Here is a 243,145-nt window from a genome sequence, read left to right as displayed (position 1 = left end):
TAATGACAATAACTAACGTAGCTTATAACATTAGGCACGTACATAGCATAGCATAACTAATGCATTGCAATTGCGAAGGGGGGAGGGGGCACTCCTGGTCACCTGCTAATGGGTGGCGGCTCAGAAAAAAATAAATGACTTGTCTATCAATCTTTGTGCCTTAACGTACCTGGTAGATATAGTCCATAGTTGCAATTACGCGTATGCCATAAATACTTTTCGATTGTGCACTCATTCCGCGCAGACCTCGCATTCATAGGTGGCGTCCTAGCCCAGCGGAAGTATTCTAGGGGGCGCTGTTTGCGGCAATGGATTGTGAACTTCTAACTACGTTCCTTGCAATATGATACTGACAGATGTGAATACAAGTGTCCAAGACATTCGTCAAAAGAAAAAAAAGAACAGCATATTAGGAGAAAATCACCTGATACTATAAAAGGCAAAGTTGCAAGCCTTTCAAACACACTGCGATGCGTTACTTATAATTTAGTGTCACTTGACGTTACGGACAGGGGCCCTCAGGGCATACTACGGGCACCGTAGCGCCATCTCTTTGGGATCTCTAAAAGCATGGCCTGCGACCTGCACCACTAGGCAGTGACAACTATCTGGTCATATAGGTAGACGGCGTGCTTACAGATGATATAGCAATTCTGCCTCGATTTTTTATGTGCTCGGTTTGAAGTTAACCGAACTTTTAAAAGTACATTTTAAATTTGAAAACTTGTAATAGCTACTAAAACATTTTAAAACTTCCTTCGAATCCTTCGTCACGAATGGTGCTAGGAAGGAAAACTTCACCTGAGATCACGTGACTGGATATGGCAGTGTGCCCTATCTCATGCCCTCCGGCGCCCTGTTTTCACCGGCGTCCCTGTTTTCACCACGTGCATAAAGTTGCATTATATTCACATTCAGATTCGCGTGCACATTCGCGGACCCCTCAGATTTTGCTCAAAATTGCACAGCTTATAGATTTTGAGCTCCTGATTGCGAAAATCATGTTTTTATTTCACGCCGTCAAGTGGTTCTCAAAATATTCACATTTGTATTACTGCTAACATATTCTGGACCGTAACCCTTATTGGAAAAATCGGACCCCTCCAAACTTTTCAAAAACTCGTGAGTTGATGTAAACATAAGCGCTGATCCCAAAAAACTAATTTGTACTTAACGCCGTCCCATAGTTTTCTCAGGATGAGCATCTAAAGTTCAAGGTCGTTCAAGGTCATGTACCTTTTCTCACATTTTGGCGCTATTTGACACGTGACAGCTTTATATTTATGATGGACATTCGCACTACCTCCTACAAAAACAATATACTGAAATCCAAGGGACGTTGCTGTACCAAAATGTAAAAAAAGCGTCAAAACCTCTTTCAAGCATATTTACGTCTGGACAACGAGTTGCGTTGGAGAGGCCGGAAATAGTGGCGATTTCAGGACCGCAAGAATGGACCGTCATTGGAATGATTCTTTTTTAAACCGTGCACTGTTTTCGGCCGGAATTTAATAATTACTACAAAACATTTTGTAATTACGTTTCCACCAAGAATGAATGCCATCAGGGCTAATTTTTTACTACTTTCTTATTTTGTCAAGAAGCATATAGTGCTGTCATATTGCAGTTTTAGCGCGTTTGTTACAAAATATGAAGCGAAAAGCGTCAGTGTATATCAATATCAATATTGTTCACTATTTCATTTGTGCCTTCATGTCAGTATTGAAGGTGGATCATTAAATTTTCAACGCAGTTTACAAACAAGCATTTGGTCTTTCTCGTACATAAGCAGTGGCTAAGAAAAGGTTGATCAATCCTGAAGTTCAGTCATCGTACCTCAACTTAGCAGCAAGATCCCCAAGGACAGAGGATATAATATATTGTATACATGTCCTGTAAATCAAAACAAACAAGCATTTGGTCTTTCTTGTATATAAGCAGTGGCTAAGAAAAGGTTGATCAATCCTGAAGTTCAGTCATCGTACCTCAACTTAGCAGCAAGATCCCCAAGGGCAGAGGATATATTGTATACCTGTCCTGTTAATCAAAACATTTTTGTGCCTGCAAAGGCTTAAGTTATCTGTGGTGTGTTCGGACTTTGGAGTTAGGCTATATGGCCATTTTTGTTGTATGTTTATGTGGAGATTGAATATAACTGACACTGTGCTTGTTTGTATACTTACTATCGTCAAACAGGGAACAGCACATTCACATAACATACTCACCTAGCACCTAACTCATAGCTGTACCCTGCAGGATCTGTACTTGTTCATGTCTCGAGCATTAACAAAGCACTTAAGTAGCTTAGTAATCATTTCCACATTTTCTGAGCATCTAACATGACATACAGCAGTGCTGAGCAGCTTCAGAGAAGAAACACTTTAAATGCACAGACTCACACTAGCCACCCAATGAGCCAATTCCTCAGTTGACTGTTTCCCTGGATGCAGCTTGGCAATGTGAGCTAACTTTTGGCAAGTTGAAGGTTAGCAGGTAAGATTGAGTTAGGGTGAGTACTGAGTACCTATCTATAACTGGGTGCTACTGCTATGCAGGTCTTGGGTAGGCTGCAAATATGTACGTGATGATTGAGGTTAGGTCAGCTGTCAGGTTAGTCAGGTATGCTCATTGCTCAGGTCACATTTTTATGGACACTTGGCAAATTAAAAAAAAAACTAACAATCTAATCTAAGCTAACCTGACTAAACATACACAACTACTGACTATAGGAACTAAGCACCTACCTACTTGTGCCTACATCTCATACCATGTCAAAGTAGAGTTCCTTGGTGGAAGATTACCATCAGTACTTTTTATCCCAACCCTGTGATGAAAACTAATACTTCTAAGCTCTGAGTCAGTACTTGCCATCCACAGGAAGAAACGCTGAGGCTGAGAGCTTTGCCATTGTATATTGGACCAATAATCACTATCACGAATGACTATGAAGTATGAACACATTATATGATCACATCGTTGCATGGATTGTCACATTGACAATTTTACTACAATCCTTTTTCAAGAAATACAGTGATGATTAACATCAAAATCAACATAAAGTGGATTTAGTGATCCAAGCTTTCTCCTCCAGTAGCAATGGAATGATCGCATGTTTCATTTGCCAGCCAGAGTACCTGATGCACATTATACAATCTGCATAGCATCTAAGCATACTGCATAGTAAAACTGCCCAAGTCCATTCATTCTAGATTTCTAACTTGATAGTTAGCACTAATTTATCTTGCTGTTGTAAGTTATCATTCAATATTCATACCAATACATGAATATGCGCTCATCAGTCAACATTTTCTGGCATGATCCTGCTCAGCGTGCTCTTCAGTATTGCTCCAAGGTCTGCAATATTATAGCTTGTTTTTGGCCAATAAGCTCTTTTAATTTAACTTTTTCTTGCTGATATATGAGCCCGATCAACTTTCGTTTATCAACCAAAATTTCATAACCTGTTCAACTTTGACTTGATATCAATATTGATATTGCTCAGGAGGTGCGCCTCAGGAGTCAGGACCTCTGTCAGCCTCCTGGATACTTCAGATTGTTTTCAGTCAACATGCTTCTTATATATGATATAAGTCAATCTTAAGGGATTCAAAACATCCAACAAAACGACGTACAAGAGTAAGAAAACCACCAGATAAACTAAAAATGGCCTTGGAACAAAGCCAAGTGGTGCTCCATTTGTTTGTTTACAATGATTGTAGTGCTGATGTATTTTTAGGACTCTGAACGTCGGCTTATAAAAAAATGAAACGTTTTTACAAACGTTGTAAGGCAAGTAATATTTATCTGAAAGAACTAAAATATTCAAAAGCCAAACACTATGAAATACATGAATCGGAACGAAAAAGTAACCCAAAAATCCAGCCTAATCACCGGCTCCTAAAACTGCAACAAAATCAGCACTTTTCCCCGCAACTCGTTGTCCAGACGTAAATATGCCTCTTTCAAACAGCTAACAGTTAAATACAAGGGATATTCGAATTTGCCCCACATAAAGCAGATTTGTCGGACATGGTCGGACCCTTCCGATATCGCTCAAAATCTCAGGAATGATGCTCCTTGACCTCCTGAACATGAAAATAGTACTCCCTTTGAACGCCGTCAAGAACTTTTCCTCCAGATATACGCATCCATGCACATTCAAATTGCATAGGTGTTGCATATGGACGTTCGGCGGACCCCTCCGATTTCGTTCAAAATCTCAGGAATGATGCTCCTTGACCTCCTGAACATGAAAATGGCACTCCCTTTGAACGCCGTCAAGAACTTTTCCAGATATACGCATCTATGCACATTCAAATTGCATAGGTGTTGCATATGCACGTTCGGCGGACCCCTCCGATTTCGTTCAAAATCTCAGAAATGATGCTCCTTGACCTCCTGAACATGAAAATGGCACTCCCTTTGAACGCCGTCAAGAACTTTTCCAGATATAGGTACGCATCCATGCACATTAAATTTGCATAGGTGTTGCTTATGCACTTTCGGCGGACCCCTCCGATTTCGTTCAGAATCTCAGGAATGATGCTCCTTGACCTCCTGAACATGAAAATAGTACTCCCTTTGAACGCCGTCAAGAACTGTTCCAGATATACGCATACATGCACATTCAAATTGCATAGGTGTTGCATATGCACGTTCGGCGGACCCCTCCGATTTCGTTCAAAATCTCAGGAATGATGCTCCTCGACCTCCTGAACATGAAACTGGTACTGCCTTTGAACGCCGTCAAGAACTTTTCCAGATATACGCATCCATGCACATTCAAATTGCATAGGTGTTGCATATACACGTTCGGCGGACCCCTCCGATTTCGTTCGAAATCTCAGGAATGATGCTCCTTGACCTTCTGAACATGAAAATGGCACTCCCTTTGAACGCCGTCAAGAACTTTTCCAGATATACGCATCCATGCACATTCAAATTGCATAGGTGTTGCATATGGACGTTCGACGGACCCCTCCGATTTCGTTCAAAATCTCAGGAATGATGCTCCTTGACCTCCTGAACATGAATATAGTACTCCCTTTGAACGCCGTCAAGAACTTTTCCAGATATACGCATCCATGCACATTCAAATTGCATAGGTGATGCATATGCACGTTCGGCGGACCCCTCCGATTTCGTTCAAAATCTCAGGAATGATGCTCCTTGATCTCCTGAACATGAAAATGGTACTCCCTTTGAACGCCGTCAAGAACTTTTCCAGATATGCGCATCAATGCACATTCAAATTGCATAGGTGTTGCATATGGACGTTCGACGGACCCCTCCGATTTCGTTCAAAATCTCAGGAATGATGCTCCTTGACCTCCTGAACATGAAAATAGTACTCCCTTTGAACGCCGTCAAGAACTTTTCCAGATATACGCATCCATGCACATTCAAATTGCATAGGTGATGCATATGCACGTTCGGCTGACCCCTCTGATTTCGTTCAAAATCTCAGTAATGATGCTCCTTGATCTCCTGAACATGAAAATGGTACTCCCTTTGAACGCCGTCAAAAACTTTTCCAGATATGCGCATCAATGCACATTCAAATTGCATAGGTGTTGCATATGCACGTTCGGCGGACCCCTCCGATTTCGTTCAAAATCTCAGGAATGATGCTCCTTGACATCCTGAACATGAAAATGGTACTCCCTTTAAACGCCGTCAAGAACTTTTCCAGATATGCGCATCAATGCACATTCAAATTGCATAGGTGTTGCATATGCACGTTCGGCGGACCCCTCCAATTCCGCTCAAAATCTCAGGAATGATGCTCCTTGACCTCCTGAACATGAAAATGGTACTCCCTTTGAACGCCGTCAAGAACTTTTCCAGATATGCGCATCCATGCACATTCAAATTACATAGGTGTTTCATATGGACGTTCGGCGGACCCCTCCGATTTCGTTCAAAATCTCAGGAATGATGCTCCTTGACCTCCTGAACATGAAAATGGCACTCCCTTTGAACGCCGTCAAGAATTTTTCCAGATATACGCATCCGTGCACATTCAAATTGCATAGGTGTTGCATATGCACGTTCGACGGACCCCTCCGATTTCGTTCAAAATCTCAGGAATGATGCTCCTTGACCTCCTGAACATGAAAATGGCACTCCCTTTGAACGCCGTCAAGAACTTTTCCAGATATACGCATCCATGCACATTCAAATTGCATAGGTGTTGCATATGGACGTTCGACGGACCCCTCCGATTTCGTTCAAATTCTCAGGAATGATGCTCCTTGACCTCCTGAACATGAAAATAGTAATCCCTTTGAACGCCGTCAAGAACTTTTCCAGATATACGCATCCATGCACATTCAAATTGCATAGGTGATGCATATGGACGTTCGGCGGACCCCTCCGATTTCGTTCAAAATCTCAGGAATGATGCTCCTTGACCTCCTGAATATGAAACTAGTACTCCCTTTGAACGCCGTCAAGAACTTTTCCAGATATACGCATCAATGCACATTCAAATTACATAGGTGTTTCATATGCACGTTCGGCGGACCCCTCCGATTTCGTTCAAAATCTCAGGAATGATGCTCCTTGACCTCCTGAACATGAACATGGCACTCTCTTTGAACGCCGTCAAGAACTTTTCCAGATATACGCATCCATGCACATTCAAATTGCATAGGTGATGCATATGCACGTTCGGCTGACCCCTCTGATTTCGTTCAAAATCTCAGTAATGATGCTCCTTGATCTCCTGAACATGAAAATGGTACTCCCTTTGAACGCCGTCAAGAACTTTTCCAGATATGCGCATCAATGCACATTCAAATTGCATAGGTGTTGCATATGCACGTTCGGCGGACCCCTCCGATTTCGTTCAAAATCTCAGGAATGATGCTCCTTGACATCCTAAACATGAAAATGGTACTCCCTTTAAACGCCGTCAAGAACTTTTCCAGATATGCGCATCAATGCACATTCAAATTGCATAGGTGTTGCATATGCACGTTCGGCGGACCCCTCCAATTCCGCTCAAAATCTCAGGAATGATGCTCCTTGACCTCCTGAACATGAAAATGGTACTCCCTTTGAACGCCGTCAAGAACTTTTCCAGATATGCGCATCCATGCACATTCAAATTGCATAGGTGTTTCATATGGACGTTCGGCGGACCCCTCCGATTTCGTTCAAAATCTCAGGAATGATGCTCCTTGACCTCCTGAACATGAAAATGGCACTCCCTTTGAACGCCGTCAAGAATTTTTCCAGATATACGCATCCGTGCACATTCAAATTGCATAGGTGTTGCATATGCACGTTCGGCGGACCCCTCCGATTTCGTTCAAAATCTCAGGAATGATGCTCCTTGACCTCCTGAACATGAAAATGGCACTCCCTTTGAACGCCGTCAAGAACTTTTCCAGATATACGCATCCATGCACATTCAAATTGCATAGGTGTTGCATATGGACGTTCGACGGACCCCTCCGATTTCGTTCAAATTCTCAGGAATGATGCTCCTTGACCTCCTGAACATGAAAATAGTACTCCCTTTGAACGCCGTCAAGAACTGTTCCAGATATACGCATCCATGCACATTCAAATTGCATAGGTGTTGCATATGCAGTGCACGTTCGGCGGACCCCTCCGATTTCGTTCAAAATCTCAGGAATGATGCTCCTCGACCTCCTGAACATGAAACTGGTACTGCCTTTGAACGCCGTCAAGAACTTTTCCAGATATACGCATCCATGCACATTCAAATTGCATAGGTGTTGCATATACACGTTCGGCGGACCCCTCCGATTTCGTTCGAAATCTCAGGAATGATGCTCCTTGACCTTCTGAACATGAAAATGGCACTCCCTTTGAACGCCGTCAAGAACTTTTCCAGATATACGCATCCATGCACATTCAAATTGCATAGGTGTTGCATATGGACGTTCGACGGACCCCTCCGATTTCGTTCAAAATCTCAGGAATGATGTTCCTTGACCTCCTGAACATGAATATAGTACTCCCTTTGAACGCCGTCAAGAACTTTTCCAGATATACGCATCCATGCACATTCAAATTGCATAGGTGATGCATATGCACGTTCGGCGGACCCCTCCGATTTCGTTCAAAATCTCAGGAATGATGCTCCTTGATCTCCTGAACATGAAAATGGTACTCCCTTTGAACGCCGTCAAGAACTTTTCCAGATATGCGCATCAATGCACATTCAAATTGCATAGGTGTTGCATATGGACGTTCGACGGACCCCTCCGATTTCGTTCAAAATCTCAGGAATGATGCTCCTTGACCTCCTGAACATGAAAATAGTACTCCCTTTGAACGCCGTCAAGAACTTTTCCAGATATACGCATCCATGCACATTCAAATTGCATAGGTGATGCATATGCACGTTCGGCTGACCCCTCTGATTTCGTTCAAAATCTCAGTAATGATGCTCCTTGATCTCCTGAACATGAAAATGGTACTCCCTTTGAACGCCGTCAAGAACTTTTCCAGATATGCGCATCAATGCACATTCAAATTGCATAGGTGTTGCATATGCACGTTCGGCGGACCCCTCCGATTTCGTTCAAAATCTCAGGAATGATGCTCCTTGACCTCCTGAACATGAACATGGCACTCTCTTTGAACGCCGTCAAGAACTTTTCCAGATATACGCATCCATGCACATTCAAATTGCATAGTTGATGCATATGCACGTTCGGCGGACCCCTCCGATTTCGTTCAAAATCTCAGGAATGATGCTCCTTGATCTCCTGAACAAGAAAATAGTACTCCCTTTGAACGCCGTCAAGAACTTTTCGTGATTTACGCATCCATGCACATTCAAATTGCATAGGTGTTGCATATGGACGTTCGACGGACCCCTCCGATTTCGTTCAAAATTTCAGGAATGATGCTCTTTGATCTCGTGAACATGAAAATGGTACTCTCATTGAACGCCGTCAAGAACTTTTCCAGATATACGCATCCATGCACATTCAAATTGCATAGGTGATGCATATGCACGTTCGGCGGACCCCTCCGATTTCGTTCAAAATCTCAGGAATGATGCTCCTTGACCTCCTGAACATGAAAATGGTACTCCCTTTGAACGCCGTCAAGAACTTTTCCAGATATACGCATCCATGCACATTCAAATTGCATAGGTGTTGCATATAGACGTTCGGCGGACCCCTCCGATTTCGTTCAAAATCTCAGGAATTATGCTCCTTGACCTCCTGAACATAAAAATGGCACTCCCTTTGAACGCCGTGAAGAACTTTTCCAGATATACGCATCCATGCACATTCAAATTGCATAGGTGATGCATATGCACGTTCGGCGGACCCCTCCGATTTCGTTCAAAATCTCAGGAATGATGCTCCTTGACCTCCTGAACATGAAAATAGTACTCCCTTTGAACGCCGTCAAAAACTTTTCTAAGTATACGCATCCAAGCACATTCAAATTGCAATTTGAATGTGCATGAATGCGTGTATCTGGAAAAGTTCTTGACGGCGTTCAAAGGGAGTACTATTTTCATGTTCAGGAGGTCAAGGAGCATCATTCCTAAGATTTTGAACAAAATCGGGGGGGTCCGCCGAACGTGCATATGCATCACCTATGCAATTTGAATGTGCATGGAAGCGCATATCTGGAAAAGTTCTTGACGGCGTTCAAAGGGAGTACTATTTTCATGTTCAGGAGGCCAAGGAGCATCATTCCTGAGATTTTGAACGAAATCGGAGGGGTCCGCCGAACGTGCATATGCAACACCTATGCAATTTGAATGTGCATAAATGCGTATATCTGGAAAAGTTCTTGACGGCGTTCAAAGGAAGTGCCATTTTCATGTTCAGGAGGTCAAGGAGCAATAATTCCTGAGATTTTGAACGAAATCGGAGGGGTCCGCCGAACGTGCATATGCAACACCTATGCAATTTGAATGTGTATGGATGCGTATATCTGGAAAAGTTCTTGACGGCGTTCAAAGGGAGTACTATTTTTATGTTCAGGAGGTCAAGGAGCATCATTCCTGAGATTTTGAACGAAATCGGAGGGGTCCGCCGAACTTGCATATCGAACACCTATGCAATTTGAATGTGCATGGATGCGTATATCTGGAAAAGTTCTTGACGGCGTTCAAAGGAAGTGCCATTTTCATGTTCAGGAGGTCAAGGAGCATCATTCCTGAGATTTTGAACGAAATCGGAGGGGTCCGCCGAAGTGCATATGCAACACCTATGCAATTTGAATGTGCATGGATGCGTATATCTGGAAAAGTTCTTGACGGCGTTCAAAGGGAGTACTATTTTCATGTTCAGGAGGTCAAGAAGCATCATTCCTGAGATTTTGAACGAAATCGGAGGGGTCCGCCGAACGTGCATATGCAACACCTATGCAATTTGAATGTGCATGGATGCGTATATCTGGAAAAGTTCTTGACGGCGTTCAAAGGGAGTGCCATTTTCATGTTCAGGAGGTCAAGGAGCATCATTCCTGAGATTTTGAACGAAATGGAAGGGGTCCGCTGAACGTCCATATGCAACACCTATGTAATTTGAATGTGCATGGATGCGTATATCTGGAAAAGTTCTTGACGGCGTTCAAAGGGAGTACTATTTTCATGTTCAGGAGGTCAAGGAGCATCATTCCTGAGATTTTGAACGAAATCGGAGGGGTCCGCCGAACGTGCATATGCAACACCTATGCAATTTGAATGTCCATGGATGCGTATATCTGGAAAAGTTCTTGACGGCGTTCAAAGGGAGTGCCATTTTCATGTTCAGGAGGTCAAGGAGCATCATTCCTGAGATTTTGAACGGAATCGGAGGGGTCCGCCGAACGTGCATATGCAACACCTATGCAATTTGAATGTGCATGGATGCGTATATCTGGAAAAGTTCTTGACGGCGTTGAAAGGGAGTGCCATTTTCATGTTCAGGAGGTCAAGGAGCATCATTCCTGAGATTTCGAACGAAATCGGAGGGGTCCGCCGAACGTCCATATGCAACACCTATGTAATTTGAATGTGCATGGATGCGTATATCTGGAAAAGTTCTTGACGGCGTTCAAAGGCAGTACCAGTTTCATGTTCAGGAGGTCAAGGAGCATCATTCCTGAGATTTTGAACGATATCGGAGGGGTCCGACCATGTCCGACAAATTTGCTTTATGTGTGGCAAATTCGAATATCCCTTGTATTTAACTGTTAGCTGTATGAAAGAGGTTTTGACGCTTTTTTTTACATTTTGGTACAGCAACGCCCCTTGGATTTCAGTATATCGTTTTTGTAGGAGGTAGTGCGAATGTCCATCATAAATATAAAGCTGTCACGTGTCAAATAGCGCCAAAAGGTGAGAAAAGGTACATGACCTTGAACGACCTTGAACTTTAGATGCTCATCCTGAGAAAACTATGGGACGGCGTTAAGTACAAATTAGTTTTTTGGGATCAGCGCTTATGTTTACATCAACTCAGGAGTTTTTGAAAAATTTGGAGGGGTCCGATTTTTCCAATAAGGGTTACGGTCCAGAATATGTTAGCAGTAATACAAATGTGAATATTTTGAGAACCACTTGACGGCGTGAAATAAAAACATGATTTTCGCAATCAGGGCTCTCTCTATCGTCTGGATAAAAATAGGCCCCGCCCATCCCAATCAGCTGCTGCATGACGAGTTGATGACGACAACCACTACTTACCAGCAACCAATCTAGGGATAGCGTACGTGACAGTAATGGTGCAGCGGTTGCAAAATATTGCATTGTTATTCAAACGGTTAGGGCTTGTTGTTTAACCCATCTGTGTTTGATTGTATTGAGATATGTGATTAGATGAGGTGTTGATGAAGGCAGGTATTTTTTTTAAATATTTTTTTTGACAATTTTTTGCCCTTGTTCTACATAATAGCTGAACCCGGGACCACCTGAAGTCTAAACCTTATTTTATATAACATGTACATGCTGATGCTGTCTTGAAATGTGAAATTTAGACAATGGGTAATAGGAATAATGAATAGCAATTTCACCAACAACTTGTTAATCTCTAGGAAGTGCAATTAAAATTAAAATCACTGTCTGCCACACTGCTCCGATCCTGGTCATGCAACCAACGTTCATGGATGGTGTTTCACGGCAGAGTGAGAGCACTGCAGTGTGCTGCGTGTGTCAGAGCATTGGGTTTCCATGGCAGTGTCAACAAACTTCACTGTGACGCTAAGCTATGACAGCATCCCAGAACGCTAGCACGCTGCGGTACCAGCACCAGCAGCATGCTAGCAGTATTTGAACTCAAACCTCTGTTCTTGGTACGGTTTTTCAGAACCTCTCACTCTGTTCCAAATGTGATTCATCATAAACTAAGAGATCACATGCAACGTCATTTGAGTGATGCTATGGTATGCCGTAGCTACCAGTGCACACAGTGTCTGGATGGTGAAACAGGGCCATTATTAATCACATTTGCTTTGCTTTGTTTCAGCAGAAACATGTCTGCACATGGGAGGAGCGCAACAAAAGCCCATCAAGTTCATGCATATTGCATGGCAGTGGATCTCAACAGGAGAAAACCAGAAAGAACATGGATGCTTGTAGATTGCAGTTGTACATACACTGCTGTTATCACCTGATGTGCGTGGCTGGCATTGCTCCTGGCAAGAACCACCTGCAAGTGATGAGATGGTGCCTCAGTCGTTGAGTGTGCTGCAGTGTGAGAGGCGCCCTGATCTCTACTTTGTGATGGGTTTCCATTGGAGGTTCAACTGGGAAGTGAGAACTGTCTGTGACCATGCTCGAGCATGCCAGTGGAGCTTTACATGCTTAGGGCAGCTTTTGAACAGATGCTGACCATGGCATGTCCCATCCAGTTATCACGTGCACAGAATGGTGGGGGGAAGGGCAACTCTGGGCTCTTGAGTCAGCCTTACTGCACAGGGGGTACAAGATGGCCGCTTACGTTTGGTGTGTCCTGCACTGCATTATCAAGCCCAGTCTGCTGCCACAGGCAATGGGTCGGGCTGCACTATATTAAAGGCAGACTATCTTGCAAAGGAGGCTGGCATCCTCCCCCATAATGACACACCAATTGACAATCATCGCTGCGATGATCACGAGGGTGTCCGCTTATCTGACATGGTGAGGTGGAGAGCCAGCTCAAGCTGGCCTGAGGGATGGTTTTACTTCATCTGAGGCCCGCTTTCCCCGCCTGCCAGGCCCGGTCAAACGACCGCTTCACAGTGAACGACTTGCAGTGGATGCCGTCCCACAGCGCAACGAGCGCGCCGACGAGAGGCGGCGGCCAAGAGGCGGCCGCGCTCCCCCAGTCGACGGTCCCGGTGGACGTCGGCAACGCCCACCGCGCGACCATCAGATCGGCTCGCGACCGCGCCGTCGCCGACTGACCGCATGACTGGTATCTGTTCTTGATGTGGGACCGACTGCCACCGCCGGTCGCGGAAGGGCATCGCTCATCGGCCATCGACGTCCACCAGCTTCGCGTGGGTCACTGTTCGGGCTGCCACCAATACACCGAATCGGATGGAACCCTATCGGCGAATGCCGGCGGTGCCCCGACATCGACTGCGCGGCGGCCAGTGCATCGCGTGCCGGGAGGAGGCTGGCACCCCCGATCGGTCATTGGTCACAAACCGTGTCCCAGCTCATGACTGCATCCAGCGCAGCTCTGTGAGATGTTCTGCTGCAGTCTGCCGCGTGTGTTGAAAGAAGAATGAACATGAGAAAACCTCAAAACTTTATGCCTATTAGTATTTGACCAGTATTGGAATAAGTTTGGATTTTGAGAATTTGTATCCCTGTGCTTGTGCCTGTGTGGACTTTACGGTGTACCGTCTCAATTTGTGCGGCTGCTGACAGGCCACCTGGGTGCCAACGTTTGTACGAATCCGCGAATACGTTGTGTTCCGTCAGTCGGTATCGTTCTGAAAATATTGACTGCAATAGGCTATATGTATAGCGTATGACGGTTCAGCTCAGCAGTAATAACTGACCAGTGACCATTGATTGGGCGAATTTTGTGTGATGGTTCGGTAATACATAACCTAAAGAGCAGGGGTGTCGATTTTTCAAAATAGTTGGGGGTGCTCAACCCCTGCACCGGGTGAAAGATTGCAGCTTTGCCATGGGGCACAACCGTGCAAGGCATGGTTGGGTATCCCCATAAGGTACTGATAATCACGGGATTCCCCCCCCCCCCATCAGGTTCAGGGGCCCATCGGGTTATTCGGGCCTGAGGGGCCCTGCGGCGCCAATTGGCCGCTGAGGGTCCACGTTGGCTATATTTAGACTCAGAAGGGCCCCACAGGGCTCGTAAGAACACCTCATGGGCCCACAAGTACCAACATTAAGATCTCCATAAGGGCCCCAAGCCAGCCTCTGAGGGCCACTTGCCGGCCTCTGGGGGTCTTAACCGGCCTATAGGGGGCCAGCTCTAGGAGCTGCACACCCGCCTATAATGGCCCCGCACACCCATTTCTCTGAGGGCCCATATAACGGCGACTGTAAGAGCCCTCACCGGCGCCCCTGAGCGCCACACCGGCGTCCCTGAGGGCCCCACACCCCTAACTCTGAGGCCCTACACCAATGCCTTTTGATATAATGTGAGTTCTTTATTCCGCGTCTGCGATTGCGCGCCCACTTGGCGCACAGCCAAGCAAAACACATCCGCGCCCTGCGCGGGCCGGCGGCCGACTGCCGCACAACCGGCGACCGGTTTCCACCTAGCGGTCGCTAACTGAACTACGCGTAGCCCGGCTCACGATACAGCACCCTGCCCCCCTGGATTTGAGTTCGAACATCGAACTATCAAACATAACTTACTCAACCTGCGAGCCACCACAAACTAGTCAAATCCAGTCCGGTCACTTACAGCGTCAACACTGCCGCCTATTTTAGTGCGATCACTGACATCGCTCACATCCGTGCGATACGAACATAACTACAAATTCACTGACTTTAGAGTCGCGCACGTCTGCCCTTACACTGCTTATCAGTCTGTACTTCCAAACGATAATAACTAATCAGTCATCACCCTTCTCGGCGGTACAAATTGACCCACACTTTCCCTGGCCAATCACCTCTGTTATCCACCTTATCGGTGGCACCTATTGACACACGGAATCACATATTCTTCCGCTCGATCCTTCCGCCCGATCACATCTCCGTAAAATCACGTATTTTCCCACCCGATCACATCTCAGTTATCCACCTCCTCGGTGGCTGAGAGTGACGCACGGACAACCGCCGCCGCACCTCTGCCGGCGGTCCTTTACAATCGCCGCCGCGCGCGCCATGTCCTGTCCCACCGGCGCCGCTCACCACTCCCGGCGAAGCGTTAGGCTTGCTACCGCGCGCGCCGTCGGTCCCACCAGCACCGCTCATCGCTGCCGGCGGTCCGTCAGTAGCGCCACCGCGCGCGCGACCCGTTCCTTCGGCCTCGCTCATCGTCTCTCCACCGCTCGCACGAGGGCGACCAGCCCGACCGCGCGCGCGACCTGTTCCTTCGGCCTCGCTCACCGTCTCTCCACCGCTCGCACGAGGGCGACCAGCCCGATACCGGTCCGCTGCGTCGCCGCGCACCTCACCTGCCCTATCGGCACTGCTCGCAACCGCTCCGCCGCCCGTACGAGTACGGTCGTTCCGATGCCAGTCCGCTGTGCCGCCGCTGCACTCGGTGACTGTCTGACTGCTCCCGAGGACTGTCACTGCTCGGCTGTCTTCTCCGTCGCCTCCGCTGGCGCCGGCACCGACCCCGCCGAGCGCCACCGGTACAGCCGTCCTAGCGCCTTCGCTAGAGACCCCGCCGGCACCGCCGGGCGACACCCGCACGGCCGTCCTCGCACCACCGCTGGCGCCAGCACCGGCCTCGCCGAGCGCCGCCGGCACGACCGTCCCAGCGTCCGCCTCCCGCTGATTCCGGACCTGCTCCGTCGGATCAGTCCGATCTGAGCCGCTGCAGCCTCCGCTCCCGGCGCCGCCGCAGTCCCGACGGACCCGGCTCCTAGCGCCGCCACCGTCCCGACGGATCCGGCTCCCGGCGCCGCCGCGGTCCCGACGGACCCGGCTCCCGGCGCCGCCGCAGTCCCACCGGACTGGTCTCCCGGCGCCGCTGGCGTCCCGCCGGACTGGCCTCCCAGCGCCGCTGGCGTTCCGCCGGACTGGCCTCCCGGCGCCGCTGGCGTCCCGCCGGCCTGACCTCCCGGCGCCGCCGGCGTTCCGCCTGTCTGACCTCCCGGCGCCGCTTCTGTCCCACCGGACTGGTCTCCCGGCGCCGCTGGCGTCCCGCCGGACTGGCCTCCCAGCGCCGCTGGCGTTCCGCCGGACTGGCCTCCCGGCGCCGCTGGCGTCCCGCCGGCCTGACCTCCCGGCGCCGCCGGCGTTCCGCCTGTCTGACCTCCCGGCGCCGCTTCTGTCCCGCCGGCCTGACCTTCCGGCGCCGCTGGCGTCCCGCCGCCTACCAGCGCGCCGGCGCCCCCCAGCGTCCCAGCGCTCGCCAGCGACCCGGTACCCGCAGACTGCCGTGTCCCGGCGTCCGCTGTTCCCGCCAGCGTCCCGGTACCCGCAGACTGCCGTGTCCCGGCGTCCGCTGTTCCCGCCAGCGTCCCGGCGCTCGCCAGCAACCCGGCGTCCGCCTCCTCCGTAGGTGTCACGGCGCCCGCGACCAGCCGCATCCCGGCGCCCACAGACTTCATCGGTCCGGAGCCTGCCGGCGCCCCGGCGCCCGCCTGCCTCCGGGCTCCGGCGCCCGCCCTCATCACCGGCGTCCTGGCGCCCGCTGCTCACTCCGCTGGCGTCCCGGCGCCCACCGGCTCCATCGTTCTCCACTTGCGGCAGCAGCGCACACGGTACGGGTCGCGGTGGTAGCCGCCGCGGCACCGCGTCCGGCTTTAGGGTCAGGTGCGCGCGCTGCTCCATCGTGCCGAGGCCCCCTGCAAACACTGCTGCGTGCGCCGCCGTCACTGAGCTCAGCGTCCGCCCTCCGCTCACTTTGCTGGCCTCGCTGACCTGCAGCAGCGACCGCCAGTCCAGACGTATTTCACGCAGCCAGTCGCGCCCCAGCAGCGGGTGGTGTCGGAGCTGACCGCTGACAACCACGTTCAGCCGCTTCCGCTGGCCGCCATACTCCGCCTGCACGGTCGCCTCGCCGCGGACCGGCACCGGCTGACCCGTGAACGAGCGTAGCTGCATCTTGGACGGTCTCAGCTTCAGTCCCGGGATGCTGCCGTCCGCCACGATCGACACTGGTGACCCGGTGTCAACCAGCATCTCAGTCTCCCGGCCGTTGACAGACAGAGTTACCAGTGGCAGCCGGTCCTGGCTCGTCAGCTGCGCCACCGTCATCACGACATCCTCCTCCACGGACGCCACCTGTCCGATTCCTGGACAGTCCCGCTTCAGGTGTCCAGTTCTGCCACATTTGAAGCACCTCCTCTTCTCGAGCGGTCCGCCGCGTCTGCTGTCTCGCCGACCGCCGTCTGCCGGGCCGGGCGGGCGAGACACTCCGCGCTGCTGCACCGCTCCTGCCGCCGGAGGGTGCGCCCTCTCCGGCGCCGAGTCCGCCCTGGCCGTCGGACAGTCCCGCCACCAGTGTCCCCGGCCTCCGCAGCCGAAGCACGAGCCCGGTCCCGGGCGCTCGGCCGGCCTGGCCGTCTCCGCCCGCCGCTGGCGTCTCACCACCTGGACTGCCTCCCCGTCCGTCGCAGCCGGCACCGGCGCCCCTGACAACCGAGTCGTCAGGTCCATGACGTCCCGGTGGGCGCGTGCCGTCCGCCGGACCTCCTCCAGGTTGAGTTCGTCGCCCTTCAGCGCCGCTTCCCTCACCAGCTTCCGCTGCAGCTCGCCTCGGCTGCCCAGGACGCAGCGGTCTCGCAGCTCCCGGTTCACCTGCGCCGGCTCGTAGCCGCAGCGCAGGATTTGGGTCCGTAGCCTGGCCAGGAACTCTTCCAGGCTTTCCTCTGGCTCCATTGTCATTCCTTGGAATTTCCCTCGTTCAGCCACGACATTATTCCTTGGCACCAGGTACCGTACCAACTTCCTTTTTAGCCGGGTGAACTCGTCTTCCTCCGGTCCTTCTGCCTCCTCTTCCGGCAGGGAGTCGCTGACATCGGCTATGTCAGGCCCCACCAGGTGTAGCAGCACGGCGCACCGTCTGGTAGGCCCTTGGATGTCCATGGCGACCATGTAGCGCTCCAAAGCTCGCAGCCATTTCTCGAAGTCCGTGCCTGCCCGGTACGGCCCCGCAGACACCAGCTGCATGCCCGTTGGATCCATCGCGCTGCCGTGCTCTCACCAGCGCGTCGTTCCTCCGGCCGGCCCGCCGCCGCTCCACCGGTCGGCCCGCCGCCGCTCCACCGGTCGGCCCGCCGCCGCTCCACCGGTCGGCCCGCCGCCGCTCCACCGGTCGGCCCGCCGCCGCTCCACCGGTCGGCCCGCCGCCGCTCCACCGGTCGGCCCGCCGCCGCTCCACCGGTCGGCCCGCCGCCGCTCCTCCGGCCGGCCCGCCGCCGCTCCACCGGTCGGCCCGCCGCCGCTCCTTCGGCCGGCCCGCCGCCGCTCCACCGGTCGGCCCGCCGCCGCTCCTCCGGTCGGCCCGCCGCCGCTCCTCCGGCCGGCCCGCCGCCGCTCCTCCGGCCGGCCCGCCGCCGCTCCTCCGGCCGGCCCGCCGCCGCTCCACCGGTCGGCCCGCCGCCGCTTCACCGTCGGCTCGCTCCGGGCGTCACCGCTCACACCGGCTGGTCACCGCACAAGCCGGCCGGTCACCGCACACGCCGGTCGGCCACCGCTCACGCCGGTCGGCCACCGCTCACGCCAACCGTCACCGCTCACCGCGCCGCCCTGCGCCCGTCTTGGCGCTGCCGGCTGCGGTTTCCCGCGCTTTACTCGACGGGGGAGTCACGTGGTAGTGACGTCACACGCACGTCACCGCGCGCGCGCATGCGCACTCGTCCCGAACCGCCCGGCCGCGCGCCAGCTTCCCGCCGAAATTATCCGCTTGGGGACCAGGCACCTCAAACCGCATTGAGGCCCTCCCCGCCGCACCAATCGGCCAATCACACGCGCTGCCACAGCTGCGCGTCACCCCCGGCCGACCAATCAGCGTGCAGCACGCCGACGCATGCGCCACGCACACCACACTGCCGAGGCATCATGGCCGCCACAAATGGCGATCACATGGAAATCCTGCCACGACCACGGCCGCCGCGCGACAGACAGACTACCAGCAGCAGCGCGAAAATAAAAATACTAAGCAATACTAAGCACTAAGCATTCGTACTAAGCAACGCTTGCGCCCTCACCGTCCGTGGCCTGTCCGCCCTCGCTGACCACCGCGCACTGATCACCGGTCCGTTTCGCCATCACTCGCAATCACAGCTCCAAGGCTTCACCTTGATCTGATCCTCGTCGCCAATTTGATATAATGTGAGTTCTTTATTCCGCGTCTGCGATTGCGCGCCCACTTGGCGCACAGCCAAGCAAAACACATCCGCGCCCTGCGCGGGCCGGCGGCCGACTGCCGCACAACCGGCGACCGGTTTCCACCTAGCGGTCGCTAACTGAACTACGCGTAGCCCGGCTCACGATACAGCACCTTTAAAACCCTACATGGGCGGTTCTGAGGGCCATTGTCAGTTACCAGCGACCCTGACGGCTGACACAGGTGACTCGGAGGGTCCCAGCGGCGTCTGAGCGCACCATGCCAGTCTCTGAGAACCCCACAAGGCTCCTGAAGGCACCGGTGACCTCTTGATATCTTTTTGTCGGCCTATGAAGGGTCCGTTCCGTAACAGCAGTTCTGAGGGCCCCACGCGCGCCTGTGATGGCCCTAAACCAGTGTCTCTGAGAGCCCCCACAACGGCGCCTGTGAGGGCCGTCACCGGCGACTGCGAAGCCCCCACACCGGCGCCTCCAGTCCGAGGGCCCCACATTGCCATATCTGAGGGCCCCACACTAGTGCCTCTTAAGGCCCTATATCGGCGGCTCTGAGGGCCCAGCATCGTAGCTTCTGAAGGCCCCACTAGTGCGCATGTGACGGCCACCCTGCCACCGGTGACATTTGAAGGCCCCACACCGGCGACTCTGAGGGCCCCATCGGCGTCTGAGTCCGTTCCGGTCTCTAAAGACGACTCCACAGGATTTCTGAAGGTACCACCGGCCTCTGATGGCCCTTTGCCGGCCCCTGAGGGCCCGTCGCCGGTCTCTGGAGCCCCCTGCCGGCTTGTAAAGGGTACGCACCAGCAGCTCTAAGAGTCCGACACCCGTGTACGACGGACCCACACAAGTGTCTTTGCAATTTAACGTCTTTTTTCGCCCTTCTTCTTAAAACTAACTTTTCTTTTCTTTACATCTTTATTTCATGCCTTGTAAATTGCGTAATTGTTTTATTTTTTTGTAGTGAAAGACTGCAGAACAATTATTTTCCTCAAGCAGAGTTAGTGGGAGTTATTGAGGGACAAAATCATTGGGGGTGCCCGGAAAACCATTGGGGGTGCTCATTTGAGCATTGGGGGTGCTGCAGCACCCCCAAAAGTATACAAATCGACACCCATGCTAAAGAGTGTTTTGCCGGAATCGTTTAGTAGCAGAACTGACCGGAATATAAGTAGAATGCAACGGTTTGAATCGTTAATTTGTTGAAACGATTGTTCTCTGAGGAGACCACTGTGTAACTTTTGACCTGAGAATCACCAATTATAACGACAATGGTGGAAGCAGTACGCACTGTAGAGTGTAGGCAGCACTATATAGTTGGCACACTTACGCAAGCACACGACTTACGCAGTGGACATCTGCATCATGCATGTTAAGGTTTACTGGGAAGAGTGAGAAATTAGTCAGAATATAACTGACTAAGGAAAATAGGCGATATTTCCAATTGAGCTGGGGCGGAGAGGGGGAGGGGACGTATGGTCAGCTATGCCAATAATTCATTCTCGTTATGCAGCTGTGTAAAAGGGCGTCCGTTTTTTGGGTGAGACCTTCCCCATTGGCCATTTCCAAGCTAAATCGTGGTGGAGAGTCTGGAGACCTCAGCCTCGGTAGTCGGTACCCTGCGCGCTGCGCCACCTTGCGAAACATAAAGCAACAGTCCTGACATCTACAGGCGTTACTTTTCATGAAAGCGCGGATGTGTTCGCGCTTATGCGAAGAAAATTCTTCCGAGTATGGTTGATAATGAGATTAATTGTTGTCATTTATTTATTAATTCATTGGCAAAAGTACCCTAATAAATCGGTAAAGTAGCTTAAACTGTATCGTATTTCCTTGGGAAAAAATGACGAACTCATCCTAAGACATCCAGATTATTGGATGCGTTCGTCAGTTGTAAGTAGTTCAAGTTTTTGGAAAAATTTGCATGTGGAAAATCATAATATTTCAAAGATATGCCTATTTTCGAATAATTTATGCATTTATCAGCATTGAAAAATGATTGTAAAGCAAAAGTGCAAAAGATTATTGACAACTTATTTTCTCAAATCACAATTTACGAACGCACAAAACTCCAGCTTTTAATTTAGTGCGTGTGCGAATTGCGGTCAAGAAAAAAGATTTAAACTGTCTATATTCCTCTTGAAACAATGAAGAATGAATGAGAAAAACGTTGTTTTGAACAATTGTATATTTATTTTTTCTCAATTAAGCAAAAGTACAAAATTTTCAACTATTATTACATTTGCTCTCACAAAACCCATCACTTTTAAGCATGACGTCATGTCAGCCAAACTTACTAGCGCCATCTCTGGAGAGCATCTTTCGAAACCTCCAGACGATAGAGAGAGCCGCAATCAGGAGCTCAAAATCTATAAGCTGTGCAATTTTGAGCCAAATCTGAGGGGTCCGCGAATGTGCACGCGAATCTGAATGTGAATATAATGCAACTTTATGCACGTGTTTTCACCGGCGTCCGATTTTTCCATTTGAATTCAAATCACTGTGCCGAAATCGAAGCTGAGGATTTGGTGTGGGGTTTTATGGTCATTCTGTCGTGATATTAAAAGTAAGCAATAGTTTTCTGTTTCCTTCAGACTTGAGTCAGATTCAGACGCCATTTTAGCTGCAAACATAGGTATAAGCACAGTGTATATAAATATAAGGGATGCCGTATAAGGGGGTATAAGACATAAGTGCATAACAAATAACAATCAGTGGCGGCGGAACACCTTCAATGAAGGGGGTGCACTGCCGACTTTTAGTCCCTTTCTTTCCATGCAACACCCATAGGGCTAACATTAAAATGCCAAAGTCAAAGGGGGGCATCAGGCATGGTGCCTTGCCCTGGTGCCCCCCCCCCCCCCATTCTGCCACCTATGATAGGTAACAATGGCAATTTCCTTGAAAAGGCATTTCAGTTTCCAGTTGTGTTGGATGCATGATCTGTAACACCTATAACTTAGTTATTAAAACTAGCAACAGGCATAGTATTATGTCCACATGGAAGCTTCAGTAATGTTTTTTTTTTAAAATAAAATTGAGAGCATCATTTTCTAGATGAAAGAACTATATCACAAATTATCTGACTGAAGCATTTATCCCAGTTCTGTTCTATATTCAGAACTGATCAAATTTCAATTTTGGCTGTTTATTTTCAATTGTTTGATTTAATGTTGACCATAAAATCACAATTATCAAAAATACAAAGGAAATGTCTATTGGTGAAAAATGATATTTTACCTTTAACTCTGCAATCATTTACTGAACACTGATCTGATTGTGTCCATTGCAATGCTTCCTATCAGGTAACCAGCAGCTTGTGGATGATGATTTAATATAGCTCACACTATCACTTCAATGGTAGGTGTGTCCCATACTGGCTATTTATTTTTAAGTGCACATGAATGCATAGTACTTACATCATCCTGATTTAAACATAACATAACATGTATTCCATGTAACAGCAGGCCACTTGGGCCCAACGAGGTTACAGGTAGATGAACAAACACTGTATGTAAAACACGGTACAATTACACCATTTCATCGAACACTAGCCCACGCTGTTTATGATACAAGTCTAACTCATTTTTAAAATTACTTAAGGAGGAACTATTGATAACTCTAGGAGGTAAACCGTTCCAAGCTTCTATGACCCTACTGGTAAAAAAGGACTGTCTTAACTTGGTTCTGGAAAATTTCTTTACTAGTTTGCACCCATTTCCTCTCGTGGAATTTGTATTGAGTGTAAACATCTTCCCAAAATCTAACTTATCAATCCCTTTGTATATTTTAAAAAGTTCAATCAAATCCCCTCTTATCCTGCGGTAATGAAGTGAAAACATATTTAAGGAAGCCAGGCGTTCTCTGTAGCTCATTTCACCCAGCCCACGAACCATCTTTGTTGCCCTCCTCTGCACACGCTCCAAAAGTTTTATATCCTTTTTTAGAGACGAGTGGCATGCTTGTGCACAGTATTCAAGATGAGGCCGAACTAATGAACAATAGAGTCTTTTCATTACTTCTTTACTTTTATATGATACATCTTTATTTATAACCCCCAACATTTTTAAAGCCTTTTTTCGAGCTTGCACATAATGGCCACTGAACTTCAGATCATTTGTCACCAAAACACCCAGGTCCTTTTCTTCCCTCACAGTTGCCAACTTAGTTCCATTCAAATAATATGTATCGTTACTTTTTACTCCCAGATGAAGAACTTTGCATTTATCAGCATTAAATTCCATCTGCCATTCCTTGCTCCATTTTAAAAGAGCATCTAAGTCTGCCTGTAGTGCTCTTCTATCGTCATCTGAAGTAATATTTTTAGCTATCTTGATATCATCCGCGAATTTCCATATGTTACTTGTTAAGTCAGAGTCTATAAGATCTACAAAAATAATGAAAAGCAATGGTGCTAAAACAGTTCCCTGAGGCACACCACTCTTGACAGCTTTCCAGTCAGCTTGATGGCCATTTAGAATGACTCGCTGCCTGCGACCTACTAGCCAGGCCCCTATCCATTTGAGAAGAGGACCGTCTAAACCATGACGCTCTAATGTGATCAAGAGTCTTTTGTGTGGAACTTTATCGAATGCCTTGCTGAAGTCTAAATAAACTTGGACAGAAGAAGGTATTGCTTAAGTATGCAGGCTAAAAGAACATACGCAAATATTCATATTGCAGTAGTTTGCAGGCAGTCAAGTAGTACGGACAAAAGATCGCTAAAAAAGTAACCTAACCTGACTTTATCTAACTAGACCTAACCCATCCTAACCTTATCTAACTTAACCAAACCTAGCCTAACCCTTGGCCTAACCCAACCTAACCTAGCCTTTACTTTTTTGATCATGCTTCCTTTTTACCGGTATAGCCGGTCCCGTAGCTCAGTTGGTAGAGCGTTGGACTCCGCATAGTGAGAGCACGCGTTCCCCGGGTTCGAAGCGCGACGGGCGCTCGACATTTATGGGCCTCCTGACAGGTATGGCTGCGGTTGGTGGCAGGCCGTAGCCAGGCGAAGTCAGTGAGGGGACCGGCCGTGCGCGGCTATGTGCGCACGTTAAACTTTGGACTCTAAATTCTGCCATAGAACCGGAATTGCGCGATCGAAGGGTAGAGGGCAGGGTCACCGCAACAAGCTTCGCTTAGCGGTGGTTCTGTCCTTGTGAATCCTTCCTATCAAAAGGTTCGGACTAAATTTATAAAAAAAAAGATTATATTGTACCATCATTTGCGATGCATACTTTTGTCCTACGTACATTTATTTTGCCGTGCATTCACCATACGAACACTCGCGTTACGTATTTTTGTCCGTGACCCTATTTCCCTATCCAGTCTCCCCTTCCAAAATCCATGAAGCTGCCTTACAACAGCGTCGTCAAACGCAGTCGGTCTTTCAGCCAGATGGCAGGACTGGCGTCACGAGCTATGTCCTAGGTGTCACTTGTATCTTACTCAGATTCTGTGTTGAGACTAGTGATGTCAATTACGGAAAATCGTGATACCGATACCAAACCAAATACCAACAAAATCCATGAAGAAATACCGAAACCGAACCGACTTGGGAATATGAGGAAAATACCAACTTTTTACCAAATTTTCAGCCTCTTTTACATAAGTGAGGATTCATAATACCGACAAAATACCAAATGCACTCGCCTTGAAATACCAAATACCAAATTGGTATCGGTTTGGTATCGGTGTACCAAACATTTGGTTCCGATTGACATCTCTAGTTGAGACTGAGTGTTGTTTTCAGTCCGATACGCTGCGCGTTTTTCCTCCTTTATGCTCCGACATTATAAGGGGTGATCGGTAATGTTATACCTTTTTCAGAGTAGATATTTCTTTCAGCTTATGTTTGTAATGGCCAAATGTCCATTTTCCGCCTAAAATGGATTATTTTTCAACATGCCGTGGGGAAGTATTTTTGGGGCTGAGTTCAAAGTTTAATATTGGGGAAGGACATTAACCCTAAGCGAATATCGAATGTGATTCGGCACCCTACGGCCTACCCCGCACTGGTCGTTGAGTAAAATTGCTCATCTCATTGCCTCCACTTTCGTGGCTGTGTCCTCTCCCTCTCCTTTTCGGACTTCCGGTCGTCTCTCGCCAGCGGTGCCCATTCCGCCGCTCCCCTCCTCTCCCCGCCGACCCCTCTCGCCATGGGTGTCACCGGAAGGGCTATTCGGGAAGCTGCTGCCGCGTTCGCGCGGTCCCGTGACGGTGCGCGGGTCGTCGCCGGCAGGCGGCAGCACCGCCGGTCCGGGCGGCCGGCGCCGGTCCGCCAGTGTAACCGGCCGCGCTCTGCCGGCAGGATGGAGGTCTCTGAGCCGACCAACCACGCGGCGGCGGCCGCTGAGCGAGCCGAGCACCACGTCCACTTCAGCGAGACGGGCGAGGACGGCGACCAGCTGGAGCCCGTCCACAAGGTGGACGTGTGTGTGGAGGAGGACAAGATCGCCATCCACGCCGGCTTCCTGAAGGCGCTGCACCAGTACCGGGTGACGTGCCGCGTGCCGGTGCGCTGTCACGGCTGGACACCGACCGACATACCCAGTCTGCACTGGCGCGTGCAGACCACTCACGAGCTGCCCGACGGCGGCACCGAGCTGACGCTGCACGTGGTCGCCAGGAAGGAGAAACTGCTCAAGGAGAAGCTGGTGCTGACGGCGCCCGATGGCTCCGACTCGGTCACACTGGAGCTTAACGCCCGAGTTCTCGGTGAGTAGCTCGCGGTGACGACGGAGAGCTGTCGCCAACTGTGGGAGGGGAGTGGTCATTGTCCATTTGCATGCCTTAAAATATTTGGTCAGTGTTGCTTAGTGTTTGTGCTTAGGTATCGAACATCTCTTCTTTTCATCGTGGACTTTTCATAAATAGATGATAGTACACCCGATGCACAATGTTTCAGTATCTGTCGTCAACTATGGTGGTGTTTTATTGAAGGCTGGGTGGATTGTTGCAGGACATCGGTTTGGGGAAATTGGTGCATTTGTTATCTATTTTAAGTGCCTTATTTCCCCCATGTGTTTGGATGCAATTATCTCGTTCGATTGACCCGGGGCTCCCTGGGGTTGCCCTGGTGGCATTGTTATTCCCAATCCATATGCAGTAGAGAAGAAATGCAATGCAATTGAGACTAAAGCGGCCTTGGTGTGCCCTAAAGCTGCATTGGTTTATCGCGGGATGCTGCCAACCGGAACGGCGCTCTTTGTGAAAAATGGGCGCGTTTGTTATGCGTTCTAAGCTGGCGTCATGCGCTGCTTTTAATTAATCGGATGATATCAGTCATTTTAAACCGCTTTTTATAAATTTGGTCTGAACCTTTTGAATGGAAGGATTCACAGTGGCAGAGCCCCCGCTAAATAGAGCTTAGCGTCCATGATGTGATTAGGTACCGCTTTGTTGCCGTAATCACACCTTTGTTTGAGTAATGTTGCATGCACCAGACCCGGTTGCAATGAAACCAAAGTGCGGTGGCGTTAGTACCCGCCGGTATTCTGCAGCGAACAGAGTCTGGTCCGCACTCTGTTCGGCTTGTGCCGTACCGAGAGCTGCGGCCGTCACCCCCGCTCCCAGTCTCCACGGGGTATTACGGACACATCTGTCCGACACTGGCCGTCCGCTGCCGATCGGGCCGATTGGAGTGGGCCACCCGGCCTGCCAGTCAGTGGCCCGGCGCTGGCACGTCTTCCCACACAGCGACAGCGCTCACCCCGCTCCCAGACGCTGATCGGCATTCAACGGGCGTCCCCGCCGCCTGCTGAGCGCGCCCGGCGCAATCATCTCCCGGCAAATATGGTGTGGCTAACGCCGGCCGGACGGCCACCTGTTGCTGTGTCCAATGGCCCCCGCCCCGGCATACGTAGTGGCAGGCAGACCATGTTTTGCCTGGTTTCAATCAGCACGTCATGTATTTTCTTAGTCGAGTCAACATGATTGATGGTCCGCAGTAGAGTGCAACTGCTGTCACCTGTTGACATCACCAGCCCATTACGCTAATGACCTAGCGAGCGGTGTGGTCAGGCTGAAGTGTCCCTGACCCACCCGTCGTGCGGGCTGACACGCCGTTACCGCTGTGCTCGGTCCATGCACCGCCGTGTGTCTGGCTGGCCTTTACAGCGAGCAGTGACGGCCAACGATCCGACCGAGCAGCCGCCCGACAGGCATTTCCTCGGCCAGACAGGAAAATCTCTCACTTGCGTCGCCGGAGTTGCCCAGCCGGCAGCTGAGCGCTGGGGAATGTCGGGTCCAGTTCTGTCTCGCGTTGGAGTTCGGGGCCATGCTGTCCGTCCTACCGGTTGCTGTTCATTCCTCCTGAAGTTGCCTGTCAGAGAATGTCGTGTCCGGTTGGATTGTAGCGCTGTTAAAACGTCGGTGTTTTCCGGCTCATTGTCCCCGGGCGCTGAGTCAGCTGTCATCCGGTGGATTGGCTCACTTCGCGTGCAGTTAAAACGTCAAACTTTCAGCAGTGAGTTGTATGGCACATCGGCCGACCGTGGTGTCGATTTTTCCGCCATTGTGATGGCTCCCGTCAGCCCGTGATGTTTGCTCTGAGCACGTCGACCGTGACCACGATGGCCGGTCTCGGTCACTGTCGCCACGGCCGGCGATAGCGCGACGGTCGTTTATTTCTCCGCTCATCCGTATGTATTGATCGAGTTGGTATCTAACTGTCCGGGTGGCAGCCGAGCCATTGACCCCTGCCACACTGCTAGATGCGGCCGTTTAGAGAGAGGGTGTTTGTGGCCCGGCCGTCTGGCCCTCAGCCAAACAGGATCTGTTTAGTAGGGGCATCAGCCGGTCAGAATCACCCGCTGTTTAGATACATGGTGCCGATTTATTGGCAGCTAAAGGGAGATTCGACATAATCTGGCGGCGAATTCACAGCTGTGTTGCGGGAGAGATGAGGTGTCTGGAGGTGAGGTGATATGCCTCACGAAACGCCCGCTGTGTTAGTTTGCCGTCCCCACCGGGGAACTGTATTATCATCCGCCTGTCTTGTGCCGTGACGAATGGCTGAGGGAAGCACAAGACTATCCCGAGGGGGCAGTATGTTTGCCCTGAATGCCAGGTGTCGCGGAGCAGCTGCTCGCGCAGGCTGGAGGGCCTTGTCAGTTGGCTCCGCGCCGCGTTTGCTCGTGGCTGCATGTGTTTGTAGCACTCCTCAGACTCACAGGATGTAGCTCTTTTCGTGGATGCGATGTTGGATTGTTGTCAGTCGTTGATTTTTAACTGTATGATTTCGAGGAAGAAATTGCAAAATGATTGTCTCCTACGAGCTGTTCCAGATATGTCCTGTTCCCAGTAACGGGAAATATTTATTTCAGCTGCAAAGTTTGACACTTCCCGGGACTTGGCCACAAAATTATTTGTGGTTTAAAATGCTGGAGGCATTTGTAATAGCTTGGGTTGGCTATTTTAATTATATTTGTTGATAATCTGCTGGCGTTTTAGCATGCAAGTCATGCAACTAAGCTTTTCTATTTACTTCGATATACGGATCATGTCATTTTGATAGTTGAATTATGTGCTTAGAAATATAATCATTACGCAAACCGTTTTGTTTTTTAGCCATCAGATTCTCGAGGCAGGTTGATGACTATGCGATTGTTATTAAAGCTATTGTTGAACGGTTGAGATCCTGAGGTTGACGAGGGAAAAAACTGACGGCGTTGCTGATCGTCAGAAGGATAACGTCACTCCACGTTTCATTGCTGTCACTTGGCCGCCGGTCTGACTTGGCGAGGCAAATAGCTGGTGGCAACAGCGCCAACAGCGGACGTGTTTTAATGTTTGTGTATTGCAATATAAACCGTTCATCTTGTGGTGTAAAATGATCATTGTCTTGGCGAATAGTTAAAAGGGTGAGACCACTCCTGGAATTTGACAACATCCGGTAACCGAGACTTGGGCTTTGGAAGTCTCTCACCTTAGTAAGGCTTGCAGGGCGCCTTATAGTGGACTATAGTGATGCACAATTTCTGCCCCGCATCGCTTTTATATAGTTACTCTTACTTGTAAACCATGTGTTTAAACTCATGTGTATACTGCCGGTATGCGGGGTTCCGTGCTACACCTAGCCGACTGCTGCTGGCGCTGTGCGGTCACCTTGCACCGCAGGTGATCAGGTGACTTCCCATCCTCATCTGACCCGTGTCTGTCTCCCGGGTCATAAAGTGCGGACGTGACCGCCGGCCGGCCGTCGTAGCACCTGTCCGCTGATCGCGGACTGTCCAGACGGGCCCGTCCCCGTCCGATGGTGGGACAGACAGGTCGTCTTATCACCCTGTCTCACAGCCGTCATTTGCGAGCGGTGCGGTGTGTTGCAGCGGGTCGGAGCCCGCCCTTGCCGGGAATACCGGCTCTCCCTGCTCCTCTGTTTTGAGGAGCCGCTGATATGCAGTGTAGTGGGCGGAGGCGTACCGTCTGAGGACTCACCCGTGACGCTCGGCTAACGCCGCACCTGGCTGTTGTGTGAAGCGATAGCGGAGGTGTAGAATGCTCCGGTGACGAGAGAACAAACACGGACAGGTGAAAGGTGCTGCTCGCATGGTTGCACAGTCTTATCTTATCGTCTCGGAATTTTGTGGGCAACCACAAAGGTCTTGTTGTGAGCCATCGATAAGAGACAAAGCAAGAGGTGCAAAATTTCCAGAGTTCTGCAGCCCAGCTGTGGGCTTGCGCTTGAAAGTGTGCTGTGCTTAGCTCGGAAAATACCGCGCCTGGCCTGGAGTCGAGCAGGATATCGTGCAGCGAAGCTCATCCTCACTCGCGTCATTACTTACGTAATTACTTTGCCCCCACTGATCCCGCATAAGCTAGGCCTGCCTGAACTCCAGCCACATCATAGCCGTGCCGTGCCTGGCTTGGAGACCGGCGTCGGGCGCGACAAGACCTAAACATTTGCAACCGGAGTAGCGTCCCGGCAGCCCATGTGGTCTGGTCGTAAGAGCGTCACAAACATACGTAGTGAGAATGGAGAGGACTGGGGCCATTTCACTGATCCTTACGACCCGTTCTGTGGCAGAAGTGCGCTATTCGCCACGGTTGGCGTGACGTCATGAAGCAACAGCGGCAGCGGCTCTGAGTCGGTCTGAGCGGTCATATAGAACACTGAAGTACATTATTCAGCGGTCATATAGACCACTCAAGCTAAAAATATAACGTCGAGCCACTGAAGTGGTATTATTGGCCACCGGTTGGAGCTGTAGTGTCAGACCAGGCGTGATATCGTGTTGATGTTCGCCTTTGTTGATCAACTATTTTGCCATAGATGAGTTATATTTTACGGATATTTTTCGTTTTATTTTCGCTATCTTGCCTCGGGCCTAATGGAACTTTGCCGTTCCATCTTTCTTGCCTGTCTGCATACAAAAGTCAGCTTATTTTGTCTCATGTGAAGTGGGATTGTTGAAAAAGGTTGTTCTCTCGTATAATTCTTCACTTCCAACAACAGTGGTGACATTTTCATACTTAGTATTCACCTTTGGAGACCTCTGAATCACCCAGAGATATAACGGCTGTCAGAAATGCAAGGCAGCTGGAGCTCTGCCAGACTGATGGCCCGGTAACACCGCATATAAGCCGTGCTCGTCTCTCCCTGATGCGTCCATATGGGGACCAGCAGGTGCGGCTGTCCGGAGTTGTATGGTCGCTGCCATAAAGCCCCGGCACTGCCCCGGCCATCAATCATGGGTGCCGATCGGCCGCGTGCGCCGCGCGTCTGGGGACCACGGGGACCAGATGGTTCCAGTGGGCGGGGAGAGGCCAGAGACCGCTGCACCGTGTCACCATGCACCCCCCCCCCCCGCGTTGGGCTGTTTGGAATTCCTTCATCGCGTGCCGGCTGTCTGCCGTGTGCGGGCCACGCCGCTGAGGGCGGCCACTGTTCGACTCCAGACCGCCGCCGGGTGTGCCTGCTGTCTCGCCGCTCTGTGGGGTCTGTTATGATGCAGCCCAGCCTGCGCCGGGGGCGGGGGCGGAGGTGGCCGATCAGTGCCCCCCCCCCCCCCCGGGGCGGGGCGGGGGCTGTCGCTCTGTCCCGACACGGATGTGAGACATCGCCAGCCACTGACGCGCCTCATTGGTCGCTCCGCGGAACTGGTCTGGGAGCCGCCGGCGGGCGGAACGGCCGTCAGCTTGATGGCAGCTCTATAGGCTGTGTGATTGAACAGATGCCGCCCGGCTGAGTTATACAGTATCGCACCATAGCAGACGGCGGCCCTCCTGCATCGCGATAGGATAGGCCGTCATTCGGTAAACAGGCGGCAGTGGCGGCAGATATGTTTTTGCTCATTTCTGAAACCCGAAAAAATAGGAGACATTTTAACATCCGCGGGGATCCGGGCTGAGATATCGTGATGTCGAGCACACCGATCTGTTGTCATTGTGTCTTATCGCGGCGGCAGTGCAAACACCGGTAAAAACCGTAATCAGCGCGGGCCCGGTCAATATCTGGTTGGGCTTAAAATCAGACCTTCGTACCATAAGGCTTGCACAGTGTGCTTCATTTGTCCCTAAAATTGGGCTCTAAATAGGTTTTGACAATGCCAGATTTTATACGAATCTCTTCTTAAGTGATCCCTTCGAATAATCTCATCCATCCTATCTCATCCTATCATCGGTTTAAACTTGTTTTCAAATAGGTTAAACCTCTTTCAAAAGTCGAAGAATCATTATGAAACATTAGGTTTTGAAATTGATAGAAATATGTTTGATTTGGAAAAATGATGATTGATGAAGCTTATGTGAAATGTGGATATATCAATATGTCATTTTCTGAAATAAAAACATTCATTTTTCCGGGGGCCAGTGCACATTACAAGTCCCATTACAAATCTGGATGTTGCAGCTTCCCAACAATATCACTTCACACTGATATTTGCCATCAGGGATGATGAAACATCTTCGCACGAAAGCTGCGCTGAAGCCTGAAGGAAATAAGGCAAAATTCTATGCGATATTAGAAAGGTGTTCGAACATTATATGCTTGATGGCCCTTTCCGTAGGACATCTGTCACATTCGACCTTGTCTAAGCCAATAAACATTCCAAATCCCTCTATGCCAGCTTATCAAGATTGTTCGGTTCCGTGGGCCATTTTTCAGGATGGGCTGGATGCCATTTTGCCCGGGGGCTGTCCCGCAGGTCATCCGTTTCCATGAGTCCATGTATTTCGTCTCCATTTCGACGGGAATGAGCCGTGCGCATGCTGACTGCGGAACGCTGCCCTCGTGGTGGTCTGTGTGCACTGTTTGATCTCAGTCCATGAGGGTTCTACGTCATTGCTATTGGCATGGAAAGTCCGTTCGGCACACGTCTTGCTCAACCAGCGAGCGTGTCAAATGTAACGTGTCGAAATGGTGCCTCTGCGGGCACTGCGTAGGCGTACAGGTCCAGATGGTGATTGTTATGCAAGGTTGAGAACCGTCTTGGCAGTCTCGCTAATGTTACACTTTGTAAACACTGCTGTGTTCTTGAACCTGGTAGGTATCGGCAATGATGTCAAATTATGTTGCGCCAATAGCGCCACATGGGTAGAACGACTGATTCTTATACCTATATCGTACAACTTTAAATATCGCGTATCCGTTGTTTCGATTTGGGAATATGGCCGAAATTAAAGAACATCGGTTCGATAAAAATGAACTTAGATTGGGTTTTCCTTCAGTACAGGTATCTCTTTGTCGGAAAATGTATATGTGAACGTCTGTCAAGTTGTCAGGTCATAGCAAGACCGCGCATTCCTGGTATGGGACTTAATCCGCTTCCACGCTACCTGATTTTAGCGGAGCTACTTTATTGCTGGTTTTTCTAGTGAGTCAGAGCAGCGGTGATTAGTGCGAGGAATTATCGTTCTTTGTTCGAGACGTTTTTGTTAGATACATGACTTAGATTGCGGGCGTCGGCCGTTGTTCACCTTCAGCAGGATGTGCAAACCGCGGATATCTCTGTTCATGCATGTGTGATTCAGGCAGCTCTGCTGTCTGTAGGTGGGAGATTTTACATACATAAACCGATGTCAGCCATGCGATGGTACTTACATTGCCCCTGCCACCTGGCAGCGTGGCTTCTTACTTGGATTCAATTGGTAACTACCTATATTTTGATTAGAAATCACATCCATGTCAGATACATTTGTAACGGTTCCCATTGAAAATGTGCTTAATTTAATATTATCTTTTCCCACTTTTTACATGGCAATACAAGAACGACCTAGTATTACCCGAAAATGTAAGAGCCATACCTACCCGAGTCAATTGTACCCAATAAAGACAAAAGTTTACGGCTCATAGGAAAAAAGAATGTGTTCCGGGAAGTTCAGCATTATGCTTTTAGAAACTTTTGCTGTTGAAACTTAATCAAAAGTCTCCTAGAAATGGTCATCAGCTCGGTTGCCCTCCATTTGTGAGAAGAAATCTCCAAGATAGGCCTACGGCGTGCAGACCACCGAGCTAAGGTACTGCTCGGTGACCAGAGAACCATCAATATTGCACTAAAACATGCCGAATAAAAACATATAAATGTGCCGATTGATAAGTCAATATTGCAATTTGAAATGGATGCTTTTTAGTCGCTGTCATTGGGCTCGTTTTTATAGTTGAACGAGTTAATCTCGATAAATAATGCATCTCTAAACGATAACCTGAAAAGCTCCTTGATATGAACCGTCACTGTGAATCTAGTCCAGTTTTTCCTTGTGTACGGGGCTGGCACGCTCGATATCGGCCGGATGCATCTTATCGGCACGGTCGATTGTGAACTTGAATTGACTCGGACACCATTCCGGTTCTGGGATTAGTCTGCACCGTAGGCCGCTCGGAGGGCACTCGGGGCGCCCGACCGGCCTGAAGATAGCAAAGACACTCAGCTGTAAGCCGTGCATTGTCAGAGAAATGACGGCTCCGGATATGCCACATTCCGTCCGGCTGCGGCCCAAGATATGTGACGCGTCTATTCTTAGTCGAAAATTGGGGAGCATTGTAACTTATTTATAGCGTCGGCCGCGTCGGCGGAATGGAATCTCACGTCGGCGAGGAATTTGTGAGGGTACTCTGATTGCTTGTCATAGCGCTTTAGTTCTGTCCATTGATTGCAATACTGACACTTGGTTTTCTTCTTCTGCAGGCAAAAATACGGGCACGCCGTTTTTACGAGACGGTGTCCATCTAGAAGGCGTAATAAAGGATGACGACGCGTCCGAGTCGTCCGACTGGCGCGGGTTTGACTGAGCGGCGCCGGCAGTGAGCAGTGCCGCTGCTCGTCGCTCGCTCTCAGGGCCGCTGCTGCGGTGCACGCCACCGCTGGGGCCGCTGCTGCGGTGCACGCCCGCCGTGCAGGGGCGAACCGGTCGGCGCGCCGCCGGCGCCAGGCGGACGGACAGAACGGTGCGCCGGTGCCGCGCGGCGCGCGGGACTGCTGACAGAGCTTGGACCTGGATCGACGGCCGGGCCGTGTGCGGACGCGAGTGTGACTGACCGATGTTGTACAGTGTGACCAGCGTGCCGTCTGCCGTGTGCGTGCTCGCCGTGCATTGAGTCGCTAGTTGTTAAGCCATTCCAGTACAAATGCACGCACTGTTCTGCCGCGCTCATATTATCTGTTGACCGTGTGCGGGCGGAGCGTGTAGCGGTGGGTGAGCTGGGACCAGTGTTCCCCTTCTCCGGGTCGCCGCCACTCGGCTGACGTAGGGCCGTGCCGTGGCCGCGCCTCCTGGCACGCCCTCGGCCTGCCGTGCCGGACAGTGGGCCGGTCTGACAGCCGGCTGGGCCGGGGCCTCGTGTCGGGCCGCGCCAGAGCGTCCCATCCCCGCCGTGAAGTGACGTCGCTCTTCCCGGCCGCACGCCAGCGACTGCCTAATAAACTGAGTTGGAGACGGTGCACGAGTTTACTGGGCAGAGCCGGACCTCGGGGGCGGGGGTGGGGTTACGATCCGAGTCCGCCGGTCGTCCTGGGAGCGCTCGTAGACGTGGCAAAGGCCGATTGGCCCGCCAGGAGGCCGGTCGCCGGCTGCCAGCGCCTCTGACGTCTGGCCTGTTTTGATAAGCATATTGAGCAAGTGTCGAGCGGCTGCCAGGCAGTCGTGCCTCGTGTCCGTCTGGGGGGCGGAGTGGGGAGGGGTGCCCCGGGCGGTGGTGATTCCACTAATGCTTGTGACGCCCGCCCCTGCCCCGCGTTGTATCCGTGCCAACATGACGGGCGGTCTGGCGAGCCGGTTTTTGCCGCCAGCTCACTGATTTGCTGCGGCAGGCGGCGAACCGGCCCGAATAATTATCCAATGCAGCGGAGCACGGTGCCAAGCCTTCATTTGGCCGCGTGGGGTAGCTCTGAGGAATGTATGTAATTACTCTACAGAGGCGACGGTGGCGGTAGGGGTATCCCGGCCTGCCGACAAACCCGTCAGCGGGGTTCTGGGAACGCTCGCCGGCGAGCCGTGGGCTGCCCGACTCGCCCACCGACGAAGTCTGGGACTGCCCGGCTCGCTTGCCGACAAAATCTCGAACCTCACGGCTCACCAGACGGCAAAGTTCGGGGCTGCCATCTCGCACGCTGGCAAAATCCCCAGCCTGCGCGGCTCATTCAGCACTCTATCGTCGCCCCCAGGCAGCCCCCGCTTGCCATCGTCGGGAGGACGCTGTGACCCGGTTTTCAGGAGTCGATGCGTCCAACGCAAACAGCGTCTATTCGCGGGCCGGCCTCTGACGTTAGGGTCACTACATATATGATGCCGCCCAACTACCCCCCGTCCTCCCACTGCTAGCTGAGAGTGAGAGGGAGAGAGAAGGAGAGAGAGGGGCAGATAGACAAATGGACAGACAGGGAAAGAGAGAGACAGACAGGCAGACAGATGGACAGACAGGGAAAGAGAGAGACAGAGGTAGGCAGACTGACAAATAGAGGCCAGAGAGAGAGAGAGAGAGAGAGAGAGAGAGAGAGGAAGACAGACAGACAGACAGACTATACAGAAGGTAGGACAACAACGGCACCTTGCTGTTTGTGCTACATTTGGTTTAATACCTACCAGTAAAACGCCTTTTGGGCGAAGAACGAGCGAGCGAGATAGTGAGCCCTGCACGTGCGGAAGGGCGAGAGGGTACTTCTAACGGGCTTGTGCAAAGCACCCTTCTAACCGGTCGCTAGTGGTGTGCCAAATTTGAACGCAATCGGCCCAGCCGTTCCTGAGATCTGGAAGCGGCATTCTGCACGTGCGCACGTGCAAACGGGGTCCAAACTGACTTTTGCACGGCACCCTACTAACCGGTCCCCAACCGTGTACCAAATTTGAGCGCAATCAGCCCAGCCGTTCTCGAGATCTGGAAACGCCCCCTGCACGTGCGCACGTGCGGTAGCACCCTAGCCGCTACGGGGGACCATCAAAGCGTCCAAAACCGCAGCATCCAAAGTACGCAACATCCAAAACCGCAGCGTCCAAAGTACGCAACGTCCAAAATACGTCCAAAATCGGGTATATAGGGAGCATTCACAACGTCCAAAACCGAAACATCCAAAACCGAAACGGGTCCGTATCAAAGCGTCCAAAACCGCAGCACCCAAAGTACGCAACATCCAAAACCGCAGCGTCCAAAGTACGCAACGTCCAAAATACGTCCAAAATCGGGTTCATAGGGGGCATTCACAAAGTCCAAAACCGAAACATCCAAAACCGCAACGTCCAAAAACGTATCATCCAAAAAACGCAACATCCAAAGACGTAACATCCAAAGTACGTAACCTCCAAAACCACAACGTCCAAGACCACGACATCCAAGGCACGCAGCATCCAAAACCAACCTAACCTAACTTTACCTAACCTAACCTAACCTAACCTAACCTACTGATTTTTGCCTATCCCTAACCTAACCTAACCTAACCTAACCTAACCTAACCTAACCTACTGATTTTTGCCTACCGGGGATAAGGAAACCTAACCTAACCTAACCTAACCTAACCTAACCTACTGATTTATGCCTACCGGGGATAAGGAAACCTAACCAAACCTAACCTAACCTAACCTAACCTAGCCTAACCTAACCTAACCAAACGGTTTTGGATGTTGCGTACTTTGGATGTTGCGTACTTTGGATGTTGCGTACTTTGGATGATGCGTCCTTGGATGATACGTTTTGGATGTTGCGGTTTTGGATGTTTCGGTTTTGGACGTTGTGAATGCTCCCTATATACCCGATTTTGGACGTATTTTGGACGTTGCGTACTTTGGACGCTGCGGTTTTGGATGTTGCGTACTTTGGATGCTGCGGTTTTGGACGCTTTGATGGTCCCCCAACCGAAACATCCAAAACGTACCATCTAAAAACGCAACATCCAAGGACGCATCATCCAAAGTACGCAACATCCAAAGTACGCAACATCCAAAGTACGTAACATCCAAAGTACGCAACATCCAAAACCGTTAGGTTAGGTTAGGTTAGGCTAGGTTAGGTTAGGTTAGGTTTCCTTATGCCTGGTAGGCATAAATCAGTAGGTTGGGTTAGGTTAGGTTAGGTTAGGTTAGGTTAGGTTAGGTTAGGAGGTTAGGTTAGGTTAGGTTAGGTTAGGTTAGGTTAGGTTAGGTTGGGTTTCCTTATCCCCGGTAGGCAAAAATCAGTAGGTTAGGTTAGGTTAGGTTGGGTTAGGGATAGGCAAAAATCAGTAGGTTAGGTTAGGCTCGGTTAGGTTAGGTTAGGTTAGGTTAGGTTAGGTTGGTTTTGGATGTTGCGTGCCTTGGATGTCGTGGTCTTGGACGTTGTGGTTTTGGAGGTTACGTACTTTGGATGTTGCGTCTTTGGATGTTGCGTTTTTTGGATGATACGTTTTGGACGGTGCGGTTTTGGATGTTTCGGTTTTTGACTTTGTGAATGTCCCCTATAAGCCCGATTTTGGACGTATTTTGGACGTTGCGTACTTTGGACGCTGCGGTTTTGGATGTTGCGTACTTTGGATGCTGCGGTTTTGGACGCTTTGATAAGCCGCTACACATGGGAATGCATTGCCTGGTGGGTGCCAACCTGTATGCCAAGTTTCAGCGAAATCGCCCCAGTAATTACCGAGTTATTAAAATGGGAACAAATTTGACACCTCTCATTGTTGTATTTTGCACGTGCACTGGGGGTGACCCACATGCATCGGCAGTATCCTATTTTTGGTAGAAGGGATGCTACTACCCTACAAAAATTACCGCAAGTCAATCGCCCAAGCGGCTGCTGAGATATGAGCCTCTCAAAATCACTACTTTTGCAAAACAGCTTGAACACCCTTGACTTTTCACGTGGCACGTGCCACGACGGTCACTGAGGTGTATCAAAAGTAGTCAATTACGGGGTAGAAGGGATGGGGCTACCCAGCAAAAAAGACCGCAGGCCAATCGGTCCAGCGGTTGCTGAGATATAAGCCTCTCAAAAGCGTTACAGGCCGGGCCGGGCCGGGCCGGGCCGGGCCGGGCCGGGCCGGGCCGCTCATACTGAGATTTTTCCGTTATATTGAAAAGACTCGCTTCGCTCGCTGCGCTCGCTCGCTCGTAATTACCTACCGTAGATAAATTACACCTCAAGCTATTACAAACTCGTCACAAGTCCTTTTGGGTTTACATAAGACCTGCGGTGCTCTGTAAGTGTAAACACCAGATGCTTTTCCACTCATCAAAAGTAGGCATTTTAGTTATTCTACAAACGGTTGATTAATGTAAGACGGAATCGAATATATTTTTGGACCGTCTAGGGTTTCACTTATGATGTCATTGACCAGTGAGCTGACTTGACCTGACCATGCCGCTGACCTCATAAGATTCGGCTTGAATCAAAGGTCAGGTAGGTACGCGAACTTTCAGCGAGCTTCGCAATCGCGTTCCGATCAATCGAGAGAAATCGTCGGGGATGGCACCAGTCGAGTCTTCCTTCCTTCGTCGAGTCTTCCTTCCTTCCCTCCCCGTTGGCCGTTCCCCTTCGACCGGGGAGGTTTAATTTCGAGCCATGACATTGTTGGATAACTGGCAGTTCCAGGGCTATGGAAATTCACACATTACCGCGTCAAAGTTAACTCTACATAATTATGTGCATGGGATCGGGATATGGTACGGGCTACGACCTGCAATCCGCAGACCGGCTAGATTTGCAATCCGCTTGGTGCCGGAGCGGGCTGGCCCAGTCCAGTTACCTGCACGGTCCGCACCGCGGGCCGTCACCGGGCGATCCCATCACCCTGCTGAACATTCGGGGTACAACCGGGACAACGCGGGCGGCGTGGTAGGCGGCACGGGGGCTGTAGCGTTATCCGATGTTTCAGAGAAAGTCGCTCAGTGATGTTGAAAGGTCGAATCTCACGTGCAGCCGCCCCCGGATCGGACCGTGAGACGGGCGTCAAGTTGGTAGTCTGATGGCTGTTGCAAGGACAGGATCTGGGAATGCTGATCGTCTAGAATACCTACTTGCATACATTATACAACCAGTCCAAGAGAATGTCCAGTTCTCTATATACCCACCATGGAATATCCAAGCCACCCGGCACCCAAGAGGGGCTGAGCTGGCTGAGGTCTTTAATTACACCCGATGGCATGCGGATCTACATGCCATGAAGTTTCGGTGGAAAGCTAACCAAAATAATTAATTTCTTGTCATCAAATATCAATGTGTGATAACTGATACCCCAACTGCATTCGCTAGACATTGCTATAGCAAGTGACACAACGTGCGCTATGTCTTAACCTAAAGGAGTGAAGACAAGCCAATATGCAGGCGAACAGGGCCACTGCTGAATAGTCTCGGATGGAATGGTGGTAACGAGTGAGAAGCCGTCTAATAATGCCCTCGTCCCCGGCAATTAAGATCAGCGACATCATGCATGATGCAGAGGGCTGCATTTGTGCAGAAATAAGCGAAACACTGTAAGCCGAATGACCTGGCTCGTACTTTGTAATGTTCCGGATCGTTGGGAGCTGCCGGCTCTCGCTGCACGGGCTCCGAACATATGGATGAAAAAGTAAACCGTCTGAAAATGAATCGTGGTGCAGCGTCCAGTTGAAATGCGTTCAGTTGGTATAGGCAAATTAAATATAAACGTTTATGTCAGTCAGCTGCTTGGAGCAAGCATGCAACATCATCTCAAATTCTAGTGATGACTTGAAAGTTATGAAAAAGCTAACGAAGTACGATAAATGTTTAGCCCCGATCTACATAGACAAGTGTCCCGTTCAATGACCGAAACTGCGAGCACATTATAAATGACTTGCACAGCACGACGAACTGCACGACGAAGTCTGCGCACCGTGAGCCGTTTTATTTACAGATACGCTGCATGTTTTTTTATTTTAATGAAATAACTAGTCTTGACGTTTGTCCTTTATTTAGGTACGTTTCGCGGGTTTTAGCGGTAGGTTTTGCACCTAGAAAATTTAGTGTACTTCAGGATATACCTATATTCGTCGTTTTAAGGTTTTAAGTGTTGAAGATGCGATCGACTTGTTGGTTCACAAGCCGGCCATGTGATCGTGTAAAATGGCTTCGTCGTAGATCGATTAGTTTCTGAGATATAACCGGAAATGTAAAAGTGCAAAACCTACCGCTTAATCTCGCTAGAGTCGTACCTATACTGACAATTCACATTGTTCGTTCTGTGTAAAAGACTTCTTTTGCGATGCCATGAAAGATTTAATCATCCGTGCTAATATTTATAACATATCCGATGACTAGTTCACGTTCAACCATTTCACGTTTAGTATATCGTTGAGAGCTGCTGCGAGGAGCATGATAAATGTAGGAAGTATCATTAGAATATATGACCTTCTCCTCGGAAAATGACAAAATGAATGAAAATGATTGTTTATTGATGAATTGATGATATTTCGGTCGCAGACCTTCGTCTAAATCGAATTCGTTAAATCGTACAAGGCAAAAGTAGCGAGTGAAATGCGCAACGAATTCGATTTAGACGATTTAGACGATTAGACGATTTAGACGATTAACGAATTCGATTTAGACGAAGGTCTGCGACCGAAATATCATCAATTCATCAATAAACAATCATTTTCATTCATTTTGTCATTTTCCGAGGAGAAGGTCATATATTCTAATGATACTTCCTACATTTCACGTTTAGGTTACATTTGTCAGTTCCTTCATATGTTTGGATATCCTACCCATACCGTCAATTATCGGATTTATTGTAGTGTATATTGGTATTTTTGCGACATAGTTATGCAGGCGTAACTTGTATGTAGACAATAGATATTCATGCAATGAATTTAAATTGTAATTGATTTATGTACGCGTTGATATTTCAGCACCTCTTGTGCAACAGTCCAGCCATGGAAAGTGTCTGTCTTATATGACGGCCGGGTTCCGGGTATAATGATTATAGGCTCGTATATACCCCCACCCGGGTTCGTGAACCACGCTGGCATGTTGCACGGCTGGCTTTACGTCCTAGGGGCCACAGACTGGCTGACCCAGCAACAGACGCCGTGTCAATGCAGTGATCGACGAGTCAGCCCAATCTGCCGCCTGTATGACACTGTCTGTGTAACACCATCAGTGTGTCTGTCGGCAGTGACGCTCGGCATTTTTTGTCACACCCAATCAAACACATCTGATCCGGGCGGTGGCCATGCGTGATTGCAGTTTGTTAGTTTTTATCAGAAGGTGTGGTTCAATGCAGAATCATTGTAGGTAGACGGACATACTCACTACGTTCCGTATGCACATATCTAATGGCAGGAACGCAAAGACCGGTTCAGGGGACACGTCCAAAACTCACCCGTGGGCCGCGACCAATATGTGCGGTATATACCGTTTGTCTTCACTCTTATTCGCTTTACCACTTTGGCTATCTTCTAAACTCCTCTCTTTGACTTTAACATTTTGATTTCCGACATACTTTCCCTGTTTGGGTACATCTTCATAGATATCGACATTTTTCCGAACTTACGTGTCCTTTCCTATATGGCAATGAAACGTTGTGTAGGAAAACTGCCGACAAAGCAGCTGGTGTGCGGAGTGTACATACGTACGTATCCCACATTCCTAAATATTTACGGTAAAAGATCATTTGGCGTTATCACTGAACTTTCGAAACCAATGATGCAGCACTGAAACATCATTCTGCGGAGCGGAGTCCAGACAAATATTTACTCGTTTCCCTGCTGGAAGCTCGTTATTAAATGATCATTGGGAATGTTAGCTGGCTTTGTACCGCAAATATCTATTCAGTATCCAATATCCATGCAATATGCATATTGCATATTATATGCAAAATCATCGAAGCAACAGCAAGATGGCTTTACAACCCCGACAATTCCCAGCAGTGACCTATCGTACGAGTAGGTTATGCGGCGTATAAATTACCCAAAGAATATGTAGGGCGAGGGAGCAATTTTAGTAAGACGGCGCTCGGCGTTCACACCATTCAATAGCACACAGTCAGACATCAAGCCACCTGCAATTGGTGACCGTCTCCGGTCTCCGCCAGCCCAGAGACGGCCTCACTAACCCAATTCCCGCAGCGGTGCGACCATCCATCGGATGCATACCGCTGTCCACCTGCCGCCCGGAGCGGAGGCCCGCTCGCGCCGCACGTGCGCCGTGCACCCCACTGACCCGGCGTGACCCTGGCCGCGTACAGAGAGAGAAACTGCGAGCGGTGACCGCCCCGCGCGGCCGGCAGACAATAGCCCTTATTAGCCCCGCTCGGTCCTTTGTGGTCCGAGTGGAGGGTCCGAGGCCAGAGCCGTGCCCGCTTTGTGACCATCGCATAGGTATTGTAGCGTGTCAGCCGCCGACGCGACGGTGCGTGGACTCTGGTGATCTCCGTTGCCGTATAGTACCGTGGTGGGCACCATGGGCTCGCTTATAGCGCTACTCTGATACCGTCCACTCAGCCTAAACCGTCCAATTTGCCTGTTCAAAAGGGTAGGAAAGATGACATTAATTATTTCCCGAGCGTGGCGAGCACGGCACATTGACGTCACTGGTGATGCCAGAGATGTCAGATGTGGCGTCACTGTGACGTCATTACAGTCTGGTTACGTTCGGTGAACACTGGTTATATAGAGTGGCAGACACAATGCGTGAGCCGTGAGGTGCACATGCACGAGGATTGGAACAACGCGTCTGCATAGTACATAATACATTTGTGTGGATGTAGTGTAAAAGTAAAAATGACGATCATCGATCAAGACTCGAAAGTCCCATATAATGAAATACGTCGAACTCTACAGGAGCCTATATTCCTTCACTCTCGGAAAATGACGAACCTTTCGGTCGAGATATGTCTGACCGTAAGTTGAATGCATGGGCATAAACAAATGCTGGGTAGTGGGTGTGGACTATAGTGGCTGCGTTGATTCGAAAACGATGGTGCTTTAGATACGATTGGGTCAGGTCAAGTCAGCACGGAGAACATGTCATGTAGGCACCGGTCACGTAACAGGTCAATGCAGAGTTTAAATCAGCGGAGCACCGTTCACAGTTAAAATCAGAGCGGAACATATAGGTCAGTTCAGCCTAGCACAGAGCACAGGTCAGATCATCTCAGCATGGAACACCGTTCACAAAACATACATATCTATCTTTTTTTAAGTTCTCCGGTCAGCAGCGGTCCAGTGAGCAGAAGTACCGTTCACCTCGTGAACGGTGACCGTCTGGTCCAGACAGGTCCAGGTGAACCTCATTTTGCCCATATGTTGGGACATACGGGACAGCTTTCCCGAAAGATCATTACCTATCTTTGTCCGATAAGCGGACATACTCTGTTGTTCTATCCCTATTGGGAGAGAACGTTACGAAAGTAAGGCGTATGAATTTATGTAGGGACCTTAACAATGTCATCATGACCATTTATGATGCAATTGATGCATACAGATGTCAAGTAAACAAGCTATTTATGAACGACGCTTATGTAATATGTTAGGCCTATCCTACCAAGCGCTGCTCGGCCTGAAGTGGGACTTTATAGCCTGTTCACGTTTTATAGCCCATGAGGGAACATGTTTACCAAATTCAGCAATCAGTCTCCGAGGCAAGTTTAAGCTTCCGTTAACAATGTTTACCTGACACCCAGGGGCGTCGTTTTGTATAGGCCTGGGAGTGCCCGAGCACTACCAATGTTCAGCTGAGCACTATCAATGTGTTGTTGAGCACTACCAACATTTTTCTTCACTTATTGAGAAAATTGCATTCAAACATGTCATACAAATAAAATGAATGAGGTTCTTATGTATAAAATCAACATGATAGCAAGTAACTTCAATGGTAAGTGGTAACTATTGATGAAAATCTATAGACTTACTCCACAAGTAGATTGAATTTGAAAAAGCGGTGTGTTAAATGATGTGTTATTGGGATGTCCACTTACGCAAATTAAGTAAGTGGCCATTAATTAAGTCTCTTCTGTGATTGATTCGGGCTTCTATTCGTAGCATAGTTCGCCATTTCGGATAGGATGGGCGACGCCCAGAAGAGAGCAGTGATTCGTTTCATAGTAGTTAGTGCAGAAAAGGCACCAAGCGTTAACCCTCGCCCTGGGCATTTTTCATAACACGGCCTGGCAGGGGGGAGGGGTCGATGCGACCCCCCTCCGCTCGTCAACTTTCCAAAACAGGGGCACACAATTGATGATGTGCGTCCATTCGATAAACATCGAGGAGAGGCTATAGGGAAGCTGACGTAAAGTGTGCACCTGATCCGCGACCACGCACCTGCGTACATGGGCGGGATGACGAACAGTGAAGCGATGAGCTTCGAGTTGTTGTCGCATCCACTTTTTTTCTCTCCGAACCTTGCACACTCTGGTTAGTGGTTGCCACCTCTTCCCCAACATAAGAAAATTAGCAGCGGCAACCTCGCTAACAGCAGGGAGACGAAATCAGCCGTCTTGGACGTGCAGGATGGGTCCAAAACCCACTTGGTTATGGAGGCCTTGAGGGCTCTCGCGAAGCGCTGCGCGAAATGTGTTTGTCTTAACGGTGTTTATTTGAATAAATGAACTTTTTGGTCTAATGAGTCGATGCTGTATCTCTCTGCTCCTTCATGGTCGGGCCCGTAGCTTTCTGAACGCCCCTCGTACTGTCATCCTTTTATTTTGGCAAGCAGGTCTTTCTAACTATCGTTGTGTTTCCAGTCCTCGTTAGTTGTCGAACCCTTCAATTGGCGTGGGTCTTCAAAACCGTTCCTGGCCCCGCAGCCGTCTTTTTTAGTCGGCTTGGGCCCTCAAAGCTGTTCCTGTCCCCTTTCAGCACAGCCGTCCTTTTAAGTCGATGTGGGCCTCTTTCAGAATGGCGTGCATTCCTCCGACACTATTGCCTATATAACTGCACGTTTTGTGCATGGCGTCCGGTGTGGACCCAGATTTCCAATTTTTTTTTGTGTTTTTTTTTATATTTCGGTTAGTCTTGTCAATGACCAGGGCGAAAAATAAGTGGCCGAAATCCGATGAGAAAGGCAGATTTGGGGGTACCCTACCTTGTAAGCCCCGTCATATATGGCCAGCCGCCGCCTTTGGGCACTACCAATCATTTTCGGAAAACGACACCCCTGCTGACACCCAATTAACATACACCTGCAGCGCCACCCCGGATGTAAAAGCCATCTCCCCGTGAGCGTATAGGCTACTATAGCTATGTCACGTTATTTATATTGCCATCGGCACGTTCCGTAGACATAAGAGCGTGGTTATGGCCGGCACTATAGCCCGAAGCCCTACCGTGGAGGGCATGACGTCACAGAGGTGCCGACCTAAAACTGCGGAATGGCTTCTCCAGCTGTGATGTTTGGCTGTCGTTCAGATTTGTGGGCTGACGTCCAACAGGATCTATAGGAAAGTCCGGGGTCGAGGGTCGTGGGCGTGGAAGATAGCTTTGTTACGGCCAACGCGATGTGTTGCAGCTGCAGTATTGCAAAAAGAAGTTGGTGTCAGTATTTCTGAGTCGGACAGTCACCTTCGCTAATCGTGCACTGGAAGAGGCAGAGCTGCATCGCTGACAGCTGGTATTGAGGGGGGAAACTGGCGGGCCACCTGCCACCGACCGGTCAACGGCCGGCCCTGGTAAAAATAGCACCTGCTCGGCCAGACCTGATGGAGCTGGACCTCCCGTGACACAGCCACCCACCCGCTGGAAATGCTCCATTTCCGCGCCGGTTGAGGTATGAGACCGGCTCTCAGCCACACTGTGAGCCGGTACGACCTTGCGGTTATTACGTTCGTCGGAGCGCGCGCTGGACGAGGGCGCTCGATGATGAAGTCCGGGAGGGTAAGGGGAGTGAGGTCCTTATTGCTATACGCTGTGTGTGTGGGGGGGGAGGGGACGGAGGGGGGGGGGGGGGTCCTGCGTGCGTGTGCGTGTGTCTCAGTCAGCGACTCAGTCGAGATTGATGAGTTGATTCAGTGTCTGAGTCAGCGTCATAGAAATGCTGACCGGGGATAAAGGTCAGTCGCAATGGCAACAAAAGGTATAAATTATGTCAAAGAATGTCAGAAACAAAACAAGACCCGTGCATTGGTCAGCGCGTCTGCATAAAGGACGGTGAGTGGAGTATGTACTATTGGTCTCAAGATAAGGGTCCAGGCGGCCTGTAGGTTTGATGCGGTGAATACCCTCACCCTCGCCACAGCTGGAGTGGGGGTAGGGGAGGGGGTGCGTTCGGCCCGAGTCTGACAGCGGGGTCGCTCGCCGCTGTGTGGTGTCCAGCGGTGCAGTCGGAATCAGGCGCAATTATGCCGGCGGCGGTAACCGGTCAAAGGGTCTGGGTCAGTCGCGTCTCGAGACGAGTTACCGAGCAAGGTGTCAGCGATAGATGGGAGGGGTGTGGTCAGGGCGCTGTTTGATCACCAAATTAGCATGCTGTCAGTTTGCTGGCGTTTCTCATCTTCTCTTTGGTCGTTGATGAACCACACGTGGTGGTGTGTGCGATTGACCAATGAGAGACTAAGAGACGCCTGTAAGAGACGCCTGGCTTCCATATATTGGAAAACCGACAGCAAGCTGAAAACACGACAGTGCATGGGGCGCACTAGCTTTGAAGGTCGCTCCGCAAAAGCATAACTTTCCATAGATGAGGGTGACGGGTGTTACCTACCCCAGACTTCTTGCGATTGCTCTCAACAAGGAAACCTGAAAGCTGAAAAAATAGCACACCTGACTTGATTCAAGCCGATTCTCTGGTGACACCAACGACCAATTACATTTTCAATTCTTGTCGAGTCACTGACCTATGACGTCATGAAGGACTTCACTCGGTCCCAAAATATTGCGGCTTGGCAACTCCGCCATTGCTAGGTCAACTTCTGCAGATAAATAAAACTCACAGGACTTCATATTCTTCCGAGACCTTGCAACTTCTATGTCTCGTAATTTCTAGAAGTTCACGTAAAGCTAGGTCAATGACGTGACCTCCCTCACCATCATAATTCAACAAGGGAAATATTGAAATTTATGTTGATGACAAAAAAAATGATTTAAGACTATCGTTTGCACATCGAGTCGTGCTCGTGTCACTTCACTCCTTGCAAGATCGTCCGATGCTCAACTTCTGCGTTGTGAACCATGTGCAACGTCATAAACGACGTTACATATATATTGGAGTTTTTTTTTTGTCATTTTACCACATGCCGAGATATCCCTTTAACCCGGCAGTTGCTGGGGTATTTCGCCACCCACCGTTTGCTGGGGGGGGGGGCGTTAAACGCCCCCAGCCGATAACTCGAGAACCAATAGGCGCAGCGAAACGCACGAGGCGGCAAACGAAAGAGCGCGACGAGACGCTTCAGATGAGTACTTTAAAGTTGAATTTTGGGGTCACAGGTCGGGTCAAGGTCAGGTCAAATACCTGAAATCGGGCTTTCAGTAGCATGGACTTCAGGGCTTTGCAATGGGCGCCTCTCGTCATAAATGTTGTCAAAACGGTGCACAATCCATCATATAAGGCCTACAAGAGTGTCAGCTCCATGTAGGGGTCAGTCAAGCATAGGTCAGGGTCAAGGTCAGGTCAACCGGGTAGGCACATATCCCCGAAAATCAAAACTGATATTCGCAGCCTGCGACACATGTTTTATGGGTAATTTGGGGCGTAGAACACGATGGTGACATTCATTTTATCATATGTGTACGTGTTTGGCTCAAAAAGTTCAATTTAAGATTTGTATGTATCATGGTCGTGAAGTAGTCACGAGAAATTGCCAAGATTCAGTTCAAGATTTTGGAAAATGCAGAACGATAATCAATAATCGAAGATAGCCATTTGATTGTTCATAGTATTGGCAGTCTAATGGCGTTTACGGCATGTCTGTATGTCTATTTTGTGATTTTATATGATTTTTTGAACATATGCCGTTTTTGGTCGAAAACTCAGAAATCATGACGTCACTAAAACCTCGATATCTCATAAATTTTCCGAGCGATTTTTTTTAAACTTTGTCACAATAAACTTCAATCAATTCCCTAGAGGTACCCAAATTTTGGCGCGCCTGCGGCGCGCCGTTTTTATGCTATGGCCCAACGAAAAAAGTGGGGGCGTTTAACGCCCCCCCCCCCCCAGCAACTCGCGGGTTAACATAAGCACGTGCATTTGGGAAATGGCCTCGGCCCGCCTCAGCTAATGTTGAAGGTATTTGGGAGACGATTCGGCCCTAGGGCTTTTTTATTTTCCCAGACAAAGTTTTACTGAATATTCTGAGTGGAAGAACCAATTCCAAAGAAGATATTTACGGATTGTGTGTTCACTAACAGCAACAGCAGAAGTGAGCAAAATTAAGTGACTGCGTTTTCACTTACTTTTGCTGTCAACGTAATTCAACTAAACAAGGGTAGGTATCGTTCCAATGCCAATGTATGTATTGCTGCAGAACATGGTCAGAGTACTCATTATTACACCATAACGCACGCAAAAAACGAACACTTTAAATGCGCGAAGCATCTTAACGAGCCACAATGAAACATTTGTGATTTGACATTGTTCCAGCTGGTATCCAAGACGCGTTTGATTCAGCGTTTCACCCAATTTTCAGTTTTCCTCACGGTTTCCTCACTTCTGCTGGAAGAGGACTCCATATCTTTATTCTTACTTCTGACGCTTCACCATCTTCATCCGCTTCATCCTCAGCTTTTTCAAACCGTAAATAAGGGGGACCGGGGAAGAAGGGAATTTCATCTTTCATACGCAACGCCGCCCAATAATGAAAAACACAAAAAAATAGTCACGGTAACTATAAATATGAACATAGTATTAATATAATATTAACACCACATTAATAATGAAATAAATAATATCAAATGAATATGAAACTAACTGTTGCGCCGGTACGGCATGTGGTAAATCTCTTCCCAACCTTGGGCTGTGAAAATGCAGTTTTATTCACCTCGGTTTTTTGCTACGGACCTCGTGCCTACCGGCACTCGGTCCTCCGCACAAAAACCTCGGTGAATAAAACGCATTTTCCCGGCCCCGGTCGGGAATATATAATCCCGCACCGTAGACAGCGACAATTGCTTCACGTGCAAAGAGAGAAAATTGTCAGACGTCGCTTACCTGATTTATTAAACGTCTAGACGTTTAACAAACTGTTAAACGTCTAGTAGACATTTCGTCTAGCCTGAAATATGCCATATTTTTACATTCAATGTATTTTTTAACTTAAGTGACCGAAAGATGCCGACGGTACGGGATAAAATTATTAAACCACCCGTAGGTAGAACAATATTTTAAACGTCTCGCCTATCTGCTCGACGTTTAAAAAATTTGTTCTACCTACTCGCGGTTTAATATATATTAACTACCGTTCCAACTGAAATACAAGGCGGTTATATATTAAACCGCGAGTAGGTAGAACAAATATTTTAAACGACGAGCTGTTAGGCGAGACGTTTAAAATATTTTTCTACCTACGAGCGGTTAAATAATTTTATCCCGTACCGCCGATATCTTTCGGGCGCTTAATGGTAAAGAATACATTTTATATGAAAATACGACATATTTCAGACTAGACGAAATGTCTACTAGACGCTTAACAGTTTGTTAATCGTCTAGACGCTTAAAAAACAGTTACACGACACCTGATAATTTTATCTCTTTGCACGTGAAGCAATTGTAAACACTGTCTACGGTGCGGGATAACCGCATTTAAACATCCACGCGCTATCCTCTAAATTACAGGGTCATCAATAAAAGATGACATAAAGTCAGCCCCGCCAGAGGCGTAAGACATTACATAAACAGCTCACCGTTGGAATGATAAATCTTAGACATTTTACATAGCACAAACAGAAGGAGCCTGTATTATTCTTGCGGGCGCTTGCTGTAGCACGAGCCACTTTTCGTCACTCAATATCACCCTTTCGAACCATTCTTCCGCTTCACTGAGCCGTGAGCCAAAAGGTGCACGCTTCCAGCCTCGAAGTCGACACCATGCTGTCAGGGGAGATGACGGTCATTAGGATCGGACAATAATGTTTCCAGTTCAGTTTCTTCTTGTGGAGGATTGTCCACAATCATATATTTAAGAATGCCTTCCCAGGTTTCTTAAGCCATTGCGAACGTGAATACTGGACAGATTACTGAAGAATCGCTAGACTCTCTTCACCTTCGAGCAACTGAACAAGATCCCAGCACCCCTGGTCACTCTGCAGTCTGGATTTTTCCTGCTTGGACTTCACCGTTTAACCTCAAGCAACTCAAATTGCGGAGCGAACTCAAGAGTCCAAGACCCTTGATGAACTGAACGCTGCCGTGAGTCGTCGAAGGTTTCGTCTGCATGATGGCCGGCGATCATTTGAGGCTCCAGCGGGGGCTTACTTTACGTCATTCGCTAATGATTGAACACCCTGCACTTGTGCACGTGACCTGACCTCAGAGGTCACATGTTGATCTGACACTTTTAACTTGATTGTGAATCGCTGGGTGTTGTTTTTGTTTGCAAGGCTTTTAGCTTAAATGGGCGAAACGTCGGCGCCCCCCCCCCCCCACACACACTTTAGACCCCTCTCGGTATTCAGAAAGCCGATAGGTCCGACGAGGAATAACGGATACAACGACAACGAGATACGTGCACTCTTGAATTATGTTTGTTACGCGTGGATTTGATTTTTGAGAACGTTTCCTTGTCTTGTCTACAAGCTGAAATTCGCCAATCAGCCTTATGCATTACCTAGCTGCATCGCTTCGAGTCCCATGAGTGGGAATGGCTTCTACACTCTACACTATTAGTGCTTTCTTGGAATGATATCACGTTTGCTAGAATTATAAAGCGAACACATAGCGAACGGGGCTAGAGTAACACTTAACATATTGTTAAATGGTTAACCCTACCGGAGTTTTAACAATGCAGTTATTGAAATAAACTGTTCAACACTTGTTCAGCGCCATAAATGAAATTATATGAAACAGTAGAAAATTAAAAGTTATGAAGATTGAAATATGCAATCGTTAAGATAACGATATAAATAGCGACGTTCTCGGCGGTATGCCGATCGTGACAACATTAATTGCTATGTCCTTAACAAATTGCCACGTCTTGCAGTCTAAGGTATTCTCTCTAAGTTACCGCATAGGGGACAGCTATTCTCTTTAGCGTTCAGTTTATTCCCCACGAACAGGGACTTACATACGAACGCAAATTTGCATTTGGCAACTAGGTTGTGCAGTAAGTACGGCTGGATTTTTTATCATGCCCGTTTGAGCTGTAACGACAAGGCGCCGAGGTTGGCCGCCGGCTTCTGTTTGTCCAGGTCCTGCTGGACGACAGCCCGAAATTCGTCGATCAGGATGAGGTCCGGAGGGCAGCCGGCTAGCATCTCTTCCTTTCAGAAGTCTGGCACGTTCAATTCGCACCACTGCTAGGCCTTGACAGAGCGATGAGCTGGCGCGCCGTCCTGATTGAAAATGCATGTCAACATGTCATTGACTATGCGTTGGCTTAGTAGGTATTGGGCCGAAGATAGGTAATGAGCCTTGGAGATCTCTTCCAATAGCGTCTCACGGTCCTGTTTGGAGATGTGATAGCGCTTTAGCGCGAGCCGCTTGGCCAATTTTGTCGCCAACGGCTGGCCCCTCTTCCCGGTCGCCTTTTTCAATGCGATTTCTGTAACGTTTGAAATGGTAGGCGCACGCCGGCAAACTGGAACGATCAGCAGCACTGCCAGTAGCCGTATGCTTATCCCACCAACACCGGACTGTGCAGACAGTTCGTCTATCATTAAGACTTGCAAACAAAAACAACAGGCAGATGTCCCAACCAATCAGCAATGACACGCTGTGTCATTTCGGCCGGGAGCATGCCGACTGTCTGGTTCAGCTCCCTTGATAGAAATTTCAGACATTCACGTAGCAACGCAGCCGTTCAGGTGGACAATCTCTCTGAAACTGGCCGTAGCTCGGCGATCCGTGACCCGAGGTCCGTTCGTCACCTCATGTTCTGCAGCGAAGGACCGTGCAATGCAAGAGTGCAGCCTGAATCGTCATCCCTTAGGTGTGGACACGATTAGGAACAGGAAAGTGTTGTCATAGGTAGTGGACAAAATTTTTGCCGAACCCTATATTGTCGTCCTGTAGTGTCATTGTCAGCGAGACGCTACATGGAGTTAAAATGGCGAGCGGCCCTGCCCCTCCCGCCGGAATGGTGAGCGTCCTTCTCTGTCAGACGCGGCGCTAGTTTCCGCCTAAGCTCCGCTAGCCCGCTCGACTGCTATGTCATGCGGCACAGTCTACAAGTACAGGTGACCGGTCGCGAGATCGGAGCTCCGTAGTACCGAGCGAGTGTGGCGAAGGCGGGGGTATTCACCGCATCAAACCTACAGGTCGCCTGGACCCTTATCTTGAGACCAATAGTACCAGTGACTAATAGAATCGGCAGTCAGACCAAGTCCTCGAATCAGTCAGAGGTCTGGTCGTGTCTCGCCAGTTTGCCGGCATGCCGGGCACATGGGAAGGCTCAAAGAGCTAAGTGCTGATCTGTCGCCAATCTTCACCCCAGAACTAATCGAGCAACATGAAATTCGCGGCGCCGTACCTACTTCACAGAACGGCAGCTCTGCAGGGGCGCCAGGTCAACTGAGGCTTCGCCTCGCAGAAATGAAATTGAACATCGAAAGCCTGGTCAGTAACATGGGACTGAGCGCCGAGGCGCCTCGACGACATATTTCGTAATTAAGTATGCTTTTACTTGTGTAGCGCCGAGCATCGAGAAAAGCAATCGATTGGATAATCTTTTACTTAACCGGAGGCTGAAACTGTTCAAAAGAAATTTTGGTGCTTTACATGGATTCGAAGAGATCGGCTGGCAGATTTGCAAAGTACCTAATCTTGCTGCTTTCGGTCGTGACCTTCAGTTGATCGGTCGGGCTAGCGCGCTACAGTTAGAGAGTTAGACGGTTGACGGGTTTCCGCTGAATTCTGCTGCAGTTAGATAAGCTTAAGTGTTATAAGTTTATCTGACTTAAGTGTTATCTGCAGTTAGATAAACTTCTGTTATAAGGGGATTTTATGTCGACGTTTGGCTTGCTTGAGTGAATGCAGTAAAGACCACGACTAAAAAGAGATACGTGTACGGCCTTACCAAGGAAAACGTTTTACTCGTGCATCACAGGTCACCTTTTCCGCAGTTGAACTTAACTTGCTTGATGTTCGTTTATATATTCTAGCGGGATTTTACCACTCTTTTCTTATGTGTAGCTGTTAACACGATAACATCATTCTATATGAAATGTTACAGCATTCGGGGGATGGAAAAAGTGCTTTTACCTATAGTATGTTGCAACTCAACATGCAAGCACGAAATCAGCACACTTTAAATGTACCATATGAGGGAACCTATTCGTTTGCATTGCATCACATCATGTGGGGACTCGCCATCGTACACCTATTGTGATCACAATTCAAGATAAGAGCCAGAAGGACGTCACTGCGGGTTGAGGCGCCGCTAACTGCCACTCCGTGATGTCGTCACCTGCAGACTATGACGTCATCACGGGGCAGTGACGCAATGTGGGCAGTCCGGTGGAGTTCCGTCACTGCTAGCCTCATGACCCAATCTCACACAGACGGCTTCTGCCGGGCTGGGTGGATATTCTAAGGCCGTCTGTTGGCAGTTATAAGCGTCATCTGATCCCAGAGAAGGCCTGCCAAGAACGCATCTCAGTGAAACGGTATAGGCCGACAGGCGAGCCAGGCATCGCTCGAAGTGATCATGGCAGCCCTCCTCGGCTGCAATCGAACGGAATTTGGACGCAGTGATGAGTGAGCTGCTGTGGAACGCATAGGCGTAGGAACCGGGGGGGCCAGGGGGGCCACGGCCACCCCACCATTTTGGAGTGGGGGGGGGGCCAGTAATGTGTGTGGCCCCCCCACTTTTGAGAGCACTCCAATGTCTGAGATTCGCTCTTTACTTTAAACACGATTCAACCAACTAAACACAAAAAGATGGGCCACGGTGCCGTTTCTGTCACGGATAATCTGTGCTTTGCAGGTAGAATTAACACCGTCTAAAACATGCAGCAGTTTAGCGATTTAGCGCGTAAATTTTCAAATTCAGCGCAGAAGAGACATATCTGATATGTTTATTGCGCCAACCGGTTTCGTTTTGTGGATCTGGTCAAGGCCAAGGCCGTATAAGGTCAAGGCACTAAGATGAAGATCTGGTTTGAGTCAGGTAGAATTTAGAAATGAGATGGATATAAGAAGTTATTTTTGCGAAAAAGGTGGGTGTGTATCTGGTGAATATACATGTTGCATGATTAATGCGACCTTGACAGGGGTGGAGAATTATGTAAATCCCAGGGTTGCCTTTTCTGGACGGCCTATACCGTATGCACCTACCCTACCTAAAATTTCCCCAATTTCATTCAAAATTAGCTACAAATGAAAGGTTGCCTTTTGTTCATGGGTACCTTTGGAAATAAGAGTGTGTTTAAGAGAGTGTGATAAGAGAGTGTGAAATAAGTGTGTGGAAATAAGAGTTTTTCGTCAATAACTAGGTACCGATCAAATTGAGCTAGCGAGTCGGGAAAGCCACCTATGGACTCAAGAAGACCTGCCGAATCGAATGATATGCGACATGACCTCCTTCGACCAATTTCGTGACCTGGGGACGCCGACCTGACCGTGACCCGAGGTCAACACCCTAAGTTTACCTCACCCAAACAAAAAGTATATCATTCGACGCGCCTGAGAGAGGCGAACACGATGCTGGCAAAATCGCGGCTCTGCGGCCATTTTTTGCGAAGTTATTCACCAAAAACGGAACCGTGCCTTGAGGCACTTGACCTGACCTCAGAGGTCACCGGTTTTTGTTTGTTTTGTTGGGTTAGGCCCTTTCAGTCCAATGAGACCATTTCAGAGTCGGAAGGATGATAGGATATACATAGGGGGAGACATTGGTCTAGGCAGGCACCCTAGTGAGTCGCCGGGGCTGAGCCCGTCCAGAGGACAGGCCACCCAGCCCCAAGGCACTCACTGCACCCGGCTACGGGGTGCGCTCCCTCGGGAGCAGCGGTGCCGCTCCAAGGGAGCAGCCCGCATGAGATAAAGTTGCCTGTCCAGCCCGGAGGGGGTTGCGGTGTGGAGGAGAAGGATTTCAGTATCCTGAGGATAGAAGCACGGAACGGTGTCAGAGGTCACTGGTTGACCTAGGACCATAAAATCGGGTATCGATCTCTGCGTCTCGTAACGGCGCACACGCTCGTTTTACCGCGACGCGCTAGCTCCACCTGGGGCGAAACGGCGAGGGGGGTCGTACCCGCCCCCCGCCCCCTCGGCCAGCGCGTATGTAGAAAACCTATAGGACCGGGCCGTGGAGGGTTAAACTGGCCTCTGAAGGCCCAGACCGTCTAAAAGTCCCACACCGGCCTCTGATAAGTGAAAGTCAATCAGCCCAGTTGCAGTGGTCGCTGATATAAAACCTCTTAAAACTTTATAGGCCTGGCTGAGCCTAGCTGGGCCGTTCATGCTGATTTTTATAGGTATATTGAAAAGACTCGCTTTGCACGTTTCACGCTTGCTCGTAATGAAAAAGTTGCTGGATGCCTCTGGAATTTGCATGGGTGCCAACGGCTGCGGAGGACAGGGGAACGCGTCCATCAGTTTGAGTTTATGGACGGGAGAGTGGAGACTCCCTGAAATTTCAACCAATTTTTTTCTGTTTTTTTTTTGTCTCTATTTTTTTTACCTCTGAGCATGTTTGCAAAAACAAAGTGGCCGAAATCCGAGGAGAAATCGGATTTTGGGGGTAGGTTAGGCTTTGGATCTCTGGGACCCTGGCCCCCCCCCCCCCCACTTTCGAAAACGTTCCTACGCCTATGGTGGAACGATTCGTTGGCAAACCCCATTTACAATGTAGAATAATATAGTAGCGAAACATATCGTGTTGCATTTTTAAAAGAAACTTCGGCATGACTCTCGTCTCTCGCGATATGAGACAACATATTTTGAATCGTATTTTGAATCGTAATCTGTTACAAACATCTATTCGCCCAAGAAAGATAATCTTTTTTCTAGTGCATTGCAGTTTTAATTTACAGTTGTGGCAACTGGCAGATATGCATTTGAATTCAACCGGTACCTACCTACTTATAATTCATGTCTGAACTTTCTGGCAACAGAGAGACACATTTATGTGGAAACGATGTGTCTCTCTGGGATTTTTATGTAATCATACGACCCACAGATTCAAACTTAAATCGAATTGAAATAGGTACCCAGGTGCGTGCCGTTTTTAGGTGTATTTAAATTAACCGTTTGGACGTTAAGCGCGTTATAATGATTCACGCAGACTAACCGTGTGTTGCTTACTTGACGACATTGGTGGCTCCAAAAAGGTAATATTGAACGTTGTGGATTGGGTGCATTGAAGTGACTCAATGTAAACATTGTGCACTGATTGATAGCAATTTAAAGCAAACTCTTCCCAATGAAAAGACTTCCTCAGAAAACCGGTAACTTTTCATCAACTTCGGACGCTGAAAGAGGGCGTCTGTTCCAACGAACCTCTTCCCCTTTGGATCCGCCAGTGTTTTGTATGGACAATGGCCATCTACCTCAGCTAGCATGGTTGGCACACACCTACCTAGTACCTACAGAAGACGCATGAGCAAGTCATCACTTGAAGGATGGTCATGACTGACAACACCGAAATTTATCACCTAATCAGGTATGCAGGTACAAACCTATCCCTTTCAACGGTTGTAGAGGGAAGCCGTAAATGGAGGCGATCTACCACAGCTGCGACGTCTCGTGCAACATGTTCGTGCGGGCCGAAACAAAACTGACCACTGGCTATCTACATATGTCAGAACATCAGGAAACTTATACCGCAGCGTTTCATCCGAGTCCCGAACGGAACTCAACTGTGGACGGTTCTACATATTTTAAACCTATATAGAAAGCTTTAAACGGTTTCTTAGCTGACCTGCACCTTCTGTCGCTGTGAGCGGTCGGGTGTGGAAATCCAAACGGTCTGCAGTCGAGACATTATACCGTTGGCCGCAGCCTCACGGTGAACGGTGTTCTGCAGCCTGCAGAGACGCTCTCCGCTCCGTAGGTTATACCGTTGGGCATTCAGTGGCTCAGATAGCCCAATTCACAGCGGCTCGGTCGGACACGTCGCATTGTATGGAAATAGTGACCTTCCCTTTTCAACGTACGAAAGTGACTATGCATTCGCGACATTGCGATTTCACTTATTCACTTGCATGCTTAAACATTGACTGAATCAAGTAGATACATTCCAATATATACCGTACGGTTGTATTCACCGTTCACGATGAAAGCTGCCGATGAAAGGAAAAAAAGAGAAATAAAACAGCCTGAATAAGTAACAACAGCCACGACTTGTCAATTAAACATTTACGAGCTATTTCACACAGCAATTCGGTGATAACTGAGTGCACTGTCCTACCCTGAATGCCTAACAGGCCTGCCAATGGGCCTGCCTATCAGAATTTAGACGCATGAAATACTTAAAGGCTTGCCGACTATAAGAAAGTATGCAAAATACACTATAGAGTTGATCTGGATCGCATTGTCATTGGTAAAATATATTCTGTCGATACGAATTAAATATACGTTCATATATATTCGGCGCATATTGACTGACGCTATGACTAATAAGATGTGAGAGCATGTTTGTTTAGGTGCCTATCTTTATTTCCCAGAAATAAAACAACTACATATATCACTTATATGACCGTAAGCGATATATAAGGTGCAGTCAGCACCAGTCTCAGGCATTAGTCTTGCGAGGTTGACGGATGACTGACATATCTGACCCTGCGGAGCTGCATGCTCCCCTATTAGGAAGCCAGCCAGAGAGGTCACTGACTCGGTTTCATTGCCGTCATGTCATAAGCGGAGAGCGAACGGATGGCATGGTGGCGCGATTATAGAGATGTCCCGCCTGCCGCCCCTTGAGCAGCGCTCGCTCACCGGTCGGCCACACTCCATCCAGCAGGCAGTCCGGGACTGGCCCTGCAGCAGGATAGCACCCGCGCCGGCCGGCATCGTGCCCCGAGAGAGCCAGCCAGGCGAGCCGGATCGCCGCCACTTATCCGGTATACCGGCCGACACCGGTACCATGATTGCCTGTTAGAGCCGTGAGACCGTGAGGTGACTCGTGATAAAAGCCACGGACAGTTAGCGCTGCCAACGGCGTCACCGGCTGCTGAGGAGGTCTGTGAATTGACGGTTATCCCTATCGATCTTTTTTTTAGTGTGAAAAATTAAGCAACAAAATGAATACCTACATATTGCAGATCATTCAAATGAAATGTCTCATTAGGCATAGCTACATTAATCAGTTACCGATTTAATTTCTGAGATCTTACTGTGCATGTGCCGTCTTATTTCAATGTAGCATGACTTATATTGCCTTCATAGTCGGTGCGACTTTTCGAAAACGAATAATTACAAGCATTTTATGTGTATTATGCCAACAGAAATACAGCGAAACAGCATACGATAATTTAACAATAAATAACGTGATATTTGCTTTCACCGAGCTGTTGGACGGAACAACATAGGAACTGTAAATAAATGCGCAAATAACGAGAACAGGCGCGCAATTCACAGTTATTGGTGGGTACACATTTTTGGCAAATTGCTTCTGATGGTGAAATAGACCCATATTGCTTTAGGCATAAGCGTCTTTTAATAACCATTTGATCGTATCCAGAAATGAACTAACAACACAGGTGTATCTACGCTGTGTACATGGTACATACGGCATCATGTGTGTGACACGTTACGTGAGTATTTATCGACCTCGTTCACCCTGCTTCTCCTCTGCTGACTCCTCCAGTGCGGCTCCTGCGGCGGACAGAGTCACCGCGCCGGGTCGGGAGGTGAAAGAACGCCTGTAGCGCCGTGTGCGGGCAGTGCGGGCAGTCTACTGCTGCTGCGGCGGCTGCTGCTTCTGGGTGGCGGCGCCGCGGCGCCGGCTCACGTAGCTGGTGTAGCTGGACTGGCCGTGGTGCGCCGACGGCTCGTGGTACTGGTACTGGGTCGCGTCGTAGTGGCCGGCGCCCTCGTACTCGCCCTCGAGCGGGTAGCCGCGGCCGGGCAGGCCGAAGTCGAACAGGTCCTTGGAGACGGCCTCCTTGACGGTGTCGTAGGCCGACAGGTCCAGGTGCTTGTAGAGGGCGCCCACCTTGGCGAGCGCGATGATGCCGATGATGAGCGCGGCCACGGCCACCATGGGCGCGGCTACGGTCAGCACCGTCTCCAGGCTGGTCAGGGAGGTCGGCACGCCCGACAGCAGGTCCGTGACGGCCGTGCCGACACCCTTGAGGCGCGGCTGAGTCGTGCCCAGCGCCCGCGCCAGCACCATCTCCACCGTGTCGCCGAAGGCCTTCGAGCCGGAGAAGGCCCGGGACTTGGTGTCCTCAGAGGCCGCACAGGCGGCGGCGACGAGCGCCATCAGGCACAGGGAGCTCACGGCGGTCTTCATGGCTGCTGCGGTGTGGTCGGTGTGATCTGACGGAGCTGCTACTGCACCGGTCACCACTGAGAGGGAACTGTACCTTCAGATGACCCATCGCCGCTTATAAGGTGCACGCCGGCACACTCCGCCCTAGGCCCCGAGTGTGACCTCACCACCCCTGCCGACGCACGCCGACCTACATCGCGCACCTCAATCGGAAACGCGCCTACGCAACCCGGAGCAGTGCGCCCCGTTTCTCTCCCGGAAGTTCTCTCCGGCCCTTCCTCCAGCAGCGCGACACCCCTGCACAGGACCCCTTACATCACCTGCACTTGCAATGCAAATGTCCTACTGCGGAACGCTCCCGGCCCGGTGAGTGTAGCCCGCCACCGTCCCACATCACCGCAACAGGGGTCAACTCAATAAAACGGCCAGCCGGCCGGCGACGAACGGTGTAATGTCGTAACGGGCCGCGTGCCGAGGCGCGGGCCGCGCGCGGACGGACACGGGCCGACGCAGGGCACCGCTGACTGCCGCGGGGCACACGGCGCGGCGCCTCGGCGGCCGGCAGCTCCGGCAGCGGGCGGGCGCCGGCGGCCCGCTGTTACACAACTTCCGAGAGCGGCGCGCGGCGGAGCGGATGACTCCGGGAGGGGCCGTCATGACCCCCTTTGGTGGACTGACGCTGCCCGCCCCGGATCCGGGAGAAAGAGATGGAAGCACAGACGTGTGACTCAAACGGTTTATTGATTTGCATATTATCGTATAAGACGTGCATGTCGCATTTCGGAATTTGCTTGGGGTTTAACGCTGTGATTACACGCTTTGGTTTGTTAAAATGTGAGTGGTGCATTTATATTTTATTTGACCCTTTACTTGATAACCTTTTCGGAATAGGCGATGATCCGAAACTAGGCGTTTCAATCAATCAGAAATAAGGAAAAATTAAGCACAAGCTAAAGGTACGGATCTCCATGATCTTCATAAATCAATCTACTCACTTAATTTGCATAGAAGGTACGGTAGTTTTGCTAGGTCAGGTACGTGCATACCTAAATTATGCATAATGCACTCTGCATAATTATCTACCTACCCTAAATGCCCGTTCGTTAAATCGTTTCGTCGTGAAAAATAAATATCATTTAGCAGCATCACGTAACTATTTTCGGCGATATGCCTACCAGCGAATGCATCAATAGACTTAACCCTCGCCCGCACATGGGGGGGGGGGATGGTTGCCACCCCCCCTCAGGTAGTCTTTCTGCTCTGCACTCAACATTTTTAGAGCTAGAAGGCTGATTTTTCGTATAGCTGCTCGTCTATCCTTTCTTGATGTCCACTGAAAATTTCAGGTTTCTGTGACTTTTGGTTTCGGAGATATGACCTTGTTTTTCAGGTCATGTCATGACCCAAATGGCCAATTCTCGACATCTTGCGTTGGCTATGGGCCTTGTGAGCTTTTGACACCTTGATTTCGGCCTTTTTTACCAGTCTTACCTCCCACCTATCATGGAACATGTTGTTCGACGATGTACAGACGTCAAGGTCAAGGTCAATGTCAACCTAGGTCATCTAAGATAATTACGTTTTAGGCAAGCGGAATTTACTTTTTGTGAAGTTTTTTGACAGCATTTTTGGTAAAAGCTTCTCAGATCATGATTTCATGTAATAAAGACACATAAACAATCGGTGCACACATCATTACTATACACACAGACACACACAGACATACAAACACATATAATTGACCTTGACCTAACTTGACCTGAAATGACCTCAGCAGCAAAAACCTGGTCGGGTAGTGTGAGAAAGAGGTTCTAGCTGGCTTGGCACCAGAAAACGGCATCGTCATCGGTATATGATAAGCAGCGCACTTGATATCAAACGGTGACCCAAAACAGCAACATTTTTTAGTTTGACCTGACCTGGAAGGTCAATGACTGACCTGAGAAGGTAAAACTGGGTATCATTGGATTCGTCTCTTCCCAAAGAATCTTTTTGGTCTCTACCGCTAAGCTCTATCTCCAACAGGAACGAAATGGCGCGGGGGGGGGGGTGGCAACCACCCACCCCCCATGTGCGTTCTAGGATGGGAAAATGGCATGTGCGTGCGGGCGAGGGTTAAGGAGCTTGTCCTGCACTATACCATACACGTGCAATTCAAGACCCTCAATGGTTCTTGCACCGTGCAGTTCATTCACCTATAGTCAGTCTTAAATAATGCCTAGCTACTTACCTAAGCGCATATGTTGTGTGTGGCGTGCCAACTTTTAGTGCGATCGGCTCAGCTTATCTAAGACAGAAGTGAACCGGTCTATTAATGCGGAATATACCCATAGATATATGTGGCGATATATCTAAAAGACTAGGTGGGCACTTTCGGAGCGTGCAGGGCCAGAAGCAAATATGCAACAGCAGTGGCGGATCCGGGGGGGGGGGGGGCAAAATGGGCATTTGCCCCCCCCCCAATGGCATAATTTTAACATTAGGGTAAGGTGCCTAATTAGCGACCCTTTCCGATTTGCGACCTACCTCCCTACAGAAAGACTGGCAGGAGAAAACGGGGTAAAAACATCGTCAAAAGGTCAGCCATACCTTGGTTATCAAATCAAATTATTTTCCGGTCGTCGATATTTCTGGTGGGACGTTCGTTTCAGGTGAGTTTAAATAAAAATGACGAGTTTCTTATCCAAAACGTGTGTGTTTGGGCCCTCTCTGATGAAAAGCGATGCACATTAGGATGATGCACTTTTTTATTCTGAATCGACATTCCTTTTTTAACTGATTGCCGTTTTCCCATAGTGAATCGCTCAACTGTGCACAGCATGGCGGTTAAAAATGTGTCGCAACGCATATTTCCTATTTGCGCCTGACATGGTCGCAAATAGCTCAAGAAGGGAAAGAAAGGGGAAAAGTGAGAAATGAAAATGAGGTATTGCTGAAGCTTGCAATGTGTGGCGGGGGATGCCAAATGTCGTCACCGACTGCAGGGGTGCCGAATTCAGCGCGGACCTCGAATATCATACAAGAAAGTCCGCAAAATTTGGGTTTCCGCCCTCTTTTCGCCTTCGGTGCATCACGTGATCAGTTTTTACTTGCGTAAATGTGTTGGATAAAGGTTCCTGTTCGAGTGATTGAGTGCTTTGCGTATAGGTTACCTTTTTGCGATCATATTTCATCTCTTCAGTCGTCGCATTTTTTGCCATGTTTAATATGGGGAAACCCATAGACTTATTACCGACCCTCCCCGGTCGCTAATCGGGAAGAGTTCCCTATTAGCGTTTTTTGCAATGGTTTGCCAAAATGCTCACTACAAATAAGTTAGTGAATATTGGGACAGAAAATGACTATATTTTAATAGAAAAATGAACGATCTCTCCGAAAATCAAGCCAGTAACACAGAGGCACCCACAGAGCGTGAGCAATGACGGTTCAAATTAAGGGGGTCGCTAATTAGGCACCTTACCCTACGCCTATGGACGATGCATGGAAAGAATCGATAAATTGTTGTGGTTCCCCCCCAAAAAAACTCTGAGCTGGATCCGCCTCTGTGCAACAGGCAGGGCAACAGAAAACTCAAACATCGGTGGTGTCTATTGGACAATAAGGCGACCACAGTACTGCCAGTTTACCTATCGGTGACCGTTTAACCTGTACCTATCACGAGAGTAATTAACCCACGTTTTTGGCCCGGGAAGCCGATGATGCCTAATTTTAAGGTCCCAGGCATTGGTTGACACTTGACAGATGGGGCTATCGGAGTCCCACGGTATATAGAGAACTGCGGAGTCCCAATGCCATGAAACTGCAGGGGGCCGGCTGCGTGCGGCCATGGCAGTTGCGCACCTACCAGCTATTCCAGACCCAGGTCATTTAGGGTCATTTATGGTCAGGTCACCAGGCACTTGAACTCACCTCACGTTATCTTTTTTTGTATGGCCCTTAGATGTATAATAACCGTTTTCACGACGGCCATCTGGTACACATTTGGTGCGCATCTGGTGCAGATCAGGTGCAAATTTGGTCAAATCAGGTTCAGTGTTGTCTCTTAGTAGCTATGAGCTAGGGTTGCACTATTTGCTTATATGCCTGCTTTGTCATATTATCAGAGAGTATATCATCGATTAATAAATTCATAAAATAAAGATATTTGCTGTAGCCTGTAAAAGAGATTAGGTGCAGATTTGGTCAAATCAGGTGCACTCACCGCCCACCGGATAGCCCGTGTGAAAACGGCTATTGCTAGAATTGCTCCACTCTAATCGCCTTCTCTCCACTTTTTATTCTCAGGACCGATGTCTCGATCATATGAAAACAGACGGACCCCGCGGATAAAATGACGGTCGACGGAAGACCGGCTGCGTCTGTCTGCATCCATCCGATCTTATCCATTTTCCTGTCAAGTGATACATTCCAAATTGCGCCCACACATATTGCGCCATGGCATGGGCGCATTTAGGGCTAGGCATCGAGGCTTTCAATGTTATCGTATAGGGTAAGGTGCCTAATTAGTGACCCCCTTAATTTGAACCGTCATTGCTCACGCTCTATGGGTGCCACTGTATTACTGGCTTGATTTTCGGAGAGATCGTAAATTTTTCTGTTACTAAATCTAGTCATGTTCTGCCCCAATATCCACTAATTTGTTTGTAGTGAGCATTTTGGCAAACCATTGCAAAAAAAAAAACGCTAACGAGGTCGAGGTAGACCGCAGAATTCGGGTTCTCGCGGTTCTCGCCTTCGGTTTTCGCCTTTGGGTGCATCCCGTGATAAGTTTTTACTTACGTAAACGTGTTGGATAAACGTTCCTGTTCGAGTGATTGAGTGCTTTGCGTATACCTAGGTTACCCTTTTAGGCTCATATTTCATCTTTTCAGGCGTCGCATTTTTTTGCCATTTTTAATATGGGAAAACCCATAGAGTTATTAGCGACCCTCCCCGGTCGCTAATCGGGACGAGTTCCCGCGTGCTGTGCCTAAATGCGCCTTTTGCAGGGGTTCGGAAAACCGTATTTTTTCCAATAAAATGTACTTTAATTATAAGAGTGGAGGTAGATTTAAGTTTTAACTAGAAAAATGTTCAAGGATCGCATGCAGAGACCGCATTCACCGGACATCACTGCTCAAGCACAGGAAGTTTCCATAATGGTAAATCTCCCCTGATATAATCATCTCGATGGTTTGATTTGCGCGCCATCGTTCAGCTCCCAAGTTCTAACTCAGTTTTGGCTTCGGCAACGGGTCATGGGCTCTCCAGCTGGCACAGCTATCGTTTATCCCGCATATTTTGTTCTGCCTGCGCCCTGCGGCGTAGAAGCACTTGGTATTTTTCCATCGCGCTGTCAAATTTCTTCATTTGGCAGCCATTTACGTAACAATTGGGATTTGGAACAAAATGCCGAGGCAGTGTTGGCGCATGTTTTCGATCCTCAAAGAAACAACAAAAATGACTGAAATTGGAAGCCGCCTTGCTGCGGTGCTTGAAAAAATAAAAGTTGCCGAGAGAAATAGACCCCGGGTAAGTTTCCAAAAGTACTTATTTTGGGTGAGAGACGTATGCTTATTTCTTGATAGAGTGGCGCATTAACAGTCAATTTTAGAGAATCATACTTGCACGGCGTTAGCCTTGCACTGGTCTGACCTCAGGCTTTTGTATTTTAATGCTTTGACTCTTAAAAAATAGTTGCAGACCTCAGTTTATGGAAACATTGCACACAACTTGAAACCATTTTAATTCCAATTAAGTATGCAATAGTTGATGTGCATGGTGAGACGTAAAGTTGTGACAGCAAGTGTGAATGGACGAAGGCTTGCATTTGGTTATTTTTAGTCACCGTGGTTATTTTGCATGCACAGATAGCCTCCCCAATATGTGTATCTGAATCCACAAATCACACCAGCCTAGGGGTGCTTGCATGTAGTCAAGCTGTTAACCTGATATATATTGTTTTCTGTTTTCCATGGAATGCTTCATACCCTATTTTTGAATCCAAGTTTTTGGCTTGTTAGGGTACCTCTGTGCCTACCTTTCTTATCTTTCTAGTACCTACCCTCTTACCCTTATTTTTGGGCCTCCAATGCTGATTTCCTCAGATCAGTGCATGCAGTCCATATATAGAAAAGTCTGTGATTGAATGAATTTATTTTAATTTGGCTATAGCAGATTCAGAACAGGCAATGACAATGTGTTGGTATTAGCAATGGGTGATGGATGACACTTTGAACACATTTCAGGAGTTTTGTCAACACCACACAAGACTTGTAGCTGTCTCAAAGACCAAGCCAGTTGAAGATATCATTCAGGCATATGATGCTGGACAAAGAGTGTTTGGAGAGAACTATGTCAATGAATTATTGGAGAAGGCTTCAAATAAAGAGGTAAGCATCAAACAATTTTCACTACTCAATGGAAGATAATGTGATATGCTGGGTCAAGTTAATTACTTAACTTAGATCTGATTATCCTGCTGATACATTTTCTTTGACGAAGTTCTAGCTGGTGCTTTCTGCCCAGAAAAGGGTATTTAAAGCCTATAAGTATAGTTTGTTGTACGGTAATTGGGCGTGGTCCATGCGACGACTGCGCGTGCGCGGGGCCGCGCGGCGGCTGCGCGTGCGCAGGGCGCGGTGTGCGTGCGCCTGTCTGTTAGACTGTACCGCTGTGTCATCGTCTGCGCGGGTCAGCCGGCCCGCGCGGCATTCTGAAATAGAGTGGCAAACTGAACAGCTGTGTTCCTCTACAACTGGCGACGAGGAAAACGGACAGCCAAAGGACGGGTGCTGGACAAGGCGTGGTCCCGGTCGCCGCGGACGGCTCTGGTATTAAACCCGTTGGGCACCGAGACTTCTGCTGCAGCAAAATGGGTGAGATCGAACCATTTAATCCCGATACGGATTCATGGTGTGAGTGGGAGGAACGTTTTGTCTTCCTCTTGGAAAGTAAGGAAATCACTGATGGTACCGTCAAGAGAGCTCGTTTATTGACTGCTTGTGGGAAGAAGGCGTATACATTGTTTCGCAGCTTAGTTTCACCGGCTGCACTGCATGATAAATCGTTTGAAGAGCTGTTAGAAGTGATGAGAGCTCACAAAGACCCCAAGCCATCGAAAATATTGAGCAGATTTCGATTTAGCCAGTGCCATCGTGATCCGTCTCAACCTGTTGCAGACTTTATCGCCGAGCTCCGCAAGGCAGCAGAGCACTGCGAGTTTGGAGGCACACTGGAGGATCGGCTGATGGAGCAGCTGGTGTGCGGCATCGCTGACGAGCGCATCCAGAGGCACCTCTTGGCTGAGCCCCAGCTGGACTTCTCCAGAGCTCAGCAAGTCAGCCTGTCGCTCGAGATGTCGAGTAAGGACGCTCAGGTCATCGCAGGTCAGTGCGGGGGCACGGGCCACGCCACTGTCCATGCTGCTGCAGCGCAGGCGAACACAGAGCCTTGCTGGCGTTGCAATCGTGCGAATCACAGTCCAGATATATGCAGATTCCGTAACTTCAAGTGCCGAAACTGTGGCCAGTTCGGCCACATTCAGAGAGCGTGCAGGCGCCGCCCACGGAAGTCGGCCACTTCTGGGAGGCGCCGTCAGTCGGCCAACAATGTCACCGGCTCCGGCGATGAAGAGGACTGGGAGAGCTGGGTGGAAGCCGAAGAAGCAGTCGGCCAGATCCGTCGATCCACTGACACCGGCACTGCTGACGTCAGACAGGTGGGTGGCTCACTTCCGTTCACGTGTGATGTTAAACTGCAACAGACTGATGTGACAATGGAGATCGACACAGGCTCTAGGTACACTCTCATTGGAGAGAATACCTTCAGCATGTTGAACTGCAAGCCTAGGCTGAAAGAGTGTAGGGTTCAGCTACGAGCATATACACATCAGCCCATTCCTGTGCTCGGGGAATTTTGTACGTCTGTCGAGCACAATGGTATGACATACCCTGGTATGAAGGTGATCGTGGTGAAAGGCAGCAGATCCAGTCTCTTGGGCAGAGACTGGTTGGAGGCCATCCGAATCAACTGGTGCGAGGTCAAGGCGGTCTTCAACTCGGCCATCGATCAGCTGAAGGGAAAGTACCGTCAAGTGTTCGAGCCGGGTCTCGGTGAGTTAAAAGGGGTCGAGGTGAAGCTAGAGGTGGACCGTTCTGTGCCCCCCAGATTTTTCAGACCCAGATCCCTGCCGTACGTCTACAGGGAAAAGGTGGAAGAGCAGATCGACAAGGACGTCAAGGCGGGCATCCTGGTGCCGGTGCAGCACAGCCAGTGGGCTGCACCACTGGTTCCAGTGCTGAAAAAGTCTGGTGAGATCAGGGTATGTGCCAACTTCAAACTCACTGCCAACCGTGCCGTCAAACTGGATCAGTATCCACTGCCGCTCGTTGAGGATCTTTTTGCTCAGTTAGCGGGAGGAGTGATTTTCTCGAAGATTGATCTTGCACAAGCTTACAACCAGATTCCCATTCATAAAGATTCGAGGGATGTTTTGACGATAAGTACGGCTAAAGGGCCCATGTCCTATACTCGCTTACCATTTGGAATATCAGCTGGGCCAGGGATATTCCAGCGAGAGATTGAAAAGGTGTTGAGCGGCATGCCATCTGTTGCCGTGTACCTCGATGACATTTTGGTGAGCAGTAGGTCCACTGAAGAGCACCTGAAGACGCTGGACGAGGTCCTCCGCCGCTTGCAAGAAGCTGGACTGAAGGTACGTGCATCCAAGTGTCAGTTCATGATGCAAAAAGTGGAGTATTTGGGGCATCTGATCGACAGGAATGGCATCAGACCGACGCCAGCCAAAGTGAGAGCTATCAGGGATGCTCCAGTTCCTAAAAGTGTCAAGGAGCTGCTAAGTTTTCTCGGAATGGTGACCTACTACGCAAAGTATCTGCCCTCCCGTGCTGACAAGTTGGCCCCGTTGTACGAGCTCCTCCGGAAAGATTCCAGATGGCGCTGGGGTACCGAGCAGGAGAAGAGCTTCCAGTGGGCGCGGAACGCCCTGACGTCGGACTCATTTCTGGCGCACTACAGGAGTGGCCAGCAGCTCGTCTTGGTCTGTGACGCCTCTCCCGTCGGCATCGGCGCGGTACTGGCGCATCGAGAGGCTGACGGATCAGAGAGGCCTTTGGGGTATGTATCGCGTACTCTGACAGAGTCTGAACGCAGATATGCACAGATTGACAGAGAAGCTCTAGGCATTGTGTTCGGCGTGTGCAAATTTCACAACTATCTGCTCGGGAACCGTTTTAAGCTGGTAACAGATCACAAGCCGCTGTTACGACTGTTCGGAGAACATCAGGACTTACCGACCATGACCTCTGCTAGGATCAGACGGTGGGCGCTGAAGCTGTCGACATACAGTTACAGCGTTGAGCACAGACCGACTGATCGCATGGGAAATGCCGACGCTCTGTCCCGTCTTCCGTTACCTTTAGGCAAATCAGGTGAACCGGAAGAGCTGGTCTTGATGGTGGACAGTCGCGTAATCGACGCAAAAAAGATAGCCCGACTCACAGCTACGGATCGGACGTTGAGCAGAGTGCTGCAGAGTGTGCAGTATGGTGATTGGTGTGAAGGTGACGATGTGCCAAAATCATTTACCGACAGGAAACTGGAGCTGTCAGTCACCGCAGGCGTCCTCATGTGGGGACACCGTGTCATCATTCCAGAGAGGGCACAAGGCGAGGTACTGGCCGAGCTACATGCTGCCCACCCCGGGATGAGGCGCATGAAGGCGCTGGCACGAGGCTACGTCTGGTGGCCGGGCATCGATGCCGCCATCGAGGAAGTCGTGCGGAGCTGCCAGCCATGCCAGGAGAGCCGCCCAGCACCGGACCGCGCACCGCTGAGTATGTGGCCCTGGCCGGACCGCCCGTGGTCCAGGATTCACATTGATTACGCTGAGCCGGTAAGAGGACGATACGTATTGGTTGTGGTGGACGCTCACTCAAAATGGGTAGAGGCTGAACTGTGTCACAGTATTGGCTCGAGGACCACCATTGTTCAATTGAGAAAAATGTTTTCACGCTGGGGCCTTCCTGATGTACTCGTGTCAGACAATGCGACAGCATTTACTTCTGAGGAGTTCCAAGAGTTTTTGCGTGGGAACGGCGTAGAGCACAAAACGATAGAACCAGGACACAGTCAGGGGAACGGTTTGGCAGAGAGGATGGTGAGAGAAGTGAAGCTAGCGCTGCAGCGCTCTGGCGGGGGACAATGGGATCTGTGTCTCGCAAATTGGCTCCTTCATCAACACATTGTCCCTCAGTCAACAACTGGTGTTCCGCCCGCAGAGCTGATGCTTGGCAGGAGGCTGCGGAGTAAGCTGGACCTTCTACGGCCGAGCATCCGGGCGACGGTGGTCAAAGGTCAAGTGAGCCAAAAACAAAACCATGACGGTAAGCGTACGCTTCGCACTTTTGACATAGATGACCAGGTTTATGCAAGAAATTTCTCAGTGGGTCGTCCTTGGGTACCCGGCTTTATCTGTGCGATCGATGGACCGGTGTCGTATGTGGTACGATTAGAAGACGGGAGATGCTGGAGACGTCACATCGATCAACTTCGTGAAAGAGGACGAGAGCCAAAAGAGATCGATCTCCAGGTCGATGAACTGAGACGCCGACCCCTGTCCACAGGATATCGTCAGCTACCTGACCTGAGCCGGAGCGGAGAGGTGACATCTGGCGGCGGCGCTGAGGGAGCTCACTCTGGCTGGCTACCGGCTGCCGCCGACGCTGTTCAACGGCCGCCCGCCGCGGCGCTCGTTCGGCCGCCGGCACCTGGTGCTGCCGTTGGGTCGTCTGCCGAGCCGTCTGCTGGGTCGTCTGGCGAGCTGGCTGGTGTTGCTGCTGGGTCGTCTGCTGAGCCGACTCAGCGCGAGGTCTCGGGCGCTGCCGTTCCGTCATCGCCGCTATCTGGCCGAGTGCCGCTGTCGCAATCTCAGCGGACGGCGCCGGTGCCATTGTCGCGGCCCGATGACGCGTCTGTTTCTACGGGCAACCGCAGTGAGCTCGCGCGTCGCTATCCGGTTCGTGTGCGGAACAAACCAAACTTTTACGTGGGAAAGTAATGTACGGTAATTGGGCGTGGTCCATGCGACGACTGCGCGTGCGCGGGGCCGCGCGGCGGCTGCGCGTGCGCAGGGCGCGGTGTGCGTGCGCCTGTCTGTTAGACTGTACCGCTGTGTCATCGTCTGCGCGGGTCAGCCGGCCCGCGCGGCATTCTGAAATAGAGTGGCAAACTGAACAGCTGTGTTCCTCTACATTTGTCATGTAGTTTATATATATGTCATGTAGTTTATAGTTTGTCATGTGCAGTTGGTATTATGATAGGTGTAGGTATTATGTAGTATGGCATTGAATCACATATTTTTTATTGTAGGTACTTATTGGTTGTTTGTTGTATTGTCTTTATCTACATAAGTAGGTACTGGGTACAGCTTGATCATAGTCACACTAACCATGTGGAAGAAATTTACATTCTTAACTACCTATTGCTTAATTTAACTGAACTACAAAGCTAAAAATTTGGGTAGATGACAACATTCAAGATCAACTATTGACTTCTCCATGTCTTTGAACATGACCAACCCCAGCCACTGATCTCCAATGTCACCATTGCCATTGATCTCAGGCTTGTTCAACTGTAAGCAAACAAAAAGAAAGCGCTTGAAAATTATTTCTAATCACCTGAATTTTCAGAAGACCTACAACTCAGCTGTTGGGGCTGGACTGCCTCATTGTTCCTCCTCGACTTTTGATTAGCAATCCCTTAGATGACCTCAAATGGATGACATCATGCCCCACCCTTATAGTTATCTCAGTGAAAGGCGACCGCTCCTGAGCTGACAGAAGTGAGAGACCGGTTCGATCCGATACAGCGTTCGCTAGTTTCTTCCGAGGGAATGGGGCTTTGGCCGGTGGCGCTGGTAGCCTTATAGTCAGTGGGTGGGATGGAAATTGTCCTGCTATGCGAACCCGGTCGACGAGTTCATCGAAATCCTCCCGTTGATGCTGCGTTCATTTCACTGTTCATCTGTAAATTCCCGATCGGGCGATAGAGGTCAGGACCTGCGCAACAAACTCTATGTGGGTCTGGCCTCGAAAATCCACCCACTAACCAAATTCCTCAAGCATTCTATTGGAGTTTCAAAGAATATCTACGATGTTCGTGTTTAGTTTCACACTGATGACTGTCGTCTGTGTCGGCGCGTTTCAGCTGCTGGAGCTGTGTCCGGACATCCAGTGGCACTTTATCGGCCGGCTGCAGCGGAACAAGGCGTCCCGGGTGGCCCGGCTGAGCGCGCTGACCACTGTGGAGACGCTCGACTCGGCGCGGCTGGCCGACACGCTGAACGCGGCCCGCGAGAAGGCCGACCTGGCGCCGCTCGGCGTCATGGTGCAGGTCAACACCAGCAACGAGCCCAGTGAGTGACGGGCGCCGCCTCCGGCCGCGCCGCCAGACGGAGCCAGGAGCCTCCTGTGACAGTGTGCTGGAGACTGGAGAGTGTTTTAAAGGGAGTCCCAGGGTTGGCATTTTTGCCGGCAAAAACTAGTTTATGCCATTTGCCGGTTTAAACCGGTTTTAACCGGCAAAAAGTGGCAAAAACTGGCAAAAACTCAGAATATCACAATGCTATGCCTAGACATGATTTTGAACAGGAAACATTTTAAAGGGAGATAATGAGCTTTTTTTTCTTAAATAGAAATTACTCGACATCTATACTATTTCTACTGTAGTTTCTATAAAATATGAAAATTTCCTAGCACATTTTCGTATGTGAAAAAGGTTTTTATTTTTGCAAAAAAGAAGCAGTACTTGCAGTACTTGTAACACCCACCGAAATGCGTTGTCCTTCTCTATAAAAAAGTCGCAGTATATGGCACTTTTGTTTCAAACAGCGACGCTTGGGTTTTTGTTTATGTTATCGCCTTGTCGTTGCTTGGTTGTAAGGATTCTAATTTGAATTAGAGTTAATTCGGTTTAGAATTAATTAGATTCTAATTCGGGGGTACATAGTGCCTAGAGAATAGAGCACTTCACGGATAGGCTTTTTAGGATCCGGCCCGGCCCATATCCGGCAAGTCATATCCAGATCTGCCCATTATCCGCCTTTCTTTGAATATCAGAATCCGGCCCACCCATGGCCCGTATTGCAGCCAAACTTCCAAAAAATATCCGTAATAATCCGTTTCACCAATAACTGGTTTCACCCAAAACTGGACTAACAAATTCAATCTAAGGGACCAGACAGCCATACATCTCACAGACCATCATGGTTCCAAAAACCATGCTTATAAACCTAAAACCACATGAAAATCACCACATTGGTAAACTGGGTATCAATTTTTAACTTCAATGTTGAATGTTAAAATTTTGATCCGTTTTGATCCGGGTTCAACCTTCAATTCCCAAATCCGGCCCGCCCATATCCGTTCTTTTTTAACAAATTTAGAATCCAATCCTATCCGGTCCGCGGATTTATCCGTGGATAACGGATTTATCCGGTCCATGAAGTGCTCTACTAGAGAAATGACACTGTTTACATTATTTTGCGCCACAAATGAACGGCATGCGCCAGAAACGCAGCCAAATCTTGCGATTGCGACTACGAAATTCATTATTTTGGCGTCAGAGCCTGAAGCGAAAAATACAAGCATATTTATTTCAAAAAGACTTCAGGTTTGTCGAACGGTGTTATGAGAATTTTGATAACAGTACTGCATAAGTTTTTCAGTGATACCGCAAAAGTGTTGTATCTATCTTCTTTTATTGTGCAGTCGGCGGGACCGATTCAAAATTGAGTCGTTGCTACTAAAATAGCAGCATATGGCGTCAGATAATGAACAGGAAAAATAGTTGCGTAAATTTAGACATAAACCACCCCCAAACCATGAATATCTTTTGAAGCCACTATAGACGACCATTAACTAACTAGATGTGATGAAGATCAAATGTAAGGAATACGCTCATATTACAAAATTACATGCAAGTACCAAAAAGTGATGTAAGTACTTATTCAACGGTCATTTTCAGCGCTCCCCGCTAACATAGGCGCGGGAGCCGGGGGGGGCAGTGGGGGCAGCTTGCCCCCCCCCCCCAACTCTGGGGCCGTGGGGGCGGTGCCCCCACAGCTTTGAGACGGAATACCACACTTTTTTTGCAAATGTTTTCTTTTTTTGTTGAAAAATCCGAGGGGTGAAAAATAAGTGGCCTAAAACCGGTGAGAAACCTAGATTTGGGGGTACCCTAGGTAAATCTCTATTATGGTGTGCCCCCCCCCCCCCCCCCCAGTCGGAAAGTAGTTCCCGCGCCCCTGCCCGCTAACGTGACTTCAAGTTGAGATATTTGCGGCAAGGTACCGAATTGAGCAAAATGGTTTTAATTTACATTATAACTTGTTGTGTTTTGTCAGAAAATGGTCCTAACTCAGATTTTGTGGAAAAAGGTCATTATCTCCCTTTAAGGAGAATTCGGTGAAAGCTTTATGCTTTCAAACAGAAGTGACATTGACCATTGAAATGTTTCATACCTAACTCAGAAACATTTTCATGGGCTATCCATAAGGAGCTAGTAAGATGTCTTTTGGGGGTAATAAATGAGCCAATGCAAGGGTGACTGGGTGAGTCCTGCACAATCAGAAGTGCGAAGAGGCATCTGCCATTGATATGCGCACGGCACCGCATGACACCCTACTTACCGAGCCCGCCTTGTCCCACTCTCCCCTTACATGGAAATACATTCCGTTGTGGATGTCTACCGACATGCATAATTATAGACATTTTAAGCAGGGATAAGTAATGAGGCAACTTCAGAATGTTAAGTGCATCTATATAACTACCAGAAATGCATTAAATGCATTTCTGTACATTTCAAATCCATTCCTAACTAGAAAAGCTGTAGGTTTGGCCATCTGATTTTTTGCCAGTTTTTGCCAGTTTTTGCCACCAGGGTTTCTGCCAGCCGGTTTAAACCGGTTAAAACCACTGGCAAAAACCAGTTTTTGCCACCCCCTGCCAACCCTTTAAGGGACTATCCCACCTTTAACATGGGGTTTGAGTTGAGATAGCCAAGTTTGCGGCGAGGTTCAGAAACCACTATCTATCTAGGTTGCAACCCCCGCGGCCTCTTGGTGTTGAAGAAATTCGTTCCCTTCATTTGAAAATGGGCCTTGTACAAGGCCCTATCTTCAACATGGAGCGACCGTTAGTGTAACGTCACCTCGTTTAGTCATTCTGATTTAAATGGGTTTGTTCGTTGAAAAATCGCTTAAAACTTGGTCTGAACTTTGTTGTGGTGCCTACAGAGTAAAAAGAATCAGCTTTATGACAGTAATGTGGCCTGGGGAAGGAGGTAATTTTGGGCTGTGACGTCACATATTTGAAAGTTTGTGTTTGGAATATGGGAAGCCTAAGATGTTTAATGAAAAATAAATGCCAGAATCGTGTTCCTGGTCATCCAATCTATAAAGTCGGGCACAATTTAACTGGTTTTAACAACATTTTAGAAGGTGGGATAGTCCCTTTAATGCGCAGTGTTTCACTGATACCTTGCTATTAAATCAATATAGATGCTTCTAAATGTAAAGCAATGCAATTATGCGATGAGTTTAAGTGTCAGCAATCGATAGCCAATGATTTAATTTTCCCTGCAAATCATTATGCGTAAACTTAAGTTTAAAGAGTTACACTACATATCGTTCCGAATCCCGAGACGAACTATGATTACAAATTCTGATCTCGTCCACTGACTCTCTGCGCGTCTCTCCGGCAGACAAGGGCGGCGTGCAGGCGGAGGAGGCGGCCGCGCTGGCGCGCCACGTGCGGACCGAATGTCCGGCGCTGGTGTTCACCGGCCTGATGACCATCGGCGCGTTCGACCACGATCTGAGCGTCGGCCCCAACCCCGACTTCCAGGTCTGTGTCGGCCGGAGTCCGGTCCGAGCAGGGCTGGGACTCTCTCCCGCTCCTAGTACGATCGTTTTCCACTGATACTGCTGCGTTCGTCTACCGAACTGTTGCTAGTATTGCCACTGCACGGCGAATAACTGAACTGAGGTCCGTTCGTTTTGCAGCTGCTGATGCGGTGTCGGACTCAGGTGGCCGAGGAGCTTGGCGTCGATTGCCACCAGCTGGAGATCTCCATGGGCATGTCCGCCGACTACGAACACGCCGTGAGTAGCTCTCCTGATCAGATGTATGTCTCAGCCTCAGATAGTAATGCACTGGCATTGGACGTTGTTATATTTTTTCAGGAAAATTCATAGCCAACGTATTTCTTTCTACAGATAACTTCAAATTTTCTAGCTTTGTGAAAGACTACTTACGAGATACAACGTCAAAATCATGGTGAAACTGGAAATATTTTGTGATTCGTCTCGAATCCTGTCACTTCACAAGGTGTCGAGATGGGTCCTGAAGCGTGCAGAATTTAGCATCATTTGACTACAATATAATGCAAATAGAACATTTGAGAAATGTCAGCACAACGACATGTGATTATAGCAGTAATGTATCGATACGTTCTGTGTCGCAAAAACGTGGGCAATTTAGGTAACAGTGTAATTTATCCTATCAACAATTTCTTCTTGATCGGGTCTGCCGTCACTCGTCATCCACAGTAATTACAAAGCATGACCGTGTCATCAAGTGTATTTCCTCTTCATCTACTTGTGTGGGTAAGTGCTCCTCTGGTGGTTCATTTATCATTATAAGCTCCTCTCCCTTTCAGATTATGCTGGGAAGCACGAATGTGCGCGTTGGCAGCCAGATCTTCGGGGCACGTCAGTATAAGAACACCAGTAACGGTCCCGCTGAGTCCAGTGGTGCCCCAGCCGCCGAGTCGGGGGACACTCCAGGCAAGGCGGCCGTGGGTCCTCGGACCGGGTCGGCCGGCAGCGGCGGTGGCTCGGAGCAGCAGGCGGCGGCCCCGTGCGGCCACTCGGGAGACCCGGGCGGGGCCGAGCCGGCCGAGTCGGTCCGCCTCTCGGCCGTGCAGTGAGCGACTGACGCGCCGCGACCCACCGTCTCCCACTGACCGCAGCCGGACCAAGTGGCTGCCTGTAGAGTGGTGATAGGTCTGCGTAACTCATGGTTGTATACTTGTCTGTGTGCACGTCACCCTTGACGACCTGCCCCCGGGAGGGAAAAGCTGCTCTTTCTTTTTAGTTACTTTAAGCTTTAAGCTGCACTGTCGCGGATTGTTGATCAGAGATTCTCTTGGTAGGCAGTGAGCAATTCGAAAGTAATGGAGCTCAATCAGGGACGCCCTCGCAGAGTTCAGCTTTTATGGATACTTCTCTTAGCCTGCAACTTGCCAAGTGATTTTGAGGATGTGAATATTTTTAAAGGACCATGGATGACTTATAACTTGAAACCAGTACTTTTGCCGCTCTCAGTCATGCCTATATTGCAACTAACTATCGTGCCAGCGAAAATTTTTTCATAGTTCGATCGTTGGCCATACTGTGGCCTGCCATGACGTTGAAAAGTGTCCGCTCCCAGTTGGTCATTCCATGACAGGCGATGCCATTTATCCTTAACTTTAATAATAGTGAACATCACAAACCGATTACAGTGAGTTCTGATACAATTACTGCTCACAAACATTGCTCTTAAGCTGCTGATTGTGGCAGAAAATGACTTGGCCGTTATGTTTGCCAGGATGCTGGTGCTTGCTTTCCTTTGTGTTCTGCAAATTTCCTGACCGATTTTTATGGGATCTCCATCGCTGAGAGTGTGCGTTGTGCATTGTGCAGGATGTTTCTGGGTTCTTTTTGGACCTTGAGATGTCGAAGACGGACGCATGCTGACCATATTTGTGATGTATCGCGATGGCCTCGCGAAAATACCATATATACAACTTACAAGTGCAATAGTCGCTAAATATCCCAACCAACGCGTGCACCGAAGGATCGGTGACTATAGTAGGTACTAACCAAACAAAGGTTCTGTTACTGCAATATATTTTCAGGGTTTTGATGTCCTTTTTAGTTTTTACCAAGAAGGGCTGATGAATAACATTTTGTGGTGCGGGGTTTCATTAGTCAACTGCCATGCTTTGAAGTTAAGTCTGTTGGGCTCGCACTTACAACCGCACTGCATGGGTATGGGGCAAATAACCGTCTTTCTTTCAGATGTGAGCGCGTTCCTACCATGCCCTGTCCACCGCCATTTAGTGAGCCAGCTGCCTTCCTTTGCCCCGCTACTGGACTTGATTTACGTTATGGTGGCCCAGGCCTGGGTCCTTGGTTTGTAAAGTGTCGCTTGTATATATTGTTCCAGAGACTGACGGGCCGTCCAGTCTCACTTCACTGTAGATTGTGTCAGACCACTGTCGGTCACGTAGCTGGTTGTCGGGTGTTGCGTGCGGAGACACTAGCTCCGCGTTTGGCCGGTCTGAGCTGACAGGGTCGGCGGTCCGCAGTGACTGTCGACGGCGACAGCGCCACCTGCAGCCCAGCAAAACCGAGGCCGCCTCGGTGGCCGGGGAACGAAAGCCAACATTCGCGGCTGTGCCCTCTGTGCGTAGGTATGTGTTATTCGGTATCAAAGGGAGAGATAGCCAAGTGTGAATATACGAACCGGATTGAACTCGTTTTTTGGCTGAAATGTCATTTGATATATGTAGGCGTCGATGATTGCTGAGGTCGCTGGCTCTAGCTCATGCCTGCGTGGTTTGATGAAACGCTATTATAGTTCTCTTTCTTTTTTAAATTAATCACGTGTTAATGATTAATGTAAAGCGGTGGGTCGTAAAGCGTAAAGTAATCTTGCGTAAAACCGTTTGCCACCAGTGTCCCACATGTCATTGCTCATCAAACACGTAATCAGATGAATCATGAATGTTGAGGTATAATAACAAGATAAAGTGTAATTCTGTTGTGGAATGTTTTTGATTTTGAAACGCTACAGCTTCAAACAGCAAATCCTGTGGTGTTTGGAGGAGTGGTATTCTACTGTGCAAGCAGACATCCCACTATTGACGGTCGAATCGGAGACCCTTGGAATGTTTGTGACGTGGACGTGGTGTGCGGCATGCTGGGAGCTACAGGGTGACAGTCAGGATGCACGGCTGATGTTATCTTATGGAATTTATAACATTTAGATTCAATAAGCAAGACCATGACCGAGGTTATTGTGGGAGTCTTCTGCTTTCCCTTGGGCCTTGTTCACGATTCACGCAAAGGACCATGTTCATGGTGAGGAGACCTAGGAAGCAGCTTCTCTCATATATTTGATGAAATGAAGCCAAACTCTTCCTGAACCTATCATGCAGGCCGAGAAGAATAAATGATACAAATTCCACTTCTTGCGTGGGCTGCGTGTTAAAACGCTACAAATCAATCCACAAAAGATTGCAGTTTATTTGCTGTTATTCTTTGCCCACCACTTTTTGCAGAAATGTTCGTTTATTGAATAAACAAAGATCATTATAACTTTGTCGTATGTGAGTCAAACTGAAATATTTATTTGTTATAGAAACAAAAATGATTGATCACCCCTTTGAAAATAAGTTTGCAAAGTAGGAACATCAAAGTACACGTACTCTATGTGGGTGCGCCGTTATTTCTCTTGCCTGCGCCGCGCAAGTTTACGTATTGATTTCTTGTCTGCTTCTCGCGGAGAGTGGGTTACTATCATGCTGCGATGACCGATGATGGTGTATAGAAAACAAATAGATTGGTGGTGTAGTTTGTGTTGATTCCGGTGAATATTACTGCAAGCTTCCACAATGAAGGACAGGCTTGCGGCCCTAAAAGCGGTAAGCATTGCGTGACGAGACTGCACCACGGGACAGGCTGTTGGTTTCAGCACCGCCTGGTGGGTGAAGGGAGGGGAGTCAGAGTGGCTAAATTCCAAGTAATGAGGGTTAATTCCTCAAATTTAATGCATTGATATTTTAGCAATCATCAGGCATTTTAAATCTTATCCGTGTTGTGGCAAAAGGCTAATAAGAAAGCAAGTTCAAGTTGCTTGATGTTTCAAGTTTTGCATTTGCACTGGCCTGTTCCTTTGTTTTGCATGCTTATTTTTATTTTGAGAGATGTTTACAATGTATCATCATTGATCTTTTTTATGGGTCTTGGACATACCATTGTAATATATCCCTGAAAATAAGCTTCAAGGCTGTGTGACATGGTATCACATGTCAATGTTTATTGCCCATGCTGCTGTTTTTCTCATTATGATAATTTTCCCTACCTCCAACAGGCTCAGGCTATTGCTATGGTACCCAATGACAGGTCTTTTGCTCCTCCTCTTCATCTCTTACCTTGACTCTGGGTTGCGGCAGCAGTGAAAGCCCGCCCCATTTCTGGTGGTGCACTTCGGGAATACAGCCTGGGTTATTGCTGCAGCTCTTTGACTTCCATTGTTTTCATGTAGAAGTTCTGAAGCTGTTAGTCACATGTTTTGGAATGTTCTTCATTATCAGAAATTTTGATTTTCACATATAAAAGCTACATTGGACCTCTGTTCCTCTTGTCCCTACCTATACCCCCATTTTATCAAATCAACAACTAAGTGTTCTTTTACTTATGTTGTGATTGTTCTTTTTCAGGCCCACAGTGATGATGATGATGGTCCTGATGATGTCGCGGTTAATGTTGACAACCGGGAGCTGTTTATGGATGATTTCTTTGCAGAGGTATGTGAATGCTGTGTATGCCATATTTGCGTCTGGTTCTAAGACCCAATGAGTCTTGGTTTGGTATCTTTTTAGTTTTACTGGTAACAGAGATACCTGATCCAAGATGAAAAGTGTTCATTTGCCCAGATACCTAATAAAACAGCAAACAATGCATTTAATGAAATTAACCCTCTGGTAATTATATGGATGTTTTGTCCTCAGGTTGAAGAAATTAGAGAAAATATTGACAAAATTCAAGCAAATGTTGATGAAGTCAAGAAGAAGCACAGTACAATCTTGGCATCACCCACCACAGATGAAAGTAAGTGAACTATTCTCACCACTGAAGTTTTGATAACATCATGGGCCAGATGAATGTCAGTAGCCAGCAGGCCTGTGAACCCAACTAGAATTGACAGCTGTAATGTCATCTGAAACTGCCTCCATGAGTAAGCTGCAAGTGTCTGGATTGCTCTAGAAGTACCTACATTCAGTTTGCAGTTGCTGGGTGCTTCTTAAAAGGGATGGGCTTATCTGTTGAAATCTGTGTTAATGCTATTTTCAGTTTAGCTGGTCTTCCTCTGCAGCAAAATGAATTTGCTTTATATTATGTTGGCTTATCATAATGTTAATACCAAGTGGCAGTGGCTTTATTTATGCACTGTGGTCTGATTTAAAGGTAGAATGGGTTCCAGGTTTATCAACAGCAAGGACAGGAACAGGACAGTGCTAGTTGTCTTCTGGTGTTAGTTGTCTCTGATTGATCCATGAAACTATCTTTTTCAGAGGTCAAGCAAGAGTTGGAAGACCTGATGGCAGACATAAAGAAAACTGCCAACAGAGTCAGAGGGAAATTAAAAAGTGAGTAGCTAGCTTCTAACTATCCTGATCTGTGCACCAACAGCTTATGAGTTTGGGAAATTTCATCTGCTTTTTATGCAGATAAAACGCCTATTACTGAGTTGACAGATGAGTCATAGATGATTATTGCTGACTGCTTTTCATCTCTCAGTAAGCACTGTTTTTGCAAAGGCTTCATGTTTAATTCAGATAAGGTGAACAATATGCTTATTTTATGCTCAATATTTAGATTCTGCCAGATGTGTTTAGCACTGGTTGACTGAAAACTCTGTTGAGAGATACTTCTTTTGGATATTTGTTCCATTAGTATTTTTAAGTCGAGTTTCTTGGTTTCAAATGCCTGACCAAATTGACCCGCCTTCCTCGCCACGTGCCGCAGACATCGAGAGGGGTATCGAGGAGGAGGAGCACACAAACAAATCATCAGCCGACCTGCGGATAAGGAAAACGCAGCATGCCACCCTGTCGCGGAAGTTTGTCGAGGTGATGACCGAGTACAACCGGACACAGACCGACTACCGAGAGCGGTGCAAGGGCCGCATCAAACGACAGCTGGAGATCAGTGAGTGCGGCGGCGGGGGTTCAGAGTGGGGGCAGGGTGGCTGGCTGATCTGGGAGTGGGGAGGAGAGGAAGGGTGAATGGCAGCCTGCTTAGCACCATGGACTGAGAGGGATGGGTGGGAACGCTGTCCGGTGACCGTGACTCGTGGGTGGAGATGTGGTATTACCCGGTGCCTATGACTGGTAGCTGGAATGGACTGGGGCTGTCCAGAGAGTGGCAGGGTCGGTTGGTTGTTGAGTGAGCTATGGGTATTATCAGTGTTGATGGATCCCCTTCAGTTAATTGGTCAGTCCTCTGACATATGACTAATGTTGAAGTTTTGCTTCGCGTGGCTGGTGTTTCTGGATTGTCTATCCCATGTTTTTTTTTTCATTAGGATAGTGCGCGTGAAATTTAACGTCTGCCACGTCCGATTCCCGGCATAGCCTAGGTTTTGGTATCACCTTACTCTTTGTAATACAGCATACCGTTTACCGCACCTGTGCACCGGGGACTGGACAATTAGCTGTGACCAGTAGGCAGTAGCTCATCGATATAGATGGGTACCTTTCGTTTTTTTTTTAACTTCTATGTCATTTTCCGTGGACAATTAAACATTTTTATAAACCGGAACTGTGGAAATGCCTCCCGCAATTTCCGTTCCCATTTTTGGTCATGGCTTGCATTGGTGAATTACATGATGCAGATGCAAAGCTTCATAATGAATGTTACATGTTATAGCTTATGCTATCATAGAGCCCGCAGCATAACCCATCATATGCCTTGTTTCGTTGGTATGTTGTTGGACCAGACTATGTCCATCCTTCAGTTTTAGGTGTCAACTGTCGCTACTTCTAGTGGTTGTTTACCGCTGGCACTGCACTGTCTTCATTGTGGCGAACGCGACGTGACTCGCCTGTGCCGTGTTTCAGCCGGCAAGGACACGACGGACAAAGAGCTGGAGGACATGTTGGAACAGGGCAACCCGGCCGTCTTCACACAGGGGGTGAGTCAGTCTGTAGCTCGGGCCGTCCCCCGCTCCCCGCTCCAGGGCGGCGGTTTGTCCGGCCGGCTTTGCGGGATCAGGCGCGGCGGCTCATATCGGCGCCTGTTGCCACGGCCGCCCGCCCGCGGCGTCCGCCCGCCGTCCGCGGTGCGCGCCCGAGCGGCGGCCTGTATCTGCCGCCACCCCCGTCCCGGCGACACGGACGGCCGGGCGCCGATCGTTTGTGGTGATCCACCAAGGCTGCCTGCTCACCGGTAGTCGCGCTGAAGGGCGCTGCCAGCTATTGTGTCTAGCGTCATGCTTCATAACGCTGGACGGTGGATATTCAGGGCCCAGATGTTGCATAAGCTCGTGTGTGGGTGCTGCACTAATTTTGTGGTTTGTTTAATTTGAAAACGGGTACTTAAATGAAGTGTAATAATTCATGACGCTCATTTGTAAACACTGCAGCCGGCGGCCGCTTGATTCCGAAATGCCTTCATTTCCATAGGGGTTTGTTATTCCGGTTGCTTTCAGTGTTATCTAGTTGAATCAGCATATTCCATTCAAGCTCACTTCATTATGTAACTACTGACGATTAGAAAGGACACATCGATACACCCTTCGTCATTGCCGACATCTTACCATTGTCGATGTATAGACTTGTTTGGACGTTATGCTTATATTGTTGCAGATTGAGCACACAACTCGGAACTGTTTCTGTTTGCGGAAATGGTTGAGTATCGATGTCCTATTTTGGCCAACTGCCAACAGTCAGCCTGCATATTCTCTTTAACAAAAAAAAAAGAAGAATGAAAATAAAACGTCAAACAACGAGCAAGAGAGCGAACGCGCGCGATGAACGAGACTTCAAACGAGCCAATTTACCCAAAGCTCTTTTGCATCATATGATAAATTCCTCTAAACGTAACGATGAGCTGTTTCACCTGAGTTCTGTCCTGAATACCGGTTTAATGCAGGGTGTCCCAAAAATAATGTCACACCTGTCCAGCGTCAATTTCATGAAAATAACAAACATGAGAGGCGCACTTTTCTTACATATGATTCCCACCTTCTCCCTAATGCGGGCAAGCATACGGTACGGGACATCAGACATCAACATGTCCAGCTTCTGTGGACTGATCTTGGACCAGACAGATCGAACGTTCCTGGTCCGCGTGCGTTCAGGTTATCCTGGCGCCGTTTTGCTCACCTCTTACAGGACGATCGCCCAAAGATTTTCTATCGGCGACATGTCGGGGCTATTCACCGGCCATTTGTCCTTCTCCCAGAATGCTGGGAAGTTCGATCTGTACCAGTCCTTCGTCGTTCTAGCTCAATGAGCCGGGGCGCCGACTTGTTGAAAGATGGGCCTGGACATGTTCAGCAGAAGTTTTCGGCTGGAAACGTGACTTGTTGGGCTTCAACTTTAGAGACATCCTCCGGTACCGATGGATTATCAATTTGATGACTGGATGACTGTTGGCAATCACCCTCCTTGCCAGTTTCCTTGTGGATAAGCCCGTCTTTAGCTCCGCACTTCGCGATGACGATCTGCGTTATACCCGGCTGGCGGAAGTCTTCTTGCCGCGACCTAGCTTGTTCCCAGGCGTCTATCCGCTTCTGTCGCGTGATGACCAGCGCCAAATCGTGCGACAACTCATGCCCAGTACCTCGGCGATCTGGCCGTGGGTCATGCCACCGGCAACCATGCCGACTGCCCCGCTGCGGGACGATTTGCTCTGCAGTTTCGCCATCCTGGACACCTGGTCCGCGCGCGCTGGGTACTGCCCCGGAAATGACCTCCGTACACCCCTTGACCGGTCAGGGTCACAAAAATTCGAAGGTCACGTGACTAGAATGTAGCCAATATGGTCTGGGAGCCAGTACCGGTGAAATTATATTGATATTGCGCAGTAGAAGGCAAAACAAAGGTTGTGGGAGGGTTTGACATTAATTTTGGGACACCATGTATAGTAAGCTGTTGGAATGATGTAAGAGCTTCAATGAAGAAGGCATTTGTTTGCGACATAAGTTACAGGTTGTATTGGAGCTTATTCATAACTCGAAGGAAGTAAGAACAATTTGCTAACGTCATGTAAGAGCGTTTAATGTAAGAGCTGGAGTGTTTTAATGGTTTAATGTCGTGACGCGTCGGGACCTCCAGGTCAGGAGTATATATGATCAACTTTTGTCCTAATAGTACTTTGTAATATGCTGAGATCCATCCACTCATGCGAAGAAGTAAACAAGTGTTAAGCACTTGGCGATTGTCTAACCGTCATGCAGGTTCCTATCAACCGCAGATACACAGGACACCTCGCAATTTACTGTTGATGCCAGTCACATCCCGGCATAAAAAATGCGGAGTTTGGTTCACAACGCTGTTTTTAAAGTGTATCAAGTGCTGGTGCTTTTCCAGGCACTGTTTAGATATCGGTAGAAACCGTACCCATCTCTACATCCTGAGCCAGTACGATTCGCCTCTATCTCTAGGTATGCGTCGCTTATGTATACACACACACACACACACACACACACACGAGAACGAGATAAGCTCGACTTCCCAGTGGCACGTGATCGGCGTCGGTATCGGGGGCGGGGGTGAGCGCGGCTTACGGGGAGCGGTATCAGATGGAGGTGGGTGCCGATCTGGCGGCCCTGTCTCACTTCCCATCTGCCGGAGAGGGCCCGACAGACCACCGGCCGCTGATAGGCCGGAAACATTACTGGCGGCAGCTATTAGCTGGATTGTCTCTGTTGTCGATGGGTGGATGGGAAAGGTGTTTTGGTACGATATGTATCTGTTATCCCGTTAGGTGTGGTATTATTACATTGGTTTATTGGGGACATGCAACTTGTTGCGGTATGTGGGCACATTAAGCCTTTTAGAATGATACTAGGTGACAGTAAATAGCCGGAACTCTGAACCAATTTTACCGTCGTAAATTTGGTTCAGAATGTCTTGTTCTACTGCAGCTTAAAGGAAACAGTTCACTTTCCTGAAATTAGTATTTTGCTATGGATTTATGATTTGTTATGCTCAAAATGATCAGAAAATAAAATAAAACCCTTTTGTAAAAACAATTATTTCCTATATTTTAATATAGGACGAACTATATTCTATGTAAAATAATGTTTGACGCGGAAGCTTATTACGCGTTGACCAATCATATTGCGTAGTTCAAACCTACGCATGCTGCATTGGCTGTAAGCAGCATGCTGATTGGCTGACGATGACGTGGCTGCATTCCTGTGCAAGGCACACATTCCTCTGCAAGACACTCTTTTCGGAACGAGAAATGGAATATCTTCGTCTAGGGTGATCGTTGAGCCGTAAAAGCTCCTGATTTGTGCTAGTCTCAGCTCAAGCTACAAAACTGCTATTCCAGTTCAAAACCCCATGTTAAAAGTGAACTATTTCCTTTAAAGGCCAAATGACTTTTGCCGCCAGAAATTAAATGTCAAGTTTCTTCATTAGTTGTTTTTAAAACGCATCGCAGATACGAAATATTTGAGAGAGTTGCATTTGCTATGTGCATGTCATTCGTGAGACAACTATCTTTAGGGCTGCTCAGAGTGAAGACAGAGATGATAGAAGTGTTAATTCCCTCGTTTGTGGTGCAGAGACAACGGCCCTGACCGTATCCGGTGCATAACAAATAGTCGTATTCCTTGCTGTTACATTCGCTCCTTTCGCCGACCGTCTGGTCTGTCTGTGTCGCGGCTGTGACGTGACGGTGACGTGATATGACGTTACGGTCGCCGCGTGACGGCCGCGGCTCTGTTCGGAAGACGTGTCCCGCGGGACGGCCAGTGGTAGAGCGGACAGCTGCTGCCCGTACCCACTGGGACGGTGGGGAGTGTCACTCCGCACCCACCACCCACTGGGACGGTGGACAGGGTCTGCCACCACCCACTGGGTCGGTGGACAGGGTCTGCCAGCACCCACCAGGGTCCGCCCGCGCCCGCACTGGCCACTGTGCCGGTTGATAGGGTCTGCCCGCGCCGCGGTCAGCGTTACTCCTTCTACCATTGCTGATCTTTTCCACCGATGTGGGTCAGACCATGCTTGAAGAGAAATTGGTTATGTGGTTAAAACGGCTGGCATTATTAGTGGTCCTTCAAGTATTTCGTGCAGTGGGGTATACTGATGCTATTCCTGAATTCTGACGACTAACGCTGCCAGCCACCAGTGCGGAGTATTGTGCCGTAGTTATTTCATAGCAATCTTGGCCATCTAAATTCTAAAAACTCTGTCTATTTACATAAGAAAAGTCAAAGACGAGTTAATCTAAATCAGAGCTGTCAGAAAGTTAAATAAGCCTCCTTTGCGTCAGAAAGATTGAATGGGAATCACTGTCAGCAAAAGCGCGATGCATATTTAAGCTGAGATAGCTGAAAACCAGCTCAGTGTCTCGAATAGCTTAAAATAAGTCGTTAATGAATGCTTAACGCTAGCCAGCTGCTGAAATAGCCCAGCAATGGAAACAATCGAACATCATTTCAATTTAATATTCAGCAAACAAACCTCACTGACACCGATCTTACATTGCGTAGCGGGCCACATCGACTGGGGTCGTCTTACCCTGGACTGAAATGTGTCCCCGCCGTCCAGTAGCGTTCCCCCTCCCATGATCCAGCTCGGATGTCATCAGCCTCCAGTACAGGTCGGCTGGGGCCGCGGCCCAGTCGCCGCGAGCAATCGGCACTAAAACGAAAACGGCTTCCACATGCTGCCATTTATAGGGTTTGGTCGGTCCACGCGATTGCCACTCGCCAACAAATAACCGGCAGCGATGTGGAGGTTTTCAACCGGATAATGTTCACGGTTAGATTCGGCGACCCGATGAGATTTTCTGAGCGGTCTCGGTAACGCAGGCTCTGGTCAATTCCTCATTAGCACTGATGGTACTCGATTGTTCGTGACACTGGCGCTACCGTCGCCCTGTGGAGTGTGGACGTGTTTTTGGGAGCCGTGTGTCGCCGTCTGTGAACGGACCCTTCCCCTCCTCTCCCTTCCTACCCCGGGATTCCAACTGTCATGCATTTTAGCACGTGTGACGCTTCGAATAAAGAGTAGGGTCTCCCCCCGCATAAATCTTCTCTAAATACAATATTTTGGCTGGAACGTGCTGAAAACCAAATTTAAACTGCTGCCCATGATGTCACAATCCCATATCCTTTATCATTTTATTTTGGATCCAGCACTGAAATTTAGTATGTTCTTGCATTATTTCGGTTACGCTTTCATCTTTGAATAAACGAATTCTCGATAAGCTAGCAATGGTTTTATCAACATCTAGCCGGACTATTGCTTCTTTTAAGGCAATAAGCGGCATGTACCTCTAAGGTCACTTGTCTTTAAAAAGAAAACTTGATATGACACCGGCATGTGTTTTTCTTAAAAAAAAAAAGAAGAAAATAAACCCGGATAGTGATGCCATATTTGCCAATATCTCATTCACCATGAGCTGAGCCCTGAATACGAAACTGGTGATTTCCTATATCATACAACAGCTCCTTCTTTAGCCGTGCTTGACGCTCGGTCTGCGTCCTGCTGTCTCCGGATGTGCGGTGGGGCTCTGAGTGCCTGGTCCGACCGTTCCCTCTCGCTGCGCCGCGCCCCTGATTGGCCACTTCCCGTCCCGTACACACGCCGCCGCCGCCGGCCCTGACCGGCCCTCCGCTCTCCGCAGATTATCATGGATACGCAGCAGGCCAAGCAGACGCTGGCCGACATCGAGGCACGCCACGCCGACATCATGAAGCTGGAGAACTCGATCCGGGAGCTGCACGATATGTTTATGGACATGGCGATGTTGGTGGAGAGCCAGGTACGGTTGGTCCGCCGGAGCGCGGCACGGAGCGCCGCCGCAGGGGAGCGGGTGTATACTGCCGACAGACAGTAGTGCGGCAGAGATGGTGACGGGGATGGGGACACCGGGTGGGTAGTCCGGTGATTCGCCCCGCACGGTGGCCCAGGGGTCTGTTGACGGTGAACTGCTTCGTTTGTTTTTGTTTTGTTTCTGAGGTATTGTTTTGACGACGGTTTGTTTGTTCACTTTTGCGGAGTGTCCTTGAGCTGTTCCCTAAAGTTAACCTCAAGTATTTTTTTGTTTTGGTTGATATTTTAGCAAAAGAAAAAATGAACAGTGCCCCACATTCATCATTAATTAAAGAAAAAAGCCCCAGTGTGCGATAGCTCCGTGCAGCACTGGTGTCCTTGCCGACGGCGTCGCCTCGGCGGCCGGCCGTCCTCTGGCGCGATCGGGGCGGGCCGACACTAGTATGGGTGCCGGTGCCAGCCGCCGCCCGGGCGGCACCCTGCCAACCGAGACGCGGACATGGCCCGCGCCGCCGCTCTTTTGTGGCTCCACTCCTCAGGGATGGAGACTCGGATAAAGCTGGCTTCTGCGTGTCGCGTACATTTCAGCGACTACGAAAAACGCAAAAAAAAAACTAACAAATAGATAGGGGAGCTGTTTAGTTAATTGAAGGACGTCTTAGTGAAAATCCACATTTGTAGCAGAATGTTTTCATTTTCCCACACATTTTCCCGAAACAATGGCAATTATATTGTCTTTTTTGTTGAGTTGTTTGCACGTCGTTATCATTTGTGCCGTACGACTTTGGGATTCCCAGTGACGATATTGATTTCTGGTGGTATGTGAATAGCATGTTGTGTTGCGGTGTTTTTATTCTGTTTTTGGATGTCAGCGTGGGAGTTTCCGTTCCGGTGTGGGCAGTGGTGGGAGTGTGGGGCGTGGTGAGCGCCCCGACGGCCGGGCGGCCCCGACCGGCGGGCGCCGACGCTGACCTCCGCCGCGCCTGTTTCCGCAGGGCGAAATGATCGACCGCATTGAGTATCATGTAGATCAGTCGGTCGACTATGTCGGCAAGGCGATGGAGGACACGAAAAAGGCCCTCAAGTACCAGCGGGGCGCGCGAAGGGTGAGTACGCTGCCTCTGACGGCCCGTGCCCGCTGCCCCACTGACGCCCGCCCCTCTGTCTGTGTCTCTCTGTCCGCGGGCGCCGCCGCCGCAGGGCGAGCTCATCGACCAGGTGCTGTTCAATGTCGAACACTCGGTAGAGTGGATCGAGGAAGCCAAGAAGGACACCAAAAAGGCGCTCAAGTATCAGAGCAAAGCGCGCAGGGTAAGCGGGGTGGCCGCGACTGGTGTGTTGGAGAGTTGGGCCGCGCTCGGCTGGTGGTGGTCGGAGCAGCGACAGGGGTGGGGTGGACGGCGCCGGCCCTGCCCGTGGAGGCCGCCCCCCCCCCCCACTGCACGAAGGCTGGCCGCTCCTAACGTCGGCGGGGGTACCCTTGGAGGCAATCCACTGACTTCACAGGGGTTTGCTGCGGAAAGAGGAGGGTGCGGTCCGGAATAGGGACGGCCCTGCTATAACTGCCGTGTGCTCGTTGGGGATCCTCACAAATGGACGACCTGGCGAGTGCCGTGGCCTTCTTACGGGGATTTAGTTGAGTGCGTATCAAGCGGCCGGAATCGTTTTTGGATATCAGCGGAGGAAGCCGATTGCGTTTTACTGGGAACTCTCCAAGGTGGTGGCGGAGATACCACTACTCGACCATAGCCACTCAGCCCAAAACCCCATATCCTAAAGCTTTCAAACCATTGACAGTATCACTTGCATTTTATTCAAATTTATTTTCGTATTTGATGCATGCTCATTTTGTTCGGCGCTCGTTTTTCATTCTACAGAAGTGTTCTGATTATTTGAATGTATTTGGGCCATGCCTTTTTGCACATTTATTGTTATGAACGTTTGTAGTGGAGGGTTACATTTTGTTATGCATTCGACGATATGCCTGGTTGCACAGAGTTTTTGACGAGTCTCTAGCTTATGTATTCTGCCTTAATTGCGATACAATGCTCTTTGTAGCGTTGAATGAAATCATTTTGGTTGTAGTAAAGCGCCATAATAGGCGAAGCCAGGGACTCTCAACAAACCCTATGTAAACACGGCTGATCTTGCAGCCTATATCAGCGACAATGTTCATATCACGATTTGCTCACATTATTCTTTTTTTGTCACCTGCCATGGATACGATGGTGCACGATACGAATAAGGAATGATGCTCGACTGCTCAAAAGTCATAGTAAAACAGCTGCCGTTTTAAAACTGATAGTCACCATGTCACCTGATTGCTTTCGTAGTCTACCGCTAGTGCTTACTTTTGAGTTCGTCGAATCGCCAGAATTACAGTCCCCGAGTTTTAGCATCGTGCCGCATGTCGCACTATGATTTATTTGTTTTTCTTCTTCTGTTTCAGAAAAAGATAGCGATCATCATTTGCTTGCTAATTGTGCTGCTGATAATCGCCATAGTGTTGATAATTCAGTTTGCGTAGAGCCAGCACCGCCGCCGCCGCCACATCCGCCACGGGCTCGGCAGTGTGAGTGGACAGTGAAGCGGGCGCCGCCGGTCGGCCGTCCGCCGGACCAGGGCCGCCGGACCAGACTGAGACGCTGGGGCGCGAGCGACGCTGGCCGCGGGCGCACGCACCGCCGTTCGGCCGGCGCGCGTCGTTGAAATTACTGCGTCCAAAGACAGGTGACTGCACTATGATCTATGTATTGTGATACTCTGGGGGTGATTTGATGCAGTAGACGCTCCTTGTAATTTCATCTGTATATTCGCATCCATGTTTAGGTCGTGGGCCGCGGGGCGACGTGTATTGCTTACCTAGCTAGTGGCGGTGGTGGTACCGGCCGGCGGCGGCTGTAGCGCGCCGCTCGGCCGACCGCGAGGCCTTCCGGGGTGGCCCTGCTGGCTTCCCCGGTCGACGGCCGCCCGCCCGCCCAGCCGGCCGGCCAGCACCGGCCTATATGCATTCTGTCGGGGCGTTGGGTGCACGCGGCGTCGCGGAAGGTGCCGGTGCGGCGGGGCGCGCGGCTTCCACCCGGTAATGGAGCGAGTTCACTGGGCGCCGGCGGACGTGGGAGGCGACAAGTGCCGTGTTCCGGTGTGCGGCGCCGGCTCCGTCTGCCGGTCACCGCCGGGGAGGGGGCGGGGGGCGGGGGCCGCCGCGTGTGGGAGGGTCGGCGCCGCTCCCGGAGCTCACGCGGCCGATCGATGCTCGTCGACGGACTGCGGAGCGGAGGGGGCGCGGCCGGGCGCCGCTCGCCGCCGGACCTGCCCACGGCACCGGCCGCCCCCGGCGCTGTCGCCCTGAATACAACACGGCCGCCGGTATTGCCTGCCGCTGCCGGCGCCGCGCTATTTATTCTGGAGCATATTGCGACTGGCGGCACGGCCAGCTGCCGTGTGTCGCACATGGACGGCAGAACGGAGCCGACAGCCACCATCCCTGGACCGGGAGACGCCAGTGGCCAAACTTGGCGGATACCAGCCCAGACTGACCCCAACTGGAACATGAAGCTGTCCACCGAACTACACAATGCCTCGTCAGCGGGTTTGAGTTCCTTTAGGGAAGTCAGACAGTTCCAAAGTAAAATCATAGCACTTAGGCACGAGCTTGATCGGCATCGCTCGTCGAGCACTGCTGTCTTGTTACCATATCGTCTGCACGACCAAGTTGCAGCTAGTCTTCTTTTGACTTGCACTGCCAGACCTGTAGCCTGTACCATGTCCTAGTACCCCGGCTATTGTTCCTCATCCGTCTTGTCCCCTCTCTCATCCATCCCATTTCCCCGTTCTCTCCATCCCGGTTTCTCCTTCCTCACCCATCTTCCGTTCCTCACCCTTCTCCAATTCCTTACACATCCCACTCCCATCCTCCCCAGAACAACAAGTGGTGCTACTGCTGCCTGGCCTCTGTCCTCGTCGCCGGCGTGCTCGCAGTCCTCTTCTTTATCTTCACCGACATCGACTTCTCATCCGGCTGAGCGGAACGGTCGCCGCGTCTCTCTCGGTCGTCGCCTCTCAGCCACCGGCGGCGGAGATCGCTCCCGTCACAGATTGGGTGCTTTATCGGACGTCCGGCGCTCGCAGCCGGACGCGTCCCGCGCCGGGACGGCCGCCCTCGGTCGCCGATAGAGCCCCCGCCCCGCCCCCGCCCCCGCCTCCCCGTCTGTTTTCACACCCTCGAGCGACCTCTGAGGAGTGGCAGCATGTTTTGCTGCCGTCTGCCGATGGCGACCTTGTTTGTTGGTCGCGGTTAGGTGGTTTAACGTTACTGCCTCGCATACGAATTACCCGCCGGGAATGAACGGAGCGGCGCAGATAGCATTGATTCTGAAAGCGTCGCTCATATCTCTGGGAGGGCTATTTTCACCCCGGGTTTATTCATGAGTGTGGGGCGGCGGGGAGTTCCGGTGGTGCCGGGCTCGGCGACCGGGCGGCGGGCGGGGCTGTGTCGCCCACTGGTGTCTGGACGGACCGCGCCGGGGCCGGTACAGTCTGGCTGCAGCCCCGGGGACGGGTGGGGGTCCGGGGCGCGCCCCAGATGGCCAGACGGGCGGACCGCTGACCAACTGACCCGGTCCCGAGTCCGAACCAACCGGCCGACCGACAGACCCGGGGAGACACCATGCCTTAACCGTTCAAGTATTTCTGGAGCGTCCTGTCCGGGAAGGTGAATTAAATAGGTCAGCCAGCAGTATACATATGGCGCGTCTGTGGGCCGGTGCGTTGTTGAACCTCGGTACTGTTCTAGAATTACGTGACGTACAGAGGAGGATCGTGCGATTACTATGATGTGTGGAACCTGTATCTTCTATTGCGACGGAGTTCTGATTCCGATGGTACCTCTTACATGATTATATTTATTTCGTATATTGTTTTGTTGGTTGTGTTGATTATATCATTGTAGCATTGATGACCGCACCATCGGTAATATACAATGTCAACTAGTATACCAACACCAACCCTTGTTTTGTTTTGTTGATAGAAAATGCTTATTTATCACAAATAAGGTTGCACGTCTTCACAATAGGATCAGCACTGCACATCTCGGAAGACGGAAGACTACACTCTCACATTTAGGGTTTGAAACAAACTATTGTCTTTGAGGGACTGTGTAGGGTAAAGGGGCGAGTGGGGCTGGCTATAGAGGCACGGCTGGGGCCTCCAGGGGTGCGCGAGCATAATTCTGAGGACCGACAATTGTGTGGGTAGATACGCCGACGGGGAAATGCGAGGTGACTGGCGAGATCTCAGAAGGAGCTGGACCGGGTGGTGGTGTCTGGGGCTTGGATCGACCCAGATGGAGTCGGGAGTATGGGCGGGGCGTCGTAGTGAGTTAGCTTACAGAGCAGACTTTATTGAGGTGACATCGGCAATGGTGAGGGGCATAAACGCTGATGGGTACAGGCCGTCTGGCGGTGCATCCTTGACTCATACGTCGCGTCTAGGTACGTCTGTGTAATGAATATTGTGTATTGCAAGGCGGTGCGCCCCGAAATGGCGGAGCAGTTGTAGCAGGTCGGACGTTCCGGTGCTTTAACACCGGCTCCGCTGTCAGCGAATGGTCTGAGACATTGAACGGTAATGGCGACTGAGTGGACTGTAGTCTAAACACCGATACGCTGCCTTGTACGGTCAAACTATAAATATTTCCTCAGACGTTCAGTCCTTAGCTTGTGTTGCACACTGCATCATGCACTTTACATCATGCACTTAACATCATGCACTTTGCATCATGCATGTGGGTGGTCCAGCACAACACGAAGTCGTCATGTGAAACGTGTACATTGACAGGTGTATTCGCCGTGAGTCGTTGGAAATTATCTTCACCTAAAAATTCAGCCATTGTAGCAGGCGCTTATGTAAGTAGCTGGCGCTTGTTCTCGTGTAAGCGGCACTAAATAGGATGGGGGTAGGTCTACATAATTTAGACTGGATGACACCGGAGAGGATAGTCGGTAACTGGTTCGGTCCATTTTGAGCCATTCGCCGTGTTCGTGACGGCACTACCAACACCGCCGGCCGGCTGACGTCGGGTGGTAGGAGCACCGCGCTGGTACAGGAGGGGAGGCAGGGCGCCGGCTCCTGGCCCTCTCGCCGGCGGCCTGTCACGCGGCGCCTGCCAAAAATGCCGCCCGCCTATTGATCGTCGGCCGTGCTGCCCTATTGAGAGTGGACACGACGGCACGCTGACGTCGCCTCTCTGGAGACGACACCCCTCCCCGTCACTACCCCCTCCCCTCCCCGACGGTGGCCGGGACTGAGTCATGACGGACTGGCCCGAGGCCATCTCCCGGCCCGTCTATCGAATTCAGCCGGAGGTGAGAATCCCTCTGTAGAGGTGAAAAGGAAATCCTTCTTTGGCTTCAAAAGGGCGTTGTGAGATATATCACTTATGCTCATCCATTTCTTAGAGCGATGAGAAAGGGCGTGGTAATTCGGTTAGCCCGCCTACCGGCCGCGGAGTCGGGCACCCTGTCCGGCGGGACAGCATAACTATCAGGCGTTTGACACTACTGCCATCTAGCGGCTATGGAGCGAAGTGAATCTGCTCACCGGCCGCCGCGCCGAGTCGGGCGCCCTGTCGTGCGGAACAGCATACCCACCAGGCGTTTGACATTCGTGTCATCTAGCGGCTGCAGAGCGAAGTAAGCTGAGCGGTGCGCCGCGGTCAGGTGTTCACTGTTCACGTTCTGTAAGTGGCAAGTGCCATTTGCCCATAGGAACAAAATAACGTAGCTCCTCTGCTTAAATTATGCACGAGCGGAGACAGTTTACCCTCTTTTTGGTACCCTCACCTTAGCGCTTTCCTCGCTTCGTTTTCTGCTCGATTCGAAACCGTGGTATCTAGTAGGTACAGCGAAGAGCTAACCCGTCAATGGGGAGCTATAAAGAGCGAATTAAGTCTTCAGAGTGATAACCTGAATACCAGAACCTAACGGATAACCTGAGTGGAAAGACACATTTTTTTCTTGCGCCTTTTTCTTCCAGGAAATGACAACCGTGGGCTTGTTAGTGTGCATTGTGCAAGATTTTGGGCAACGTGTGCATGGCCTCGACGTCTATTGCTTCTGTAGTTTTTTTTTTTTAAATAAAAACATATATTTATTATATTTTTCAATTAAAAAAGTGTGTCTTGCCTGCGTTTAGGATCATACACAAAATTCACACCACGGCAGACGACTGGTTAGTTCATCCATTTTATTTTTATTTTTAACTCGGTTCATTTGTTATCCTAGCGCCCGTGACAGAGACATGTAGCTTGGACCCGCCGATGCTGAACATGACGAAGCCGTTGTCTGGAGGCGTTCAGCGCCGGCTGGACGGTGACTGACTCAGCAGCCGGCGCCCGGCAGCTGACCGGCCGGGCCCGTCGGCCGCCGGCGCAGATCTGTCATATATCTCCTCCGGCGGCCGGTGCTGCGGCTCCAGGCGGAGAGCTGTCGCTGCTACACGCTTAGACCCGATCCGGGTGGCTCGGCCAGTCAGATTGAAATATTGCCTGTGGGGGGGGGGGGGGGGGGGGTCGGCGCTGACCGGCACGGCGTCTGCCGCCGCGCCGGTTCTGTCCGGCTATATTGAAACATAACGGACAGGGCGCGCCGTACAGCAGATGAGTCTGTTTGGCCTGCTGTGTAAGTTGAAGCTTTGGATGACACGTCTGTGGTTAGGAAACAGCGGTTCTTTTTCGGCGAACGCTGTCATTCACTATACATTTCCGGCGGTCATTATCCAAGAAGTTTGATTGTGAGGCGCTGTCAAATTATACGAAAATCTGAAGACGTTTCTGTAATTCCAAATCGTAGAAGTAGAAAGTCAAACTGTAGAAGTCATTAATTCACGTCAGGAAGGGGTTCTTTCAGAAAATATCGTCAGATGTATAGAGCTGTGTTGACATCCGTCTGTTATAATGAATGTTGCGGTCATCGTTGTGTTTCTTTTTGTCAGACGAATGCGAGCATTTATAACTGTTGTCTTATCCTTTGTTTTCCGGGCAACTCGCATGAAAAGCAAAACAAGTCAACTGGCTCTGCATCATGATTTATCATGAACATTTCAGCAAAGTCTGCGAATTTGTTTCATGGTAGGCTAATCACGAAACACATTGCGCAGCTATCGCCGAAATCGATGACGGCATGTGGCATGATACATGAGGACAATAACAGCAACATGCAACTATCTGTTACAATGTTGCTGCTTTTGATATTGTTATGGGGAGTTGCATTTTTGTTATTTATGTGCTTCGTTCATAGTTTATTTTATTCACCTTTTCTCTGTAAAAAAAAAAATGAACAATACCTATAACGCAAATGAACAGGTCCAAGCTTTGATAACAGAGTCACAACAGCCAAACAGCTGCAGCAATTGCGTGTATTGGTAAGGCAATCTTAATCACGTCTTCAAAATGCGACGTAAGGCGAGAAAAGTGTTGATATATGCTGACAGACGCCATCCTAAATGACCTATCGCCGTGTCCCGGCCTCAAGCATCGCTATCCTGAATTCAGATGGCCAGATTTTATCCGATATCTATAAATCTTGGGATTGCTAAAATCGACAGACACGGGGTCGGACAGATGCTGGGGGATTTTCAATCCCTGACACTTACTAACCTGGTAAATCATCTGACTTACGTTTGATTTAGTGTGAGCTGCAGTACGCATGTGTAAAACCGTAGATTACTTGAATCTATGGTAAAACATTAATACGAATGTCTCGTAACATTGTGCATCTATGGCCTGAAATAAAACCTGTTTACTACTTCAAACAGACATGCTGTAGATTCTTACCAATACCTGAAGCAAAACAGGTGGAGTGGATGGGGCGTTCGTCTCATGCAACTCTACAATAATTGGTACAATTAATTTATTTTAGAAATTTTCTCACCCACCAAAATATTACAAAAGTAGCGACATTTTCCTCTCCAGCATTTGGGTAGAAATGGAAAACTGTTCAGACGCACTGTCTATCGCGACGTGCCTTCATATGCTGGCCTTGTCGTGCACCGAACGGCGGGTAACAATGTGTCTGCCGGGCCACTGACTGAATGCGGAGCTGACACGAAACGTCGCATGTTTGCGCTCATCGAATTTGGCCAAATTTTACACAACACAGACTTGATAAATTACACTCTGTCCGATGAACGATGACTTTTGGTGTTCCAAAGTGACTGAGGTTGATGTTTTATGACATTCATTTTGACTGTCCCCCACATACCTTTGATGCCGTATACCACTAACCTTGTCGACTGTGCATGGTTCTATCCAGTCAATATCCAATACCCATTAGTCCCCGCAGGGGGCTGACCGTGGTCAGAGCTGCTGCTTAGCCGGGGTAACCTAGCCCCGGCTTTGCGGCGGCTGTGACTTCGGCCAGTAAGGGGAGTAGCGCCCCCTCGGCCCCAGCTTGACGCGCGTTTGACTTGGACTTGCCTTGCTTACTGGATGGATTGTCTGCAGGATTGGCCCCGCAGGGGGTTGGCAGTGGCTCGGGTTGCTGTCGGACTGGGTTTCTTGGGCCCTTACCCCGCGGCGGCCCTGGCCTCGGCCAGCAAGGGGAGTAGCGCCCCCTCGGCCCCAGCTTGACCCATGCTTGCCTACGACTTGCTTTGATCGCTGGATGGACAGATGGTACGGCCCGACTTTTCTCGGTTTCCGTGGTGTCGCGACCGGGGGGTTCTGTGCGTTTGTTGCCTAGCAACGAAATTGTTGTCATATTTTTGTGCTTAGAAAATTAAGGAAAAGGGGCTTTTTGGATGAGAAACTGATTGAAACGGGGTCATTATTATAGCTCATTCTGAAACAGTGAAAGTAAATATGCAAAGCCAAGGACGATGCATTCACTGATTAACAAGTGTCAAAGTGACATTCAAGAAGGGTTTATCTTTATGTTTCAACTTATTTCTTAGTTTATTTTCTCTCGTTAGCCGCAATGTGCGACTTTTGGAACGGTGTTTTTCATTTCGATCAAGGAGCGAAGTGGATCAAGCCTGTACCAAAATAAACATTGATTTCGAAAGTGCATTTGCGGCATTAAGTTTCATATTTTTTAACGGCTAACGGTGACAGTTCCAAAAATGTTTGCAAAACTCTAAGATGAACTGCACAGCATAAGTTTAAGAGAAGCTGCTCAGATATAAAGTAGCATGATGCAAACCAATGTAGCGTCTGAATTCAAGTTATCAACTTTGATTAAGATACACTGATTTATTTGCACCAATCATGTCAGCATCTGATTTCAAAAGGAAGCGTGGGAGGATGCTGTCAAATCTCACCAGAGTAAGAAGACGAGCCCTAGTAATGATTGAAAATAGAGGCTCTAGGACGCAGCTGGTCGACATGCTTAAGGAGCTGGACGCTGCACTTGAGTCTTTAGAAGAAGTGAACGAAGAGCTCAAAGAAGCAATAGCAGAAGATGAAGCACTTGTTCAAGAAGCGGTCGATTACATGAAGGTTGCAGAGCAGCAACACGACGAAGCATATCAATGCATACGAGAATATTTGAAATCCAGACAAGGTGAAACACCATCTATAGTGTCGGGCTCAATTCAGTCTCACCAGTCCAGCAGCTCGTTAGCTGCTCGAAGCGCTGACATTGCTTTTCAAGTGAAAGAAAAGGAACGTAAGCTTCTGGAGCGGCGACACCTGAGAGAAAGGGAAGAACAAGAGTTGCGAAGAAAAAATGAGCTTCAAGCCGCTAAAGATGCCGAAGAGTTAGCCAGGCTAGAAGCGCGCCTTACCGCAGCTGCTGAGAGTGAGCTCAGCTGGGACCGCAGAAAGGATTTTTGATGGTGAGGCATCCGCAGTTGAAGAGCAAGGAGCTCAAACCGAAGGCGATTCCCCAGCTGAAAAGGAGTCTGAAGATGACAGCCCTGAAGTGCATGTGCCTATTCTGCCGTCCAGCGCCCGTCCTGTGCCAACGCAATCTGAATCTCTGTTCGCAAGAAGTCTCCCAAGAATCACGCTGCCAAACTTCAGTGGTAGTCCGGGAGAGTGGCCAAGATGGTTCGCGCTCTTCCGAACATTGGTGCACGATCAAGCAAGCTTAAACTCCACTGAAAAAATGGCGCATCTACAAAACGCAGTAACGGGTCCAGCGCAGCAGCTGATCAGTGGGATGCTCTACGAAGGGACTCTCTATGAAGAAGCGCTGCACGCGCTAGAAAACCGCTTTGGCAGACAAGAGGACATTGTGCAGGCGAAAATGAAGGCTATCTTTGCATGCCCGTCGCCAGCAGATCTAGATCTGCAAGGATTGGAACGGTTTCACTCAGCTGTTCACTCTGCCGTAACAGTTCTTCAGAACCTGAAGTACGAAGGAGACCTTCAAAGCACAGAAAACCTGCGTAGAATAGTGGAGAAGTTGCCGCAAGAAATGAAGCGCGTTTGGAGCGCACACGTCGTTGAAATGGAGCCGGCCCGAGCTACATTGATCAACTTCGACCAGTGGCTCACAAAACAAGTGAGGATCTCTCAGAAGCTCACTGCCGTGACAATTCAAGACACTGATCAAGTCAAAAAACGCGCCTGGCAGTCCAGACCAGCAACTGGAGCACAACATCAAAAGACAAAAGAAAAGACACTGGCGACACTGGCTACAAACACTACAGCCTCACTCGATTCTGACACTTGTGTGTGTTGCAGCGGGAAGCATCATTTGAAGGACTGCGAAGCATTCAGAGCGCGAGACGCCAATGGCCGAGCTGAGCTAGTGTTCAGCTCAGGAATGTGCTTCATCTGCTTAAAGAAAGGCCACATGAGCAGAAATTGTGTCTTTTCTAAGAAGTGTGGAATAGACGGGTGCAGGATGAAACACCACAAGATGCTGCACGGCAGTCACCGTGTAAGGCCTCACGGTGGTGACCAGAGAGTCATAGCCGCAGTAACGGGAAACCGACCAGCAGAGGGAATGACGCTTCTCCAGATAGTTCCCGTTCGAGTGCACGGCCAAGATGGAAGATTTAGAGACACGCTGGCCCTGCTAGATCCAGGATCTCAGACCAGCTTATGCTCGGAAGCAATCATCAGAGATGTGAAGATTTCAGGCGAAGCGCAGTCGCTATGCATCGAAAATGTTGAAGGACGAGGAAGTACCAAGAGGTCTGAAAGGGTCCAGCTGACTCTGAGTCCTTTGTGCGAAGGTCAAGATGTTGACCGCAAGATCCTTGTTCCTGAAGCGTTCTCTGTGCCGCGAGTAAACGTCCGAGCACAGCACATTCCTAAACGATTGAAAGATGACTGGAAGCATCTACAAGGCATAAACATACCTGACTGCTCACAGGGAACAGTGGAGGTGCTTCTAGGCGCTAATGTCCTTGAAGCCGTTCTTCAACGCGAAGCCAAAGTTGGACGAGCAGGAGAACCGGTGGCGGTGCGCACGGCATTTGGCTGGACGTTGACCGGCACGATCGCTGGTTTCGTCCCACCTCAAACCAGAGAGGTGATGTTCATCCACCGTGCGGACACAGAAGACAGGCATCTCGGAGAGTGTGTCGAAGAGTGGTGGAAGACTGATTCATTTGGCACGAAAGTTGAGCTCAAAGGGGAAGCTTCAGCAGAAGACCTGCGGGCATTGCGTCTCCTAGATACATCAGTGAAGAAATGCGGAGACCGATACGAAGCAGGACTTCTTTGGAAAGGCAAAGATCAGAGAATGCCTGACAACAGAGCATCAGCCATGAGAAGACTTCAGAGCCTTGAGAAAGGCTTGTTACGTAACCCGGAAAAGGCTAAGGCGTATGAAGCCGAGCTCCAAGCTTATGTTGAAGCGGGGCACGCACGCAAGCTGTCTCAAGAAGAAGCCGATCAGCGTTTGAAAAAGCGCTGGCTTCTACCACATCACGCGGTAGTAAACCCCAATAAACCCAAGCTGAGGGTAGTCTTTGATGCTGCAGCGACACACCTGGGAGTGTCCCTGAACAGTGAGCTGATGAAGGGACCGGACATGCTGCAGAATCTGGTTGGAATTTTGCTCCGCTTCAGAGAGGAACAGACTGCCATGGTAGCAGACATCAAGAAGATGTTCCACCAGATCAGGATTCGCCAGGAAGACCAGCCAGCATTAAGTTTCTGGTGGCGAAACCTTGACACCACACGACAGCCTGATATGTACCAAATGCAAGTAGCAATATTTGGCGCGAAGTGCAGCCCAGCGATCGCAAATTTTGTACTACAGAGAGCGGCAGAAGACGGCTGCACTGGCACAGAAGAGTCCACAGCAGCCAAGAAAGCGGTTCAGACCAGCTTTTACATGGATGTCTTCGTCAAGTCAGAATGTTCCAGTGAAGCTGCACTCAATATGAAAAGAGAAGTCTCCAGCATCCTCGCCAAAGGAGGGTTTTGCCTCACGAAGTGGATGAGCAATGAGGAGAGGGTGCTGGCTGAAGTCCCGGTTGATGAAAGAGCTGTCTTGAAGATAGACTCGTCGGGCAAGTCGTACTGCAGCGTTTTAGGATGCAAATGGACCCCGCAGGACGACTACCTGGCCGTCAAGTGTAGCGTAGTCGCGGTGCCGCCGACGAAGAGAGGAATCCTGAAGCAAGTCGCGTCTATGTTTGATCCTTTAGGGATCGTGGCGCCCTACACACTAGTGGCGAAGAAACTGATCCAGAGTCTCTGGGAAAGAAAGCTAGGCTGGGATGAAGGAATCACAGGAGAAACCCTACATATCTGGAGACGCTGGCAAGAAGAGCTTCAGCATGTTGAGGACGCATGTGTTCCACGGTGGTATGGCGCGCCGGAACAAGAAGTTGACGCTCAGTACGAGCTGCACATGTTCAGCGACGCCTCCGAATTAGCGTTCGGTACCGTAGCATACATCAGAGTATTGTCCAGCGGCTACTATCACAGTCGCTTTGTGATGGCTCGCACTAGGCTCGCACCTCTGCGACAGCTGTCGATAGTCCGACTTGAGCTGCAAGGTGCCGTCATGTCAACAAGAGTAGCCAGTCTTATCAAAAGGGAAATGAACTACAACTTCAAGCGAATCGTCTTCTGGACAGACAGTCAAGTGGTGCTGCAGTTTTTGAAGAACGAAAGTCGGCGATACCACACATTTGTGGCGAATCGTGTATCTGAGATTCACGACACGACAAGCCCAGATCAGTGGCGCTTCGTGCCAGGCTCAGAAAATCCGGCAGATCTCTGCTCAAGAGGAAAGTCTCTGTCAGAGTTGAAAAACCAGCAAGAGTGGTGGCTAGGCCCAGCGTTTCTAGAAAGCAAAGAAGAGCACTGGCCACCACAAGAAGACGTAGGAGACATCAGTCCAGACTGTGTAGAAGTCAAGAGGTCAGCAGCCATCTGTGCGACAAGTCATGCTAGTTCACCAAAAGAAGAGATCACTTCTCTACTGTCCCAGCTCATAGACCCGGCGCGGTTCTCTTCATGGACTCGTTACAGACGCATTGTCGCATGGATAAGGCGATTCATCAGCAACGTGAAGAGCAAGGTTGCTGGCACAGAAGTCATTGATGGTCCACTACGCAGCGCAGAAATTGATGCGGCTGAAATCAGCATAATAAAGGACGATCAAGAAACCTGCATGAAACAAGCTAGTCTCGACCACCTGTCTCCATTCCGAGATCAACACGGCCTCATGAGAGTTGGTGGGCGCCTGAGCAAGACTTCGTTAGACGAGTACACGAAACACCCCGTCATTCTTGACGCCAAGAGTGAGATCACCAGACTGGTCATTGTCGATGCACATCAGCGAGTCATGCATTGGGGATTGGAAAGAACACTTTGTGAGCTGAGATCGAAGTACTGGGTGCAACGGATGCGGTCAGCTGTGAAGAAGCACCTGTGGAAGTGTGCATTCTGCCGTAACCGCCGCGCCTCGCCTCAGCCACCCAGGATGGCAGACTTGCCAGAGGCCCGTCTAGACATGAGACGTCCGTTCAGCACAGTCGGACTCGACTTTTTCGGACCTCTGACGGTGAAGAAGTTTCGAAAGACAGAAAAGAGATATGTGCTGCTGATCACATGTCTCGCCACTCGGGCCATCCATTTGGAGCTAGCTGCTTTGATGGACACCAGTAGCTTCATCATGGCACTGCGCCGCTTTATCGCACGAAGAGGTAGACCTCGAACTATCTACTCGGACAATGGCACTAATCTAGTCGGAGGCGAAAGAGAACTGCGAGAAGCCATCGAACATTGGAATCAGGCACAGATATCCGATGCTTTGAGTCAGAGAAACATCCAGTGGGTGTTCATCCCGCCAGCCGCCCCGCATATGGGCGGTGCATGGGAGCGTCTGATCGCCTCGGTGAAGCGCTCCCTCAAAGTGGTTCTAGGAAACAAATGCGTCTCGGAGGACGTTCTTCAGACGACCCTAGCGGAGGTCGAATTCATGATCAACGGCCGTCCTCTGACCTACATTAGCAGTGATCCTCAAGACCCCGAACCTCTTACGCCCAACCACTTCTTGTTGGGCTCATCTGATGGAAGAGAAGGACTACCGCCAGGGGTATTCAATGATGCTGATGCTGATGTTGTTGGACGGAGGAGATGGCAACAAGTACAGATCCTCGCTGAGCATCTGTGAAAAAGGTGGCTCAAGGAGTACCTTCCTACGCTGATAAACAGACAGAAATGGAAGACAGAGAAGAAGAATCTGCAGATAGACGACGTAGTTTTGGTCGTCAACAGTCAGAGTCCTAGAGGATACTGGGAATTGGGACGCATCACAAGAGTCTACCCAGGCTCTGACGGAGGAGTCAGATCAGCGGAAGTGAAGACAAAGAGTGGGACGTATGTTCGCCCGACAACGAAGTTGTGTCTCTTGGAGAGTCTCAACTAAGCCTCTAAATCGGAATCATCGGAGAATCCGTGCGACGGGGTGCACGGCCAACTGGCCCAATATGTGATGCTCATGTGAGACGAACCGTGAAAGTAATGTTGATCTTGATGGAGGGGGTACGTTCTGTGTTCGAAGACATTGATAATGATCCGCGTGGCTAGCACCCACATTTGTGACCTGCGTATGGTCAACGCGAGCCGTGACAGAATCGGCATGGGCCGTTAGTGCTCAGAGCTGACACGGTGTGGTCGTTAAGTGCAGAGTGAAAGACACCGAGGGGTGTCAGGAACGTGTGGCCTGTATCGCGAGTGACATGTTTCGTGTTCCCCCTTGTGAACACTGGTGGGGGAGGATGTCGCGACCGGGGGGTTCTGTGCGTTTGTTGCCTAGCAACGAAATTGTTGTCATATTTTTGTGCTTAGAAAATTAAGGAAAAGGGGCTTTTTGGATGAGAAACTGATTGAAACGGGGTCATTATTATAGCTCATTCTGAAACAGTGAAAGTAAATATGCAAAGCCAAGGACGATGCATTCACTGATTAACAAGTGTCAAAGTGACATTCAAGAAGGGTTTATCTTTATGTTTCAACTTATTTCTTAGTTTATTTTCTCTCGTTAGCCGCAATGTGCGACTTTTGGAACGGTGTTTTTCATTTCGATCAAGGAGCGAAGTGGATCAAGCCTGTACCAAAATAAACATTGATTTCGAAAGTGCATTTGCGGCATTAAGTTTCATATTTTTTAACGGCTAACGGTGACACGTGGTTTTGTTTCTCTTGAGCGGTCTTTGTTTGCTTTTGCTTTGCTTCTCACCGGATGTCCGCGTTTCGTTCGATCACAGCTTTCTGATTCCTTTTCTCCCCTTTTTCGTTGTTTTTGCACCCGCAGGAACACAGCCGAGTTGGGCTAGTGTAAGGGGAGTGGCGTCCCCTCGGGTACCAGCCGGTTTTACTAGGCTAGGCGAGCCGACCCGTACCCCAGGACAACGGGATCCTGGAGGTTGAGCCCCCCACCGTGCGGAGCCAGTCGCGGTGGCTGGGCAACACGCCTCTTTGGCCCTGAGTTCTGTAAGGGCGGGACACTCAGTGGGGCGCCGCACTTGAGGAGCCATTCCCAGTCGTGATGCCGCCGGGGGTGGTGTTGGAGAGGTGTCGCCGGCGGGGTTCGGGCACTTGTGCTCGTCCTCCGCCGGTGGGGCTGATCTGTCGCTGCCCCTGGCGGTGACTCGGCGAGGCGTCAAGGGAGGAGGCGGTATCCGACCGTGGGGGGTGGTGAGCCTCTCTCTCCCCCTCGGAAGGTGCCGCCAAGTCCCGTACAGTCAGCTCGGCCGTCCCAGGCCTTGTAGCGGCGCCGTTGCGGAGCGTCGGCGGCCGAGCTGGCGGAGACCAACTCTTTCACATGGATAACTTGACCGATCCCCCTTCCCCCCAGTCCAATCCCTCGGCCTCGGCCGATCCTCGCCCGTTGGCCTCGGCCGACAGGCGAACGGTGCTCGACAAAGGTCCACGATCTCCTAAGATCCTTATCTTCCGGAGCGCAGACAGGGAGCTGAGCTCTCTGTCGCCCTTCCAGCGGAAGGATGGCTGCGACCGGTTTGGTTCAATCGTTCGTTGTGACCGGATGCGTGATGGCGCGCTGGAGGTCGAGTTCAGGAAAAGCGAGGAGGCGGCGAAAGCGTTGGACGCTACTCGCTTCGTGTTCTCCGAGGGACGGGCATCCGGCCGGAGGCTCGTCTCCATCCCGCTTACAGTGGAGCCCCACCGCTCTAAGAACTCCTCACGAGGGGTCATTAACTGCTTCGATCTGAGGGGAGTGAGCGACGAGGATATTGCGGACGGGCTCGCCGATTTCGGCGTGACAGCGGCTCGCCGCATCATGACGAAGAGAGGCACGGTCTCGACCAACAACATCATTCTGACTTTTGACTCTACTGACTTGCCGAGTGAGATTCGCGTGGGCTACGTGAAGGTTCGCGTGCGGCCTTTCGTCCCAGCGCCCATGCGCTGCTTCCGCTGCCAACGTTTCGGCCACACAAAGGACAACTGCCGAGGAAGACCCACGTGCTCCAAGTGTGCTTCGCAGGACCACACTGACGAAACCTGTGACTCGGAGACCCCCCGATGCGTCAACTGCGGAGAGGGGCAGACGCCGCACTCCGCGTATGATAGGTCTTGCCCTGCATACGCCAAGGAGAAAGAGATCATGACCATCAAGGCTACCAGAAATTTGTCTTTCAAAGAGGCACGGGAGGTGTACAACCAGAGTCACCCGAAGACCTCGTATGCCCAGAAGGTGAGAGTCACAAACTCTACCGATGCCTCCCAAATGAGTGTAGCACAGCTCGTGCAGCTTCTCAAACGATTCGGCCTCACCGTCGTAGCCACTGGTGACTCAGCGGACACCACGGCGCCTCGTGCGCCGCCGAGCAACACAGAGCAGGCTGCTCAAGAGTCAGTGTGGGGTCCACCCAGTCCCGTTCCAGCCGCGAACGGTGATGGAGACGGCTGGGCCGTCGTCCAGCGCCGACAGGGTGGTCGGCGCCCCCCGGCGCAGGGTAAGGCGCCACCCACCCCGCCCCGCCCCCGACCGCCCACGGCGGTGCAGGAGGCGCTGCGGCGGGGAGAGGAGGAGAGGAGGGCACGAGAGGCGAGGAGGGCTCGCCTCGTCCAGAAGGCCCTCGAGGCTAAGGAAGCCTCGTCTGCCGACTCCGCCTCCGGGAGTGCCAATGCGGCTGTTGCCGCTGACACCCCGGAGACACCTGAGGCGGGGACTCGGCCCATCATGGGTCCCCCGCCGCCTCCTCCACCTCCGCAGCGGCGGCCACCACCGCCGCTGCCAGAGACGCCTGTGTCGAGGACACAGGCCGCCGCCTCGACATCCCCGTCGGGGCGGCAACAGACCTCCGCGGCTCCAGGGCGCCTCGCCAAGCGGCAGACGCCCCCGAGCTGGTCACCCTCGGAGGGTGACGCCCCCCGGGCGAAAAAGCCTCAGCAGGGCTCGAGCCACGCCCGATCTGCCTCTGCTGAAGGGAGGCTACACCGAGAGGGCTCGGGGCATCCCCGTATCCGTTACGGGGGGAGCGCCTCCTCGGAGTTAGAGGACCTAGTCTAGTCTTTCAGTCTAGTCATTTCCTCTTTTATCCTTTTATCTTTTTCGCGCTATTGCGCTTTTTTACCAGGTGCATTTCTCTCGGTGCTTTTTACCTTTTTTGTGGTCAGTCAGGTATCTGTGTGCGCCTTTGCCTCATGTTATACGCGCCCTTTTTGCGCCTTTTTAACCACGCCTTTTATTCTACAGTGGAACTGTAGAGGCCTGCGGGCCAACTACCAGGACCTACAGTCTCTTATCCGTTGGCGCACACCCCTTGTTTTAGGTCTCCAGGAGACCAAGCTAGCGCAAAACGTTACCTTTGCCATCAAGGGCTACTCTGTTTTTAGAAGAGACCTGGACACCCCTACCATTGCCCATGGAGGTGTGCTTCTGGCGGTTCACCACAGCGTACCTGCTCGCCAGGTGCCGCTGCAGACTCCCCTGCAGGCGGTGGCCGCCAGAGTTGATTTCAACCACCGGGAACTGACAGTGTGCTCTTTATACCTACCACCAGGTATAGCGCTCCCGGTGGTTGAGCTGCATCGACTTGTCGATGAGCTTCCACCTCCGGTCCTGGTAGTCGGCGATTTTAATGCCCATAGCCTGGCGTGGGGATGCGACACGACTGGCACTCGTGGTCGACTTTTAGAATCTTTTATCCGCGATGAGGCGCTGTGTATTTTAAATACAGGACAGCGCACCCATTTTACAACACCCTCCGGTCAAACATCGGCTCTGGACCTGAGCTTAGTCAGTCCGCGGCTAGCTCAGCTTTTTACCTGGTCCGTCCATGACGACCCACTCGGGAGCGACCACTTCCCAGTGTGGCTGGAGCACCAGGAGTCCCCAGTGTCAGGCAACCGTCCACCTAGGTGGAATGTTCGGAAAGCCGACTGGGGCGAATTCCAGGCCGCTGTAGAGGCCTCTGTTTTATCCAGAGCCGACCCCTCTGTGATGTCTACAGAGGATTTTACATGGTTACTCATTGACTCCGCAAACGGGTGCATACCCAAGACGTCGAGTCAGCCTCGTCGTCCTCCGGTCCCGTGGTGGACCAAGGAATGCGGAGATGCGATTCGTGCCAGGAAGCGCGCTTTTAGAAAGTTTGACCGGAGTAGCACTACTGAGAACCTCATCGCTTTTAAGAAAGCGCGGGCTTTTGCCCGACGCGTTTTAAAAGAGGCAAAGGCTGTTTCATGGCGCACGTACGTGAATTCCTTAAACCGTTTTACTCCTACGACCCAGATATGGGCACGCATGAAGCGCATTGAAGGCCGGTTCAGCTCTGTTCCGCTTCCGGTTTTAAGAGTGAACAACACGGACATATCTCACCCTTCAGACGTCGCAGAGACGATAGGCCGTGCACTCTATCAGCGCTGCCGAGGAGAGCCGTCCTCACGACCTGCACCAGCCGCCGTGGACTTCAGCACAGCTGAAAATTTGGTGTACAACGAGCCTTTCTCTATGGCTGAACTCACGTCTGCCATCAGCTCGTTGCGCAGCGTCTCAGAAGGTCCGGATGCAGTCCACAACGACATGCTCCGTCATCTCCCCACAGTTGCCCTCGAGGCGCTGCTAGCAACCTTCAATTCGCTTTGGGAGACTGGCACCTTCCCTGAGACCTGGCGGGAAGCCATTATCATTCCTATCTTGAAGGCTGGCAAGTCGGGACATGACCCTCTCCATTATCGGCCCATCTCTCTCACATCATCGCTTTCAAAGCTGATGGAGAAGATGGTCAATGTGCGTTTTAGCTGGTTTCTGGAACATCACGGTGTTTTTACAAACGCCCAGTGCGGTTTTAGAAAGCACCGCAGCCCTGTTGACCACATTTTAGCCCTTGACACCGAGATACGCACCTGTTTTACTGAAAAGAAGCACCTTGGAGCACTGTTCTTTGATATTGAGGCGGCCTATGATACAGTCTTACGACACAGCATACTTTCCAAAGTATATAAGTACGGCATACGCGGCCGGATGGGCCTCTTTATCAAGAATTTTTTATCGGGTCGTCGGTTTAAAGTCCGAGTTGGCAGTGATTTCTCGAGCAGTTTTACCCAGGAGAACGGAGTTCCCCAGGGTGGGGTGCTCAGCGTGGCGTTGTTCGCGGTGGCAATCAATGACATCGTCGACGACCTCCCGGTTTCCATCGGGAGATCGCTTTTTGTCGACGATTTTGCCATTTGGTTTGCTGCTTCAAGCGCTCGACACGCGGCTAGACAGCTGCAGCTCGCCGTAACACGTTTGGAGAGGTGGAGCGGTAAGAATGGTCTTCGTTTTTCCACAGCGAAGACCGTGGCAGTGCACTTTTGCCGCCGACGTTGTGACGACCTAGCTTTGGGAATCAAGCTCTACGGACAGGTGACTCCCACTCGGCCGGTGGCGAAGTTTCTTGGGATTTATTTTGACAGTCGCTTGACGTATAAGGAACATTTTAGAACGCTTCGGGAACGGTGTTTTAAATCCCTGAACGTTTTAAAATGTGTTGCTCGCACATCTTATGGTGCGGACCGCAGGACCCTTCTTCTCCTGTACCGATCGATAGTTCGGTCGAAGCTGGATTACGCTTCTTTTGTCTACGATTCAGCGAGCCAATCCAGCAAAAAGGTCCTCGACGCAGTCCATCATGCTGCAATCCGTGTCGCCACCGGAGCATTCCGCACCTCGCCCAGCAGCAGCCTTCTTGCTGAGGCGCACGAGCCGCCTCTATCCCTACGCCGCCAGATGCTTGGGATGCGCTATGCGCTGAAACTGCGTCAGTTCCCGACGCATCCGACGTATCCGTACGTCTTCTCCACCTACTACACTCGACTTGACAGAGCGCGACAATCGCTCTGCTTTGGAGCGCGCATGAGAGGTCTCTTCTCCGCAGCCAACATAGGTTTACGTGTCGTACGACGTAGCTGGGGTACGTCCTCTCCGCCTTGGAAACACGCAAAACCTCAAGTAGATCTCTCACTCTCCGAAGTTAAGAAGGATGACTTGCTGCCTTGTGAGGCGCGAGTCAGGGCCTTGCAACACATCGTCTCGTACGATGGTTTTAACACCGTTTTTACAGACGGATCAAAAACACCTGAGGGAGTGGGATGTGCTTTTATCGCAGGTCGCGATACCCGCTCATTCTCTCTACCTTCTTTTGCCTCGGTGTTTTCATCTGAGCTAGTCGCCATCGAGAAGGCTCTGTGTTTTATCGAGGTGTCGGACGGTCTTTCTTACTTGATTTTATCGGACTCCCTAAGTAGCCTTTTGGCGTTACGGAGTTTTAATCCAGTTGACCCGATCGTTCAAGACATTTTAGCTCGACTTCAGTCAGTGGAACAATCGGGAAAATTTGTTCAGTTCTGCTGGATTCCCAGCCACGTCGGCATACACGGCAACGAGCTGGCAGATGCGGCCGCGAGGCGCGCGGCCGCAGCCTCCTGCACTCGACGTCTGCCATTGCCGGCGCGTGACCTTTATTCGGCTGTGCGATCTTTCATTCTCTCTGAGTGGCAGGCAGAGTGGAGCCTACGTGGAGGCGGAAAGCTCCGTGAGGTGAAGCCGACTTTGGAGCCATGGAGGTCTTGCTTGCAAGACAACCGGTCCAACGAGGTGATCTTGTGCAGGCTCCGAATCGGCCATACATATGCCACGCATGGCCACCTCCTCCGCGGAGACGAGCAGGCCATTTGCAACGGTTGTTCCGCGCCTCTTACCGTCGCTCACGTGCTCTTATCTTGTCCACTTTTAGAACCAGACCGGACGCGCTACCTCGGCCGCATCGCTCCGGGTACCACTGTCCGCCACCTGCTGGATGACGAGTCACCCTGGGTTTTATCTGGCAACATCTTTTCCTTTATCCGCGCAGTCAAATTCCAAGCGATTTACTCGACCTGACCCAAATCCTCTCTAGTCTCCTTGTCTAGTCAGTTGTCTATTACGACGCTCTTGCGTTGTTTTATTTTACCCTGTCTTTTTTATAAAGTCTTTTACTTTCTAGTCTTGATATCTAGAAAGTTTCTTCTTTTGAAACACTTGTTTTACTAGCGCGACGTTATGGGCGCAAAATGACCTTTGCAGTCGACGCGCCCTAAAGCCCCAATAAACAAACAAACAAACAATACCCATTAGTCATTACCCTTACACAGTGCACAAGCTGCTACTAAGAAACGTAGGAACAGCCGCTGTTGTGTGGAACATGGTCCTGTGATTATAATGCACGACTCATGCAAGGCGAATTGTATAGATTCTAAACGGCCGAAACATTCTCAGTCCCCATCACACGGTATATGTGAGTGAACGACGAGTGCCGATTATGGACCCCGACTGAGTGCCGGTCCCGTTCCCACACTCGGTGCGTGCCGACCGACCTCCAGTGAGTGCCGACCCTCCCCTCTCCCACCCCAAGGGAGTGCTAGTCCCCTACCTCAGCCTCAATGAGTGCCCCCCCCCCCCCCCCCCGAGTGAGTGGCATGCAGTACCGACCGAGCGGCTAGCGGCCGTCAGCAGACAATGACTGCTCCTGACACGACTGTCCGGGCCGGGACGGTGCGTGCCCGGCCGGCGACGACCGCAGGACGGGCGCCGCCGGCGGCCACAATAAGCCGCGGCGACGATCGATTTATTCCGGTGGCCAGGTCGACTATCGGCCGCCGGCGGAACGCATACCGCCCGTCCGTACGGAGCGACTGGGCTGGCGCCATGGACCTGTGCCGGCAGCCTTTGAACGGCCGACGCCATGGGTCAGGGTCGGTACTCGGTACTAGGGACCAGCTATGAGCCGCTGGGAAACAATTGTCATGAGCCAGGACCGGTGAAACGGACGAGAGTACGTGCCTATTGTAGGACCGGTGTCACAAGTCAGCGTCCAGAACCAATGCCATGGGCCAGGGCCGGCGCCATGAACCAAGAGCGGCGGTTATTGAAGGGCCGACTCCGTGTGCTAGTGCCGCTGGGATCGGTCAGGACTGGCGCCGCGGGCCAGGGCCGGTACCATGGGCCCGTAGTGGCGGCCATATAAGACCAGCAGCCATTACACCAGTGAGCGGGCTCCGCGGTGGCGCGAGCGCCATCCGGCCGGTGCTGGTGATATGCATGCAGAACGGGCGTGCCCCCGTCTGGCGGTCGCCGTTGCCACGCCGCAGGACACCGCAGCTCGCGGCCATCATTCTCCGCGCGCTGGCCCGACTTCAGGCGTTACGGCCTTTGAACGCCGGCCGGGAGCTTTAAGGCCCATTGGCCGCCGCGCCGGTGAGCTGCAGGGCCGGCCGGCCGGCCGCTCTCCCTTTTGTTCAACACGCGTCACCTCCGGCCAACGAGCAACCGCCGTCGCCAACAGTTGGCCCGTGACGTCACACACACACTGTCCGGTGACGTCATCGCCGGGTGTCGGCAATGACGTCAGCGTGCCGACGAGACTGGGCGTGGCCGCGGCTGGAGAGTCGGCCACTTTGAGCGGGCCGCTGGGAGAGGCGGCGTGACCCGAGTCTCCATCGGAGCAGAGCCTCTGACCGAAGCACGCAGGTGTATCCTCTCTGGCGGTTTTGAACGGCACGGGCCCGAGCCTCCCAATTCATACCTGAGTCCAGTTTTACCAACAGAAAAATAGCCGCCTGCAGGATTTTTTTTACCTTAACCTTCCAGGCGGTGGGGGGGGCATTTTTTTGCCCCCCCTTTACTTTTTTCGATATATCTCGAGAACCGCCGCGCCGATCGTCACCAAACTTTCAGTACCCTCCCGGGAGCAGCTAGCGCACATTGTGACCAAAAATTTTTCCAAAGGCTATGATAGGTTGGCCGCTAATGACGTAAGAGTGACGTCATTTTTGCCATTTTCGACCCAAAAAAAGGTTTCGCGGGAAGAGCTGTCAGGCCTACAGCTTTAGAGATACAGAAAAATGTTTTAGACATAAAAGGTGTGGAATCAAAAGGGCTACAAAACTGCTATTTCGGTTTTTCGAATTTTTTGGATTTTGACCCCCAAAAATTAAAAAATAGATTTTTTGAATATAATAGCCAAAAAATCCAAAAAGTTTTTTGAATTTCGAAAAAACCGGAATATATGTGATAGTCCCTACCGCCTTCTATCTACATACCAAATTTGAGATCGATACCTCGTTTTTTGGCCAAGTTATAGCGAAAAAACTGTTCAAAATTGATGACGTCAAATTTTCAAACTCAATTTTTAGCAATTCTAGACCTCGTAGCGCAAAACAAAGACCACCATTAGACTCCCCGTGACGAGCTGCATCGAATCGACACCCATTTTATGCAAAAATATCAACTTTGAAATTTGACCTTTTTTGACCTGACCTTGACCTGACCTCCACCAGAAAGTGACCTAAACCGTACCTGATGGTCTTATAACCAACACCATTGAGTTGGAAATGAAAAACTGGCCATAAAACATGCATCACATAACCTTAGTAAAGTTGGGCTCATGTGGTGACCCTTGGTGACCTTTGGTGACCTGACCTGTGACCTGACCTGGTATGACCAGTGACCTCTAATAGCAACATATGTACTAGACAACTGACGCCTTATCGCTGATTTTCGACAAAATGCGTTTTACTCGGTGTTATAGCGCTTTCCCTAGAAGCCCTGTGAACGGTGAAACATTTTATCTTTGACCTGACCTGTGACGTCATCGGTGACCCCGAGGTCAATGAAATTTGGTTTCCCTCGACAAATTTGACAGGGCTATCGAACGCCGTTTGAATTTTCCGGATCCGTCCAGTAGTTTCGGAGATACGGGGGGGGGGGCAAAAAAGTGCCCCCCCCCCCCCCACCGCGTGGAAGGTGGCTGGTAGGCCCACCGCCTGCCGGGTTAAGACCACATTCACATACAGTAAAGCCCTATCCGCTTACGTGCCCATCGCGCTTACACTCCGTATGTGAAACGGCCTTCAGGCAAAACAAATCCGGCAGGCGGCTATATTTATGTTGGTAAGACTGGCCTCTGGTCGGTACGTTGACACATGCAGATGTATGCCGCCTGCCGGTAAATACGTGTGACCGTGCCGGCTACTGAGTACCTGGTATCACCGTGTCAGCATTCACACTGGCGCTAATATAGACGGGCGAGTGGGTCGCTAAACAACCCGTGCAAACAAACCAACAAAATAGTGCCACTGTACCGACAGGTAGGGATCGGCGGACTAGGTGTCAACCAGTCAACGTTCAGGGGCGTCTGGGTTTTCGTACAAGTAATCGAGCAAGGCATGCTGATGTTGTTTGAACGGTAATGCACACGGTAATGCATGCGTCCTCCTTAGTTCATACTTTCGAATACATACCTGGTAGTCGTCAGCCTTCGGTTGGAACCGTTTTATGCATTGCTATGTTAGCAAATAACTTGTTTGACATTTGTTCAACTATTAGGCATACAAATAGAAATTTCAGCAAGTTAGTCTATCCACTAACGTTTGTTTGTTTTGCCGTTTCTTCCTTTTGTTACACCCGTGGCATTGTAAATTACTCGACGCTGTCATGCGAGACTATAAATTAGTTTAGCCCTCCCCTGGGCCCTGGCGGCGAAGACCATACATCAGAGGTCAAATTACTACTGGCGCTATCGATAAGTACACTGCGGAGCGGCGGTGGCGCTGCCAATAGCGCGATTGGCGTCCATAGATCCAGCGGAAGTCCGCGGGACTAGCTCTGTACACACAGCGGTAGCCGGCAGTGTGTGCTGGTCCGGCGTGGGACAGACAGAGACGACACATCGGGCGGTGGAGCGATCGGCACCTGCTCTGTACACAGCGTGGTGGTGGGTGGTGGGGCAGATACCGGACGTCGCCGACAGTATCCGGGCGATGTGGACTGCTAGGCTGCAGGAGTCGACTAGTCAGTGCATGCTCAGGGGTCTGGTCTAGCCGCTGCTTTGGTTTGGTTACTGGTCTGGTCTGTGACAACTGACCAGTCTGGTCTGTCCACTGCCCTGGTCTGGTCTGTCGGACCTCTGGTCTGCTCTGACTGCCAAACACTGGACACCGAACAGTCCCCGAAGCTGGGCTGAATGTGGTCTGAATATGGTTTGTCCTGATGGACATAACAGTCCCCGCGCCTATACCGCTGCCTCTCACACAAACATCGCGGTAATGCAGTAGTCGTGTTGACCCACATGCGGTATCCAGAGAGGTGAGCTGACCGCCCCGGTGTCGCTCCGGTGCCTCTCACTGTGAGCTGAGCTCAGCCTATCGGCCATCGCCGCTGAATGCACCGGTAAATGAACGGCCAATGAAAGCTTGCAGTGCTGACGGAGCAGCGTCTGACACGCGCCGTGCTGGCTAATGGACCAATACCATGCGGCTCGCGCAGCCGGCCGGACGGAAAGGCCTTAGAGCGTCTGTACTACTGTCTGCATGGTACTGACGTCATGGGATCTAATGTAAACATAGGCACTGTAAATATCACTCACGGGGCAGGCGACTTTTATTGAAGGTAGCCTTACGGGGATTGTAAAACGATAATATAGGTAGGTATACGTTTTGTTTGAGAGGGTATACGGTCTTAGATACCTATAGTTACCAATGCCTTCTGTTACTTGACGTTATGTTTTTTGTGCCTGTGAGTTCTTTATAGCTGTCCAAGCTATATTTCGGGCAGCATGCTATTGATAGGACTTATACCTACGTGATACGTCATCGAAAATCAATGGCAGTGGCCAAAGTCTGCTTGGCTTATAGTGACTATGTTCTTGAAGAAGCCTTATGACGAACTATAAGGTGCGTTAAGTTAAAAATAAAACAGCAAAATAATCACACACTTTATAACATGCATATTCAACAGACACGACTTTTGCAATTGGTCACTATATCCTTCTCAGAGTGCGGACTGCCGTTTATTTCCACGCACGTTTCTCTATCCCACACACAGTATCCGCCACCGGAGCGCGGGACGGCGGCGGCCTCCTCAGCGCGGCGGCGACGGTAGCGTCCGACGCATCCGGCGCGCCCCAGATCAATGGCTGATTGTCGCTATTGTCGCACCATAAAGGATGTGTTCCTTGTTAACGCCGAGATGGCCGCGCGGATCCGGGCTGCCTCGTTCTTTCACATTACTCGCGCCCGCGCGCGGTCGGCCCGGCCGCCGCGCCGGCCTACCCTTCATTACGGGCAATGGTAGAGTGAAGGTGGATGGAGGGCAACGAGGCTTCTCCACGGGCGTGCCTCCGGTGTTCTGTCCATCTGTGGGGCTATTACGGTATGATACAATTATGCATTAAGAAGACGGCATGTTGGAGCTCCGATGAACGTTGCTCTCGAACTGGGAGTGCATTAAAAAGTAAATATTTATCTGCAACCGGGCGGCTGCGGCGTTTAACTAGCTTGAGCCATTTTAAGTGCGCTTAGCCGCCAGTGGGGCTGTCGGGATGAATTTGATGCTTTTGAAGTTCATCCATTCTGGCAGTATACCATCTCAGGATAGATAACTTCGGCCAACTTTCGCTAGTTTTGCTGTGAATGCCATTTACTTGAGAATCGAGGGCTAATTTGATCGGCCCACGGAATACCAAATAGGAGAGACGCTTACACGGAACCGAAGACAATTTTTAAAACTTAGGTCGAAAATGCTCGACAGAAAGCGTCATAATTTGTCGAAGGGCCTACATTGGGTGGCTGTTTACTGGACTCCATATACCGCATGGTAGGTAAGGTGCAGACTGCAAAACTTGGACATCTGCATATGTAGACGGCTCGACGAAAAAAGAAAATTACGCTCAATCAGGTTTGTCTCATTATCAGTGTGATTTTGTGTCGAAAGGCTGTTGGCACTGTGTACAATCATCTGATCGTAAATCAATCACCTTTTAGGCTAGGCTCTGGGCTCACAGCCATGACTCGCCATATAAAAACGATAGGAGATGGCCGGTGAGGATGCCGTCTGTAGCCGTGGGGCGTGGCCGTCCCTATCCATCCCTGGCGGCGGCCGTCGGCCGCTCGCCGTGCGTGGCCGGTGCCCCATCCCCGTGGCTGGGCTGTGTCGTGTCGAGCGCCGGTGACAGGGCCGTTTGGCCGCCGCCCATCCCACCGCCGCGCCGGCCGCCCATCCGGCTCAGCCAGCCGGCGGTGCACTCAGCCGAATGGGCGGCTCTCCAGCGGGCGGCGCCTCCGCCCGCTGGAGAGCCGGTCTGAATTAGACGCGGCTCGACACAGCCGGCCGCCGGCGGCGATATTGATTCTGCGTTGATCTGTGGCACAAGTGGGGCGCAGTTCCGTCCGCGGAGATTGGCGGTCGGCGCGGCCTTCACAGCTGCTGCTGATTGACAGAGGGGAGACGCCCGTGGCGCTAACACCGCGCGCCGGCTCGGCGACCAGCGCAGGGCGAGCACCTCGGCTCGACTGCACGCTCCGTGCCGACGGTATAACACAGGTGTTCCGGATGTGCAGGCAATTAAAATGTCTTCTTCCTCTGCCTCTTGATGATGAAGCGGTAGCCTTTAAGTTCAGTCTACATAGTTAATGAGTGGGTGCGTCCTCCTGTCTCCTTACCTGGTAGGTATACTTCCCTATGTGCTACTCGTCGATTTTTTATGGAATCACTAGGTAGGTACGGCACATCCTCTCGCAATCACTTCGTAACGAACAGTGACCTATCCAGGATCCAGCTCATTGCAAAAAAGCCTGGCGATTCAGTGGTAATGAGGAAGACTGTACCGTCCAGAGCATGTTTGAAGCAACTTTAGAGCCTTCGACTTTTAAGCAAATTGCTTGCTTCTGGAATGTTACATACGTCGCCAATTCGACAAATGAGGAGCTTTAGGTCCGTAAATAGACATTGTATAGGCATAGCCAATACCAGGTTTGCGTAGTAAGAACGGGCATCAGGAACTTTTGGGTATCGCGCAGAGCCGCAGACTTGTGTGCAGTTAGACTTGTGTGCTGTGTTGTGTTCTGAGATCGTTACGTTACATTATTTTCGTTTATTTCTTTTGTTCAGGCGGCATATTTACGCAGTATGTGCGCCTCGACACCGATTAAAAAAGAACGCATCCGGCATCCAGGAGCCGGATCTCCCGTAGGGATCCGGATCCAGGAAGGATCTCCCGTAATGCGAATTCTCACATATGCGGTATTCATTTCAATGTGTCTGCCACCACCTGCGGGTTTTGTCGTAAGTGTTCTTGTCATTGCGCGACAGTGTTTTCGCCATTATGCATTATCATTTATCAATGCATTCATATTGTCTTCTCGATCGTTGTGCTGATAATTTTATCAGTTATCGCCGCTGCTAATAGTTACCGTTTATGCTGATGTCCCGTCAATACCCAACAGGCGTCGGTCTGAGTGTCAACGTCAATACCCAACAGGCGTCGGTCTCAGTGTCAATAGCGACGTCGATGTCGCAGGGGCGGTGCGGCCCTCCCAGCAGCCCACTATTGATAACCCGACTGTGGCCGCGTCTCCACACTGAATTATATAGAGCGAAGCCCTGCTCCGCCTGGTGTGCTGCCTACTTATGTGCCTGCCGCACGCCCTGCATTGCCGCGCTCCTAGCGCTGTACTAACACGACTTTTTTCTGTTTGCACGCTGCAGAAGAAGATCATGATCCTGATATGTGTCACAATTCTGGTTGTATGCTTAGTGTCTACAGTGGGCGGCTACTTCGGTTTGGGCGAGTAAGGTAAGTGCTATTCAATATTCATGTGTAGCGACTGCTTTTTTGCCAACATAAAACATTTGAAGAACAGTCCAACAACGTTCACTGGCTTCCTACGATAAACGTCATTCTTAATCACACACAAAAAAACGACTGTAACTTCTACCGGACACTACTTTGACGGCAGTGTCGTCCTCTTGCCTCTTGGTCTAGATCGTCTACTAAACTTGGTCTAGAATAGGTACTAGACAAAAAATCTTTTTGAACAGGAATCGACTGGTTCCTATGTTCAATGGGTTCTATTAGCATAGTTAGGTACCGATATGTCACCAAACTTTTCGCATGAACAATGGTAAATGCATGACAGACATCAGTTTAGAGGACAATGCCAATACCGAAGAATACCTACCTACCTCGCCGTTCATTCGTATTGATTGACCTCAGGATCGTTCAATCTGATGATATTCGCCATAATGGCGACGATAAAGACGAAATGATGACGAGATCCTAGTCTTAGCATTACCTTATCGGAAGGAAAGCTAGATGGGTGTGCCTTTGCGTCTTCTGGGCATCCAGAGATTGGAAGAAACGCCTAAATTGACGGTGGGCATTGTAACCACTGGCCACTTCAGTGCATTGCCATTATCTGCGACCTGTGTGTCCAATCCAACAATGTAAATCTTACATGCCTACCCTTTTCCGAGATGAATATTTTTTGCGATGTCGTGGTTCATTCTTCGCCTGTTTGTCGCGCTGTCTCATTTCGCAGTTGCGTGTTGTGTCACTGGCACTTGTTTTGTTAAGATTACCAATGCGGTCCACACATTGGTTCATGTATAGACAGTAGTTTGCAAATATTTAGAAGGGAGGATTCAGATATGCCACTCGGATGACTGTTGAATGACTTTTTAATCTCTCCAGCCACTTTTGAATCGAGGTTCAGTATTGCTTATTGGCTCAAAACGCATTTGTTCGCGGAGTTTGATAAAGGTGCATTCAGAGACAGCGCGGAGCGCCGCTCTGCTCGTGGGCTGGTAGGCTGTGCCGCAGCACATCGGAGTCCGGCGGCACAGCCTAACCGTCCACGAGCCGAGACTCCGCCGCGCTGGACTGACGAGTGCCGTTTGCTTTCTGTGCCACAGCCCGGCCCGGCTCCGAGCGACGCCCGACTCCGAGATAGTTAGAAACTTGTCCATGGCAATTGAGCTGACCCTAGAGACACCGGCAAACCACTGTTGGCTTCTTTGACGGTCGTGAAAAATTGGTCACAAAAGAAGCTTTCCGTAATCCGCATACGCGGAATGAGTCGATTTTGGACTACCATAGTTCCCATATAGGTAACTGAAACTCAAATTACTGGCTTCTATCCTCAGTCCTGACCTTTTCTAGCTGCCACCTTAACCCTCGCCCATGTAGGGGGGGGGGGTTTGGTGCAACCCCCCCCCCCTGAGGTTTTTCTTAGCTACACGCCGAACCGTTTCAGATAGCCTGCTCAAATTTTCAGTACCCTTTGGGGCATCCTTTGCGCAACTTTTGGTAATTTTTTTGTCAAGGTCATGTCAGGTCACGGAGTTATGACGTCATAAAGGGAACAACCTCCGGCCAGATTTACGCTAAATTGGAGATTGCTTCACAATGGTATAAATGCCGACTGACCTGACGCACTGATGGATTGTTTTAGAATCAAAACTGGCTGATTTGACATTGGCACAATGTCTGTTGACATTTTGAAGGTCACTATAAAGGTCAAGGTAAGGTCAGTGACCTCGGTTGACTTGTAATGACTTCTTGCACTTGTATGCCTTTTCGGGGTATTTTGATGCCCTGAATTCGAATTTGCTATCCATTTCAGGCACCGTCGGTTGTTTCTTGTAGTTCATTTTGGGTCAGGGTCAGGTCAGTGACGTCACACGCCTGACGTGACCCAATGCACAAATGACCTTGCAGACTTCCGATGCTCCCAACGCATCATTTTTAGAGTTATGACATCGAAATACACACCAAACGATAGAGAATTGATCAAGGATCACGATAGTGAAGGTTTCAAGCAGGGCCTCTGCTAACATGTTAACTGGTGGGCCAAATGGCCCACCAGTGACCCGAAATGGCCCACCAGCCTCAAACATTTGGCCCACCAGTAATTTTCCGAAAAATCTAAGTTTTCACATTTTTCACGTTTCTAATTGAATTAGCAGATCTTATCGTACATTTTCAGGCTGTAAAGTACCCATCGGTGAAACATATTCTTGTGAAAAAACTTCAACCTATTGTTTGCAATATCCTCTTGGGGTAAAAAGTGAACTATAGTGGACTAAGCTTCGGACACACTTCACCGAATTGGACCAATGGACGAGAGACGGACGGCGTCCGGTGATGTCCGTTCGTTTCCGTTGGACGTCCGTTTCTCATCCGTTCATATCCGTTCCATGTCCGGTGGTGTCCGGTGTGCTCAACCGGACACCACCGGACATGGAACGGACATTAACGGATGACAAACGGACGTCCAACGGAAACAACCGGATATCACCGGACGCTGACAGTTCTCGTCCGTTTCTCGTCCGCTGGTCCAATCCGGTGAAGTGTGACCGAGGCTTTAACTTTTATGCAATAATCGCGAAAGACGTCTGCCTCTGTCAATTACAGATAGTGTCGGCGGCTTCCAGCCGATCGAGGTCTGCGAGAGTTCTTGCAAGCTTTCCGATCGATCGAGTGGTTGCAGTCACATAAGCATCTGCCGCAGACCAGTCGGTTACAAGGAAAACTACGAATAAAGAACAGACCAGTTCAGACGGTCGGGGATAAGCCTGCGAGCGATCTCAGACGGCTCGCCGATACACGATATAAGCCAGAGTCAAACTAGAGGTAGTGTCGGCGACTTCCAGCCGATTGAAGTCTGCAAGCGATATTATGCGTCTTCACGACCGGTATGATGCTTGCAGTCACACATCTGACCAGTTGGACGAATTTCGAACCGTTCACAGTCAGCGTTCCAAAAATTTCTCATTTGGGCTGAAGATGACACTCAAGAATAAGAATGGATAATTTTCCACTCTCACATTTTGGGTGGCTCGAATTTTCCACTCAGACACCCAAGAGAAATCTGAAGTTTGGGACACTGTTCACCAGAAGTGAACGTGTACATAACTTAGTTTTTTTTTAAAGAAAATATCAGGGCTGTGCAGTGCGCTTGGGCTTTTGAGTCAATTATTTTCCATGCAACACCAATAGGCTTAATGATCATTTTCAGAGATGTTGGGGTTGCTGCTACAACCCCCTTTTGGGGTTCCTGCTACAACCCACTTTATATATAAAGTTGCAATCGTGCTGTTCACAATTCCTCCCGATCCATCCAACAACGCCCGATCCCGGCCGACCGCTTCCGAATCTCCGACTAGTCGGCGAGCGATCCACTCACGGCCGTAAGTTATCGTCCAAAGTTTTATAATCTGCGTCAATATTGTGTGCATACTTGTGCCACGGAATATATAGTCTACGACATGTCGATATGTCGATATGTACTACGATATGTCGTAGACTATATATTCCGTGCTTGCGCAATTTTATGTGCACCGCGGGAGTATCACCACTGAGAGGGTTGTGGGTCCCTACTCTCTCCTCTCTTTCTGAAGAGTCGGGGGGGGTCGAGCCCATTTTTTTTTACATTTTTTACATTTTTTGAATGCCATCCTGACGTTTTTTGCAGAATAAAGTGGCCGAAATCTGGGGAGAAATCGAAAATTGGGGGAGGGGGGCTATGGCTACGAAGGCCAGTCCATGTCGCTGCCCAAGTGGCCCACCAGTCAAAATTCCTTAGCCGAGGCCCTGGTTTCAAGTCGATATCTCTTACCGTTTTGCCGCAATTGGCGCGGAAATATGAAAAAGTTTGATTTTTCCGAAAATTTGACCTTTGACCGGTCATAAGTGGGTCAAATGTTGTCCTAGGACCAAAAAATATACCACCAATCGCGAGATCTCGTTGAGAGCAATCCGTTGGTCTTTTCCGCTAAGCTCTACGACGCTTCGTTTTCAAACGCCAGGGGGGGGGGTCGCACCAACCCCCCCCCCCCTGCATGGGCGAAGGTGGCAAAACACCGTTTACGGGCCGGCGAGGGTTAAAATAGGAGCCTTTCATTTTCCGGACCCACGGTCAAATATGACTTTTTTAAGATGTTCGTACTTTAGGTTTAAATTGTTCTGTGAGCTGTGGGGCATGTGCGCCGACGCCCGCTAAGGTAGGCGTGTAGAGTGACGCCCCGGTTAACAGATCTACATACAGCTGACCGACTGACGGTAATTCGGCGCTTATGCGTGAATCCAACACGATTGTTAGCTTCATGACTTCAACAAAGTACAAACTAGATCTAGTCATTGCCTTTTATTGCCGAGAACAATTTCACCGAGAAGCCGTCTCGTTCTCAACCGGCAGGCAGCCCCCGCACCTGGCAGTGTCTATCATACCCGTCTGGGCCAAATCGGCGCGAGGCGGATGTTACGAGCCACACCTGTGCCTGGTGACCTTGTCCGGAGCAGGTGCGGCTGCTGGCGTCACTCGCCGGCCGGCAGTGCGCCGCACCGCACGCTCAAACGTCATCGCCGCGCGGCCGAGCAGCGCCGCTGATGACGGCCGTAATGGAGGCTCAGCCGGACGAGCCGGCCGGATTACTGGTGGATTGCCCGAGCGGCCGGCGGCTCGCGGGTGCGGCGCCGCCGGATCGCGGCGAACACACCAGTTGATAGCGTCGAATAACGATGAAAGAGTGGCTCTCACTTTCCGGAGATAGCCCATGACAGAACTAGCTCAGAAGGAGTATGGGAGATGACCTGTGAGGGCGGACACGCGGTCGCGCCGTGTCACGGTGTCGGTGTCAGTGTTGGCGGTGTTGGTGACCCCGGGCCCGGTTCCGGCTCGCTCCGGAAGTGAGTCAGCGGTGTGTCCGGCGGCGCGGCGCGCGGAGCCGGGACTCGCCGGCGCCGGCGGCCGTCACCCGAGTCGGGCCGATCGATGGCGGGCGTCCGTCCGACTCACACTGGCCGCCGCCGGCTGAATGAACTCAGAGCGGGCCGGCCCGAGCGGCGCTGGACCGACACTTGTGGCGCCCGCTCCACGGTCAAAGGTCACGCGGCCCCGCCGGACGACCGACACAAGCGCCACCGCCGCCGGAAGGTGCAGCGACATCAAAGGGCAGCCATTTAGCCTCTGGCGGTTTCTTATAACCTTTACGGCACGTCGCTAATGGTATAGCCGGCAATATACCGGCCGTTCGTTAGCCCAGAATGACCGAAATGGCAATTTGTAAGGAAACCATGGGCGCCGGGGGCTGATAGTTTTATAACAGTTTGCCCGGACGCTTAGAGACCGCCCGTGAAGCGGCGCGGCGCGGCGCTGAGTCACTGTGGCCGCCCATGCAGTGTTTTGTCGTTGATCGATCGGGGCCGCCGCTCAAAGCCGTGCCACGGTCGGCTGTGTGGGCGGCTCCGGCGGTCACGAGCCTCCCGCCCGACGCCTACACCGGTGACGGCAGCGGAAACGCACCTGCACCTGACTGGCGCCGCTTATCTGCGTGTTACGCAAGTTCCGTTCACCGTCTGAGCTCACCTGTCCACCGTACCTATTTGATACATCTGTGCTCATCCATTGACTGTTTGCACTTTATATGTGCCTGTCAGAATCCTGTCCGTTTACCCGCTGTTTGTGGCCATCCGTTTACCGTATGTGCACTGTTTGTGTCCGACGTCCGTCTATATACCGTATACCCGCTGTCTGTGGCTGTCCGTTTACCGTATGAGCGCTGTCTTCCCGTCCGTTTACCATATGAGCACTGTCTGTGTCTGTCCATTTACCTTATGTGCTGAAACACTCCTCTTTGCCATTGCTGTATGTCTTCCATCTTTTGCCGTCCACTTGCAGCCAGTCTGATTGCCGTCTGTGCTCCATTTGCTGTCAGTCTGATTATCGACTGTTCTCAACAAAAGTCTGCCCTTTTCGCCATGGACCTCGTAAGTGGTCATCCGTTTCACGCCTGCGCCGTCATTTTGCTGTCTGCACTCTGTCTGTGCCCATCCGTTTACGTGTTCAATTTGTGACCGGGGCTGGGCTGCGTTGCAGGACGGCGGCCACCGGCGGCCCGCCGACAGCCGGCCGCCGCGCGCGCCCCGCCTTCTCGTCGCCCTGCCCTGCCGAGCGAGCGGCACCATTGGTCGACCGGCCGAGCGTCGGCAGTACCGCGGCCGGCAGGCAGAGCCGCTGCACCCGGTCAGCAGAGCCGCCGGCCGCCGGCCGCCGGCCGACCCGAGGCGGCACCGACGGCCACACGGCCGCCACCCAACTGGCCTTTCCGGCCCGGCGTCGCTAGATGCATAGTGCATTATTGATGTTCCATTTTCTTTAGGGTAGCTAGATACAACATGCGTGTGTTAGGATTTGTAGCTTCAATAAGATCTCGCAAAGTGATTTTATCCCGGATGCTTTCCAAGAGCTTTTAGCTGCGCTCTGCTGCGGCACCCGTCGGCACAGAGTCGACGCCGAGTCGCCGACCAGCGGCCAGCTTCGTAAAGCTGAATCGACAAACCTACGAACCTGTGAATCCACCTGTTGTAAAGTGAGTATAAGGCAGTAGTAGTCGAGGGTCGTGAACCGCTTTGATACCACCTCGGTCCGACTTAAGTGATCTCACATGGCCTAGAATCTCACGCCCGTAGTTTGGCCACTTCAGCTTTATTGAGAGTGCCGCCGCGCGGCGCCAGCACCTCCATCACATATCGCTGCGCCGCGCCGCGCCGCGCGACGCGTCCCGGTTCGAGCGCGCGCGGCCAGTCCCGTAGCCAACGAAGGTGCGTCTCCGGCGTCTGCGGAGCGTCTGAATGAGCGTGAGTGGCGCCGGGTGGAGCGTCCCCGCCGAGCAATAACGGTGGACGGACAGGGCGTGGGGCAGACGGACGGACAGAAGGACAGAAGGAAGGGCGGACGGACGGCGGCCCGGCCCGAGTGCGGTGTGACCGCCCGCCGCCCCGCCCCGCCCCGCCGGACCGCCCGCCCAGTGCGTGTGGACGCGTGAGCAGGGTGCGTGCAGCCGTGTGGCGTGACAGCTCTTCACTTCAACACCACTCTCTTGTTTCCGAGTCAGCAGCATGTGAACGCTGTGTAATTATTAGGGGTTACCCATTGTGTCAAGGTGCTAGGTTCGTGGCAGCGTTAGTACCGTGTGGTGAGCATTTTCTTATCAGTGTTGATGTGATTGCGGTGTAGGTACATCCAAAAGTGAGCGGAGGGAAATATTACGAACAATCAGGACCCGGCCGTTTTATTATTGCAGCGACCGTCAACATCTGCAAAGTCGTGTCACCGGACACATCATAATCATCTGCTTTTCGTCAGCAGACCTATGGACATCGCGCTCGGACACCGCACGCGGCGCAATACATTACATTACACAGCACACGCAAGGCCACCGCTCCCCTCCCTCCCGTCCCTCAGAAGCCGCCGGCCCGCCGCCGCCCGGTGTACTTGGAGTCGCGTGCCACCTCCTTACCCTGTCGGCGACGGCGGTCCTTCTTCTCCTTGACCCAGTCGCGCGAGCTCTTGGGCGGCTTACCGCGGATCTGTCGCATCCGGTCCCTGAGGGGACACGCACCAGCCGTCACCGCGCGGAGAGACATACGGATGGGAGACACGGGGTACACGGACTGTCAGTGCGGGGAGACATACGGATGAGAGACACGGGATACACGGAGTACGGACACACATACTGTCAGTGCGGGGAGATATACAAATGGGAGGCACGGGATACATGGACACACAGGCCATCAGTGCGCGGAGACATACGGATGGGAGGCACGGGACACACAGACTAGACATACGGATTACGGATGGGAGACACGGGATACACTGACACACAACTGTCAGTGCGGGGAGACATACGGATGGGGGGGGGGGGGGGCACGGAATACACGGACATGCGGCCAGTAGGCACGAGAAACACGGGGCTACCGACCGTTCTAACAAGCAGGAAAGAATAGACATTGGACCAAGAAGTTCACAGAAGGTTGAGTGGCAGGAAATACATACAGGCACACGCTACAGGGTAACAAAGAGACACAGCCACACAAATACAACGTAATAGACACAGGCCACCTGCAGTGCAGCTCAACGGACATAAATGTAACACGAGTTAACATGGAATAGGACACATCTAGCCAAGCGCCCGTGCCAATACGGGCAGCGCGTGACAGGTGCCAGGCCAATGAAAATGATAAAAACAATGCTTCCAGGAACATTACCTTCATGACTGGGGAGATGATGAAATTTGTTATTCACGCCCACTCATCAAACCGTGATGTATGCAGTGGGAGCTGATTTTCCCGAAACTTCATTACATGGCTAATATTCCCGTAACATTAATTCGGAGGCGTTGAGAGCATGTGTGCAACTTCTTCGAAGCTAATTCGCCTCCGGTCGCTGGCTGCTCAAGATGGATATTTCGTCATCCTCCAGCGAGAGCAGGCGCCGCCAACGCCAGTCTGACGCCCCGCCTCCCTCCCCATCCACCTGCTCCACATGTCCAAACAAGGTCATAGTGGCCAGTCTCGGCCCCCGCCTCAGTGACCAGCCCCCACCCCTCACCCCACAAATTCCCACCCATCACCCACCAGTGACTAGCCCCCCTCCCCCACCAGTGACCAACCCCCCCCTCCCCCACCAGTGACCAACCCCCCCCCCCCCCCTCCCCCACCAGTGACAAACCCCCACCCACCAGAGGCCACCCCCCCCCCCCCCACCCGTGACCGACCCCAGCTCCTCACCCCACTAGCTCCACGCCCACGGCCATCCCGCAGGTCGGCCATTCTCGGCGCCCGTGAGCCAGTCCAGGCGCTCTCACCACTCTCACCGTTCGACCACCGTCCGCCCCGGCAACAGCAGCGACCGCGCTATTCACAGTCTCAGGGGAGGGGGAGTCCACCGGTCACCGGAGACGAGCCGGGGAGGGGGGGGGGACACGGAGGCGAGCTCAGCGACACTTGCCGCACGGCTCGCTCCAGTGATGAAGTGGATAGTCTCACTCTACCGTGACCAGAGGGATTTGCTTATCTAATGTACCAGGCTATCTGTGTGTGCCAAACAGACTGGCACAGCCAACCGGAGTGGGAGGGGTCGGTTTGTCATCAGCGACAGATAAGTTGTCCGCACATGGCGAGTTAACCTCCAACATAAAACAGGGTCAGTCTGCCACATTGGTGGGTCAAGTCTGCCACGACAAGCCATTCTACCGCTGTCATTCTACCGCTGCTGTCAGGTCCCGCTCACGGCTGCCGGTCGGGCTGGGCCACGGCGCCGGTGCGGTGTTGGGTGGCCCTCTGCCCGCTCGCCGCCCTCGGCCGCTCCTGCCCGCCGGCCGCTCCGGCCGTGTGGCATCGATCGTCCTGGCGGGCCGCCAGCGGCGCCGGCCGCGCGCGATTGTCGGAATAAATCGGCGTGTGGTCGGGCTGGGCCGCCGGAAACTCGACTCACCAGCTGCGGCCGGCCGGCAGAGAGAAGCCCAGAGGCGGTCGCCGCCAATAAACTCGGGTCCCGGCCGGCGGCGACACATGGCGACGGCTACCGACCGGCCGGCGGACCGGGCGGCGACAGGCAGGCGACCTCTGCCGCAGTCCCCCGGGGCGCACAGAGCCCCCAGTGGCACAGGGCAGACCAGTTGCTCCCACGCTGACATATAGACCGGTAATCGGCAGCCGAATATTCTCCGAAAACCGCCCGACGAAACTCCTCAGTCGGTGGAAACAGCCCGCCCACGGACTGGCGAGGCAATAACAGTCGTGCTCAGGTACGGGGAATCCAACCCGGCACCAGCTCACATCATGTTTCATTCAGGGGGGTCGGTCGGTCGGTTACCAGGCCTCCACTCGTTCTCCACATTACGAGCTCACCCGTTACTCTATCTACCTAACAGACGAAGACAAAGCGACCGCGGCGTACAATATGACGGCGGGCCGGCCGACGCCGCAAACAGTCGCCAATCAGCGCGCGGCATACAAATGAGGGCGGCTTAGCTCCGTCTCTGAACCGTGATAGAGGCGCCTCCGACTCCGGTCCCGGCGTCCGGAGCAACGACGCGCAGCCAACGGGAGGAAGACACAGGCAGCGACAGTGGCCCGCACAGACAAACGAAGGAAGATAGAGACAGTCACGAAAGGACGGTGCAAAGCGCAGGCAGCCACGGGAGGATGATACAGACAGCCACGGCATGACCATAGAGACAATGACCCGAGGACGCTCAGAGGAGACAAACGCGCATCCAAGAACGCGCAGACATCCACCCAACGACGCGCAGACATCCGCCTGATGACGGCGCGCAGACATCCACCCAACGACGCGCAGACATCCGCCTGATGCCGGCGCGCAGACATCCGTCCGATGCCGGCGCGCAGACATCCGCCCAATGACCCGCAGACATTCGCCCAATGACGCACAGGCATCCGCCCAATGCCGGCGCGCAGACATCCGCCTGATGCCGGCGCGCAGACATCCGCCTGATGCCGGCGCGCAGACATCCGTCCGATGCCGGCGCGCAGACATCCGTCCGATGCCGGCGCGCAGGCAGCCACGAGAGGACGATGAGTCAGACTATGGAGCCGACCGTTCCGAGACAACGTCACCCGTCGGAGCCATCCGGTCGGCCAAACGGCCGGGGCTACGGCCGGCCGACGATTCACTGGCCGCATACGAACCGGCGCGGAAATACAGCGGCTGACGGCTCATGGGAATGCAAATTGAAGTGGCAGAGGAAAAAGGTGGACGGAATATAAGAGAGAGGAAAGGGAGTTGAAAAATTGGTGTGGAATATGGTTCCCATCTTTCTTGACAAAGACATCAAAGAAACGCCACGAGTCAGCAGGTTCTTTTAATTATTCTGATCCTTAAAGCTGCTTGTAGATGCGGCTTTAAGGATGCAGTCGTGTGATGATGAAAATAAAGCCACGCGCTTTCTTTTTATGATTCTCAGACCCAGACTATTTCACGTCCTACCTCATATCAATCGACCGGCCCGGCAGCATCACACCTCCCACGGTATATAGGGCCTTGCCTGCCACCAAAACGCACGCCCTCCCGCTACCCAGCTGTGACCCCGGACCCCTATCCCCACACAGGCCCACACCCACCGTTTGGTATAGACGACCGTGTTGGCGGGGCCGTCCTCTCCGAGCGCGGCCGGCAGCGGCTGCGCGCCGCCCGTCATCAGCACCAGGAACATCTTCTTGGCCTTGGTACTGTTGGGGTAGTCGACCACCAGGCCACCCGTGAAGCCGGCCTTCATGGCCTGGGAGGTGATCATCTCCACCTGCGCAGAGTTCTCCGGGTAGAACTGGAAGACGGCGCGCGCGCCCCGGCCCTGCACGGAGAGTGGTGTTAGAGCGAGAGACAGGTGGCGCTGGCGTCAGCGGAGTCCGAGCTGGCGGAACGCTGGGACTGGGCAGCTGAGTGTCAGTGAGCGACATACGAACTACCCTGGCAGGGCAGAGCGCTGGAGATCACAAGTACCATCATGATATGAAGAATAACGTTACTTTTTTAATCGTACCTAATACCTATATCATATTCGGCATTCCAAATACACCATTCGCTGAATGCGCTCTGACAGTCCCAGCCAAGACAATCAACGATAAGTTTCACAGTAGCTCTTGTTTGCTCCTACCCTGCAGTGCGACTAAACAGCTTATAAATCCAGGAGTTCACCACGGCGGCCGGATCTCGACCCCATCGGTCATCCCCGCACTCCGCTCACCAAACAGCCGTAGAGCGACGAGAAGAACTTGTAGAGCCGTTTGGGTGGCACGTGGTCCTTTTTGTCGGCGTTGCAGAGCCACTGCAGTGCCGAAATGCTGATGGCTCCATCGAACGCGCCCGCCCGAAACGGCAGGCCTTGGCCCAGGTCGTTCAGCAGGACGTCCCCATCCACTTCCCGCTCCCGGGCCACGTCTGTGGGGAAACAGTGGTTAGACGGCGACAGGGGACGGACATCTACCGTAACACGTCTGCGGGGAAACAGTGGTCAGAACGGCGACAGAGGACGGACAACTACGTAACACGTCTGTGGGGAAACAGTGGTCAGAACGGCGACAGGGGACGGACAACTACGTAACACGTCTGTGGGCAAACAGTGGTCAGAACGGCGACAGGGGACGGACAACTACGTAACACGTCTGTGGATACGACGATAACCATTAGGTGGCCAAAGGTAGGGCGAGGACTAAAGGAGGAACAGAGAGACGGACCCCACCGAAATACATGATTGTTCCATGTGAAATACCAGGTTAACTGTAGCCAATATTTCTTTTTTAGTCAGCTCCTACAATTTTTCGAGTAAAGCTCAACAGTTCAAGCTAGATGTCATCTACCATGTGCCACACAATTTCACAAAAAAAAAAACACTTGTACAAGGCCTAGCGGGGGATTTACACAAAATCATCGACGGCGGAAACGGTAGTACTAGCAACGGAGTGTAGCTCGCTTTAGAAATGTGTGGAGTAGTTCATGTTTTTCACCTTAATATAATACCTACATTTCAGGCCTCTATCACGATCAGGGAAGGACGCCGAAATTCTATTCCGCAAATAGCTACGAGCGCTAACAGTTCTATACATCCGTTCTCGTCACTCACATCATAAAAAGTCAGCCATATATGGGCATTGGGCTCTGTCACCAGGGATCGTTGATTCCCACCGGCCTCATATTGCAACAAAGGTCACCGCACTATTTATTCGTACGAATTCCAAGAGCGACTGAAATACTACCGGCGCGTTCCGAACTTCAGCGGTAGCCAAATAGTAAATGCGCTAACCCAGGGAAAGACTTACAATGCTAAATATAGGTCTCATTCTGTCACAGAATACAGGGATTGAGCTTAACTATTGCAGTACTATATACAAGGGGAAAAACAGGGATAATGCAGTTCAAAATGTCAAACGCCGAGGATCGAAGAAAATTACTTCGAAAAGTGGGTGCTTAATGATAAATAAAAATGAGCTCTTTAAGCGTTATAAGCTAGTTTCAACTAAGCCTTTTCTCTACATGCACATGAAAATTTTGGCAAATCGTTAAGAATGAGCCATATTATTAAATAGAGGAGAAACAGACGGGCCGTAATTGAATGTGGCCTACGTAGTCAGAATTCCGTCTCTCAGAGGTCGATTGCGTGATGACAGCAGAATACAGATAGCTTTGATGGCGCTCGCCAATCACTAATCGCCGCAGTCAGCACCATCGAGCCGCCGCTCGGCAGCTTTATTCCGGTGTCGTGCGGCGCAGTATACCGCCCAGGCGTGTACCGTCAGCGCCATCTAGCGACCGTGGCGTAAAAACTGAACAGTGAACACATGACGCACGTAGGCGGCACTAACGCTCCCCTTTCTCTCTTCTTTCAACTACCATCCATGCTTTACCTCGTGCGTCCATGCGTGTCTAAAAACACGTACCGAACGCACCATAATTACAGCATAACCTCCGGGCACGTACTGTCACCGATCGATCGGCCTTGTGCCACCAACCTCCTCCCTGGTAAGTGAAATCCGTACCGAACAATCGTACCGTTGCCCTCCAGGTTAGTCCGTACCCAGCATGACCGTCCCCCGCGGGTTTAAATCCGTACCGAGCATGGCGGGTGAGATGTCGCAGCCGACCCACATCTGGCCGGCCTCGGTTATTGTCTCGCCGCTGAGCCCCGAGCCGCAGCCGAGGTCCAGCAGCAGGTGTGGCACGTCCTCCGGCAGCGCCAGCAGCTCCAGCGCGCGCTCCGTCATCTTCTCCTGCACCTCCATCATCCGCGTGCTGACGGACGCACAGGAGAATGGTCATCGTAGGTATAGTTAGAAAGGACGGACACGGAACAAACGCAGTACAATTTAGCTACGTATCGCATCGCACAGTGTCAGCAGCGGAGGTAGCAACTCGAGAAATACGATCGGGTCTGTTAATTATTTGCATAAAAAAGTTCAAGAAGTTGACATTTAGTGTAGCCGCAGCTTTGCGATACTGTTTTAGCACGCCGAGAAATTAAGTGACATTTCACAGACTAGGATATGATTAAATCATAAATATGTCAATTAATAAAAAGAATAAAAAATAGCCCAGTTTCGACGGAGTCCTAACTCCTAACGCCCACTTTTGTTGACTTACTTGGATGTGTACTTTCTCGCTTCCTTTTCATCGTAGAACTGAAAAAATAAGACGTTTGGTCAGAGAGTGCAGAAGCCTCAATAAAGCGGCCGCCGGCGGCGCCAGCAGACGGTGCCGTTTCGTCGAGGTCGTTAATGCCAGCCGGCTGCGGGAGTTCGTTAGTTGGCGGCCCAATCGAGGCCACTCGAGCCCTAACGGGCCGACATGAGCGCGGCCCCCATTAGCGGCGGCCCGGCGAACGGCCGCGGCACAGCCACCCGGCCGCCGAGTTGTTGAAATTTCCCCGCAACGAGTTGGCCATCATTTGTCAGAGTGGTCGCCGCGGCCAGCCGTCTGTGTCGGAGGCAGCCGCACCACCCGGCACTGACCGGTCTCCGCACGGATCTGACTTATTTCACTTATATAAATACATTTGGGAGTTCCAAGCGAATCAAGACGTAACATCGAAAACGGGGCGGATCATTTATGTGTAATGTGGGTCAAGTAAAGAAAAGCAATAATTCCGTTCCAACTATCCGTACAAGGTTTTCGAACTTTTCAAAGTCTCCAACATTACCGAATAAACTTAAGCTGGGCAGTTGTGCCTGGGTAATAGCCTATGTAGTATGTAGTTAGCTTTACGTTGAATACCAATGCTTTGATTCTATATTCTGAGGCCCTAAGTGAGCCAAAATAGCCATCATAAAATGAAAAATAGCAAGAGACGAAAGCGCTCCATCCATGACTGAGATTCGAACGACCCGTCCAACTTATTCAATCGAAGAGAAAGACGCTAAAGACGACCGAAATTCGTAACCCATTGGCCATCTACCACCACTTGATCCGATGGAAAGCAAGTAGCTAAGACAAAGTACGCATAAGCGGCATGGCAATTGATAAGCAAATGCCGATTACCTCAGCCAAGTCCGACAAATCTGAAAAATTTATTCCAGATGTGAGCATGTGAGGCTAAACGTATCCAATCCAGGAATGGGTAGAGTTATCTTCGCAGGCTTTAGGCTCGCACAAGATCTGTCGATGACGACCGAACCTTCACGAGCTGGGAATGGGGCTATATATAATATATGAGCACTAGTGATGTCAATTATGGAAAAACGGAATACCGATACCAAACCAAATACCAAACAAAATCGTGGGGAAATACCGAAACCAAACCAACTCGGGAACATGAGGGAAATACCAACGTTTTACTGATTTCTTAGCCTCTTATACATGAGTGAGGGTTCATGATACCAACAAAATACCAAACACATTAGGATTGAAATACCAAATACCAAGTTGGTATCGGTATACCAAAAAGTTGGTATCCGATTGACATCTCTAATGTGCACCGTAAAAATCAAACATCCGACAATCTAATAAGAGCCTGGAAAGTTGAGTTTATCTACAAAGTGCATTCATATTCCGCTAGAAACATGAATGAGACGTTGACATTATGCCTGGGAGTGGGCACCGGCCTGTCTCGGTCATGGCACGCTCGAAACGACGACGCAATATAGCTGTCTGGATAAACACCGGGCGAAAGGTGCGCTGTACCCTGTCATGATCTTCAATGTTGTCCGCTGATTGCGCCTTATCTTTATCCAATCGTTGTGGCGTCTTGTAACCATTGCATAGCTGATGTAACACTTGTCAATGTCACAATGAACATTTCTAAAAAAACAAGTTTTAATTTATTTTTAAAGAAATATAAGCAAAAAACATGAAAACATCAAATCAAAGTTATTGCCATACAAGTGGAAGCCCAAACAGGATGGTTTTCAAAGAAAAGCAGTTGATTCCCCATTCTGAAATTTGCGGCTCCATTCTGCATCAGACTGATTTCGGGTCCAATCCAGATTCATTTTATGTATGCAGAATAAAATGTAATTCTTACAAAAACCTGTAATTAACATATACATAAAACACATGTGAAAGCAATAAAATAGTATACATCACCCTACAAACACCAAAATCATAGCATACTGGTACTTACAATTTCTGGTGGTGCTTTGTGTTCTGGTCTGCGGACTGATGCTGACATTCTGAATTGCTGTATTCAGTCACAAAGTTCTGAAAAAATTACAGATAAATCAACTGGCAGAGTAGGTGCACTATCAGTATCAGTGATAATAACAGATGAAAATGTAAATAAACCAGAAACTGAGACATCAACTTGGGAATTGAGTCATGACTTGCATGCAGCATTTGAAACAAATAGGTCCAGCTCCATAACAGAATAGCAAAGAGTATCAAACAAATACAACAATCTAGATGAGAATTGCAAAGAGGGCAGGACAAATAACACAATATATTTATCAACTCATTGTTGTGAATATATAAACAAAGTGAAAGTGAAGTGAAAACCAAAACAAAATACCTGAACCAATGACTCCTGCAGCTATGAAATAAGTCAGGCTTACAGGGTGGGGCAGAAAGATTTACCTGTTTGTTTTCAGTCCATTACTTAAAAAGTTATGAACGGATTTTGATAAAATTTTGCACGCAGCTTCCCAACTGACTCATGTATCAACTTTAAGATCGTTTTTAAATTTTGTAATAGTTGTTGGTGAGCTATGGCGAAGATGACTAAGTGAGCCCAAATTGCGGCGCTGAAGTATACTAGCCACAGCTCCCGAAGCTTTGCGAAACAGCTCGGTGTTGCCGTAAAAACTGTTTGTAGTGTAATTAAATGACTTAAAAAGACAGTGTTGGTGTCGACGAAGTCCATGCCAGGCAGAATAAGGGATATCTGCTTCAAAAAGCTGGTTAATATCGTGCACAAGAAGGTGTTTCAATTCCTCGGCGAAGCATGCGCAAACTGCCAAGGGAACTCGTTGTTTAGCCCAGAACCGCCAAGAGAATCATGAACGACGGCTTAGGCTTCATGCCATACAGGATGCAACGTCGACACCTAATTTCGGCGGCATCCAGGGAAAACCGGCTACACAGGATCCAAAAGACATTGGAGATCAGGAGCGCCGGTAACAAGGCATTTTGCTGGGCCAATGACAACATGTTCATGCCTGAGCCCCAGAGACACTCCCAAAGCGTCAACATTTTGGCAGATGGTCCATCCAGCATTGATCCTGCTATTCGCACCATTTTTTGTTGCTTGAAGCCTGCTGGTGTCATGGTTTGGGCTACTGTCGCATCCGACGGCTCAAAAGGAGCCTTGGTCTTCATCAAGGAGGCTGTGAAAGTGAATTCAGAGGTTCAAGTCCATCTGCTGGAGGAATATGCTTTGTCTTGGGTCACTCAGTCGTTCTGAGACGGATACGTCTTCGTCCAGGACGGTGCGCCGCCGCAAACGGCCAACATCGCTCAACTGTGGTGGAAGACCCACATGCCTGGGTTCTGGGACAAAGACATTCGGCCATCATCAAGTCCAGACCTGAACCCGATGGACTTCGCAATCTAGGCCATCTTAGAGAGGAGGGTGTGTGCAGTGCCACACCAGTAGGCGGAACTATGGTCATGAGTACCCAAATATAGGAACGTTCCCATTTTTGGGAACGGAGTTCCCAAATATGGGAACGGGCGTTCCCATTTATGAGAACGGAAGGCAATTTTTCGGCCGTTCTCCCACTAAAACTCAAAAGTGCATCACGTCTCAAAAAAGTGCACGCTGATTTAAGTATCTACTAAATCTCCATAAAGTTATCTTTAATCTGACCGTGGAACAAGGAAATTGACCGTGGAATGATATTTTTAATGATTTTTTGAAAATGACAGAATGGTGGAAATATGGGTTATACGACATTTAGCATGCAATTTTAAGGAAAATGAAGCATTTTTTAGTTTGAGGTAAAGTATAATAATTTTCGCCTGGTTATGAACTTTCATACTATCGACACCAGATGCTGACAAATGCAAGCGAAGACGCGGACGGTCCCGAGGTAATATTGTTGACTTTTGTGTCGGGGCGGACGACCGCGTGGAACGTGAGTGAATTTACCGAGCTACTGTTGTAAACTCAGTTTAAGCGGTTGAAAATTATCCAGCTGTATTTTATCATCCCGGAAAGACATATTTTATTTGAATGCTAGCTGTTTAGAGTTGTTTTATAAGGAGCGTCATGAGCGTGGTTTTTGTCTTCCGTGTTTCTAAGCGTGATCGTTTTGGGGGAATTTCTCTTATATAGCTCGCTCTGTGTGGCTTATTTATAATTTTTATGCTGATTTCGATAATTCCTCGTGCCCATCCTACCAGGCCTTTTGCCACTTACACTCATCAAGAAAGGAAAAAACTAGATTTTCATTGGGACTAGGTGTTTTGAGGGTGTAACATATTCAGCGTTCCCATTTTTGGATACTTCCTTGTACTCGTCAACTATCGGTGATAAACAGACAGGTGCTTGACATGTCTCCACCCTCAGCGCGGACGGTGGATATAGGTATGGAAGACCTTGTTGAACATCGCTGAGCGTTGTGAATTACGTAATCCTGCAGAGGGGGGCGTGCCCGCTGCGAGATCGACGGGAATAAAAGCGCAGAAGACCGGGCGAAACATGCGACGGTCTTGCCGGAAAGGTCATCTGATGATTGTTGCGTTAACAATAATTTGCGGCGTTGGACGTGATGCTTGTTAATGAAAAGAGCCCCTGAAAGGCGTCGGTGAAATCGTTCCCAATTTTGGGTACGCCGTTCCCATAATAAGGAACGCTTGCAGCGCCAGTGTACGAGAGCGTTCCCAAATTTGGGCTCGCGGCCCGGATGATGGACTGCTTTAGAAATAGGGGAACGATTTGAAACTACGATGGGCCTTACAATATCAAACTCTTTCCCAACAATATTGAGACAAATATCAGGCGGTTCACGATCGTTTTATATTTTTTGGACGTCATTTAACGGTTCTTTTTCTTGTTTTAAATAATGCCTACATGGCGTTCCCATATTTGGGTTTATCGTTCCCAAACATGGGAACGAAAATGCGTTCCCGAAAATGGGTACGCTTGACCATAGTTCCGCCTACTGACACAGCAGAATCGCCGCCCTGAAGCTGGCCCTCGAGACGGCACCATCGAATCTTGGCGGGGATACAGTGGGGCGCTCGTGCCCCTCCGCAGAGGGACGTTTCGAAGCAGTGGTGAAGGACAAAGGTGACCATATTGAGTCATTATGCCGTCGCTGAGATGTGTACATGTTACTGCATATATGTGCCAGAAATCAATTTGATATCTTTGTTCGGGGCCGAAATATTTAAGAAAATCAAGAGGTAAATCTTTCTGCCCCACCCTGTACTTATCAAAGTGAGCCTAGATAATAATAAGCCCGTTTCAACGGGTTAATTGCTGACAAAATGAATAATTACAGGAAACTAAGCACCTACTTCGAAAAATAAACTTTGAAAACACGTGCAAGCAATGCAAGTACCACATGATGCATTTTGCACGTTTGTCGTTCTTGCGTCATAACTGTCTTCATCAAGATTAATAAGTTTAAATTCATTAATTTTTTAGCTGATGTTAATTTAATTTGTCATGTGACTACATGTTTTAAAATATTTTTTTTTTGCATTCAACTTTTTGTAAAAAAAATACCTTTTGCTTAGGGAGTGGGAACGCATTCACAGTCCATCGGCAATGACAAACAAACAGCATAAAGTGTAAGAAATATGACTCTGTTCATTGCATTCGATTGATAACTTTGATATCAAGCATATAAACTTCAATCCCGTAATTCGCCATTTTGGGATTTTCAGACGCCATGATGGATTTCAGTGGGAATCGATACCGGTGAGGTACTTGCTACCTATTTTTGTGAAAAGTCTTAAACATGCCTGACACCTAGTGGAGAGTTTGATAAGCATAAATTTGACAGCATAAGAAACACACCATTACGGCAATTATATAAACTCAGAATGCTAAAAAATATATCATTAAGGAAAAAAAATTCGCGCACTTGAGTCGCGGTTTGAGAAATAAGTGAAAAATGACAGCTTGAATGCAGCCCCTGGTGGCAGCTTTGAATACTAAGAGTGGGAGGTAACCAAATTACATTTCGGAAGTGACGGTCGCCATATTGAGGGCCGTTATAGTAATTGTGGTTGAATTTTTGTTGGAAAGGAAAATACCCTGAAATGGGAAGGTACGACAACAGCTCCGACGAAGGGAGCTCCAGACGAGGCCGAAGTAGATCCCCAAGAAGGACACCTCCCAGGTACTCTCAGGAGCCGAGCCACAGCCGGTCTCACTCGCATAGAGATGGAGGCGGTTATTCGAGATCCAGTGACCGCGATCGTGCTTACACCTACAAAGTGCTCTGTGTCAGTAGTATACACCCCAAAGCCTCAGAAGATGTGGTCCGTGACGAGCTGTACAGAGAGTATAGAAAGTTTCCGGATGTGTCTGTGAAAGTAGTCATTGAACATGATGGAGAGCGAGTTGCTTATGTGTACTTTCGCACTTGGGAGGATGCTAGGGATGCTAAGCACATCAGCAGAGGAAGGATCATGTTTTATGACAAGCCAGCCATGGTGGAGGCTGTCTATGACACTGCTCCGCAAGAGTATCTTCCACGCAGGAGGAGTAGAAGCCCGATGATGGACTACCCACCAATGGACGGCAGGTACATGAGGCCAAGGTCTCCTCCGAGGGACTATGACAGATATGGTCCACCCATGCCAGGACCTATGGATCCATATGGATATGAGCTCCAGCCCCATGATCCTTATGGGTATGGCCCTGGTCGTGGGTACCCGTACCGTGAGCCCCCAAGGGGACCGCCCTTCGGTGGAGGCTATGGACCTCCTTATGGCCCTCCTGGATTTGCCCGGCCAAGGTTTGAGAGGCATGAGAGGAAGGAGAGGTTCCCTAACTATCTGCATCACATTCCACCTGAAGACGATCCCACTGCTTGTCGCACCCTGTTTGCGGGCAACATGGAGCTGAACATCACAGAGGAGGAGCTCCGGAGGATCTTCAACAGGTATGGCAATGTGGAGGACATTGACATCAAGAGACCCCCGCCAGGCACAGGAAATGCATTTGCATTTGTGAGGTTTGAAAACCTGGATCAGTCAAATCGCTGCAAAACTGAGCTGTCTGGCCAGTACATTGGAAAGTTCCAGGTGAAAATTGGCTATGGAAAAGTGCTTCCATCTTGCAAGGTGTGGGTTGGTGGTCTTGGCTCCTGGACCACAGTGCAGATCCTGGAGAGAGAGTTTGACAGGTTTGGTGCCATCAAGAAGATTGAGTATGTGAAGGGAGAGCCCTATGCCCATGTCCTGTATGAGACCCTGGATGCTGCTACAGCTGCAGTGAATGAGATGAGAGGGTTCCCTCTGGGTGGTCCAGACAAGAGGATCAAGACAGACTTTGCTGCTGATGAGACCACAGTGCAGTTTGGCAGGAGGCCTCCATTCGATGGTGGGCACGATGACTTCAGAGGGAGGGGCCGTGGTGGCTTCAGAGGTGGAAGGGGCAACTTCCGAGGAGGCTTTGGTGACCGAGGAGACTTCTCTGAGGATAACTACCACTCCACTCTGAGACAGGTTCCCACTGAGAACAGATCCATCAGTCCATCTCGCAGGAGCGAGTCTGGGTCAGAGGAGGGCGGCCACCTGAACACAGCCAAGACCCTGTCAGACATTGCCAGAAAGGTGGGAACGTCCTGGCATGGTGCCATGATTCTGAAGAGCTCTCTGTTTGCGTGCAAGTTCCACCTGACCGATGGTGATGCTGACATTGCTGAGAGCCTGCTGAAGGATGAAAATGAGAAGCCTCTCCTGAGGATCACACAGAGACTGAGGCTGGACCAGCCCAAACTGGATGATGTTCAGAAGAGGATTTCATCTTCTCCTCATGCCATCTATGTGGCCCTACCGACATCCTCCTCGCCAGTGAACATAGACGACTCCTCAGTGCAGGCCCGCTCCCTGAGAAACCTGGTGTCCTACCTCAAACAGAAGGAGGCAGCTGGAGTGATCTCCCTCCTCAACAAAGAAGGCGACACCACGGGGGTGCTGTACGCCTTCCCACCCTGCAACTTCTCCAAGGAGCTGCTCACAAGGACCGCCACTGCCCTGTCTGAGGAGGCGGCCAAGGAAGACCATCTGCTCGTGGTGGTAGTTCGAGGAAGCTCTGCTCAGCTGGCTTTGAGCTGAACTGCTGTTTCAAAAGGTATGGAAATTATGTGTATTAAACTTTTGTATTTAAGCATAATTATTCAAGTATGTACTAATTTTGTTAAACTCCATTAATAAGTTGAGTAGCTATTCACTACCTAATTGTGAATTTAGTTCACATGGATTCTTTGAGGCTGGTTTTTAATCTGATCACAATAAATATTTTACTTCATAATGCTGGAAAATCCTAAGCTAAAAACAAGGCTGTGCATCACTTGCAAATTTCCATTGTAACAAAGGTTTTGTTTTGTTTCAGTGACTGGCTGCACCTTGGAGAGGAGAAAGCTACAGCTGCATGGTGTTCCATCACCAGGACCAGTCACCATCTTCTAAACTGCTGGACAGCCTGCCTGCTTGCATTGGCACTGATTAACGTCACTTTCCCAAGCTAATCCAGAATGTTTGCTTGCATGTCTACTGACGTTAAGATCACACTAAATAGTTTTTATTTTAATTTTCTTAAAACGAGTAGCATTGCTTCTGTTTATACCATGTTCGTTTAATCTGTCTGGTTATTTTCAGGTAAACATCGGCATTAAGTGACTGTGTCGTGCAGTGTCAGTGACGGTGTAGTGAGGTTGTGTGCTTGTGTGTGTTGTGCGCGAACGGTAACACCAAGACACGGCTGCATCAGTTATGAAAGAGGCTAAGTGCTTGGTGTCGTGACTTGCGCTGCAGTGGTCAATGTAGTGCACAACTAAGGTGGTGGCCATGCGGTGGTGACTTTCCTCTCCAAGCTCGGCGACAATTCAAAGTAGTGCTCTCAAAATTCAGGATGTGTGTTGAAAACGCGCAAGTGGTCGTGACTCATTCATAGCAGGAAATAGACTACACGGTCAAAATGTGCGGCGAAACTCCTTTTTCTGTGCAGTGCCAGTGACCAGGTGACAGTGGGCCTCAGACAGCATCATCTCCCCACACTAAGCGCTCGAGCGCGGCCCGTCCTCGGCCTGGGGTCGGCGGCCGGACCGTTCAGTGATCACCAGGCAGTCCGCTGCTGGTGCATCCGGTATGGCGGCCGGCTCAGTGGTCATCAGTGGCTTCCAGTTCCGTTTTCCATATCCATCGAGCGCACCACGGTGAATCGGTGCCGGACGCCAGAGCCGCTAAATCCGGTGTGGGTCAGCTGTGCTCGGTGATCCCATTTCGCACAAGGTAGTGAATGACCGGGGTGGCGCCGCGTGAACCTACTGCGCAGTGCGGTGCCGGTAGGGATGGTGAGGTGAGCTGACTCAGCAAGGCTCAGCGCCGTGACGTGACCTGGCTCGTGATCATTACTCCAGTCTGGAAGGGTGCCGCGCCCCATATTGGTGATCTTTCAGTGCGGTGCGTTGTCTATCTTCAAACGGTTTCGGCAGTGCACAGATTTTTAACCCGAACATTAGGAAAAGTGAGCGAGGCAAAATCGGTGAACATTTTCGAACCGAAATTGGGAAGCGAACTTTGAAAGCGGAGACACTTTGGCGATGAAACTGAATAACGCTGAACACCCTGGTGAACCGTTCGTGAGATATCAGTAGTGCGCACCAATCAGTGACACAGGTGTAGGTCTTTTCGTCTTCACTGGGGCATACCTCGCCCTAGTGTGGTGGTCTGCGCGGTGGTGCAGTGCATTTTCCGGTGAGGTGGGCGGCTTCCTACCTGGTGAGTGAGGTGATCACGTGAGAGTGACTAGGTGAGGTGGTTTCCGGCTCCGGTGAGGTGACGATGTGGTGATTTCCGCTCCTGTGAGGTGGTTCCTGCTCCGGTAAGGTAACAGTGAGTGTGGTGAGCTCCTTCAGTGAGGTGACAGTGGAGTGAGGTCGAGCAGCAGTGAGTGGTGAGGTGCCTTCCAACAGTGGCCAAGGCGGTGAGGTGGGGTGAACCGGCACAATTCACTAGTGAAGTGACACAGTGCAGCTTGTGGTGCTCAGAACAAAAACCTCAGATTCATCATCATTGGGTGAGTGGCCTGCTGATCCGTAAGTTGGGGTTTTAAACGCTCGAAATTCAGACTAATGCGGAGTGCTGGCGGAATGCATGGGTAAAAGACTTAATCGAGAGGAAGGATCAAGCCAAAGTAGTTAGGGGGTTGAACAGTTTTCATGAACCCTGCCCGTGAAAATGCCTGTGCTGGACTTGCCTGGTACTGGGAACTGAATCGCATGCTGTCCGGATTAACGTCCGGAACGGAGTTCCCAAATATGGGAACGGGCGTTCCCATTTATGAGAACGGAAGGCAATTTTTCGGCCGTTCTCCCACTAAAACTCAAAAGTGCATCACGTCTCAAAAAAGTGCACGCTGATTTAAGTATCTACTAAATCTCCATAAAGTTATCTTTAATCTGACCGTGGAACAAGGAAATTGACCGTGGAATGATATTTTTAATGATTTTTTGAAAATGACAGAATGGTGGAAATATGGGTTATACGACATTTAGCATGCAATTTTAAGGAAAATGAAGCATTTTTTAGTTTGAGGTAAAGTATAATAATTTTCGCCTGGTTATGAACTTTCATACTATCGACACCAGATGCTGACAAATGCAAGCGAAGACGCGGACGGTCCCGAGGTAATATTGTTGACTTTTGTGTCGGGGCGGACGACCGCGTGGAACGTGAGTGAATTTACCGAGCTACTGTTGTAAACTCAGTTTAAGCGGTTGAAAATTATCCAGCTGTATTTTATCATCCCGGAAAGACATATTTTATTTGAATGCTAGCTGTTTAGAGTTGTTTTATAAGGAGCGTCATGAGCGTGGTTTTTGTCTTCCGTGTTTCTAAGCGTGATCGTTTTGGGGGAATTTCTCTTATATAGCTCGCTCTGTGTGGCTTATTTATAATTTTTATGCTGATTTCGATAATTCCTCGTGCCCATCCTACCAGGCCTTTTGCCACTTACACTCATCAAGAAAGGAAAAAACTAGATTTTCATTGGGACTAGGTGTTTTGAGGGTGTAACATATTCAGCGTTCCCATTTTTGGATACTTCCTTGTACTCGTCAACTATCGGTGATAAACAGACAGGTGCTTGACATGTCTCCACCCTCAGCGCGGACGGTGGATATAGGTATGGAAGACCTTGTTGAACATCGCTGAGCGTTGTGAATTACGTAATCCTGCAGAGGGGGGCGTGCCCGCTGCGAGATCGACGGGAATAAAAGCGCAGAAGACCGGGCGAAACATGCGACGGTCTTGCCGGAAAGGTCATCTGATGATTGTTGCGTTAACAATAATTTGCGGCGTTGGACGTGATGCTTGTTAATGAAAAGAGCCCCTGAAAGGCGTCGGTGAAATCGTTCCCAATTTTGGGTACGCCGTTCCCATAATAAGGAACGCTTGCAGCGCCAGTGTACGAGAGCGTTCCCAAATTTGGGCTCGCGGCCCGGATGATGGACTGCTTTAGAAATAGGGGAACGATTTGAAACTACGATGGGCCTTACAATATCAAACTCTTTCCCAACAATATTGAGACAAATATCAGGCGGTTCACGATCGTTTTATATTTTTTGGACGTCATTTAACGGTTCTTTTTCTTGTTTTAAATAATGCCTACATGGCGTTCCCATATTTGGGTTTATCGTTCCCAAACATGGGAACGAAAATGCGTTCCCGAAAATGGGTACGCTTGACCATAGTTCCGCCTACTGACACAGCAGAATCGCCGCCCTGAAGCTGGCCCTCGAGACGGCACCATCGAATCTTGGCGGGGATACAGTGGGGCGCTCGTGCCCCTCCGCAGAGGGACGTTTCGAAGCAGTGGTGAAGGACAAAGGTGACCATATTGAGTCATTATGCCGTCGCTGAGATGTGTACATGTTACTGCATATATGTGCCAGAAATCAATTTGATATCTTTGTTCGGGGCCGAAATATTTAAGAAAATCAAGAGGTAAATCTTTCTGCCCCACCCTGTACTTATCAAAGTGAGCCTAGATAATAATAAGCCCGTTTCAACGGGTTAATTGCTGACAAAATGAATAATTACAGGAAACTAAGCACCTACTTCGAAAAATAAACTTTGAAAACACGTGCAAGCAATGCAAGTACCACATGATGCATTTTGCACGTTTGTCGTTCTTGCGTCATAACTGTCTTCATCAAGATTAATAAGTTTAAATTCATTAATTTTTTAGCTGATGTTAATTTAATTTGTCATGTGACTACATGTTTTAAAATATTTTTTTTTTGCATTCAACTTTTTGTAAAAAAAATACCTTTTGCTTAGGGAGTGGGAACGCATTCACAGTCCATCGGCAATGACAAACAAACAGCATAAAGTGTAAGAAATATGACTCTGTTCATTGCATTCGATTGATAACTTTGATATCAAGCATATAAACTTCAATCCCGTAATTCGCCATTTTGGGATTTTCAGACGCCATGATGGATTTCAGTGGGAATCGATACCGGTGAGGTACTTGCTACCTATTTTTGTGAAAAGTCTTAAACATGCCTGACACCTAGTGGAGAGTTTGATAAGCATAAATTTGACAGCATAAGAAACACACCATTACGGCAATTATATAAACTCAGAATGCTAAAAAATATATCATTAAGGAAAAAAAATTCGCGCACTTGAGTCGCGGTTTGAGAAATAAGTGAAAAATGACAGCTTGAATGCAGCCCCTGGTGGCAGCTTTGAATACTAAGAGTGGGAGGTAACCAAATTACATTTCGGAAGTGACGGTCGCCATATTGAGGGCCGTTATAGTAATTGTGGTTGAATTTTTGTTGGAAAGGAAAATACCCTGAAATGGGAAGGTACGACAACAGCTCCGACGAAGGGAGCTCCAGACGAGGCCGAAGTAGATCCCCAAGAAGGACACCTCCCAGGTACTCTCAGGAGCCGAGCCACAGCCGGTCTCACTCGCATAGAGATGGAGGCGGTTATTCGAGATCCAGTGACCGCGATCGTGCTTACACCTACAAAGTGCTCTGTGTCAGTAGTATACACCCCAAAGCCTCAGAAGATGTGGTCCGTGACGAGCTGTACAGAGAGTATAGAAAGTTTCCGGATGTGTCTGTGAAAGTAGTCATTGAACATGATGGAGAGCGAGTTGCTTATGTGTACTTTCGCACTTGGGAGGATGCTAGGGATGCTAAGCACATCAGCAGAGGAAGGATCATGTTTTATGACAAGCCAGCCATGGTGGAGGCTGTCTATGACACTGCTCCGCAAGAGTATCTTCCACGCAGGAGGAGTAGAAGCCCGATGATGGACTACCCACCAATGGACGGCAGGTACATGAGGCCAAGGTCTCCTCCGAGGGACTATGACAGATATGGTCCACCCATGCCAGGACCTATGGATCCATATGGATATGAGCTCCAGCCCCATGATCCTTATGGGTATGGCCCTGGTCGTGGGTACCCGTACCGTGAGCCCCCAAGGGGACCGCCCTTCGGTGGAGGCTATGGACCTCCTTATGGCCCTCCTGGATTTGCCCGGCCAAGGTTTGAGAGGCATGAGAGGAAGGAGAGGTTCCCTAACTATCTGCATCACATTCCACCTGAAGACGATCCCACTGCTTGTCGCACCCTGTTTGCGGGCAACATGGAGCTGAACATCACAGAGGAGGAGCTCCGGAGGATCTTCAACAGGTATGGCAATGTGGAGGACATTGACATCAAGAGACCCCCGCCAGGCACAGGAAATGCATTTGCATTTGTGAGGTTTGAAAACCTGGATCAGTCAAATCGCTGCAAAACTGAGCTGTCTGGCCAGTACATTGGAAAGTTCCAGGTGAAAATTGGCTATGGAAAAGTGCTTCCATCTTGCAAGGTGTGGGTTGGTGGTCTTGGCTCCTGGACCACAGTGCAGATCCTGGAGAGAGAGTTTGACAGGTTTGGTGCCATCAAGAAGATTGAGTATGTGAAGGGAGAGCCCTATGCCCATGTCCTGTATGAGACCCTGGATGCTGCTACAGCTGCAGTGAATGAGATGAGAGGGTTCCCTCTGGGTGGTCCAGACAAGAGGATCAAGACAGACTTTGCTGCTGATGAGACCACAGTGCAGTTTGGCAGGAGGCCTCCATTCGATGGTGGGCACGATGACTTCAGAGGGAGGGGCCGTGGTGGCTTCAGAGGTGGAAGGGGCAACTTCCGAGGAGGCTTTGGTGACCGAGGAGACTTCTCTGAGGATAACTACCACTCCACTCTGAGACAGGTTCCCACTGAGAACAGATCCATCAGTCCATCTCGCAGGAGCGAGTCTGGGTCAGAGGAGGGCGGCCACCTGAACACAGCCAAGACCCTGTCAGACATTGCCAGAAAGGTGGGAACGTCCTGGCATGGTGCCATGATTCTGAAGAGCTCTCTGTTTGCGTGCAAGTTCCACCTGACCGATGGTGATGCTGACATTGCTGAGAGCCTGCTGAAGGATGAAAATGAGAAGCCTCTCCTGAGGATCACACAGAGACTGAGGCTGGACCAGCCCAAACTGGATGATGTTCAGAAGAGGATTTCATCTTCTCCTCATGCCATCTATGTGGCCCTACCGACATCCTCCTCGCCAGTGAACATAGACGACTCCTCAGTGCAGGCCCGCTCCCTGAGAAACCTGGTGTCCTACCTCAAACAGAAGGAGGCAGCTGGAGTGATCTCCCTCCTCAACAAAGAAGGCGACACCACGGGGGTGCTGTACGCCTTCCCACCCTGCAACTTCTCCAAGGAGCTGCTCACAAGGACCGCCACTGCCCTGTCTGAGGAGGCGGCCAAGGAAGACCATCTGCTCGTGGTGGTAGTTCGAGGAAGCTCTGCTCAGCTGGCTTTGAGCTGAACTGCTGTTTCAAAAGGTATGGAAATTATGTGTATTAAACTTTTGTATTTAAGCATAATTATTCAAGTATGTACTAATTTTGTTAAACTCCATTAATAAGTTGAGTAGCTATTCACTACCTAATTGTGAATTTAGTTCACATGGATTCTTTGAGGCTGGTTTTTAATCTGATCACAATAAATATTTTACTTCATAATGCTGGAAAATCCTAAGCTAAAAACAAGGCTGTGCATCACTTGCAAATTTCCATTGTAACAAAGGTTTTGTTTTGTTTCAGTGACTGGCTGCACCTTGGAGAGGAGAAAGCTACAGCTGCATGGTGTTCCATCACCAGGACCAGTCACCATCTTCTAAACTGCTGGACAGCCTGCCTGCTTGCATTGGCACTGATTAACGTCACTTTCCCAAGCTAATCCAGAATGTTTGCTTGCATGTCTACTGACGTTAAGATCACACTAAATAGTTTTTATTTTAATTTTCTTAAAACGAGTAGCATTGCTTCTGTTTATACCATGTTCGTTTAATCTGTCTGGTTATTTTCAGGTAAACATCGGCATTAAGTGACTGTGTCGTGCAGTGTCAGTGACGGTGTAGTGAGGTTGTGTGCTTGTGTGTGTTGTGCGCGAACGGTAACACCAAGACACGGCTGCATCAGTTATGAAAGAGGCTAAGTGCTTGGTGTCGTGACTTGCGCTGCAGTGGTCAATGTAGTGCACAACTAAGGTGGTGGCCATGCGGTGGTGACTTTCCTCTCCAAGCTCGGCGACAATTCAAAGTAGTGCTCTCAAAATTCAGGATGTGTGTTGAAAACGCGCAAGTGGTCGTGACTCATTCATAGCAGGAAATAGACTACACGGTCAAAATGTGCGGCGAAACTCCTTTTTCTGTGCAGTGCCAGTGACCAGGTGACAGTGGGCCTCAGACAGCATCATCTCCCCACACTAAGCGCTCGAGCGCGGCCCGTCCTCGGCCTGGGGTCGGCGGCCGGACCGTTCAGTGATCACCAGGCAGTCCGCTGCTGGTGCATCCGGTATGGCGGCCGGCTCAGTGGTCATCAGTGGCTTCCAGTTCCGTTTTCCATATCCATCGAGCGCACCACGGTGAATCGGTGCCGGACGCCAGAGCCGCTAAATCCGGTGTGGGTCAGCTGTGCTCGGTGATCCCATTTCGCACAAGGTAGTGAATGACCGGGGTGGCGCCGCGTGAACCTACTGCGCAGTGCGGTGCCGGTAGGGATGGTGAGGTGAGCTGACTCAGCAAGGCTCAGCGCCGTGACGTGACCTGGCTCGTGATCATTACTCCAGTCTGGAAGGGTGCCGCGCCCCATATTGGTGATCTTTCAGTGCGGTGCGTTGTCTATCTTCAAACGGTTTCGGCAGTGCACAGATTTTTAACCCGAACATTAGGAAAAGTGAGCGAGGCAAAATCGGTGAACATTTTCGAACCGAAATTGGGAAGCGAACTTTGAAAGCGGAGACACTTTGGCGATGAAACTGAATAACGCTGAACACCCTGGTGAACCGTTCGTGAGATATCAGTAGTGCGCACCAATCAGTGACACAGGTGTAGGTCTTTTCGTCTTCACTGGGGCATACCTCGCCCTAGTGTGGTGGTCTGCGCGGTGGTGCAGTGCATTTTCCGGTGAGGTGGGCGGCTTCCTACCTGGTGAGTGAGGTGATCACGTGAGAGTGACTAGGTGAGGTGGTTTCCGGCTCCGGTGAGGTGACGATGTGGTGATTTCCGCTCCTGTGAGGTGGTTCCTGCTCCGGTAAGGTAACAGTGAGTGTGGTGAGCTCCTTCAGTGAGGTGACAGTGGAGTGAGGTCGAGCAGCAGTGAGTGGTGAGGTGCCTTCCAACAGTGGCCAAGGCGGTGAGGTGGGGTGAACCGGCACAATTCACTAGTGAAGTGACACAGTGCAGCTTGTGGTGCTCAGAACAAAAACCTCAGATTCATCATCATTGGGTGAGTGGCCTGCTGATCCGTAAGTTGGGGTTTTAAACGCTCGAAATTCAGACTAATGCGGAGTGCTGGCGGAATGCATGGGTAAAAGACTTAATCGAGAGGAAGGATCAAGCCAAAGTAGTTAGGGGGTTGAACAGTTTTCATGAACCCTGCCCGTGAAAATGCCTGTGCTGGACTTGCCTGGTACTGGGAACTGAATCGCATGCTGTCCGGATTAACGTTTTTGGCCGATAGGGCGCATACAGTGCGCCTCCATTGCATCAGGGATGATGGGGAGGGCTGGTTGAAGGTACTTCAGGGTCGAGAGGAGGCGCCGGCCCGTCGCGATGAGGGCCGTCACGCGCAGGGGCCGGCAGCGGCCTCCACCAGGGCGTACAGCGAGGAGACAGACGTCGGGAGGGTCAGTTTCGGTCACGAGGTGCTGACTTTGTGTGATTCTACAGTGGACCTTTGTGAATATTTGTCCGCGCACTTCAATCGCCTCGAAGCTCGCGCAAAGTTGCGTTATAATAGGTAGTTAGGACAGCATCGAACGTCACATTCGGTAGTGATTCTTTACAGCCCCACCTGTACCGTTCTTGGCTGGTGAAAAGCACCGTTTGTGCGCTACATTCATATCTGAGTTGATGTCGGACCATCTACTCACAGAACATTCGGTTCCAAGTAGTGCGCGCCCCATTAGTAGTTCTACTTCGACCTGTTGATTAGCGCTATCGCTCGCCTCAATAAACAACGCATGTAAAATACGTTTGATGTCAGGGGATTGAAGGGCGGTCTTACACTTACACCTTGGAGACAGTCACTGATCAATGAACGGATCACCGGAAGCGATACACCTGAACATCGGACACGAGGGGAGGGACGGTGGGACACTGGGACGAGTGCTGCTGCACGCTTTGCCTCCGATCAGTGAGGCGGGCTGGTGGAAGCGGGGTTCGCGATAACGCCGTCTCGAGACTGTAAGAGGACAAATGAAGCAAAATTACATCAATTTTTGCTCATGTTCATCGGACAGCGTTCATTTTGTTATCTCAATAGCCAGACGTTTGTAACAACCGTATGTCACTGGCCATTCATGCCGACAGAAGAGCGAGCTCGATCCTGGGCTACCTTTACGGGATCCGAATCAAGTCCGGGATAAATATGAGTTTACTGCTACGTTTCTGAGCGGATTATTAGTTACCCGGCAGCACGGACGCACCTCTTCACATTCGCACTCGTTCGCTCCGCTCATCGTAGGCTGTCCAGTCAAACCCAGCACACGGACAACAATTATGAATCGAGCTAATGTTCGGGTCCGCTCTTCGACTTTTCAGCTGGTAGGTACGCACAAGTTTTGTACTCTCAATTCGCAAACACGTATTAAAAAGACAAATAACACAAGATGTATTCCCAATACAAAACGACTGGGTTGGTAAGCGGGGTATTTCTACGGGGCGATGCGACGTGACACGCAGCTTGTTAGACACAGGCTCAGCGGGCCCATAGCCCGCAGCATTCATAAATACGACCGCGCGTTAACATGAACATACTCGTACATACACGCGTGTATGCACGCAAAACTTCCATACACAACACTGAACACGCAAACACACGCAATGGCGTCCACACCCCGCGCACCGCGCCTCCCGCGGCGGGCGCGGCCGATAAGTATTGTAATGACTAGTTGGGCGCTGGCGCGGCCGTCCGTGGCCGCCGTTCTGTCCGCTCACTGCAGTCTGTCTGCGCGCACACACCAGGGGCCGGGGCCGGCCGTCAGCACGCGTAGTGCAGGTGCTTGTGCCGGTGGCGGCTGAAGTGGGCCTGCAGCTGGCGCGGCGGCTCGGTGGCCGGCGGCGCGGCCGGCGCGCAGCTGCACGAGCTGTGGCCGGACGCCGAGCTCGGCTCGCTGCGCCGGCTGCTCAGGCTGTAGGAGCCCACCGGCGCCATCACGTACGTGTGGTCGGACGGCGTCGGCGTCGGGTGCGGCGGCAGCGGGTCGTAGCGCCGCCCGTGGTGGGCGGCCACACCGCAGCCTATTGGCACGCCGCGAGATGTCTCTGACGAGCCTGCCGGCGGAGCGAGCTGTCAGCGGCGGGCGGACGGCACGGAGAGATACGATTATCACTCAGCCCAACACAAACTCAGGTGATTGCTTGGGACAACATTGAAAGACATGTACAAAACGGTAGCTGGTCGAAGTTCGCAACAATCGATGATGTCAACACGGTGCCATCGATGGCGCTCCGCTATCATCGGTTCGAAGCATTCGCCAATCTTGAAAAGCAAGGCATTAGACGGTTCGGACTTGCACTGCTGATGTTTTGAATGGTCGATTACCTAGCCTTGGGCTCAACTTGAGTACCCTCTCCACTAAATAAAAAAATACTTTATCCTAACTGAAAAGAAACACTACAAGCGTCCTTCATTCTCGGCAACGTCCGCGCCCGCCAAATGAAAACTGTTCATGATGAGCTCACCACAAACACATTTTCATGGAACCCAAGTAAGGAAGGAAAGTAACGAGCAAAAGGGAGTAGCTAAGGATGAAACATACAGCAGGCAGAACTCCTTGATTAGTCATTTAATGTCAGTCGAATCTTAGTCACCTTTCCTTGTAATTAGCAGGAGTTGGTTGATGAATATAACGTCTAAAAATATCAGGCCTAAATGGCAATGAGGTCGAAGTTTCCCATGGATGGCACACTGAGTGTCAAGGTGCGACTGTCCCGACCTCATTAGTCATGCTTCCTAGATAATGCCTGTAAGACGGTAACGATATTACCATGCGTGGGTTGTTCGATTCCTCAAGAGAAGACGACTGTGATCCATTGCTAAATTTGTCTATCAGATCAATCAGAACAATCAGAAGTGCGAGACGCTGTTTGAACTATTAGATCGACGAAGCCCCTTTTATAAATAGCTTATACCGGTATAATATTTTGGAAGACTGAAAACAACTTAATTGGCATGACACCCTGTCCACAGGAGGACAAAACGTTTCTGATTTTCCTGGCATGTAGCATACAAACTAACATTTCCACGCAAATGAACATGCGACGGGGGACTTCTAGAAACTCGACACCTGGACTTTTTGTCATTGTACCACGTGTCACGTGAAGTGACGTAAAATATTAGTGAGAATGGAATATTAGATCAGCAAGAAACGTATAACAATGGTGCGGCTGTAATGCATAACTCAGTTCGCTATAAGCGTTATCACCAGTCCCGGCTAATTGCACTATAACGTGAATCTGGAGTCTATGCGGACTATCAGTGACACTTTTAGAGGTCGTTTTCGACAAGTTTTTGTTTTCACTGTAACAATCATCAGTGGAACATTTTTACTACAAGGAAAACCACTAACAAGTTTTTGTTCTCTAAGTTGTGAACATTCAGTGTCTCAATCTCATTTTTATCCTAGCTTTCGTGCATAAGTTTCCTCCTCATACAACTCCATTTCCATATTAAACAATGCGAGCGTGCTGTTATCACAAAAAGCATCGGCTCGCACTGCACGTGCGACCAAATCAGTGGCATCTTCATTATGTTAGTTCCACTTGCGTCGATGCAGAGTGTCGGCTATCGTCATTTGTCGCAGGCGGGCTAGCTGGGGCCGTGTCTCAATCGAGGGCGACTGGACTGGGGGCGACGGACCGGCCCCACGGCCACAAACCAGTCATTGTCTGGAGGGGGAGGGGCGCCCACACGCGCAGTCGCTGTCAGCACCTCGAAGCACGGGGACCCGGGAGGGGGAGGGGGGCAGTTACCTGTGCCCAGCTCAGGCCGCTGCTTGGCTCCCGGCAGCTGTGACATGATCCTGTTTCCCATGAGCGCCGCCTCGGCGTCCGACTTGACCTCATCAGGCAGCTGCAGGAGAGCAGGGCGCGTTACTGGTCAGCGGTCAGCGGCGCGTTACGGTCAGCACCGGCGGCGGTTACCGAGACAGCCAGATCAGCTCAGCTCAGCGCAGCGCGTCAGCGGTCGGCGGGAGCCCGCTGACCGTCCCACGGCCCCGCTCAGTCGGCACAGCCATGCGCTCAACACATGCCTAAACGCCAGGCGAGTTACCAGCCCACACACCAGCCGACAATCCTGGTCAATCCCCGAGATACAAACCTTTCCCGAGTAGAGCCCCTGCCCTCAGTGACCTCTGCCCCGCTGACCGCCCTCCCACTGACCTGTGAGAGTTTTCTCCGCTGGCAGAGGCAGCAGATGGCAGCCAGTGCCAGTACCACGACGATCGCCACGGGAACGATGATCATCAGGTACACGTGGCTGTTCGACTGAGACGGAAACTGGTACGTCTCTGCAACACAGAGAGCACGCCAGAGGATAATCAGACCACCGTCGCACGCAGACCCGGCACTCGCAGATATCAACACACAAATCACCCGCGACTGAAACACTCGCGACACTGATGGAAACCAGTCCGGACAGAAGCCATCTGAACGCAACACTTCAGCAAACGTCCTGTCCTAGCTGACACTGTTCATTGTTCAATGTAAGGCGCAGGCGCCTCAGTCATCGACACGATGTGTGACAGGGGCTGAGAATTGCACTAGCCACCAGTAGCCTGCAGAATTGAGGTACTTGGACGGGGTTAAGGCGGGGGCGGCTACTTACGGGCGTCTCGGACGGCGGTGGGCCGACTGGTGCCTGATCAGGTATAGTGAGGGGTTTAGGTGGAGGTTTTGGCCGGGTTTGGTGCGGGATACCGTCTACTCACGAGCGCCTCGGACGGTGAGGTAGGCCGGCCGCAGTGTGAAGCCGCCGTTGTTGGCGCCCAGACACACGTACTGGCCGGCGTCGCTGAGGCGCACGTGGCGCAGCGTCAGCTTGATGAGGTACTGGTCGGGGCTGCTGGTGATGGTGTCGCTGACGTTCATCACGCGGTACTCGTGGCTGTCCAGCTGGCTGGCGTCTGAGGCGTTCCGCAGCGCCGGCACCGCGTGCGGGTCGAGCAGCTTCAGCCACTGCCGGACAAAGGCGGAGGTCAGAGCCGGCCGGCCGGACGGCACAGCAAACAATACCACCGGCAAATGACAGCGGCCCTGTATGACATCGACCGAGATACCATCTACAATCGCCAACACGCAATTTGTGATTTGAAGAAAACAGCGCGCCAAATATGCTCTGTTATCTGGCGATTCCGGACGTAGCAAGAACATTGGCTCCCCTGCAGGTGATTTCGTAATCACCGGTGGTGTCGCAGTTTTCATCAGTTGTTTCATCTGCGGTGGCCGGCCGACGGCGCTGTCTGGCGCGAGACGGCCAGAGCGACGCCCATCAGTCGCCTCACACAAACATGTTGGCCGTCAACGCCATTGTCGTCAGCTGCCAGCGCCGATATACAAGCTGGCCAGTGATTTATGAGCGGAACACGGGCTGCAACGGATTCCAGTTGATCCAGACAAGATAGGACAATAGTGAGAGGCCGGGTCAGCCGCGCCGGCCAGACACACAAACACGCAGCGGTGGCGCCGGGTGCGGGACCAGACCGTCCAGCGCCCACCTCCTGCCGTGAATAAACTCTGCCCCGGCGGCTCCCACGGTCACCCGGCCACCGATCGGCGGACCCTCCTCTCCCTGTGACTCTCGTCAGTCCGCGCGGCGGCGGCGCGAGCATGACTGGACGGACGCCGCGCCAGCGCCGCCGACAGGCTGAATCGCTGCACAAACATCACGCTCGGCCCGACGCGCCGACGGCCGTCACGTCACACCATTCACGGTCGTGACGCCGCCGCCACCGTCACGACAGAGGCGGTTTGTACGTCACACCGCCTCCTGACACCTCCCACAGAACACGTAGGCCTATGCACCGACTCCAGAATAACGATGGGAAAGTTATCTCGGCGGTGGGAATCTGACCTTTGACCGGTCGGGGCCTGGTTCGAGGCTACTGACCTTGACGTGCATGGGTGGTGGCCCGCTGATGCGACACTGCAGGGACACCTGGCCACCCTCGTTGACCGTGGTGTTCTGCGGCTCATCACCGACAATCTCCGGCTTCTGCTCGTGCGGCTCTGCCCGACAGAGAGGTCAGAGGTCAGGGCGTGTCGAAATGAGATCACAGATCCATGCTTTACTGATGAGTTCAGCAGTCCCATACTACCCGAATTTCCGGCAAAATTTTGACAGGAACACCGCCAAAATGACAGCTTTAGGTATCCCTTATTCAACACCCTAGCTGATCATACCGGCGCGAACATACTCGCAGACGATCAGACACATGCAAGACACGTCTATGCAGCGTTTCGTCTCAGTTCTCACCTTCCACATTCAGTACGAACTTGGCCGAGGCGTGCCCGAGCGGGCTGATGACCCGACACTCGTACAGGCCAGAATCCTCGCCTGTGATGCTTCTGAGACGCAGCTGACCTGGTGAGGACAGGTCCACCTCGGAGCCAGAGCGGAACACGTTCAGCTCCGTGCCGTCCTGCCGACAGATCAGGAAGGGTCACGTCGATTTACGTTAGGTCAGGTCACATCCCGTCAGGTCAGGTAAGACACAAACAAAACGGGACGCGCTTAGTTTTGTTTTGTCCCGTTCTGCCTAATAGTAAGGTCGGGTCGAGTGAGGTAATATCCAAAACGGTCAACGGAATACATTCGCCTTCGACCCATCCTGCCAATGCAACAGGTAAGTCGACATCATGTGCCAGCCCCTACCATGGCGTTAGGTCAAAACAGGCGACGCGTGACATCACGTGTCCCCAGTGCGACCAAATACTATGGCTAACCGCACGGGCCTGTCCACCGCTAACCACTTCCCCACTCTCCGACCCTCTCCGCCCCGCCCCATGGCCCCATCCCCTGACGGTGTGAAAAGGGCGGGACGGGACTGCCCCCCGCGTCGTCCCCTTTATCTGACGTGGGTAATGGGGGCGGGCCGCGCCCCGCCGGCCCGGTCTGTTTGGATAGGACGGACGCGGGGGGTCGGACCGGACCGATTTGGGAACGTATTGTGTGGCGCGGAGACGAGGGACGGCGCAGCTGCCGGCGCTGTTGTCAGGGAAGGGGACAGAGCGGGGAGGCGTCCCGGAGAGAGCCGGGAGGCGCCTGCCGGGGCTCCCGACCGGAGACGGAAGGGGAGGGGGAAGGGCCTCAGGTGTGAAGGATTGAAAATAGGCGGGTCGGGTGGAGATGGGCACAGCGATTTTAAGGACACGTGATGACATTGACGGATTGTGAATGGTATTAGATCCGAAATATGCTCGGGTTGGGGCTTACTCATTGTGGTAAGACCAAATGTTCCATGTCGTTCAGGAAAAAGGAAATGGCTGAAAGTACAAATCACCTGTGGGCAATCAGTACACGGCACGTAGGTATGCGGTATGAGTACCCATGGTGCGAAGCTTTCGCCGAGACGATCAGTGGGGAGCACGTTTAGCGGGTGAGCGGGGAATGTTAGACCGGACAGGTGACGTGTCTCCGGTGGAGGTCGGGCACCAGTCGTGACCTGGGGTCTCCGGTGAGCGGCTGGTGGTGTGGGAAGGGGGGATGGGTCGCGGCACGCCATTATCGTCGCCGGCGCCCCCGCTCGCCACCCCAGCGCGGCCATCACCGGCAGGCTCCCGTCTGTTTGCTTAGCCAGCCATCTGGAGAAGACATCCATTCAAAGAGGTGACGAGCGGCGCGGCGGCGGCGGCGGCCGTCCAGTGTTTGCCCTGGGCCGCATCCCGACACGCCGCGACGTTTGTTTGCCCCCGCTGGCCGTCGCTCAGTCCGCCCCCACCCGGCGCCGTGTTTGCCCACCTCGGCCGGCCGGCCGGCCGGCACGCCTACCTTGAACCACTTGACGTCCGGCTTGGGCATGCCGCTGGCGACGCACTTGAAGCGCACGTCTCCGCCGACCATCTTGCGCACGGGCGACTTGGCCGGGAACACCTGCGGACGGCGGTACACGGTCAGGTAATGTACGGGACACCGGCCGGCCGCCAGCCACGCGCCCGCAATTGAGTCATTAGTCCCCTCCGCCCGCCCCTGCCCGCTCCGCCCGCGCGCGCCTATACGGCCAGCCGTCCGGCCAGCCCGCCCCACACCACTCACCGGTCGGACCAGTTCCCCGCGACGAGGAATTTTCGCCACTCCTCCAGCAGGCGAATAAAAATATCAAACACGATCTGCAGGAGATTTCACCGGTGGCGAGCCTTATACAGCATTATTATACAAGCTCGGTGACAGCTCCGGCAGAGTTTTCTGCTCGGGTGCAGAAATTCACACCAGTCTCGGCACAAAGAAGACGTGGCCAGCGGACGGCTTTGCCGGCCGGTACACAGCTAATCTGGCGGACCTCGGTGGGAACGAGCCGCGCGGACGGCGACACTCGCGGCGCGCCGGAGACGAGTCTCGGCGCGGCGGGGACGAGTGTGGCGCAGCTGCAGATGGTATCGGCGACACCAGCCGGCACTGACGAGACGTGCGCTCAGCGTGGTACGTGTGGTGTATGTGGGAGGGGGAGGGGGTATTTATGTGTGGCTTTGTGAGCGTGCGTGACCTCGTGTGCTTGACGTGCAAATGCATACTAAGGTTGTTATGTAAGTACACGCATCATAGCATACGGGTGAGTGCTCAGATGCACCCGCATGCTAAAATGCGAATGCTAGGATGTCACATTCGAATATGAGCGCACAACGCAAGAACAAATGACAAGCAACATGTCCATAACAAGTCCCCAAATATCTCGTATCAGCATAATCTAATCAGCATTTATATTTTTAGAAGCTTGACGCGTGAAATATTTGTCTAAATGCCTCTTGAGGTCATATGAGGCACCGTTTCCCGTATGTTTTTATCACATCCTACAACGGACTGGCCCCGTTCCAACTAAAGGTGTGAAGTGCTGCCTGGAAAATCGGGTTAACACTTTTGTTTTGGTTCACGGCACAAGTTAACATCCATGTAAAAGGCGCTTTAGATCAGATTTAGATGAGCGCGTTGTGGCCGTCTGGACGGCACGGTCGCAGCTGGCCGCCCCTGGAATCCCCTCGCGTGTCACAGTTCCTGTGGACGAACGGACCGGCTGAACTGAACAGCACCGGCCAGCGGTCCTGGCCGAATGATTCGGGGTTTCTCCCTGCCATCGCTGCAAATTCCGCACTATAGACACTCGACCAGTGCGGCAGACCCAGCGCAGACCGGACGGGACGGGGTGGGACTCACCTGGGTGACCTTGGGCGGGGTCATGTTGAAGCGACGCGAGGTCATCGACGGATACTCGTTGCCGGCCGTCGAGCTGCCCTTTATCTGGTACTGCTTATCCGATGGATCTGAAACCGACGGAAAATAGCGTGAGACTCACTTGGTCATCCAGCGAGGCTTGGCTCACTGTCAGGCATTCGAGCGAGCCGATATTAGCTGCACTATCAGCTCGTGGGTTTACTCCAGCGAATAAACGGGTCTATAAACACGCAAGCAGCGGTCCATCGGTCTGTTTGATCGCCGCCAAATAGGCCACTTCTCGTCACACGATCCGTGCTACCGTGAGTTTACGACCGCACGGCGGCCCGAGTCGGCCCAGATCGGTTCCGCCGGGGGAGCAGAGCGGTAAGAGAGGTTGAGGCAGGCCGGCCCGGATGCCGCGGAGGCCGCGAGGGGCGCGGCTCGCCGCCGGTCGTCCCATGGCAGACGTCGGCACCCCGCTGCGGAAGGATAAATCACCGCCGACCTCCGGAGGACAAACAGAGCGGCGCGCGGCGCCGGCCGCGGCGGGTGGCCGCCGCGCGCGTCGGCCGTGAGCGATCGCCGGCCGCACGGCGACACGGCCAGCCGCCTCACGGCCCGCCCGTGTATTTATGACCGCCGCCGAGTGACAGCCTTTTGTGAGCGCTCGTGTTTTGCCTGTCGGTGTGATTATTCTTTATGTGACGGCTAACGGCCAGAGATTGACGAGCCTGCCCTGGCCAATGCAGTTATCAGTTTGATTGACGGCACAAACAGAACAGTCGCGCCTCATCCGCAGCTCGGCGGCGAGGCCCCTGAATGAGACTCATCGGCGACTGGCGAGTTATACCGGTGCGAGCGACTTTAGCGAATGTCATTTGAGCGAACGTCATTTGAGCGAACCATTTTCAGCGAATGGCAATTCAGCGATTATCAAGTTCATCGATTATCAAATAAAGCGATTATCAATTTTAGCGAAAGCTATGTTTCAGCGACATCTATTTCGTCGGCTACAATTTGAGCGACTGTCAGTCCAGCGAAACATTTCATCGTCCTGTAACGGTGGATTTTTTTCTTTGCGAGCGTATCCGTACGAATGTTTCCGGAATTTCTCATGGTTATCCGGAACTGGATGGCGGATGTCGCGCGTTCAAAGGTCAGACATTGAGCTCCAAAATTAATGCTACATTTGTCAAAAATTCCAACGGTTCAATTTCACCCCCCCCCCCCTACCCTGCTCTTTGTCAATAATGGTGACCAAACGTTTGTTCAGAGATCAATATTGCTTTTGCTTTTTTCGCGAAATTGCCCCGCTTGAATTTGGATCAGTTCCCCATGTTGTAAAATTTGTTCTTGCCCCAAGCACCGTACGAATGTCCAGATATTTGGGCGAGGGGAATCCAGTTTCGCACAGGGGAATCCAGTATATGTTTCAGCTGAAACATATACTGGATTCCCCTGTGCCATCTCTCTAGTTTATTATTGGTCCTTGGCATTCCTTCCGTCGCCCTACCTCTCACGTTCCGCATTTTCAATTCAAATTTAGCCCGCCTCCTTTCCCTCCCATGCACCCCTTGTTGGTCGTCCGATGTACATATGTGTCTTCAAAATTCAAATGATGCGTAAAGAGGTGCAATAATTTCCGAAAAGTAGCAAATGATTGACTTTCGTCGCGTTCGGTCATTCGCTGTAACTGCATCGCTCAACTGGTCTCCCACTGACCACCATATATTCGCTCAATCTGGTTTCGCTGATTCTGGTCCTCGCTTAAGTTGATAATCGCTGTGACTGAATTCGCCGACTTGACAATCGCTGAAAAAGCCAATCGCTTAAATTGATAATCGCTGAAAATGTTTCGCTCAAATGTCGTTCGCTGAAATGACATTCGCTCAGGTGTCGCAGAACCGAGTTATACGCCAATCGTCCGTTGACGGACGGCCTTCGGTGCCGCGCCGTGTCTGCATGACACCGACGTGTGTGTCCCACCTACCCGGGACGACCGACCAGGATACGGACGACCGGCCTGCAGTCCCAGGAAAGCCAGACCGACTCAGACGTGAACCGGTCGTATCGCATGCCGCACAGAACGGTCGCCGAAGAGAGCGACAATAAAAACCGATACATTTCAGTGTTGAGACGCGGCCAGTGATCAGCCAGTCCCAGACACTCTGACGTGATTACACGGAAATAGGAAAGTCAACACATTCATGTACGCCACATTACCCCGGCATCCCGAGGGACTCAATTAGCTGGGATTCGAGCCGTGCCAGGCACAGCGGAAGTTTTCTGAGACGATGCGGGCGGGCGTTTATCGGCGTGAGAAAAGCCAGATGCATTTCTGAGGGATTTCTTCACAATGTCGCGAATCGCATACGGATTAGTAAGCACACAGCATCGGCAAAAAGACAAACTTTGGGCGCCTCAAAGCTGAACACAATGAGCTAGACACATTCAATGTTTATGGCTTCCTGCGGGAATTCCATCCTCTCTCTCCAGAGAAGCCACGGCGGCGGGACCCCCAGATCGCTCGCCATCTCACACGGAGATAACCGAATAACGACATCATTTGGCGAGGGTGCATGGGCAGCGCGCGACGGGACGCCGGTCTCGGGCCCACGGCGCGATCCTATCGCCCGACATCGGTCACGGGCCGTCGCGGGACTTGTGCCGGCCCCGAGAGCGGATCGCGACCTTCGCATTCCTCGTCTGGCCAAACCTGAATTCCGGACGTTATCTCAGATATAGTTCATCCGGCACTGCCGCGCCGAAGGTGAGGAAATCCAGGACACGCGGTGGACCGAGACATGCCACACTGCAGGTCGGCCCGGCCAGCTCGGACATGTCCGGCCAGCTCCGCTGGCGAGCGAATAAGACAGTGGCCTGCGGTAGCGCGGTCTGGCAACGACCTTCTCCAGAAGGGTGTCCTAATGAGGTCCACCAGCCCCATGGACAGTCCGCACTTAAATCAACACAGGACGACCGCGTGTGGGCGCTGACACAAGACAGATGCCAATCAAACGATAACACAGCGCACTTATAAAAAGGCACGGGACTGACACCTGCTGTCGAAACGATATGCGATAGGCGTTATCGTGGCATAACAGAGCGACAGATTGTCACTGCTTATTGTGTCCGTCGCACTATCACAGTAGGTATCGCACGGCCATTGTGTATTGGACACATTCATGTCATTTTGTGTTTTGTTTAGGTCGATTGAGATGATAAGCCGTGGCAGATGGATGGACCAGTTGGAATGACTGGTCGTTTTATAAAACCAGCATTCCTTGCGACGCGGACAAAGACGTCGCTAAGCACATGAGGCTAAACGGTACTCCAGACATGTCAAAATATGTGATTGTTAGTTATTCCCCAAATGCCAGCAGTGACAAAAATGGTGAGCAGGAGCAGCTTCACAACAACCGCATTTGTCGAGCTAAAAATGCATACCTACCAAAAGCAAATAAAGCGAAAGGGAAACCCATGAGGGCAGGCATGTTTAGAATATCGTGGAATCGTTGGTCAGTAACCAGCATAACCGTAGGGCGTAGATTATAAAAGAGAAGCTGTGGAACTGAGCTAAAAACCAGGACAATGGAACATGTCACCGCGATCTGTCTTGGCCCAGAGCTCTACCCATCGCCGTAGTCCCACCCAAAACCATCGAGTCCTGGGACAGTTCTGTGGCAGCACTTAGCTAACTGAGGCCGGTCGGCCGGTCGGTCGGTGACCTGCCCTGTCGTCCGGCCGTGCCGTGACCGGCACCAGGCGGCTGCCAACCCCACCCGCCGCCGCCCCGCCGCCGCCCCCGCCAGTGACACCTGCGCCGTCCGTAATCCTCGACCCGGGCCCCGCCGCCCGTCCGGCCGTCCGTCCGTCCGTCCGCGGCGCTACACCGCCACGCTCAATTAATCAGGCTGATTATCGGGGCGTTAATTAATCACTCGGAGCCGGCCGGGCGGGAAAAAGCCGCCGTGTCAGCGGCCCGACACGTCGCCGGGACGCGCCGGCCTATCGCGACACGGACCGCGCCACGCCAAACACCACCAATTAAAACTGGCCGGACACGTCATATGCGCCGGACGACCGATGGTGTCGATACGACACCATTAAAATATCAGCCCCGCGGCCCGGGGCGGCGACACGCGACTGGCGGCCGCTGCGGCCGACGGGGACAGGTAATCCGCCGCAGTGGCCGCTGTGCGTGCAGCGTCCGTCGCTCTGCGTGCCCTGCAGAGGCGTCAGACTGCAGACGGCAGCGACGCCAGGTGTCGCACCCGATCCCCGGCCAACGCCATACTAATTACTGTAAGTTACAAGTCATGTTCAGTGGACGATAAAAAGCAAGCCTGTCCAAAAAGGTGGCCACAGCACGAGTAGACGAACTGGCCTCTTGGCACTTGGCGCCGATGCGGGGTGGGCTGTGCGACAGGCTGGGTGGCTGGACGAGTGTGCAGAGTGCAGACAGACAGAGGTACAGCTGAGACAGACACGCAGACCGTGACGGGTTCAGACAAGATGACAGGTATACAGGCTAAATGTGTCTGGCCGAAGACACGCTGACAGACGTGATAGGCTGTGACGGGTCAAGACAGGCTGACAGGTCACTGCGTCACCAGATCCTGTCACCCTCACGTCCTCTAGCTCTCACCACGCCGCCCCATCCCTGTCCTGTCCGTCTGCCACAGCCGTTGAGCTGCACGGACGAGCGTCCCACTGCCGGCAAAAATGCAGCGACAATGGCTCAATGTGCCGGCGCCGTGCCGCATACGATTGTATGGTAAGCGGGTCGGGCCGGACCGGAGGGAGGCAGGTGACAGTGGCGAGCCGGGGCGCCGGCCGGCCCACCGGCGCGTCCTATCGGCTGTCGCGGCGCCCACACACTATCGGGGCGCATCTGTGCGCTCCCAGCGGCCGTACACAGCGGCCCGAGTGGCTGGGAGACACCCGTGTCGCCGCTGACACGGGGATCGGCTCCGCCCTGACGGTGTCCTGCCACTGCGCCACTGTGCCCGGCACGGACACTCGGCTCAGCTGACGCTCCGTGTCCCGGCCAGTCAACTATGCATAACTGCATATGGGCAGCGGGGTCGGCCGAGCGAGCACCGCGATAGGCGCAGATGCACACCCGATATATGCATATGTTCACGCCCAATCTGAGGCCGAGATATAGGCGCCGATACCTGCATATGTACGCCCCCGGATCTGCATACGGCCCGCCGGATACCTGTATATGCCGCAGCACCCCTGCACCTCTTCATCGTCGCTGCAGACGATAAGCGTATTTCCATGCCGTTCACTGCCTTCGATTTCGTCACCGGTGGCGAGTTTTATAGAGGCATAGATGAACATTGGTACAATGCGGGTATGACATGAACCACGCACGATGGCATACTTGTTGCTTATTTAAACATGGAAGACGGACGTCACCAAGGCATGTCGGCGACACATGCTATTCAACTTTTGGGAATGTTACACCATGTTTATTGGACTGATGCGGAACGATAAAACAGCCAGGTCCATGTTTCTCCAAATTTTGACTGACAGTTAAGTGCCTAATTGTAAAACGCAAATAAAATTGCGGTCGTGTCACCTCGTGTTAGGCCATGTTTGATGGTATGGCGGTCGCATTGCGTTCGTTTGCGGCCGGTGATAGGCCGAGGCAGCGGCAGCGTGCCGTCCGGCCGGCCATCAGAGCCAGTCTCGTGGCCCACAAATCACTTGGTGGCCGGCGCCGCGCGCTGCCGGCCGCCGCGGCTCCTTATGACGCTTGTCCGAGTGGCACCGAGATAACTCCGAGACGGTCCCATGAAAATATTGCACGTCATGATCATCCAAATTAATGTTGGGTCTTAATGCCCGCTCGGAGATCGTACACGGCCGCGATACGATCGCCGCGCTGAGACACGTCGCTGCCGGGCCGTAACTCGGCGCTGCGCGGCGGCACGCCATGTAACCGTGGGCGCAGCGCCGCCACCGGAGATGGCCACTGGAGATCAGGCAGTGTCGCGCCGGCCGCATCTAACTCACTCCCTTCACACGGACATCGGGCGAGCGGCGCTTATCTGACGCGGCCGGCTTGTGCAACGTCCCCGGCGAGCTGGGCCGGCCGCTCCGGTTACCTGACGGCGCCCTCTCGGCCGGCCACCGAGCCGGGCATCCGTCACCAGACAGTAGGATGGTGGGCGGCTCGGGCGCCGCGGACGTGGGAACCCGGCAGTGAGGGCGCGCCAGCCCACGGGTCAGGTCAAGTTCGGTTAGCTATATCAATCAATTCAATCAATTTATTATGCGTCTTTTCGAGACAAGATAAAGCATACAGTAAAACATACGACACAATATAACAAAAGATAAACACTCATCACGACGCAAAGATACAACATCGTAGCAGAATGCACAAAGCAGGTTAGGCGCACAAAAGCCTCAGCAGGCGACGGGACATAACTGTCTGACTAGAATTTAGCACGAAGCGAATCGAGTCGACCAAACCGTCACCTTCAGTCGGGCTACTTATAAAGCTAGGGTCAACATGGCCCCTTACAGTATCTAGCACGCTCTGGAAAGAACAGTTCACCAGGGTGTACGCGAGGTGCAAGAATGTTCCGTGTAAACGTTCAGGCTCAGTTGCTAACACAGCTAGTTCACTTCACATCACAGCTATAGTGATGTCATTTTCAGAAAACATATGTCTAATGTCCGTCCAATGTCCAAAACTTACGTCGACTGTCCGTCCAAAAATGTCCAAGCCAGCCATTTGTCCAAAGATGTCCGACATATACGCAATAGTTAACACTCAACACCGTTAATTAATTTGCTTTTAATGTATCGTTACCAGCTCAAAAGTGGTAATCATATCGAAAGCTGAGCTTTCTAATAGCCAATCAATGTTAAACACGATTACTTTATAAAAATGTTGAGGTGTAGCAGGCGATTGTCCAAAGTTGTCCAAAGTCTGCTGTCATTGTCCAACCGAATTCCGAATTGGACATTGACAAAATCGGAATTCCGAAGATTCAAGTTCCGATTGACACCACTAGTTAGCTAGAGTCAGGGGAGGAGGGCATGGTGGTCTAAGCGAGCACATAGGGAAGAGACAGTTGCAGATGAGATAGGAAGCTCCACGTACGAGCGGCAGCAGTTGAAAGCCACGCAGATATTCGAATGGCTGCAGCTAATATAAGGAGTTTAGGGACTGGACACCAGACAGCTAGCTGTACATGAGGCCGGCTCAGAGCCCAGAGGTCCGGACAATTGTAGCTAAAGAGGTCGGCTCACAGGTCCTGCCAGTTGCAGTTAGGGCGGCTCAAAGGGCCAGACAGGTGTAGCTACAGAAGGCGGCCCACATGGGTCCAGACAAATGCAGTTACTGGAGGGCGGCTCACAGGTCCCAGACAGTTGCAGCTAAAGAAGGCGGCTCACAGGTCCCTTCAGTTGCAGCTAAGGAGGGCGGCTCACAGGTCCCTTCAGTTGCAGCTAAGGAGGGCGTCGCAGAGGTCCGGGCCAGTGGACACTGACAGCACCAGCAGTTGCAGCTGAGTGCAGACCGACGCCGGCCGTAAAGCTCCGCGCACAGTGGGTCGTCGGGCGCCGGCCGACTTCAGACGGCACCGACTGGCGGCGCAGGGGAGGCACAGCCAGCCGCACGTCCGGGACAGCGGACAACACGCGCCGCGCGCTAAATGCCGACCGGCTGAGGGATTATGCGGTCCTCACACCGCAGACCGAGCGGCTCCGTGTCTGGCCGAGTCCGACACATCGCAGCGGAGGCGGCTCAGTCAGATAAATGGTGTCACATCTAAGCGGTGCGGGGTTCGATTGTGTGAGCATCGCGGCACCGCGGCACCGCGGCACCGCTGCGCAGCTACCTCGCACACAAAGGAAAACAGAGAGCAGGATCGTGACTTCGAGTCGGGTAGACGGACAGGCACACGCAGACAGATGGACAAAGGGAAAAAGAGATAGAGGCAGGGTAAGGCAGAGAAAGATGGCGAGAGAGAAGGACAGAGACATAGTGACGGCGACTTGCGAGATAGAGACAGAGATAGCAGAATGAACAGTGTGGGAAGGAGAGAGAAGAGAGAGTTCCATAGGGGGTGTTAGGTGACGGGAGGCAGCGCTCCCGAACAATACGCACGCCCCCCGCAGCGGCGCGGCGACGGGAAGAGTGCAGCGAGCCGTCAGGTACAGGGACCCGCAGTTGCTTCTGTACACACTAGTATTTCAGCGTATTCTTTGCCTGTGACACCGTTGGAGGCGAATTGGGAAATGATTGTGTGCTTATTAAAACCACCATCTGAAGGGCTTTAAACTGATGTGCTGCTCTCCTAATCCGGTGAACTTGTTATGGCTATATCAGCAAAACATTGTTTTCAGCGCTTTTTCCTGCCCCATTCCTTCTGAAACCTGGAACCGCTTATTCCATTTACTCCTGCCATCTGACGATGGTCGTGCTGACTACTAGTTCCGGCGCTAGTTACTGCTCCAGTTTTGCACCCGGCACAAACCCAGACGGCACCGGGCCGTGGCTCGACCATGGGGAGGGTCGGACCGAGCCGACTGCCTGGGGCGCGGTTAGATCGGACGCCCTGCTGGGGAAGGGGACGGGAGTGAGGGGGAGTGGAGGAGGTGGTCACGTGGTCCGTCCAAGCTCGCAGACGACCTGTCCTGCGCCCAGCCATGTTCCGTGATCCAAAATGGCACGAGAGCTGTGGAATGCCTGGAGGAGACGCTGCGAAAGCGAACTTCAGCATGGCACTAATTTACCATATTCTGCGGAGATAAATTAATATTATCTTAATGCAGAAAAAAATGTATGCCCAAGCTGTATAAGCTGTATCTGTTTAAAAGTTGTAAATATAATTATTTTTAGCCTTTAGGGATTTAGTATAGGTTTCGTATACACAGTGAATTGTGTTACAATAAGCCGTTTCGCTGTTATGGTTACTAACTGAAGAGTTATCCTTTTTTTTCTCACAGGGAATGACAATACAATAACAATACGAATAAAACCAGACGTTTCGTACAAAAAAGTGCCTCCGTCAGTGGCAAGAAATAAGTAATTAGGCATACATGTTTTCTTTCGATAAAATCGATGAAGTAGTTATCTTTATTTTTTAAAAGATATATTTTCAGCAGTTTTTAGCACATCATGGAAGCTTATAAACATTTGTGTATTTTATCGGCAACCCGGCTGGCCAGACCGAGACGGTGCCGCATTTAGTTCTCATCGATGTTAAACCTATACACTTCTTTTTCTCCACTGGCGAAGGCACGTTGTTGTCCGAAACGTTTGATTTTATTTGTATTGTTTTTATATTGTCATTGTCCGTGAGAAAAACATACTCATATGGACTGGTCTCAGTTCATATAGAAATTGTTCCACATTCATCAACACAGATAAAATGAATATTAGCCCTCACCACACATATAAGTAGAGGCAAGTAGACCGCGCCCCCTGTTTTTCACCAATAAATCGCGGCAAAGCGAATGATTGTGACGATTCTTTGGTGCCCTGGAGTTAATCAAATTTACAACTTCCCGGAAAATTAAATAGCCCTTATCATTTTTGCATCTTGTCTGAGAATTTTAAATCCCCGAACCAAATTACCTTTAACCTGTGATTATTTTTCTCAAGATCGTGTCAGGCCAGAATAGCAATTGAAAGTCAGCGCACATCTTCTGTGCGTTTCCATAGTCGTTTCTTGATTAGCAACGTGACAACATGTGAAATATACCATCTAATGTTCGTCTCATTGGTTGTTGTGGGTGCCAAGGTCACGTGAAACTCAGGTTAAGGTCATTTACTTGAAATGATCTCGATTAACTTCCTTAAATTTACACCTTTTTACTGTGGTTTTTAGGAAGTGTTGGTTTGAAATTTAGCACCCATTTTAGCATTTGAAAACTAGGCATACTTAGGTATCAGTTATAGTGCCTATGCAATATGTTGCAAGGCTGTAAGTGCTGGTTAACATTCTATGGATAGCCGGCAGAACGACTAATGGGTGATCTGGCGTGACCCGTCCTACCCCAAATGCTTTGATACATCATCTTTGATCAAAGCAAGTGCAAATTCGGAGTCAGAAGCAAGCCAAGTCCCAGCAAACTTCACTTGTAGGAATTCTAGCAGGACCCAATTTTCCGTGCTTTTGGGTTATTAAAACCTGATCTGGGAGGTCAACCAGTGACCTAGGATCTCAGCATTGGCCAGGACATAAAAATAACTGGCTTTTTCTCGTCAGCGATGACCAGGACTCTCAAATCATCGGATTTCTCTCGTCACGAGCAGCTCGCTCTTTTTTAATTTTCAGCGAAGCTCTGGCTCTTTTTATCAAGGGCCGAATGGCTGAGGGCTTCTACGCCCCTCCGCTACATGTAAGACGCTGAAAAGAAATGCCTAAATAGGTGAGGGTTAAATATCGATTGGTTTTTAAGTGCCCAAGCCCGAAGCACTTTAATTTACTTCGATAGCAGTTTTTAAGACCAACGAGCTCGAATACTATGTATAACTTCTTGAACAATGTAAGCACCACATAGGCCCGGGCAGCGCTTATCGAACAGCACTGCGGATCCGAAGGTTGGGACTTTAATTGTGAAAAACCGCCCGCCCGCCGCAAAACGCAAACACCGCAAAACGCGCAAAACGCACGCCCAAAACGCCAACGCAAATGTCGCAAAAAAACCAAAAAAATCGCCCGCCCGCCGAAAACCGCAGAAAAAAACGCACAAAATGCCGCAAAAAACGCGCGTCCGCCGCAGAACGCAAACACCGCCGCCGCAAAAAAACGCCCGCATCGCCTGCCGCCAACCGCGAAACGCCGCAAAAAACGGCCGCACGCCGCGAACCGCAAAACGCCGCAAAAAACGGCCGCCCGCCGCAAACCGCCAAACGCCACAAAAAAAAACGACCGCCCGCCGCCCGCCGCTAACCGCAAATAACGAACGCCGTAAAAAAACGGCCGCCCGCCGCAAACCACAAAACGGCCGCCCGCCGCAAACCGCAAAATGCCGCAAAAAAAACGGCCGCCCGCCTCAAACCGCCGCTAAAACGGCCGCCCGCCGCCAAACGCAAACAGCAAAAATACCCGCATCGCCCGCCCGCCCGCCGTCAAACACAAAAACCGCAAAAAACGCAAACACCGCCGCAAAAAACGCCCGCAACGCACGCACGCCCGCCGCCAACCGCAAAACGCCGCAAAAAACGGCCGCCCGCCGCCAAACGCAAACACCGCCAAAAACGCAAAAACGGCCGCCCGCCGTCAAATGCAAACACCGAAAAAACGCAAACACCGCCGCAAAAAAAACGCCCGCCGTAGGCAAAACGCAAACACTGACGCATTAAGACAAATATGGCGCCTTGCGGCAAGTGTGGTGCATTCATATCTGCCGTTTAAGCAGCAATCCCTCAATCAAAGCGCACCCTAATCGTCCCATGTTCGACAAAGTTACGCACATTCTGCGATTTGCGGCAAAAATGGCGCTTTGAGACAAACGTGGCGCACTGCAACAAACATGGCGCATTCGTTCATGTCGGTTAACAATTCATCCACCCACCAAATTTTAGCCCAATCGGACTTAAACTTACAAAGTTATGTACATTTGAATATTTCACTATAAAATATCTCCGCAGCGGAGGTGCCCAGATTTGCACGTGTGCCACGTGACCACCGGTCGTGCAAGCAGGGCTTGTCCCCTCACCGATTGTTCCATTTCAGGCTTCCTGACTGCTGCTGTTTTCGTGCTATAAGGCCACAAGTTGGCTTATACACGATAATCTGGGAGGTACTCGACTCAAACACGTGGCCACGTGGCACGTGCCGGACCTGTGACAGCTTCACCGTTCACGCCACGTAATGACCCATCGACGTAGCCATCAGCATGTAAAAGATTATCCCGGCCGGTGTCACCGTTGATGAACAGTGGACGGCTAAACTCGAAAAACGAGAAAATTTAGGGAAATTTCACCTTTCTAATATATAATTTCCCTAGAATTTTTAATTTCTCATTTTACAAAAAATCCGAGATAGCAGTTTTCTAGCACCGTTCATTCTGTGTCTATACCCGTATTCAGATCGACTCTATCATAAAAACTGACGGCCTGACGGCTATTTCCCCCATTCCTTGCATTTCACAATGTTGGTGTATTTAAGAACAAAAATTGACCCCGTGCCACGGCACGTGCAATAGCACGTGCGCCACGTGACCACTGGTGCGACAAGCTGGACTCATCTGCTCACCGGCTGCACTGATTTGGTGTCGCTAGGTGGAGTGGTTTCGGAGCCATAGGACCCCCAGTTGGCCAATGTCGGATTTTCCCGGAGGTTACCCCATCAAACACGTTTGCACGTGGCACGTGCTTTTCAATCGCCCCATATCTGACCCATACCATGTGGTAGCCGACACCCCGGGGCAGAACATATTGGAACTTTTTCAAAATCTAACGTGGAATTTTTTTGCAAAATCGATTTGAAAATAATTTTTTGAAATCGCCATAGGCTCAGCATGGGGTAACTGTCCTTAACGATTACCCAAAATTTTGTTAATTATATTTTAAATAATTACCATCATGAGGTGGGGTCCCGGCCCGAGATTCGACCCTAAAAATATAATTCATTTCTAACGTGGAGTTTTTGCGCAAATCGCATTTTAAATTTTTCCCCATGTTAACCCTATGGGAAAATGCACGTGCCGATTACCCCAAAACGGGTTAATTATATTTCAAGCGACCGATGCCAGCTGGTAGCTCCCCGATACGGGACCAAACGCTGAAAATGGCAAGAAAATCTATCGAGCCGTTTTCGCGGGGATCAAAATGACCAAAATCGCGGCAGAAACGCTAAACACCCCCCTAGAGAGGTAGCTCAGGTTGGGATTTTCAATAGAAAATCACAATTCTAAAGAATAGTGATTGTTCTTAATTGAAAAGTCCCAACCTTCGGATAGGCCCGGGCAGCGCTTATCGAACAGCACTGCGGATCCGAAGGTTGGGACTTTAATTGTGAAAAACCGCCCGCCCGCCGCAAAACGCAAACACCGCAAAACGCGCAAAACGCACGCCCAAAACGCCAACGCAAATGTCGCAAAAAAACCAAAAAAATCGCCCGCCCGCCGAAAACCGCAGAAAAAAACGCACAAAATGCCGCAAAAAACGCGCGTCCGCCGCAGAACGCAAACACCGCCGCCGCAAAAAAACGCCCGCATCGCCTGCCGCCAACCGCGAAACGCCGCAAAAAACGGCCGCACGCCGCGAACCGCAAAACGCCGCAAAAAACGGCCGCCCGCCGCAAACCGCCAAACGCCACAAAAAAAAACGACCGCCCGCCGCCCGCCGCTAACCGCAAATAACGAACGCCGTAAAAAAACGGCCGCCCGCCGCAAACCACAAAACGGCCGCCCGCCGCAAACCGCAAAATGCCGCAAAAAAAAACGGCCGCCCGCCTCAAACCGCCGCTAAAACGGCCGCCCGCCGCCAAACGCAAACAGCAAAAATACCCGCATCGCCCGCCCGCCCGCCGTCAAACACAAAAACCGCAAAAAACGCAAACACCGCCGCAAAAAACGCCCGCAACGCACGCACGCCCGCCGCCAACCGCAAAACGCCGCAAAAAACGGCCGCCCGCCGCCAAACGCAAACACCGCCAAAAACGCAAAAACGGCCGCCCGCCGTCAAATGCAAACACCGAAAAAACGCAAACACCGCCGCAAAAAAAAAACGCCCGCCGTAGGCAAAACGCAAACACTGACGCATTAAGACAAATATGGCGCCTTGCGGCAAGTGTGGTGCATTCATATCTGCCGTTTAAGCAGCAATCCCTCAATCAAAGCGCACCCTAATCGTCCCATGTTCGACAAAGTTACGCACATTCTGCGATTTGCGGCAAAAATGGCGCTTTGAGACAAACGTGGCGCACTGCAACAAACATGGCGCATTCGTTCATGTCGGTTAACAATTCATCCACCCACCAAATTTTAGCCCAATCGGACTTAAACTTACAAAGTTATGTACATTTGAATATTTCACTATAAAATATCTCCGCAGCGGAGGTGCCCAGATTTGCACGTGTGCCACGTGACCACCGGTCGTGCAAGCAGGGCTTGTCCCCTCACCGATTGTTCCATTTCAGGCTTCCTGACTGCTGCTGTTTTCGTGCTATAAGGCCACAAGTTGGCTTATACACGATAATCTGGGAGGTACTCGACTCAAACACGTGGCCACGTGGCACGTGCCGGACCTGTGACAGCTTCACCGTTCACGCCACGTAATGACCCATCGACGTAGCCATCAGCATGTAAAAGATTATCCCGGCCGGTGTCACCGTTGATGAACAGTGGACGGCTAAACTCGAAAAACGAGAAAATTTAGGGAAATTTCACCTTTCTAATATATAATTTCCCTAGAATTTTTAATTTCTCATTTTACAAAAAATCCGAGATAGCAGTTTTCTAGCACCGTTCATTCTGTGTCTATACCCGTATTCAGATCGACTCTATCATAAAAACTGACGGCCTGACGGCTATTTCCCCCATTCCTTGCATTTCACAATGTTGGTGTATTTAAGAACAAAAATTGACCCCGTGCCACGGCACGTGCAATAGCACGTGCGCCACGTGACCACTGGTGCGACAAGCTGGACTCATCTGCTCACCGGCTGCACTGATTTGGTGTCGCTAGGTGGAGTGGTTTCGGAGCCATAGGACCCCCAGTTGGCCAATGTCGGATTTTCCCGGAGGTTACCCCATCAAACACGTTTGCACGTGGCACGTGCTTTTCAATCGCCCCATATCTGACCCATACCATGTGGTAGCCGACACCCCGGGGCAGAACATATTGGAACTTTTTCAAAATCTAACGTGGAATTTTTTTGCAAAATCGATTTGAAAATAATTTTTTGAAATCGCCATAGGCTCAGCATGGGGTAACTGTCCTTAACGATTACCCAAAATTTTGTTAATTATATTTTAAATAATTACCATCATGAGGTGGGGTCCCGGCCCGAGATTCGACCCTAAAAATATAATTCATTTCTAACGTGGAGTTTTTGCGCAAATCGCATTTTAAATTTTTCCCCATGTTAACCCTATGGGAAAATGCACGTGCCGATTACCCCAAAACGGGTTAATTATATTTCAAGCGACCGATGCCAGCTGGTAGCTCCCCGATACGGGACCAAACGCTGAAAATGGCAAGAAAATCTATCGAGCCGTTTTCGCGGGGATCAAAATGACCAAAATCGCGGCAGAAACGCTAAACACCCCCCTAGAGAGGTAGCTCAGGTTGGGATTTTCAATAGAAAATCACAATTCTAAAGAATAGTGATTGTCTAATTGAAAAGTCCCAACCTTCGGATAGGCCCGGGCAGCGCTTATCGAACAGCACTGCGGATCCGAAGGTTGGGACTTTAATTGTGAAAAACCGCCCGCCCGCCGCAAAACGCAAACACCGCAAAACGCGCAAAACGCACGCCCAAAACGCCAACGCAAATGTCGCAAAAAAAACCAAAAAAATCGCCCGCCCGCCGAAAACCGCAGAAAAAAACGCACAAAATGCCGCAAAAAACGCGCGTCCGCCGCAGAACGCAAACACCGCCGCCGCAAAAAAACGCCCGCATCGCCTGCCGCCAACCGCGAAACGCCGCAAAAAACGGCCGCACGCCGCGAACCGCAAAACGCCGCAAAAAAACGGCCGCCCGCCGCAAACCGCCAAACGCCACAAAAAAAAACGACCGCCCGCCGCCCGCCGCTAACCGCAAATAACGAACGCCGTAAAAAAACGGCCGCCCGCCGCAAACCACAAAACGGCCGCCCGCCGCAAACCGCAAAATGCCGCAAAAAAAACGGCCGCCCGCCTCAAACCGCCGCTAAAACGGCCGCCCGCCGCCAAACGCAAACAGCAAAAATACCCGCATCGCCCGCCCGCCCGCCGTCAAACACAAAAACCGCAAAAAACGCAAACACCGCCGCAAAAAACGCCCGCAACGCACGCACGCCCGCCGCCAACCGCAAAACGCCGCAAAAAACGGCCGCCCGCCGCCAAACGCAAACACCGCCAAAAACGCAAAAACGGCCGCCCGCCGTCAAATGCAAACACCGAAAAAACGCAAACACCGCCGCAAAAAAAACGCCCGCCGTAGGCAAAACGCAAACACTGACGCATTAAGACAAATATGGCGCCTTGCGGCAAGTGTGGTGCATTCATATCTGCCGTTTAAGCAGCAATCCCTCAATCAAAGCGCACCCTAATCGTCCCATGTTCGACAAAGTTACGCACATTCTGCGATTTGCGGCAAAAATGGCGCTTTGAGACAAACGTGGCGCACTGCAACAAACATGGCGCATTCGTTCATGTCGGTTAACAATTCATCCACCCACCAAATTTTAGCCCAATCGGACTTAAACTTACAAAGTTATGTACATTTGAATATTTCACTATAAAATATCTCCGCAGCGGAGGTGCCCAGATTTGCACGTGTGCCACGTGACCACCGGTCGTGCAAGCAGGGCTTGTCCCCTCACCGATTGTTCCATTTCAGGCTTCCTGACTGCTGCTGTTTTCGTGCTATAAGGCCACAAGTTGGCTTATACACGATAATCTGGGAGGTACTCGACTCAAACACGTGGCCACGTGGCACGTGCCGGACCTGTGACAGCTTCACCGTTCACGCCACGTAATGACCCATCGACGTAGCCATCAGCATGTAAAAGATTATCCCGGCCGGTGTCACCGTTGATGAACAGTGGACGGCTAAACTCGAAAAACGAGAAAATTTAGGGAAATTTCACCTTTCTAATATATAATTTCCCTAGAATTTTTAATTTCTCATTTTACAAAAAATCCGAGATAGCAGTTTTCTAGCACCGTTCATTCTGTGTCTATACCCGTATTCAGATCGACTCTATCATAAAAACTGACGGCCTGACGGCTATTTCCCCCATTCCTTGCATTTCACAATGTTGGTGTATTTAAGAACAAAAATTGACCCCGTGCCACGGCACGTGCAATAGCACGTGCGCCACGTGACCACTGGTGCGACAAGCTGGACTCATCTGCTCACCGGCTGCACTGATTTGGTGTCGCTAGGTGGAGTGGTTTCGGAGCCATAGGACCCCCAGTTGGCCAATGTCGGATTTTCCCGGAGGTTACCCCATCAAACACGTTTGCACGTGGCACGTGCTTTTCAATCGCCCCATATCTGACCCATACCATGTGGTAGCCGACACCCCGGGGCAGAACATATTGGAACTTTTTCAAAATCTAACGTGGAATTTTTTTGCAAAATCGATTTGAAAATAATTTTTTGAAATCGCCATAGGCTCAGCATGGGGTAACTGTCCTTAACGATTACCCAAAATTTTGTTAATTATATTTTAAATAATTACCATCATGAGGTGGGGTCCCGGCCCGAGATTCGACCCTAAAAATATAATTCATTTCTAACGTGGAGTTTTTGCGCAAATCGCATTTTAAATTTTTCCCCATGTTAACCCTATGGGAAAATGCACGTGCCGATTACCCCAAAACGGGTTAATTATATTTCAAGCGACCGATGCCAGCTGGTAGCTCCCCGATACGGGACCAAACGCTGAAAATGGCAAGAAAATCTATCGAGCCGTTTTCGCGGGGATCAAAATGACCAAAATCGCGGCAGAAACGCTAAACACCCCCCTAGAGAGGTAGCTCAGGTTGGGATTTTCAATAGAAAATCACAATTCTAAAGAATAGTGATTGTCTAATTGAAAAGTCCCAACCTTCGGATAAAATGAATCGTGAGAGAAGCGGCTCAAGATTAAGGAGCTATGAGACACTTAATAAAAAACGGGATGGATTAGAAACTGCACCTAACTTGCACTGGTTTTTAAACCTTTTCATTGCAGACTGGTAGATTAAATTTTAGGATTGATTTCAGCTGATGCTCAAATGGAGCTATTCATTCGTTCATTCATGCGACCATCCAATTCCATTAAAAAAGAAGCCAGTGACAAAATTGTTCATTTTAGATAAGTGTGAAATACAAACTCAATAAAAGTTTAATGATACGACAAATTTGACAGATCTTTATAATGAACAGACGAATAACTTTAACAAATCAAGGCTGAGAGCCCCAAATAGGGGAGAGTGAGGTAAGATGAGCCAAGGGGCAAGTTTAGCCACCCCATGTTTCTCAGCTCCTATGGCGCTAATTGACTTGAGCTTCCATGTGCCGTTCGTTTACGATGCTGCAGTCTTTCACGTTGAGACGGCAACGTTCTCACGCTCAGCACCCGGTAACATTTGGTATCGCCCCTGATAACTAAGACATGTTTTGCCTTTAAAATGAGATGGTTGTTATCTGCGGTGCATGATTATTTTCCTTAGCGGGTGTCATTAATCGAAAATGGCCACGGGTGGGGCAAGATGAGCCATTTTCACCTAGGGGAAGATGAGCTGGATAAGCCATTGTTGTCTCCGCTGGCGAAAACCAAACTGAGCTGCGCTTGTTTCTGCTGAATAAAAATGGTAGGATATTGTTTTTCTTTGTTGATTACACAAGTTGTAAGTGATTTGCAGATTATCTGAAGGATAAAATGATTTCTTCCGTGATAGAAAACTTGACGAGTTATTGGAAGGCTTAAAAGTCACTTTTTGATGGAGGAAAAAAACTTTGCCATAAGTATGTATGCCATGGAGTAAATAAAAGAGCCCACTCTTCGCCGCGCCCGGGAAAAGAAGACGTTCGCTTTTTCTATCCATGCTCAACTTTCCCCACGACGTGTCTCAACTTACTCCGCCCATGGGGTAAGATGAGCAACGTGCAAGATGATTTTTGACGTAGCCTTTCAGTACAAAAATAAGCGGTATGAAACATTTCTGGCCACCATTACATGCGCAATGACCACTCTGTCCGTCCAACCCGTAAACGCAGAAAAATGATCAGTAAGTTAGCCTGTAGCTTACGAAAAACAAAAAGCGGCTCAACTTACCTCATTCTTCCCTACGTTACACAATTGAGGGCATTTTTTAGGCCATCACAGTATTTGTCAACAATTGTTGTTTGGGGGACTGGGGAGGGTGGTTACTGGCTCATAAACTGTCCCCCCCCCAAAAAAAAGAAAACGAAACCGATCATCCGCGAAAAGAACTATTGAGCTCGAACCAAGGTGACGAATCGAATTATAGGTATGCAGGATGACTAACGATGACACTTTTTGACTTCTTGTGTCAAATAAATTCCATCATCTGGATAGCACGTCAATATTCTATTTGACATTTTACAACAAACGTATACTATTTGGCGCGACTAGCCTCATAAATGTCCTGAAATTAAAACAGTTTCTTCGCAATTAACTTGGACCACGTCATCCCAGCTTATGCACGACAAAAATAAAATAATGCTTCAGGATCACTGGCCTGAATTCCAATGCTTAAAGTTTACTCAAAACCGGTGTGGCACTCTTCGCTACATCTCGTGACGGCCACCATTGTGTTGCATTTTTTCGGTAAGCTATAAGTTAATAAGGAATTGATTGGTGAGTGGGTTGAAAATAGCCCTCATCCTCCACCCTCCCCCTCCTTTTTCTGGAAACATAAGTAACCGAAAGATCTGGCGATGGTTTATCCACCTCCTCTGCCGCCGCGCTGCGAGGCCTCGATTCGTTCGGTATGTGGCTTCCTGAGCGGTCCTCCCCGGAGGCAAGGTGAAAGGTCATGGCCTGTATCAGAAATTTATACGTTGCTGAATATGTTTTATAGTTCTTCCAAGGCCTTGGACACCGTTTTATTATATCGGATAAGCATTGCACTTTCTTGTCAATCAATACATTTAAAGAAAACTTGATCATAATCTTATACTGCGGCAATTGTAGTTCTGCTTACGGTTGCCTCTTTATGATACGGGCCACCACTACCTCCACTGCGCTGGGGCTCTGGCGTTCTACCCCTCCCCGCTACGGACCGGCCCTCGGGCTAGGTGTGTTAGTACTGAGCGCAAACCTGTAGTAGTCACGTGACTTTCATTCACGTAGCGGGAACGGAAGCTATGGGCGATACTAAGGACGGGCTCTGGGGAGGCAACCGGCGCGGAAAAATAGCACGATTGTAGTTTTGGAAGAATATCTGGTGCGGTAAGAGGAATTATACAAAACATAAGTGCTAGGAGCAAACATGTGTTATTCCTCCATACTTTGCGCTACATTTTCTTTCTCGAATGGCCAGCACTTAGCAAAAAATAGCGCAGTTCTAAATTGGTAATATATGTGTACAGTAGCAACTGCGGGTCCCTGTACACACGGCGGCCCCCGGCGTACACAGACGGCAGTGCGTCTCCCCGCCGGTTTCCGGCGTCTGAGCGCAGCTCCAGTGTTGACTCAGGACGGTGCGCTGACACCGGAGGGCGGCCGGGCCGCCGGCCACCGCGGGCGGCTGATGGGCCCTGCGGCGGCCGGGCGGAGGCGGCCGCAGCGGGACGCCGCGCCGGGGACAGGATCACTCTCAGGGCACGTCTGGACGCCGCGGGACGCGAACACACGCCAGCTGCGACTCACTCAAATCAGCGTCTGTGGAGATGTTTAGCAACAGCTATCTATAGCACACAGCACACAATATTTTCGGGAGCATTCCGAACACAGTGCAGTGACACCGAGCACTCCGCACAAATGCATGGCAATACCCGAACGTGCTCGGAGGTGATTCAACAGCAGGATCAGGTGACGTGGCCTGAGCAGCGTGATCGCATGGATGCGCACGAGCCGCGCCATTCAAAGGCGGCACGTGACCCAAAACAAGGGCAGTGCTCGCATAGAATTGAGAACCCCAGTCCAGTCTGTCGAGTCATTCCAACCGCGAACAAACACACGCAGGAAACTATACTGATTGGTCGGCTCCCGTGGTCGGCTCCCGAATGCAGTCGTCCAATGTATCATGTCTATTTTATCTAATTGCCGATAGCTAGTACCGTGACATCAGGACTTGGCGGACACTGGCACTCATCCATTGCAGCAGTCGCGCGCCGTCCCTATCTCAGGCTCAGCGTCGAGCGGCGGCGGCAGCGGCGGCTCACCTCCGTCACCGGCGTCACCAGAAGCTGCAGAGTCGTCAGGGCGCCGCCCGGACCAGCCTAGGCCCGGCTCCATACATCCGTCAGCGGCCGGCAGCCGGCGCGCGGCGCCTCCAATAAAGCCGTGTCGCCGGCGAGCCGCGCGGCGACAGCGACGAGGCCGCCCACCTGTCGCCGCCCGTCGACCGACGTCGCCGACGGCCGGGCAGGTGTCCCGGCGTCGCGCGCGTCGGTGCCGCGCGCGCCGTCGGCGTCGGTCGCAGTCCGAGCCGACGCGACCGACGCCGGAGCGGCCGATACGTCAGCGGCGCGCGGGCGCGTGACGCGCCGCCGTTTTTGCGCGTGGCTGCGTGTCGCGCCGTCCGCCACAATGCGGCGCATTCGTCGCCTGTCTCGGGCCAGTATTGTGCGCGGCCGGCAGTTCTGTCGGACGCGGCGCCGGCCGACGCGCCGGAGGTGTTAACCACTCCAGATAGCCGGCGCGGCGCGGCCGAGCTGCCTCTCAACGAGGCGCCACCACCGCGCAAACAATGGCCCGCTGACCGCGTGCCCCGGTGAAGGGGGCTGGAGCTGCAGTCGGCGGAGGGGCGCCGTTGGAGGACCTCCGGGGTGGCCCACAGATGGGTAGAGAGCGGCCGCTGGCCTTGGCTGGAGTGCCCGAGTGCCTGACGAGTGGCCTGGAGAGCTGAGCGGCTGACCGACCAGCAGCCCCGGCCGGCCCTCCAGCCTCTCCGGCGCGGCGAGGAACAACATTAGCGTCACGCTGACCTCTGCCGAGACGAGCTCGTGAGGAAAGCGGCGCCGCGCACTGTGTACCCACGGCGGCGCCGAGCCTGTTCGGTAGCGTCTGGGAAGTGCACACAATGTTATCTCTCACACTTCACCAACACTCCAGATAAGAGTTGGGAGGACTCTACTGCACAAACGCATCGCGATACCGATACTATCGATAGCTCTAGACGGGCCGAATTTCACCGAGGTCGCTTATCCGAGCGGGAATGACCACTGACCAATGCCCATTGACTATAGCCACTGACCATTCATACACTGACTAGGTGCAGTGGTCAACTCAGTAACCACGAGATGGAGTATTCACCCACGTCCCATTCCCCGCCCAGTTGCAGAGTCGGCCGCTCCGCGTTAGTGTCAGTGCCGGGCAGCCGGCGGCGGCTGGCTCGGATTACGTCTGTGCTCGGCGGCGCGCCGGTGACACGCCGCTATAAATCGGCCGGTCGCGCTGCACTCGGCCGCCCGTCTCGCGGCCGCCGCCGGCTCCGGTGTCACCCCATACGTCAGGCGGCCAACAATGCGCGCCCACTCTCCGGTTACCGCTCGGAAAAAGTCGCTGGACGCCGCGCCGCGGTGGACAGACGACGCCGGGTGTTCGCTCCCAGCAGTATCTCAGCAGAGGACGGAAACAAAAACGCCGTATCAGAGCCGCGCGCTTGATACTGGCGTTTACTCTGGGCATTATTTTCTAAGCCGCCAGGTGACAGTACTCCATGGCGGGCAGATAGCCGCGCTCCGCACGGTAGTGGCTGTGATAAGGTCGGCAGAGCGGGCGGCCTGCCGGCCGGCCAACTGACGCTCCCGGCCACGAATATCGGGTGGCCGTCCACTCGGCGAGGACGGCCGCCCTGCACCTCTGGCGAGCGGGCGCGGCGGTCACGCCCGTACTCAGTAGAATACACACACAGACGCACACGTCTGCAAACGGACGCTCATCGTCGTCACAGTCACACACACAACGGGCTCAGTGCGTGGGCGTGGACCAGTCAGCCAACGACCCCGTCCCCTCCCCTCCCCTCCGGCCGTCCCGTGTGGCCAGCCGAGAGCTGTGGGAGCCTCCGCAGGCGGTGTCACCCGACCCGGGCGTCCAGCGCACGGACAGCGCCGGCCGTGTGTTACTGCCTGCTCATCGGACTCCGACGGCCGCGCTGCCAGCCACAAAGCACCACCATATTTACGAGCTGGCTTATGAGCGCGCCTAACAAGACGTAAAGCGGAGTCATTTGACTTGCAGAAGCGGCGCGCGGTGGTCGCCCGTGACGTGAGACAAGCGCCGCTCGCCGCCCGACACCTAAATAATTCTCCGGCACGACGCGCCAAGGCTGGCGGCGGGTAGGGCGCGGGGCGGACGGCGTGTCGTGTCCCCGCTGGGTCGTCCGCCGCTGCCCCCCGGGGCGACCCCCGGCAGAGAGGAGCAGTGACAGCGCGGCGGGACGGTGAACTATGCGCCGCCCGGTCACGGAGCGCCACCGGCCGCCCGCCTCTTCACAGGTCACGAAACCACACAATGGCCACGACCGGCGGCGGCGAGAGCTACTGAAGAGCGGCTCCGGGAGCCCTCCGAAAGGAACGGCCGCCTCCGAATGATAACAGCCGACGGGGCGCAGTCACGCCACGGAATTCGAGAGGACCAGCCGACTGGAACGTTCGCGCAGCCTTTTCCAGACGTCATCATTTTCACATTCACCTTTATCAATAGCCGCTAATTTAAACCGTCCAAAGAATTGAAATGCGCAATTATAAGATCATCAAGTTGTCATTATCGTATGACTTGCAAGTTGATGTGTTTATCACTAGTTAATACGGTAGATACACTGTCAAGACAATAATAACCATATGCATAATCAATAATAATGCAAACATTAACCGCGAGTGTCAAGAATGAGCTCATATCTCGCTCTCCGATGCCAGAAGTGTCAGCCAGGAGACACTGACAGCTCACTCGACTGTTCCAACATGAGAAATGTACACATTTCACACCTCTCGACCGGCTCTTGTCGGGCCGTGTCGGCGTGGGCGCGGGTCCGGCCGGCCAGAGAGCACTCGTGGTGTGAGTTGTGACAGCGGCAGCGGGCCGTGGGAGCGTCTGAGTGCCCTCCGCCCCCGCCCCCGCCCCGCCCCCGCCGGCGCCGGACGGCGGACACTCACCGATCACCACCAGTCGCATGAGGTGCTGCACGGTGCCGAACCCCGTGATACCGACACACTTGTATGTGCCGCTCTGGTCGACTGTAACTGATTTGATGCGCAGGTATCGCGCGCCGAACCGGAACCCCGGCCACGTCCCGTCCACCTTCTCATCATCCTGCAACGGAAGACAGGAACAGAGAAACAGTCAGTGATAGGATAAAACTGAGGCGGACAGTCGGTGGCAAACAGTGATAGACAAACACAGAGACGGCTGACGGGAAGGCGGTGATACAGACATAAAGACGAATAGTCATAGCCGCACGGACACAAAGACGGACACTTCGCGACAGACGGTGATAGACACAGAGATGAGCCGTCAGCGTCAGGTACAGAGACAGACAGCCGGTAGACAGTGAATGATTCAGACAGGCAACGGCAAACAGTGATGAGCAGATATAGAGACGGACAGTCAGCGGCAAAGGGGCAGAGACGGCCATCAGTAGATCGTAGCACAAACGGCAGTTAACAATGACGGCCAGACGGGAGCAGTTGCTCAGTTTCCGACAGGAAGCGCAGTTGTTGAAGCCTAAGAAGCAGTCGTGCAGACTGCAGGCTGACAACAGTTACATGTTCTGCAGTCATTGTCGCTTGGCTGCATATCCGGCTCACTAGTTAGAAAAATCACTCGCATAACCATATTGGCTATAACATACTCTGTAACTACCCATCTATGCTTCACTGTGGTCAGAGTTGCAGACTGAATCGGTGTTTCTCCGATGAGCACACGCAGCTTGAGCTAATCAACCGTAGCAAACCAACCGACACATCCATAAGCCACGATAGATTCTGGGCAGCACGCTGCAAAAGTACGGCACCAAATATCGAACTACAAGTCTCACAGAGGGCACGGCGTAGCCATAAATGTCGGCAGCGCGGCGCGCCGTACTGGTCGGACCGTAAGCACGGCTGAGCCGCGGCGGAGGCCGCCCTGCCGCGTGTAGTCCATCAGTCATGTTCCCTATTGGACACTCGGAGCGGTGACTCATGCACGCCACTGCACGGCATCGGCCGCATGCAACCGGCGCGCTATTGGTTCGAACTCTATTATTTTATCGCCGGAACAATAAAGCGATCATAAAGCGGTCATTAGCCAGCCGCAGAACACGACACTTGCATTGTACGGCTTCATCATCATCGGCAGTGTGGCACTGATAAAAGTGCAGTTTATGGCTTTTCAGAATTTTCCCACGTTGTCGAACATGATCAGTCCTTTATCGACGACGATTTTGGGAAAATACAACTCCACACAAAACAAAAGTGGCTTTTATGGATCTCAATACACCAGTATTGGGCAGTGCAGACTGCAGAGCATTCGAGTTCCCATACTTTTGGAAGTGAGCTTACATCTAAATTGACTTGTTTGAAAGATAAAGTACAGGGAGCCAATCTATACAGGAGCATCGGAAGTTGCAGCCATTTTTACATGTTCCAGAAGCGTTGTGTGAAACAGGGACGACATTGGCTGTTTTCAGCGAATAACTCTTCTTAATGAGCTCTGTATGACGTCATTTATAAACATGCAGTGCCGTCTGTAACGTGTTTGTTTACCGCACGCGTCAGGGCCAGATTAATACTTTGGCAGCGGCCGATAAATGCGCCACCGAGGCACAGCATACATTCCTGTATGATCGTGAGCCAGTCGCACTCGTGGAACTAGCCACAAGCCAGCCACGGAAGCGGACCTTGCGTCCTGTAGTGGAACCGATATATCATTCTGCAACAAATTTTAGCGGGATGCTTCTTCAGCAATCGGCAACTAAAACACCCTACCTACAAATACACCTACAAGTCAACAGCTAAAGCAAAACAAATAGCCATAATCTCTTCGCATTTCGGAGTTTTTGCTGAACTCGCAATGCTGAGAACTAATTGAAATCGGCGTCACCCACCTTGTACCAGTCGACCATCAGGTGCGAGCCGGACGAGACGGGACACAGCAGCTTCACCGAGTCGCCCACGTTGGCCGGAACCACCTCCTTCACTTCGTCCGGGTTGATCTGCGGCGGACCTGAGACACGGAAACAGACCACAGTCAGATCACGGGGCCTGGTGACTGGTCGAGACGGCGCGGTGTGATGGAGACGTGTACGCAGAATGTTCTAACTTCTAATTAATATTTATGGACGTCATACATGACAAGGAATGAATGGCACGCAAGCGCCGGTTCGAACGAGGAAGCCGTTCCATTATCATCCGATAAGACGCATTTTTCCAGATTGTGTACGGGAAAGCAATATCGGTTTTAATTGCGTTGGACTTCACGGTGAGTCCATTGGTGATAGGTAATTTAATGTCTTGAATTCATCACTTCACACGGGCATTAACCCCACCAGCCACCCTTTACTGTCGGGAGACTGCAGCACTCGCAGCAGAGTGCATCCATCCGACTGAGCGGCGGCGGATGCAGCGGTAACACCCGCCGGACGAGAGAGACACTCGGTCACCGGTTATAACAGGGAGACTGCGACGCGGCACCGGACGCTACCACCGCGGCACGGGGAGGAACGGGGAGGGGTAGAGGTTGCAGACCCGGCAGCCAGCCGACGCGGACAAGGGGGGGGGGGGGGGGCAGGTGTGATGTGCCGTCACTCATCTGCGGGGGACGTGCGGTATAACGTGCGGTGCGACAAAGCCGGCTCGGATTGATTCCCTGATTTGTATGCAATCTTCTTAACCCGCGCCCTGGTGGGGTCTGTTTATAACGCGACCTGGTGGGGGGGGGGCTATTTTTTGCCCCCCCCCCCCCCCCTCGTATCTCCGAAACTACTGGACGGATCCGCAAAATTCAAACGGCGTTCAAAAGGCCTGTCAAATTTGTCGAGGGAAACCAAATTTCATTGACCTCGGGGTCACCGATGACGTCACAGGTCAGGTCAAAGATGAAATGTTTCACCGTTCACGGGTCATCTAGGGAATGCGCTATAACACCGAAGAAAACGCATTTTGTCGAGAATCAGCGATAGGGCGTCAGTTGCCTAGTACATATATTGCTATAAGAGGTCACTGACATTACCAGGTCACAGGTCAGGTCACCAAGGGTCACAGGTCAGGTCACATGAACCTAACTTTAGGTACTAAGGTTGTGCGATGCATGTTTTATGGCCAATTTTTCATTTCCAACTCAATGGTGTTGGTTATAAGACTATCAGGTACGGCTTAGGCCACTTTCTGGTGGAGGTCAGGTCAAGGTCAGGTCAAAAAAGGTCAAATTTCAAAGTTGATATTTTTGCATAAAATTGGTATTGATTCGATGCAGCTCATCACGGGGAGTCTAATGGTGGTCTTTGTTTTGCGCTACGAGGTCTAGAATTGCAAAAAAAATGAGTTTGAAAATTTGACGTCATCAATTTTGAACAGTTTTTTCGCTGTAACTTGGCCAAAAAAAGAGGTATCGATCTCAAATTTGGTATGTACAGGGTGTTTCACTAAAAGTGTCAAAAAGTAATTGCTTATTAAAGATATAGGGGAGAGTGGTGCAGGAGGCCCCCCCTTAAGCTCAGTTGCTATTTTTAGACAACTGATAATATTTAAGAGCTAACGTGTGCATGCGCTGTGAGCATGCATCATTTTCCCATACATATTTGCATTCAAAATGAATCTAGGGGGTACACAAACCGTAAACTTTAACATTTTGGAAAAAGTTGCAAAAGGGCCTCTTACACTATGGGTATGGTAAGACGCCCCCCCCCCCCCTCGGGCGTTTAACAAGGCAAGTCGACTTGTAAAAGACGTTTTGCGAACACAGCTGCAAGGCCTTTTATTTCGAAAAGCTAAGCAAATACGGTGTTATCGAAACCAATAACACTTCCAAAGTGCTCGAACAATGCGAAAACTAGCACAACCAAACGCTGATGACCAACGAAAATTGTACCTATTACCTCTAGAAAAAGAAACAGAAAAAAAGAAACAAAAACAAACTCCTTGAAAAAAGAATGCCACGCCTGCCGCAGGTGCAGGCGTTTTAGCATCGGGGGCGTTTTTTATCGGGGGGGGGGCGTTTTATAATCCTCGAAGGGAGGGCCTCTTAAAAAAATGCAGTGTTTTAACGTCACAATATTTATGGTTTATGAGACATTTGCAGCGCACCAGAACATGGTCTATTCTGAAGCTAACATGTGACAATTTCGATGAGATAAGATTGCATTTGATAGTCATTGTTTTTTCAGATATATAAGGGTGATAAAGATGCATATATCTAGCAAGTAAAGGGGCAAAAACAGAAACAGGCTTACCAAAAGTCGCTGCGACGCACCTGATACCTCAGGTTTCGTGAGTTGTTGTTTCAAGAGGGCTTCTGCTTTACAAGAACATTAAAAAATAAATAACATTATTGGTTTGGTAAAAAAAGCGATGGGGCCTCTTACCGACCCTGGGCGTCTTACACGGATCTCCCCTATAGAATATGCAAATCACGTGGCTGCGCACGTGGCTTTGTTGCAAATTTTTGGACATTTATTATTTATCCATTTAAGATATATTTTACACTCATACGGAGCGAGGGCAGGAGGCCAAAGTTACTAGTCATTTTTTCCATATGCAGAACAAGAACAGGTTATTTACACCGCAACAGGAGGGGTGAATTACACTTATGTACATTTGGTGCCATCAGAAACATTGAAACCGTATGCCGACTTTTCAGGAAACTTTTTTACTCTCTCACCTCGCTACGTTCCAGATTATAAAAGTTTCAAAGGGCTTGTTGAGAGGTTTAAAAGGGTTCCTTCGATGCCGGTTCCAGTCCAAAAAAGGCGGGGTTGCCCCCACCTCTCGGCGGAAACCGTTGAGAAGGTCAGGATCTTTTTGAGGGCCTTTGAAGATAACAAGAAGCTAATTCCAACATCAGAAATAGCCAGGGCCTTACAAGTTATTAAAATCAACCACTGTAACGGCTGTAGCCACCAGGAACTGACTGGGACCAGAAGCTCCTGGGCCGAATAATCAGCTGCCTCGCCGCCCGCCCCTGGCCAGCGCGAAGCCCCGATCTGTCACCGCTAAGCCTCTGGTTTGGTCAGTGACTCAGTAGCTCTCGCAGAGCTGAGGAAGACTCAAGTCGCATCACTTCGGGAGCTGAAGAGCACAGTTCAAGGCTTTGCCGACAGTCTGGACGCTGAAGATGAAAACGGGCTGTGAGGCACCTCCGGACACGTGCCGAAACGGTGCATCAAAAAAAGGGGCAGATGTGTGGAATAGGTTTGAGTGACGGTGATATCGTTTTTATATATTCAAATGTCCAACAATTGCGGATGAGACGATATGCAAATTTCCTTAGAAAACATTGTTATTATGTGCATTATGACCTTTTACTTTTTGACACTTTTAGTGAAACACCCTGTAGATAGAAGGCGGTAAGGACTATCACATATATTCCGGTTTTTTTCGAAATTCAAAAAACTTTTTGGATTTTTCGGCTATTATAATCAAAAAATCTATTTTTTGATTTTTGGGGGTCAAAATCCAAAAATTTCAAAAATCCGAGATAGCAGTTTTGTAGCCCTGTCGATTCTACAGCTTTTATGTCTTTATCGTTTTTCTGTATTTGCAAAGCTATAGGCCTGACAGCTCTTCCCGCGAAACCCTTTTTTGGGTCGAAAACGGCAGAACATGACGTCACTCTGACGTCATTTCCGGCCAACCTATCATAGCCTTTGGATAAATTTTTGGTCACCATGTGTAAAATTGATGTCCGGGAGGGTACTGAAAGTTTGGTGACGATCGACGCAGCGGTTCTGGAGATATATCGAAAAGTCTGGAGGGGGGGCAAAAAATAGCCCCCCCCCACCAGGGCGCGGGTTAATCAAGCTGCAGGAACCGCCGTAACGGTACCCGCACCGCTGAATGCTGAGAAGCTAGAAATACCTGTGAGACATAAGCACTTTTCAGTGATTTACTGCGACATAATATGACTTTTTTGGTACTATCGTGTCTCAATATCGAAGACATATTGATGGATTCCCCAACCGCAAGCCGTATAAACATACATCGACTGCAGGGGATTCGGGAGAGCTGCAGCCGCCTCATCGCTGACGTTAGCACCCACATATTTTACACGTTGCCGAATCAGACAAGACTGCAGCGGACCACCGTGAGCGGCGAGCACCGCCGTCAGCTCGGCAACCGCTTCCGGCTACCGCACTTCGCCTCTGCTTTTACTGTCCGCCGCGTGACACTGGTCCACCCGGCCGTCCGTAAAGTCCCGTTCCTGCAGCACGGCCAGCTGGTGTCGGATTTAGCCGACACTTTCCGGCGTCAGCAGCACCTCAGCGGCCTTGTGTCGGCCGGCCGGTATCCCCCACGGACCACCTCACACCTCGCCGACAATCGCGTTAGGTCGGCTCGAGTGCGCCCGAGCTGACGGCGGAGGGCGGGGCGGGGTGAGAGGGCGGAGCAGTGTGATGCCGGCGCGGCAGACTGGATACAATTGTGACACAACAGCACATGCAGTTGTGACTGCTGATGTCGCCACAGACCAGACTGCCCAATGCCCACTGCATTGGGCAGACGAACGCTTATGATATAATCGCTACCAGGACATGGAACGCTCCAGACCAAGTCGTGTCCTGGGTTAGTGTGAACGTGCGCTCCCCATAGCGATTTTCGCTCGAAGTGATTGAGTGAATTTCTGATACCCAGAAGCACTGTGGATCTGATTTGAATACGACTGAATCACCAAGGCTGTTTGCATAAGCAGCTTGTCGGCCTCATAAGCCGGACTAGTTCCCATACTGGAGCGGGTCCTGTCCGTCAGAGCGGGGCCATAATCCGGCCTCCGTCACCGGGCCAGACCCGCCCGCCCATGTGGTGTCCGGCGCCGCCGCCAGCGCTGTATACCTCTGTGCTGTCCCCGAGCCCACCCAGGCTCCTCAGAACAGCGTCCGACCCGCCCATCCCGTGTCTCTGCGGCGGCGGCGAGCTCGCCCGGCGCCTGCAGCCGCCGCCGTATGCAGGCGAACACATTCAGCCGATCGTATCTGGCGCCAGATCCAGCACCGATGCGCCAGAAGGAGGCGACTTTACGACGCATTCAGGACACGCAGTTCGGCGCGATATGCGATACGGCCGAAACATGGGCCCGAGATGTTGGCTCGGATCGTATCGCCGGTCGTCTCTGAGATGCGGATATCACACCTGCACACACCGCAAAACCAATGCAAAGCAGATGCAGTGCATGCAGCATCATTACAAAATGGCTGCTAACACATTCTGGCCAATGCAGCCCATTTGCACATTGCACCCTCTAGCAGCGCGGCGGGCACGCCGGCTCCATATTAACATTTTACGCAATGAGACAGCTCCTATGCTACTGCACGGCCATTTGGAGGCAGACAGATCGGTATGGGCAACGCCGGTAGCATCCTGATTTATTGGATTCAGGCGAAATTTACCTTCAGGGGTGTTGTCACGGATGACAAACCCAGCTGTCAGATTCCCAGAAGTCGCCAGGTAAATTATACGGCGCTTGTATTCTCATGCAACTTTGGTGTACCTTCAGAGGTACTTCCAAAGGCGATTTTCCTTTTCAGGTTTCATTTCAGTTGAATATTGTTACACAAACAAGTCGAATGCATATCGGGAATGTGATGACAGTCGCTCTTGATCGGTGCCTAGTACCCGCATCACCGGTGGATGCCAACAGACAGCGTTTATTCAGCCTTATTCGGTTCCGGTTGTTGCTACACAGGTTCGTGTGGCGTCCATTTAAATATGAAAGAAATGATTATTTATTTAGCACCATGAGTAAATGAGCAAATTTGAAAATCGTTTCCGACTACATGGGTTATGAAATGTTCTTCGTTCCATAAATTGGTCTGTGCAAATGTAATAAGTTGATGTCGCTGTCCGCGCCACATTGCTCAAAGCTCGTAAAAATTTCAGTCCGACGTCCTTTCGTTCATTACCTCATGAAAATGGTAGTGAAGCGGCAAAACACTTTAAATTAATTGCAACAAAGACGTTGGATACAGCTTCTTTCAGAGACTAGACGATTCACAACCACCCAACGACCCTTTTTACTGAACACACACACACACACACACCTAACTATGCAATCTGCAGAGTTATGACCGGGTATTCATACTTGTGACGGACACGCCGGGGTATAACTCTGCCTTATCATTAGCCCCACGCCCGTCCGGCGTCTCCGTTACGACTGTGTACGGCAGGCGGGGGCCCGGGACGTCACCCCTATTTACAGCGGCCGTATCTCTGGTGTCCGGCCGTCTCTCATGGGTGACATAGCCGAACCAGTGGACATAAACAGCCGGTCCGGGGCCGGGGAGCGGCGACACGGCCACCCGCCTCCGCTCAGGTGCAGCGGGTACATACCGCGACACCTCACCTCACCCTCAGCCCGCCCGCCTCATACTGCAGTGGTGCAGTCAGAGACGGCACTGGTAGTGCCTCCCTCAGAGACATGACTCCCTGGACAGACGACACTTCGACCCATTGCAAGTGTTGGAAGACGGCAACATGACTTCCCAACGTCAACTTGTGATAAAACAGCCATTAGCTCTGCAAAAATATGCGGTAATAAATTAGGGACTTGTTATTTTAGCCTGTTATTTGAGAACATTTGAGGATGATTATTTGGAAGTGCGACGTACCAAACGGACAGTATCGCCATTATTTTTAAACGGAGATTATCTGAGATGACCAAGACGAGCCGAGCCGCGATGACGATATCCAGATGCCAATCAACAAACCTGACCCAGTGCCAAACGGGGCACGCGCGGATGTCTGTCGATCATCTGGCAATTCCACCGCTCTTATCCGTCTGCAATGCCGTAGGCGTATAGCCACGCACCAGTACCAGAAAGTCACAGACAATAGGCACTCCTCGCCATGTAGTCGTCCGTTGTCACCACCTACCCTCTCCTCTCGCTCCCGTGATCCGCCGGCTGGCCGGGCTGGTGCAGCGCGGCCGCAACAGGCGGGCTTACACCTCCCGGTGACAGGGCGCCACGGCCGGCGATCAATAACGCGACACGGCAGCGGCCGCGCGGCGGTTTGTCGCCGTAAAAAGTTAATTGTGCTGTCATTAGGAGCGGCGACGGCGACCGGCCGTCAGCCGTCAGTCGCACACCGCCGCTGTCAAACGCCATTTATTTGGCTGACTAATGGAGCGCAGAGGGGGGCGGAGCGCGCGCCCACGGGGCGGGGCGGGGCGGGCACCGACTCAGCCGGTGTCACCGGCACACCACGTCGCCGGAGACGGATGGAGAGACCGTTCCGTTCGAGCGAGAGGTCACACCAGGACAATCAGCGGGGTGAGCAGAGGTCAGTCCCGGCGGTCACCGAAAGCCATGCAGCTATGACAGAGCAGCGGCGAATCGGCTAGCTCGGCCTGCCCCTTGCCCCACCAGCAGACTGCGGCGGGGCACGTTCCATCAGTTTACGAGCTGTGCCGATGACACTAATGACCGCAACGGCCGGGTCAACCGCCGGCACCCCGTGTGGTTCTCAGCAAAGGCGGCGGCGGGGACCTGCAGCGGTATCCAGAGCCGGCCCGAGCAGCCTCAGGACTCTCCCGTCGGTCGGCACGCCGCCGCCGCTCCGGCCGCTGACAGCCGGCGGGCTGGCTGGTCCGTCTCACTGGCCGTGGTATATCGCCGGTCCGGCCGGCCACATCAGCGCCCGATAATCGGCCGTCAGCGCCCAGACTGTCCCAGCGATCGGCCGGCGCCGACGCTAACCAGCAGCGGACGTATCGGCGGGGAGGGGAGGGGTGAATGGAGCGGACCCAACGGCGGGCGAGGAAGGCGGAGTATGTACTATGTAGAAATGATCAATGAAGGAAGGCGTGGGTGACTGATGAGAGTACCTCGTGGTGATTTAGATTCTGTCAGCACTGCTTCATAAAATCTGGCATAATGAACTGTCAAAAGCATCACGAAAATTATGAAGGAGCTTCGGATCAATTGATTGCTACCTTTCATCGACTGTCAAATAACATCGGCTTCTTTAGCAAAAAGATGAAGACCTGTCGAAAACACTTCACCGAGCAGCGAGCTACACTTGCTGAAGTAACGAATCGTTTGCCATTTGTTACGTCCGTTGCAATTTATCCGGACATTCGCATTCGCCATCAATTTGTTTTCCACATTTATCAATAGCATGCAATGTGAAATATAGGTAAGCGAATTCTGGCAACGGGTTCATTTCGCCGCTATCAGCCGCCCTAAGCATATTGAAACGTTGCACCGAGCCAATGACAGCCGTTTCTTCGCCGCGTGTTGAGATATAGGGTTGTCAATGTCACTTTTGTGTTCGTGAACAATCACTAGCGCTTTACGTGACTTCATGATGCAGTGAAAGTTGAGCTGTAGATTTGCGCTATAAATTCAGCACGCCGTCAATCGGTGACAAATCCGTCCAAACATCCAGTCGGCACCCGAATCCACACCCAGTATTTGTGTTCAACTCGGGCCGCGGGCACTTTATCTCCTCCGTCATAACAGTGCGTCTGTTAGAGACACGCGAGCTCACAGTTTCCCCGCCGGAGTCAGCGCTGTGTACTGGTGGTCCGGAGACAGTCAAACACAGAGTCCGTGTCGAATGTCAGCTGTCAGCCGGCGATACCCGCTGACGTCATTGGCCGGAAATCATTCTCGGCAAGATGTCAACAATCGCGACCGATCCCCACTCCGTGCAGAATGAGAGCTGGCATTTGGCAGTGTTTGGGCGCTTGGCAGACGGAAAATCAACGATGGAAGTAGCAAAAGGAATCCAACGATAACTCGGCAAAGGTAGTGGTTTTGGTGGCCAGATTGTAGGAAAACTGGCCACTGCATTCCACAAATTCCCGCAACAAGCTAATGCGCCAAGGTTGCCGGTATTTGCATGTCCTTAGATAAGCCGCAAACTTTTTTTGCGGGAAAACAAGTAGGCGTTAAAATGTTTCAAGACACGCCACATAATTAGCGAAATGTTCCTCATTTTCACAGTCCTTCAAATTTAATGAGCCATGTCATTCTTGGAGACATTTTTAACGAGAGGAAAAATTAATTGGTGTCAGTTTGAAGACATCATGACGATCGGATTATATTCTGCCCCGCCACATTATAACCGTATGAGGATTTAGGAGGAGTAGTTATGACGGATTGCATTGTGTTGTTTGATGGAAAAATATCCTCAAAGCCTAGCTGAGTGTTTTTACGTTTGACATTATGGGGGACGTTACATACTTAACCCTGAGTCAGTTGTTCAGCGGTCTGCAAAGCCGATGTTGCCGCCGGCCGTTCGCTGCCGTGCCTGAGACCACAACAGCATCGACATCATTATCGCCATCATGTCCGAGTGTGCAGCGGCTTCGGCGCGGCTCTGCAGCTGGGGCCCTGTCCGTGGCTCCGGCCGGGACCGGACCGGACCGGCGGCCGCAGCACCGCCGTGCCCGGACCGGCGCGCGACACACCATCGACAAGTCCGCCACCGCTCCACAAGGCTATCGCCGCTGCAGCTCGTCAGGACGGCCGCCGACGCTAATGACCTTGGGCGCCAGTAATGAAATTACTCAGAAGCCACGCGGATAAGATCGCGCCGAGCCGCCACCGCTGCGGCGTCACTCTATGAAGTCACAGGCTCGCGCCGACGCCATGACCGACCAATATTGGGCGTGATTGGCCATCGGGATGAGACAGCAGTAGCGGCAACCGGCGCAGGCCGGCTCCCCCAGTGAAGACTTCATCCTGGGGAGGGTCGTGAGCCAGAACGACCCTATATGAAGCGCCGCTTATTTGTCGCTATCACGGGTTAAACACCGGGTCGGGTCGAGTTGTCACTGGAGCAGTGCCGACCGGGTCAGGCCCCCGGGGAATCGAGTGGCGCCGGCACGCCGCGGGGCTATCTGAAGTTGACGGCACGGCGGCGACTCTGAGGGAGCCGCTGTCCACCGGCCGACAGTGTGCCGCCACCCACCTCAGCGGGCTTTGACTGGCCACTGTTCTGTAAGAGCCAGGCTGCAGAGACCACTAACATCCAATGAAAGCAGCGATAGAATACCGAGAGCTGCTGCTAAATGCCGACCAACTGCATCAGGGCTGGGCCAGAAGACTGACATCTGCGGCGTACCACCTCCTGTCCACACATTCGCGTCAAAATGCCGATCGGATGGGCAACAGAGAGGACACAGGTCGTGTCCATGGAGTGGCATTAAAAATTTGTGGACAAGAGATGCGAATTCTGGTTCGATATCCACTTCCAGTATGTCATGGGAGCTGCTCACGGGAATGCTATGACAGAAACATCAAACCCTGGAGCGTCACTGGGCTCTCAGAGCGCCGCAGAGGTGCCAGGACTCCGTAAGTGCTGGGGCGTCACGCGAGCCGTCCGCGCGCCGCTGTCTGCCAACATCGACGGCCAGTGTTTACCGGCTCCGTCGTCGGCGGGGCGCGGCACGGCGGCCCCGCCGGGAGTCCGGGACCCACGGGTCGGCCGGCAGCCCCAGTGGCGCCCGACGACCACGCAGCAACTCATGACACCACGAACGGTGTACAAGTTTCCCTCGGAGAGGCACTGCTGGTCACCGCACCAAACTTCTGCAAGGTCTGTCGGGTCTGTAAGTTTTATCCTTGAACTTCTGGAGGGGCTGAGACGGAGATATTTCGTGGCGTAGTTTTGAGCCGGTGCGGTTCGTGGAATTGTGACCCGGCACGACCAGGTGGTGTGGCGGAGGCGGCGACCACCGCGGCCGGTCGGCGGGTCCCCGGGAGCGGCGCCGTGACCCCGGCGCCGTCCCTGAGCCGCACAGCACAATGGTCCGCCGGAATGGCCAGCCGTGGTTCGTCGCGGCGCCCCAGACGCGGCCCATTTGTCGCCTGCCGCCTGACGGATGGTGCCCCGCTCCACGGCTGGTCGCCGCCGCGCCTGACGCATGGCCCGGCCTATCGCGGACCGACACCGCCGGCCGGCGCGGCTGATGACGGCCCACCCACCGATGACGACCCGGAGCTCCGTCAGCGCGAACCCTGAGCCCCGTCAGCGCGAACCCAGCGCCCCGCCAGCAAGGTCCCGGGGTCGTCAGCGCGGCCCGGGCTTTGTCAGCGCGCCTCTGTCAGGGGAGAACAGAGCAAAGCCACCGGATAGGATCGATCTGTCGGCCATTAGCGCCCGAAATAATAGAGCTGAGAGATACGGCCCACCTAATGTCTTTCTGGAAATACCAGGGTGTCTACCAACGATATTCAGATTTGGTGCAAATAATTACAGAATGGCCGTCAACCGTCAACGAAACTCAACGCCTGACGTGATATGGTAGGTAAGTTCATGAAATTTCGAATATAAGCAGAGGCAATATTTTGTTCATCCAACAGAGTCAAACGTCGAGATAATGGCGAATACATTCAGTAGTCAGCCGTGACAATAGTAAGTACTAAGTAAGCATGAGTCGTGGTCGCCAGTTGTTCAACGGCGCCCGTCATCCAGTAAAATGCGATCATTTGCATCTCCTTTACTTATATAGCTGTCCCTAGATGGCGCCAGTAGCAGGCGCCTGAAGTTATGCTGTGCCGCACGACTACGCCTACGCGGTTCGGTTATTCCCGCGAAATAAGCATGTATCGTACGTGTCGTGTCGGCATTTTTTCCGTCCGGCATTCGAAAAATTAGTAGAATGCGATGTCAGATCATTGCATCAGGAAGCCATGAATAATTGTATCGATCCCGAAAACAATATTAGGAAAGGTATCCGAAACACCTAGCCATGAGGCTTTAATACCACGGCTGAACACATCTGTTTCGATTCATGTGGTATAATTTGCCTGAGTTTTATGCTCCACTCATTTGGAAATGGAGTGCTACTACATATACGTAATCCCTATATCACTGACGCTAATAAAAAAGCTTATCCTACGACACATTCTCTCGCCCGCATGCTAAGCTGATCAGCTCCATATCCGAGCGAGGAATCTAGTTTCCGCGCGACATAAGACAAGACCTCTCGGCCTTCATCCGGAAGGCCGAGCCGTTCATTACAGGAGCTCGGGCGCCTAATGAATGTCGCGGCTCGGAGGGCCGGCGCCGCCGCCATCCACGGTGTACGTACCTTTGATGTTCTGCGCCGTGCCGAGGACGGCTCCCGCCAGCAGCCAGCACAGCACCGCCGCCCATCTGCAGAAGAAAACACCAAATTAGAAAGTTCTGAGCGACGCGAAAATCCAATTTGTCGGGCTCAAAAGGCGCGGCCACCTGCATCTGCTGGCACTGGCAGCCACTCAAGGGAGAACGGTTCCGTCGGCCGCCTGCACAATTACCTACAGCCAGAGACGCCTCGTAAAGCCCGGTTCATCTCAGAGACGCGGCGCGCCGGCTCACCGGGAAGAAAGCATTAGCGGCAGCGGTGCAATATATTCAGCTCTTCATCCGAGCGAGGCTGCAGAGGCGACAATAGCCGTCCGGCTCGTAACGTCGGGTCAGGGGCGTGCACACGCGACCACCGTATAAACTGCCGGCGACACGCCCGCGGCCGAAAGGCCACGCCGTAATATAGGCGGCTGACGTTGACTCTGTGCGCGCAATGAGACGCGAATAAATTGTCTCCTGTTTTGACACGACTGCATGACAGGTGTTGGCGAAATCAGGCGACACTTATCACAATGAATAGGCGATGGCGTTGCGCGGCGGCGGCGGCGCCGGCCTTTGAAGCTCGGCGGCCATGCGGCGCGCCGCAGACATGAAAGGCTCCCGATACGGGCCGGCCGACCGGCGCGGCGCGCGGTCACCATGGGGCCGGTCCGGACCGCCGCGCCGCCGACGCCGCTCGGATGACTGGGGCGTGACGGCTGATGCGACCCGAGGGCACGGGCGGCAGCGGGAGGCGTGACCGCGCCTCTGAGGAGTCACCGCCCGCACGGCAGGGACTGCTGAATGAGAGGGAGGACTGTGGTGGTGGGGACTGCGCCGGAACAGCGGCGGGGAGTGACGCAGCATCCGCTGTGGTCCGTAAAGTTCGGTTAAAGATCGGGCGAATCCTCAAAGGATTTCTTTCAAGACATCTACACCAGTCGGAAGCGATATACCTTTGGGATTGAAAACCCGAGCTGAAGGTAGCCTCCCGCGGGCTGCAGTGCCAATCCACTGGTCTCTAGGGGACCGGTATCAACAGGAGAAGGATGGATCTGGAAATAACTGCGCTCTGGGATTGAGTTTGTTCCAGGCCGGCGATCCGAGACCGGCGCAGCTGTGTTCCGGGAGGAGACGCACCTGTGGCCTGCGTGGAGACTGATCGGACTTGTTCTCTGCCTGTGACGGCAGGCTGGTCCGGGCTCTGCTCCGACCAGAGCCGTTCCAGCCCGCCCGGGCCGCCGCCTTTGAACAGCGTGCGGAGGAGTCGCGATAAACACGGCGGCGGTCCGTCCTCCACACGGGCCGTTATTACCGCGGATAAACTTTACACAGGTAGACCGGCGGCCGGCCGCGCCGCCCGGCCACATAAGCAAACAGCTGCTCTGTGACACTCGCTGCAGAAACATTAGTGATCAATTCAGGCGGGGCTGGCGCCGCGCCGGCTGCTGCTCCGCGGCGGGGGACGGGTCTGCACGCAGACGGAGACAGTGCCCCCGGCGGCCCGGAGACCCCCGGGGGTGCTCAGACGGCACGCAGCGCACCACACTGGGTTCGGGAGCCGCGGGGCGCCGACAGCTCCGGCCAAAAACCGGGACGACCGGGGCGACAAAAACCGCTGCGGCATTACTGCGTATACACAAACGCCGAGGGGCACCGGGAAGTTATGGCGTTCAATAATGGGACTGTGAACTGAAATGGAACTAATAAACGTTTTCTTACTCTTAGTTATTTTTGGCCACAAATCATCCCGTGTTTATAGGAGTATATCAGTGTATACAAGTTCAATTTTCGATAAATAGCAAAAAGAGGAGAGAAAAGAGGAGAGGACAGAGAGGATCTATCAGTTGGAGTCGCGCCAGATCCCGGAGACAATACGGGATCATCGCCCGGCGCTGTGCTTCAGCACTGCTCTGAGGCTGCGGCCGGCGCTGGCGGTAATGATGCGCTCTCGTGATCGCCTTGTCAGCACCGGAGGGCGGCTGCCATCTCGGCGCTGATCGCGCCGTAACCAAGCCAATCGCCCGGAGACGGACGGGACAGCGGCGCCGTCCTTCGCACGCAGAGGCGGGAGAGCGGAGCAGGGGCGGGGGAGGAGCGGGCGCCGGTAATGGTGGGACGGTGACCCGCCTGTCCTGTCCCCCGGCACCGGACACGACACTGAGGAACGATGGCGTGTCGTGGACCAGGCTCACACGGCCCTCTCCCTCGGAATAATCATGTCAGCCGGCCGGCGCGTCCATTGGGCCTCTTAAACGGCCGCTGTTTGGCCACAGAGTGTCAGATAGGCGGCGGCGGCCATTAATTGTGTCTGGGCGCGACACGGGCCGGGTCCAGCGGCGATAGCCGGCCGATGGGCGCCGCAGATACACTGACACGGGAATGTGACGGCGACACGCAAACAGGGCGGCTTCATTAGCGCGGCGGTGGCCGGACACTGGCACTGGCCGGCCAGTCGCCCCCGCGGCCCGCGGACGGCCCACGCAGACTTCAGCGGAGACACCCTACCGGAGCTCCGTCACAGGTGGCCGACATGGCCTCCAGAAGGACTTAATGCTAAGCAGCGCGGGCAAAAATTAGACCGGCCATGAAAGCCTTTTAGACCGCATATTATATAACAAGTCGTTGCTGAAAAGGTCCTCGTATTTCTCGCGAGCGGTACCAAGCTCTCTCGCACATTTCCTCGTCCAGAGGCACCGGCATCTACCCTCGCTGAACCCCTCCGTTCCCCATTGCCAGTGAATGTTTTCTGCGCCCCCACGCGGCGGCAGTGACCTCGGTAGATCGCCATCAGTGGCGGCGCCGGCAGCCGCTGATCAATCAGGTGTCATTCATTTTGCATATCCGGGCGGTTGGCCTGTGACGCGCCGGCTCGGCGCACCATGTATAGGTGCGGCAGACAGCGCGCACCGCGCCGGCCCCGTGTGTGGTCGGCCGTCAGAGGCGCGACCACACCGAGCACCGACTTAATGACGCCACCGACACTGCACGACGCTCTTTTTCACCTCCGTCGGGCGTCGCTGCACCATCCCTGTCGGCTTTAACGCCGCGAGCATCGGGAACACGGCTGGGGCATGTCCCGGCGCGGGGCGGCACGGCGACGGCCGCGGCGCCTACCTTGCCGAGGACGGCGCGGACCCAGCACACGGCACACGCGATCCCGGCGACACTAGGCCGTCGAGCGGCCCCACCGGGACTGCAGCCCGACTGAGTGCACCGGGCGGTTTTCTGCAGTGACACATTCTCACCATAGCCAGGTGTCAGCCGAGCGTGCCGCGGCCGTCAGCGGCCCGCCGGCTCGGCTGTCGGCGCTGATATGTCAGCACCCTGTCAGCGGGCACTCAGCGACCGCCCGATATTGAAAATTACCGCCGAGCCGCTAATGGCCGACGGTTATTCACACCGGCGACTCTGAGGTGGCCCTATAACCGGTATGAGCAGCTCCACGTAAAAACGGCTACGGGTGGAATCCGTCAGACCGTGTCCTAAGACAACGACTGACGAGTGCAATCCCTTCAGCAATGCCAGCGAAGTGAGGATTTCACACACATCACCGTGCAACCTAGCAAGTACGAACAGCTAAATCTTTTCAACACCTGTAGCTACAAATATGTTCGTTTCTTTTAACTATAACATAACAAGAGAAACCGCAAGACGCGCTGACTCACCACAAACGGTCTTCGTTTCACACGTCAGGCTCTGGCGGGGCCGATTGGCTTCTCTCATTGTCTTGTCGCGATACGGCGCTGTTTGCCCGAGTGCGCCGTCGCGCTACTGTGGCGCTCGCTCGCCGGCAGCTGCCCCTCGATGGCCAGATTGTACTGTATGCTAATGTTTCGTTTAGTTTGATCCGATAGCGGCTATCGGCGCGGCGCCCCGATAGGATTGTTTGCCGTAATGATCGGCGCGCCGGGAAGTGTGAGAGGCGGACGGTCGGCCGGCCGGGCGGGCACACCATAAACCGTGCCCTGAGCTCACACCGCACGGCCGGGCGGTCTCTCTCCGAGGCCTGCTTCCGCTCCGTATCCCACACGACCGCTGCTGCGGGTGGCACGAGCAGAGACCAGAAATCAACCGCATAATGAAGCCCGCTGGCGTCTCGGTCATACATTTACTACCAGTCGTCAATAACGAGAGTAATTTGTTGCCTTCGTGAAGCCACCGCATTGTGAGAATAAAAGTCGCCAATTTAAAACGGCGGCCACGCAGTTCTCATTTGTCTGCCGTCGGCCGTCGTGGTAATACCTCGTGACAGTTACTGACTAGCGGCGTGAACGGATGCACCCGATAAAAATGGTGGACAGCATTCAGGCTAACCTGTTGGACTCACGAGCCGTGTGTCACTGCTGGACGGCCAGCGAAATTGGTCACGAACGGCGCTCCGTAATTCGTCATGGGACATTCCACAGCTCCAGAATATGGCCGCCTGGCCGGCCAGATTAGGGAAGCAGGAAGGCAACTTGTCGCGGCGCCGGCCAGAAATCACATCACCTTTTTCTTCCTCTGACCAAAAAGCGATAACAGAGGTGTCACATCATCAATTGGGATGTCATTAATTGGAATCAACGTCAGGCTGGTTTAAAAAGCGGATCAATAACTTTAGCGGAATGCCAGTCGCCAAATCCGACTCGTTCTGCCGGCTGCAGCAGCAGCAGCAGAGGCGGCGGCGTGCGGTCAGACGGGTCGGGAGGCTCCGCTGCTGCAGACCGCGCGGTGATGGAACGCCGAGCTCCCATCATGACGGCGCTCCGTCGGCCGCCACCACCGACCGACGGCCGTAAAGAGCGACTAATGGCGGCGGACGCATGGCACCTGACAGTCCGGCCCGCGCCCGGCCTCCAGTCAATGGCACCGACCGGTCGGCAGTGGGCGGACGGGCGGCTTGCACAGCGCGCGCCGCTTCTGATTGACGTCTCCAGAGCTATCGCGTCGGAGAGAAGGAGCGGCGCCCATTTAGCGCGCTGCCGGCTGGAATCCGGTCGGCCTAATCCCGCGCTGGCCGGCCATCAATTGTGGCTGTGATGGGCCGGCGCGCGGCACAAACACTGCGCACGGATTAGGGCGAGCGTTCAGCGCCGGCCCGGACAGCCGATCAGATCGGACCGGACACCGACGCGACGTACCGGCGGGGACGGACAACCCGCTCCTGCAGCCCGGCCAGGTGACCTTAATGGCTCCAGACCGATGCCTAATGATACACGCTCGACTGATACTCGTCCATTTTCCTTTATGCTAATAATAAGCGAACAACACTGACTGGGCAAATGCAAAATACCAAAAAAGACGCTCTGACGAAGGAAAATGTACACGGAATCTTAAAGAGATCATGACGTATGAGGATAGAGAACAAGGTTGAACAACAGCCTGATTATTCACTGTAAATGACACGGCTGGTCGAAGAATATCCGATTCAGCACAAGTCCTGCTAGAGCCAAGGTCATATTCAAAAGCGCTGCCAACATGTGGTGCCCATTCCAAAAGCACATCTCATTTATTCAGACATCCAACATATCATCCGTGGTGTATATGTTCCAGACGTTTTGCTGAGTGCTCAGCATAAGCTGTGATTATCGCTCGTCAGGGCGACTCGGCCCATTGCTACCGACAGGCGAGCAGCATCGCCACCCAGCGGACAAAATCGGACAACATGCAAATACTATCATAGGTATAATTAGAACCGGATCACGACGAGCATATTCAGATTTTCGGACGTCAACTGAGGGTAATTGGGCTCAGCTCCTTGTATCAGGCTATTGCTATGCAGGAAAATAAAATGTTCAGCACGGGTTTGTATGTATCTGAGACCGGTTCGTGGTGGCACTAACACGGCGAATATTCAGTTCGGGCGCGCCGGTGGCGACATCCCCCGCCATCTCAGCGGTTACAGAAGGGTCGGGCAGCGGTCAGGAGGTGCAGGTAAGGCCGGAGTATTGTCACCATGTGATCCAGCACCACCGATCGACCGAACGACCGACGCCGGGCAGGCAGCCAGCCGGCGGTCGCGATTCAAAACAGAACATGGCAGAAACAACACGGCGGCCTTGTCGGCCAGGAGACCTCTGTTTATCGTCCTTGGCGTATTGGCCAACGGCAGTAATGGCTTTTCAGCCACCGCTGACGAGGCCGGAGCGCGCTGAGACCGTCCGACCGCCGGCTCACGTCGCCACCGACGGCATCATAGCCATAACGTCGCCACCGAAGCCGGCCGAAGCCACACCCAAGAACCAGCTAGTGGATAACAGCGGTGGCTCCATCAACGCTACCATGCTATCATTCTGAAGATAAGTTGGAAACAGGTATCCATAGCTAGTCATAAAGGAACTCGGATCATGACAGTTTAATGCCAGAGCACCAACATAAGTGTAGCAGTCTGTCCAATTAATCTACCACCAATATAAAGAGTTATGTGTCAGAAGCCCGAGTGCCATAAGTGTAGAGTTGAGTAGGGGAGAGTGGGGCAAAGCGGCCACCCTAACGTTTCTAACGATGCCGACGCTTGATTTTTAAACTTGGAAAGATTCTTTCTATACCAATGTGATCCCTATTAAATTGTCTTTTATTCCAACTGCGTTTCATTTCCAAAGGCGTTCACATATGGGAGATATTGACAAAACTTTAAACTTATAGCATATTGGCCACTTTGCCCCATCCCTGAGGCAAAGCGGCCACTGGCGACTTCTCAAGTCCCGATATGAGAAACAGAATAGTTGCCTCATGCACGACTACGGTATTTGATGGTGACAAGGTTTAAGGGAAGATGGATGTTTACGTTGTTATCTTCCCACCTATTGCTAAACAAAGAAAGAATTTTCTTGGAAAAAACATTTAATTGCATAATTTGGTAACTCATGTAACCGAAAAGTGGCCAAGATGAATGCATGACGACACATTTGAATATAAATAATGTTTTTATCCAGATGGAAACAACTTATGGCCAATTGGGGGCTGGCCACTTTGCCCCGGCCGCTTTGCCCCGCGCATACCGTCCGAGACAAAAATATTCCAGCTCAGCTATTAGTGGGGTAAAAAGCATTAAAATTGGTAGAAGGCATGTACGATAACCACGCAATGCATGGACAAAAACGCTTATAAAAATTCCAAACGGTTATGGAATAAAATAACATTTAAGAATTGTAAACATAATTGGTAAGCTGGCAAGAAATGCTTTTCCGTGTTTCACAGAACAATGGCGATGGGCCTGAAACCCCGGTCTGGCTCATTCGAACGACCGCAAAGAGAAGTATAATTGGAAATCATAAATTGGAACTGACGCCAGCTGTGGAGGGCTAAAACGATGGATGGCCGCTTTGCCCCGGGTGGCCGCTTTGCCCCACTCTCCCTACCTAACTCGGCAAAGAGGCCCCATGCACTGCGCGGTGGGCCGCCGCCAGGAGTACAGGGCCCCATTCGAGGGTTGCGCTGCCGAAGGGCTGAGGGAGGGCGCAGGTCCGGAGGGCTGAGGGCGGGCTCCGCCGCCGGAGGGCTGAGGGAGGGTTCCGCCGCCGGAGGGCTGAGGGCGGAGGGCTGAGGGAGGGTCCGGAGGGCTGAGGGAGGGTTCCGCCGCCGGAGGGCTGAGGGAGGGTTCCTCCGCCGGAGGGCTGAGGGAGGGCGCAGGGCCGGAGGGCTGAGGGAGGGTTCCGCCGCCGGAGGGCTGAGGGAGGGTCCGCAGGTCCGTAACGGGCGCCGCTCTGTGTACCATCTCTCTCAGCGCGGCGCGCACGTTTATTTGGGGGCGCCGGCCGCGCTCCGGACACACGGGGCGCGCGCGACAGACGCTCTGAGAGCGGCGCACACAAACGCCCCGGGCCGCGCGCCGCCCACCGCCCACACGCCACAAAGACATCTCACCGCCGGTGGAGCGGCGGTAAATATTTGAGAGGGCTGCCGGGGGGCCGGCGGCCGCGCGACCCCCGCCGGGACCGTGCAGATGTGGGTGCTGACGGCTTCCGATGGCTCCGTGCGGCTCTGATCGCGGGCGGCCCCCGTCCCTCGGCAGCCGCCAGCCGCAGCCGCCGGCCGCACACGGACCCAGCGCCGCGGGAATAACCGTAATACGGCCCCGGATTCTACTGGAGCGATGCATTAAAGATGAACACGAATTGCGGCCTACTGTACCTACATGCCGGACATGCAGACCGTCTGCAGACACTGAGGCATGACATCTACAAAATGTCACAAACTCAACCAGCTGGTTTAATGAGTTCTGTCCCGAGGACTAATTATTTCATTGGCATTACATTGTATGTGTCAGTTTCGTAATGCCCCAATCATGGTGATAAATGAGCACCTCTTAAGTACACGTCTAGTGTCATTTATATTACACAACGAGCAGGTAGGCATTGCAGACGTCTACTTTACAGTAAAGTCCGTCCACCACATTATCATGACCTGAGCTTTCCGTGCCTCTGCTCGGCGACGAGTAGCAGCGTCTCACTGAGAAAATGACTAAATTTACGGGTAAGAGAAAAGAACTGATCCCTAGCTCTGCAGACATTCAACGAACTTCCCTTGCTCGGAGACGCGTAGCGCAACAGTAACACACCTGTCCAACGTTCACACAACTCCAGAACCAGTGGGCTTGGGGCGTCCCCGAGACTGACCAAACATGGGAGCACGTCACAATTTGTTCGTTAACTATACAACGATATGAAGACATGCTCACAATACACCATTGTGTGAAACTGTATGAAACGAAAAAGACGAGTAGAATCTCCGTGCTGCTGGACAACAGGTCTATACAACTGGTGGGCTGGGGGACTCAGGACCATGTGTCCAGCCGTCGAAATTCGCACTCCAAAATACCAACTTATTTGAGACTGTTTTCGTCCCGAGCCCGGTCCCCTAAGCGCCCGCTGCCACCAGTCGTCGGGTAATTTTTCTCGAGACGGCTCCCATTTCGCCAGCCCATCAGGCGCTATCACAACAATTTGCGTACGGCACGATAAGGGCAGCGACCAGCGGCGTCCGACGCGCTGACAAACTGCTCCCCCGGCCGCCGCGCCGGGGTGCGCTCCGCTGACCAAGCAAGTCCATCGGTCCTGGACAGAGACCGGCCGTGGCAGCTCGACTGCCGTCAGTCAGGTCACCGAACGGCAGGCCGACAGATCGCCGAGCAGCTCACCGTGGCTCGGGGCTGACGAAACCCGGGCGCGCGCCACGCGTCACGGCCGCACACGTCACCGACCGTCACGGCGTGGGACCGCAGCTCTTCTGCCGCTCTCAGCGTCCTTCGTTCTCGTTTCCAGATCACATGCCCGGCACGGCGGCCGCACTGGCCACTCAATTCTGTTTAATGGAGTTCTCACAAAAGTCGGCAGTTTTGTCCTGAGCGTGGTGTCGGTATCAGGTCGTCAATCTTCCTCTGCAGGCAGCGCCATCGCGCCGGCGCAAAACTTTCCTATCTGATGAGAGCTTGGTGTGATTTTCCGGCCATAGTAATGCCGGTCGTCGGCCGAGGCCATGCCAATGTCACCGACTCGGCGAGCACACAACAGCGCCGCTACAAACGACATGCGGCACCCGATCTGAATTGCAACGCGGCTCCACCTCAACTCGGAAGCGATTTTTGGCGCCGCAAATGGACTCGATTTGTCGGCGAGTGACCCTCGGTGAAATACTAAAAGGGCCACGCTCTTATCTTTGGCCCGGGAAGTTTGTTGGCACTGCAGTTGTGCAGTGCCGGTTCCCGGATCCCGCCGGCCGATTCCGATTTTCGTGGACTGGGCGAGTGAGGAGGGGTGGAGCCCGTTCTACCACCAACTGCACGCTGCGGCTCACAGCGCCACGAATCACTGTCAGCTGATCCGTCAGTCATGACCGATCGCTGCGGTGCCCAGCACCGCGCGAAACAAACGAGCAAACGGTAGCCGTCCCCAAATCAGCCCTAACAGAGACGTTGCTTAGTCACGCCCATTTGTCATTGGAGTGCCGGGCTCAGTGCCAGCTGTCTGGTATAAAACTGATACCGTAATATGTGCTTACACATGCAATTATCTGCAACGTAACTATTAATGTAGCATCACTGTACCCACCGCATAACAAGCCATTAGAATCTGTCTCAACTCTAATTTTCGGAGAAACTTTGTGATCAAAACAATTACTAGAGAAGCGCAGTGGCCAAATGTTCCGTTGTGATAATTTCCGGCCGCGAAGTGCGGGGATGCACGGCAGCGGTTGGCACTGATGGCGCTCGACGATCGCGGCCGCCGCCCCATTTCCGCCAAACGTGTAAATCGCGCCCAGTTTCTGGCACATCGCCTCCCTCTTTCGCCGCCATTACGGCCGGCCATCCACTGCCGCTAACAGAGGTCCGCCCGGCGCCTCCGCACTCACGGCACTCCACGCCGCCGGGCGAATTCAGCGACCCGGCGAGAAACACTGGACCGCCGCTTGTTTAAAAGTTCACCAAATGCTCAGAAAGAGGTGTCATATAAGACAATTGATTGTTTCGGCTATCAGCAGCTGGCGCGCGCTATTTCCTTGGGCGGTACACAATGAGCTCATCGTCCCAGCAGTTTAGGCCTCCATTATAGACTCAATAAATATGTCAAGAGATAGGCGGAGATTGAAGAGAACCGTCTGCGGCCGCCGGGCGCGCTTCCTCTGCGCATTACCGCAGAAAGGGCTCGGTCCGACCGCCCGGCAGTCAGCGCAGAGGCGAGCTGTGGCGACCAATGACCCAGTCACTGTGACAGTGTGTGCGACTGACCCGGGGGAGCGGAGACGTCGATCCGGTGTGCGTCCCATTCCAGGATGGCACGCTCTGACAGGGACCAGGCCGGTGTTGGCTCATTTCCCCGATATCGGGCGCCTGGGGGCGGGCAGACGGGCCAGACCGCGTCCGTATCGACAACGCTGATAGATGGGTTTATATATGTCGAACGGACCCACGTCAAAGCGGACATGTTTAAAATCGTATTTCATCACGCACAACGCGCTCAGGAAAAATCAATTCAAATAGCTAGCAGAAAAATCACAGAACGAAATCCTTGTGGCGCGATATTTACATTAACTACGATATCGTTCAAGCCTTAACATGAAGTCTCCATAAGTTTATACAGTTGCTAGAGGTCGCCTTTATTTCATTTCAACATGAAAGTGTTTGGAATGAATCAACAACTTTAATAGCGTCATTCGTTTCATTGCAGTTTTACTTGGTCTGATGACATGTAGCACCATACAAACATACATATGTGCCATTTTAAATAAATGCCCAGTGGGACCGTCCTTCCGGCTCTGGTTTATGTCGTGTCAGTGCCCATACGTCCCCGTACCGTTCGCCATCGATAACCACTTTAAACACATAATTCAATTAAATGCAACTACTGAATCATTGCGGACAGCTGAGTATGGCGAGCCATTTGATTGCAGACCGAGGCCCGTGCATGGCTCATGTCTCGACTGGACAGTGGCCAGTGTCCGGCGCCTGTGCCGGCCCTGCGGTCACAGTTCACACTCTCTGGTCGGGCCGGGCTGACTGCCGACCACCAGTTCGGTAAACACGCGCCACCCAGGCGCTCTGTATCGGCCGGGAGCGCCGGCCCCGGCCGATTTATACATTTTATCGAGGGCCTGCAGCCGAGGTCGGCTCACGTTACTGCAGTGCCGCCCGCCCGTCCGTCAACCAGCCGGCCACACAGCTCTGGAAGCGATCCTCCGAGGCGTTCGCGCGGCACTTCCGCTCAGATTCTGGCGGCTGGGTGACAAGTTCGCAGTTCAAGTTGGTCAACCATGCAGTTGATATCAATGCATGAAAGGCGAGCATGGTGAATCAGCGATGATAGGTCGGCAATTTAGTGCCTCAGCTGACGCAAAAGCAATGTTGATGCCCTAAATCCGCTCGGCTAGCCACACCTTGATGCATCAGCCGAACCAGCGGGAAATGACCTCTGACCTCAGCTGTGGCGACCGCACTGGACAATGCCGGTGTTCTTCCTCACAGGCCAATGACCAGCTGCATCCTGCGGTGGTGAATAAAGCCAGGAGAGCTAAAAGCATTGTTTTCCATGGCCCTACCCAGACCGAGGGCTACTGTTAACATCTTCCTGTGCATGTATTCCGCTTCCAGTACAAGTAAAAAATGATGTGCTTGGGCTTATTTTGTTCTTAGGTTCTCATCAAGAGTTTTAGAGCGCTTCACAATGCTCGCTCTGACCAGGTTAGCACGCTCGGAGCATAGATTACCAAAATGCCGGATTACCGTGCGTAAGCGCAGTAAGACATTCCACCTATTATCAAGATTAGCCAAGTATAAAACGCCGTAAACGTACATAAGTGTACAACCCATGGGCTTTGTTATGAATGGGAAAGCTGAAACTATAGACCACCAGCACCCTATATCCCTATTATTCCTCATTAGCCTATGCACCCACCGTGCCTCCCTTGGCGCTCCTGTTTTCAGCCGTATTGGTAGCGGCGTCAGACCTTGGTGAGTATTTTATTACCCGGCCACCCGTTTGGGGTGAATCAATCTGGCGCGGCGCGACGCGGACGGACGGGGACGGCTGGCACCGGGTCCCGTGTTTGCCCCCGTGACGTATCCCCGTCACTGCCGTCACCGTCCCCGTTGAACCGACACACCCCCTACACGAGTTCATTTCCGTACTAATACCACCCCACCTGCCGGCAACAAACGGCAGAAGGAAAACTACAGGGGCAGCGCAGTGCCCGGACTGGACGATATCCGTTCACATTAACCCGCGACCGCCTGGGGGGGGGGGGTCGGATCCGACCCCCCTCCGTTTTTCTTGAATAACTCATGAACCGCTTGCGCTATCAACTTGAAACTTCGCATACCTTCTCCCCCATCAATTTGACGTCTCTTGTGCAATTTTTAAGAATTTTTTTTTCAAAAATTTCTGAGTTATATCGATTTTAGTGATGTAACTACATGGCGTTTTCAGTCAAAAAATGGTAAATGTTTAAAAAATCGCCAAAAATCGAGGTTTTAAGCAAATTGCAAATTAAGGACATGAACAGACGCAGCTTAACGAGTTCTTTAAAATGGCTATCTCGGATTTTCCATAAAATGCGTTTTTAACCCCTAAAAAATGAAAAAAACTATATTTTTTGGAAAACAGCTAATAAAATCCAAAATTTTGAGAATTTCAAAAAAACGGAATATATGTTATAGAGCTCTATTTGAACATTAGATGTCCCAAATTTCAACTTTCTATCTTGATTTTTGACCCCCAAATTGTAAAAAATAGCTCCAACATGCATAGGGCATGGTGACGTCATAAGCATTTTCGCGAATTAGAGGCACTTCTGAACATCGCATGTGAAAACAAATGGCACCACTAGATTCCTGGGACAAAGCTCGTCTAGAAAAGTGCATTTTTATGTCAAAAATAAAAAGTTGAAAAATTGACTTTTTTTTCTTAGCCCTCGTTTAGTTATGTATGGTATAAACGATTTTTTTATGCTTTCAATGCACACCTATCACCAGCACAGTGACTTGGGGTCACATATAACCATTACCATCGGATTTGGCGTGAAAAATAAGCCATAAAACATGTGTCGCACGCCCATGTAGCAGAAAGTGAAAACCGTGACCTTTCGTGACCTAACCTGACCTTGACCCGTACTTAGTATGACCCCTATACGCACATGGTACCTTCACTAGGTCTTTGAGGTCATTTGTGGTGAGTTTCGAGCAGCAGCTATCGATTCCGCTGTCCGTAAGCCTAATCATGCAAAACCCCTGAATTTGACCTTTGACCTGACCTTGACCCGAAAGTTGACCTCAATCTTAAAATCTTAAGAGTGCTTTGGGAAGGTCTCGTAGAGACCTTTCGAACGCCGCCTCGCGGGGCTCGATACGACCATTGGTTCTCGAGATAACAGGGGGGGGGGGGTCGGATCCGACCCCCCCCCAGGCTGATGTGGGTACGGAAATAGCCCAGGCGGTGCCGGGTTAACGAACACGCCCTGTGCTGATTGTTCAGGGATTGATAATCTCGCTAAAAAAAATTTAAGTCTGGCTATTAGCCGATGCCTCACAAACTAAGGTAGAGTCACATTGTCAGGTTGTGGTTTTGGAATGAACTTAAATGTATAAGACTTATCATATGAACCCACCATATGACATTACGTATCATGAAATTACGTATAAATTAATCTGAATATGTTAATCTACATTTGCCACGGCTGAATACGATTCCTGGTATGATTATTAGCCCGTGACCGAGTTTCCAGTTTATGGAGCTGTGTGTAGTGATGCGAGCTGTGATCTTTGCGGTGTATTCCAATGCTATTGCTTCATGGGGACGTTTGTGTGCTGTGTGCTTATGATAAGGGCTCATATAACGGCTACACTCTCCAAAGGAAAGCAGATTAGAACGGACCGCTCCACACAAACGGTATTTAGATAGCGCGCCGAGGCTCCTCCTACAGCGGTGCGAAACCGATTAGCAAATGTTTGAAAAATAATCACGGCTGCTGTGCCGGGATACCGTAAAATGATCGATCTCCAGCTGTGCTAAATATATCCAACTTTTTCCTGGGGAAGGGATGTTAGTGAAGAAGGGAGGATAAAACGACATCTGATGGCTTGTAAACATTTTGCGAAACCAGTTTACAGAAAATGAGCCCAAAATGACAAAAAGCTCACCAATCGGCAGTTTGCTGACAGCCAGTCTTCAGCTAACCGTGAAAATGAGCGTTTATCATCGTGCTTTTTATCCGATGCCTTATATTTCGGTTCAGTGCAAACGGGAAACACTCCATAATAGTCGGATATTGTCTTCAGACTTCAAAGCTTTTTTATCAAAGGCTTCCTTTACATTTATGTAGATTCGAAGAAGCGATGTATTGAATCGGAGACGAACTGGCATGCGAAAAAGGCTCGACTAAAACCGAGCGCTTTGGGCACAACAGCACAAATGGTGCAGATTCTGCATCCGTCAGCTGGTAGAGACATCAAAAGGCTGTGTTCGGAAAAGGGCGCCGCACACTGCAACGTCCATAGATAAAACGGCAGGGTCATATAGCATGTGAACTTGGAGCAGTACCTACAGTTGGACGTCTACGCTCTAAAAGCACTTTGAACGTTAAGAAGGTTGCTAGAGACACCCAACCGAGAAAAGGAATCCTGTTGGACTACGCCGAATAATCGTCCCTTTTGACACCCAAAAACATCACCCACTAAACACATAAATGCGTTTATTAAACCTATGCAGGGAGCCCAATTAGTGTTAAAGTAAGAATCGACTGTGAACTAAAGAAGTCGATATAAGAGTAAGTGAAAAAAGACTATAAAAGTAGGTGACTAACTACAGAACAGAGGCCTACGTTTTTAACAACAATGATCTTTTCTCAAGAAGGGTTGACATCAAGGGGTTCACCAGGGTCAGAACCGCCCCGCGACATTTATGAATGCCACCACCCGCAGCTTGTGTTCAGTGCCACATCAGCCGTGGCAAACGGGCACAATATCTCAGCAATCACTCATCATTTTCCAATGAAAATCCCCAGCAGCTTCTACGCGTTGAACTTAGGATCGGATTATTGCGGCTGGCGACGCAGCTCCCGACCAAATGGAAAATGTCCACATACAGAATGGGACATTTTAGTGGCCCAATGACGAAAGTCAAGATAAAATGAGTTGGATAATATCTCGCAATAACTATACAGATAATGTCAAAGATATACTAAGCTATTACGAAAGAAAAATACGGAAGAATGAAAATAAGCAACTCATATTTTTCACCTGGGCTGAAGCTACATGAAGATTGAGCTATCCTCGAGTAGTTGCTTCGCCCCTAGCCCAATGGCTAAGACAGCATTTTTTAGGGCACACGACACTTCTGCGAACGTGCAACCACATCAACATCAAATGTCATATAGGTTATATTGTGCGGAAAATATCCATAGAGTTCTCACGTCATTTCCCTTAGCACAGCAGCATCGGTTTCCACAATGCGACTAAAGGAAGAAATTTGAAATGTAGCAATACGGTCTATCATCACCCCACGAGCGCCTCCTGCCGTTTCCCATCGCAGATAACGTGAAACAACAGTAGGTCTCATGATCGAAAACAGGAGGCAGCGGCCGCCTGTCCTGATTTCAACGCATCGCCTGAGAAATCGGGCGCAGGAACCGGCGTGTCAAGATAAGTCTCATCAGATGCGCGCGCGCGTCCGCCTCCTATCTGGACCGGGACAGGTGCCGCCGGCTCCGATCGGCCCCCGAGAAGAACGGCAGCTGAAACAATGTTTGCAGTTCCCGACGCTAGACTGTTTTTACAAGATAGCGCGATCGTACCGCGGGCCTGTCCGAGGGACGGGAGGGAGGAGGGCGTCTCACCCACCTGTAGGAACGGTGCCGCGGACGCTCCATCGCGCCCCGTCGGATCTCCGTCCGCGACCGGTCACCGGTTCTCTGTTCACCACGGGCAGTGGAGCTGCAAGGCTGTCTCCTGGTCAACCGACCGTCGTCCGCGCACGACCCGTAAATTTGCCAGTCCCGAGTTTACTGATCACTCAGTTTCCGCCGTCACCGCGGCTTCAAAAGTCTTTCTGAGATTCAACCACACCTCCCACAAGCTTCAGTTCACCTATCTCCCCTTCACACACCTCGCCGCACCACACTGTCCCGTCGTGTCCTCTCACACACCCGGCACCGTGACGCGTGCCACCTGTCTCGGGCAGCGACCGGCGTGCGTCCTGCCCCGGCGGCGGTGCGCGCGCGACTGGCGCCTTCAGTCGAGTGTCGCGCCGCCGTCACACGGCCCGGTCGGAACCGGTCGCCCGCGCGGCGCGTCCCCGCCGGCGCCGCGCCACCTGATAAATTCGTCACACCAACCCGTTTGGCTGTCAATGTGACACATTTGATTTTATTATCCGATATCGGTGAATAATTAAGCGGCGCGCAGGACGGCTGTCCTGCTGCGGAGCCGACGGGGGCGTGTGCACAGTGGCGGTGGGAATGCGGCCCGTTTGCAGAGCTGGCTACCGGTGGAAGCAGTAGACGGGTAACCGACCGGTATCACCCGCCCTGCATGTAGCACCACAGCCGTTGCATACAGACCTGATCCGTCAGCAGGAGGGATGAAAATTGAATCTTACAATAAGACATTTTTCGGGCGGTTTATCGTGCATTTTTTTCGGTGCAGTTGGTGCACCATCGGCACGGCCGATCTGCGGTGCCGCTGTCCTTCGAGTCGGAGCTTTTTTTGCGGCGTCCAACACGGCGATCGGCGCTGATTGATTGGCCGATTGGCCGAACGGGATTGGGTCGTATGTTGATAAGAGCAAAAATACCAAATGCCAGGCTTAACGAAACCTCAGTAATGGGAATCCTGACATAAAGGTGTGGAGCGTAAGTCGTCAATCGGGTTTTTGATCGGTGGTTCGTCACGCCTATACGGCGGCTGTGACAGCGGCTGAGCCTCCCACCGCCGCCGGATATAAGGAGGCTACTGCAGCAGGCCGCTGACGGCTGGATATACCGCCGAGGAGCTGAGACGCGGAAAAGAGTCAAAGACGAAAAGCGGACTCGGATCGGCATTTCCTTAAATATAGCCGTGCTGCAGACACGGCTCAATAAAAAATCAGCGACTGCAGGGTTACGTGCGTTTGTGCGCTACCTGATCCAGGAAAAAAACGTTCCTCTTAACAGGAGGTTCAATACAGAGATTGAATAGTAATCCGTCAATCAGTGGCAGTAATAATCAGGTAGCAGTCTTGCCAGATAGCAAAGGTATGGAAATACCAACGGCGCAAAACTGGAAGAAGTCATAACCTACTCATTCTGTCTCGGCCTGAACCACACCTAACACACCTCCTGTTCAGATAGCCTCCGGTGATCGGAATTTCCTATAGTGACAAACTGCTTCCTTCCTACTTCTCCTAGTTCCTGCACACTGCACATGTATGCCAGTCAATATTCCTGAACCACCATCCTAGACAGTGGATGACTCGGAGACCCATTCTGCCTGTCCTGTTACATATGATTGAAATCATATTTGAGTTGAATGTTCTTTTTTATATGTATAGGTACAGCATTCCTCTCCCGTTCGCGACTCACAATCACCTGATTGTTATTCGGATATCAGGGTCCTTGCCTGTTTGTAACTCGCAGACCAAAGTTCTCACCTGTCTGTGACTCGGAGCTCAGAGTACTCACCTGTCTGTGACTCGGAGCTCAGAGTACTCACCTGTCTGTGACTCGGAGCTCAGAGTACTCACCTGTCTGTGACTCGGAGCTCAGAGTACTCACCTGTCTGTGACTCGGAGCTCAGAGTACTCACCTGTCTGTGACTCGGAGCTCAGAGTACTCACCTGTCTGTGACTCGGAGCGAAGTACTCACTCCTCACCTTTGACTCGAAGACCAGTGCCGTACGAGGCCGACTGATGCAGCCTGGACGGTTGTCAGCACCGAAGTAGTTGGCAGTTGGATGGTTCACAAAGACCGGCAGCGACCTGTAATCCGATCCAATGCATCTGTCATGGCATCGCCAACCGTACTTTTCGTAATATTGGCACCTTCCTAACGTCAGAATAAGCGTAAACGTTTACTGATTATAATATGGGGAACAATCATAGGCGTCGCCAGAGATTTTCGGTTGGGGGGCAAAATCAACTTTTGTGTTAAAACTTGCCTTTCCCCAGTCTTTACTCACTCGTTTTACATATCATTCGACGCGCAATGGTGCGAGGAATCCGATGGTGACAAAGGTTTCCTTCTAGCTATGGCATGTAATTTTTACAGAAAAATTCGAAATTTTGAAATTCCATGACAAAAACGACTGGTAGAATTATATATAACTAGTATATAGTGGCTGCGATTGCCGACGCACTGCAGAGGGCCCCTGTGCAGACGCTCGACTAATGATCATTACCCAGAAAAAGGTGAAAAACGCTCCATTTAATCGGATCACCCTGCTAAAACCTCCATTCACGCATGCATGCAGAGGTTTTACGTGAAATGCATAGGACTTATCCCAGCCGCCGATCGTAGCTAAGTTGGGCATTCGGCGGAGAGTGAATGTCGGAAGTGTGAATCGGAAGTACCTAATTCATCTTTGCTCTAGTGAGAGGAAGTGTTTTGTTCACTCGAGTGTGAACAAAAGTTTCTCGTTTTTCGTGTGAAGGGAAGCGCTGCAAACGTGCACAAAAACTGTTAAACGGAACCAAAAGTTACGCACGGCATAGCGGCAAGGGATCCATCAGAGATAGGTTTGGGACTTCCAGGGCCTCCTCTAACATACCCACTGGGTGGGCAAATACCCACCCAGTCACCACAATTGCCCACCCAGTGGCGTTGATTTGCCCACCCAGAAGCAAATGTAAAAATAAAGGTCCGACCGGTGAGGCTCGTAAATTAGGAGCTCTAACTCGCTGTTGCATCTATAAGCCCAGGTAGCATCCCTCTCACGGCATTGGGTTTTAATCGGTATTTGTAAAAAAAGTAATTGTCTCGTGAGTGAATAGGCATGTACAATGTACATGTAATCTGGAACGAATAGACGTCACGAGCATCGCTAACTATAACCCTATACACAGGGGGCGGGGTGATGCAGCCCCCTATGTTTCTTTTTTTCGCAAATAAATCGCGTAAAAAGCGGCCGATCGCGACAAAATTTGCAGTACCTTCGAGTTGATCAATTTTACACCTACCATAAAAATTTCATGATCCTGACCCAAATGACCTTTGACCTGTGACCTGCTTTTCGAGACAATTTTTGGCCGGAATCGCGATTCGGCGTATGTCGGCTTGCATTACCGCGCGTCTTTTCGTGGTTTCAGGCTTTCAAACATGTGATATGATGTTGGTCTCATGCATAAGGTTGGATGTCAAGGTCACCTAAAGGTCAGGTCAGGTTATTGACCTTTGATGACCTCGGCTCACTTTTTCGAGTTTTATATGTTTCTAGGCTAGTTTTTGGAGCTGAATTCGAATTGGCAACCATTTGAACATTTACGAAGTAGTTTTGGTGCCTTCGTTATATGTTACGAAGCTGTCAGAGGCTTTTGACACGTACTACGAATACCCGGCAGGACCCCTACTGGTTGACCTGACCTGACCTGACCCGACCTGGCCTAAATGCATGAAGATATCATCTGTGATCACAAATAACATGATATTCTTGATCAGCACCCCGAAAAAATCCATAGCAGCCACACTACGACGTTCTAACAGGTCCCGATTTTCTCGACTTTTGGTTCATTGACGACCTGACCTCACCTCAGAGGTCACCATTTGAACTATGACCTTAAAACTGGGTACCGTTGGCTTCGTCTCGTGATGACCTACACGATGTTTTTCCGCGAGGCTCTAGCTCAATTATGGGCCAAACACGAGGGGTTCGCCCCCCCCCCTTGCGCCGTCGAGGGACGCAAAATGGCCTGTGCCGGCGAGGGATAAAAATAAAACACACGACAAACGTTATCTTTGCAAACTATCATCTTGTTTCCAATAATGGCACAGCTTATTTCGCCTCACCCCCCCCCCCCCCGGCACATGTTTTGAAATTGGTTGAACCCCAAAACAAGTAGCTGGATCCGCCCTCCGATCCGCTGGATGCCCACCCAGTGAAAAATCCTTAGAGGAGGCCCTGGGGACTTCCAGGCCATTTCAGGCCACTAAGGGTCAGTGCTGACTCTCAGAAGCATGCTTAGGGTCCCGGAGATCGGCGTGGGTCACCTCAAATATTTACGTGTACGTGGTGCTTTAGGGCTTTCCGAGCCCAAGGTGGGGCCCTCAGAAGCCAGTGTGGGCGGCGGGCGCTAAGAGACTAGGCCCAGGGTGAGCCTGGAGCCCTCGGATAACAGTGTGAACCCTCGGGGTCTGTGTCGAATCCCTAAGGACCCTACGTAGGGACATATGGTGTTGCGGACCTCAGAGGGACACGTGAGCTGTGACCCCTCAGATGCCGGCTTGGGGTTAGCAAGGTCTGTCGCCTCCAAAGTTTGACTGAACTATCAGAGGCCAGTTAAGGTTCTCAGAAATGTTCGAACTTCGAAGGCTCGAAGATCCCTGTATGGGCCCTCAGAGAACATGGACACAAGTGGAACTTTCAGAGGCCGGTTTGGGCCCTCTGAAAGCTTCTTTAGGGCTCAGTGGAGCTCCTTAGGAGCCTTTGTTTAAAGCAAGCTCATGAGCCCTGCGACACTTGTACGGTACTTGAGCCTGTCGCAGACATTTGACGAGAGTTGAGAAATGCCCCTAAGATTTCGTTTCACGCTTTGAACGAAAATTGTGTCAGCACTCCAAAACTTATGAAAATCAGCTGTAAAATGTAATAAAGAACGAACTAGGAACATGGAATGGATCGCAGCATTGACATTTCCGAGTCTGGACTCGGAGTCTTGAAGATTTTGGCGACTGCGAGTCAGACTCTGGTTTGAACTGCACGCTCCAACCGAGTCTGACCTCACAGGCATTCTCAGAAAGGTACCCCATTTTTTCCCGACTCCAAAATCTCATCGGATCTGTATCGATCTCAGGGGGTGCCCGGTCCGAGGTTGGGGGGGCAAGCTGCCCCGCTTGCCCCCCCCCCCCCCGTGGCGACGCTAATGGGAACAATAATAGCCGTTTTCACGACGGCCATCTGGTACACATTTGGTGCACATCTGGTACAGATTAGGTGCAGATTTGGTCAAATCAGGTTCAGTGTGTCTCTTAGCAGCTATCAGCTAGGGTTGCACTAATTGCTTATATGCCTGCTTTGTCATATGATCAGAGAGCATCATCGATTAAAACACTGAAATAAATTCATAAAATGTAAATATTTGCTGTAAAAGAAATAAGTGCAGATTTGGTCAAATCAGGTGCATTCGCCGGATAGCCCGTCGTGAAAACGGCTAATATAACCGATTATAACCGGGAACAGGCTACAGCAGTTCCGATGAATACTCGTATTTCTCCGGATTTCCAGACGTTAATGTCACAGAGGATGTCATTCAGGCTACCAGGTACCTTAATTACAAATACTGGATAATGTGCTACTGAGACCGAGGCATCCATGAGATCATGGGCCCTGTTTTGGCCCTGTCCCACAGTGCACATGTTGCTGGAATGTCAACACGGCTATGAATACGAAAATCTGCTATATGTCATTGATCTTCCGCCCTCTTCTCACTCTATACCGGTGACTGGTACCCGAGTATCCTATCCGCCCCTGCCTGACTCATTACTGTCCGTCTCACTATACGGTGAGGATCAGGGAACTTTTCCGGGTGGATATATGGCTGGTAGTCTGGTGTATTTGGGCGTGGAGGAGTGGCCGGTACATTGTTACAACTAAGTAAAAATACTTGGAACCAAATTTTATAGTGATTGTTATTAAATTAACACAGGATTTAATACATCCGCAAATCAAGCCACAGCGAACGTAAACAAATAAGCTGCAATTCTACTATGTTGTCTGGTTTTCACGCCATGGTTTAACTTTTTGTACTGTAACAATCCAGTCACAGTGTCGATTCGATATTTAGATGCATTGAATGCATTTTCTTTGGGGACCCACAATTCTTATCAAAAGTAAAGACTCGTAATGATTTTTAAGAGGCTCTTTATGTCGCTTAGGTACTTACCTACTGCTTTTTACATACCTAACTACTACGTGGTCCTGGAGCCCCAAAGAAACGGGTGCTGAGCTATCCTCGCCAGCAGACACAGCGTTGCAGCCGGCCATGAAAAATCAGAACACCAACGGGCGCCAGACTACGTAATGTTTATTCGACTGTGCTTGTTCTTGTGTCCCATGCAGACTGCAGGGCTCCATGTCCGTCAGTGCCGCTACTATAGTCGACAAGCTGTAACCTACTACGGACTCTACCAGCACTTTTTTGGCGTACCAGTATAAGCGTCCCTACAGAGGGGGCCTAGTTATCTCCCGACCCGATGTCACAAAAATACCCAAGTGAGCGATACTTGTCATTAGCAAACTAGGCTCATTACTCATTTGACTAAGATGCCATTGTGTCCACTGTCCAGACTCCACGTGTTCGCGAAAGTAGTCGCATTCGACATTTGCTCCGAGTAGATACTGACCGGGGGCGGGATCTAATTGACATTTGACAACAAGTAACTGCGATGGTAGCCACAGCTTGCAAATAATTCTGCACCTTCCTACAGAGTCGATCCCAGATTTCCAGATATGGGATTCCACTCCTCACCTTAGACTGGCTGGAGAAGGCTTCATTTTATGATTATTCCGTAATCTTCGCATAAGGTGACAAAGAAACAGGAACTGCCCATCTGAGGGGTGAGATATCATATCATTAGCAACGAGAATGTTGCCGCTACCCGCAGGCCGTATCGGTCAACAGTAGCGGCGGAACACCTTCAATTAAGGGGGGGGGGGGCACTGCCAACTTCTGATACCATTCTTTCCATGCAACGCCCATAATAATAATAGGGCTAATGTTAGAATGCCAAAATCAAAGGGGGGCACGGTGCCCCGGTCCCCTCCCCGTTCCGCCGCCTATGTCGGTCATGACTATAGAACTCCGTATCGGTATGCGGCACGCGCATAACTATTAACTACACACTGGATGTGGCTGTGGGACAGCTACTCCACAATGGTAGTGGGAGTTCGCAAGGAAACCCTGCAATTGCTGATCGACGGCCATTGCTGACCGACGACCGTGATCATCGCAACGGCTCATTAGGTAGCGGATCCATACGTGCCATCTTATGTCAAGGAGAGGAGAGAGAAGGGCGACAAGTGTTTGGCGGGCGTATTTACAAATTGCAACCGAGCTCCGCCGTGGGGTAAGGTGGGCAGGGGTTTTCGCACTACGGCTGCGGTTGAACTACCGTCTGTGGTAGAAACTTCAGGACGATGGCGCGTTTCATACGAAATCTGGCGCAATGTTTGTTAGCTTCTGTACTTGTACTTGCTTGTACTGTTATTTGCTGTGAATTCTTGAAGTGGGGGTGTTTCAATAACAATTTGTGGATTATTTGAGTTTCTTTATATAAACATAATACTGATATGATCAATTACTTAGTTTGGGAATTGATACACATTTTGTAGAGATTTGTCTGGCAAATGGTGTAACAAACCTCAAGCCTATCATGATCTGAAGCTGTTATAACAAATCAAAATTGCTTCAATGTTACCTTGTACCTTGTTGGAAAGACTGGAGCATGGTTCAAGATGATGCATAAAAATTCAAGATTTGTGCGAAAGCTTGTGACTGAAGAACGAAAACAGTTTGATATGATTGTGATGGCGACAATCAAACGTGGAAATGGACGACAAAAGTAGAGTTTCAACGGTATATGTCAAGTTTAGGTCCTAATTACAACTGTGGCGCTTTTGATACAAATATGAAACAGCAAAAATTTTAGGTTTTAGGTTAGGTTAGGTTGTAGGTTTGTAGGTTTTAGGTTGTAGGTAGGTAGGTTTGTAGGTTAGGTTAGGTTAGGGTAGGTTTGTAGGTTGTAGGTTGGTAGGTTATAGGTAAGTAGGTAAGGTTAGGTCAGGTTTGATTATGTTTTTTTCTTTTATTTGCGAGACACATGAGTATCATTTTTGGATTCAGGATGTCAAATAATGTAAAAATATGAAAAATTTATCAATGAAATCTTCTTAGGACTTAAACTTGACATTTACCGTTTCAACACTCCAGCATGTGAGAATAACTTCAGAAATTCATAGTTCTTGTACATAGTATTGCATTCTTCTTATGTACAGTTATAGGTTTTGTTAGGGTATTTCAAATTCATTGTGTCAGTTGAGACATAGATGGATTGCTGATTTTTTTTTTTTAGAATCATTGTATGGTAGCTAGGTACTTGTTCGGTAAAAAGGTAGGTATGTGATGAATGCCATGAGAAGGTTTTTATGATTTAATATATGGTCGTTGTTGTACCTACAAAAATGCAAGCTTACTAGCAACTAGTTTCTGAATCAAATCGAAAGTATTTGCCATGAATGTAAATATGTACCTGCAAAGTATGTCAATAAATTTGTGTGATGTTGACCAGAGAGTTTTATCATCTGGGCATTTATGTCGCTTCCTACATTAGTTGTTAAGCATAGTAATTACGGATGAACTTTGTGCCAATATCTTCAATGCACATTGCACAATGTATGTAGCATGTCTACAACCCTCACTGATCCTGCTATAGCTATAGGCATTTGGCACCAGCTTGACCAAGGGCATGAACTTCACAGTTGCACAACCTTTTGTTTTGTCATGTACCACCAGTCATTTTTTTTTGTGCACCAGTCACTTTTTTGTGCACATAGCAGTGCACACAACAATGTGCAGAGGACCTACACAAAAACAACATGATTAGTGTGCACAATGCACAGCATTGTACCCTGATTATTTGAATATTTTGACCACTCAACAGTCAACAGTCAGGAGATAATTGTTTAATATCACATTTATTATAGGTCACTTGTCAAACAATAGCATGATGACACACATTTTGACAAGCAATCATGGTAGTATTCCAATAAGTTGGACAGTCACCTCCCTGGGCGTCATTTTTCCGGGAAGGTACCTCTGCAGTGTTGTGGTAGGCTAGGTTGAATTGGGTTAAGTTAGGCGAAGTAAGGTGGTTAGGACCAGGTCAGACCGTAAGGCCTGGTCAGGTTGATTTTAATCTTTCATTCTAATTTGACATAGATACCTATTCCCTATGTTTTTGCTCCAGCCTGAATTTCATTAGGTAATGAGTTAATTTTGCTTTGTTTTTATCTGTCTTGTTTTGTGTTTTGTCCCTTATATTTTGCCCCATAGGCAAGGGTGGAGCTTTTCCAGGAAAGGTGGTGGAGCATGATTGGAGGCGCTCAACCAGACGGCATAGGAGGGCACGATTTCTGAACGCGCACTGATGCCTGATACTGATTCAAGCCACGCTGTCTTCATGCGGGGCGGCGCGCTACTTAAAAGTCCCTAAAAGAACGGGAAGTGATGCCGATAGAACCTTCAATCATTCTGGGCTAACGCTTATGACTTGGAAAAAGTCGCGATCCCAATTCAATCGAAAACCTGTGGGCTCTTGTTCAGCAGGAGGTTATGAAGAGCCACCCGCCATAAGCACTGCTCAACCGCAGGCACAGGTTTAGACGGCGTTGGTCCGCATCAAAGCAAGTGTGCTGGAGGATTCATTGGCTGAAATGCTCCAGAACATTCACCACTGTGTTTTTATGAAAGGTGGCTACAAGCCCAGTTAAAAGAAAAAGTACCAGATTGTTTTGCTTTTTAATTACTGTTCTGTTCCGCGCCTCGGCCGTCACACACGCGTCTCACAATCACTGTACTTTATCAGCGCGCACCGCACCCGCACTCGAGCTCGTCTCGCTCCACACTGCCCGCTCGCGCCGCCCGCCGCCCGGCCCGCTGGGTCAGGGGCGGTCAAGGTCAACCCGGGCGGCCGATACCACAACACCTCCCCTCAAGATGTTCGCCACGATATAAAGAGGTGAGACGAGGGGCGAACGTCTTCAAACAACATAAACCCGAAACAAAGCAACAAACGACAGACGGACCAATAAACGCAAACAAAGGGGCAAAACAAACACACCAGCAAACAAAACAGTTCACCGCGTTAACAGCAGACCAGGTTAACATCTATACGTACACACAGGTATGGAGCATCAGTCATATGTGTGCGCATCCCAACGGACCAGCAGCCGCTGAGGCTCTCGACGCTGACGGCTGCTCCGACGGGGCTCCGCCGTGGGCTCCGGTGTCTCTAGACGAGAATGTGGCTGAGGTAACGCCATACGCCCGGCCGGGGGACTCTGCTCCCCACTGGGGTCGATCTCCGTAGGTGGCCCCGCGCTGCTGGCTAGCATGGGGCGGTGCGGTCGGAGTAACCGTCTGTTTCTCCAGTATATGCGGCCGCTCGGCATCTTGACCAGGTATGTTCGGCGATGTCCCACGCCGACGATCACGCCTGTGCGGTCCCAGCGACCGCTCTCGGCATTCTGCACGTCCACGTGACTGCCGACGCGCAGCCCTGAGAGCGGGCGCGCGGTAGCATCGTGGTAGCACCGGACGTCATGTCGAAGAGCGGTGGCTCTGGCGTCGCACGCGTCGGCGGCACGCTGCCATTCGGGCGCGAACGCCCGATGATGAGTGGGCACGCCGGACCTCAGCGGGTGGCCGAACAGGATTTGAGCTGGTGACCTGCCGTCTGCCCGTGGTGTGTTTCGCAGCTCTAGCAGGCCGCGATCGAGCAGGTCGTCATCCAGCCGTCCGCTCGCCGACGCAGCCACGACGATTTTCTTCACGGTTTTGACGGTGGCCTCGGCGTGACCGTTGGATCGGGCGTAATGAGGAGATGACATCTCGTGAAGCACTCCCCACCGATCCAAGAATCTGCGAAGCGTCGAGGAGGCGAACTGCGGACCTCCGTCCGTTCGCAGTACAGCTGGCACGCCAGTCTGGGAGAAGAGCTGTCTCAGCTGTGTCACCAGGTGATCAGCCGAAGCTGTCCGAGGGCAGACCGTCACGTACGGCCACCCCGACAGCCTGTCGACGTAGACGAGGTAGGTCCGGCCCGCAACGTGAAAGTAGTCTGCCGACACGGACTCGAACGCGCGGGTCGGCCGGGCTTCATCTCGCCATAGCGGCTCGTTCTGGTGACTGGCGGCGAGTTGTCGGCAGCTCTGGCATGCCGAGACGGTGTTACAGATATCTCTGTCTATCCCCGGCCAGTAGACGGAGAGACGCGCGCGGCGTTTGGTCTTCTCCATTCCTTGATGAGCATCATGGAGCCGGTGGAGAACGTCACGGCGCAGGCTGGACGGGATTACCAGTCTCGCGCCGTAGACGATGAGGCCGTCGTCCACTGCAAGCATGGAGCGGACTCCCCAGTACGGCCGCAGCGCTGGTGACAGTTCGTGCCGGTGCTCGGGAAATCCTGTAAAGATGACGTCACGGAGCTCGCGGTACTCCGGGTCACGGGCGGCCGCTGCCCGGACTGAGTCCAAAGTCCGGTCTTGCAGCGGGGCGACCAAGATGCCGTCCTCGGAGGTCGCAGTGAGGGCGGCGACCACGGCGTCGTGCAGCGCGTCCGTCACCTCGGCGGCCTCGTCTCCCGGAGCGGGATCACAGACAGGTGCGCGTGACAGGGCGTCCGGGATGCAGTGTGATGCTCCTTTCTGCCAGGTGGCGGTGAAGCTGTAGAGAGACATTTTCTCACGCATCCGCTGGAGGCGAGGGTTGTCGATCTCTGACAGGCGTTTGGAATTCAAGATGGGGATGAGCGGGCGGTGGTCTACGACCAGGTCGAAGTGAGGAAGCGAGACCCACATTGAACCATCTTCCACACATCTCCGTGGCGCTGCTGGAGAACGAAGCCTAAGCCGCGGGTGCGAGCCGAGTCCGTCCGCAGCACCGTAGGCAGCTGTGGGTCAAAAAAGGCGAGCACAGGTGGCGCCACCAGCGCCCCTTTGACGGCATTGAATGCCTCCTCGTGCTGCACGGTCCAGTTCCAGACGGTGCGCTGCTTCAGCAGGTCACGGAGGGGCTGAGCCGCACTGGCGATCTCCGATGAGAATCCAGCCAGCTGATTGGTGAGCCCCAGGAAGGACCTGAGATCGGTGAGATTCTCCGGCCGTGGGAACTCGGAGATCGCCTGCAGCTTGCGATTGTCCACAGTGTAGCCTTGTCCAGAGATGCGATAGCCGCAGTAGTCCAGTGACGGCTGCGCGAACTGGAATTTTCGTGGGTTGATCGTGATGCCCGTCTCCTGGCAGCGCTGAAGCACGGCGATCACATGGGCGAGATGGGCGCGATACGTGGCGTCATGCAGAAGGAGGTCATCCACGATTTTCAGAGTCCGCGGAATATCACCGAGTGCTGCGTCACCTCGCCGATTATACTCGTCGCCCGAGGATACGAGGCCCATCGGGGCCCTCAGGAACTTCATCCTGCCCCACGGGGTGATAAAGCAGGTGAGATCTTGCGACTCCTCGGCAATCGGGACCTGAAAGTAGCCCATGGCGGCATCCAGAGTGGTCAGCCATCGCGTGTCTCCGTCGATGGACGCCACCGAGTCGTGAATCGGCCTGACGGGATAGGTGGGCCGCTTTACGAATCTGTTGATGGCGGTCATGTCCACGACCAGCCTGGCTCCTCCCTGGCGTTTTGGAATGGGCACCATGGGGTGGCACCACTCTGTAGGGTAGTCCACCGGGGCTGCGATGCCCTTGGCCACCAGTTCGTCCAGTTGGCTCCTGATTTGCTCACGCCAGCAGTATGGGATAGTTCTGGCGGCTGTGAGAGCGGTGGGGACCGCGTCCTCTGTCAGCTCGATGACCATGGGGCCGCCAGTCATCTCGCGCAGCTCATCGTTACCGTCGAACACCACTCGGAAGTGACGTCTTATGGCTGCTTCGTGACTCCGGATGACGTCATCTGATGGATCGTAATCGTGATCCCACGCGGGCAGAGAAACTTGCGTCTCCAAACTGGGCCCCGGCTCTGCTGCGCTGAGTGTTGCGGCTCCTGCATCTGTCGCTGCAGTCGCCCGGCCGCCCACGGAGTCCACCAGTCCGCCTGCAGATGCTCCGTCATCGCTCAACGTACCCGCCCGGCATGCCACGGCTCCAGCGGCACGTGACGCTCCGGCACCCACGGTACGTGGTAGCGGGTAACCGGTAGGTGGCGATTGCAGCGTGTCGATAGATGTCGCCAGCGGTCCGCTGGATACGGGCTGCCGATCGTGCGCGCTAGCCGATCGTGAGCGGATACGGGATCCACTGTCGTGAGATGCCCTTGCTGGATCCGGCACTGACTGGCGACGCCAGGTGGCGGCAGGTATTTGGGCTGGGAAGTCAGCGGGCAGAATCCGCAGGCGCACGGCGTCACACCAGCCGAGCAGGAGACCGGTGACCTCTTGCAGCACGTAGACTGTCGTGTAGATCTCGCTGTCGCCCAGGGTCACCGTGGCACCAAACTGGCCGATACAGGTCAGGGGCGTGTTTCCAGCAGACGAAAACTTGACTGCAGAGCCCGAGGAGGGTGTCGTCTGCAGCGGGATGCTGAGTGACGCGGCCATTTCAGCGCCCATTACCGTCGCCTCAGCGCCGGTGTCGGGCACGCATGAAACAGCGGCAGAGCCGGACGGGTGAGTGAGCATCAGTTCGACCCGCGGCGTCCGGCGCGTAGCTAGCTGGTCCACGTGGATGTCTCCGATGAGCTGTCGAACTCCAGAACGGTCACCGGCCGCGCTCACGTGCGCTGGCGCGGCGCCAAGGCCGGGACCGGGGCCCGCGTCCCGCCCGCGGTGTGACCTTGGCCGGCCGCGGCCGGACGGCTGGTCACCGGCCGCGCCGTCACGTGACCTGGCGCCCTGCCAGCCGCGGCCGCTGCCGCCACGGGCCCCGCGGTCAGCCGGCTGGGTGGCGCACGCCGCGGAGAAATGGCCGGTGCCGCCACACGTGTGACACGATGCGTCCGTGGCGGGGCAGCGTACTCCATCGGCATGACGTGGCCGGCCGCAGCGCCGACAGAGATCGCCCCGGCGCGAGCTGTCCGAGCGGAGAGAGGCTTGAGACCGACGATACGCCGACACACGTGTCACGCTGGCCGGCTCGCCGAGTATCGCCGCGCTGTTTGTGTTCGCCGATTCACAAGCACGGCAAATGTCTATGGCCTTCTGCAAAGTCAGCTTGGGCTCGTGCAGCATACGCTTCAGCGCTTCCTCGTCGCGTGTACCCACCACGACTCTGTCACGATACTGATCGTCAACGCAAACATCGCAAAAATCACAATACGCGGCGATTTCTTTAATAGACGACAGGAAATCATCGAACATTTCATCCGGCTCTTGAATCCGCGAGTAGAAGTCTCTACGATCCAGGATGATGCTCCGCTGTCCACGCAGATGGGCCTCCATGATGTCTAGGACAGTCTCCAAGTTGGCGTCCTGGGGTACCTGGAGGCTGTACCGAAGCGTGCGCGTCCACTCGTCGTCGAGCAGTGATGTCAGCGTCGCTTTCTGCTCGTCGATGGAGAGCGTGCCCAGGCGGGTGAGTAACTGGAAGTCGGCGAACTTCTGGCGCCAGGCGCCGAACTCCTTGAGAGACGCGGAAGAGGTCAGGTGGGGCGCCGTGATGGCGCCGGATGGGAGCTTCGCCAGCGGAGCGGTGGTGGTCGCGGCGGCGATGGTAGCGGGCTGTCCACCCTCGATGACGGCCGCCGCGCTCCGCGCAGCCGGCGGCTGCGTCTGGCTGGCGAGGGCCCGCTCCAGCATGGCAGCCAGGCGCTCCTCCCGCTGCGCGGCCTGCTCGGACTGTTGGACCATCAGCGCCGTCAGCCTCTCCAGTTGCTCGTGGTCCCCCATGGCAGAGTAGAGCGGTCTGAGCGGTCTGGTACAGCGATGGGAAGGTCAGGTCGTCTCGGAATCACAACGGCGATAACACTACCGACCGCGCCATGTTCTGTTCCGCGCCTCGGCCGTCACACACGCGTCTCACAATCACTGTACTTTATCAGCGCGCACCGCACCCGCACTCGAGCTCGTCTCGCTCCACACTGCCCGCTCGCGCCGCCCGCCGCCCGGCCCGCTGGGTCAGGGGCGGTCAAGGTCAACCCGGGCGGCCGATACCACAACAATTACAGCGGGAAGAAAGGTGTCCGGATAATTTCGTTACACCCCCTGTAATGTTCAAATAGTTGCTAAATTCGAAATCAGCTCCAAAAACTAGCCTAGAAACATGTAAAACTCGAAAAAGGAACCGAGGTCATCAAAGGTCATTGAGCTGACCTGACCTTCAGGTGACCTTGACACCCACCCTAATGCATGGGACCAGCATCATATCACATGTTTCAACGCTTGAAACCACGTGAAGACTGCAACCGCGCGGCTAATGCGATCCGGCATACGCCGAATCGCGATTCGGGCCAAACATGGTCTCGAGAAATAGGTCACAGGTCAAAGGTCATTTAGGTCAGGGTCATGAAATTTTCAGGGTAGGTGTAAAATTGATAAAATCGGGGGCATTGAAATTTTCGTCGCGATCGGACGGTTTTTACACGAGTTACTCACGAAAAACCGATAAAGCGCACCCAAAAAGGCAGAAATATGCACATGCGATATCCTATACTGCGAAAAAAGTGCATCATTTTTTAACGTCGCCGACAAATTGTAATTACCCTAAGCTCAGGCAGATGTATGGTAGAAAATCCCCCAAGTGAAATACACTACGGCGGAAATAAAATACCCTACGGCGGAGCTCGGTTGCAATTTGTAAATACGCGTTTGGCGGAGACTATAGGATTAGGTACAATCAGCCTCATAATTCATATAGGCCTTGCATACCTGGGTAGGTATATTTTGGATATATTATCGACGGCGACTTGGAGCGAGGGGCGGGGCATCTGGGTCACGGATTGCTGCCGAGTGCCGAAATGCCATACCAATACCTACTGTTGTCAGTCTACGAGAATTCTTGCTGACATACCAGTCGGTGGCACTGATATCGATTTGGACATATTGTATCTACCATAGTCATACCTAAATAGTGTAGTCCTTGACTCTCTATATACAAAAATACATCACCGACCCAGCCAGCAAAATTTATTTGGGCCGGATATGCGTTTACGTACGGGCAAGGTCTGGAGCTCTACGGGAGCTGATACACGCAGGGTAAGTAGATACACGATCCCAAAGCTCGCCTCACCCGCACCACAGCCGGACTTAGGTATACCGCATCATCCGTGCCGCACCTCAACCATACCTCAGCTCAGTAAGCCAGAGCCAGGGGCGGCGGATTCGGGGGGGCAGGGGGGGCAGCTGCCCCCCTGGCAAACTCGAGGGGGGCAAAAGTATCTTTTTGCCCCCCCCATAATTTGTGACAAAACTTAGACAAGAAACATATACCTGATTATTCCGTTCGATCATCGGAATAATCAGAAAACTTATATATGTAACCAGGGCCTCGTTTCATAAAGCGAGTCCGTAACTTACGCCGATTTTTGGGCTTGTATTACAAGCACATGTGAAGCGGTTCATTTATTTCTCCTTCTGCCTTCTGTTCTTGCTTGCAAGATAAATACATTCAACGATTCAAAGTATCGCCATCGCTTCACATGCACTTGCAATACAAGACCAAAAAACGGCGTAAATTACGGAATCGCTTTATGAAACGAGGCCCAGATGCCCATATACGCTATCATACGTTGCCTTTCTTAAATGACAAGTGTTCGCGTTCAATTCAAGTTTTCCTCTCTTCAACCTAGTTTTGGAGACATTATAAGCGTCAACGTGACGCAGCGGCAACCCAGGCCTTCAGTGACCGCTTACAGGGGCGACGGATACGGAGCGGCAGAGGAGGCATCGTTCCCTAAGAAACTTCTGGAGGAGGGACAAACGTATATTCTTGCCCCTCCATAATTTGTGCCCTAAACATGAGGAAAATTTCCATAGCCTGATATTGCAGCTATGCGCTCTTACAGTTTTCCCAACGGTGCCTTTTGAATATGTGTAAATGCTAACCATTTCCGCTTTATAGCATTTTTTGTCTTTTCAGATTCGATTTAGAGATATTTTTTGTGTGCATGAGACGCAACTCACACCCTCAGTGGTCGTTTGCCGCTATTTTGTACCTACATGAATGCCAAATCGCAAGCGAGCGGAGACGGAAGGGCTAGCCATTCGCTTGCGGGTAGTTAGGACTGATGAGCGCTCGTAATAAGCCACTCCCCTGATTTTTTCGAGCGCAACAGTTTCCAGTGTAAGTAAAATGGCAAACGCCGAGGTCGTACACATTGACCACATTGACCAATGCACGGTATGACACCCAAAGGCCAGTCATCAGAGATCTGCTTTGGGCATTCGGAGGCTTGTGTGGGGCCAGTGTAAAAACTGGATGTTCACAGTTCAGTATCAGCTTTATTTCAGTATTCACTATTAAATAAGCAAAAATTAACGTTGGAAACTTTTGAGGGTTAGGGCACTGATCATTAGTGGGGCCCCCTCTGGCTAAAGGCTGACTATAGAATACAATACAGAGCATCGAATACGAAAGCAAAATCTAAGGCATTTTGGAAAAATGAGTATGCCCCGCAGCGTCCGATAACTACCACCTTCCAGTGGGTCAAGCCAACGGGGTCCAAGTCTATAATGGCACTTAACGATAGCACTAACCTTGTCTCACTTTTCGTTGAAGTCTGTTCCGAATGGTTTCGGCGACAGACTGGCTGCACTGAGGTCGTTTGGTATGTGCAACTGTAATTAAAGCCACCTGAGGCGCCCACACTAGGCTGAAGCTGGGTTGGAAATGCTTCGTCTTTGCAGATATCACTGGCCGCTGATTCTCGAGTGCCTGAACCGGTAGATGTGGCAAAATTTGGTGTGATAATTTGGACCTTACCGCAGTCAGCGCACCCTAAAGTCCTAATAAAGAAACGCCCCCCCCCCCCCCCAGAGCTTCTGCATCCAGTCCACCGAATTCCTTCACCCTAGTCCGTCGCTCGACTCCCTCATCTCAGCCTTCCGTTCCCAGCTTGACGAGCGTTTGGGCCTTAGTTAAGCCTTGCTGTGGACTTACTGTAGGATAAACCCATCGAGACAGTCCGTCTCGGTGAGCTTAGTTGGCGAACTACCGCCTTGGGGTGGGTTTCTGGCGGATTGCTGTCCCAATAGGTTTAGATGCGAACGGCTGTCGCTGAATGTTTGAGCGGTCTTCTCCCGCTGTTAGCTAGTTTCAGTTGATATCTGTTTTAGAAATACTTTTTAAAGGAAGGTTAAACGGAAATCGAACGCATAGGCGTAGGAACGTTTTCGAAAGTGGGGGGGGGGGGGGGCCAGGGTCCCAGAGGTCCAAAACCTAACCTACCCCCAAAATCCGATTTCTCCTCGGATTTCGGCCACTTTGTTTTCGCAAACATGCTCAGAGGTAAAAAAAAAAATCGAGACAAAAAAAGAGAAAAAATTGGTTGAAATTTCAGGGAGTCTCCCGTACATAAACTCAAACTGATGGACGCGTTCCCCTGTCCTCCGCAGCCGTTGGCACCCATGCAAATTCCAGAGGCATCCAGCAACTTTTTCATTACGAGCAAGCGTGAAACGTGCAAAGCGAGTCTTTTCAATATACCTATAAAAATCAGCATGAACGGCCCAGCTAGGCTCAGCCAGGCCTATAACGTTTTTAAGAGGTTTTATATCAGCGACCACTGCAACTGGGCTGATTGACTATCACTTATCAGAGGCCGGTGTGGGACTTTTAGACGGTCTGGGCCTTCAGAGGCCAGTTTAACCCTCCACGGCCCGGTCCTATAGGTTTTCTACATACGCGCTGGCCGAGGGGGCGGGGGGCGGGTACGACCCCCCTCGCCGTTTCGCCCCAGGTGGAGCTAGCGCGTCGCGGTAAAACGAGCGTGTGCGCCGTTACGAGACGCAGAGATCGATACCCGATTTTATGGTCCTAGGTCAGCCGGTGACCTCTGACACCGTTCCGTGCTTCTATCCTCAGGATACTGAAATCCTTCTCCTCCACACCGCAACCCCCTCCGGGCTGGACAGGCAACTTTATCTCATGCGGGCTGCTCCCTTGGAGCGGCACCGCTGCTCCCGAGGGAGCGCACCCCGTAGCCGGGTGCAGTGAGTGCTTTGGGGCTGGGTGGCCTGTCCTCTGGACGGGCTCAGCCCCGGCGACTCACTAGGGTGCCTGCCCAGACCAATGTCTCCCCCTATATCCTATCATCCTTCCGGCTCTGAAATGGTCTCATTGGACCGAAAGGGCCTAACCCAACAAAACAAACAAAAACCGGTGACCTCTGAGGTCAGGTCAAGTGCCTCAAGGCACGGTTCCGTTTTTGGTGAATAACTTCGCAAAAAAATGGCCGCAGAGCCGCGATTAAACGATTTTGCCAGCATCGTGTTCGCCTCTCTCAGGCGCGTCGAATGATATACTTTTTGTTTGGTTGAGGTAAACTTAGGGTGTTGACCTCGGGTCACGGTCAGGTCGGCGTCCCCAGGTCACGAAATTGGTCGAAGGAGGTCATGTCGCATATCATTCGATTCGGCAGGTCTTCTTGAGTCCATAGGTGGCTTTCCCGACTCGCTAGCTCAATTTGATCGGTACCTAGTTATTGACGAAAAACTAATAAGACCCTTATAACTTAATAAATGACGTCGCGCAAGGTCAACATTGCAAAAGTGACGCATCGAACCTTGCAAGGAGTGCATGAATTCACGATTTGGTGTGCTTGAGATAGTTGGAGATCGATCGTTCCCGGCGCCAGAAAAAGTTTTCAGTTTATCCCCATTGACTTATACCTAATGGTGAGGTCACGAAAATGACCTGACCTCATATGAACTTTAGGAAAAATCCGAGATATAGTTACATTATACAAGTTGAGAGACTCCTATTGGATACTAGGCCCTCCAAGGTTCATTTCCCTGTGAAATCTCCTCTGGCAGTGAGGGCGTTGCGAAGTTGCGACATCTGAAGACCGTGCAGAGGTTCACTTATGACCACATGGGTCAGTGACCTGATCTGACCCGAAAATGCGGTTGGTGTCAAAAGATTCCGTTTGATTCAAAGGTCAGGTATGCCAAGCTTCAGCTATCTATCGCCGGCGTGTTCGGAGCTATCGCGAAAAAAAAAACTATGGAGGGGCGGCACCCGGCCGCCCCCCCCCGGCCGGCGAGGGTTAAGGCCCTCAGAGACCAGTACAGGGCCTGCAAAGGGCAAGATGAGACCTTAAGATGCCGACTTGGGCCATCAGAGGCTAATGTGGGTCCTTACAGGTCAGCATGGGCCCTTAGAGGTCAGTGTGGGGCCCTAAAAGACCGGCATGGGCCGGCGTTGGACCCCTAGGCCAAGGTGGACCCTCAGAGGCCGATGCGGACCCTTAGAGGCCGGCATCGGGTCTTCAGAATTCAGTGCGGGGCCCTCAAAGGCACCTAAAGGCTAGTCTTGGGACCCCAGAGACAGAAATGAGGCCACCAGAGGCCGGTGTGAGGCCCTCAGACGCCGGCTGGGCCCTTGAGGCCGGTTTAGGGGCCCTCAAATGAGGTCAATGTGGGCGCTTGACCGCCACTGAAGGGCCCTCCGAGATCAGTGTAGGACCCTCAAAGACTGGTTTGGGAGCTGTTAATAGCTAGCGTGGGATTCTTGAGTCTCGTGACAATCGAATAAGGGCCAGAGCCCCATACGCCCATGGGGGCCCATTGGTTGTTTGGGGGGGGGGGGGCAAATGATATGATGGCCCCATGATTAGCCTTTGGAGGGGGAAGGGCATGGCCCTGATCCCCCTCTGCGACCGCCACTGCACTGAAAGTGGAAGGGGGAGGGGCAGAAACAGACATTGATGGCCCCCAGCCTGTTTGAACCGAGGCTGAGGCACGGTCACCCTGGCCCCCAGCTAGTACGCCTTTGACGAACTATGCCGACCCCAAGCAGATAAGGTCAAGCGTTGGTCGTTTGTATACGCATTCTCCTGCACCGTGCTAGTATTGTCTTAGTATTGCCTATACCTTTTTAGTACTCGCTGTCCCGCGCCTCGTATTCAACAAAATGCTGTCACCAGGACTCACAGTCTTGTCTCTGATATGGTTTCCTTCATTGAGTGAAGGAAATTGCGGTCAATAACGCTGTAGAAACAAAAAGGAATCCTCATTAAAGGGCAAGCTGAATAGTTGTCAAGTTACCGGGTGGTAGGTTAGGTACAGACAGACACTTAAGTCAGCAAAAAGTGGGGGGGGGGCCAGTTAAAGGGACCCTCCCACCTTAACATTAGTTTTGAGTTGAGATAGCCAAGTTTGCGGCCAGGCTCAGAAACCACCATTTATCCTGGTCGCAACCCCCGCAGCTTTATGGTGTTCAAGAAATTTCTTCCCTTTACTTGCAGGGTGGGACCAGCGTGGTCCCTATCTCTTAACCATTACGGGAATCTGATGACGTCATCAGGCTCTCGAACGTCCGTTAAATGTTTGACTAAAACGTTTTGTAGCACGCGGTGGTATATGCTGCTTTGCGCGCAACAAATGCCGCACTTTCAAATAAAGTCGCTAGGAACAGCGGAGATCCCAAAAAGTAAACAAAAGTAAAAGTCTAATATCTTGAAAACCGGTGAATATTTTTCGGTGAAATTTGGTAGATATTCGTTTTCGCTCTTTCTGAACCGAGCGACATCACTTTCATGCCAATTCATTAACTTTTTTGAAGGTGGGAGGGTCCCTTTAACATTGCTGGCCCCCCCACCTCCGAAAGTGGGGGGGCCATGGCCCCCCCGGCCCCCCTGTTCCTACGCCTATGAGAACGTAAAATGAACAGAGGAAATGGTAACGAGTTACCTCATTGAAGAATAACGCTCGCCTACTTCAAAAGGTTTGGCACCGTTCTTCAAATCTGATTTGCGATCGGGTTATGGGCTATGGCACAATTTTTCCCATTGGAGCTTTTTTCTAATACAGGCTACAGCAATACGAAAATCGTTACATCGTCCACTGGCAGATCCAGGGAGCGAGCATATAAAGCAAAGTCCCCCTCCCCTTGCATCGCGCGAAATAGACAAAACGTACCTTATGTTTCCTAATAATAAAACTTTTATCAGAATGTTTTTTGCTTTATACTGTTCAGCAGACAGAAGTAGGTCCGTAAGGAATCGAAATCCGAGGAGTTTTTGGATTTTGGACACTTGGGGGGGGGTATGTCCCCTACAGCGTCGAAAACGCCTTTCTGGATCCGCCTATGACATCATCTCGACTGGGATCTTGCCCCCCCACGCCAAAATCGAATCCGCCGCCACTGGCCAGAGCAACTACGAGGCAGCCGGACATGTCCAATAGGCATAGCACGCCGTGGCAGGGAGCCGGACTTCAGCCGGACTTGGCGGTCCGGACTCCGGACTCCGAAACCACACAAACTCCGAAGTCCGAAGCGCTACGGTAAAGACTGGCTAACCGGGCTAACCGGAATAGCCGTATCGACCCTTACCCAACGTGATACGAGAAACTCGTCACGAAACTCGTATATCAAGGCGGGTCGCGGGGGTTGCGGGACACCGGAATGTGCGGGAGCCGTATGTCATGTCTTCTCCAAACGAACCAAAGCCTTGCCGGTATATAGGGCCTTGGCCTTGCCCAAGCCAAGGTGGCCTCATAGCCTTCGTGGCCTCTCTGTCTCCGGCTCTCATTTATCACGGAAGTATATTCATATATCGGGATCGGGAAAACGCACATTTATCAAAGCTTATGGATCCAGTTGCGGGTGAAGCAAAAGCGCAAAAGCTTGATGTTCAGCAACTAACCCTTAACCCTAACAAGGTTATTAATTAAAACCTGATTATACATTAGCCAGTCTACATTTCAAATTTGATATAAATTGCCAAAAATGCACTATCCCAATTTGCCGCAACTGCGCCAAATATACACTATCTTGTTTTTAATCATCCTCAAACCTTCTGCACGTTCAATGACGTCATTAATAATGATGAATGAGTGCTAGGAAACAAAAGAAAGTTTCGTGATTTACCTTCAAATGTACAAAAGAAACCGTATTTAGGAAACATAGCATATTTCTTTAGAAATATTGGTTTGTTATTAACAATTTATGACCCAGAAAATGTCAAACAAGTGATTTTTAACCAGGGCTTACATACGTCATAGAATCAGTGGTGCAGTCCGTGCAGTCTTAGCTGGCCAATTTGTTTCCCGCGTGCTCTGAGGCAAGCTCTGAGGCAAGCTCTGAGGTGTTTTTTTTTCTACCGGCATTTTATTATTTAGACGTGCCAGGTATTTGCGGTGGCGGATATTTTGATGTTTTTATTGGTACCGTATGCGTATTAATTTGATGACTTAATTTGGTATTAGTCAATACGGTATTAGTTTTAAAGGGACCCTCCCACCTTCAAAAAAGTTAATGAATTGGCATAAAAGTGATGTAGCGTGAATCACAAAGAGCGAAAATGAACATCTACCAAATTTTACCGGAAAATATTCACCCGTTTTCGAGATATAAGACTTTTATTTTTGTTTACTTTTTGGGAAATCCGCTGTTTCTATGACGTCACATAAAGGTTTTCTTTACGTCGGCATTTGGAAGCAATAGTTCGGTATCAAAGTGCGACAAATATTGCGCGAATGATGCGTTTATCTTATCAAGGTCAATATATGATGGCCAATAAAGGATTCCAGGACAATTCTTATGGCATTTCTTCGTATCGCAATTCTTCGTCTGCAAATCTTCGTCAGGGCATTTATTCGTACCTATCGCATTACTTTGTCTCGCACCAGGGTATATGAAAATCGGCTCGCATTTCTTCTTCAACGCAAATATATGCAAGAGTAAGCATTGAGGGACAAATAAATGCACCGACGAAGATTTGTAGACGAAGAAATGCGGACGAAAAATTGTGCTACGAAGAAATGTCATGCGAGGATTCGTTCGGGTACCATAACATTTATGTGATTTCAAAGTCAAGGTTCACAGCTGATCTGCTAAATCAAGCCAAGAATCCAAACTATCAAAAAACTATAAATATTTGTTTGTCTGTCACAGAGGTCTCAAGCAATATAAGGTTGACATATGTTGAATCAAAAATCTACTGCCACAACTCACATCTCCTGCCTTAGTTTATCATTGTTGTTTTAACTTGCTTTCAAGAGAAACAGAAGCCAGTATCTGATATCACTTCAGATGATTGTTTCAAGATCTGAGTTCAAATGGAAATAAAAGCAAGATCAAGATGAAACAGGGATTATTGCTGTTAAAGTAGTTTGGCCATGATACAACAAGCACATAAATCATTAGCCAAATCAAATACTGGTTGGTTTGTCAAGATGTTTGTTGTCTGTCGTCTGTCAAGCTGCTATGAACACTGAACGCTCTCACTCTTACTTTAAAGAGAGTAGTTTAAGTTGAATGGTAGTGAGCTGTAATTAGACAAAGCAGCTATTCAGTGCTCACATCAAGCCAGGCTAGGAAATGGCATCAACTGTGGTGGGAGGAAGCAGGTTCGGCAGCCCTATGTTGTAAACTTCTGTTATGTCTTGTGTTTGATCAACTCATGTTTTCTGCTCTGTTTTGTGCAGTGATAGTAGCAGGTAACTGCATGCTTGTCAAATTATGTGAATAAACGAATTCATAACATTGCATTTTTCTCTCCATGCAAGGAACAAGTAAGATGTTGTAGAAAATGTAATAGAGGGCTGCATTGCTGATTTTGCACTTTATCAGAGCTTTATTTAGAATTGCTTTCCTGAAAGCTACACACAGGCCACAGTGCTGAAATTCACAATGTCATAGCTTTTGGCAGAAAAAAGAAAAGACTTACCTAGGTAAAATTGGCTGAAAGTATGGCAGAGCAGGTCTTGATGCGTATGCCCATCCGTGTGCTTGCCGAAGCCGAACTGACTGCAACACATTTAACTCTGACCCACCATGGTGGCTGGCATATCCTGAACTTTCACCACTCTAAACAAGACAACTTTCAGCCCTCAGCATTGTATTAAAACACTGCACAAAACACTCAAAATTTGTTTCAGTGCCATCCACGGACAACATCAGTCGCCATTCACCAGGCCAGTAAAAACAGAATAGATAATAGCTTCAAACCCATGTAGTCAGAGTTACTAGGTCTGCACCTCAAAACAAAATCCAGGTGACATTCACCACGCCAGTAAAAAACAGGTACTTAGGTAACGTAACAGCTTCAAATCTGGTAACATGTTGGTCGGACTTTACACTACCATATTTACATGGAATAATATGATACCAAACAATAGTGCAACCATTCTGGACAACAAAATTGTATGATAAAATTAATTTAGAATACTCTGGCAGCATGATTTACGAGCACAGGCAGGTGTTACCTACCAGCCTTCTCAATGCTCGTAAAACCAACATTGTAGTTTTGATTTTACCTTACATGATAACACACTTGGCTGCAATGGCACATTTAATTTAATACTGTGAAAAGTCCAGTTATAACCACTTCACAAGCACAATTGCACCTCATGCCGACATCCTTTTCCAAAGACAGTCAGCAGCGTCTTTCGTCAAAACTGGAAGATCAATCCCCTTTCAACTGTTAACATCAAAAATATTTCTTCATGGTGTGATCTCCTATGGAAACCTTGCGGGAAAAGAATTAATGTCAATTGTCAGCTCTTCAAATTTCTTTGGACTTTAACTTGCAGTACCATATCCAGTTTGCTTTGATATTTTGTTTTTTATTCCATGTTGAAGTTGAACACCAAGCTCCAGATATAGCAGGCAGCTTGATCATCTTCGGCCTTGGTATAATATCAGTCCAAGTTCCAGTGGTGGGTATCTTCTAATATTCAAATTAAAATGAAAAGCAATAGGCTTTCTCATCGCCGACGACGGATTTCACGTTGATAAGAAAGGGAGCTCAAGGTCAGCAAAACTCGGGTTCAAGGAATGGCGGGCGTTGAAATGACTGCTGACGTCATCAAAAAACCGCTAATGGTTAAGAGATAGGGACTAAGCTGGTCCCACCCTGCAAGTAAAGGGAAGAAATTTCTTGAACACCATAAAGCTGCGGGGGTTGCGACCAGGATAAATGGTGGTTTCTGAGCCTGGCCGCAAACTTGGCTATCTCAACTCAAAACTAATGTTAAGGTGGGATGGTCCCTTTAATATCTGAAATTTTCTCTCCCCTGTCCTTGCCCCTGTCTTGGTCTGCGCGCTCTGCTGCTGCGGTGCGTTGTACTTCCTGAAATCCTTCAAAGTCAATAAATTATTGATGAATCAATTCACTGATAGTCATAAACGAGATGCAGGTTTAGTATTGAGCTTTTGATTTGTGACTTACAGCAGCCTAAGGCCTTTAATCACTGTAGTTCCTGCCTGGACTTGTGCTCCAAACAGGAAGCTGTGATCCTGCATCACTTTTTTAACCCTCGACCGCACATGTCATTTTCCCATCCTAGAACGCACATGGTGGTTGCATCCGCCCCGTGCCATTTCGTTCCTGTTGGAGATAGAGCTTCGCGATAAAGACCAAAAAAGATTCTCTGGGAAGAGATGGGTATCGGTAACCCTGGCGTCACCGGTAGCTTTTTCGCTCAAGGCTAAGGTTTCCTGTATCAGGCAGCCGCGCCAGGCCGAAGCATGCTGTGACGTCACTGGGTAAGAGAAGATAATGTAAAGAACGACTCAGGCAGACTCAAATCGACTCAGGCAGACTCAAACTGACTCGACTGACTCAAACCCATTCAGATCTACTCAGACTGACTCAAACTAACTCAGACCGACTCAACCGACTCAAATCGATCGACTCAAATCGATTCCGATCGACTCAGACAGACTCAGGCAGACTCAGACCGATTCAGAACGACTCAAACTGACCCAGAACGACTCAACCGACTCAAATCGTTCCGATCGACTCAGACAGACTCAGAACGACTCAGACAGACTCAGGCAGACTCAAACCGACTCAGGCAGACTCAGACCGGCTCAGGCAGACTCAGACCGACTCAGATAGACTCAGAACGACTCAAACTGACTCAGACCCACTCAACCGACTCAAATCGATTCAGATCGACTCAGACAGACTCAGAACGACTCAGACAGACTCAGGCAGACTGAAACCGGCTCAGGCAGACTCAAACCGACTCAGGCAGACTCAGACCGATTCAGATCGACTCAGATAGACTCATAACGACTCAAACTGACTCAGACCGACTCAAACTGACTCAGACCGACTCAACCGACTCAAATCGATTCCGATCGACTCAGCCAAACTCAGAACGACTCAGACAGCCTCAGACAGACTCAAGCCGACTCAGGCACACTCAAACTGACTCGACCGACTCAAACCGATTCAGGTCTGATGATTCAGGTCAAACCGATGGGTCTGTCTGAGTTGGTCTAAATCGGTTTGAGTCGGTTGAGTCAGTTTGAGTCTGCCTGAGTCTGTCTGAGTTGTTCTGAGTCTGTCTGAGTCGATCGGAATCGATTTGAGTCGGTTGAGTCGATCTGAGTCAGTTTGAGTCGTTCTGAGTCGGTCTGAGTCGATCTGAATCGGTTTGAGTCGGTCGAGTCAGTTTGAGTCTGCCTGAGTCGGTTTGAGTCGTTCTGAGTCTGTCTGAGTTGATCAGAATCAATTTGAGTCGGTCTGAGTCAGTCTGAGTCGTTCTGAGTCTATCTGAGTCGGTCTGTGTCGATCTGAATCGGTTTGAGTCGGTCGAGTCGGTTTTAGTCTGCCTGAGTCGGTTTGAGTCGTTCTGAGTCTGTCTGGGTCCATCGGAATCGATTTGAGTCGGTTGAGTCGATCCGAGTCAGTCTGAGTCGTTGTGAGGCTATCTGAGTCGGTCTGAGTCGATCTGAATCGATTTGAGTCAGCCGAGTCAGTTTGAGTCTGCCTGAGTCGGTTTGAGTCGTTCTGAGTCTGTCTGAGTCATCAGAATCAATTTGAGTCGGTTGAGTTGGTCTGAGTCAGTCTGAGTCGATCTGAATCGGTCTGAGTCTGCCTGAGTCTCTCTGAGTCGTTCTGAGTCTGTCTGAGTCAATCGGAATCGATTTGAGTCGATCGGAATCGATTTGAGTCGATCGGAATCGATTTGAGTCGATCGGAATCGATTTGAGTCGGTTGAGTCGGTCTGAGTTAGTTTGAGTCGGTCTGAGTCGACCTGAATCTGAAAGCGTGGTAAGTTATCTTCTCTTCCAGTGACGTCACAGCATGCTTCGGCCTGGCACGGCGGCCTAATACAGGAAATCCTAACCTTGAACGAAAACATTACCGGTGACGCCAGGGTTACCGATACCAAGAGATGAATCCAATGATACCCAGTTTTACCTTCTCAGGTCAGTCATTGACCTTCCAGGTCAGGTCAAACTAAAAAATGTTGCTGTTTTGGGTCACCGTTGGATATCAAGTGCGCTGCTTATCATATACCAATGACGATGCCGTTTTCTGGTGCCAAGCCATCTTGAACCTCTTTGTCACACTACCCGACCAGGTTTTTGCTGCTGAGGTCATTTCAGGTCAAGTTAGATCAAGGTCAATGATATATGTTTGTATGTCTGTGTGTGTCTGTGTGTAATGTGTATGCTGCAGCTGATGTGTGCAACGGTTGTTTATGTGTCCAATATGGCATGAAATCATGACCTGAGAAGCTTTTACCAAAAATGCAGTAAAAAAACTTCATGAAAAGTAAATTCAGCTTGCCTAAAATGCAATTATTTTAGATGACCTAGGTTGACCTTGACCCTAACTTTGACCTCTGTACATCGTCGAACAACATGTTCCACGATAGGTGGGAGGTAAGACTGGCAAAAAAGGCGGAAATCAAGGTGTCAAAAGCTCACAAGGCCCATAGCCTTGTAGCTATACGAAAAATCAGGCTTCTAGCTCTAAAAATGTCGAGTGCAGAGC

The 243,145-nt window shown here is 51.2% G+C and overlaps 7 protein-coding genes across 21 annotated transcripts; 4 read left to right on the top strand and 3 right to left on the bottom strand.

Annotated features, from left to right (window-relative positions):
- The first annotated feature begins 21,703 nt into the window (after nucleotides 1–21,703).
- Nucleotides 21,704–35,297, top strand: LOC122382230 (UPF0687 protein C20orf27 homolog). Of its 7 annotated transcripts, none has more exons than XM_043367295.1 (3): nucleotides 21,704–21,983; nucleotides 25,731–26,137; nucleotides 34,546–35,297. In XM_043367295.1, exons 2-3 carry the CDS (start codon nucleotides 25,732–25,734, stop codon nucleotides 34,647–34,649), a joined length of 510 nt encoding a protein of 169 aa, XP_043223230.1. In that variant the 5' UTR covers nucleotides 21,704–21,983; nucleotide 25,731; the 3' UTR covers nucleotides 34,650–35,297. The 7 variants fall into 7 exon arrangements, with proteins under 7 accessions (XP_043223230.1, XP_043223234.1, XP_043223235.1 ...); XM_043367299.1 differs by having other exon boundaries at nucleotides 21,716–21,849; XM_043367300.1 differs by having other exon boundaries at nucleotides 21,750–21,821.
- Nucleotides 35,298–79,704: 44,407 nt separating this feature from the next.
- Nucleotides 79,705–126,964, top strand: LOC122382227 (syntaxin-1A-like). Of its 3 annotated transcripts, XM_043367286.1 has the most exons (10): nucleotides 79,855–80,058; nucleotides 80,857–80,943; nucleotides 81,148–81,247; nucleotides 81,712–81,786; nucleotides 82,166–82,348; nucleotides 83,260–83,333; nucleotides 89,012–89,149; nucleotides 90,156–90,266; nucleotides 119,610–119,697; nucleotides 125,780–126,964. In XM_043367286.1, exons 1-9 carry the CDS (start codon nucleotides 80,029–80,031, stop codon nucleotides 119,694–119,696), a joined length of 885 nt encoding a protein of 294 aa, XP_043223221.1. In that variant the 5' UTR covers nucleotides 79,855–80,028; the 3' UTR covers nucleotide 119,697; nucleotides 125,780–126,964. The 3 variants fall into 3 exon arrangements, with proteins under 3 accessions (XP_043223220.1, XP_043223221.1, XP_043223222.1); XM_043367285.1 differs by lacking the exons at nucleotides 119,610–119,697; nucleotides 125,780–126,964 and adding an exon at nucleotides 93,084–94,166 and having other exon boundaries at nucleotides 79,705–80,058; XM_043367287.1 differs by lacking the exons at nucleotides 119,610–119,697; nucleotides 125,780–126,964 and adding an exon at nucleotides 91,610–94,166 and having other exon boundaries at nucleotides 79,879–80,058.
- LOC122382228 (probable 18S rRNA (guanine-N(7))-methyltransferase) lies at nucleotides 126,958–139,555 on the bottom strand. 5 transcript variants are annotated; one of them, XM_043367291.1, is made up of 7 exons: nucleotides 139,525–139,555; nucleotides 135,816–135,892; nucleotides 133,841–133,878; nucleotides 133,314–133,492; nucleotides 131,451–131,644; nucleotides 130,828–131,057; nucleotides 126,958–127,288 (listed from the first exon to the last, which is right to left on the bottom strand). In XM_043367291.1, exons 2-7 carry the CDS (start codon nucleotides 135,861–135,863, stop codon nucleotides 127,144–127,146), a joined length of 834 nt encoding a protein of 277 aa, XP_043223226.1. In that variant the 5' UTR covers nucleotides 135,864–135,892; nucleotides 139,525–139,555; the 3' UTR covers nucleotides 126,958–127,143. The 5 variants fall into 5 exon arrangements, with proteins under 5 accessions (XP_043223226.1, XP_043223223.1, XP_043223224.1 ...); XM_043367288.1 differs by lacking the exon at nucleotides 139,525–139,555 and adding an exon at nucleotides 139,151–139,187; XM_043367289.1 differs by lacking the exon at nucleotides 139,525–139,555 and adding an exon at nucleotides 136,200–136,251.
- LOC122382226 (RNA-binding protein spenito-like) lies at nucleotides 139,391–142,788 on the top strand. Its single transcript, XM_043367284.1, has 2 exons — nucleotides 139,391–141,941; nucleotides 142,203–142,788. The coding sequence occupies exon 1, from the start codon at nucleotides 139,901–139,903 to the stop codon at nucleotides 141,923–141,925; it is 2,025 nt and encodes a 674-aa protein (XP_043223219.1). The 5' UTR covers nucleotides 139,391–139,900; the 3' UTR covers nucleotides 141,926–141,941; nucleotides 142,203–142,788.
- Nucleotides 142,789–146,165: 3,377 nt separating this feature from the next.
- LOC122382224 (RNA-binding protein spenito-like) lies at nucleotides 146,166–149,568 on the top strand. Its single transcript, XM_043367283.1, has 2 exons — nucleotides 146,166–148,721; nucleotides 148,983–149,568. Exon 1 carries the CDS (start codon nucleotides 146,681–146,683, stop codon nucleotides 148,703–148,705), a length of 2,025 nt encoding a protein of 674 aa, XP_043223218.1. The 5' UTR covers nucleotides 146,166–146,680; the 3' UTR covers nucleotides 148,706–148,721; nucleotides 148,983–149,568.
- A 2,462-nt stretch (nucleotides 149,569–152,030) lies between these two features.
- Nucleotides 152,031–221,080, bottom strand: LOC122382223 (fibroblast growth factor receptor-like 1). 3 transcript variants are annotated; one of them, XM_043367281.1, is made up of 13 exons: nucleotides 220,994–221,080; nucleotides 216,187–216,292; nucleotides 197,853–197,917; nucleotides 185,707–185,825; nucleotides 183,776–183,932; nucleotides 159,813–159,919; nucleotides 158,436–158,537; nucleotides 156,921–157,086; nucleotides 156,555–156,673; nucleotides 155,377–155,623; nucleotides 154,829–154,956; nucleotides 154,418–154,517; nucleotides 152,031–152,716 (listed from the first exon to the last, which is right to left on the bottom strand). In XM_043367281.1, exons 4-13 carry the CDS (start codon nucleotides 185,722–185,724, stop codon nucleotides 152,424–152,426), a joined length of 1,437 nt encoding a protein of 478 aa, XP_043223216.1. In that variant the 5' UTR covers nucleotides 185,725–185,825; nucleotides 197,853–197,917; nucleotides 216,187–216,292; nucleotides 220,994–221,080; the 3' UTR covers nucleotides 152,031–152,423. The 3 variants fall into 3 exon arrangements, with proteins under 3 accessions (XP_043223216.1, XP_043223215.1, XP_043223217.1); XM_043367280.1 differs by lacking the exons at nucleotides 216,187–216,292; nucleotides 220,994–221,080 and adding an exon at nucleotides 214,179–214,573; XM_043367282.1 differs by lacking the exons at nucleotides 154,418–154,517; nucleotides 216,187–216,292; nucleotides 220,994–221,080 and adding an exon at nucleotides 214,179–214,468.
- A 3,024-nt stretch (nucleotides 221,081–224,104) lies between these two features.
- Nucleotides 224,105–225,981, bottom strand: LOC122382179 (uncharacterized protein K02A2.6-like). The gene is made up of 2 exons (XM_043367160.1): nucleotides 224,725–225,981; nucleotides 224,105–224,179 (listed from the first exon to the last, which is right to left on the bottom strand). Exons 1-2 carry the CDS (start codon nucleotides 225,979–225,981, stop codon nucleotides 224,105–224,107), a joined length of 1,332 nt encoding a protein of 443 aa, XP_043223095.1.
- Nucleotides 225,982–243,145: the final 17,164 nt, after the last annotated feature.

The sequence above is a fragment of the Amphibalanus amphitrite genome, unplaced genomic scaffold, assembly GCF_019059575.1.
Source record: "Amphibalanus amphitrite isolate SeventyFive unplaced genomic scaffold, NRLGWU_Aamphi_draft 000135F_arrow, whole genome shotgun sequence".
NCBI lineage: Eukaryota > Metazoa > Arthropoda > Thecostraca > Balanomorpha > Balanidae > Amphibalanus > Amphibalanus amphitrite.
Note: the sequence above shows the minus strand (reverse complement) of the source record. Positions and strands in the feature narration are given on the sequence as shown.

Excerpts from the sequence above, each read along its gene's own strand:
- LOC122382179 (XM_043367160.1), bottom strand. The coding sequence starts at position 225,981 with ATGTCTCTCTACAGCTTCACCGCCACCTGGCAGAAAGGAGCATCACAC. Across the intron at positions 224,180-224,724 it reads GCACAGGCGTGATCGTCGGC|CGGGCCGGGCGGCGGGCGGC; the intron begins GTGGGACATCGC and ends CCCCTGACCCAG.
- LOC122382227 (XM_043367285.1), top strand. The coding sequence starts at position 80,029 with ATGAAGGACAGGCTTGCGGCCCTAAAAGCG. Across the intron at positions 80,059-80,856 it reads GGCTTGCGGCCCTAAAAGCG|GCCCACAGTGATGATGATGA; the intron begins GTAAGCATTGCG and ends GTTCTTTTTCAG. Across the intron at positions 81,787-82,165 it reads AGTCAGAGGGAAATTAAAAA|ACATCGAGAGGGGTATCGAG; the intron begins GTGAGTAGCTAG and ends CACGTGCCGCAG.
- LOC122382228 (XM_043367291.1), bottom strand. The coding sequence starts at position 135,863 with ATGTCAGCATCAGTCCGCAGACCAGAACACAAAGCACCACCAGAAATT. Across the intron at positions 133,493-133,840 it reads GCGAGAAAGTACACATCCAA|CACGCGGATGATGGAGGTGC; the intron begins GTAAGTCAACAA and ends TGCGTCCGTCAG. Across the intron at positions 127,289-130,827 it reads ACGGTCGTCTATACCAAACG|GGACCGGATGCGACAGATCC; the intron begins GTGGGTGTGGGC and ends GTGTCCCCTCAG.
- LOC122382223 (XM_043367280.1), bottom strand. The coding sequence starts at position 214,207 with ATGGAGCGTCCGCGGCACCGTTCCTACAG. Across the intron at positions 158,538-159,812 it reads CCCCGCCCAAGGTCACCCAG|GTGTTCCCGGCCAAGTCGCC; the intron begins GTGAGTCCCACC and ends CGCCGTCCGCAG. Across the intron at positions 152,717-154,417 it reads GCGGCCTGAGCTGGGCACAG|GCTCGTCAGAGACATCTCGC; the intron begins GTAACTGCCCCC and ends CTCCGCCGGCAG.
- LOC122382224 (XM_043367283.1), top strand. The coding sequence starts at position 146,681 with ATGGGAAGGTACGACAACAGCTCCGACGAAGGGAGCTCCAGACGAGGC.
- LOC122382226 (XM_043367284.1), top strand. The coding sequence starts at position 139,901 with ATGGGAAGGTACGACAACAGCTCCGACGAAGGGAGCTCCAGACGAGGC.
- LOC122382230 (XM_043367293.1), top strand. The coding sequence starts at position 22,152 with ATGAAGGGGGTGCACTGCCGACTTTTAGTCCCTTTCTTTCCATGCAAC. Across the intron at positions 22,301-25,730 it reads CATTCTGCCACCTATGATAG|GATGGAGGTCTCTGAGCCGA; the intron begins GTAACAATGGCA and ends CTCTGCCGGCAG. Across the intron at positions 26,138-34,545 it reads GCTTAACGCCCGAGTTCTCG|GCAAAAATACGGGCACGCCG; the intron begins GTGAGTAGCTCG and ends CTTCTTCTGCAG.